At 38.7% G+C, this 288,358-nt stretch overlaps 4 protein-coding genes and 2 long non-coding RNA genes across 10 annotated transcripts; 4 read left to right on the top strand and 2 right to left on the bottom strand.

Annotated features, from left to right (window-relative positions):
* Positions 1 to 24,819: 24,819 nt before the first annotated feature.
* On the top strand, positions 24,820 to 48,071 carry SCRG1 (stimulator of chondrogenesis 1). Its single transcript, XM_025874050.2, has 3 exons — positions 24,820 to 24,977; positions 45,414 to 45,669; positions 47,838 to 48,071. Exons 2-3 carry the CDS (start codon positions 45,428 to 45,430, stop codon positions 47,890 to 47,892), a joined length of 297 nt encoding a protein of 98 aa, XP_025729835.1. The 5' UTR covers positions 24,820 to 24,977; positions 45,414 to 45,427; the 3' UTR covers positions 47,893 to 48,071.
* Positions 48,072 to 55,957: 7,886 nt separating this feature from the next.
* SAP30 (Sin3A associated protein 30) lies at positions 55,958 to 61,491 on the bottom strand. Its single transcript, XM_025874470.2, has 4 exons — positions 60,868 to 61,491; positions 59,134 to 59,259; positions 58,590 to 58,688; positions 55,958 to 56,294 (listed from the first exon to the last, which is right to left on the bottom strand). The coding sequence occupies exons 1-4, from the start codon at positions 61,183 to 61,185 to the stop codon at positions 56,172 to 56,174; spliced, it is 666 nt and encodes a 221-aa protein (XP_025730255.1). The 5' UTR covers positions 61,186 to 61,491; the 3' UTR covers positions 55,958 to 56,171.
* Positions 61,492 to 88,048: 26,557 nt separating this feature from the next.
* Positions 88,049 to 90,070, top strand: HMGB2 (high mobility group box 2). The gene is made up of 4 exons (XM_025874467.2): positions 88,049 to 88,256; positions 88,556 to 88,701; positions 88,773 to 88,947; positions 89,524 to 90,070. Exons 1-4 carry the CDS (start codon positions 88,107 to 88,109, stop codon positions 89,683 to 89,685), a joined length of 633 nt encoding a protein of 210 aa, XP_025730252.1. The 5' UTR covers positions 88,049 to 88,106; the 3' UTR covers positions 89,686 to 90,070.
* A 7,159-nt stretch (positions 90,071 to 97,229) lies between these two features.
* On the bottom strand, positions 97,230 to 245,813 carry GALNT7 (polypeptide N-acetylgalactosaminyltransferase 7). Of its 3 annotated transcripts, none has more exons than XM_025874466.2 (12): positions 245,031 to 245,813; positions 164,456 to 164,916; positions 126,866 to 127,032; positions 122,411 to 122,541; positions 122,089 to 122,168; positions 119,848 to 120,030; positions 116,608 to 116,725; positions 114,753 to 114,875; positions 108,460 to 108,678; positions 103,939 to 104,037; positions 103,098 to 103,226; positions 97,230 to 99,687 (listed from the first exon to the last, which is right to left on the bottom strand). In XM_025874466.2, the coding sequence occupies exons 1-12, from the start codon at positions 245,154 to 245,156 to the stop codon at positions 99,550 to 99,552; spliced, it is 1,974 nt and encodes a 657-aa protein (XP_025730251.1). In that variant the 5' UTR covers positions 245,157 to 245,813; the 3' UTR covers positions 97,230 to 99,549. The 3 variants fall into 3 exon arrangements, with proteins under 3 accessions (XP_025730251.1, XP_025730250.1, XP_073748600.1); XM_025874465.2 differs by lacking the exon at positions 119,848 to 120,030 and adding an exon at positions 119,523 to 119,705; XM_073892499.1 differs by lacking the exons at positions 103,939 to 104,037; positions 119,848 to 120,030 and adding an exon at positions 119,523 to 119,705.
* On the top strand, positions 186,624 to 232,370 carry LOC112826233 (uncharacterized). Of its 2 annotated transcripts, XR_012377807.1 has the most exons (5): positions 186,624 to 186,899; positions 202,232 to 202,369; positions 226,998 to 227,271; positions 230,969 to 231,085; positions 232,308 to 232,370. It is a non-coding gene; the product is annotated as an uncharacterized lncRNA (long non-coding RNA). The 2 variants fall into 2 exon arrangements; XR_003208873.2 differs by lacking the exons at positions 186,624 to 186,899; positions 202,232 to 202,369 and adding an exon at positions 213,250 to 213,328.
* Positions 245,043 to 266,782, top strand: LOC112826232 (uncharacterized). Of its 2 annotated transcripts, none has more exons than XR_012378080.1 (3): positions 245,043 to 245,128; positions 264,768 to 265,066; positions 265,840 to 266,782. It is a non-coding gene; the product is annotated as an uncharacterized lncRNA (long non-coding RNA). The 2 variants fall into 2 exon arrangements; XR_003208872.2 differs by having other exon boundaries at positions 264,768 to 265,255.
* The last annotated feature ends 21,576 nt before the right edge of the window (positions 266,783 to 288,358 follow it).

The raw sequence follows: 288,358 nt of genomic DNA, 5'->3' as shown, positions 1-288,358 counted from the left end.
TTCTTCTTCTAAATCCTGAATGAGTTATTACTAACCTATAAAATGAGCCAGCTGTCTAAATGATCTCTAAGTTTCCTTTCCAGTGCTAAAGATCTGCAATGTGAAATATGTACAGCAGGTGGTTTTTCTCTAGAGCCACTGTTTAGTTTTAACACAAGGTGGCGCTAGACAACAACTTAATGAAAGAAGACAAAGGCTCTGGTGAAGCCTGGAGATTTCTAGACTATTATTGTTTTCTTCTTATAGATTGTTATAAAACAGAACTCTTGTTATAAAACAGCCTCAGAAAGCATCATTTTAAGGAAATGGCATGCCAAAACAAAATAAACACTCTAGTCCTAGGACCTTGTAGTTTGAGAGAGGACCCCAGGAACCTAGCGACTGCCCCAGGTAATTTCTAGGGTTCGACTTGGGAATTTGGCAGCTTCTTTCTTTTTTTAGCAGAAGAATGGGATACTCTGCGCTGTGATTTAGGATGATACATCTAGTAGCCATGTTATGGGAGCAAGGAATGTCTGTCAAGGGGGAGAATTGTTTAGGAGACTCAGACCAGAATCCTTATACAAGGATCTGAAATAGAGGGGTAGGAATGAGCATAGACATGGTAAGATGTTGCAATGAAAGAATCTTTAGAACTTGGCAACTATTTAAATAAAGAAGCTTTGGGCCACTTGGGTGGCTCAGTCGGTTTAGCATCTGCCTTCGGTTCAGGTCATGATCCCGGGGTGCTGGGATCAAGCCCCACATCGCGTTGGGCTTCCTGCTCAGTGGGGAGCCTGCTTTTCCCTCTCCCTGGCTCCAACTCATGCTCTATCTCTCTCTTTCTCTCAAATAAATAAATAAAATCTTTTTAAAAAATAAAGAAAGAAGATTCAAGTGGGATAAGTCATTTTGAAACTGACCATTTAGAAAACTAGGTAAATGTTAGGGTCACCGACAGAAAGTGGCAGAATGACTTTGAGTTGTCAGTATTGCTGTTATTCCTTACTTCTCATAAACAGAGAAGAAACCATGACTGTTTCTGCCCCTTAGGTACTGAGGCCACCCCCTGATACACAAACCCTGGTCCTTAAAGGGACAGACATGCCTGCTGTGGAGAGCATTGAAATGCTCCAACATGACAATTGGCTTTTTCTTAAAAAATGTTTTTTTACACATTTTATTGGTGGTTATTTAAAACCTTGAGGCATTTCTTTATTGATAATGGGGAAAGCTATGCATGTAAGGCAGGGGGTATATGGAAAACTCTGCCTTTTGCTCAGTTTTGCTGTGAACTTAAAAATGCTCTAAAAAATGAGATCTATTTTTTAAAATCCTAGAGGATTCTGGAAAGATGATGGAGCAGGAAGCACTAAGCATCTGTCTCCTCTACTAGACAACAATGGCACTGGTGAAATTAGTCTTATGTAACTATTTTGGAACTCTGGACAGTTTACTGAAAGCTTTTACTGTCTGGGGGAAGACGTGGACAATTAATTTTGGTCTCAGTTGTGGGTCTTAGCACAGTAGCAGCTACTCATTCCCCACCCCCAGCCATGAGGCAGGCAGCTGTGCACATGCTCCTGAAGCAGCTTGCATACAGCTTGCAGGAGATAGGGTAAGGAAAAGGGGCCCTGTCCTCCAAATATCGGGGATCTGTGCTCTGATCCCTGATGGCTGCTTCTGATCACAGAGGTGCAGACAAAGAGGCAGGCAGGCATTGCTGTTGCACCTCCCCCCATTAAGCAAATCTCTCCCCATCTGGGTGAAATGACATCCAGGAGATTTAAAAGAATGGGCCTAATATAACACTGTATGTTAATTATACTTGAATTAAAAATTTAAAAATAAATAATAAAAATTTTTTAAAAAATAAAAGGTTAGCGCCCTTTCTATACCCTTTTCATTTTCCCTTTCCCCTTCTTAGTAGTCAGACATTAAAGACCAGAACATTAAAAAGCAACTGTATATATAGGGAAAATCAGAAAGTAACCAGGCAGCCGGGAAAAGCTTAGAAAAGATCTAAGAAGACCTTAAATGTATACCTTGACCTACAGACTGTCTACACAATCAAAAACAAAAACAATAAACAAATGCAATAAAAACAACAATAGCAACAACAAAAACAATAAACTCTGGGAAAGGTGGAGAATCTGATTTCCAGAGTTACCACATTATTAGAGTCAAATGTTCAATTTTCAGCAACAAAAAAAATCAGAAAGCATACAAAGAAACAGGCAAATATGGCCTATTCAAAAAAAAAAAAAGATCTTTAGAAACTGACCCTAAAAAAGAACTGATTGCAGAAATACTAGAAAAAACTTTAAAATAGCTATCTTAAAGATGCTCAAAAAATTAAAGGAAGATATGAGAAAGCTGAGAAAACAATGTATGAACAAATTGGAAATAGCAATAAAGAAATAGGAAATCTAAAAAGAAAAAGAGAAACAAAATAGAGCTGTAAAGTTCAACAAATGAAATTAAAAATTCACTAGAGGAATTCAAAGGCAGATTTGAACAGGAAGAAGAAAGAATCAGTGAATTGGAAGAAAGGACAATGGAAATTATTGAATCTGAGGAACAGAAAGAAAAAAGACCAAAGAAAAATGAACAGAACTTAAGGGGCCTGTGAGACACTATCAAGTAGACCAACATACACATTATGGGGGTCTAAGAAGGAGAAGAGAGAGAAAGGGGCAGAAAGAATATTTAAAGAAAATAATGGCTGAAAACCTCCCAAACTTGATTAAAGACATGAATATAAACATCAAAGTGTCTCAATGAAATCCAAGTAAGACGAACTCAAAGGGACTCACACCAAGACACATTATATTCAAACTTCCAAATGCCAAAACCAAAAAGATAATCTAGAAAACAGCAAGAGAGAAGCAAATAATCACATAAAAGTGATCTTCAATAAGATTATGAGCAGATTTCTTATCAGAAACTTTGGAGGCCGAAGGCAGTGGGCTGATATAGTGAAAGTACTAAAAGAAAAATAACCTGTCAACCAAGAATCCTATATCCAGAAAATTCTATATCCTTCAAAAGTAAGGGAGAAATTAAGACATTCTAAGATAAAAGCTGAAGGAATTTGTTACTACTGGACCTGCCCTGGAAGAAATGTTTAAGGCAGTTCTGCAAGGTAAAATGGAAAGACACTTGAAGCCATAACAATAACTCAAAGTTGTACAGAGAAATAAAGGTAATTGCATGAATAATTATAAAACCTAGTATTATTGTAACAATAGTTTGTAATTGTACTTTTTGTTTTCTACATGATTTAAGAAACTAATATAGTTAAAGAAGAAAAATTATAATTATAAAATTATAAGAAAAATTATAAAATTATAAAAATATAAAAATTATAAAGAAAAAAATTATAAGAAAAATTATATACCAAAAGCTGGTATTATTGTAACTTTGGTTTGTAACTCCAAATCTTGCTTTTTATATTTTTTAAGAGAGTAATGCATTTAAAAAATTATTAGTTTATGTTTTGGGACACACAATGTATAAAGATGTAATTTTTAAGATATCAATAGCTGAAAGAGGTGGGATGGAGCTATAGAGGAGCAGAGTTTTTGTATATTATTAAAGTTAGGTCGGTATAGGGATGCGTGGGTGGCTCAATCAGTTGAGTGTCTGACTCTTGGTTTCTGCTCAGGTCATGATCTCAGGGCTGTGGGATCGAGCCCCACAAAGCGCTCTATGCTGGGCATGGAGCCTGCTTAAGATTCTCTCTCTCCCTCTGCCCCTCCCCCCACTCAGGAGTACAAGCACACGCTTTCTCTGTCTCTCTAAAATAAATAAATAAATAAAATCTTTTAAAAATAAATTCAAATTATAGTGTTATAACTTTAGGACATTAACCACATTCTTTGTTACCACAAAGAAAATAGCTAAAGAATATTAAGAAAAGGAAATGAGAAAAGAATGTAAATATTTTACTACAAAAATTCAATTAAACACAAAAGAGGACAGTAATGTCAGAAATGAGGGTTAAAAAAAATCTATAAGGCATTTAGAAAACAAATAGCAAAATAACAGAAGTAAACCTCCTAATTAGTAATTCCTTTAAATGTAAAGGGGTAAAACTCTCCAATCAAAAGATAGAGATTGGCAGAATCCAATCCAACGATCCAACTATATGTTGTCTACAAAAGACTCACTTTAGATCTAAAGACACAAATAGATTAAAAGTGAAAAGATGGAAAAAGATATTCCATGCAATTAGAAGCTACAATTGAGCACAGGTGGATAAACTATTAGACAACATAGAATTTAAATGGTAAAAGTTTACAAGAAGTCAAAGAAGCACATTATATATTAATAAAAGTTCCAATATAGCAAGAAGACATAACAATTATAAACCTTCGTGTACCTAACGACAGATCAAAATATACAAGGTAAAAACTAACAGAACTGAAGGGAAAAATATGACAGTTCTACAATAATAGTTGGAGATTTTAATATCCATTATCAAAATAACAACAGAACTAGACAGAACATAAGTAAGGAAATAAACACTTAACATAATAGACCAACTCGATCTAACAGACATACAGAACATCTTTGCCCAACAACAGCATACCACATTCTTCTCAAGTGTGCATGGGATATTTCACAGGATTGATTACATGTTAGGCCAAAATTAAGTCTCAATAGATTTTTAAAGGTCGATTTCATACAAAGTATCCTCTCTAACCACAATGGGTAAAAGTTAGAGATCAGTAACAGAAGGAAAACTGGAAAATTCACAGAATTGTGAAAATTAAGCAATACACTTTTAAACAATCAATGAGTCAAAGAAGAAATTACAAGGAAAATTTGAAAATCCTTAGAGACTAATGAAAACAAAAACACAATATGCCAAAAGTTGTGGGATGCAGAGAAAGTGGTGCTAATGGGGAAAGTTGTAGCTAAAAGTACTTATATTATAAACAAAAAGACCTCAGATCAACAACCTAACTTTATAACTTAAGGAACTAGAAAAAGAAGAACAAACTAAATCAAAAGCTAGCAGAAGCAAGGAAATAATAAAGATTAGAGCAGGGATAAATGAAATAGATGATAGTAAAACAATAGAGAAAATCAATAAAACCAAAAGTTGTCTCTTCAGAAAGATCAACAAAATTGATGAACAAATAAAAGGGACTAAAAAAAGAAAGAGAAGAATCAAATTACTGACATCAGAAATGGAGACATTACTACTGATTCCACAGCAATAGAAAGGATATGAGAGAGTACTATGAACAATTGTATGCCAACATATTGCATAACCTAGATGAAATGGACAAATTCCTGGAAATGCAAAACCAACCAAGACTAAATCACAAAGAAATAGAAAATCTGAATAAACCTGTAACTAGTAAGGAGATTGAATTAACAATAAAAAAACCTCTTAACAAAGAGAAGCGCTGGACTCAATTGCCTTACTGGTGAATTCTACCAAACATTTAAAGAACTAATACCAAACTTTTTTCAAATTTTCCAAGAAATTGAAGAGAAGGAAACACTTTTTAATTCATTCTATGAAGCCAGAATTACCCACACACCAAAATCAGACAAAGACACTAAAAGAAAACTACAGACTAATATCTCTTGTGAACATTGATGCAAAAATCCTCAACAAAACACTAGCAAATCAAATTCAACAGTATATTAACAGGATTATGCACCATGACCAAAAGGGATTTATTCCTGGAATGTAAGGATGGTTCAACATACAAAAAACCAGTCAGTATAATACATCACATTAACAGAATAAAGCGTTTGGGGGGGAGGATATGATCATCTCAATTGATGCCAAAAAAAAGGTACCTAACAAAAATTTAACATTTCAGGGTAAAAAACACCAAAAACAAAACAAAACAAAACAAAAAACCCTAACCCCCTCCAAAGACCTAGAGATAGAAAGAAACTACCTCAACACAATAGAAACCATATATGAAAAACACACAGTAAACCTCATACTCAATGGGAACGATTAAAAGTTTTTCCTCTAAGATCAGGAAAAAGGCAAGAATACCTGCTTTCACCACCTCTGCCCTACATAGTACTGAAAGTCCTAGTCAGAGCAATTAGGCAAGAAAAATAAGTAAAAGGCATCTAAGTTGGAAAAGAAGAAGAAAAATGTCTCTGTAGATGACATGATCTGATATGTAGAAAACCTTAAAGATTACACACACATATAAGAAAAAAAAGCTATTAGAATGAATAAACTTAGCAAAATAGCAAGATACAAAGTCAACACACAAAAATTAGTTGCATTTCTATATACTAGCAATGAACAACCTGAACAGAATATTACAAAACAATTCCACTTATAATAGCAAGAAAAGGAATAAAATACTTTGGAATTAAGCTAACCAAGGAAGGAAAAGACTTGTACAATGAAAAATATAAAACACTGTTGAAAAAAATTAAAGAAGACAAATAAGTGGAAACACATCCCATGTTCATGGATTGGAAGACCTAATATTGTTAAAATGTCAATACCCAAAGCAATCTACAGATTAAATGTGATTCCTATCAAAATCCCAATGACATTTTTTTTTGCAGAAATAGAAAAGCCCATTCTAAAATTCATACAGAATCTCAGGAGACCCTGAGTAGCCAAAACACTCTTGAAAAAGAAGAACTGGAGGACTCACACTTCCTGATTTCAAAACTTACTACCAAGCTACAGTAATCAAAACAGTATGATACTATCAGAAAGACAGACATATATGCCAATGGAATAGAATAAACCCTTGTATATATAGTCAACTGATTTTTGATAAGGCTGCCAAGACCATTCAATGGAGAAAGGACAGACTTCAAATAGTGCTGGGAAAACTGAATATCCACATGTAAAAGAATGGAGTCGGATTCTTACCAATATTATATATAAAAAATTAACTCAAAATGGATTAAAGACCTAAATGTAAGACCTAAAACATAAAACTTTATGAAGAAAACAATCAAAAGCTTCACAACATTGGATTTGTCGATGATTTCTTAAATGTGATACCATATTGGACTTCATGAAAACTAAACAATTTTGTACATCAAAAGACACCATCAACAGAGTAAAAAGGCAACCCACAGAATGGAAGAAAATATTTGCAAATAATATATCTGATTAATAACTGGATTAATATCCAGAACTCAACTCCTAAAACTCAACAACACAAAAACAATCCAATCAAAAATTGGCAAAGGACTTAAATAGACATTTCTCCCAAAGATGTACAAATGGCCAGTAAGTACATGAAAAGATGTTCAACATCACTAATCATTAGGGAAATGCAAAGCAAAACTACAGTGAGATACCACCTCATACCCATTAAGGTGGCTACTATGAAAAAAAAAACCAACCAACTATTGACAAGGATGTAGAGAAATTGGAACGTTTGTGCTCTGTTGGTGGGAATATAAGATGGGACAGCCACTGTGGAAAACAGTATGGAGGTTCCTCAAAAATTAAAAATAGAATTATAATATGATCCAATGATTCTACTTCCAGGTATATACCTAAGAAAATTGAAAGCAGGGTCTCAAAGAAATATTTGTATACCCATGTTCCTCGCAGCATTATTCACAATAGATAAAATCCAAAAGTCCATCGACAAGTGAACAGATAAGCAAAATGTAGTGTATATATACACTGAATATTATTCAGATTTAAAAATGAAAGAAATTCTACAATATACTACAACGTGCATGAACTTTGAAGACTGCCAAAAGAAGGCAGTCACAAAAAGACAAATATGTATGATTGCACTTATATGAGGTTCTTAGATTAGTCAAATTCATAGAAACACAAAATACAATCATGGTTGCCAAGGAGTGTGGAGGGGGGCAGGAATGGGCTGTTACTGTTCAATGGAAATAAAATTTCAGTTTTATAAGATGAAAAAAGTTATGAAGATGGATGGTGGTGATGGTTTCACATGAATATATCTAATACCATTGAACTATACCCTTCAAATGGTTAAGGTGGTAAATTGTATGTTGTGTATTTTACCACAAAAAAAAAAATTGAAAAAAAAACAGCAGTAAAATGCAAGAAAGAAAGAACAAATGAACTCTGTGGCAATTTTCTAGCTTCTTGAATGTTAATGTGGCAACATGGTACAGTGAGAACAGCAATGGTTTGGGGGTGAGAGAGACTGGGTTTAAATCCTAAAGTCCAACTCTACAGGATTATTACTCCACTTCTGTATAAAATCGACCAGAAGAGAACATGTTCATTTAGGCTTCTAAGGTACTCTATTGTCTTCAATAAATTGCTTAATCTCTCTGAGTTTCAATCCCATTTGTAACATAAGAGAACTAGTATCAGTCTCAGAGATTTGTCAATAAAGGCAGTGTGGCTACAGGGTAAATAATCAGTAAATGTCAATTCTCTTTCCCTTTAAAGAAAAAAACTATTAGGATGTTCTTATGTGAACTCTGTCAGATAAATTCAATATCAGCACAGAGACATATAATGGCCTTGATTGTCTGTAGCCATTTTTTATAAGAAATGCTGAGTTCTCATGATACAAAATACTCAAAAGTTAAATCTATTAAGCTGGCCTATAGCTTGAGACTTAAGATATTCACTTTTCCACAGTAAAGAGGAAGACGGAGTTACACAATACCTCTGTGTTCTAATTGCTCAATCTCTACCCAACTGAAACTTTGCTTCATAAGAGATTAGCCATAGCCCCTGGGAGCAATAAATATCCTGAATTGCAAACCCCATTTTGTCACCTCACAAAACCCTTATAAATCTCAGTTGCAGTGAATATATCTCTTATATTATTTATGAGATGAATATTTTGAGAGAATTTTTACAATAGTTGTCATCATTAGTCCTTCAGCCAACTCTCCAATATGGGAGAAGAAGAAATTAATGTGCAACATTAGTATTTCTATTTTGCATTTAAAGGGAAGACGGTTTGCTTTTTTTCAAGGAACAAGGACAATTTCCGGGATGTAAGACGAATAGATAATTTCCAGATTTGGGTCATTGCTGTTTCCATCTCATTTTGGAGATGGGCAAAAATTATTTATCACCAAAAGACAATGGACAAATGCCCTACAGCAAACAAGTGTGCAGTATCCACCAAGGGGGTACACAGTGCTAACCATTTGCTCCCTAGGAGGGAGACAACTAAGCAAGAGTACTTGAAGTGATGGTGCTCCACCAGTATAAGAGTCAGGGATGAGAATGCCAGGGTAAGTCATAGAAATACACATTCTCTCTGATAGAGAGAAAGGGGCAAAGCTCCACATTCTCCTATAGTTACCTTGAACACCGCTGACAGAAAGAAGTACACTTCAAGTTTTGCTCTTTTGTATGAGAACACTCTACGTTTTCTTCATTTAACCCAATTACGTTCTCTTTCAAATTACTAGTCCCCTTTATTTGATCACATGAGGGGGTCTGGGTAGGAACTGTGTTTGGTAGTGTACTCCTTCCTTTCCCACCCCTTGTGGAAGGACCTTCGGAACATCATCTTGTGGCCTCACTATGGCCCATCCCCCCAAGAAGAAGAGAAAGCAAGGACCACAGGAGCTGTAAGTTTGCTATTTGGTAAAATTATGTGGTTACAGTGTACTTGGTGAAACTGCATGGTCATAGATAATATGACTTGTTTCCTAAGGTTCAGGGCTATGAGACACTAGAATGCATTACAGAGAACATAATTTAGAATTATCTTCTGCTGATTTTAAAGAAGCAAGTAAGAAGACGACTTTCGGGGATGATTTGTGTTGAATCTAAAGAGAGGCACCGATGTTACAGAAGAAGGCCCAGGGCTGCTTGGATGTAGCCTACAGGATGGCAATACGGGGGCAGTGGTCACAGTGTTGTGGGGTCTGATATTCAGCTGTGTAGGTCGAAAGAGTGGATTTTGTTTATATTGCTAGGAAATTAGGTTGCAGAACTAACTTATGCTAACCAAACCCTCAAAAGATTGACATATCAAATAAAACACAAACGTATTTATTTGTAACAGGTGTATAATAAATCTCTCCAGGGACCTCCAAACTTGTTCCCTCAATCCTGCCCATTACTAGGGTAACTGAGAAACGGAATTCATAATCAGAATGTTCCTTGTTGAATAAACATTTAGAACAAAAGAGTTGGATAAACTTAAGGAGTGTTTCATCCGGGTATTAGAAAAATCTTCTGAGGGGAATGTGCTTTCTAGGTGATCTGAACACTGGTAACCTCCAGGAAATGTGTCTCTCTCCTCTGGAAAATGTGAGATGATCAGCAACAAATTCTCACTGCCTAGTCTCCCCTATTCTAAACAAATGCAAATGACCTATCTACCACCCCTCTAGCCAAATTAATCCCAGTTTTCTTCAAAAGGAGCACAACCCAATTCTCACTGCTCTGTTTTATATCCAGTCATTTTCCTGAACCAGTATCTGGCTCATCTGGACCAGATGAGACCCCAGTCTTCTCAGTCAGTACCTCATTACCAGCTCTCAGAGAGGGTTACTGATGGGCTGTCTCTTCAATTACGTGTTGGTTCTTATTACTTCCTCTGACAGAATGATTTTCAAGTGCTGGAGGCACTTGAATATACATGTGACAAGCTCCTACAACCTGCCTGGGGGCAGGAAGATGCCTCCCATAGGCTTGTTCAGCGCCATTTATTCTGTTCATCTGTGGAATGCGTTTGTAATGAGTTTTGTTTATTTAGCCTCCACACATTCCTGCCTTCCTAGAGGAAGAGATGAATAAACCACCCTGCCTTTTCCCCCAAGAAAGTAATTTTTTCACCTTAGGTGGGCCATCTGTTTCTCCTAACACAGCTCTGCTTTGACTTGAATACATCTTGTCCCAGGCATTTTGCCAGCTGTAGGCTCCAGGAAATGGAGCAACTAAAAGTGGTTTCCTTGTGATGTCAAGGCTTTTTTTCTTTTCTTTCTTTCTTTCTTTTTTTTCTTGAAATGCAATTTATGGAATTAACCTAAAGGAAATTGTGCATCACTGTTCAGAGGAGGGGTTCACAGAATGGCAGGAATCTCGAAGTAACAACCAAACTATTTATGAATTTTCTAAGAATTAATCCTGTTGAGCCATGAGGGTACATCTGGCAGTGGGCCTAATAAATGAAGGGGAAAAGTGAGTACTTGCTTTGGAGCCAAAGCAGACCCCTTAAGCTAAGGGTTCCCAACCCTGGATGCAGATCCAACTGACCTATGGAGTTTTCAGTCTTCATGCCTTGGTCCCACACAACTAACTGACTGTTTCTGAGGCCCAGCTATGTTGAGAACAATTCTCCTGTACCACTGGGGATCAAAGATCTCTTCCTAAGCTCTCAAGCTATTGGGGGGAAAGTTATCTGGGACAAAAGAGTGTCAAAATCTATAGGCTGCACAACAAAAGAAATGATTAATAACCTATAGAATGGAAAAAACATTTGTAAATCATATATTTGATATCTAAAATATATAAAGAACTCATACAACTCAATAGCAAAAAAAACCCCAAAAACAAATAGTCCAATTTTAAAAATGGGCAAATTTCTACTTTTAGTTCCATAAAAATAAGAATACCATATGATCTAGCAATTCCACTTCTGGGAATATATGGAAGGGAAATGAAAACAGTATGGCAAATAGATATCTGCACCCCTATATTCATAGCAGCACTATTTACAATAGTCAAGACCCAGAAACAACACATCTATAGGCAGATGAAGGGATAAAGAAGCTGTAGATTGGATATTCATCCATAAATAAAAGGAAGGAAATCCTGCCATTTGTGACTATATAGATGGAACTTGAAGGCATTATGGTCAGTGAAATGAGTTGGACAGAAAAAGGCAAATACTGTATGATTTCACTTATATGTGGAATCTTAAAAAAGAAATAAAACACCAAACTCATAGAAAAAGAGATCAGACTTGTGGTTGCCAGAGGTGGGGGCTGTGGGGTGGAAGAACTGGATAAAGGTGGTCAAAAGGTACAAACCCTCAGTTACAAGAAAACTAAGTAGTGCAAATGTAAGGTACCTGATCACAATACACTGCTGCATGATATATTTGAAGGTTGTTAAGAGAGTAGACCCTAAGAGTTCTCATCACAATGAAAATGTTTTTTCTTTTTTTTATCTATATGAGACAATGCATGTTAACGAACCTTATTGTAGCAAACATTTTACAATAAATGTAAGTCATTATACTATACATCTTAAACTTATACAGTGATATATGTCAATTATATCTCAATAAAACAGAAAAGAAGACAGTGAGCTATGGGAGGCAACAGCAAACTGAGGATGGTATGATGCTCAGGTTGTTTTCTGCTATAGTTATCCAGAGACTCTGGGTTGTAATAGGAGTAAGTCACAAAGGGAGTAAGGCAGCCTTAGTTTGGTAACCTTGGGCAACTCAGGCCAATGAAGGGAATTTTCTCCAGCGTTGGCTCAGAGATAGAGCATTGGCAAGAGCAACACCACTTGAGTGACTTTAATAGATGAAGCAAAAATCAGTAGCTGCTTCCAGGAATCAATACATGAATATGGGAGTCATTTTATGGCAGTGAGAGACAGAATAAGAAATGGCAGCTATCTTGAGATAGAAACATTCGAGATTTTCTGAACTACTCGGAAGAAACTGGGCCATGGCTGATATTCAGCTAATACATACTGGCGTAGCATTCTTACAGGTTAAAATATCGAAATACTGCCCTAATGGTTGGTAAATAGCTTACATTAGACCTCACGTCACCGAATGACATGATCCGATGGCCACTAAGTAGGTGGTAATGGGATTAGTGCCTCTGGACATTGGGGCATGAGTTGAGCAGACCAAGGTGGTGTCTGGGGGGACTCTGGTCTCTGTCTGCTGCTCAGGAGGGGCCCAGCAGTGGCAGGAGTGTGGGACCGGCCTGCTGGGAGCAGTTTTGTAAGTGGGGGGCACAAGCAAAGGTCCCCCAGGTTTGGCTCTGTGAGAAGCACTAGCATCTAGAACATGAAGGACAGTCCACCCAGTCACCCTCACACTACAGCAAGTGCCTGGTACGAGATTGAACGACCATCAGTTTCATGAGGAATCAATGAAAGAGTCTGGTGCTGTTTCCTCCATAAAACTGTAGCTTAGAGACAGGCAACATTTAGTTTCGTGAGAGCTTATCAAACATAAGACCACAGAAGTAATTTCTAAAAAACAATAATGACTTAAGAAATCATTAGAAAGATTTGATAACCATTTTGCCTTATACCACATGGTAAGTAGTTTCACGATAATTTAGAGAATAGAAAGGAAACATTTTAAATTTTTTACCTATATGCTGATTTATTGAATTGACTTTATTTATAAAACTTACAGTTTTTAAATATGTTACAAATCGCCCTTAGATTGGGCACAGAGTGGAGCTGGAGAATAGTGATTCAGCTGGTGGGGTTTGAAATGGCTTCATTGTACCCCTGCCCCCAGTCCCAGGTTGGTTTGACTTGGGCAAATACGGGTTTCATTTGTTTTATAGATGAAATGTTATTTTCCATTTGTTTCAGAGAATTGGGCCTACCAAACCCTGTCAAGCTTTTCCAGTCATTACTCTTTTCAGACTTCCTGAATTTTCAGAAGGATCTGCTCTGCAGCTGCAAGGTATAAACTATGCAAAAGAAAAAAAGAAAAGAAAAGAAAAAAGAAAAGAAAAGAAAAAAGAAAAGAGAAGAAAAGAAAAAAGGCCATGTTAAGTTTGCTGGTTTTTTTTTTTTAATATTTATTTATTTGTCAGGGAGAGAGAGAGAGAGAGAGCACAAGCAGGGGGAGTGGGAGAGGGAGAAGCAGGCTTCCTGCCGAGCAGGGAGCCCCATGCGGGGCTTGATCCCAGGACCCTGGGATCCTGACCTAAGCCGAAGGCAGACACTTAATGACTGAGCTACGTAGGCATCCTGGCCATGTTAGGTTTTTAATAACTTTGCCAGGTCAGTGAAGGCCAGAAGTTCGTTCATTCAACAAATAGCTATTAAACACCTACATGGTACCAAGCGGAGCTCTAGGCACTGAGGATACTTAACACAATAAAACAAAAGTCCTTACTCATGGAGCCAAGAGATGGCAGTGGTGGCCATTATACAAAGGCAAAGGATAGATGGAGTCAAGGAGAAAGCTCTGTTTTCGTTTCAGCACCCCCGCTCTGTGCACTCTGCCCTCCTTGAGTCTGAGTTACTAGAAGATTGTCATTAGCATCACAGAACTGTGGAACTCGTCTGTCATAGTTAAGCAATCATTTGAGTGGGTGCCAGACAAAGGTCCTTGTCCCAGGTATGCTGCTCCTTTGTCACGATTTAGTATCTAAAATTCTACCATTTGAGAAGCATTGTCCAAGTGTTCCTTGGAATCTAGTCCCTCAAGATGCTCGGTTAAGGGGAAAAAATGTTTGGTGGTTAAATAAATTTGACAAACACTTCATCTCTTGGAAATTCATGATAAACTAATATTACATGTAATCTGCATGACCTCCATCAGTTTGGATTGCCAAATTGGGCCTCTTCTTTATTTTTCCAATTACTTGCTTAAGCCTCCCTTCCTCCATATTGTAGGTAATCTCCCTCTCTCAAGCACTCACCATTCCTCAAACTGTCCAGGAACCCTGCGAAGTTACTTAGTCCAAAGGGAGCAGTATTGTTTCAAAGTTCCACACAGGAAGAACTAATCAGTCCATTTCAAGTTCTGATTTTAATTACTGCTACACTGTGTCATTGTTGAAAACTCATTCCTGAGCCTCCAATGTGTCCTTGACTTGCTTAGAAGGATGTCCTGTCAGCTGTAGAACCCTGCATGGGCAGCAGAGTGCCACTGAGGACACGGACTCCCAAAGCTCACTGGTTTTACACTCACAGAATCAGCCACTGTTCCCCAGACGTTACAGCTTTGCCCAAGTGGCGAGGTATAATTGGGTTTCTAACCACAGCTACACTCTGTATCTAGAACACCCTGTCCCCACAAACCTCTGGGCCCTGGTGTTGAGCCTAAGTCACTATGCCAGACTCCCTCTTTCTTCTTGGGGGAACTTCAGTGGGTTTTGCTCCCAGGGGACCTCTGTCAGGGTTTTCTCAGCCCTTCAGAAAGCTCTAATGTCCAAAGGACAGGGGATAGGGTCGTAATCCCTTTCTTCCTGGGGGATCTTTGGCCTTAGGTGAGTTTAATTTGGCATATCAAGGGGATACTGGGAAGAACAATCTCTGTAAATTTCCTTTCCTCAGAGACGTGTGTACTGACTGACCTCATATTGGCATAATTAAGAGTATTCAGGGAACTATTAAAGAAGATCCAGGGAATAAATGTCTTATTCTGTCTTGCTGCTTCTCCACCTAAACAAACAAAGGAACAAACACAGTTTCAAATCACCATGAATGTTTCTGGGAAGTTGGAACACTTAAAAATTATTGGTTATAAATAGTTTGACCCTATTTGAGAGGTAGCTAAAATGTGGGAGTATCTGGAACCTATCATTTATAAATTTTAATGGGAACAAAGGGTAGAAAGAGATTCTAGGACTTTGGAGGTAACTAAGCATCTGAAGGCCCCCTGTTACACGGGGAAGAGAAAATGAAAGAAAGAGAAAGACTTTTCCCTGTTTTATTTTTTGTACATTAAAAGGGTCATGGTCTATCTACAGAAGCCCCCATGTAATACATCATAAGGTATGTTCTGCTTCAGAGAGAATCAGACTCCCAAGAATTCTCTCTTAAATTCCTTCCACTGAACTAAAGCCCTAAAATCCTCCAGGCTTCTTGGTAAACCAGTCCTCATCTCTCAGTGAGTCAAGCTCCTAAGAGAGAAATCCCAGAACCTTTTAGGTCAGGAAATGCCAGCATTTGACAACATGGCTTTAGAATCATTAATCTTCTGATACTAAAAAAGTCACGTATTGACCTAGTATATTCTTAAGCCCCTCATTCTCACTGGTACTTGGCCTTCTCCAGTTTTTCAAATATTTTATGTCAGGTAACTAAATACACAAAATAAAACATAACATTCAATGTTAAAGCTTTCTTGATGCCAGGATTTTTATACTCGAGCTTTGCTAGACCAATCAGCATAAGCCACTTGGACACTGTGGGAAAATACAGTGAAAATTCTGTAAGGTGGTAATAATATGGGGGCAATTTTTGTTAATTCATCTCCAAAGAAGGAACCATCTTTGAATACTAGTATTAAAGGCAAAGACTAACTTGCAATTTAACAGAAGACGGTGTTTTAGAAAGACTTTTTTCTTTTTCTTTGGTAGAATTTCTACCATGTTTTAGACTTCAAGTGAATATACGTATCTCCTGCTCTAATGTATACCCATATCCTATGGAATCACAAGTTGTGTTTTAATAGGATTGGCTGTATGTAAAATATGTCATGTGTTAAAAATGAAATGTCCAGGGAAAATATTCCCAGTGCTTGTTATTTCTTGGTACTTCATGTGTCCTATCTGACATGGATACATGTAAAGGAAGCTGGGTTTACTTAATCTAATACAGTGTTGTATTTGTTACTTCAAGTTGTAAAGCCTTGTATTTGGATTTCCAAACATGTAATTTTTAACATGTTTTGTTAGTGAGGGAGCAATAAAAGGAATATTTTGCAGTTAATTCAACACCTATAAATTCCCTGTTTGTGATATGAAAGAAATGGCCTTGGCAGACCACAGGTCTGCTCATATTTCAAAAAACATTAAATGTAAATAGTTCTAAATTGCCCTATATTTAAAGTTCTCTTATTCCATAAAATATTTTATGGGGTTATTATTTATACTTTTATAAAAGATGGTACCTGAGTCTGAACAGATTTTTTATGTGCAACTGTTCATTGCTTTTTAAATAACTATATTTGAGAGGTGCCTGGGTGGCTCAGTTGATTAAACGTCTGCCTTCTGCTCAGGTCATGATCCCAGGGTCCTGGGATCAAACCCCACATCAGGCTCCCTGCTCAGTGGGAAGCCTGCTTCTCCCTCTTCTGTTCCTCCTGCTTGTGCTCTCTCTCTGTCAAATAAATAAATAAAATTTTAACAAATAAATAAACAAATAACTATATTTGAGAAGCCATATAAAAGCTAGATGATTACAAACCAACAATTACACACTGAAAAATAAATATCGAAAAGATATTGATCAACTTATTTCAAAATTCATGTCCAAACAAAACCTGCACATAAATATATATAGCACTTCTATTCATAACTGCGAAAACTATAAGTAACTGAGATGTCCTTTAACAGGTAAAAGGATAAACAAACCCTGGCATATCTATATAATGGAATATGATTCAGTGATAAAAAGAAATAAACTATCAAACCATAAAAATATGAGGATGACTCTTCAATACATATTGTTAAGTGAAAGAAGCCAGTCTATACAGTCTACATACTATATGATTCCAATTATATAAGAGTCTGGAAAAGGTAAAACTAGAAATGGTAAAAAGATCAGTGATGCCAGGAGTTCCAGTCAGCGGTAAGGCTGAGTAGATGAGGAACAGGAGCTTTTTGGGGCAGTGAGACTATCTGTATCATAATGTGATAATCATGGCTATGCAATAATGCAATGTGTATAGTAGCATCATAGACCTTTATGGCACAAAGACTGAATCTTAATGCATGCAAATTAAAAAAAATTAAGAGGTTGGGGTATCCCTGGATAGAATGCAGAATGTGACAAAACAACCTAACTATATTTAAAATGTAAAAAACAACCTCACTGAAGGGTATGGTGAAGGGAAAGGTGCTGACCTAAGTAACTTTGGAAGTAGAGTCTATAAAACCGAAGGCAAAAAGACACTATACATAAGTATTGTACTCTAGTTGATAAAATTTTTTATCACAGGATGCAGGTTAACAATTCTGATACTGCTATACACGTATATTTGAATTTAACAACTGAATAAATGGCAGATGGTGTAGCCCATAATTTGAGTGTGAATGAACCACACATACTCTCTGTGACTCCTAAGAGCCATCATTCTCTTTTCGTGCCTCCTCAATCTATTTCCTGCTATTCTGATGGTTTCTTTAAATTTATTCTGACAAGCCCATTTAACCAATCTCTCATTCTACTCCTTTTACTGCTTATTGAGGCAATAAGTTAAGAGTATAGTTTTGTCTTGCTTTCCAGTTTCAGCTGTATGATCTTGGCCAAGTTACCTAATCTTTTTGAGGTTCAGTTCCCCCATCCGAAAAATTACCTCATAAAAGAATGTTGCTTAGACTCAATAAACCAACATTTCTAAAGTGTTTAGCACACTTGGCAATGACATTATTACTACTAGTATCATTATTGTAATAATAAACCAACCAGCCAGATGCTTGTACCTCTGAAATAACTTTGGGCAATAACTCAAGATCTACAAAAGAACACACGTTGGCACACTTAACCTTTTGAATTTTCTAGGTTTAATAAGAGGGGTTGTTTCCAACAAACCACAGAATTATTGTTGGGATCTGGACTATGACTCTATTTACTGTCAGTCCAGTGCCTTTTTTAGACTGCTAGGAAACTAAAGGGGTTATTTTCAAGTTCCTTTCCTTCTTGGCCTTTTTTCCTGCCCAAGTGTGTTTTCATGTTAATATTATCATTCATTCTAAATATTCCATGGGCTCCCTCAAAGTGGATAGTTGTCCTTGATACACTCTTCTCCTGATGTTCATCTTTTTGCTTTATTTCTATCATATTTAAAGATCACATTACTCAGGGTGCTCACAACCTCTACGTATAAATGCTGAGAAAAAGTCCAGCACTCCCAGAGGGTGCCTCCCTCTCTGTGCCCAGGTAAAAGAGATCTTGTGTTTGTTATTCTGACTAAAAGTGTCAGGGCACCTGGGTGGCTTAGTCTGCTAAGCGGTTAAGCGTCTGCCCTCGGCTCAGGTCATGATCCCAGGGTCCTGGGATCGAGCCCCGCATCGGGCTCCCCGCTCAGCGAGAAGCCTGCTTCTCCCTCTCCCACTCCCCCTGCTTGTGTTCCCTCTGTCAAATAAATAAATAAAATCTTTAAAAAATAAATAAAATAAAATAAAAGTGTGCGAGCAAGAATTCTCCTTCTGCAATCCGCACTAGCACCATGGCTGCCTGCCTGTGTGGGAATCCCAGTAGTTCCCCAGGACATCAGCCCTTTAGACTGCACGGGCATATGAATGCCTCTTGGAAGCAGTGCTCTCTGCCTGTCGTTGTGGTGGTACCAGCTCAACACCTTCACAACAGCTCCTTGGTACTTCAGCTGCCTCCTCCAGGGTCTCCCTTGAGACTCTCACTGGAGTCTGTTTTCATAAGTTCTACCTCAGTAGCAGAAAGCTAAGTTTGAGTAATAGAGCTTATCTTGTTCAACCCAGTTGCAAAAACCATTCTAAGAACAAATGTTCCAACTCCAGAGAAAATCTTAAGGGAAACAAATTAGGTTTAATCAAAAAAGATACTCTTTTACAGGGTTCAAAAATAATTAAGTTAATTGTTTCTTTTTAACTCATTTTAAAGGAATTTTAAACGATCATTTTATCTGTGGCTCATTATTATTGCAACAAACAGACTGAGGATTCGTTTTCAACTAGCATAATTATTTTGAAACTCCTTTTGTCAAGAATAGTCACGAAGAACAGGTCCTACTTCTCTCTTAGGAGGAACGTGTGAAGGTTGAAACGAGCTGCTGCTTCTCCCCACATGGCCAAACTTAGTGACTTCAGAAGGATTTAGGCCTGAGGGAGATGAGAGAAAGGGGTCAGTTATGGAACACAGATTCTAAATCGGGGCGTATGCATGAGCTCCCCGGTAGAAATCAGAGGAAGAGCTTAGGTGTGTTCCCATTTTCTTCATAAGCTTAAGCTGTCCAATACCTAAAAATTATTTGTATCTAAGATACCTCCTGAGACTTCAGCTGATTGGAAGGATTTTGTTGTTGTTATTGTTTGTTTGTTTATAAAATACTAACCAGCTTGTTTTTCAAATTTAATAACAATACTTTTAACATAATTGCTTAAGTTCTACATCAAATGTTTCTCTACTCATGAATTGACTCTGTCACTAATTTGTGGGGATTTTCTATTTGTAACAAACCTGATTGGACATAAGGGTGATAACATATATCTATATAAATCACACACATACATACAGTAAATACCACGTGAAAATCTAGCAGAACATATTTTCTAGAAATCTGGACAGTATATTTAAATGTCCTAACCTACCACACATAAGAGGTTTACTTTGGGAGGCCCCAGAGACTGTCTCAGATGGTCTCCAGAGCAATATAAACCAGGGTTTGATGAGGTCTGAGTAACTAGCCATCAGGAAAGAAAACAAAAACAAACAAGATGCCTTAAGTCTCCTTATATAAGAAGATAAAAAGTGGTCTCAGATTTGAACCCCAAATCAAAAGTCACAAGGGCACCCTCTCCAATTGCTGGCCTTGGTTTGCAATTCCATTGCTTTTCAAATGGGCAAATCTGTGTAAAGGACATCAGGATAAATAATGGCAGATGTTTTTAGATTTAAAAACATTCAATAATTCTCCCTAGAAATGGTGGGAAGTCTAGATAGTAATAAGTAAATGTTTGAGACACAACAAGGGACTAGGAAGCCAAGATCAAAAATGTGTTGTTTAGGGGAAATCTTTCCTAAGTGTCTAGGAACATGATCCAGAGGCATTAGATAGTTACTTCACTATCTAGGGCTGTTGGCACCACTTGAAGCAGGCATGCAAGAAATATGGTGGCAGGCATATTAGGATTTGAATATTGCTGAATATAAAAATGAATCAACAATTCTGACCAGCTATGGAATAAATGCAAGGAAACAAAATGAGCAGTGCACTAAGGTAAATAAAAAAGAATCAGACACACAGGGAAATAACAGTAAAACAGAGGAAAAGAGAGAACCTGTTTACCAGAGAATCAGTTTGGGTTGGCACCATACTTCTGGTCTAGATTGATTGACATGGGGTAAACAAGATGGATAGCTCTTAAGATGGAGTGAAGGCTGAATAGTTTCCATTTTCCTCTTCAAATTCACATATTTCTACACTTTTAAGTCATACACATAAATTAACCCTATCTGTGACATAGGCTTTTTTTTTTAGTATCATAGGAAACTTATTAATGAATATGCAAAGAAAATGTGCAGTCAATTGCACATATGCCTCTCATCTCTTTTCTTGAATTCCATGCCATTTGCTCCAGATTCAATAAAATTGAGACCAGAGATTTGATCTTTCCTAAGACTGATAACTGCTTCTGGTCTTACTGGTCTTCATTTTGCTCTACATACCTCCATATCAGGGTGTGCATGTATGGCTTCCCTAAAACACTGGTCACGAAGGGCCTTCCACTCACCTCCATTCTTGAAATACCCTTTCTTTGACTTCCACGATAATACACTTCTGATTTTTCCACTACCTCCTGTTCTCAAGTCATCCCTTAGATGCTGATGGTCCGTAAGATTCTGATTCTGATTAGTCCTATTCTCTTCTTACTCTATAATGCATTCTGAGAAGTACAATGGTAAAAAGCATGAACATTAGAACCATACAGCAAGGGTCTTGCCACTTTCTGGCTGTGTGTGAGATTTGGGGCAGGTTACCTAACTCTGATTCTCCTCACTTATAAAAAGGGACTAATAATAGTATCTACTTCATAGGCTCATAAGGAAGAGTAAATGAGTTCAGACAGGTGAAGTGCTTGGCACACAGCAAGTACTTGGTAACTTTTAAGGGGTAAAGTTATGGCTTCAATTACATTTAGTTGAATAACTTTTAGTTAATTAGTTAATATTTAGTTGATTAATTGATAAACCATAATTCTCTAGCCCATAGTTTTTTTCTGGACTCCAGGCCCATTTAACCGACTGCCTACTAACCATTTCCCCACTGCATCCAGGGCTCCTTAAATTCAACATTCATAAACTAACTCATTTCTTGAAGTAGCAGAAAGAGAAATTAAGAAAACAATACCACATATAACTACACCAAAAGTAATACATAAAACAAATTCATTCACAAAACCATTCACAAAATCCATACACAAAAACAAATTCAAAATAGATTAAAGACCTAAATGTAAGACTTGAAACCATAAAAACCATAGAACAGAACACAGACAGTAATTTCTCTGACATTGGCCATAGCAACATGTTTCTAGACATGTCTACTGAGGCAAGCGAAATAAAAGCAAAAATAAACTATTGAGACTACATAAAAATAAAAAGCCTCTGCACAGTGAAGGAAATAATCAACAAAACTAAATGGCAACCTACTAAGTGGGAGAAGATATTTGCAAATGACATATCCAATAAAGGGTTAGCATTCAAAAAATATAAAGAACTTACACAACTCAACACCCCAAACCTAAATAATCCAATTTAAAAATGGGCAGAAGACATGAAGAGACATTTCTCCAAGAAGACATCTAGCTGGCCAACAAACACATGAAAAGATGCTCAGTAGGGATGCCTGGGTAGCTCAGTTGGTTGGGCATCTGACTTTGGCTTAGGTCATGATCCCAGGGTACTGGGAACCTGCTTCTCCCTCTGCCTGCCGCTCCCCCTGCTTGTGCTCTCTCTCTCTCAAATCAGTAAATAAAATATTAAAAAAAAAGATACTCAACATCACTTATCATCAGGAAAATGCAAATCAAAACCACAGTGAGATATCTTCTTACACCTGTTAGAATGGCTAAAATCCCAAACAGAGGAAACAATGGGTGCTGGCGAGGATGTGGAGAAAAAGGAACCCTCTTGCACCATTGGTGGAAATGCAAACTGGGGCAGTCCCTGTGGAAAACAGTAAGGAGTTTCCTCCCAAAATTAAAAATAGGGGTGCCTGGGTGGCTCAGTTGGTTAAACGTCTGCCTTCAGCTCAGGTCATGATCTCCGGGTCCTGGGATAGAGTCCCGTATTGGGCTCCCTGCTTTGTGGGGAGCCTGTTTCTCCCTCTGCCTCCTTCTCTCTCTCTCTATGTCTCTCATGAATAAATAAATAAAATCTTTAAAAAAATAAAGTTAAAAATAGAACTACTCTATGATCCAGTAATTGCACTACTGGGTATTTACCCCCAAAATACAAAAATGTTAATTCAAAGAGATATATGCACCCCTATCTTTACAGCAGCATTATTTACAATAGCCAAGATATGGAAGCAGCCCAAATGTCCATCAATTGATGAATGGATAAAGAAGATGTGGCATAGATATATATGCAATGGAACATTATTCAGCCATAAAAAGAATGAAATCTTACAGTTTGCAACACCATGGATGGACGATGGGAGTATAATGCTAAGTGAAATAAGTTGGTCAGAGAAAAACAAATGCCATATGATTTTATTCATATGTGGAATTTAAGAAACAAAAAAAATAACCAAAGGAAAAAAAGGGAGAGAGAGACAAACCAAGAAACAAATTCTTAACTATAGAGAACAAAGTGATGGTTCCCAGAGGGGAGGTGGGTGGGTGGGTGGGAGGGTGGGGGAAATAGATGGGGATTAAGGAGTGCACTTGTCATGATGAGCACTGGGAGATGTATGGAATTGTTGAATCACTATACTGTACACCTGAAACAACTATAACATTTTATGCTAACTATACTGGAATTAAAATGAAAAAAAAAAACTTCAAACTCAATAAAAAAAATAAACTAACTCATTTCTATCTCCCTTTCCTGCTCCACCAAAACTGCTCTTCCTTTTGTATTCTTTTTCCTAGATGGATAATGCATTATCCATTCAAGGCTCCTGAAAGTTAATAAAGTCTCCTCGCCTTCTTTCAACGACCTCTACCCTAAACATAAAACCTAATTGGTCACCAAATCTTTTCCACTTTGCTTCCTATCTTCTCTTCTGGGTTACTGCAAGGGCCCCTCTTCTGTCCCTAGCTTCCTTCTTTCACACTGCAGTCAGGGTCATCATCCTTTTTAATACTTTTCACCATCTTTCCATTCACTTTTAGGGTAAAATCCAAAATTTTCAATGTAGCATATGAGGTACTTCATCAACTTGCTTCTTTCTAGTCCTCTAATTTTATGCCCTACCATCGCTAGATCCAGCTACATGAAACTACTTGTGATCCTCAGAGCCTTTACCCTCTCCTTCACCTTCCTGCCTTCCTTTCTACAACCTAGACTGCTCTTCCCTCCGTTCTCTGTCTTAGATCATCCGTGTTCTAATTTTTCCAACTCCTGCAACATTACTCCAAATTGAATTTTTAAAATTAGCCAACAATTAAAGGATAGTTAACAGATGCTACAATTCCAGTGCAGTTTGCTCAAAACAGAGTGAAATTCCTTTATTTGAGACGCAGATTTCTTTTTTAGTCATTTTATTTTTTACTTTCCACTGACTGGTAACGACTTGTTGGGTGAGGATTTGGAGACTTTGAACATATATTCAACCAAAATATTATAATAAGAGATCTAGATGGTGAGGAAAACTTAGTGAAAAAACACAAAGAAACCGTGAAAGAGGAAGAGGTGCTCAGCTATTTGCCTAAATCACATTAGCCATTTCTCCTCCTCTCCTTCTCCTCTTCTCTCTCTGCTCTCTCTGTTCCCATCTATCTCTCTGTCTCTCTCTATCTCTGTCTCTCTGTCTCTCTGTCTCTCTCTCTCTCTCACACACACACACACACACACACACACATACACACACACACTTCTCCTAAAGTTGAAATCACTCTGTGTTCCCTCAGGTTTTACATTTTATTGCTCCAAGAGTCTGCCTCCCTGAGGTTCTTGTATAGACTAGTTATTTCCCTCTGTAAAGAAGCTGTTCAGTTCTTCCTCGCCTGGTTTGGAAGAATCCAGGGGAGGCAGTTCTTTCAGCCCTGTCTCTCTTCCACTCCCCTCCTCCCCCAGTCCTGGCTGGAGCAGTGAATCTGTCAATCCCAGGCAAGAGACAAGGCAGACAAAGGTTTATTTGTAAAGAACTTCGTTCTAGCACCTCCTTTTTTCTCCTTTTGCCCAAACTTACCCAGTGAATTGGAGCATTTAAGAAGATTCCTTTGCCAAGAAGACCAAAAGGAACGGAGAAGAAAGGGTATGTATTTTTTATTAAATATCATTTTGTATCACTTATTCTACTACAAATTATTACTGTATTTATGTGTTGAATCAGAAGAGAAAGAGAGAAAGGGGTGGATATACTTTGAAAAAGATAATGCTTCCTAGGATAAAAGAAAATAATCAGATTAAAAGGGACTAGAAAATGTACATTCCTTAACTGGGAAAGTCACTTAATCATAGTTTTAAAAAGAGACAGCTCCCTCACTGTGATTCCTGATTAATGCCCACGTCCACTCTGAAGCTGATCCCATGTAACAGGACCTTATTATTCCACATCTCAGAATCATATGAGAATAATGAAGTATATAAGGTTAGTCTTTTAACGCAGTACCTATATTACCCACTCTATGTGAAGTTAACTGCAATGTCTAAGAAAGGAAACGTTTTTTGTTTGTTTGTTTGTTTGTTTGTTTGTTTGTTTGTTTTTGCTTTTAAAATCCTGATTCCTAAAAAGGAACTGTTATAAATGTGTGATACAAAGAGGGAATTCACTGAATTCATCCTTGGTGTCCCCACCATAGAACACACTACAGTGTCTGTACTGCTAAGATAAAGGGAACACTTTTTCCCTTTCAGGCTTATAAAAATTCCTCTTTAAAATTCCTTAACTTAGTTATGCAAGCTGTGAAAAGCTCCCCCAAATGCTGGTCCTTTTCCCCAGGGATGATGATTTATTATAGCCAGCAAAACAAGTAGAATGATGCAAGACTGTGAACATTAATATCATCTTACAGCATTCTCCGAATGCATTCTCTGAAGGAAGATTTCTTTCAGGAAGGATGTGAACTTCATGTTTCTACTGATGAAGGTCTCTTGGGTACTTGGGCTGATTGTGTCTGGTTTAATGATGTTTGAAAGGCTTATCCACTTTCTCATACCACCTCTTCTGTAACATACGCTTTCAGAAGTTCTACTTCAGGGCACATTCTATCACAAACCTCTTCTAACACAGTTAATAAGAGATTTTTTGAAATGACAGGGTTTTTTTTTCTTCCCATCATCCAAGAAAGATGAATGGGAAATATCACGGACTAGATGGCAATTTTAATCTTTTCCAGCTATAATTTTTGATATTTTAAATGTCAGGTTCTGGGCTGGAATTTTCATTTGTTTTTGCAGCCTTTGCTTCTCTCTTGCTGTGTTTTGAAAGAAATCTGAAAATGGACTGCCCTTTCTGTCGAATTCATCAACTCTCTTTCATTCCATTGCTCTTAATACCAGTTCCCAGAATTGACATCAGTTGCCTGTATGAGCACTGCACCATAAATCTCTGAACACTTAAACTGTATAGCCCTGTTAGTTTTGGCCATTAAGTGGGATAATTTTTCTTTTTAAGTCTTCATTTAACTCAACCATTCAAAAGCCTTCTGATGGCAAATACCCTCACATAATCAAAATTTGCAATTCCCTATTTTATGATGGTGGCCATGATTTGTTGCTTAATTGGAAATACCTTGCCCATGATTCTATATCCTCTGCATTGATCCTTTAAAAATTATGCCACTATTGGGATATGAATGGTATCATACAGTGTTAGGAACAATATTAATTACATAAATTTGAATCAAAAAAACCAGTAGATAACTATCTAAGGATCTCTTGCTTATTCCTTTAGGTATTCAGTTTTTAGCTTTGTTTTCTTTTGTAATTTGGATGTACTCCAGGAGGAATTTTAAGTGCGTGTACTTCAAACGAAATAGAAAAAAAAAATAGAGCAGTTTGCTTCAAATTTGCCAAAGTCATCTCACTCTTGTTGGCACTTGAAAATATATGGTCTTGATGGATTGCCAAGGATTAAGTTTGGTGTCTTCTAATGAAAAAAATAATCAAAGTATCACATTGGAACATACTGGTTGAGACATTTTCCCACTTGCTAAATCAAAGTTAAATCTACCTGCACTCAAGTAAAAGAAGCAGAGAAAACTTCAGTTCAAACATGTAATTTATTAAGTGTTAAAAAAAAAAACTACCAGTAAGTGCTTGCCAGGTGTGGAAATTTCCATCCTAGTATGTGACTGAGACTGACAGAAGCACTATTTTGTGCTCTGGCATGGACATATTCAGAAGAGGTGCATGGTATGGCAAGTTTTCCAGCAATTTATTTGTTCATTCCTTCAGTGAATGTTTTTGGAACATTTACTGTGAGCCCAGTATTGAAGCAGGCACTCTGAGAGGTGCAAAAGAAGTAGAAGTTATAGTCCTTGCCTTCATGATGCTGGCATCTCCTCTTGCAATCCTCTGAATATTGGCTTGCCCCAGGTCTCAGTCTTTTGTCTCTTCTCTTCTTCATCTATACTCACTACCTTGCCAGTCCCATAGCTATAAATATGATCAATAAATATCCTGATGACTCTAAAATTTTTATTTCTAGCCCTAACCTTCAGACACATACTGCCTACTCAACATCTTAACTTGGATGTCTAGTAGGCTTCTCAAACTTAACTTGTCTGAAAATTTACTCTTAAATTTTCCCCAAATTGACCCCATCTAATTCTTCCTCAGCTCAAAAAATGTTAATATCACTCATGTCAAAAACCTAAGAGTCATCTTTGATTCTCTGCCTCTTGCCTCTTCTCTTCCATCGACTGTCACCAATAGCCTTTTTCTTCTTCCAATTTTGTCCCACCACCACACATCTTTGTAAAGCAGTCAGGGATTATTTTTTAAGGCATAAATCAGATCACGTTACTATTCTATCAAAATCTTCTGATGGTTTCATAATATCTTAAATAAAATCCAACCTCTTAATCATGTTCTATAAGACCCTTTATGACGTTTCCATATCTTCCTTCCTGGTTCTAGGTAAATACACAGAATGACCAATTTACTCAATGGCCAAATGCCTTTCAGTGAGTTTCCCACTCCCAACGGTAGCCATATTCTCTATTGCTAACTGGCTTATGAAAAATATTGACAATGACAAGGCATTATTTATTCAAATTCACAGTTCTTAAAGAATGGATTACACACGAGTGCTATAGGCACATAGAATAAGGGAGCTATTAGAGTGGTATGGGCTAGATTTGGGAAGGCTTCTTAGAAGCGATGAGTTTGAAGTTCATCCTCAATAGACGGTTTGGTCAGAAATTATAAAGGGAAGAGGTGAGAGGGAACAGTAAGGCAGAGACGTATGTGTAGGATTGAAGAGATGACTGGTGTTTCTACTAGTTGAGCTATAGTGAATGGTAGATGTGGAGGGGAAGTGGAAGGAAGGCCTTAGGATTAGCCTTAGGAAGTTCACCATTTTTTAGATACCATGAAACCACTGCAGGCTCTTCCCCAGGATTAAAAAAAAAAAAAAGTGTTTTCAGAGAATCATTCATGTAATACTACACATAGGGGCCATGCATTGTATTAGCCACTGGGTATGTGGTGGTGAACAAAATAGACTGCCTTCATGGAGCTTTCTGTCTTAAGGTAATGATAAACATAAAATGAGTAAATTCATAAATATATAATTTAAAATGTGATAAATATCATTAGAAAAAAAGAAGGCACTATGAAAGAATCAAGTTGAAACTACTTTAGGTTGGATGGTCAGAGAAAGCTTTTGAAAAAAATGACATTTAAAATGAGAACTGAAAGCCAAGAATAAGCCAGGCAAGTAAAGAGCATTCTTTCTAGAGAGGCAGCATATATAAAAATCCTAATGGAGGAAGAAAGATTTCTATTTAATTATAAGGAAATACTCTATGTATCTTTACTGCAATATATTTTTAAATGGGTCAGATGAGCTATTTTGTGGCTTTTGGAAAGATATAAATTATATCAAAATATAAATTATGAAAATTAACTCAAGAGATAGAAACTATGTAATATTTAGGACATATTTATATTATAAATTATTTATTGTTTATCTGAAATTCAAATTTAACTGAGTATCCTGTATTTTATCTAACAATTATATTTTAACAATATTGAATATCATCTGAGTGTCAATATCATGTATATAATCAGAGACAAAGGACTGCAAAAGAGGTCAGGGAGTGGTGATATATGGGTTTTGAATTTATCTGCTTTAATGTAGAAAGGTGTAGTGGAGACACTCTGAGGAATATACGTCAGTTAATACCAATCTTTGTGATGAGTTTGTCCTCAGCTTTCCACCCATTTATACTTTTCCCCTTTTCTCATTATCTTATGACCCTGTACTTCCTTCTCAATACCTTTCACTGGTATAACATCTTTCTCTGACTTTTCTTCCACCCAGTCTACAAATGTTAGTTTCCCAATGTTCTGTCCCTGACCATCTCAATTTCTCCTTAATACCCTCACCTATGCATACCAAAAAGAGATATACCAAAATGCTAACAACCCTTATCTCTACATGGAAACTCTAGTTGTATTTTATTCTATCTATTCTTTTCTGTATTTTCCATGTTTTACACTGAGTATTATTACTTTTTTTAAAAGTATCTTTTCAAAAAAATCCAATCAGGTTTCTGGATATAATTAGACCCATCTAATGGAAAGAAAGCTTAAGCAGGTAACAATCATGAAATGAGCTCACAAACAAATTACATTTATATGCAGGAAAAATATAAAGGGTAGTAAGAGCCTAAGCTTAGTAAATGCACGACTTTCCAAAAGCCACAAGAATTAGACAAAATTAAGCTAATTACTAAAAATAAGAACAACATGATTGCATAGTAAAAAAAAAAAAAACCTATGGAGACACAAACTGTAAAATACATGAAAAATGCTAATGACTAATATGGTAGAAAAATTCTTCAAACACAATTGGTAAAAAGGTTACAAAGAATTTAAAACTCTCTCTCCACCCATCTCCTTACACCCAATTTTTTGATAAGAGAGTAATCTGGTAAGGGAGGTTAGAGAAAAGGGGAGGGATCTTTGTTATTGTTGAATCTTCTGATAAAAGCACACATACACATTTTAAGATTTATTTATTTTAGAGAGAGAGAGAGAGAGAGAGACAGATAATCTCAGGCAGACTCCCCAGTGAGCGCAGAGCCCAACCCAGGGCTCGATCTCATGACCCTGAGATCATAACCTGAGCTGAAATCAAATTAGGTGCTTAGCCGACTGAGCCACCCAGGTGCCCCTATAAATATATATTTTTAAGACAGGTATGAGCTGACTAGAATAAATGATAGTTTTTTTTTAAGATTTTATTAATTTATTTGACAGAGAAAGACACAGCGAAGAGAGGGAACACAAGCAGGGGGCATGGGAGAGGGAGAGGGAGAAGCAGGCTTCCCACAGAGCAGGGAGCCAGATGCAGGGCTCGATCCCAGGATCCTGGGATCATGACCTGAGCCGAAGGTAGATGCTTAACGACTGAGCCACCCAGGTGCCCCTAAATGATAGTTTTGATAAAAAAAGGAAAACAAAACAGAAATCGGGAAGTACATTTAAAGTCAGACTATTTAGAAAAAAATACAGTACAATTTAATCAAAACAATAGTACTTGATGATATCCAAATTTAAGAATTTGACAGCTCACTAACATCTTCCCATGATAATTGTTCCCTGCAACTCGATATTGAGTTTAGCAATCTGAGAAACTCCTCCTTCCCTGACTATATATAAGCATCTAGAGATTAGGGTATATTATTTATTCTTTCACTAACATGCCAGGCATTGTTTGAGGTGCTTGGGATACACATTTGAGATAAAACCCTGCCTTCCTGGAGCTTACATTCAAGTTCTGAGAGACATAATAAGAATATTTTTAACAATTTAGAGGTTCATAAATGCCATGGAAAAGTAGAGCAACTAAGGCAGATTGAGAATATGTGAGGGGAGATACAGTTTTAAGTAGAATAGATCTTAGGAGCAAAGTGAACAAAAACTTGAAGAGGGTGAGGGAGGTAGACATGCAGTTAATCTGTTGGAAGAGCTTTCCAAGCAAAGGAATTAACCAGTGCAAAGGCCCGAAGGCAAGAATGTGTCTAGTATTTTTGAAGATTAGCTAGAACAGAAAGAACAAGGGGAAGAGTAGATAATTTCAGAGAGAGATAACAGGAAGCCAGATTGCATATGGAGGCCACCACAATGACTTTAGCTTTAATTGAAGTAACTGGAGTGATTGGAAGAGGATAGGTTTCGTTATTAATATTTTTCTTAATTCCTTTGCACTGCTGGTACTTAGGACAGTGCCTGGCATAAAGGAAATAATAAATAATGTCTGTTACATTGAACCAAATTAAACCAGCTTGCTCCTGTTTTTCTCTCTCTCACATAGTTACTTAATCACTTTATCAGCGAGTCCTACATCAGTGCTATTCTTTGACTCCCTCACTTTCTCAATATTGGCTGCTCTCCTCCTGAATACTCTTGCCAGCTTGGTCTTGGTATGGGCAGAGAAGTTCTAAGTCACCTGAAGCAGTAAATGAAGATTTGGGCCTAAAGATAAAAGAATGATTTCAGTCTATTTTTCAGCAGCCTAAATCAATTAGAACAAAATATACAAGCATCATTCCAGAAATAGGAAGGGCAGACTGAATGGCTCCTTGTGCAAACCATAATGGGTCTTATTTGTTGTCCTTTGGGACCCAGTAGCTCTTACCCTATCCAAGAGATCAGAGTCAGAGCAACCATAATTCAATTTGAGAAAGGTTGTGGAAGAGAAAAACATAGTTCTGAGAATTTGGCTTAAGTATTAAAATTATCAGAGTACCACACAATTCATTTTTAGAATCTTTAAGATTTGGCTATCTGTCCTTCATATTCCTCCAAAAATAGCTGCAAATAGTAAGAGTAGTATAGAAGCTTTCCTTCTACCCAAGATGGAGTAAAAAGAACCAGATTTACTTACTCTTCTGAAACAACAACAACAACAAAAAACAGACAAAACATATGAAAGAACCTCTATCAAAACACTGGGTTTCAAGCAAGGAAGTACATCATCTTATGAGAGATGGGAAACAAATGAGGTAGATTTCCCCAAGTCTCTTGCTTTGAGGGAATTTCCAGGCTGGAAAAATAAAAGGAGAGGGAACACAGAGTCCTGAAGATTCCCTGAATTGAGAAAATGGAGCTGAGAGTCAGAGAGACTAAAACAGCCACAATTCACAGAACAGAGTACTGGAGAGGAGAAAGATACATAGAGAATGCTGGATGTCTGCAGAGGGACCCACTGAAGTATTCAGAAAACTGATTCGTACATGCAGATGAGGAAACTATCCATGGTCAGGGAGAAAAATCTGAAAGGATTAGAGAACAGAGTGTCTGGCACTCACAAACTGTCAGGCATACTCATAAAGACAAATTGAAAAAACTTGTAATTCATTGGCCATTGGGTAGAATACTCAGGAAGGAATGGCCTCAGTTGTGAGGAATAATTAGCCCTAGGCTGAGTTAGAACCATCTAACAAATCATAAAAGCAAGTCCTGAAGGAATCAAACTGTTTCCAAGTAACTTAGTTACATCCTAGAACAAAGCACAAGAATATTTATAAGAATACAAAAATATCCAGCACCCAACCATGCAAAATTTAAACTGTCTGAAATCTAATCAAAGATTACCAGGTAAACAAAAAAGTAGGAAAACACAACTTATAACTAGAATAATCAATTGAAACCAACCCAAAATTAATACATATGTTAGTATTAGCAACAAAGATATTAGAACAGATACATCTTTAAGGTGTTGAAAAAAATCCAAACTGTCAATCTACCATACTATAACCAGCAGAAATATCTTTCAAAAACAAATGTAAAATAAAGACAGTTTCAGACATACAAAAGTTTAAAGAATTCCTCACCAGAAAACCTAACACTATAAGAATATTAAAGGACATCATTCAGGCATAAGGAAAATGATATCAGATGGAAACATGGATCTACACAGAAAAATGAGCACTGGAAAAGGAAACTACATGAATAAACACATAAGATTTTTTCTTATTATTTAATGCCCTAAAATACAATTGTTTAAGCAACAATAATAATATATTTTGAGTTTTTAGCATATACATCAGTAAACTATGTAACAGTGATAGCATAAAGGATGGAATAAGAAAAATGGAAGTATACTATTGTAAAGTTTTTATACTATATGTAAAGTATAATATCATTTGAAGGAAATGATGTTAAAGTATATATACTATAAATCTTAACGTAACCACTAAAATAACAAAATGAAGAATTATAGCTATGAGCTAACCAAGGAAGTAAAATGAAATCACACACACACACAAACACACACACACACACACACACACAAATTCAATTAATCCAAAAGAACACGTACAAAGAGGAAAAAAGGAACAAAGAACAAACAGACCAAACAGAAAACAAAATGCAAGTTGATAATTTTAAACCTAATGATGTCGGGGCACCTGGGTGGCTCAGTCAGTTAAACACAATGATGTCAGTAATCACATTAAATGTAAATGATCTAAATGTTCCACTTAAAGGGCAGAGATTGGATAAATATATCCAGTGAGTTTGGATAAAAAAGCAAGACCAAATGATAGACTATCTATAAGAAACACATTGGAAATCTAAAACCACAAATGAGTAAAAATAAAAGTATGGAAAAATATATTCAGAGTCGGAAGATCCAATGCCATTAGAATGCCATTATTCTCCAAATTTATCTATAGGTCAATGCAATCTTAATCAAAATTTCAGAAGGCCTTTTCTGTAAAACTGAGAAGCTGATAATACAACTCATACAGAAATGCAAAAGACCTATAACTGCCAAAACAACTTTGTGAAAGAAGAAGGTTTCAGGGCTAATTCTACATGATTCTAAGAATTATTAAGAAGTGACAGTAATCAAAACTATAGTATTGGCATAAAGATAAATAAATAGATCAATGGAAAGAATAGAGTCCAGAAACAGGCTCACAGCTATGTTGGAAAACTGATATTTGACAAAGATGCAAAGGCAGTTTGGTGGAGAAACAACAATCTTTTCAAATATAGTACTGAAACTACTGGACAACTGTATGAAGAAATGCAGAAAGAATTTCAACCACACCACTCACTAAATAAAAAATTAACTAATATAGATCACAGAACTAAATGGGAAACCTAAAATTATAAAACCAGTAGAAAACATGAGAAAAATCTTTGTGATCTTGAGTAAGGCAATGATTTCTTAAATATGACAATGAAAACATTTTTTTTAAGAAAAAGAGAATATTGATAAATCAGACTTCATCAATTTTAAGAACTTTTTCTCTTTGAAACCCACTGGTAAGGGAGTGATAAGAAAAGCCATAGATAAAGAGTAAATATTTAAGAAGTATATATCTGATAAAGAACTTGTATCCAGAATATGTAAAGGACTCTCAAAACTCAGGAAAACCACCCCGATTTTTAAAAGAGAGCAAGAGATTTGAACATGTCATTCACCAAAGAAGACACACAGATGACAAATAAGTACATGAAAAGGGCCTCAACACCATTAATCATTAAAGAAATGCAATATAAGATCACAATGAGACACTTAATAGAATGGCCAAAAATTAAAAAGACTGACCATACCAAGTCTTGGAGGGAATGTGGAGAAACTGGAACTTTCATACCCTGATGGGGGGAATGTAAAAATGGTACAATCACTTTGGAAAAACAATTTGGCAATTTCTTATAAAGTAAAACATACTCCTATCATACAATCCAGCTATTCTACTTCTAGGTATTAGTTTAAGAGTAATGAAAGCTATGACCTTACAAAGACTCATACACAAGTGTTCAAAACAGCTTTATTTGCAATAGCCCAAAACATAAAACAACTCAAATGACCATCAACAGGTAAATAGATAAGCAATCTAAAGCATATATAATGTAATACTTCTCAGCAATAAAAAGAAATCAGCTATTGATACCTGCAATGACATATATAAATCTCAAAATAAGTATGCTGAGTGAAAGAAGCCAGAAAAAATGAGTACATATTTTATGATTCTATTTATGTGAAACTCTAGAAAATGCAAATTTATCTCTGGAGATGGCAGATAAGTTGTTATCTGTGTAAGAGTGGAGGGAAGGGAGGAGGTAAGAGTGATGAACTACAAAAGGGCATGAGGAAACTTAGGGATAAAAGATATGTTCATTATCTTGATTGTGGTAATGGTTTCATGGGAATATACATATGCCAAAGCTTATCAAAATGTATACTTTAAATATTTACAGTTTATTATATGTCAGTTTTACCTCAATAAAACTCCTTAAAAATGTTTTGCTTATACAGTAGAATTTTGTTTTATATCTCAATATGTTGTTGAAAGCTTAATGGTTGTGGTGATTCCTGCCACATAGTAAATGTTCAGTGAACAGAAGGTCTAGTTAACCTTCTTTGAAGATTAACCTGAAAAAAAATGTCAAGAAATGTGGCTCTTTTAAAAAATATTACCTATTTCATGGGTATAAAGAAGACCCTGATCTGAAGTAATTGAGAACTAGAGCACCTCAGAGAATTATACTTTTTAAAATATAAAATTTTAACTCTGATCTGTAATAAGTTTATTGTAAGGCATTATTATATGTCTATATATTAGATTGTGATGTAATACAACACGAATATCTTGCTCCATCAAATCTGAAAAAATATAAAGTGAAATAGATCTCATATTTGTCTTTTCTTTCACTAATGTTTGGAGTCGGGATAAAATTAAATATTTAAAATTCTAAGAAAACATAAAAGAAAAGCCCAAAATAACTAATTCAAATTAGATTATGAAACAAAGAAAATATTAAACTCCTTTGGAGTATGAAGGAATATTTTTAGTTTCTAAGTTTAGAAAAAAGCAGTGAATATGTTTATCAAATTTTTTTTTATCAGATTTCTGGTTTATCAGACTTCTTACAGTTCCACATGTAAGGAACTTGGAAATCATTACTCTGTCTTAACAATAAGTAAAAAGCTGAACAGATTGAAAAATCAACAACTCTTCTTGGATTCACAAGTGAGGGGAGGACACAAGGGAAACCATGCCCCTGAGATTGGGAAGACAGGCAGATGAATATAGGAATTAAAGTCTTCCCAGAGCCAAGACTCAGTAGTAGAAACTGTCATGGGAACCAGTGCCAGAGTAAAAAACAAAAAACAAAAAACCCACCACCAACAAAAAGCCTGAACCTAGTCAATGAATTGGTGGAGTCTCACTGTGGACAACTCTGAGAGTTAACAACTCCACAAGGACCCAGTCATGGGGGTCCCCACAATATTGTGAGATTCACGTCTAAGAGTGAACTAAGTACACACAGTGAATAACAGAAAAATCCCCTCAGGGTTTCATCAGGGGGAAAAAAAAGGAACCATTTTGAAATATGCCAGAGCGCTCTGTTCTTAAGTAGGGCCTGCCCTCAGGAGAAACTACTTAACCAGAACCTAACCTGCCAAGATATTATCAGAGCCTAACTGACATAGTGAAAGAGAAATATCCAACTACAGTTGGCTCTAGGCTTGCTGTCCAACCAAAGAGGGGAGGGAAAAAAACCTGAGAAACACTTGTGAAAATCACAGCTCAGAAGCATGGACTCACTAAAAGACTGAGACCTAGTTATAGGCCTATAAAATGCTTCCTCTCCCCTCACATCTCACCACATTACTAAAGGCCTATTTACAGCAGTTCCTTTTACTTGGTACATCATATGTGGCTGTCAAGAAAACATTATAAGGCATACTAAAAAACAGATGAAATGAGCATCAGAACGCCCCATGGCAGGGATGTTAGAATTATCAGACCAGGAATTTAAACAACTATGATTAATATACTAAAGACTCTAATGGATAAAGTACACAGAATGCAAGAACAGATGGGCAAAGTAAGCAGAGAGATGGAAATTCTAAGAAAGAACCAAAAAGAAATGCTAGAGATGAAAAACACTTTAACAGAAATAAAGCTTGCCTTTTAAGGGCTCATTACCAGACTGGACACAGCTGAGGAGAGAATCACTGAGCTAGAGGATATAATAAATGAAGCCTCCAAAAGCACAGAATAAAGACTGAAAAAAAAAAAAATGGAACAGAATATCCAGGGACTGTGGGACAACTACAAAAGGTATAACATACTCATAATGGGAATACTAGAAGGAAAAGAAAGAGAGAAAGGAACAGAAGAAATACTTGAAACAATAATGACTGAGTCTATCCAAATTAATGTCAGACACCAAACCACCAATTCAGGAAGCTCAGAGACCACCAAACAGGATATATATCCCAAACACTACACACAGACATATAATTTTCAAACTACAGAAAATCAAAGGTTAAAAAAAAAATCCTTAAAGAAACCAGAGGTAAAAAACATCTTACTTATAGAGAAAAAAGGTAAGTATTATACCCAACTTCTCTTCAGAAACCATTAAAGCAAGAAGAGAATGGAGTATATAAGAAATAGTGCAGAGGATCATAGGGGAAGAGAGGGAAAACTGAATGGGAAGAAATCAGAGAGGGAGACAAACCATGAGAGACTCTGGATTCCAGGATACAAACTGAGGGTTGTGGAAAGGGAGGTGGGTGGGGGGATGGGGTAATTGGGCATTAAGGAGGGCACGTGATGTGATGAACACTGGGTGTTATAAGCAACTGATGAATCATTGAACACTACATCAGAAACTAATGATGCACTATATGTTGGTTAATTGAATTTAAATTAAAAAAAAAGAAGAGAACGGAGTGAAATATTTAAACTGTTGAGAGAAAAAATCTCAACCTAGAATTCTGTACCCTGCAAACTTATCCTTCAAACATAAAAAAGAAAGATTTTCTCAGACAAATAAAAATTGAGAAAATTTGTTGCTAGTAAACCTGGCATGCACGAAATGTTAAAATAAGTTCTTTTGAGAGAAAGAAAATACTATAGGTCAGAAACTCAGATCTACATAAAGAAAGGAAGAGCATGAAAGGAGGAATAAGTAAAGGAAAAATTAATTTTTCTTATTCTTAACTGATCTAACAGATAACAGTTTGTTCAAAATAATAGCAATGATAAAAAAATAAATAATAGCATTGATGTATTCAATTGGGCATGTTTATGTATAGATCATATATATATGTATATGTATGTTTATATATAAAGGCACCTGGGTGGCTCAGTCAGTTGAGTGTCCGACTCTTGATTTGGGCTCAGGTCATGATCTTGGGGTTATGGGATCGAGCCCCAAGTTGGGTTCTGTGCTCAACAGGGAGTCTGCTTCTCTCCTCTCCCTCTTCCCCCTCCCCCCTCAAATAAAGATTTATTTATTTGAGAGAGAGAGTGGGGGGGAAGGGTAGAGAGAGGGAGAGAGAGAATCTCAGGCAGACTCCCCACTGAGCCGGGAGCCTGACATGGGGCTCAATCTTACAACCATAAAGTCATGACCTGAGCCCAAATCATGAGTCAGACACTCAAGTGACTGAGCCACCCAGGTGCCCCAAGGTATAGTATTTTTTGAAAGGGGATGTAGATTAGTTGCAAATGTATATTTCAAACTCTAGGGTAACCACTAAAAAAAAAAGGTATAACCAATATGCTAAGAAAGGAGACAAAATGGAATCATATAAAATGTTCAATTAAAACCACAAAAGAGGGCAGAAAAAAAGTCAAAGAGAAAAATAGGAACAAGGAACAGGGCAACAAGTAGAAAACAAAAACAGATATGGTAGATATTAGTCCAAATATATAAATAGTCACTTTGGATGTCAAGGGTCTAAATGTCCCAATTAAAAGATCATCAGAGTAGATCAAAAAGCATGACCCAGTGTTAAACTTTGTATATAATGCTTTATAATTTAAAAGCATTTCTTATTTTTTTTATCAGTATAAGTGTACTGTTTAATGCCTATTTCCTATTTCACTCATTCCCCCACCTACCTCCCCTCTTATAACCATCCTTTGTTCACTGTAGTTGGAAATCTGCTTCTTGGTTTCTAATTCTCCCTTTTTTTCCTTTGCTGATTTGTTTTGTTTCCTAAATTGCACATATGAGTGGGATCATGTGGTGTTTGTCTTTCTCTGACTGATTTATTTCACTTGGCATTATTTTCTCTAGCTCTAGTCATGTTGTTGCAGATGGCAAGATTTCATTCTTTTTTTATGATTGAATAATATTAAATTATGCCCCCCTCCAAATCCATATGTTGAAGTTCTAACCCCCAATGTGACTGTTTTTAGAGATAAGGCCTTTAAGGAGGTAATTAAAGTTAAATGAGTTCATAAGCATGGGGTTCTAATCCAATAGGACTAAAAAAGAGGAAGAAACACCAGACACCTCTCTCTCTCTTTCTCTCCACATGTGCACAAGAGAAAAGCAATAGGAGGGCACAGTGAGAAAGAGGCCATCTGGTAGCCAATGACAGAGGCCAAATCTGCTGTGATCTTGGACTTCTAGTGTCCAGAACTGTGACAAATAAATTTCTGTTGTGTAGGCCACCCAATCTGTGGTATCTTGTTATGGCAGTTATTATAGGTGTTAGTAAAGAATTGAGAATGGTACTATGAAGGAAAGAAAAAAAATGACCCAACTATATGTTGCCTAAAAGAAACCTACTTCAAGAATAAAGACACATATAGAGGCACCTGGCTGGCTCAGTGGGAGGAGAGTGTGACTCTTGATCTCGGGGTCGTGCATTCAAGCTCCACGTTGAGTGTAGGGATTACTTAAAAATAAAAACTTAAAAAAAAGACATATAGATAAAAAGTAAGTGTATGGAGGAAAATACACCGTACTAACACTAACCAGACAAAGCAGGAGTAGCTATATTAATTTGAGACAGAGCAGACATCAAAAGAAAGTTATCAAGAATAAAGTCGGATATTACATAATATAAACGGGTTAATTCTCCAATAAGACATAACAATTCTTAACAAGTATGTGCCTAACAAAAGAGCATCAAACTGCATTGAGTAAAAACTGATAGGATTGTGAGAAAAAACAGATGAATCCACTATCCATATATCATAGATTTCAACACTCCACAGAAATGGAATAAATCCAGCAGGCAGAAAATTAGTAAGGACATAGTAGAACTCAGCACCACCGCCAATGAACTGGATATAATTGACACCTACAGACTACTTCACCCAGTAATAGCACAATACACATTCTTCTCAAACTCACACGGAACATTCCTCAAGACAGATCACATTCTGGGCCATAAAACACAATTTAACAAAGTGAAAAGAATAGAAATCATACAATTTCTTCTCTCATACCATAATGGAATTAAACTAAAAGTCAATAACAGAAAGATAACTGGAAAATCCCCAAATAGGTGGAGATTAACACAATTCTAAATAACATGTTGGGGCTAAAAAGAAATCTCAAGAGAACTTTTAGAATATTTTGAACTAAATGAAAAGGAAAACAACTTACCAAAATGTGTGGGATGCAGCAAAAGCAGAGCTTAGAGGGAAATTTATGAATGCATTAAATGCAAATATTAGAAAAGAAGAAAGATCTAAAATCAATTATCTCAGTTTCCACCTTGGGAAACTAGAGCAAATTCAATTTGCTCCAAAGTAAGCAGGAAAAAAAGAAATAATAAGTAGAACAGGTAAGTGAAACAAGTCAGAGAAAGACAAATACCATATGATTTCATTTATATGTGGAATCTAAAAAACAAACAAAAATGAGAAACAATATTCATGAATATAGAGAACTAGTGGTTGCCAGAGGAAAGAGGGTTGGGGAATAGGCAAAACAGGTGGAAGGGATTAGGAGGTACACATTTCTGGTTATCAAATAAATACATTAGAAGGATGAAAAAGTACAGCATAGGGAATATAGTCAATAACATTGTAATAATTTTGTATAATGACAGATGGTAACTACATTTATCATGGTGAGCATTTCATTATGTACATAATTGCTGAACCACTATGTTGTGCACTTGAAACTAATATATGTCAACTACACTTCAATCAAAAAATAAAAGGAGAAAATTAGGAATTCAAGTGGAAAAACTTAAACAATGACTGGCTTTTTGATGACATGAAGAAATTATTAAATTTTTTTAGTTATGTTAAAGGATATTGTGTTATGAGTTTTAAAAGTCCTTACCTTTAGTGAAATATACTGAAATATTTGTGGATAAGATGAGATGACTAGAATTAGCTTCAAAGTAATCAAAATTGAGGGAGAAAAAAAGTGGAGGTATAAATGATATAAGGGAGGCTATGGAGTGATAAAAACTGAAGCTAACAGATGAGTATTTTTTGGTTCATTAAACCATTATATCTGTTTTGTATATATTTGAAGTTTTTCACAATAAAAATAAAAATAAATACCTTAATACAAAATGATTAGAGCAGAAATCAATGAAATTTAAAACAGGAAATCAATAGAGAAAATCAATGAAACCAAAAGCTGGTTCTTTAAAAAGATTTAAAAAAACCAATAAGCTTCTAGCCAAGTAAACTAAGAAAAAAAGAGGACACAAATTATTAATATCAGAAATGAAAGAAGGAACATCACTACAGATCCCATGGAAATTGAAAGGCTAATAAAGCAATACTATGAGCAACTCTATGCCCATAAATCTATGAAACAAAATGAGTGAATCAACTCCTTGCAAGACACAGTTTGCCAAAATTCACACAAACGTACAATCTGAATAGATCTATATCTATTAAAGAAATTGAGTTAATAATTAGTAACCTCCCCAAACAGAAAGCACCAGGCTCAAGTGGGTTCCCCGGTAAATTTTATGAAATATTTCAGGAAGAAATTATACCAATTCTCTACAATCTCTTTCAGAGGATAGAAGCAGAGGGAATATTTCCTAACTCACTCTATGAGGCCAGCATCACTGTAATACCAAAACCAGACAATGGCTTTACAGGAAAAGAAAGCTATAGACCAATATCTCTCATGAACATAGATACAAAAATCCTCAACAAAATATTAGCAAATTGAATCCAAACAAGTATAAAAAGAATGATATACCACAGTCAATGTGATTTAGGTATGCAAGGCTGGTTCAACATTTGAAAATTAATTAATGCAATCCATCACATCAATAGACTAAAAAAAAAATCACATGAGCATATCAATAGATGCAGAAAACTCATTTGAGAAAACCTAACATGCATGCATGATAAAAGTTCTCAGTAAACTAGAAATAGAGGGGAACTTTCTCAACTTGGTAAGGACTATCTACAAAGAAACCTATAGCTAACATCCTTAATGGTGACAAATTCAAATCTTTCCTATTAAGATCAGGAACGAGGCAAGAAAGTGCCCTCTCACCACTCTTTTTCAATATCATACTGAACATCCTTGCTAATATAATAAGGCAAGAAAAGGAAATAAAAGTAGGAAAGAAGACATAATACTGTCTTTGCAGATGACATGATTGTCTATGTAGAAAATCCAAAAGAATCAACAAAAAACCTTCTGGAACTAATAAGTGATTATAGCAAAGTTGCAGGATACAAGGTTAATATATAAGCATCAGTTGCTTTCCAATATACAAGCAATGAATAAGTGGAATTTGAAATTAAAAACAATACCATTTACATTAACACCCCCAAAATAAAATATTTAGGTATAAATCTGACAAAATATATACAAGATGTATATGAGAAAAACTATAAAACTCTGTTGAATAAAATCAACATTTGGATATGATGATGACTTTTAAGATATAACATCAAAAACATAATCCATGAAAGAAATAATTGGTAAGCTAAACTTTATTATAGTTAAAATTTCTCTGTGAAAGAATATGTCAAGAGAATTAGAAGATAAGCCATAGGCTGGGAAAAAATACTCGCAAAATACACATCTGATACAGGACTATGATCCAAAATATACAAAAAACTCTTTTAAACTCAACAATAAGAAAACAACCAACCCAATTAAAAAAATAGGCCAAAGACCTTAACAGATTCTTCACCAAAGAAGACATACAGATGACAAATATGTATATGAAAAGACACCCCACATCATATGTCATCAAGGAAATGCAAATTAAAAGAACAATGAGATATCACTACACACCTATTAGAATGGCCAATATCCAGAACACTGACAACACCAAATACTGGTGAGGATATGAAACAACAAGAACTCTCATACGTTGCTGGTGGATATGTGAAATGGTACAGTCACTTTGGAATACAGTTTAGCAGTTTCTTACAAAACTAAACAACTTTTACCATGTAATTCAGCAATTGTGCTCATTGGTATTTATCCACAGGAGTTGAAAACTTATGACCATACAAAAACTGGTCCATGGATATTTACAGAAACTTTATTCATAATTGCCAAAAATTGGAAGCAACCAAGATGTCCTTGAGTAGGTAAATGGATAAATAAATTGTGGTGCATTCAGACAATGGAATATCATTTAGTACTAAAAGAAATGAGCTGTCAAGACATGAAAAGACATGGAGGAAACTTAAATGCATTTTACTAAGTGAAAGAAGCCAATCTTAAATGGCTACATATTATGATTACAACTATATGACATTCTGAAAAAGTTAAAACTATAGAGACAATAAAAAACAACAGTAGTTGCCAGAAGTTAAGGAGAGAGAAATGTATAGGCAGATCACAGAGGATTTTTAGGGCAGTGAAAATATTCTGTATGATATTGTAATGATGGATAAATGTCATTATACATTTGTCCAACCCATAGAATGTACAGTACCATGCATGGAATTATGGCCTTTGAGAGATTATTATGTGCCATGTAGGTTCATCTTGGGAAAACACAAAGTACTGTTCTGGTGAGTGATGTTCATATTTAGGAGACTATGGATGTGTGAGGGCAGAGGGTATATGGGAAATCTGTACCTCCCTTTCCATTTTATTGTAAACCAATGACTACTCTAAAATAATTGTCCTTTTAAAAAATCCACAATCTTACCTAAATTAATTCACCTTTAAGATGTATCAAGTCACTGAAAACTTCATACAAAAATTTCCTTTGAACAACATTGTTTTCTTTCAAAGTACAATATACATATATGTCTTCTCCTCTTTTTAATATTCCATGGTAGGAAAGATCCTCTGGCATCTTTCAACAAGATGAAATCTGATTGGCTGTGGATTCTGATTCTGATTCCTCCACTATTTTGCTAGTTTTTCTTTGCTACAATAGCTTCCATTCTTTTCATGTCTAACCTGAAAGCCAGAGAAGCCTGATTAAATAGATGATAAAAAAAAGAAAAAAATAGATGATGAATATTCCACAGTTGTATGCAAATACTGTATTTAAAGAATTCTCTCCTGGAAGAGAAAAACACTTGTTTGGTATGACCCCAAGAGCTTAAACTGGGACTGGTTGGTAGAAGCTACAAAAAAAATTTTTACAGTAAGGAAAATGTTAGAACTGCATCAGTAGAATATGTTGACTTAGTCAATAATGAGCTCCCCAGCACGGTAGGTGTTCGAGAACAGGGCTAAATGTTTATTAGGGGAAATTCAAGTCTCTGTTTTCAATGAGGCTAAGATGAAGTAATCTACATGGGATAAAAATTCACAATATTCCTAAAAATTTGAAACAAAAATGAGCCCCCAAAGTATTTTTGGTAGGTTTTAAAAACTTAATTGAACTATAAGTATATGTATAGAATATTATTTCTCAGTGTCAGAATAGATAGGTTTTTTGTTCCTGTCAGAGTGGAACCCAAGTTATTTGACAATGTTGTTGGTAGGATATGCAAGTTAAGAACCACTGAACTTGGGATACCTGAGTGGCTCAGTTGGTGAAGCGTCTGCCTTCGGCTCAGGTCATGATCCCAGGGTCCTGGGATTGAGTCCTAAATCAGGCTTCTCCCTTTGCCTGCCGCTCCCCCTGCTTGCGCTCGCTCTTTCTGACAAATAAAGTCTTAAAAAAAAAAAAAGAACCACTGAACTTGATGATGGTATTCGTTCTAGAAATTCACTTGAGTTTTAACCACCATAAAAAGCAGTTCTAGAAATTCACTTGAGTTTTACCACCTTAAAAAACAATTCTTCTCTACTGAATATATCAAAAATAAAAAATTACTTTGAGTACTTAAAAATGCAGATTCTGACTCTTACTATCACCTCCCCCTGCTCCCCAGCATTTCTTATTTAATATTTTGTTGTGGAACCCAGGCATTTGATTTTTTTTTAAAGATTTTATTTATTTATTTGACAGACAGAGCAGGAGAGCACAAGCAGCGGGAGCGGCAGACAGAGAGGGAGAAGCAGTCTCCCTGTAGAGCAGGGAGCCCGACTTGGGGCTCCATCCCAGAACCCTGGGATCATGATCCGAGCTGAAGGCAGTCCCTTAACCAATGAGTCACACCCAGGTGCCCCCGGGCATTTGATTTTTAACAATTATTCTAAGGGATTTTTATTGTCAGTAGTCACAAAATTACACTTGAGAAACACAAAGAAGAGAGTAGAAAAGATGAACTTCCAATCTTTCTATCCAAATATTTATGAGAATGCTACAGAATTTTAAGTTCAGATGAATTTCATCTTTTAAAAAAACAAACACTGACACATTTTGCTTTTTCTTCTATCTCAGAGCAAAAAGCCAAGATGAAATTTATAGTACTTGCTGTCACTGTTGGTCTAACTTTGCTGCTAGGAGTCCAAGCCATGCCTGCCAATCGCCTCTCTTGCTACAGAAAGACACTAAAAGATCGCAACTGTCACAACCTTCCAGAGGGAGTAACTGACCTGACAAAGATGGATGTAAACGTCCAGGATCACTTCTGGGATGGGAAGGGATGTGAGATGATCTGTTACTGCAACTTCAGCGAATTGCTCTGCTGCCCAAAGTAAGGAAATGTAATTACAAAGTATATGGCTATGAAATGTATGCATAACAACTCTTTCTTAAGACAACTTTATAATGTGTTTGCTGAAATTAATCACCCTTTTTTAGTAAAATCCTACTTAAATCTCAGCTATTTTCTAGGATCATCACCATTGTGTATGAAACTGAATGTTTTCATTTAAGAAAGAGAATTTGGCAGATTTTAATAAAACTAAATATAAAAAAACCCCAAAAACAAACAAAAAACTAAATATAATCCAGAAAATTAATAACACTCCAATATATCAAATTCTAAATTCCCTGACTTTTACCACAAAAAAATCTACCAGTAGGAGAGGCCAACTTTAAGGTTGATATCTTAAATCAATTTGAAAACCAATAAAAGACTTTAGATAAAAGATCCTAGTGAACAGGGCCACATAATTAATTGGACAGAGAAGTGGTAATGGTCAAAGAAAAACTTTCTAGCTCTATGTATGAGTTAACCAGAAATGAACTAAATAAAAATTATCTACTGACTTGGAAAAGAGATGCATTTTTAATACAGTGGCAGATAAATCAATAATTTTTTTTTGGTTCGTTTTTGAAAATCATCTTCTTCTGATACTGAAGAGCCTCAAATACCATGATCTTGGCTATTTCATACTGAAATTAGCTCTTTCAAATTACTTTCAACATATGTGATCATATTTTCATTTTTCTAAGAAACCTGTGAGGTAGAAAGGACAGATACAATCATTTTACGAAGGAGAGGTGCAGAGAGGTAAAGTGACCAGCATCATCCTACGCAACTTGTTAATATCAGTACTGAAACTAAAATCCAGGTCTTCTGATTTGGACCAGATATTTTTTCTACCAAGGCAGTTGGGTTCTTAATATGTGGTTCCCAGATCAGCAGCTTCAATATCACCTAGTTCTTATTAAAGATGCATATCTGTTCTGGAGCCCTAGACCAGACCTACTGAATTAGGAAGACTGGAGGTGAGGCATAACAACTATGGCTTAACAAATCCTATAGGTGATTCTGATGCCTGATAAAGTTTGAGAATCACTTGTACTAAATGATATCAAGAATGTGAGTGAACTGATTCCATTAAAATGACTTAATTTTTCCCAGACTACATAAATGAAATGCTATTTAATATTAAAATACCATGTTTGCTCTTTTGTAATTGTAAGACCTGAAGGCAATTTATTGAGAAGTACTTGTATTTAATTTATGATATAATTTTGTGACCATCTGTGTTAATGGATGAGAATAGAAGTCTGGATACACAAAAGTAATTTTTATCTGATTTTGTTTACCATTTCCCCAGTACCAACAAATTTACATTGCTAAATATATTTCCTTTTCCCCCCTGTGAACACAAATTCTAATTTGCCATCCTATATTCCTCTCATTTGTATTGAGATATAATTGACATACAGCACTGTATATGTTTAAGGTATACAACATAATAACTTGACAGACATATAGCACAAAATGGTTACCATAATAAATTTAGTTAACATTCATCACTTCATATAGTTACCCAAAATTTTTTCTCCTTGTGATGAGAACTTTTAGAATTTACTCTCTTAGCAGCTTTCAAATACATGATACAGCAGTGTAAACTATACTTACATTATAGTTTACATATGAAGTATATTTCTAATGAGCCATAATCCTGATAAAATTTTATATTATTTTCATGCATTTTAATACTTTACCTAATGTGATCTTTTCAGTAACAGTAGAGTTGAATAGCTTAACATTTGTCCTTTCCCTATAAAACCTAGAAATTTATTTATTGACATTCTAAGAATTTTTTAACCTTCTATTTCTTATCTGTGGATTTAAACTTCATAGCCCATCTCCACTCATATCAGAGAAATAATACTTTTGGTATGATCATAAAGTTTTGAAATCATTTAATTTTCCCTTTTCCTTATAGATAAAGGATAGCATAATATCAATGGCAAAGGGGTGGAAAGTAGGAGACTTGATTACTTTCTTGGTCTTTGTTGCTCCTGTGGCAAGTCCTCCCACTCATTCTCTTGGTACTTTATTCCCTAAAAAGAATAGTTTTGTCTGAAATCCTGGAAATCGTTGTCCATTTTTAACCCAGTAAAGACTAATAGATATCTTAGTTTTCAGCTGAATTTAACTGATGTCCTACTTTCTTTCAGAGATATCTTCTTTGGACCAAAGATCTCTTTTGTGATTCCTTGCAACAATCATTGAGAATCTTCATGTATTCCAGAGAACATCATCTCTCATTTCCCACAAATTGCAGTATATCAACATAACTGCATTTCAGGTTTCTATCCAGTGCAATAAAGCACAGATTCTATAAATTCTTACTTGTCTAAGACAGTAAACTTGTGTTTAAATAAGTAGTAATAAAAATTAATTCAATTTAACTTTTCTGTGGACATTGTTGGCACTGGTTAAAAATTTTGGCCAGAAAATTTTCATCTATGAGGTGTTCAGTAGGCTCAGGATTTTTGAATAGTTCATTAGCCATACTCCTTGCTCAAAGGTTGAGAACTTCTAGCTCTTAGTTGACAGTTATTAACCATGTATACTTAATGGAAAGAATCAGATATAAATTGAGGTTCCTAGAAGGGAATCTAGAAGATTTCTAGTAAGAGGGTAAAAGGGCTGGGGCAATTGGCTGGCTCAGTTGGTAGGGCATGAAACTCAATCTCAGGTCCTGAGTTCCAGCCCCACGTTGGGAAGAGAGTTTACTTAAAAAAAAAAAAAAGATTATAAAGGGAGCCAATATTTAAGTACATATTATATATGCCAACTATTTTAAGTGCATTTTCACTTCGCTCTCTCAAAAAACAACAAAAACCTTCATGGTAAGTATTCTTAAACCCATTTTTTAGATATTAAATTAAGTTTAACATATTTGCTAAAATCAAATGTAGCCCATACACATTCACACACAGCTGTATCCTTAAAATTATGATGTTTATCCCTGATATATCAATTCTTCTTTAGAATAACATGTATTAAAAGAAACATGTAATGGATTAGAATTAAAGTCACATGAATGTTAAAAGTAAATAAAACAGATGCTTTGAAAGATATTTTCTGATAGAGGCAGCTTTGGACTATGCCCCATATCTTAGGAAGTATGCATTGACTAGTGGCCATCAGAGGTAATTTTAGAAAGTCCTTCATGCTATAAAAATTTATTAAATGCTTGCTAAGTGCCAGCTATGATTTAGATTTGGGGATGCAGTAATAAATAAGATGGACTTGTCCTCTTGGAACTTGTATTCTAACAAAAGTGTAATAATTACAAACAAATATTTATAACATGAACCCTGCTAAAAAGGGGAAGTGTAGAGGGCTATACAAAGTATTATTATGGGGAAAATTTTGAGAAGTACCATACCCTGTAGTAAACCTAAGAGATATCATTTTGTCAATAAAAGTGACATTATTTAGGGGTGTCTGGGTGGCTCAGTTGGTTAAGATTCTGACTCTTGATTTCAGCTCAGGTCATGATCTTAGGGTTGTGAGACTGAGCCCTGTGGTGGGCCTGTGCTAGGCATGGAGTCTGCTTGTGATTCTCAATCTCCCTCTGTCCCTCCCCAGTCACACACTCTCTCTTGAAAAAAAAAAAAGTGACATTATTCAACTGAAATACATACTTGGAGTTCCCTGTTACCTATTCAGTATCCAATAAGTGTTAATGGGCTGGACCAAAAAATTTTGAAGCAATCTGTATTCAGTCCCTCTTAAAATCTACACAAAAATAAGTTACAATATGTTTTTCAAATAGTATGACTTCCTACAAAAATGCATGAAGAAGAATTGTTTAAAAAAACTAATTCATGGGACGCCTGGGTGGCTCAGTCAGTTAAGCGGCTGCCTTCGGCCCGGGTCATGATCCCAGGGTCCTGGGATCGAGTCCCACATCGGGCTCCTTGCTCAGCAGGGAACCTGCTTCTCCCTCTCTCTCCTTGTGCTTGTGCTCTCTCTGTCAAATAAATAAAATCTTTAAAAAAAAACTAATTCATTATTTCATCAACATAATATGATCTGATAGGGCTTTTTTTCTTCACTGAATTAATTGGTATTAAAATCAGACTAAATAATATGTCTTATATCCTTTCTAGAATAGTGCATAGAACAAGCAAATAAAATAATCAGTAAAACTGCTTCATTTTCTACTTGGTATAGACTGTCTTTGAGGGAGGAAAAAAGTGTTAAGGATTCAGTATCTCTACTTGTAAATGACACATCAGCGTGAGAGCATCTGTGAGGCAACAGTGGCTTTTGAAGGAGCGTTCCCTTATTACTGCAAACAAAACCTGATAAGAAAAATAGCATTTGAAAAAAAGCTAAATATTTAATGGAATTTTATAGATTATTATGATTATTCTTCATTGTATACTCCCCTTTCCGGGAATAACATTTGTAATATGAAATTAAATTACATTCTTTTAGAAATGAATGCATAACAGAAGCACACATTCTTCTTTATATTACCAAATAAATATAAAAATGTGAATGTTCACATTACCTTATGTAACTTTTCCTGACTAGGTCAATATATTTTTAAAAGCAAACACTTCATTCAATCATATTAATAAATAAAAACAAAAACAAAAACAAAAAAAATAGATCCTTTATTTTTTCCATAGCTTTTAGCTAAAAGGAAAGACAATTAAGCTTTTACTAAAAATTTACTATTTTTCTTAACACTGTCTTACAACTGAGTACAGTAGGTACTGTCACGATACCTTTCTATTGCCAAAGAACCAAGGTTTAGAGGATTAAGGAGCTTAAGGTTACATTATCAGAGCAGTAGTGCCAGGTTTTGAATAGGGCTTACTTACTTACAGTCTTACTTTAGCATCTAGAATCTTTTTTTTATTATTATTATGTTATGTTAATCACCATACATTACATCATTAGTTTTTGATGTAGTGTTCCATGATTCATTATTTGCATATAACACCCAGTGCTCCATGCAGAACGTGCCCTCTTTAATACCCATCACCAGGCTAACCCATCCCCCCACCCCCTCCCCTCTAGAACCCTCAGTTTGTTTTTCAGAGTCCATCGTCTCTCATGGTTCGTCTCCCCCTCCGATTTCCCCCCCTTCATTCTTCCCCTCCTGCTATCTTCTTCTTTTTTTTTAACATATAATGTTAAAGGTACAGATCTGTGATTCAACAGTCTTACACAATTCACAGCACTCACCATAGCACATACCCTCCCCAATGTCTATCACCCAGCCACCCCCACCCCCCCCCCCCCCCACCACTCCAGCAACTCTGTTTGTTTCCTGAGATTGAGAATTCCTCATATCAGTGAGGTCATATGATACACGTCTTTCTCTGATTGACTTATTTCGCTCAGCATAACACCCTCCAGTTCCATCCACGTCGTTACAAATTGCAAGATTTCATTACTTTTGATAGCATCTATAATCTTAACCACTATGTTATTTAACAGCATCATCTAATTTACTTCCTTTTTAGGAAAACAAACCTTTACTGATGTGGGACATATGATTGTACACTTCAGCTAGCTCATATAAGCTAAATGCTTACTGAATTAACAATTTCTATATTTTTATCTTGGATGTTTTATATCCTTTTCCTTATTATGAATCTGAGCACAAAGTTGACAGTAATACTAATAGCTCATCTCTTCTTGATAAAATTTCTCTTTTCCTTATAATCCGAAGGGATGCCTTGAATATTTTTGTTTGCTGGGATTAAGTACTAATCATAAAAGATTATTAGAGAATTGGAAGCTATATAGAGAACCCAAACAATGAGCAATAACTACTGGAGGAACGGAAGGACAGACAGATAAGAACACTCACAGATCTTCAAACTTTAACTTCCTTATAGTTGCTAACATGTACACATGAGTTCTTTCCAAAAGAAATTATTTTTGCAAAATATTATGACAAGTGTTTTTAAAATGTAAATAATCACATCAGTAGAACATTACGGGCTTCAAAATAATTTTCCCAAAAAGAAAAAATAATCAAATTCATATATTTCTAAATCATTTTGCATTAACAGCCTCAGCCTAAACTTTTCTCTCAAAGACTTGAAGAGAAATTGATATTAAAAAATTATACTAAATTGGGGTGCTGGGTGGCTCAGTTAAGTGTCCCACTCCTGGTTTCAGCTCAGATCATGATCCCAGGGTCTTGAGATCAAGCCCGCATTGGACTCCACACTCAGTGTGGAGTCTGTTTGAGATTCTTTCCCCCTCCTTCTCTCCCCTCCCTGTTTTTCCCCTACTCCCACTCTCTCTCTCTCAAATAAAATCTTTAAAAAAAAAGAAAGAAAATTATGGTAAATTGAGACTGATTTAACTTCCCCAATTTACTTCTATAGAGTGCTTGAGCCCATCTTCCCCAATATACTTCTATAGAGTGCTATCACCATAATGGGCTCATCTTTGCAGAGTGGTGTATCTGGAGAGAAATATGTAGCATATATATAGCCCCTATATTCTAAGAATTTTACAAATAAAAACCTATATCAGCATTATCCTGATACAAAAGTCAGACATGGACAGTACAAGAAAACTCTAGACCAATATACCTTATGAATATAGATGCAAAAATCTTCAAAAAATATTAATATATCAAGCCAACAGCATATTAAAAATCTCATAGAATATACATAAATACCACTAAAGGTAATAAAAAATTCGGCACAGTTGTAGGGAATCAACGTACAAAAATCGGTTGTGTTTCTGTACACCAGTAATGAACAAAATGGGCCAATGACCTGAATTTAAATGCTAAAGTTATTATATATATATATATATACATATATATATATATAAAACCTAGAAAAAATAGGGGTTAATCTTCATAACCTCAGATTTGGCAAAGAATTCTTAGATCTGACACCAAAAATATGAGTAACAAAAGAAAAAATAAACTGGATTATATAAAAACTAAAAACTTTTGTGCATCAAAGAACATTATCAAGAATATGAAAAGGCAATTCACAGAATGGGAGAAAATATATTGAATATGGACTTAATATCCATATCCAGAATAAAAAACTCCTGCAACAAGAAGATAAGCAATCCAATTGAAAAATAAGCAAAGGATTTAAATAAATATTCTCTAAAGAAGACATACAAGTCAGCAAAAGCACGTGAAAAGATATACAATCATCGGTCAATAAGGAAATACAAATCAAAACTACAATGAGATACCACTTCACACCCAGTAGGAAAGCTTTAATTAAAAAAAAAAAAAGGAAATACGAGTATTGGCGATTTGGAGAAATAGAAACTCTTGTACACTGCTGGTGGGAATGGAAATGGTACAGCCGCTATGGAAATCTGGAGGTTCTTCAAAAAGTTAAATATAGAATACCATGTGATTCAACAATTCTACTCCTACATATATACCCAAAAGAAATGAAAACATGTCCACATAGGAACTTACACACAAATGTTCAAGTCAGCATTATTAATTGTCAAAGCTAGGAACCAAAATGTCCATCTATGGATGAATAAACAATTTGTGATATATATATATATATATCTCTCACATATATTAGCTATGATATATATATATATCATAATGGATTATTGTTCAGCCATTAAAAGGAACAAAGTACTGATAAATATGCAGCAACTTGGATAAACCTTGAACACATATGCTATGTGAAATGAAACCCAGACACAAAAGAACATATATGATTTCCTTTATAGGATATATCCAAAATAGGCAAATTCATAGAGACAGAAAGCAGATTAGAGGTATCAGGGGACGAAGAGGAGGAATTGGGAGTGAGTACTTATGGGTGTTTTTATGGGGTAATGAAAAATGTTGAAATTAGAGTTGGTGGTGGTACAACATTGTGAATACACTAAATACCAACAAATTATGCAGTTTAAAATGGTATTATAAATAATACCATGTATATGGTAGTATTAAAATAATACTACCATATACATTTTGGCTCAATTAAAAAAAAAAAAACTTTATGTAGGGGCTCCTGGGTGGCTCAGTTTGCTAAGTGTCTGCCTTTGGCTCAGGTCATGATCCTAGGGTCCTGGGATAGAGCCCATTATCGGGCTTCCTGCTTAAGGGGAGACTGCCCCTCCCCCCACTCATGCTCTCTCTCAAATAAAATCTTAAAAAAAAATCTTATGTAGAAATAATATAGAGCTTGTTTTTGTAAAGATCTATATTTCAGGTATTTCTAGCCTTTTCTTAAATGTTCAATAAAAGGTAGTTCTACCAAATAACTGACTTCTTTTTCTTTTTTTTAGTGAGCATATGGCAAAGATTTATTTAACTCATTGACAAGGAAACCATCAGGGCTTATTTCATTATGTTTTCTTCCTTCTACTTCACAGTCAATTTTGGATTCTTTTACATTGCAGCATCTTGAGTTTCTGAGCTTTGATGAAGTTCTCTCAGTTTTTCATGTTTTAAATTGCTCAACAAGGATTTAATTTCATTGGATAACTAACACCCAGAACTCTTATTTTCACTTTTATCCAACTACATTTTATGCAAATAATTAACTACGAAATTAAGTTAGTCAAAGGTTATATCCATAAACAGATAATTTAATGTAAGCAAATGGTTTCCAACTTCTTTCACAAGAACAGAGTGTTTTTATAGGGAAAAGTAAGCCTATAGTTAAGTTTTATTAAAAAATTAACTTTTTACATAGATTTAGATAAAAATATGTAGAGGTAATATTTTCTTCAAATAAACCACCGCCACATCTTGTAGTTATGTGGCTCACTTTCAGACGTTTAAGAAAAAATTTCTCACAGAGAGACTTCTGGAATGCCAAAAATGAGAGGATTTTATAATACCAATTATCAGAGTCTCTGCTCACCAAAAAGTACAGTTGACCTTTGAACAACATGGGTTTGAACTGTTCAAATCCATGTATATGTAGATTCTTTACAGTGTGCATTACTGCAAATGTACTTTCTCTTCCTTATGATTTCAAAAACATTTTTCTCTAGCTTACTTTAAGAATACAGTATGTAACGCATGTAACATGCAAAATGTATATTAATTGACTGTTATTGGAGAGGCTTCCGGCCAACAGTAGGCTATTAGTAGTTAAGTTTTGGGAGAGTCAAAAGTTGTATATGGATTTCCAACTGGTTGGAAATGGTTGGTTGCTCCAACCCCTGCATTGGTTAAGGGTCAACTATAAATCTTTAAATGGTATAGTAAGAACAAAGACCAGTGCTTTATTTTTCACTGTATTTTCTAGATGTCAATACACTCAGAATACTTAAAAATACACAGACTAACTTTCTAATGAACCATTACTTTACATGTAGCTAAATCAGTAGTTCTTCACCATGGCTGATTTTGCTTCCCAGGGCGTTTGGCAACATTTAGCGATAGTTTTGTCACACCTTCAGAGTGTCACTGGCACTAGTGTTGACTGCAGTGATGCTGCTAAAACTACAAACACACGCGATAGCCTCCCATGGTAAAGAATTATCAGGCCCAAATGTCAACCTTGGAGAGAAACCTTGAGCTACATTAATGTTCTGATCCATTTTCAGCCTAAAATCTGCACCCTAATCAAGGACATTAACTGAAGCTGTTGTTTTGTTTTGATGTCATAAGGTATAAATTTGATTGGCAACTATGAGACCTTTAATAGAAAACTGATAGAGAATGAAATGTAAAAGAAAGCAGAATATAAATCAAATCAGAGCTATGTATGGACCAAAATTTAAAGATCTTGCTGGATTTCTATATCTCTCCAACTTACTAGTTTTAATTTGCAGTGTAAACAGTACAGGACATGACTGAAAATTAAAGGGCACTGCAGAACTTCTTTCTATGTTCATGCCATATAAACACCTTTTCCCTACGAAAATTTAAAGAAACAAAACTAATTCTATGTTATTTCAACTTTCAGCACTGTGTTTACTTTTGCTGGCACATTAAGTCTTCTTTGGAAGGAGGTAGGCATATAAATTAAACTCTTTGTTCTTCCTAATACTTTTTCAAGTAATAATAATAATAAAAAGGAAATAAAAAAGAAGTTGCACCCCCAAAGGAAGTCTATTTTTCAAACCCATTAGCACCAAAAAGTACTTTATAGCATTAGGATATCTTTAATTCCAAATCAGATTGTCCCAGAGAAAGCAAATGTGCTCTTTGTTACTTCTTAATTTCTTGGAATTAAAAAAAAAAAAAAAAAAGGTGGTAACAAAATGATCTTTAAACTCTCAATTAAAACTAGTACCTTGTGAGTTTAACATAAAAATCAAATTTCACAAAATAAATACACTGAAGCAACTATAATAGTAATCACCTTTATTTAAAATATTTTTCAATCTAGGAAAGCTCATTTTACACGAGTTTCCAACTAATTTATTAAGAGTCAGAAACAAAGAAAATAAAACCAGAGAAAATCCTCTGTAAAAAAATACACAAGGAACATTTCTACATGTGAAAAAACAGTAAACAGTCTTAACATCAGAACATCCAAGTCTCAGTCTCAATTCCATCTCTTCTAGTGAACACTACTATCAACCTTGAGATCTGATTTGTTCTTGTCATTCTTCACTGAGTAGATGAAATATGTTAAGGTGTCCTTTTCATTCACTGGAATAGACCTAAAGTGGCAACCAACTATCTATTAAAAAAAAAAAATTGAAATTAAATTATAGATATTGACAGATGTCATACTAGGTAAAAAAACACATTCATCTAAAGAAAAAAGGCTATGTGATAAGAGCTATTTCCTTTTAAAAATAAACTATTTAACAAAATACCAACAAGATGAAAAGCATGTAAGAATAAAATGTTATGAAGAAGAGATAGTATGATTTCACCAATCCACTCAGTTAAACATACATTTTTAATTAGAATATTATTACCTTTTAAATTTTATAACTAGAATCTACATCAGGAGGTAAGTATTTTTAAACTTTAAGTACCAATGAAATAAAACAGAATGGAGACCCTACTCACACAGAAAAAGGATAAATATATAAGTTGAAAAAATTTTGGTTCTATACAAATGATAAACTATCTTACAAATATATTTGCTTTAACTTATTCATTCATTGGCAGTACTCTTTGTTAAAAGGTTCCTTGAAAGTTTTTCTGAATAAAGTTTATGGATGGAAAATGAGAAGGGAAAGAGAGATGTTCACTGAAGAATATCTGCTTTCTGGCCTTTCATTCTGCTAATCCAACATGTGCACTATAACAACCAAGAGGAATACAACAGACTAAACTGGGGTGTTCATATGCATATCTAGAATGTGGAAGATAAAACTTCCTAAAATGTCATTCAGACAATAATTAAGAGATTTAAAGAGGACAGTCACCTAAACTCTGGAATCACTCATGACTAAGTAAACTATAATTTTCATGGCCATTTGGATTTTTTCTCATTTCTAAAGAAGAAAGTAGCTTTAGAAATAATATAACTTTTTAAATATCAGATTATCAAATATTTCAGGTACACTTAAAAAGTACATACTTCTGACCCTTGTACAACACAGGTTTTAATTGTGAGGGTCCACTTACACACTTTTTTTTTTTCAGTAAATACAGTACAGTACTGTAAATGTATTTTCTCTTCCACATGATTTTGTTAACATTTTTTTCCTTTAGCTTACTTTATTGAGAATACAGTAAAAATATATAAAATACATATGACATAGAAAATATGTTGACTATATTATCAGGAAGGCTTCCAGTCCACAGTAGGCTATTAGTAAAGTTTTTGGGGAATCAAAAGTTATTTTTTACTATGCTCCTAACCCCTTGTCGTTCAAGGGACAACTGTACGTTATATGTAACATTTATAATAATCAGTTCTTTGGTTCTCATTTGTCCCAAAACAAAAGTACCTTCCACTTGATTAGTATCTGTATATATGGATACAGTTTCATCATGGTAGATAGTATCTATGTTTATGTTATATCAATATACTATACAACCTAAAAAGGACTGGATCTTTTAAATCAAATATAAAGAAAAACTTAATTTTTGTTGCTTAGGCAAGAAGGAAAGAAGAAATTCTGGCTAAAAAGTCAATATATTAGATCTTAACAACGTTAAAAAAGCATTCTGCCAAAGAATTGTACCTTCTGTATCTTTTACTATATTCAATATGCACGTTTTAGAAAACGTTGCATTATTAAACCCAAGCTGAAAAATATGGAGAAAACTGATTTATATATTTAATTTCTATTCTAATAGATTAAGTATTTTTACTTAAAATGATTAAAATATAAATATACAAGTCTATAAACACCTTAATAGGATTCACATATTTCTTGGTTCTATTAATTCCTGAGAACACACATATTCCAAAATTTATGAAAAGACTAGAAGTTCTATATCAAAGCAAACTAAGGAAAGCCTTGGATAAAAGTCTTTGCATCTTCCAGATGTGAAGAAAGCACAGATGCCTCAAAACAAACATCAACAAGGACAAATTCTGAAATAGTTAAATCAACAAGTTATAGGAATACTATTTACGGTCTAATCAGTAGACCTAATCCATCAAAAACTTAAAAAAAAATTCTAATAAAGACAACAAAGCTTATCAATTTCTTTTATTATGCCTCCATTAGGTGTTCAATAAATGTTTACTAAGTGGAATTTTAAAACCAACAGATTTCCAGAATGAGAATTTAAAAATTATCACCCAGTATTTCTGAAAGCCAGTATTAAAAAATGCTTAGAAAATTACATACAATCCACTGAGTGGTTGTATTATAAAGGAATTTAAGAGGCAGACAAACATTTCTAGGAAACTAGATTCTTCCGCAATAGATTTTTTATTAACTGATCTTTCTAACTAAAATGTATTGTTATATACACTACGTTAACAATTTCCTTAGCCTTTAATGACTCTTTTTTGTATAAACAGGCTCATTTAAAGTATAAATAGTTTAAAACTCATAAATACCTCAACAAGTTGTGCTTTATTAAGTCCTGGTCTGGTTGATAGTTTGAAGTGTCTTTTGTATCTCCGAAGTGTATTGACTTGTAATTGGTATAAATCAACCTAGAAAAAAATAAACATGTAAGGATTAGTTCATGCATTTTTTTAAAATAGTTATCTTTGATACGTACAATAAGATTTCAATTTTGGCACAATAAAAATGTAATTCTGTAATTCCATTATGAAATAACAAAAATTATATTATTTAATTCCATTCCATTATTTCTTTTATATAATCAAAACTATAAATATATTGTACACTTTAATCTTCTGAATATAAATATTGAAAATTGGGAGCAAAAAAGAAGTCAGAAGGCAATAGAGCTATAAGCATTGTCAACTGAAAACGTAAGTCAAACTACAACTGCTTGTTAACTGGCTATATTTAATTTTGCTTTCATTTTCAGATTTTTCGCTTTAAGCATTTTTAAAATTTGTTCTTTTTTTAATATAAGTTTCAGAATGAAATACTTAGGATTTACATTTAACATACAGAAACTTTATCTACCTCTGGAGTATCAATATCTTGAACAGGTGAATCTCCTCCATCATCATCACTCCCTTTTCTCTTTCTTCTGTTTCGAACACTCTGAATTAAGTTTTTATGATAATCACAAATGTAAAGATGCCTTGCCTGAAACAGAAAAGTTTCACAGACTACTTATGATTATGTAATGTGTCCATGTATTAGTAAAATACATAGAGCACAGTGAATTATTAAAAATAAAAACAACAGTCAAAACAGGCCATTGTTAAGACAACAGCATGCTTCTATGCTTAAATCCTGTATTGTTAGATTGGGGAGTGGGGTGGGGTGAACGGGAGGAAGGGAGGCAGAGAAACAGAATGCGAAATTCCAACTCTGGATTTTGTCATTAAATTGCAGTGAGGGTGAACTAGATTTGTTAGGTCATGCTGTTTTTTAACAAGGGGAAAGATATGTTGCCCACAACTTTGCTATTTGGTAATATTTTCTCTACTTAAAGAGCATATTTTAGGAGCATGATGTATTATGCTTCCTATTCTTTTTATAATCCAGATACAAAACTATTCCCTTTTACAAATGAGCTGATTTCATATGCTTATATTTAAATTTGAACTATAAACTTCCGAGTATTTAATGTATTTATTTGTACTGCGTTTTCCAACCAAAGCAATGTGAAATTATTCAAGTTTACTTGAAAAGTTTCTTATGAGCGTGCCTGCTCATAAGAGCACGAACTAGTTAACAGGCACAAAGTATGACAAGTATGCCCTTAACAGGCATAAAGTATCACAAACTCGGCAAAAGCTTCAATTAAATGTAGTCTTGAGAGCTGTACGGTAACATCTGAAATATTGGGCTGCATATATTAACAGTTAAACTCCTTTAAAAAAACCGAACGATTAAAGACTAAGGCTTTTAATTAACTTCTAAACTAAATCCAAGTTAAAATTATGCAGGACATGTGCTAGGTTCTGGCATCTTGTTACTCATTTACCGCCAGCCAGAGCTCCGAAAAGTGGCAATGGTTGTTTCTAAAAACCTCATAGATGGTCAAAAAAAGCGAGACGTGTAAAAGGACTGAAAAAGAAATCCCGATGGCTGCCAAAGGGATGGCAAAACCGCAGAGGCTACGTGCTCCCCACGTTGCGAGCAGCTGCGCTAGATGCTGACATCGTTCACAATCCCCGCTCCCAGCAAGGCGCGGGGTGAGCTCGCTTCCCCTCACTCCATACTCGGACAAACGAGGAAAGGGGTCTTTCTTTACTGCAGTATCAGGTCCTTGGTCTTTGCAAAGACTCCACTTTTGCCTACACGAGACGAGTTACTCCCTGGGGCCACACGCCAGCTAGGGCAGCAAAACAAAGAAGGCATCTCCATTCCAGAAGGAGCTGCCGGGCTACAAGAAAACTACTCCGGGCCCTCTGAGCGGCGGTCCCCTTTGTTTCGTTTCCCGATGTCGATGAAGGAGGAAGGGGTTAGACAGTGAGCAGAACGGACTCAGGGAGCGTGGGGGGGGGGGGGAGAGGAGGCGTGGGGGAGGAGCGGAACCGCGGCGTGCAAGTATGTGTCTGTAGGGGGTGGCAGTCGGAGTTGCAGCGACTTTGTTGTCTGTCTCCTACCAGAGACCACACAACGGGTTCGCACTGCAGCCAGGTCTAGGGGGACCCCTGAACCCTCCGCCCAACAATCCCTGTAGGCACCTCTCCAGGAGCCCCAAGGGGGTGGGCAAGGCAGGGCCATCCCGCCGTCACTTACGCTCTTATCCAGCTCGATTTTCACCTTCTTCTGGGAGATGCTCTTTTGGATCCTCTTGCTGAAGCTGGCGTTGCCAGCCGCCCGGCCACACCGCTCACCGTCCTCCCGCAGACAGCACAGCTGTCCGGGGCCGGGCCCGGCCGCTCCCGGGGGCCCGGCTGCAGAGACGGCCCCGGCCCCGGGCACCTCAGCCCCGGCGCCGGCCCCTGCCCCGTTCCCCGCCGAAGCGGCGGCAGCCGCGGCGGCAGCGACCACGGCGGCCACTGCGGCGGCCGCGTCCCCGCCGCGGCTCATCTCCTCAGGCGTGAAGCCGTTCATGTCTCCGCGCTCTGGGATGCCGGTGCTGACAGAAATCCCCGCTCCGCCTCTCTCGGGAGACTCCGGGGTCTCCGCAGGGTCCCTCAGGCACCTGACCCCGCCGAGGCAATCCCTCCGGCGGCACGGCCAGACACCAAACGTCCTAGCCTGTTGTTGCCTGCTGGCGCCGGGACAAGTGCTTTGGTTCAAGAACCAGAGTCGGGCGGCGCCAGGAGTTACGACCCCGCTCACTGTCACATGGAGACGCTTCAGCAGTCGGCCCCCGGCGCCTCCGCCTCCCTCCGGCCCCTCGACCTGCGCAAGCGCGACGCGCTCTCTCCTGTCCCGCCCCTTCCACTCTGTGGCGGGGCACCACGGGAATTGTAGTTCTCTGCGGGGGAAATCAACTTGAGTTCCTCCCTGACTCGGCGCCTTGGGGATTGGGGGAACTACTTATCCTAGCATGCATCGCGTGGCCACGGGCAGGGCTTTTTTTTTTTTTCTTTCTTTCTTCTTCTTTTTTTTTTTTTTAAGCACGGGGAAAACAGGGGCGTGTGTTTGGGGGTTGTGATGTTTTCTCGCTTCTTGTCTCTCCCGGGAAGTTGGTTTGTTTGGCTACCGGAATTTTGCAGAGTTAGCATTCCAGACGAAGAGGTCACTCAGCTCCTGAGGCGAAGCGCAAAATGCAGGGGGCGGGGGCTAGGAGGGGAAGGGAGTGAAGGTATGGAGTAAAAAAGTTTCAGGGCCGTTTTCCTATCTGTGGAAAAAGAATTTTTGGTGTGGCCATGCTTTTGTGGGAAACCCAAACCGAGAACTCAGTGAAGCTGGCGCTCTTCAGGCCCTGGAGGTCCTGCAGATCCTGCTGCTAACAAGGCGGCTGGAAAACCGTTCCATTCATTGACTTGTTTAGGGGCCCCTGCTTAGGCAAAAACACCCATCCCGACCTTGACCGTGACAGGGCCTCTTCCCAAGTGCCTCAGTTTAAGGCCGTTTTTAAATCCTTGCATGTTTCTGCAAGGATCAGGTTTCATTCCTGGGTGCACAAAGTTGGCCGCTTCCTGAGGTGGAGCTGCTGACTGGTTATAACAGGGCTTTGTTCCGCCTCCACCTCCAACCTTTACAATTTCTCCACTAATGGACCTGGAAAGGGGCGGAGTCCAGTATCCTATAAAAGGGGACGTGGAACCCCCACCAATACCAAGTTAGCGTGAGTGATCCTCAGAAACTTCCGGGCGTTCTCTCTACGGAATGAGAAGCGAGAAAGAACTGCATTTTCTTGGGTGCCTGCCAGCGCCTGTGTGCTTGTGCGTGTAGAGTGCGTGTGTGTTTGTACGAGTGTGTGCGTGCGTGCCTGTGGGCGCGTGCTTGTGGAGGGCGGGGTAGAAGAATGGGAGCGGCTAATACGAAAGCTGCACCTTTCCTAGTTGCAGCGTGTCACTGTTTTTATCAGATGTATCCTGTTTAGCAATCCCATTGTTTAAATAAAAATACGAAGCAGGTTCTTTTGAAAGTTCTTTTAGACTTGCTGAGTGAATTTAGTGATAGATGATTTAAAAAAAAAAAAGTAAATGTCATCTGCCCTGAAATTCAAAGCCCTCCATTCCATCTGTGCTTTTCCGTTCTAGGATAGGTCAAAGGAAAAAAAAAGAAACATTAAAATATTACCCAAATTGAATGGGCGAAAGAAAGATGCTGAATGGTAAGTATTTTGTGTTACTTTTTAAAGCTGCACTCTGCAGTGCAGCTGGTGTCTGATAGCCATATGTGCCTATTGAACACTTGAAATGGGGTTATTTCTACTGAAAAACCAAATTGTTCATTTAATTTTAACTAATTTAAATTTTAAAAACGGATTTCAGTTATTGGAAAACCTTTAAGTGTGTTTGGAACAACTTGGATATATGAATATATTTTTTCAATTTAAATTTTGTGAAATCTAAATTTAGAATCCAAGTTGAGATGTGCTGTAAGTATGAACTAGCAGGATTTCAAAGACTTAGTATCAGAAAACTTTTAAAAAGTATATTGAATGGCTCATTAATAATTTTTATATTGATTACAGGTTGAAATGATAATATTTTGAGCATACTGGCTTAAATGAAATATAACATTAAAATAATATTTACCTGTCTCTATTGTCTTAAATGTGGCTACGAGGACGTTTAAATGTTTAAACATGTGGCTCATGTATTTGTATTAGATAATGCTGGCTTAATCTATTAAACATAGACTACTAGTATCTATTGTTTGTATATATATTTTCTTAAGTGGTTAAAAATGAGAACATATGGACGGGATGGATACACTCCAACTTCAGGGTGGGGTTCATATCTCAGGAGAGAGGTGAAGGGATAGTATCAGGGAATGGTTTAAAGGTGGAGTCTGTTATGTTTGTAGGTTTTTATTAAAAAAATCTGAAACAAATGTAGTGTTAGGATGTTGGATTTTCACATTTTTTGTACTTTTATTTGTTTTTAAAATGATTCATAATATTGTTTGGTCCTTGGCCTTAAAAGTTTATAATCTATCTTATGCAAAATGTGACCAAATTACTTCATGTATATGTGTATAGTTTAGCAATGTATCCGTTTCATATGAATTTTAGGAAACTGATGACTTGTGGCTAGGCTTCCTTTACACACAATACGGTATTTTTAAAACATCATATTAAACGTTTATTGCGTACTAGGATCTTTCCTAGGCCCTGGGATATAAAAATAATTGAAACAGGGTCCTAGCCATTTTGTAGCTCACTTTATAGTAGAGCAGCTTAACAAGCACACTATACAGGCTGCCAAAGACTGAATGTTTGTGTCCTCCCAAATTCATATGTTGAAACCTAATCCCCAGTGTAATGGTATTCAGAGGTAGCATCTTTGGGAATTGATTAAATCATGAGGTGGAGCCCTCCTGAATGGGATTAGTGCCTTCCTAAAAGAGGCTCCTGAGAGCTCCCTCACTCCTTTTGCCATGTGAGCACACAAGTGAGAAGACAGCAGTTTATGAACGAGAAGGCCGACTCACCAGATACAAACCTGCCAGCGCCTTGGTCTTGAACTTCCCAGCGACTAGAACTGTAAGAAATAAATTTCTTTTGTTTATAAGCCACCCAGTCTATGGTGTTTGTTATAGCCGCCAAACAGACTAAAATACGTGCCTCAATAAAATTAGAGAAAAAGTACAGATTTAGTGCACAAGAGGCAATGATTCACCTCTGGCAAGTAGAAGGCATTCCTAGAGTAGGTGAACTGTAAATTCTCAATGCCTGATTTAAAGTGTATCTTCAGTGAATCTGTTGTTCAAAGAAATTTTCATAACCACCATAGTTCATTATTTCTACAAATCTTCATATTCAGGGCAGGTAAGAATTCCTTCCTTTAAGTATAATTCGCAAGCCTACATTGGAATCAGGCTTTGGGGAGCTTCAAACTTACATAATTTGAGGAGTCTTCTTTAAGAAAATGTATTTAAAATTGTAAATACAAAATTAGGCACAAGCGTTTAAAAGGGCCTGTCCAAGTGAGGGACTCTGAAGCTTAAATCCATTAGCTTCATGGTAATCCTACCTCAGAGTAGACAATATGGAAATGCAGATTTATGAAACCTAAGTTATAGGGAGGTTGTTGATATCATTAAAATATTTGCTTTCTGAAATGGTTATAATATGATTCTTTAAAGTATTTTTCCCTGACTTCCTTCCCTCTGGAGCTTTTAACAGGATTGAATCTTTCTGGTTTTACATTAAAATAAGTAATTAAATAATTTTATTTAATTTATAAAAATTTACAAATTGACCCATAATCCTAACATGAACATGATTAGGAAATTCAAATAATACAAAAGGTTCAGTATGAAAAAAGCCTGTTTCCTTTCATCTTCTCAAATCCCTGTCCCTAAAAGCAATGAATGTTAATAATTTCTTGGATTTCCTGTTAGAAAAAAATTGTATATGTCAGTATATACATCTCTATATGTGAATAATTCTATTTTATACACTGTTTTACACCATGCTTTCTTTTACCTAGTTTAAAATAAAGCAAGCATACAAAAACTGCATAAAACATAAATGTCCAGTTTCAGTAGTTATGGAAAAACAAACATGTATATAACTGCTACCCAAGTCCAGAAAAACAAAACAAAACAAACAATACAACCACAATAGAGCCTTTTGAGATTTTTGGTTGACATTGCATTGAATCCATACATTAACCTAGGAGAGAATAGACATCTTTACAATACTGAGCCTTCTAATCCGTGAACATGATATATTTTTAATTCATTCAGATCTTCTGTAATGTCTCTTAACAGAATTTTGTCATTTTGTAGAAGTTTTGCATATCTTTTATTAGACTTATTCATGTGTACTTGATATTTCTGATACTATTATAAATGGCATCTTTTTAATATTTCATTTTCTTTGTTGCCAATATATAGAAATTAAGCTGGTTTTTTTCCCCAAAATAATGTTTAAATTCAACAAACTTCCCTATTCGTAAAATTTTCTACTCACAGTAATTATTTCTATATTCATTTGGATTGTCAAGGCACCCAGTCACATCATTGGCAAATATTGAGTTTTGTTCCTTCATTCCTAATTTATTTACTTTTCTTTTTTTTTTTTAAAGATTTTTTATTTATTTATTTGACAGGAGGAGAGAGACAGCGAGAGAGGGAACAAAAGCACGGGGAGTGGGAGAGGGAGAAGCAGGCTCCACGCTGAGCAGGGAGCCCAATGCGGGGATCCATCCCAGGACTCTGGGATCATGACCTGAGCCAAAGGCAGCCACTTAACTGCCTGAGCCACCGAGGTGCCCTTTACTTTTCTTTCTTACTCTACTACATGGCTAGGACTCCAGACCAATATTGGAGAAGAAGTGGTGTTAGTAGGCTTACTGTCCTGTTCCCAGTCTCAAAAGAAAGACTATGTATGTTTCACCTCTATATATAGTGTTTATGACAGATATTTTTGTTTCTTATACTGTTTACTTGCTCATAATATCCTCTTATGTTTTTAATGTACGCAATATTTGTACTACTGTTTCTCCTTTCATTCTTAATTTCAGTTATTTGTACCTTCTCTCTTTTTTGGGTCAGACCTCAACAGTGTTTTATCAATTTCATTAGACCTTTTAAAGGACAAATTTTAGTTTTCATAGTTTCTATTATATTTTTTCTATTTTCTTTATTATTTCCTTCTTTTTTATTTTGCTGTTTTACTAAATTCTTTACAAATATGTGAATTAGAAGCTATATATGTCTCTATGAAAAGTGTTTTGCCTGCACTCCACGAGTCTTAATATGTGTTATTCTTATTATCATTGAGCTCAAAATATTATCTAAATTCCCTCAGGATTATTTTTGATGCATAATTATTTAGATGTACACGTCTTAATTTTCAAATATATGAAGGTGATCTGTTACCCTTTTTGATTTCTAACACATTTGCATTGTTGTTACAGAAATATATATGATTTAAATCCTTTAAAATTTATTGAGGTTTGCTTTTGAACCAAGAATAATTTTGTTTTTTTTTTAAGATTTATTATTTATTTTAGAGAGGGAGAACACACGTGAGAGCTGGGAAAGGGGCAGAGGGTAAGAGAATCTCAAGCGGACTCACTGCCGAGCATGGAGCCAGAGGTGGGGCTTGATCTCATGACCCTGAGACCATGACCTGAGTCGAGTGCTTAACCGACTGAGCTACCCAGGCACCCCTAACATGGTTGATTTTTTAATCAACATATTTTGTGTTTAAAAACAATTCGTATTCTCCTATTAGGTTAGTATTCTATTTATGTCTGTTGGGTCCTGTTAATTGTGCTATTCACTTTTATGTATTCTTAGACTTTTTGTCTGCTTGTTCTATAAATTAGTAAGTTAAAATATCCTACACAGCCTTATAAATTTGTTTATTTCTCCTTTTCATTCTGTCAATTTTTGCTTTACTTATGTTGAGACCATATTATTTAGTTGACACAAATTTAGAATTGTTATATGAACCTGGAACTGAAGTTTTCAGCATTCTGAAATGACCTTCTGTATGTCTGTAATGGTTTTAGCCTTAAATTCTATTTTGTCTGGCTGGTATTAATATAGTTACACCACCTGCCTTTTATTTAGTGTTTGCATGATACACAGCTGGCCCTTGAACAATGTGGGCTTTAGGGGTACCATACCCCCCATGCAGTGAAAAAGCCTGGTATAACTTTTGACTCCCCCAAAACTGTACCAATAGCCTGTTGACCAGAAGCCTTATCAATAACATAAACAGCCGATTAATGCATATTTTGTATGTTTTATCTGCTATATATGGTATTCTTACAATAGAGTAAGCTAAAGAAAAAATGTTATTAAGAAAATTATAAGGAAGAGAAAATACATTTAGAGCACTGTACTGTAAAAAAATCCCCATATAATTAGACCTGTAAGTTCAAACCTATGTTGTTCAAGGATCAACCAAATTTTTCCATCTTTTTATTTTCAGCCTTTCTGTATCCTGATAACTTAAAAGTATCTCTAGAGCACAGGCTTTTGCATTTCTAAAAAACCTAGTCTAATAATCTTTGTGTCTTAACTAGGGCATTTAGTCTATTTATAGTCATGAATTACTAATATACTTGGGTTTAAGTCTGCTATCCATCATCTTTTGTGCTTTCTATTTGTTGTGCCTACTCTCTGTTTGCTTTATTTTACTTTTTTGCTTTCTTTTGTAGTATTTTAAAATGGTTCAGTTTCCTTGAAATTAGTTTGGAAATTATAAACTCTTTTTCTGTTTTTCTGATCCTAAAATGTACAACATATATCCTTACTTTTTAAAGTCCAATATTATCTTTACTTCGCCTTCTTTCCAGAAAGTGTGAGGTTCTTTTGAGGGTCATGTCCTTCCCCCACACCGCCCCCCAGCTTCTTTTAAGTTTTTCTCTTTGATTTTCTATGGTTTTACTTCAATAATATGCCTTTTATTTTTACAAATCCTGTTGTACTTCATTGGGCTTCTCAAATTATAGATTAATATTTTTAATCAATTCTCAGAAATTCTCAGCCATTATCTCTTCACATATAATTTCTGCTGTCATTCGATTTCTGGAACTGCAATATGTATTAGGCCATCCCACTGTATCCTCTATGTCTCTTGCTCTATCTTCAATATTTTTAATTTTATTTTTCCTTCCCTCATTGGGAATTGTTTCTTTCAGCATACCTTCCAGTTACTCATTCTCTTTAGGTATGTCAAATCTGCTGTAAGAGTCATCCATCATTTTTATACTTTTAGTTATTCTCTTTATTTTATAATTTATCTTTGGTTAAGATGTGTCACTTTCTTTAGTTTCTAGTTCCTTGACAAAATTTATAAGCTTGACTTTTTCTTCCATGACCATAGCAAACAGAATGGTTTTTAGAGTATGTTTGTCTTTTGTCTGTTGTTTCTCTGGTGTGGCTCATACTCAATTCTTCTTGCATCCTATTATCTTTGATTGTTTGCTGTTGATGTTATTTAAAAAATTAATGATAGAAATAATTTGAAGCATTAGATACTGTTAGGTTCCTCCAGAGAAGAGTTTCATTTCCTTCTCTCAAGTCCATAATAAGGGTGCCAATAGTCCTGAATCAATGCTTGAGGATTTCTGAGCCAACCAAATGATTCTAGTCCATATCCCCACTTTTGGGCTGTGTTTCCTGGGGTCCTGTCACAGAGTGGGAGTGTTTCACTGAGGTTAATACATATTGGACTCCAGCCCTAGATCCAAGTGACTGCCAAATGCTCGGTTTTTCCTCTCACCTCCTTTGTTAAGTTGCCTTGTTATAACTAATACTGTTTATGTTAAAATAATATTCACATTCTGATATTGTCTAGAGTGTAACATTTTGGTCGGCATATCTCTGCTTCTTCCACTGTGATTTTCTTCTCATCAGAATGTGAAGCACACAAAAAGCAATGTAGTTTCCAGGTAATGCTGGAGCTTGCTCTGGGTAGAAAACTATTTGTGGCTGATTACCAAGATGGAATGGTATTAACCATCAAAAAGAAACTGAACATAGCTTTAAATCCCCAGGATCAAAAAAGCATTCTTGGGATATCCCCTCATCCATAATCCAATAAAATCCTCTCAAATGTTCCTATACGATATTTTAGTTGCATGGGTTCAGGAGGAATAGTTAACTAAAAATTTGCTTTTTAGCATATCGGAATAAAGTGCTGCTTCTCTCTGAGCTTCTTCCATTAAATTTTTTTTTCTACACTGTATGCCTCAAATGTTTTTTCATTAAAACTACTTTGTTGCCTTATTTCTGTACATAATCATAGCAGATACGAACATCTAAATAATTGGCTCTAATTTGACTACTGACAACTGTAACATTTTTGTTCATTATCTGAAGCCAATAATCATAGTACTTTCAGAAAATTTCTTCATACCTTTTGAAAACATGGGAGAAAATGAAGTATATTAGCATTCTGTAAGAACACAGGGTCTGCTTAGTCCTAAACTTTTTCATTCATTCTCCTTTGACAAATCCAGAGCAAAAAGGAGAGTGGAAATAAATTCAAAGAAACTCAATTTTCAGCAAACAGCTAACTAAAAAAACCCCTCAAACTCCAAAATCACATGTGAGTGCTACAATAGGCAACTGAGACCAGAAGCACTGGGCAGGAAGCCCATATAGGAAATCAAGAGAACATTTTGAGAAAGAACTGAGATTGAATAGAGTCCAAACACTGACGAGGGAGAGAGAGAAGGATAGAAAGTGACTAATCAGAGAGAGCAGATCTTAGAAAGCACCAGTAAAGTAACTTTCTAAAAGCAATAATATCTTTGAAGGCAAATTTTGGCTCCCTGTGGCCTGTGAATAAATTAGGAAGTCCAGCACTGTGTGTAGAATCTCTTTAGAACTAGGTTAGGTAATGAGAAGCAGAGTAAGTGTGGCTTCGTAGAGTTGCCATATTTTAAAGAAATAGTCTTTTGCTATAGCAACAGGAGAGAACCCATGAGAGATGAATTCTGTAAAGCTACCCTGGCCTTTCTTTCTACTCCTGGTTATAGTCCAGGAAAATTCAACTCATTCAAATATGAGGATTATGAAAGTCATATGTACGACATCACTCAAAAATACAGTGAGAAAGCTATGAAATAGAGTGGACAATTTTTCTACAGAAAATGAAAATTTATCAGAAAATTGTTATAAATGAAACTTATAACTCTACATCCCAACATGAATTTGAAAAACTTACTGAAGCAGTCATCCTGTGAAGTAAAAATCACCAAAAACCCAATAAATATGAGTCAGGTAGCAGGGAGCCAGAAAACAGGTTATTAATATCTACTTTTTATAAGAATGCAATCAGAGAATTGATTATTTTGATGTTTTAGGTATGCACAGTAAAGAATTAACCTTACCCGAAGAGAGGTCTGGTCTTTGCCCTCATGTTCTAGGAGGTGATCTCCAAAAAAAGTGGCCTTATTTACTTGGAGGCTTTGGGCCACACTGGACAGTCTAACAGTGTGATTTATGATGGGGGCTTTGGGCCACATGGAATCATCTCTACCGAGAGGGGCTGGATACTAAATCTGCTACAAGGGCAGTCAACCACATCTACATAGTTGAGCCCCAATAAAAACTCTGGAAACCAAGGCTCAGATAAGCTTCCCTGGTTGGCATTGTTTCCATTGTATTGTTGCACATAATTTCTGGGAAGGTAACACTGTCCACAACTCGACAAGAACAGGAGAACTGGAAGCTCCATGTATGGAACTTTCCTGGACTCTGCCCTGTGCACCAATTCCCTTGGCTGATTTTATCTGTATCCTTTTGCTGTAACCTTAACTGTGAGTATAACAGCTTTCAGTGAGTTCTCTAAGCCCTTTGAGTAAATTATCAAATCTAAGGGTGATCCTGGGAACCTTTAAACTATGAAGTTGGGGGGCGCCTGGGTGGCTCAGCCGTTAAACGTCTGCCTTCAGCTCAGGTCAAGATCCCAGGGTCCTGGGATCGAGCCCCGCATCAGGCTCCCTCAGAAGCCGGCTTCTTCCTCTCCCACTCCCCCTGCTTGTGTTCCCTCTTTCGCTGTGTCTCTCTCTGTCAAATAAACTATGAAGTTGGTGTCAGAGTGAGGATGATCTCATATGGACTGCTTCTGTAACTTTGCAGGAAATTTTTGAAGTTTGGCCACAAAGCATATAATGGGATTTTGTAAGTCATGCCTAGTGATGGGGTATGTTTTGTGTTTATACAGAAAATCCCGCTTGGGGTGCCTGGGTGGCTCAGTCCGAGAAGCATCTGCCTTTGGCTCAGGTCATGATTCCAGGGTCCTGGGATTGAACCTTGCATCGGGCTCCCTGCTCAGCGGGGAGTCTGCTTCTCTCTCTCCTGCTTCCCCTGCTTGTGCTCTTTCGCTCTAATAAATAAAATCTTTAAAAAAAAAGAGAGAAAAGCCCCTGATGGGTGTATGTGTGGACTATTTGTGTGTTTCTGTGAATTTCTGCTTGTAATACCAATAGTTCTTGCTACATTTATTTTAATCCTGTTATCCTTAATTTAGATAATATATTTGGTACATAAAAAGGCCTCTTTTCCTGTTTTAAAAAATGAGGGCAAACTGATACTGTTCTGATAAGGAAAAAAAATAATTGCGTCTGTTTTTGCCGTTAGTATGTAAAATATACAATTCAGAACAACTAGAGAAAGTGTTACTCCTATACCTAGCAACAGTGACTTCGGAATACAGACATAATGAGAAAGTAACATTCTTCAGGTCTTTTTTCCTATTCTTACCTCACGTTCTGTCACTTTAGCCATTTTCATTATCTTGAATTCCCTTGCAAACCTCCCTTCTCACCTGCTTGGCAAAAATCAACCCTATTTCCATCTAATCTTAGTTGACTGCTGAGTCCTTCCTCCTGAGTGCTTCACTGCAGGTCCTTCTTCTAACCACCCCTAGTTAATATGGAATTGCCAGTACTTTTTCTGACCTCCCATCCCGCCATCTGCCCTCTTGTTTTAACCCAAAGACCAACCTGCTATTTAACAAAGAAAATTGATGCCGTCAGAAATTCCCTAGTTGTCTTATGCCTACCAACAAAACAATCTGCATTCTCAACAAATCTCACAAAGTCTTCTTTGTTTTATTTTGTTTTATTTTATTACCTCTTGTCTCCCAAAGTTTTTTGTTCCATTAATTATCTTTCCCTCCCTCCTATATCTTCAGTCTCTTTCTACAAGCTGCAAGTTTCTCCCATGTTAAAACAAACACCTCATACAAGACAATACCCTCCCTTAACTCTAGGAGGCCCTCTAGATATTTATCTAAACTCTAATTTCCTTAATAGTCAAACTCCTTAAAAAGGTGGCATATGTACAATTAGTACATCCACTTCTTTGCCTTCCATTACTTCCCATGCATAAAACTCTTCCCTACTTTCCCCACCTCCATCATTTCCCATGACCTACAGGATAAAGTCTGAACCCTTTATAAATTGGCCCCTGCCTGTCTCTGAAGCCTCTTTGATACCACTTTTCACACTACACTACATTTCTATATTAGCCAGCCACCCAGAACAAACCATACTGTTTAAAGCATCTGTGATTTTTACCTCCTATATCCTTCTTTGGCAGTTGCCATCCCTTTCTCTTACACTATCCAGTCTATTCATCCTTTAAGCTCTACTCTGGGATCATCTTATCTCTGAAATCATCCTTTTAGAAATTTGAGGGAACCAAGTAAACAGTGCTAGGAATCCTCACCATGAAACCCTGCTGGGAATTATATTGCCATTGCTTTGAATCTAAAAATCAATTTGGCTTTTTAAACAATATTTAAAATTTTACTTTATACATTACATGTTAGATTTGTTTCTAATTCTTTTACTTTTTTTTTTCGATGTTAAACTAATCTTGCATTTGTAGAAGAATGCCAAATTGATCATGACGTTGTCCTTTTTCTGTGTTGCTGGATTTAATTTATCAACATTTTGTTTAGGATTGCTGCCTGTATATGCATGAGATACTGACCTGTAATTTACTTTTCTTGGAAAGCCCTTATTAGGTATTGTTACCAATACAGTTGCCAGATTTTGCAAATAAAATATGGGACATTCAGTTAAATTTTAATTTCAAATACTAATTTTTTAGTTTGTGTATATCCTGTGCAATAATTTACACTAAAACATCATTCATTGTTTATCTGAAATTCAGATCAACTGGGCAACCCTAGCTATCAAGGTTTTGTTTACTTCACAAGTTCAAAATTGTTTCCTCTTTTTGTATTCTTTGAAAGAATTTGTGAACTTCCTAAATGCTTGATAGATTTTACTGGTGAAGCAATATGTGCCTGGAGTTTTCTTCATGGGAAGGTTAAATACGGAGTAAGGTTATTTAATAGATAAACATTCGGATAGTCTATTCCTTCACCTGTCAGCTTTGTTAAGATGTGTTTTCAAAGAATTTGTCCATTTCATATAAATTTTCAAGTTGATCGGCCATGCTGTTTCTTTTTTTTTTTTTTTTTTAAGATTCTTTTTATTTTACAGAGAGAGAGAGAGCACGAGCGGGGGGAGCAAGGGGAGAGGGAGAAGCAGGCAACTCTGTTTACCTTTTTTTTTTTTTAATGCTCATTATACTTTCTTGTATTCATACTGTATCTTTGGGATTATTTTCCTTCTTATAGTACATACTTTAGAAGTCCCTTTAGAGCTAGGCTACTGATCTTACAATTTTCCTTAATCTTAAAATATTTTTATTTGCCCTATCTTGAAAAATAGTTTTGTTGGTTGCGCACAGTTCTAGGATGATGGTCATTCTCTCAGCACTTGACAGGTATTATTTCACTGTCTTCTGACTTCCACTGTTATTACTGAGAACTGCCATCAGTCTTTGTAGGTAAGCTGTCTTCTCTTGCTTCTTTCAGAATTATTTATCTTTGATATTATGCAGTATCTTTTTATTAAACTACTTGAGTTACCTTATACTTCCTAATTTTGAGTTCATGTCATTTAGTATTTAGAAATTCAGTCACTAAATTAAAATAATACCATTCCTTGCTTTTCTCTACTCTTTTTTTCCCTGGGACTAACCATATTGGAATATTGATGAACACCGTTCTATTTTCAAACTTTCTCAGTTTCATAATTTATATTTTTCATCTCATTCTTCTGTGCTTCATTGTAGGTAATTTCAGTAATATCTTCTAGTTTGTTAATTTTGTTTTCAGCTCTATCTAATCTGTTTAGCTCATTCATTAAGGTTTCAACAATTGTGTTATGTTTGGAAGATCCATTTGGTTATTTTTCAGATCTTTCTTATCATTCCATGATAGACACCTGTTGCTTCCTCATCTTTATAATTTTACCCTTTTTCTTACAAAGAGTTTTATATTCTTTAATCTAATGATTGTAATATCTGAATTCCTTGGGTGTTCAGTGGTGACTTTCTTCTTCATGTGCTTAAATCATCTTTGATTTTGCAGTTATATTTATTTGATCAATCTGTGATTTTTCTGTTAAGATTAATTTGGGGTATTTTCTGAAGTGAGGATTTTCATATGTTTCTGCCAAGGGACAAAGTGTGCTATTAACGTGCTACCATTATAGTTTCTTTAAAGGGCCCAACCTAATATTATCCCCATTTCACTTTCTTGTCTTGTAACTACTGCTTAGGGCTTGTTCTCGTGGCTAACCTGGTCCTCAGGTTTACTTACCACTTAAAGCCAGCAATTCTGAGTTTAGCTCATGGTTGGTGTCTCTCCCTGGCACTTATTTTGCTGGTGGGAGGGAATATCTTAGATATTTCCCTCATTTTTTGCCAACCTAATGCATTAAAAAGAATAATTTACTCAAGAACTAATTTACTCAAGATGTAAAAACACCTGATTATCTAGTTTATCATAATGCTGAAAGCTGCAATCACATGTCCCTCTTTTACATGGAAGATTATCAGTAATCCAGTTTGGAATCTGGGGATTGCTTTCAAGTAAAATTACTGCTAATAATTAATTGATTCATTGATTTAATTCAAGTTTACAAGCACTTATGTACCGAATGCTCTGTTAAAGGAGGAGAAAAGAACCATGTCTCTGCCCTCTTGGGATCTAGTTGACAGCATATATACTAAACTAATAAGAAAACAAATACATATTTTATTACAGGTAGTGATTAATGTCATAAGTGTTATGACAGAAAGTTGGGCAGTGACTTTATTTTTTTTAAGATTTTATTTATTTATTTTTTTTGCGAGAAAGAAAGAGAATGAGCACGGGAAGGGGCAGAGGGAGAGAGCAGACCCCTGCTCTGAGCAGGGAGCCCCATGCAGGACTCAGTTCTAGGGTCCGGGGATCCTGACACAAGCCAAAGGCAGATGCTTAACCAACTGAGTCACCCAGGCACCTGGGCAGTGACTTTATATTTAAACTTAAACCAGCCATGATGAGAAAGAAGGTCAGGACATTCTAGACAGAAGGAATGACTTGTGCAAGGGCCTTGAGTCAAAAAATATTTTGATGTGTTTGAAGAATGGAAAGATTGTCTATAGAGCTATAGCATGGTGAGTGAGAGGGAGAGTAGTAGTGGATGAAGTTAAAGAGATGGAAGGAGGGCCAATCATGCAGGACACTGTGTGTGATGATAAGGTGTTAGATTTTTTTTTATGTAAATGTGTAGGCAATTGAAAGGTTTTATGCTGGGAAGTGATTGATCTGATTTATGTTTTGAGAAGATCATTCTTACCATTCCGTGGAGGATGGATTTTTAAGGCCAAGAGTTCCTGGAACTGGGGAGAACAATTCAGAGTTTATTGCTGTATTCTAGGTAAGAAATTCCTGTACTTGAACTTGAACTTGTGAACTTGTGTAATGATAGTACAGATGGAAATAAGTAGAGAGACACAGAATGTATTCTGAAGGGAGAACAGAGAATGTGTTTTTTTAAATATAGCTGAGCAAGCAAAGTGGCTATGAAGGAGGAGATCATGCATAAATGGTTATGCTACATTAACTCATATATGAAAGGCCATCATTTCACTACAACTTTCTCGGTGATATAGCCCTCCTGAGCTTCTTTGGTGTAGGTTTTAAAATATCAAAGTGAATATTGAAGGATAGAGCACAAGTAGAGAGCTGTGAGGAATACTGTGATCTTTCCTTAGAGGGGAATCCAGAAGGATTAAAACTAGTGTGGTCAAATACTTACTGCTCTTCTGGGTTTTCTGATGAGTCACTATTTTAAATAATTTGCTCCAGAAATAAAATGACTTGTCTTGGGGTTGCTATGCAAAAGGAAAAAAATGCTATTTAAAAAGTTATGAATCACCAGCTATGTGTAACAGATTACCTGTTTAACGGTATTAACAGGAGTTTATTTTTCTGATGTAATAAGGCTAAAGGAAGATTGCTATTGCTATCACTTCAGTAGTTCAACAATGTCAGGGTTGGCATCTATGATTTTCTTGCCTTTTCCACGTCTAATCAGAGTAGCATTCTCATGATTGGTTTGAACCAGCATTATCAATACTCTATTTGTAATCAAGATATTTTTTAAAGGAAGAAGGAAGAAGAAAATGATTATTGGGTAGGCAAATAACAGGTTATCTACAATGGTCTAGATTTAAGAAGAATGATAGAAGAAGGAACAGAACAAGACCATGCTACTTCAAATTCTTGAAATGGATGAAAACTTGACTTATTGATCATGACACTTTAAAAATAATTCTACCTTTGTTAACCTACAAATAATATGTTCAGGTATTAATTAAATTGACAAATCCACTCAAATGTTTAAGCCTCTGACATATATATAGCCATATGCTAGGTCCTATGAGAGATATAAAACACGATACCAATTCCCTGTCTTCAAGAAACTTCTAGGCGTGCCTGGGTGGCTTAGTCGGTTAAGTGTCTGCCTTCGGCTGAGGTCATGATCCCAGGGTCCTGGGATTGAGCCCCACATCAGGGTCCCTGCTCTGCGGGGAGGCTGCTTCTCCCTCTCCTCCTTGCTTGTGCACTTTGTTGCTTTGTCTTAGTCTCAAATCTCTCAAATAAATAAACAAAAATCTTAAAAAAAAACTTCTAAACAATAATTTTTGATATTATACTTTCTACATTATAAAACTTTAACAGGCATTATTTCTTTCGAAGTCATAACAGCTATGTGCAAAGAAAATTTTTATCTGATGAGAAAAGAGTAGTAGGCCTTGTAGACTCCCACCTATACCTCTCTGGCTTTTACCACTTCAGTGTTTTCAGGCAGATTTCCAGCTGCCAGTGTCTGCATCTTTTCTCCCAAGCCTAGGAGGCAGCCCTGTCCCTATGTAGTCAGGGCAATTTACAAATGCTTGAGAATTATTAACTTCCCATCTCAGCAGCCCTCACCAAATGACTGATGGGATTTATTATATTGATACCCCAGCCCTCTTGCCCCTCAGGTGGATGACTTTGGGGTATGTGTTTCATACCATTTCCCACAGTTTTCCCATGGGATTATGCTTCAGGCAGTACCAGTGTGGTTGCTGGCTTGATAAGGTACCCTTTATTTATTGCCTTCCCTTCTTTGTCTCATACTTTCCCACCTCTCACCGGTGTTTCCTGAATCCTCCAGATAAACCACCTGCACTCAAATCCTTGTTCAGGATTATAGTGGGCATTTCCACCAGGTTATTTCCCCAGTACCCATGCCTCAGCTAAAATGCTTAGTTCAGTGTGTGGGCACACGATTCAAGCCAAGCCTGTTGGAATTTTGTTCAGTCTGAAACGGGGAAAAAGGAGCTCTCTTCCCTCTCCTTTTTTTTCTCCTCCCCATCATTTTATTTTCAGAATAGTGCCTGGCATAAAGTAGGATCTTGCTAAATATTTGTTGAATATTTAAGAAATATAATTCCTATAATTTCTTTGCTGCCAATTGTATTTATGAGCAGACATCAATTTTAAGACTTATGAAATAACTCATTATAGTAGATCCCGGTGTTACAGGATGGTATAGCAGTTGAGAGCATGGACTCAGGAGCCAGACTACCTGAGATTTGAACTCTGCCAATTGCCAGTTGTTCGACTACGCTAGTTATGTCCACTGTCTCCCAGCGCCTTCTACCCTCTCCTCTGTATCGTAAGGATACTGGAGTCCTAAACATCATTTCCCAGATTCACTTGCCAGGTGGTCTCCAGTTCATTCTGCTAATGGGAGATTAAAAGACAAGAAGAGGATGGAAGGCATTTTTCCTTTCTTTGGGCTCCATTGGCCTCAGGACACACTGTGCTCCTCCACTCTGGCTCCAGGAGTTGGGGGGTAGGGGGGACCCCGCTGAAGGCTGCGGGCTTCTTGCAGAGCAGGTAGCAGGAATAGTTCTAATAATGCAATAGTGAAGTTCCAAAAGCTTCTGAAGCACAGTAATTGTGGGTTTTGTATACTACTACTTTCTCTTTTGTTCCTCCAGTGCTAGGATGCTGGCTCTGCTTGCAGTTCCCTTTGGATTATACCTTCCCCCTTTTTGCTCCTCCAGCCTTTCTATAAGGATTCCCTCAACAATAGAGGTGATAACATTACCTCTGAAATACCCAAAGTGGTTTTCTTTTCCTGACTGGATACTGACTAATAATGTGACCTTGGCCAAGTAACTTTTTGCCTCAGTGACTTCCTCTATAAAATGTAGATAAGAATAGTAATCCATCTCAATGGCATTATTAGGATTAAATTAGTTAAGGTTTTTAGAGTACTTAGAACGGTGCCTGGCACAAAGCAGACACTATGTTTGCTAAATAAATGGTATCGTGTATTGTATTGTTGTTAAATACATATGGTGTTAGCCATTAAGTTTATAAAATCTAATGTCCCTCTCCATGCATCAATCACTTTGTGTCACCTGCCCCATGATCCTCCCTTGTCATTACTGCTTATTGCTATTACTTCCCTGCCTGTGACCTCTGTGCCCCATCTTCTTTGCCCATCTCTTCTGTCATTATATCAGCATGTATGTTTTTCAGTGTCTTTTTCTCTTATTTGCTTTAGACATAATACAGACATTTTGGAGGCCCATAGGTTTAAATGTTTTTATGAAGTTATTGTATTGTAGGATATGCCGTGGTGAGAGGGGTATGCAAGGTAGGAAGTAGCACTGGCAGTGGAAGACTGGCACGAGAACCTGAAGATAAATCCTGAATCTTCAGAGACCTCACGTACCAGAAATATTTGAGAAATACAGATTCTTTTGGTTAAATCTTGTCCACATTAAGACTATTTCACATTTGTATGGAGTTCTTTCATTGGCTACTATTTAGGGATTTGAGAATAGCCTTGTTTTTTATTTCATACTCAACAAGGAAAGCAGACTCAGATTTTAGGGTTACATTTACTCCATTCCCAAGATCCTTGAGACCAAAACCTCCCAGAAAACAAAACAAAACAAAAAACATGGAAATGAGATAGACCTAGAGGTTACTGAATAAACAGAATACGGCTGTGTCTATACAAACGTTGGATCATTGTCCCGAGAACTGGTTACAGAGATTCCTAGAATGATTGTTGAAGTTCTCCACAAAGTAAGATCACTTCAATTTTTACCATCCTATAAACTTTAGCTTATCCTACTAGGCACATAGTATATACAGGTATCCCTCACTTTCCAAAAGTTTGTTACACAACTTCGCTTTTAGGAAAGGCCTACGTCAGTACCTGTTTTCACTGACCAAAAAAAACCCAAAGAGGATTTTCGCTTTACAAAAAAAGCCATTATTGTACCATAGGCCTTCCATAAAAGTGAAATGGTGTAACTTGAATTTTCATAAAGTCAGGGATACTCTTTCCACTAGAAAAGCTGCCTTTTCAGCTTATGAAAGGTTTCATAGGAACATTTCACTTTTGGAAAATAGGGGAAACCTGTACTTCTTTTTCTTTATTAATTAGTCCAATCTTCAACTATGCATAAGTGCATTTTTTAGTCTAATTAGAATTCTAGGCTTTAAATTTAGATGGATATTTGTAAAAGTACATCTGAAAATCTCATATTGCTTTTGAATTTCTTTTCTTTCTTTTTCTTTCTTTCTTTCTCTGTTTTCTTTCTTTTTCTTTCTCTCTCTTTTTTCTTTCGTTCGTTCATTCTATCTATCTATCTATCATCTATCTATCTATCTATCATCTGTCTATCTATCTATCTATCTATCTATCTATCTATCTATCTATCTATCGTAGGCTTCATGCTGGGCATGGAGCCCAATGGGGGGCTTGAATTCACGACCCTGAGATCAAGACCTGAGCCAAAATCAAGAGGAGGACACTTAACTGACTGAGCTTCCCAGGTGTCTCTTGAATATATTTTTTAAATACAATCAAACTACTAAGCATATTAACAAAATTATTTAGAGGATAAAATTATGTCACTTTTATATTCATATTAATATTTACATCAGAATTTTTAGGCATTACCAAACACAAAACTATCATTGGCTATATATAAGATCAGTATAGTTTTAATATACCACAAATTTACTTTAACTGGAAATGCGTACAAAAAAGTAGATAATTTGAAAAGAATCTACAAAAGAATTATTTTCTTATTGCATGAAAGCAACAGATATTCAGCCAAATATGGGCCAAACTAACAATGCTATTACAATCCAAGAGCTTCTGATACTTAAATACCATTTCCTAAAATAGAAAAGTAGTATTCACTTCCTCTCAAGTGATCCCTATATTTTCATATTGTATTCTGCAGCTCTCATTGTTAAAGTCTAATTTGTTGACTATTTTGATACAGTGCTCTGCAAATGGAAAAAGAACTCACTGGCCTTTAAAAAAAAAAAACAGCCTTATTGAAGTAAAATGTACATACATTTCACCCATTATAAGTGTATAGTATAATGATTTTTTGGTTATATAGTTGTGCAACCATAAGCTATTTTCGAACATTTCCATTACCTGAAGAAGTTCCATCATGCTTCTATACAGTCAGTCCCTTCTCCCATATCTAGCCCTAGAGCAACACTTTTCTGCTTTGAGTCTATATAGTTGCCTTTTCTAGAAATGTCATGTAGATGGAATCATACAATATGTTGTCTTTTGTGTCTGGCTTCTTTCACTTAGCATGTTTTTAAGGTTCATCTATGTTATAGCTTGTATAAATGTTCATTTCTTTTTTCTTCCTCTACTCCTTTTTATTAATGGATAGTATTCTACTATATGGATATATCACATTTTTGTTTATGAGTCATCAACCAGTGAACATTTGGATTGTTTCTAGTTTTTGGCTATTACAAATAAAGCTGCAGTAAGCCCTCACATACAAGGTGTTTTTTTTTTTTTTTTTTTTTTTTTTTTTTTTGTGGACATAGGTATTCATCTCTCTTGAGTAGGTACCTAGGAGTGGAATTGCTGGGTAAATATAAGCTTAAATTTTTAGCAACTGACAAACTTATTTTACATAGTGACTATACTACTTTATATTCCCACCAGTAATGAATGAATGTTCCAATTTTTCCACATCTTCACCAACACTTGCTGTTTTCTTTTTAAATTATAGCCATCTTAGTGGGTGTGAAGTGGTAATCTTATTGTGGTTTTAATATGCATTTTCCTAATGATTAATGATGTTAAACATATTCCATATGCTCAGTAGCCATTCATCATTGACTTTTTTTAGCATAGACTAATTTAAGACCTGGTAGCCTATGTGTCTTTGTCTCCTTAGGCCAGAAAGACTATGGAAGATTCATTTCCACGTTTTGATAGTTTTGAGCTTGTCTCTACATTCCCACCTACACAGCTTCAAAAAATGGCAAATATCTTCAGGAAGAGACCAGTCTTGTGTTTGTGACAGATCCTTTCCCTCCACTAGACTTTTGTCCACTAAGCACCATGAAACCCTGGGAGATTTCACTTTGTTTTTAGAACCTTCTGGCACAATTTTCTATCCTTCTATACCACTTCAGAATTCAGGCCTTGTAGGTGGAAAATAGATCATTATGTATATTTAGGGGTCCTCTAGTTTCCAACTACTTGTATGAACTCCACACAATTGCCAAAAGCTTGCTGGATCCTCTTTTCCTTAGTGAAGGTCCTTCTACCTGGGACAAAGTCCGAATGATACTCAGTTCCTCACCTAAAATCTGGAAATTCTTCTCAGAAATCATCAGCACACTTAGGACACACAGCATACCTGTCCAGAATTTTAGTTTGAATTATTTTCTGATTGCTTCAATAGATCTACAATGTATTTAAGAACATGATTTTTGCGGTTTGTCCTTTTTTTTTTTTTCCTGATTGAGGCTTTTAGAAAGTAAATAACTAAGTAAATTTAGTTCAAATTGATTCACAAAAATAGTCAATAGTTTTTTTGAAGAAAAATAGACTAACTCTATTTTCTTCCCATTCTTCATTGAAATTGCTATCAGTAGAATTAAAGGTTTTTGTTTTTTCTTAACCTGCATTTTCATTTCTTCAGAAATATATTTTTGAGGGGTGCCTGGGTGGCTCAGTCAGTGAAGCATCTGCCTTCAGCTCAGGTCATGATTCCAGGATCCTGGGATTGAGCCCCGTATCGGGGGGCTTCCTGCTCAGTGGGGAGCCTGCTTTTCTCTCTCCCTCTGCCACTGCTCCCCCTGCTTGTGCTTTCTCTCTCTGTCAAAAGAATAAATAAAATCTTACAAAATATATATTATTGGGGCACCTGGGTGGCTCAGTCGTTGAGCGTCTACCTTCGGCTCGGGTCATGATCCCGGGGTCCTGGGATCGAGCCCTGCATCGGGGTTCCTGCTCGGCTGGAAGCCTGCTTCTCCCTCTCCCACTCCCCCTGCTTGTGTTCCCTCTCTTGCTGTGTCTCTCTCTGTCACATAAATAAATAAAATCTTAAAAAAATAATATATATATATATTATTGAACTACATCACTAATTACATCACTAACTACATCACTACTACACCACACTGAATGTCTGGAGTTGGTATACAGTTAGGCCTCAGAACCAGTGGTCTCCCCACAAGTGGATGTGCCTATTTGATAATACTCTAGTATGCTTATCCTTCCCCTCATGCCTTTAAAAACAACCTAAAAATATTAAATTTCAATATAAGACTAATCTTTGAGAAACTAATATGTGTGTAAGGTAGTGGTTTTCAGTTTTTTACATTAACTAGGCAACTTCAGAGAACAAGAATTATCTTATATGCAACTAACGTTGTGTAGAGAATCTTAATTTTGGCTGACTATATGAGTTAATCAAGAAATAATAAAAAATAATTATTGAGTTTATTATTTACTGCTTTGTGAGTGGGGGGGACAGAATTTACAAAAAAAGATATATAATATTCTCTTTTATCAGGATTTTCCAATCTAGTTTGATATTATGAAAAGTCCACATTTTTTGGATAAGTGAATGAAAAAAATGGTAGGAATTTCAATAGTTAGCACAACTCAGGTCATTTCTACACAGTCCTGTCAGACTGACATTGCAGATAAATTCTAGTTTATCTACAGAATAGCTATTTATAAATTTGGATAGGGGATCTACTTTGGAAACAACTTCAGTCCCAACTCACAATTAGCTTATTGCTAAATATTTACATTGCTACAATTTGTGAGAAGCTGAACTTAGGCAAAGTTTGGCAAATAAAGTTTTATATTGGTGTCATCTAGGGGGATCCTGTGGTTAAATCATTTTACTAGAAGACTAAGATGACTGAGTAATACTGTGTAATCTAAAGTTTGGTCTATATAATTAATTACATTTGAACAGCCATAAACTCTTACTTCAACAAATACTGTTTTGAAATAACTAGGCTCACAGGTAATTGGTATTCTTATAACCAAAGGATTTCCTAGATCTTGAATTATTTATCTTTTAAAATTTTAATTATAATCTCTTGACCACCTAACAATAGCAAAAGTTAAAATATTTATTTTCCCACACTATGAACACATATTCATAGAATTATAGAATGATACAATTTAAGAGCTGAATGGTACCTTAGAGATTATCCCCCAAATCTCATTTTACAGTTTGTCAATCAAAAGCCTAGAAATATTAAGTATACTGTTCAAAACCACAAGCCCTTGCTGGATTTTAATTTATATATTCTTTTCTTTTTTAAAGACTAATTTATTTATTTTAGAGAGAGAGAGCATGAGCGAGGAGGGGGAGGGACAGAGGGAGAGAATCCTCAAGTGGACTCCCCGGCGATTGCGGAGCCAAACACAGGGCTGGATCCCAGGACCCTGAGATCATGACCTGAGTGGAAACCAAGAGTCCAATGTTCAACAGACTGGGCCACCCAGGTGCCCATACATTCTTTATGAAGAACATAAACACTTTCTTTTTCATCATCTTTTAGGAAGACGCATCATACTAATGACAATCAATTTGGACAATTATTTTTAGAATATATGAAATTGATGTGTTTCTGAAAAGAACGTTGAACTTCATTTTTTTAAAAGATTTTTTTATTTATTCATTTGAGACACAGAGATAGCATGAGCAGGGGGAGAAGCAGAGGGAGAGGGAGAAGCAGGCTCCCTGAGCCCGATGGGGAGCCCGATGCAGGGCTCTATCCCAGGACCCTGGGATCATGGCCTGAGCTGAAGGCAGACCCTTAACAATCTGAGTCACCCAGGTGCCCCAAGAAGGTTGAATTTTAGAAAACAATCTTATTTTCCCATTTAGAACCATAACAGTAGTAGACACAAGAGAAAGACCTTTAGGGGCGCCTGGGTGGCTCAGTCAGTTGAGCATCCCACTCTTGAGCCTCTGACTCTTGATTTCAGCTCAAGTCTTGATCTCAGGGTCCTTGGGATCGGTGTCTAGGTTGGTACCGCGCTTAGCAGGGAATCTGCTTGAGGATTCCTCTCTTCCTTCCCCTCTACCCCTCCCCTGGTTCTCGCTCTCTCTCTCAAATGAATGAATCTTTTTTTTAAAAAAGAGAAAGACCTTTAGTATTATGTCTTTATAGGACATTTTAGTTTTCTGATAAAGTTATAACAGTATGCCAGGTAATTCATAATAGTGAACCAAACCTCTTACGTATTTAACCCATCTTTACAGAACCAAATTTGGTACTAGATTTTTTGTATGTGCTACCAGATTTTGCATATAGTTTTTATTCCAAAAAGAAAAAAGGGTTTTTCTATAACCAACGGTTGTCTAGATCTCACTTAAACTTTATCACTTCACTGTGCTTTTTGATGTTACTTCGAGGCCAGGAAGTACAGCCTAAGAGTGAAGTCTTAGCATCCAACGTAAAAGCAGGTTAAATACAGAAATGTTTTCCTTTTCTCCACTGTGATGGAGTAAAGAATGGAAATTGGTGTGGGAAGGGTTGTTTCCTTCTGAGGACTGTGACTGAAGATTCCAGGCCTCTCTCCTTACCTTGTAGATGGCCAACTTCTTCCTGTGTCTTTTCACATTATCTAACCTCTGTGCCTTTCTCTGTGTCCAAATTCTCCTATAAATTTGTAAGGACACCAATCATTGGATTATGGGCCTACCCAACTCCATATGACTTCCTCCTAACTGATTACATCTGCAGTGACCCTATTTTCAAATAAGATCACAGTTACAGCTGTGCTTAAAAAGCACATACAAATCCAAATTTGACAAATCATACTATATTATTTAATAGCAATAAACATTATACATTATACATTTGTTTTTAAATTCAGTGGCATTAGCACATGCACAACGTTGGGCACCCAATATCCATTTCCAAGGAAAAAATCATTTTTAAAAACCTTGTTTTCATTAGTAAATCTAGGTAAAGAGCTGCTGGTTTTTGAGTTATTGACCAGTTACTGAAGACAAACCAAACAGGCACACAGTCTAACTAACAAATGCCAGTGAATTTACTAAGAAAATAAGACAGAATATTAAAATCTGTTGAAACTGTCAGTGCAACACGGGAAAAAATAGACCTCAAAACTAAATACAACACAGAAATAGCATACTAAGGTGTTAGTGAAAGTCCTGCTGCTTTGGGAAAAGCAGCTTGTGATGCTAGTAAGCAGTTAAGGGTAGCTTTGGTGCGCTCTTTCTAGACACTGAAATGAAGGTTCTTAATCTGGGCCTGGAGGAGTGTGTAAAATGCTGCAATAGGCACTTGGCGTATATAAGCAGTGGGGAGTGGGGGGTGGGGAGCATTCATTGCTTTTATGGGGATCTCAAAAGGATCTTTGATTTAAAGACGTTTTTACATTCTCATATAAGAGGGACGAGACAGTGAATATCTAGGTGACAAATAAGATAGCCAAAGGTGGGCAGTGGCCGGGAATCGATTTCTCAGCTCAGCGCTGGTGCGAGGGTGAGCTAGGGCCCAGCCAGGCGGTCGGGGAATCCCGAAGCGGAGGCAGGGGGCGGAGCCAGGGGAAACAACACCCGCCCCTGCCCCTTCGGGACCCCAGGGCGCCCTTGTTTACCTCCGGGCATTGGACACCCGAGACAAAGGGGGAAGGGAGGGAGGGGCCTTCTGAGGGAAACTCCACCGGCGGGAAACGCCTTACTGAAAGATCTTTTGGTAACACCACACGAGAGGCGGGAACAGCTGCCCTCCCGCGCCCCCCGCGGCCCTTCCCAGGTTCCCCGCCACCTCCGGGCTTCCTGGGGTTCTATCGTAGCCTCAGCGGCAACGGGCGGAGCTGGGCAATCGGCCCGCAGGGCAAGCTCCTCAGCCTCTCTCCATTTGTTATTCTTTGGACGTGACAGAAGAGACACTGTAGGGTTACACGGCAGAGCGACTACAGCTCCCAGGAGGAGACAACGCTCTAGGGCCGAGTTGGGGCGGAAGAGAAACACGACCTGGACAGTGGTCAGAGAAGGGGTAGGGCGGTCGGCTTGTTACCTCAGGATCTGGAAACCCTGCCGACTCCGACCCCTTAACAACCCTGTTTCCCGACTTGGTATTTTTTTTAAATCTGGCGGGGCTTTCCCTTTCAGGCCAACCACTCCCCCCGTTTACCGCTCCAGCCAGTCAGCGTCAGGCCCGCCATTTTTCAAACCCTTTTCCCGCCGCCAATCAGGATCGAGCAGTACATTCCTCTCCTGACCGGTTCTAACGGGTCTGGGAGTTAACGACCTGGGCGACCCACCGAACCTGCTAGGCTGGAGCTGGAGGGACGGGCCTGCTGAGACACCGGCCAATCGGAGGCCTCCGTGGCGACAGGGCGGTGCCTACGGGAGTTTGAATAATCACCAGAGCCAATCAGAGAGGCGGGGGTGTGGCCTGCGTCCCGGCTCGTCAAGTTGCCGTGGCGCGGAGAACTCTGCAAAACAAGAGGCTGAGGATTGCGTTAGCGATAAACCAGTTCACGCCGGAGCCCCGGGAAGGAAGCGCCTCTGGTGGATCCGGCCTCTCCGCGGGACTCTGAGAAAAAGCTACCACCAGGCAAGAATCCCTTTCAGCCCCTTCGTGTTCGTGGGCCTGCCGTTTCCCCTTTCCTCATAGCCTCCTGGCCGGGCCGGGCACGGTGGCTCTCGGGGTTCGACCCGGCGAGCGGAATCTGGGGTGCGGGGCCGGCGAGGGCCAGGGACTGTGGAGGGCTGGCGGTCGGGGCCCCGCGGGAGGGCGGGAAGCTCGTCCGGGCCTGGTCTCAGTCATTTTTTGAATGTCGGTCGCGAGGCGACAACTCTTTGGGGCCGGCGACGTGGAAGCCGGGGAAACATTTCTGTCAGGAAAAGGGTTTCGACGGCGCCCCTGGCGTTCCCTTCCTCAGCCCGGGCCTGGGCGGAGAGCGGGCGGCGGGTGGTGGCGTTTCGGGCCTTCGGGAGCGACGCGGTGATCGCGCGTGAGGAGATCGGCCGCGGCTGTTGTGGTGGGTGCTGGGAGGAGGGTGTGTGCGCGGAGGCGGCCGCCCGGGGCGGGCTGGCGGGGGAGCCTGGCGCTGGCCGCCTTCCTCGCGAGAGGGGGCGGGCGCGTATTTGGGCGGGAAGCTGAGCCCCGCCAGCGTCCGCCCACCGCTCCTCTCCCCACTAGGTAGACCCCGTCTGTCACCATGGGTAAAGGAGACCCCAACAAGCCGCGGGGCAAGATGTCCTCGTACGCCTTCTTCGTGCAGACTTGCCGGGAAGAGCACAAGAAGAAGCACCCAGACTCCTCCGTCAATTTCGCCGAATTCTCCAAGAAATGTTCGGAGAGATGGAAGGTGAGACCGGAATTCGGACAGAGCTAAGGGTTTTTCAGGTGTGTTTTTTTTAGGCTATAGGACCTTAAAGGGGGTAGGTAACTTGTAACCTTCAACTTGGCGACGGTGGTGACTTCGTCCAGGTATTTTGTTTTGAGTTTGGGGCGGACAACCTTGGGTTTTCGTTTACTTCCAAGACTGCTGAAAGTGAAATGCTGCTAACCAAGGAAAATGTGGCCCTTAAGGATGATCTTGATCTTTTTTGGATGCATGTAGTTTGTAGTTTTGCTGTACTTTAATTCCTCCTTTCATGTCCATAGACCATGTCTGCAAAGGAAAAGTCAAAATTTGAAGATATGGCAAAAAGTGACAAAGCTCGCTATGACAGGGAGATGAAAAATTATGTTCCTCCCAAAGGTGACAAGAAAGGAAAGAAAAAAGATCCCAATGCTCCTAAAAGGCCTCCGTAAGTTCATTTTCAAATCAGTCAGACTGCCCCGTATTTTTCCAGTTTATTAACTCGTTGCTTTCTTTCAGGTCTGCTTTCTTCCTGTTTTGCTCTGAACATCGCCCAAAGATCAAAAGTGAACACCCTGGTTTATCCATTGGGGATACTGCAAAAAAATTGGGTGAAATGTGGTCTGAACAGTCAGCCAAAGATAAACAACCATATGAACAGAAAGCAGCTAAGCTAAAGGAGAAGTATGAAAAGGTACGTTGTCTCTTTTAAAGCCAAGATACTTTCTAAACAAGGATGTTAGAAATAGGTATGAACTATAGAGTTGGGAAGTTTAGTTCTTCTTGTATTTATGGTTGTCAGCTCTATTTGGAGAAGGTCTAGTGAAAATTGTACATTTAAGAATGTAAGCTAATTGAAACTTCCTTTCTTTTGACTGAAACCAGTGTTTGTAGCTTGGTAGATTCCTGCATATAGACTCATTTGTAGTTCTGGATCTCTCAGTTTTAAGAAATGGAGGGCCAAATACTTTGCTTTATGTAGATGTGCCTAAAATTTGAGGGGGTGGGCAATACGAGGTAAATGGACATTGATAGTGAAAATTCTGACATCTACTACAACGCCTCTATTTTACATCATTAGCTTTTTAAAGCTTAGAGAACAAATGCTCTCAGGGCTGAGTTAGGAGACTCATGAGTTATGAGACTGAAATACCTCTTTGGACAGTCATTGGGGTTATTGGTCAATAATCTTAGATTGTTTACAACCTAGTGGATTTTACAGTTGAGTAATGACACCGGATGCTGATTTTATTTTTTGACAATATTTCAGGATATTGCTGCATATCGCGCCAAGGGCAAAAGTGAAGCGGGAAAGAAGGGCCCTGGCAGGCCAACAGGTTCAAAGAAGAAGAATGAACCAGAGGATGAGGAGGAAGAGGAAGAGGAGGAAGAAGATGAAGATGATGAGGAAGAGGAGGAAGATGAAGAATAAATGGCTGTCCTGTAACGATATGTGTGGAGTGTGCGTGTGTGCTCAGGCAATTGTTTTGCTAAGAATGTGAATTCAAGTGCAGCTCAATATTAGCTTCAGTATAAAAACTGTACAGATTTTTGTATAGCTGATAAGATTCTTTGTAGAGAAAATACTTTTTTAAAAATGCAGGTTGTAGCTTTTTGAGGGGCTACTACATACAGTTAGATTTTAAAGCTTCTGATGTTGAATGTTTCTAAATATTTAATGGTTTTCTTAATTTCTTGACTTGTGTATTGTAGCACAGCAAACTTGTAGGAATTAGTATCAATAGTAAATTTTGGGTTTTTTAGAATGTTGCATTTTGTTTTTTAAAAAAATTTTTGTAATAAAATTATGTATATTATTTCTATTGTCTTTGTCTTAATGTGCTAGGTTACTTTTCACTTTAAAAATACTCAAGGTCTGAAACCACATCAAATTTTTCTTGTATTTCTGCCTAATAGTTCTCAGTCAGACACAGTTGATTTAGTAAAATGTTTGGTTAAAAGAAAGTTAAACATGCCCATATTCTAATTTACAAAGTATTCTTTAAGAAATAGATCTGGAATTTTTTGAACTTCTAAAGTTGGTGCAGTTTTACAAAATGAAGTTTTTTTTTTCTTGACATTGCTATTCATTTATTACTAACTTGTCCCTTGGGTTTGTTTTGTTTTTTTTTAACTGACTGTCTTTAGGGAAACTTTCTCTTTAATATTAATATGAGGCAAAGGAGCTAATACGGTGAGTATATACCTAAAAACATAAATTTTTAAAAAACATCTTTAGTAACAGGTTAAATTTTCTGTTGATTACGAACTAGTTCAAAATAGAATACCAGAATGAATTTTGGGTTATATCTTTAAAAATTATTTTGTGGTTTTAAGCTTTAGAATTTTGGGTAACCTTAAGAAAGCACTTGAAGTGGTTATTGTGATCTGCCATGACTAAATTTCACTAGGATTTACATTTATTGGGGAAAGCAGTTAATTTGAGAAATGCTCCTTTAAAGGAGCAGTTCCTTCTATTTGAATTAAGATTATTATTTTGAACAGTTATCAGAGGCTTCTAGTGAAAGTCAACCTCTTTTGGCCAAGTGGTGACAGAAGAAACCTATTTGTTGATTGTTTTATAGCTAAACCTGACAATCCTGTTTACCTATCAAGTTTTAAAATAGTCAAATTCTTATTACCCAACCATGGGAGTTTGGTTATCTGCCTTATGCCATACTTGAGTAAGTTTTTGGTAAGGATTATATCATTAAACAGGAAATACCAAAGTTGTGTTAAATGGAAGTGATGTATTACTGTAATTACCAGAGCAAATAGACTCAAAAATCTGTAGACTTCTGACTGCCTTCTTAATCTTATACCAGTAGCACATTTTGGAGCTTTTGATGCTCAAAATGCAAACAAATTTATATTTTAAAAAATAATTTCTGGTTTGTTAAGTGGCTTAATAGTGCCAGAAATTAGGGTAGTGTATTTTAGAGGCATAACCTAGGTCTGGATCCCAGTTCCCCTACTCTATAAATACTAGCTTAATGAACTTTATTTTTGACATTATATCTCCCCATTTGTCATATGAGGTCAGTACCCACTTCAGAGCGTTTTAATGTTAAAGGAGAGAGTTAAAACTATAAACACTACATGCATAAAGAGATTTTAAATAGTTGAAATAGGGTAAAAGTCTTGTTTCCTTCAGGATTTCTAAATCTATAAATTTTAAGACCCATGAGGCAGACCGATCAGATTTGTCAATTTTTTGGGAGTTTTTGTGACTGCTTTAACTCTGTTATTTTATATAAAATGCTTTTTGTGTCTAAGCTGAGAACGACTCATTCTTAAGAGTTGCTCTGGAATAAGTTCAGGATTTAGGATGAGTCATGTTTGATATTTTTAAGTGTAGATCAAGACTTCAAATCTCTGAAAGATTGTATCAGTAAATTTTCAAGACTAGGTTACTTTAAGGAGTGGTTCTGTTGGAAGCAAATAGGGTAAGAATTAGGTTCCATTCCAGACCAGCTGGTACATGGAAGTGTTTATGAAAACTCCCTTTTTTTTTCTTTTAAGACCTATGTCATATCTTAGTGATACAAAATGTAAAAGAGCTATGTGGTGGGTAGTCTGTCTTTTTTTGATTCCCAGCTACCTGGTTCTCCCAGGAGACAACCACCATAATATGATTTATCCTTCAAGAGAGACTTGAGCACAAAGCATCATATACACAAATGGAAGCTTTATGTAATGATCTGTCCCTTATTCTCATCATTTTAGAGAATGTTCTATCAGTACAGTACAACACAGCTGACGCTTTCAATAGCTGGCTGCATAGTATCCTATTGGATAGATCATAATTTAATCCATTCCCAAAAAGTAGTTGTATTTTTTTATGGACAATATTTCCATGAATATCCTTGTATGTGATTTCAAAAAATCATAACAAAAAGTTTATGCATTTTAAGATTTGATGATTATAACCATTAAGACCTGTACAGTTGACCCTTGGAACAACATGGGGGTTATGGGAGCTAAACCCTGCCCCTCACACTGTTGAAAATCTGCATATAACTTATGACCTCCCAAAAACTTTACTAATAGCCTGTTGATGAGAACCTAAACTGGTATTATTAATATGGTCAATCAACACATTGCATGTTATATGTATTTTATATTGTATTTTTAAAGTAAGCTAGAAAAAATGTGTTAGAAAATCCCAAGAGAAAATACATTTACAGTACTGTAAAAAATCCACGTGTAAATGGACAGTGCACAGTTCAAACCTACTTTGTTCAAGGGTCAACTGTACTTGGTATATGCTGGAAACCTCTTATGTTTTGTTAACTTATTAAACCCTGCCAAAATTGCTGTCAATAGAAGTTGTAGTAACACATAACGCACAGCAATGAATGTTATAGAGTGTCTTATTTCCTCATCTCAGCAACATAATAGTTATCAAACTTTTTAATCTTTGCTATTTTGATTTATAAAAAAATGGTTCCTCCTATTAAAAGTTGAGCATATTTTTATGTTTAAGAGCCATTTGTTTTCTGTGGTCTTCTGTGTCCTGGGTCTCTGTATTAGTAATTGTGGAGATTAAGGAAAGTGACCCTTTGTGACTTGCATTGTAAATATTTTTCTCCTTGTCAATTTCCTTTTGAGTTTATGATGTTTTCTTTATGCAAAGATTTATGTAGACAATTTTATTAAATCTTTAGTGGTTTTGAGAGGCCTTTTCCACTCAAAAGATTATAAAAATTATCTGCTTGCTTGCTTTTAAAAAATATCTAATTAAATCTTTGATCCTTCTGGAATTTATTTTGGTCAAGGACTCAGGTAGGGGCTCAAATTTATTTCTTTCCAGACGGCAGCTACTACTTTTGGTCTTTTTATTTGTAAAAGCTGAATTAGAAGATCCTAAGGTTTCTTACATATTGGAGCAGTCAATTGCAAACTTGCTCAATAGATGACAGTATGCCTTTTTGTAAGTATTTTGTTTTTAAACAGCTTTATTTACTGTAAGTAGTAAATCATAAACTTTTCTTAGACTAGTACAAATACAGCATTATCTTAAACCTGACTATTACTACATATGTCACTAAAAATGTTTTACAAAGCAGCAATGATTTTATTTCTTGGGGAATAGCAAGAAGAAAGATAAAGGAGCTGTTAGGTCACTGCATAAGATCCAATCCTTTTAAAAATATCTCTGGAAATAACCCATTTTTGGACTTGTTCTCATGAGGTTCCTATTGGAGACTATGGCATTTTCAGAGAAAGGTAAGATATTGGCAGAAAATGCAAAGATCTATAGAGTGTAGAGAGGGAAAAGGCTGGCTGTGGTAAAGTGATGAGCATACAAGAAAGTAAGCTCTATGAGGGCAATGAATTGTTTTAAATTTTGTATAATGTTCTATACCCTGTGCCAGAAATGTAGTAGGTACTCTACAGTTATATGCCCAAGATAAAGAGGGCAGCTACTATTTAGCTCAGTCCTGTTGTTGGATGGAAATGTGGGCCTAGGATTCCCAAATACCCCAAAATCTACATATTTTTTAGAAAGTGAAATCTGAATCATAAATGTTGGCAATGAATTCAAATGTCAGGTTCAAAGAAAATGTCTACAGGTAAGATTCTACCCAAGGGTTACGAGTTTGCCAATTCTGAAAATAGGTAAATGTAAGATAGTTAATAATATTTACTTGAGTTAGGACTGTTAGTAAGTTTATGTATGCCTTCCAGCTACGCATTGTTTTTATAGTTGTATAAGAAACTTCTCACCCTGGCTGGAAACTGACTTATCTTTTAGTAAATGTATATATAGACATTGTTTCTGAGGTCTTAATGGAATTTCATTGGGCTTCTGAGCTTCTCTTCAGGATTTATAGTGCAGGCTTTTCCCTTAGTGAGCCTCATCCTAGGAGTTACCACATTTATAGAATAGTGGACTCAGGAGCACAGTTAGAGTGTCACATTTAAAGAAAAGTAAAATAACTTCTAAGCAACATGGAGCATCAAACTTCAGAACTGTAAATGATCTTTGTATCAACCGATCCAGTCTCCTTCCTTCAGGAAGATAGGGCAGTCAACTAGGACAATCAGTATCCTAGGGCAGCAGGTAAGATAATAAAACACTAATTCATTTACATATGTTATTCTTTCATTTTTCATTCTTCACATTTTTCCAATAAAGATGAGATGGCTTATACAAGGGATAAAGTACAGACGGGGCACCTGGCTGGCTCAGTTGGTAGAGCATGAGACGCTTGATCCTGAGGTCATGAGTTTGAGCCCCACGTTGGGCATAGAGATTACTTAAGAAAAAATACAAAGGGAAAAACAAGGTTATGAAGGAGATTAAAAGCGAGGAGATGAGTTTACACTTGAAACTTGGATTAGAGTTTGAATAGGTCTCTGTTTCTTACTGGTTTGGTAGCATCAGACAAATCATATAACCTTTCAATTTCTTCATCTATAAAATTAGAAATTTTGAAGATTAAATGGAATATATTTAAGACACTTATCTGGGTGGCAAGTGATAGTAAATAATGTTAGCTAAAAGAATACATACCAATATGTATGAGTTAAGATAGTTGCTATGTAAGAGTATCAGATTCAGTTCTGAGATTTTTTTAATCTTTTTTTTCCATCATGGTAATTCTACTCCTTAATCATCTATATCACCCATCCCTCTACGCATCTCCCCTCTGGCAACCTTTAGTTAAGAGTCTGTTTCTTGGTTTGTCTCATTTTTTTTTTTTCCTTTGCTCATTTGTTTCTTAAATTCCACATACATGTGAGATCATATGGTATTTGTCTTTCTCTGACTTATTTTGCTTAGCATTATACTCTACCTCTGTCCATGTTGCAAATGGCAAGATTTCATTTTTTTTTTTATGGCTGTGTGCTCATTGCTGTGTAATATTAATGAGTATTTAGGTTGTTCTTGGGGGTTTTTGCTATTGTAAATGGCAGTGCTATAAAAATTCCTGTACCAATTTCCTAGTATTCAAGTGCACTCCCCTCCAGTAACCTTCCCTGTGAATTCCAGCTGTCTCAGCAGCACCAAACTCTATTCTGTCTCCTCAGCTCACCAATATCACCACTGTTTGAGCTCCATTTTCCTGTGCCATGAACATGAAAGTTCTCCCAGACAGCCAGACGGACATGGTAAACCTGGGGTTCACCTTGCATGCTTCCTTTCTCCCAAGTATCACAGTATGCTTTGCTCATTAGCCAATTCCTCAAAACAGCCCATATATTTTATCCAGTTTATAGTTTAGGACAGCAGGGTAAGTCCAATACCAATTACTATGTCATGGCCAGACATGGAAGTCTATTCAGTTCAATTTTCTACTGTTTTTGTTTTAGTTTTGCTTTGTACATGTAAGCATTAATACAGTTGGAGTTTATTTGCACATATCAAAAACCTGAGAAATTTCATTTAAAGATAATTTAAAGACATTATCTTAAACATTATTCAAGATGCACTTAGTTCTATCCAAGTGTTAGATCACTAAAAACTATATTTTGCACATGCTATATAAACGATGTGAGGTAGAGATTATTTATTCCCTATGGATAAACATTTTACCCCCAATTTAAGAAGAAGCATAACTTCTGAGCTTCGTTTCTTAATTTGTAAAGTGTGGGTAATGTTACCTCATAGATGAAACATAGGTACACACATGTAGCCTTTATATAGAGTTTGCAGTGTAGCTGTCTTCTGATCAAAAACAAATTTTAAGGGGTGCCTGGGTGGCTCAGTTGTTAAGCACCTGCCTTTGGCTCAGGTTATGGTCCCAGGGTCCTGGGATCGAGCCCCACATTGGGCTCCCTGCTCGGCGGGAAGCCTGCTTCTCCCTCTCCCACTCCCACTGCTTGTGTTCCCTCTCTCGCTGTGTCTCTCTGTTAAAAAAATAAAAACAAGTGTTAAGGCTTTGAAACCAGATAATAATAGCTAATATTTATAATACCCTGACTATATGCCAGGAACTATCCTAAGCACTTTATGTATATTCATACAATCCTAATAAACTCCCACAAAATAGGCACTATTATTTTCCCCAATTTGCAAATGGGAAAATTGAGGCACAGAGTTTAAGTGACTTTCTAAGGTTATATGAATAATTTGTAGTGGAACCTAGATTCACAACAGACTGGTCCACCATACTATATTCATTCAGATGAGTAGATTGTAACATCATTCTATTATGAAAATAAGGAGCCCTCCCCATCCCACCTCTCCTCAGATGTGGGCTCAATTATGGGCATTTCAGAATCTTAAAAATGAGAATTGCAAAAACAATTAGTGGATTTAGTTTAGAGTCCATCCTTCCTTTAATCTCAATTCCAGGGCATAGTAGTCCACAAAAACCATTCTCTGTCCATTTTCCTGCAACTGACTGATTCTAATGAATGATATGCATTTTCATAGTACTTGATACTTTTTAAATCTGCTTTCACATGGATTAATTTTCATGTACCCAAATGACTGGCCTACTAGGGATCTGGCTCAGACCAAGTATTTACCATGTTTTCCATTGAATTATAAGTGGATTTTTTTTTAAAAAAAAAAAAAGTTAGATTCTGTCCAGAAATGAAATATATTCCAAGATCCCTGTGAGACTGTATCTTAGGCTTCCTTTCTTTCTACTCACTTGATCTATCAGGCTGTAAAGAGTTTTGCTTTCAATAGGCAATTCTATAGTAGAATACACTGCCAAGAAAGATATATGTGCTGGGGTGGTTTTTTATAATTGGATAAGTGACTTCAAAAAAAAATTGCTATATATAGGCAACTAGAGACCAAAATAAACCTTTATGTTTCCTTCCTACAGATAAGTAAACTCCAAGTATTCCCAGCATAATTATAACCAATATTCAAGCACATACTCAACATATAACTATAGTATATGATATTTTAGCTATTATGTTATTATATCTTATAAACAATAAAATCAAGTAATTATTTCAAGCATGCAGTGTTTGGATTTAGAAACGATTACGAGTACTGAAAAAACCCAATGGATTAAAATACAGTATTTTATTTTTTTCTCACCTAAAAAACAAGCAACCCAGATTTAAGATATACATAAACTTCTCAAATTTATCCCTAATAAAATTTGAATATTTATACAATTTCTACAGAAACATACAGCGTATCAAAATCTGCATAAATCAAATTTATAAAATGTGTAGAAATGCATAGTGATATTATCAACTTACAAAGCAAGGATATGGGAATTATTTCCAAAGCAGCCTACAGTAGAAAATAGTCATATGGCAGCAGCTTCTGATGTTTTTCATGTTTGGTAAGGTTTCTGATTTCAATATATAGAATCATTTTCATAGAGTACCAACGAATTGCACAAAATACTCATTTAAAATTTACACGCACAGTTTATGTGCCACCTTTCTTAGGCCTATGCATAGTTAACAAGGTTATAATCTAGTTCAACAAGGAAAATGGAGCCTATTTGCAAAGACACAAGTAATTAAAGTACCAATTCTCTTAGTTTCCTTTTATAGTTGATTTATTTTGCAGTTGTATAAGCATATATAAATGTATTTCTTTTTAAACATCCCTAGAGATGCATGAAAGTTAAAATGGCTGATCACAGATCAGTAGCAAAATATAACTTGACAAGTCAAAATTACAAATAAAACTCTGTTCAGGATGTTTAACTCTGACTGTCCATATTTAAGAGCTAAGCTTGGAAGAAACAAATTTGTAGGCTTTTCTTCTAAACAAATGTAGATTTTTTTTCTTTCCTTTTTTAAGCTTTAATTAAAAATAGTTCCCTCTGGCAATAGTTTGTGAAATTCCTTTCTTGTAATGATACCATGATTACAGGATCAAAAATGCATAATTTCCTTGCCATTCCCCCTTCATCAGCTTTTTCCCTCTCTCTCTTTTTTTTTTTTTGTTGCACTTAGTGTAGCATTTTAATCTTTTGGGTAACAAAGGACTATGACTTAGAAATTAAAATTTAATTGACCACTTGCGCTATTTGGTTTTCCTATAGTAGGTACTATCTTAATAAATGTTGAAATCCAAACAAGCCTTCTTTTCACTGGAAAAATACTAATAGAAATATGCTTCCTAAAAAAAAAAAAGAAACACTAGGGAACTAACACCTAACCTAACAGAAGTTTATATCTGTTCATGAATTGTATTTTTAAATAGCCTTTTTTTTTTTTAATTTAAAAAAATGTGCAGGGGATTTCATTTGGATGAAGACATACATGAAACATCCATTCACTCTTGGCTTCAGAGGTTCCACAGCTTAGGTTGTAACGCACAGGAGTTCTGTAAGGATTAATCTAACAAGGGCTTGGAAATTCTTACCTTGGTCAGAATGAACCCTGGATGTGTTTACAGTGGTATTTTGTTGTTTGTGTTACCCCCACACTTCAAGGTTTCAAAACCAAGAATTAATTTTCTGTAGTGATAGGTATAAGGGAAAAGTAAATCCCAGATGTCAGTGGACAATTTTTCTCTAGTTGGTAGACCCCCTTTGCTATCTTAGGAGTCAGTATCAACAGAGAGCGTTGGGCATGCCAGCGAGTCAGGGAGTTAATGCCATACAATTTTCAATCCTATGAAATAGCCTTGGATGTTCTATACTGTCTTTTCTTTTTCAAGCCATACAACATTCAGTATCAGAACAAATGGTAGCACATAAAGTCATTTTTGAGTAGTGAAAGTGTTCCTCATACAGATGACAATTCCATCGTTACCATCCTATAAATTTCATCAAAAGCTCTTGAAATATATACTGAGAAATGAAAGAGGCACTAAATGTGTTGAAATTCACCTTTCAAAAAAGCAGCATGACTGTGAAGGAAGGCCACCTTGGCTAAGAACCTGTGGCAGTGCTTCATAAAGATGTAAAATTAAATAAAGACACAACAGGTTGATAATCACCAAGTTATATATGAAAGTCTGGATACTCCAACCTTGTTTTCAAGTGTGTTTAAAAAAAAATAAAATAAAATCAAACTGCCTTTCAGACCCCTGAGTGTAATCCCAAAGAAGACAAGGATGCTTTTAACTCTGTTCTAAATAAAACAGAGCTAAATGCACAAATTACCAACATCATCTTAAAACAAAAAAAGATGTAAACATCTACAAAGTTTAAGGTAAAAGCAGTTTTGTAAACAGTAACTGCAGATGATAATGTTATTGTAAAATCACAGTTTATCAACGTCCTTCAAACTGATCAGGAGGTTCTGGGTTTGGAGCTGTACAGAGTTAATAACAGTTGCAGCAGGTTTCAGGCGGTTTTCAGTCCTGTATAAATTTATATGTCAGTAGGTAGGTTATTGGTTTCTTTCATTCTTTCTAAACGCTATGGATGTTGTTCATTTCCCACTTTTGAGTCATTTTACTGGAGTCACAATCGGAGATGAACACTTGATGGAGGACGTCTGAACGATCTAAGCACTTTCCTGAAGGAATGTGAGTAAATCTGTGCAGGCTCTGGAAAACAAAGGACAAAGGAATTTTAAATTTGTACTTCTTTTGGTATCACTGATATTCGAAGTCATTACCTGGCTTTTGCAAGAAGAGAATTCCAGCAGATAGGATAGGCTTAAACCAACCATACCTCAGACTTTGGATTTTTCCTGATTTATCAGTCTTCTGAGTCCTTTTATTGTTAAGTCATAATGTACTGCCGGTACCTCAAATTCAATGGTATAGAAACTTCATTTCATTGTCTTCCCCTCCAAACCTACTTCTTTCTTCAGTTCCCACCCTGGCTAATGGCAGTACCATCCTTCCAGGCTCAGGACAGAGGCCTTTCATGCTACACCTTCCTTTATTCATTCAAATTGTAGCAGTCATTGAGGACTGATATTTGCAGTGTCTCTGATCTATAGCCTTTCCCAGACCCACCGCATATGCCTTAGTTTAGCCCTCATCCTCTGTTGTAGATGTCTTCAATATAGCTCAGGGCGTCTCATATGGTAGTCCTCAGACTATCTAAGATTGGGTCTGTAAGGCCAAAACTATCTTTATAATAATACGAAGACCCCATTTGCCTTTTTCATTGCACGGACATGTATACTGATGGTGCAAAAGCAATGGCAGGTAAAAATGCTGGGGCCTTAGCATAAGTCAAGCAGTGACATAAGTGTGCTAGTAGTCTCAGTATTCGTGGCCATACATCCATAGCTAAGAAAGAAAATGCTAGTTTTACTTAAAGGTGTTCTGTGATGAAACAGTAAAACATTAGTTTTATTAAATCCTGACCCTTGAGTATACTTTTTTTAAAAAGATTATTTATTTTAGAGAGAAAGAGAGTGAGAAACTGTACTGTGTGCAAGTGGGGGGAGGGGCAGAGGGAGTATATCTCAAGCCGACTCCTGGCTGAGCACGGAGCCCAGTATGGGGCTTGGTCCCATGACCCATGAGATCATGACTTGAGCCGAAACCAAGAGCCAGACGCTTAACCGACTGAGTCACCCAGGCGCCCCTACCCTTGAGTATACTTTTAAAAATATTCTGAGATGAAATATAAAGTGTGCGTAAAGCACTTCCACATAGTGAAGTACAGTGGTTATCTAGAAGGAAAGCACATGAACATTTGTTTGACCTGAGAGTCCAACTAGCTGCTTTTTTCATGTAATGTCATTTTTACTTGAAAGGACAACTCTAGACAAACTATGGTTATTCAAACTTGGTACTGGGCAGACTTTTTCTAGAAAATGAAGTAAGCCTGTCACTTAAAAAAAAAACAGCAACGCTAATCTGACACTATTTGTTGCCACTGATAGAATTTGACTTTTCAAGCAAAAATTAGAGTTGTGGAAAACTTGTACCCACCACCATGAACTTGACAGCTTTACCATGAAAATCAGTGGTTATATTTGTGAATTTTTGACACTGTTTAATGCAATGTGTCAACATTTGGATGATCTATAAAACTTAGTGAGCCAATATTTTCCAAATAAGCAATGCATGATGTTAGAAAAGCAGACATGAGTAAAAGATCCTTTCAGAGTTTAAGACAGATCAATGGATTTTAATGTAACAGAGGGCAAAATGTTCACTGATATGGTTTCAGATTCTACACTGCAAAAAACTTATAAGAAACGACCAGTTACTTAGCTGTGGTGTAGCATCAAAGAAGAATACAATTATCTGAAGAGGCTATTAAATTAATCCTCTCTTTTCTAACCACATGTTTGAGGCTAGATTTTCCTCATATACTTCAACCAAAACAACATATCACATCAAATTGAATGCAGAAGCAGTATGAGAATCCAGCTGTCTTCTATTAAACCAGACATTTAAAGGGATTTGCAAAATTATAAAACAATGATAATGTAGTAGGGTTATCATTAACTTTTACATGAATTAATACATAAGTGCAAATATAATACAATACAAATACATGCTTACAAAATTTCTCAGGTTTAATTTGCAATTCAGAAAATATTTTTAGCTATGACATAGATAAATTAAATCTGTTGTGGGGTTCTCAGTAATTTTCAAGAGTGTAGAGAGAACCTAGAGACCGGAAGTCTGAGAACTGCAGACTGAGCTGATCTGCTTATCAGTCCATACTTCACAATGTTCCTGGAGTTATTTTCCTAAAAGTATCCACTGTTTTCCTCTCACTGGAATAAAGTCATTCACTCTCCAAAACTTACAAAATGAAGTTCAATGTTCTTTCATGTGGACTACAATTTAGGGATACCAAACTAAACATGAGTCCTAGAGTTTTCTACACACTTTCATTCCCCGCCTTTGCTCACCCAGTTTTCTTGTTTATCCTCTACAAAAAACCTTTTTCTATCTCAAGATCTGGTACAATGATACTTCCTCAATGAAACTCATCCTATTAAATCTCTCCTCTGTTAACCTATGGCATTTTATTTACTTTCATTTCTGCAGTTTTTTCTTTTCTGCCATTAGAGTATGATGGGCTTTGGCTTCTTTTTGAAGTCACCACATCATCGGGCCCCAAGAAATATTTAGTAATGTCTGATGCACAAATGTGTACTCAATGCTGTGGCTTTTAAAATATCTAAAATATGTACATTCCATTTTTTTTATCCATTAAACTACTTCTGGATGGTAGTTTCTGGTCTGCCATACCCTTCTTTTACTATTTTATTAGTACTGTTCTCACTGACCCCCATAACACTTACTGCTATTATTCATCTTTCTTTGTGGAAATAAATGCTCTGTTCTTCAGAGTTTATGTTAACCTTCTCCTTTCTAACATGCTATAGGAAAAAAATCAGCACCTGACACATACTTACCACTTCATAGTAATTATCCATGAATGATGATAACCGGGAATATTAAGCGGGTCATAATAACATCACTATCTAGCAAGTCAGGGCTTGCATGACAGACACGTTATGATCACGACCACTAGATGAGTAAATAAAGTTGAGGGTTGCCAGGTTCTTTCAGTTTGGGGCAGCTTTCCCAGCTTTATGTTTCACAATAAATTGATTTAGTCAAGTCTAGACACTGAAAATTATACATAAATACATTAATATGTTGGAATCTTCAACTTGGCAAAGAACCTGGAATATTCACAGCTGAAAGAGAAAACCTGCTCCCGTGGTGTCAAGGGAATAACTAAACATGACCTTTAAAAAAGTATTTATCCAGTTATGATAAAGAAGTTGGGAAGGCCCAGACTTCTAAGTGTTATGTGTCTCTATCTCCACCTGCTGGACAACATGAAATATAAATGCAATATGAATGCAATTTTATATATATGTATGTATATAAACACACACACACATATATATACATATATCTATACATACATATATATTTTAAGATTTATCCATCTAAATTCCAGGTGGTAGGTATTATTAAAATGAAATAGCAAATAATATTTCAGGAGACGAAATGCACAATACCTTAAAGTACTGCCATTCCTTAAATTCATTTAGATTACAGTGTGTAATCATAACTTTGGATCCATCAGGCCCCTTTGTCAAACACTGGTCATACTGCATGAGTTGATTAGCTTCGTTGATTCGAAAAAGCTATTAAAAAAAAAAAGAAAATAACAAGGCACCTTCTCTGCTGATACACATTATTTAAAAAAAAAAGAAACTTAACTCATAATTAAACTCAATGACTATCTTATTTTTCTATAATTTTTCTGTATGTTCAGAATTCTATGTCCAAAGATAGAAACTATATTCATTTTCATATTAGCAAAGACTCCTGCTAACACTTAAAGGATTATGTTCTTTAGCCTCTTAGATATAGAATGGGTCATTAACACATATTTATTATGTACTGACAGTGTGAGCAGATGAAAACGTGGAAATAGAGCTGATGACATTTGACAATCTAAATTAGAGGCAAGAACAATACCCACATTAAGGAAGTAAGAAAATATGTTAGTGAAATATACTGTACTGGCAGTAACATCCTAGCTAATTTATTAGGGGGAAATGTGGAATACTGAACAAAATTTGCAAATAAAATTACTACAGAGCTAGGCTTACATGGTTATATACTCACATAGGAATATATTCTAATCTCTTATATCAGAAATAAATTCCAGATTTGGATTGCTTGTGTGAAAACCCAATACTGCTATTGTCCCCCTCATCTAAGTAAATGCTTTAGCACTTTCAGGTTTTTTACAGAATGCTTAACTTTACTCAAACAAAATCATCAAATTAAAAAGCAAATGAAACCCCCTGATCAGTAAGACTAGCTGCTCTAATAAGTATGGTTATTTACCTGATTCCCTCCCATCCTGTGGCAGGGTCCTAGCTCAACAAAGCCTCCGTTTGTCTTCCCCATGCTATCAATGCAGTAGACAGTCTCAAGCCCTCTGATCTACAAAAATGAATGAACCAAAAAGCAGGCAACAGTTTAGCTTTAGTGAGCTCTAGCAATAGGGGAAGAGAGTTTCATGCTAAATACTGCAGTTCACAGTGGAAGTCTGGGTACGTGTAATGCTAGGTTAAGACGATCTTGTCAGTCTTTGAGTAGCTCAGAGTATGCCAGTCGTCTCTGAAATCATTTATGGTCTTGAAGTCCACACTGCAATGGGCTTACTCCAACTGAGAGCGCTAGTCTATAGATTTTGATAAAATACTGCAGAAGAAAAAAAAAAGATATGAAATACAATTCCAGGTTCATGAGAATTCATGTGGATGAGAAGAAAACAGAGCACAGTTCCCTAACCCCAGTGGTAGCAGACACTGGCCCTAGATGTCTAGACCAGATTAAATACGTAAGAAATGGCTGTGCGACAATTTTGGCAGCTGTCTCCAAGAGGCCCAGGGGACAAAAGTTAGGGCAGATGGGCCAGGCAGTGAGACTTTCCTCTGATATGAATAATGTGGGTGAGAAGCAAACACAGGGGTTCATCTTTGGAATGCACATTTTCCTTTTTCTGGAAATACTACGCATTTGTTAACTAAATTATGAACTACTATAGTATTTGGAAAAAATGTTTATTCTTTCAGTCAGCAAATATTGACTGAGCAACCTATGATGATAAGTGCTTTAGAAGACACGAGGTGAGAATCAAGTCATGGGCCAGGGCCCTCACGTCTGTAGCGAGACTGAGAGCTAAGCGTCCAGCAGGATAGAGGGATGGGCATGCGGAGAAAGGAGCCTCTCGCCCTGCTTGGAGGAATGCTGAAGACTGTTCCCAGGGAGACATGAGGTTTATAAGGGTTTACCCTGCAATGTGCAGGGAATGCTGAGAAGTGAGGTGTAATGTACAGGGGCCAGAGTGGGGACAGAGGTTAAAGCGAAGATATATTTAGGGATGAGCTTATAAAGGGAGAACAGAAAATTCCACCTATTCATTCACTCGTGACTTTCTTTATTCATCAAATATTTGGTGAGTATTTGTCCAGCATGTTGTAAGGCTCTGTTACACCAGAGAACAAAATAGATAAAAGATCCTTGCCCCAGCAAGCTTACATTCTAGGGAGGGAAAGACAGAATATAAGCAAAAAACATACCATGTTTGGAAGTGGTAAGTGCCATGGAGAAAAGAAAAAGAAAAGCAAGTTCAAGGTGGGGACTAAGAGGGCTTTGGGGACAGCAGGCAGACCCTCCCTGAGAAGGTAACATCGGAGCAGTGTTGAGGTATACACAATTGACCCCTGAACAACGCAGGGGTTAGGGATGCCAACCTGCTACACAGTCAAAAACCTGTATGCAACTTTTGGTTTCCCCAAAACTTCACTACTGATAGCATACTATTGACCCGAAGCCTTACCAACAACAAACAGAGTCAATTAACACATACTTTGTATGTTATATGTATTATATACTATATTCTTACAATAAAGCAAGCGAGAGAAAAGAAAAATGTTAAGGAGATCATAAGGAAGAGGGTCGCCTGGGTGGCTCAGTCAGTCAAGTGTCTGCCTTGGGCTCAGGTCATGATCCCTGGGTCCTGGGATCAAGCCCTACGTCGGGCTCCCTGCTCAGCGGGGAGCCTGCTTCTCCCTCTGCCCCTCCCCCACCCCCACCCCGGCTCATGCGTGTGCTCTCTCAAATAAAATCTTAAAAAAAAAAAAAGAAAAGAAAATCATAAGGAAGAGAAAATACATTTCCTATACTGGAAGAAAATGCGTGTATAAGTAAACCTGTGCAGTTCGAACCCATGTTGTTCAAGGGCCGGCTGTATAAATGTCAGGCCCGGCGTAGAGGCTGACTTTGCTTTCGGGCAGAGGGAACAGCAGGAGCGTGCGGGTAAAGGGGGGAGCGGTGGGGCCGGCACGGAGTGGGGAGAGAAGCAGAAGGAGAGGTCGGAGAACAACGGGGCCAGATTGTACAGTGGCCTCAAGGCCACTAGGAAGGGCTCTGCCTTCACTCCACCGCCCGTTTCTAACAGAGGAGTTACATGACCTGATTCACAGTTTAAAGAGATCACTCTGCTGCTTGAGAACAGGCTGCAGGGAGGCAAAGTTAATCTCAGAGATGTAGTGGCTTAAAGCACAGTAAGAAGGGCTCAGATCTGGGAACTGGATGTGAAGTGCGAGAGAAGAGGAGACAAAGGAGTAGCCAAAGTTTTTGGTCTGAGCGATCCGCAAAGACTGGCTGGGAGGGGAGATAGGGAGCTCAGTTTTGGATATGCTGAGTTTGAAGTCTCTGTTAGACAATCCAGTGGAGATAACAAGTAGCATGTTGCAGGTACTTGTCTGGGCTCCAGGAGACAGATTTGGGCTAGAGATAGAAATGTGAGAGTCGTCGGCATGTAGATGGTTTCAAAGTCAGGAGACTGACCAAGAGGAGTCACCAGGAGGAGTCATTCCTTTTATGTAAAAGGCACTACATTAATCGGGTGTGCTTGGAGATTTAAGAGTACCAAAATCTGGTCTGGACTTCCAGGGACTCATGGTTTAGTTGGGAGTCACACACGGTTTGCTACACTAGAACACAGAGGTGAAATAAGAGTATGGGAGGGCGGGGCCGGGGGGGGGGATGGTATTAAACCAAGAGGTGAACAGCATAAGGGTCGGTTTCTTTTATTCCAACTCTAAATGTTGGAATCCCTCAAGGCTGGATTCCGTCTTTTATCTGTCTCTATTTTCTCCCTAGGTGAGTTCATTCGGTTTCATGAAACAATGAACCTGCCGATGGCTCCAAATGTACATTCCTCTTTTCTGGGCTTCAATTTCACAGCTGCACCTGGCCGTCTAGTGGGCACCTCACACGACCAGAAGGCCGAGAAAGAACTTGCCATTCCCAACCCTCCCCCCATCCCCTCCACCAGCACCCCCACCTCAGCGGCTACTCAAAGGAAAACCAAAACTAGTCATCTTGGCCCACATCCTTCACACCCCCATCCATCAGCGATCTGCCTCCAGAAGAATTATGTGTCTCACATCGGTGTGCTTCTCTGCATTCCATTTTTGACTTCCTGGTCTCAGCTCCCATCGCTTCTCACCAGAACTACCCTACTAGGTTTCCTAACTGGCATCCCTGTTTCTACTCTAAACCCTCACAACAGGGTAATTAAAAAGCAAAGCATAAATCAATTTATGTTACCTCCTTAAAACCCTCCCATGGCTTCCTACACCCACAGGATAAAGGCCTCCCTCCTCATTAATCTCCTCTTTTCTGATTATCACAAAGGCAAAGCATTTCCTGACTCAGAGCCTCCAACCTCACCATTTTCTCTGCTTGGAACACTCTCTCTTGGCTCTCTGGTATATCATTCAGATCTCAGATTAAATGCCACCTCTTCAAAGAAGGCTTCCGTAATCTGTCCCTACATCCTCCTGAACATCACCTGTTTATTTCCTTTGTAGGCCTCACCACCATCTGCCATTACCTGTCTTGTCTTCCCTGTTGTTGTCTCTTTCCCCCACTAGCCCAAGGGGAGAGAACTTTCCCCTGATGAAAAGGACATGCCTGTCTTGTTTCATGTCTAGAAAAGTGACTGGCACACAGCAGGCCCTTGACCAGTAGCTGTTGAATACGTAACTAAGCAACAGTACCTAGGTTTGAAAGTTCATGGCACGTTTAATACACGTGCATAAAATCAGAAATGAGGTTACAAAGGCAAGTCTGGAAAAACAAATGACAACACCAATCAATGCCTTGGCCTGATTTACTTATTTTCAGTTACCATTAATTCATTCATTCATTTGACAAGCATTGTTTGAGTGCCTATTGTATATGGGGCTCTCTGCATTAGTCCATTGGGACACAATGGTGAACCAGCTCCTGAGCATGGAGACTGGCTGCTATGAGAACCCATGGAAAGATCAAGAACTCAGTCTTTGTATTGTATATGGGGGTCTCTGCATTAGTCCAATGAGACACGATGGTGAACCAGGCCCCGAGCATGGAGACTGGCTGTTATGAGAACCCATGGAAAGATCAAGAACTCAGTCTTTCTGACTGGGTGGGGGATGAATAAGAAAGGATTTTTAGAATTGGTGCTTTCTAAATTGAGAGCAATAGGATAATTGGAATTAGCCAGGAATAGGACTTGGAGGGAGGGGCAGGAGGAGCTGCAGGGAGTGGATGTCATTCCAGGACGGAGAGCCGTAAGTCCAAAAGCTGAGAGCAGGGGACACAGTGGTTGGGTGGGGGTGGGGGGCATCAGGGGAGGTGTTAACGGTCTGGTGGAAAGGTGGGGGAGGTTACCATACAGTTTTTAGAGAAACTTTGCCCCAAGAATTCTTCTCTTTCACTCACATATTTCCATTATCTCTCTGCCTTCTCCCAAACTCCGTCCCCAAACACACACATTTTGAGACCTAAATACTGGCCAGTACTTACTTCTCCCCATTCGACATTTTTGGGTGGCAAAGGGTAGTGTGAAGTTATGTCATAAGCTATTTCTTCCATGAACCATTTGAAACTTTTGCAGTTGTGATCTTCTCGAAATTTTTTCAGCTCAGATATATCTCCATAGGGTAATGCCTTTGATTCAGGACGACTAGCATAGAAGTAGTCTTTGTATTCATCCCACCAAACCTCTACAACTCTAACATAATTCTGTGAAAAAGAAGATATTGTTAGAAAAAGAAAAATATCTGCAATGCCATAAATAGCCCATCTTAGACACATGAAATATGACCAACATATAACAAACTCATCTCAATAGGACCTGATATTTAATTAAACAAATGCAAGTGAGCTAATGACCCGAATATGTCAATTGCTAAGGATAAAATATCATGCATGTTCAACTAAGAAGTGACGGACGCAGAATCTGACATCACCGAGCTGTAAAGATCGTATATTCTAAGATCGTATGTTCTATCCACCGTCTACAGGAAGAAGGTGAAGTTCAGAAAGGGTTTAGGAGAGGCTGGCTGGACATGGATGCTCCTTTACCCAGAAGAATCTCTTTCTATTAGAACCACACTACGAGCATGTGTAGGGAAAAGACTCATTTCAGAAACCATCACAAAAAAACAATAGCTCTGTTTGCAAGTGGCTTTTTGGGTCATGCTATGACTATAATAGAAACATTTGCTATCACCCAGAATTAACCGGATATTTTCCCCAGTTGATGCATTTTAAGGAAAAGCAATTAAGGAACAATAAAATAAGCTGATACTGTGAAAACTGACAAAGACCTATATTCTAAGGTTTAATGGAATGAATGCATGCGGACACGAATATTATGACAGATTGAGTACATAATCTAGTCCTAGCAAATTTTCTCTACAAAAGGCCAGAGAGTAAGGATCTTTGGCAACAGTGGGCCACGCAGCCTCTGTAGCAACTACTCAACTCTGCTGTTGTCATGAGAAGGTAGCTTACATAGCACGCAGGCAGAGGGGTGTGCTGGTGCCCGCTATCACTTTATTTACTAAAATGGGCTGGATTTGGTCTAAAGGCCATCGTTGCTGAGCCCTGATTTACATCAGGAGTAGAAAACATCTTGTGCAGCAGAAACTAATGATGTACTCCATGTTGGCTAATTGAATTTAAATTAAAAAAAGAAAACACCTTGCGTTCAGGTTAAGATTCTCCCAGGCTACAGGGCGCCTGGGTGGCTCAGTTGGTTAAGCGACTGCCTTCAGCTCAGGTCATGGTCCTGGAGTCCCGGGATCGAGTCCCGCATCGGGCTCCCTGCTCGGCGAGGAGCCTGCTTCTCCCTCTAACCCTCCCCCCTCTCATGTACTCTCTCTCTCTCATTCTCGTTCTCTCAAATAAATAAATAAATCTTTGAAAAAAAAAAAAAAGATTCTCCCAGGCTATGACTACCAAAGGGTGAACACAGGCATGCTGTTGCAAAAGCCCCTGGGTTCCAAAAAAGTTGTATGTGGTAGTATCGCACAAGAACACATAATGTTATTGCTAAATATTTGTCTTAACTTTTGCAAAGTCATCCAAAATTAGACACAGCCCAAGTCTTCTAGATACTAATGAACGTGATGAATTCAGTGCAGACACATACGGTTACAGCAACACAAAGAGGGAGCATTTCATTGTTTGGGAAGGAAAAGGCCAGAGGGGCAGCATGGAGGGGCCCAGGACAGCTCAGTCTTGAAGGAGTGGTTCATTATGTGGGAATGGCATTCAGGGTAAAGAGAAACCCAAAAGAAGTGTGACATAGCATGGTGCATTTGGAGTCCTGCAAGTAGTTTTCCACAATATAGCTTGTGTTTTGTGAATATGAAAAAGCATTTAGTGTCTGGTATATACCAAGCACTCAAAAAGTGTTAGCTATTATTATTATTCTTTTTTAAGGACTTTGAATTTTATCCTTTAGCTGAGGGCCATCAAAAGGCTTTAAACAGGTACAGACATCAGATTTAATTTTCAGGGGAATAACACTGGTGGTGAATGGAAGATGGACTGAAGGGGGTTGTAGCTGATGAGAGACAGCCAAGTAGGAGGCTATTTAATATCCATGAGAGAGATTCGAGCACCTGCGCGAAGCACAGAAAGGAACGGATTTTAGAAATATGTATGAGGTAGAATCTTCAGGGCTCGGTAAGGTGGGAGGGAAGGGAGGAAGACTACCCTAACATCCCCCTCTAAGTTACATTCATGGGCAAACAGAGAATGCAGGAAAAGGAATTGCTTTTGAGAAAAAGTTAAAAGTTCAGCTTTGACTACATTGAGTTTGAAATGCCTGAGGGTCATCTAAGAAGAAAATTCTAGGGGACAACTGCCTATCAAAGTCGGAAGCTCCAAGAAGACAGACGAGCTGGATAAATAGATGTAAGCCATTGGAACGCTGTGGTTGCAGTGGATGATGGAGGGGGAAAAAAAGTGCCTGGCACACTCTAGGCACTCACGAATATTACATTTTTATGTCATTTTTATGATATGTACAGTTAATTTTTAGAGTGGATAAAGATTTCCCTCTCATCTCTTTTCCTTTCCCTTGTAGCACAGGCCTTCATGAATCAATGTGACTTTCCATTAATTCTTCATGTTTATGGGTCCAACTCCAAGGGCAGGTTCTTTTCCTGCAATGCCAGTCTGGCCTGGTATTAATTTGGTGCTCTGTTTTATCGCGGATATTTTAATCTCATCTCCTCTTGTAGCCGGGGCTCCATTTGGCCATTTCTATGATAATTTGGCTAGTTAGGAACCTGTGTTCATGCTAAGACCTTTCCATCTCTGCTTCTATTATCTATTTCCCGTTAAGGAACATTTCCAAGTTGCATCTGCAGCCAATAATAAACTTCCTTCTGCTTTTGACTTGGTTTAAGGGCTCCAGAAAATGAATGGAATCAGACTCCTATGCTCTCAGAATTTATGAAAGCAGCCCAACTAAAGAAACTTCAAAGTTGCTCAGTCAAGAATAGAGGACTTCATCTTCCTAGGAGTGGGACATCTGGCCTATATGTGAGGCTTTTTTGCTTTGTCCCTGGTTTGAGGGACAAAAGATACTAATCTTTTGCAAGCATTGTTCAAAAATTTGATTTTGTTTACTGCACAAGCTCCTAATGATTAATTTTTTTAGACCAAACAAAAATAATATTTTACTCATGTGAAAATAGTAGAAGCTGGTATTTTCCTTTCAACTACTTTCCTACGGAGTGGCAGTTTTTTTTTTTAGTTTGTCTGAGATGTCTTCTCACAGAGAACATTCAATATAGAAATCTTAAATCAGAATGGGATACAACGAATAATCTTAAAAAATAATAAGATCCCTGATAAACATAGATGCAAAAATCCTCAACAAAATGTCAGCAAGCTGAATTCAACAATACATTGAAAGGATTATACACCATGATCAAGTGGAATTTATTCCAGGGATGCAAGGATGGTTCAATGTCCACAAATCAGTCAACATGATACACCACATTAATAAAAAGAAAAATCATATAATTTTCTCAATGGGTGCAGAAAAAGGATTTGATAAAATTCAACATGCATTTATGATAAAAATTCTCAACAAGGTGAGTATAGAGGAAACATACTTCAACATAATGGAAGCCATATATGACACGCTCACAAGCTAACATCATACTCAATGATGAAAAGCCAAAAGATTTCCATCTAAGATCTGGGACAAGGATGCCCACTCTTGCCACTTTTATTCAACTTAGTGTTGGAAGTCCTAGCCATGGCAGTCGGATAAAAAAAGAAATAAAAAGCATCCAAACTGGGAAAGAAGAAGTTAAACTGTCACTATTTGCAGATGACATGACACTTTACATAGAAAACCCTAAAGACTCTACCAAAAAGCTATTAGAACTAATAAATGAATTCAGTTAAGTTGTAGGATATGAAATTAATATACATAAGCCAGTTGCATTTCTATACACTAATAATGAACTATTGGAAAAAGAAATTAAGAAAATAATCCATTTACAATTGCATCAAAAAAAAATCTAGAAATAAATTTAACTAAGGAGGTGAAAGACCCATACTCCAAAAACTGTAAGATGTTGATGAAAGAAATTAAAGATGACACACAAAAAAATGGAAAGATACACCACACCATGGATCGGAAGAATCAATATTATTAAAATGTCCATACAACCCAAAGCAATTTACAGATTCAGTGCAATCTCTATCAAAATACCAATAGTATTTTTCATAGAACGAGAACAAATAATCCTACAATTTGTGTGGAACCATAAAAGACCCTGAATAGCCAAAGCAATCTTGAGAAAGAAGAACAAACCTGGAGGTGTCATGCTCCCTGATTTCAAATTATACTACAAAGTTATAGCAATCAAAACAGTATGGTACTGGCACAAAAACAGATTCATACCTCAATGGAACAGAACAGAGTCCAGAAATAAACCCATACTTATATGGTCAATTAATCTTTGACAAATGAGGCAAAGGGGAAAAGACAGTTTCTTTAATAAATGTTAGGAAAACTGGACAGCTACTTGCAAAAGAATGAAACTGGATGGCTTTCTTTTACCATATACAAAATAAACTCAAAATGGACTAAAGACTTAAATATAAGACCTAAAACCATAAAACTCCTAAGAAAACATTGGAAGCAAGCTCTTGGACAACATTTTTTTGGATCTATCTCCTCAGGCAAGTGCAACAAAAGAAAATAAACAAATGGGACTACATCAAACTAAATAGCTTTTGTATGGTGAAGGAAATCATCAAAAAAATGAAAAGACATTCTACTGAATGGGAGGATATTTGCAAATGATCCAACCAAACAGGGGTTAATATCCAAAATATATAAAGAACTCACATGAGTCAATATCAAAAAGCAAACAACCCACTTAAAAAATGGGCAGATGACCTGAACAGACATTTCTCCAAAAAAGACAGACAGGTGTCCAACAGACACATGAAAAGTTACTTAACCTCACTCATCATCAGGGAAACACAAATCAAAACCACAATGAGATATCATCTCACACCTGTCAGAATGGCTACCATCAAAAAGACAAGAAATAACAAGTGTTGGTGAAGATATGAAGAAAAGGTAACACTTGTGTGCTGTTTTTGAAAATGCAAATTGGTGCAGCCACTATGGAAAACAGTATGGAGATGCCTCAAAAAATTGAAAACAGAACTACCATACAACCTAGCAATTCTACTTCTGAGTATTTATCCCTAGAGTACAAAAACACTAATTCAGGGCTCCTGGGTGGCTCAGTTGGTTAAGCGACTGCCTTTGGCTCAGGTCATGATCCTGGAGTCCCGGGATCGAGTCCCACATCAGGCTCCCTGCTCAGCGGGGGGGTCTGCTTCTCCCTCTGACCCTCTTTCCTCTCGTGCTCTCTGTCTCTCATTCTCTCTCTCAAATAAATAAATAAAATCTTTAAAAAAACAAAAACACGAATTCAAAAAGATATACATGCCCCTATGTTCATTGCAGCATTATTTATAATACAGTTTATAATTATAATACAGTTTATAATTACAATAGCCAAGATATGGAAGCAACCTAAGTGTCCATGGATAATACTGATAGATAAAGATGTGGGGTATACAGATATATACACACTCACATACACACACATACACACACACACACACACACACAAACACAATGGAATATTACTCAGCCATAAAAAAGAATGAAATCTTGCCATTTGTTAGAACACAGATGGACCCAAATGGACAACATGGCTGGTATTATAGTAAGTGAAATAAGTAAGGCAAAGAAAGACAAATACCATATGATTTCACTTCTATGTGGGATCTAAAAGACCAAACAAACAAACAAAGCAGAAACAGATTCATAGACGCAGAGGACAAACAGACGGTTGCTGGAGTTAGACGGGTGAGCAGATGGGTGACACAGGGGAAGGGGAGCAATGCACAGCATAGGGAACAGAGTTAATAATATTGTAACAACTTTTATGGTGACAGATGGTAGCCAGATTTATTGTGATCACTTCACAACGTATATACATGTTGAATACCTGTGTACACCTGTATTGTATGTCAACTCTACTTCAACAAGACAAAACAAAACAAAACAAAAACGATAAGGTGTTTCATGAATAAGTCCAGCTTAAGTTAAAAGGGAGAACCAGCGCTGACTGCTTAAAAGATTTATCGCATTCAGGGAGCAGCCACTAAAGTGACTACCACAGGGTGTGGTATATCAATGAGGCACGTGTGGTACAGAGCTCCCTAGGCTTCTCTCCTTGTATCCAAAGACTCACCTTTAGAGTTGGAGAAGACCCGACATAAATGGGCGGAGGATTCCCTTGCCAGCCCTCGAGACGGTAGATGTGTCCAACACGAGAGCAGGGGACAAACAGTAATTTACCACCACACTGCCATATCTGTCAAGGAAAAACACATGTGGAAGTTGTTTCAAACATCAAAATAAATTATACTTGAAAATTTCTCTCATAAATGTAAATATAAAACCTAAATTAGATAACAGTGCCCATGGGGAATTCATAAATGAAACAGATCCTAAAATAATGTGTTTTTCAAACTCATATAATAACAAACAAGGCCATAAGAATGCAGTAATATTCTGCGACTCAGGGCCCCTTGTGTACTTGTAGCTTTAAACACCCTTTGCCCAGTGTCACCTTGCAAAGTCACTCAGATTCCTCATTCCTGATATCATTCACCATTTCCACGGCTAATGGATTTCCCACCTGGCTGATTATTATAATAACCTCCAAATTGGCTTCTTCACCTCCAGCTTCTCTCAAATCAGTGCTATCCCTATGTATAGTAAGATTATTCTAGCTGAAGGGCAACTTTGGGTCATGTTATTCCCTTGCTTGGTATCTTCAATAAGTTACCCCTGCTTATTAAATTCAGTAGAAACCTCTTGGCTCAGCATTAGAGGCCCTCCTCCAAACAATCCTAACGTACCTGTCCACTTGCTCTTCTTGGGTGTATTTCTTACTCAGGCTGTCAGATTCTGCTACACTGGGCTCCTCACCGTTTCCTGAACGCATTCTTCATGTTCCCACCTTTGTACTTTTCCCCAGTCTATTTGCTCTGAGGTCTCCTTCCCCTTCCTTTATCTCTGCTTATCAATATCATGCCCACCTTTCTAGTTTGCCTCAAATTCTCCCTCCAGTATGACGCTGTTTCTTAATCACACCAATTGAATGCCATCTACCTTCTTATCATATTATGAATTTAATTCTAATCTCTTCTTATGAACTCTAAGTTCCTTGACAGCAGGGACTGAGTTATTCTTCTTCTGTCTTTGGACATTTAAGACAAGAAGCAATAAATATCTGTTTAACTCACATTGTGATATAGTTCTCTTTCTTTCTTGGGGGCAGTGGGAGGGAGGGGTTGGAGCATGGATGGTATTATTGTCCAAGGACTGCCTCAACAACAGGGGTTGCTAAAGGAAGGCAGCTCCAATGTCAGTCCGAGGATGCCCAGTCATGGCTGGGACCTGCTTCTGTCCTGAATCATCATGTCCTATAGTGATAAAGGGTAACTGTGTCAGTGGATGGTCAAATGTGGCCCCCATACAGGCAGATTCCCCAAAGGGCTTTTGTAACAAAAGGCTCCAATGTACAGAAAGTCTGGAGGGTAAGGCGGGGAGTGGGAAGAGGAGGTATTTTCATTTTTTAAAAAGATTTATTTACTTATTTTAGAGAAAGAGAGAGAGAGAATGTGTATGTGTGCGAGCAGGGATGGGGCAGACGGAGTGGGGGAGAGAGAAAATCCTCAAGCAGACTCCCCACTGAGCGCAGATCCTGATGCGGGGCTCGATCCCAGGACTCCGAGATCATGACCTGAGCCGAAACCAAGGGTTGGACACGTGACTGACCGAGCCACCCAGGCGCCCTAGTATTTTCATTTTTGAAGTTTGCAGGCTTCACTGTTGAGATGAACCATGTAAATATGTAAGAAGTCTGGAGTTTGCATTTTGCCCTATTTTTCCCCAAAGGTATGCATTTTTGTTAGCCATTCTTTATAATTTAGAGAAATGCATTAAACAGTTTTTCCCCCAAAGAAACCAGCCTTATCTGAAAGTCACAAAAGTTGGTAACTACTTAGAGAATTGCATTTGTTTAAATGAAATGTTACCTTGTATGAGATCTCAAAGTTTTCACCACCCCAAATCTGGAGACCTGGATCATACAGACCCAGTTCAAAGAAGAAGTCTCGTTCAATGGCAAATAACCCACCAGCCATGGCAGGGGACCTAAGTGAAGAAACACTGCAATAACTATTAAAGATAAACCCCCAGTACCCCTTCACCAACAGACAACAGCCCTTTTGGAACACAGTTTAAATAATTCACAGAAGAGACAAAACCGATGGCCAAACATTAAGAAATTACAAAGCCTCCACAAAACAATCTGTTTATAATTTAATGAATTTACTGATTTCTATCTGAAATCCAATTTGCAGTTCATTACAAATTAGAGCATTGAATCATTTTGCCATTAGAGGGCGCCTTAGTTCCTCTGTTGGTTTGAAAATTAAGCCCTGAGAGTGAGTTAAGATAGAATTTTCTCTTTCACTCCTAAAAATACTGAGCCATACAGCCATGGTCTGCTAACTGCTCCTACAATGATTTATGAGTCATTCTAGGATGAGTGTAACCATAGACCATGGAAGTAGTCTGTCATTTTTTAATTTTATAGCTCAGGGGCATGCCAAATAAAGGTGTAAATCATGGCAGAACAGTCACAGTTCATTCAGAGTTTGCAAATGTAGCACAGGAACGACACAGGAGAATTAGACATTAGCTATTTACTGTGTCAGGAGGTAGGAATGCAAGGGGCTTCTTGAATGGAATCTTGAACTGGGTCCTCTTTGGGGACAGACCACTCACCCCTCTAGAGGAAATGCTAGGGGGAATCATTTTCATCCTGTTTCCCACTCCTCCCCACAATTAATGATTAATGTGTCATGATACCTAAGTAGCCTCCTCCACCTGAGTACCTTCTTCATCATCACACCTAATATTCAATCTGTCACTAATTCCTACTGATTCCACCTTGAAAACTTATCCAGAACCTGTCACTGCTGCTTAGACCAAGCTCCCAGACCAAGCTCCCGTCACTCGCACTGCTATGGCAACACCCTGACCTTGTCTCTTCCTCCATTCTGCCCCCATCCATCTAATGCCACGGCAGGCAGAGCAGGCTCCACGTGGGCCCCGGGGGTGCGCGCCTCTCCCGGCTCCCGACGCTCAGCGGGCTTCCGCCAGCCCCAGGTCTTCGCGGCTCGCTCACGCCTCCAACACAACAAACGCCCTTCTCTCTCAGGCTGTTTGCTCTCCTGAAATGTTCTTCCTCCCTGTCCGCAGGGCTGACTCCTGGCCTTTCAGGCCTCAGCCTGAAGGACACTTGAAAGGTCAAGGAGGCCGTTCGGGCTCCTCGCGGCTGGATTAGGTTCTCCCTCCCCTAAACTCCACGTACCCTGTGGTTTGTCTTCGTACCACTTTTGGCAGTTGCTATTCCAGGGTTATTTGTGTAGCGATCTGTTTAATTTCTGTCTCACCCATTATATTCTAAGTGCCAGGAGAGAAAACATCTTTGGAAAAATTTGTCCCCAGAAAACAATGCCTGGCACATTGTAAGCACTCATTAAATATTTGTTGAGTGGATAAATAATAAATCAAGTAATACTTTCAATATTAAAGGAAATCACACCAAGTGGAAGTCATTCTCTTTATGCCTCTTCTTCTTAAGGTACGCTGCCTGACTTGGTAAGCAGAACTATTGCATTCTTGGTTATTTTCATGGCACATTTATTTAACTGTCATTTACAGTTACTCTGTTGTAACCATGCCTTTTTGATCTTTAAATGTCTTCACACTTAGCTCAGTATATATTTTAAAATGCATCTTACATGAAAACTGTGAGTTATTTAAAGGGAAACCCCCATGAATTTTTCTAGCCCACTTAAAAAAACTTCCTTTACTAGCCAAGCCCATGGAATTGGCAGAAATATAAATATAATCATTACTCTTTATTTTGTACATCCAGGAGTACTCATTAAATCAAGTAGGTAAGCAGTAAATTCCTGGACTGTTTCAAGAAAGAACTTCAAAGGGAAATTTGGAAAGTGTCAAAGCTTAAAATTCTATAATTTCCTTATGTTTGCCATCTCAGTATTTTGATATCATGACCCACCCAGATCCCACCAGCATTTGCGTGACATTGGAAACATCTTCCCAAAACAGAGTTCTAGCATTATCAGTGGTATAACAAGGAGAGAGAGACCAAAAGCAGAACCATAAGATCAGAAAAAATTAGACACATTTAGAAGCTATACTAACATAAGACAAAAAAGTTTCATTTGGAGTCACTCTTGAAAGGCAGTAAATGCTTCCATTACATGACTGATAGAGTAGCATAAACTGTTCTATTTGTCCCGTAAGAAGGGACAAAAGCTGATTTTGGAATAAAGTTTCCTTTTAATCAAATGTTCTTCTGAGAAGGAAGTAGTAAAGGATTCTATGTCGTATTTTCCAAAGTCATGTATTTTTATGTACCAGACTTAACCGGTACAAAATTAGTTATTATGAGTTAGCATACAAAACAAAAAGAAGAAAAAGACAAGAAATCTCTTGCTATTTGCCTTTCATTGTTAACACTACAGCCAAGGGATCAAAGTGGACATAAAACTTGGACTGGAAATAATTTATGCATTTTAAATTTACAGAATGAAATTATGGTCAAAAGAATAAAATTTGACGTCTAGTCTACTAGGACAGGAAGGCAAAGATTTTTTTCACTTGTATTTGAAAGCAATGACATATAACCTCCCCCCAACACCCCCAAAATGGAGTTTGCATTTAGGGAAAAAACAATTACAAAGAAGCAATGTGCATTCAAACCTCGGAAATAATGCAAGGGAAAAAAATCTCTTACAGACTCTGCGACAACATCTATAGTTTTAATATCAAATATTTTTAGCTTGGCAAGAGGTTAATCTGTTAGCAGCAACTGGAGAAAAGAAAAACATGTAAGTGATTTAGTGATTACCGATATGGTTCAGTTTTTGTCTTTCTCATTCTCTTCTCTCGAGGGGTCAGAGGCACCCGTTTCCAGAGCATACTCCAATCCCATGCTCCTCGGGCATACCCATCTTCGTCACCACCCCCTTGGGGTACAATTTCATATGTGTTGCCATTTATGACATCTATAATCGGCACAGTGCAAATGGTTCTGTATTGTGTTGATGATGACAGCAAAGATGAAATGGAAGGGTATGTATGGACCCACATATTTATACAAGTACATGGGGAAGGGAAAAAAAAAAGTACTTAGATAGACATTCCACGTAAGAAAATAAAGTAGTAATCTTTACCGATAAGGTTCAGTTTTATGTTTTCTTTTGGCCTTTTCCTTGTGGCTTAGAGGAATACGTTTCCATAGTAAACTCCAGTCCCAGGCCCCTCTGGCAAAACCATCTTCATCCCCACCTTGCTGCGGTTCAATGGAATAATCATTCCCATCTATGTAATCTATTAGAGGTACAGTACATGTAGTTCTGAAACATTTACAGAAAATGAAAAAGCATTTAAGAACCCAAAACTGACTAGTTTAGCATGCCTAACTATATTATCTCTTTTTATTACTGATTTTTTTCTTTTTTTTTTTTTGTATTACGGGACTTTAATACCTAATGGGAAACTGAAGTAAATGAATGTCTTTAAAAGTCAAGGAGCCCTTTTTTTGTAAGGGAAAAACATAGGAGAGCATTCCCTTGGCTTACAGACAAATGTCAGGGACAAAGAGCCATGTCCTTGAACTTAACAATGCTTTCTCATTTTTACTTTGGTCCTATAGGCAACTTTCTCTTGGTAATTTTGTGTTACCTACAAGACTTTCCTGCCTGTTATTTTCCCTCCTCATTCCTCCATTAAATAAAAATGAGTATGAATGTGAGTGTGAATGTGTGTATCTGAGTGTGAACGTGAGTGTGACCGTGTGTGAGCGAGTGCGTGTGTGTGTGTATGGAAATAATACCCACTATATTTTTAGCAGTTCTCCCAACTCTTTGTTGCTTTCTATTCCTTTGGAAAAAGTTATTATGAAAATCTGTTTCTATTCCTTTACTTGATCTTCTTTTCCTGCTCCTTTTATTGCAATAAACAGCTTTCATTGCAAAAAAAAAAAAAAAAAGTATTGTATTGTATTCCTGCTTTTTTTTTAAAAAGAGAAAAAAAAATCCCTCAAAACCTGCTGAAGAATTTTAGTGGTCTGAGAACTCAAAGCAAAAAAATACCTTGTATTTGGGCTTCATAAAATGCTAGTCCTATATGACCAATTAGGTGTAGGAGCAACTCTGCAAAGATAATTTGGCACCCAGCTTGTTTTAATGCTCATCTTATCAGACAGGATTTTAAGATGCATTTCCTGAAATAGAGACTGCAGCTTTTCATAACCATGTTAAGGTGCTTTTTAGATGTTTTAGAAGCCAAGGAGAAGAGAAAAACCTACAGGGCATAGAATTCTGATGTGGCGGATGTGGATTTGAGACAGGTACTTTATTCTCCGCAGACTGTGGATTCCCAGGGGACAGTGAGGGTGGGAGGTGTCACTGTGGGGTATATGTGGGAGTGCCACAGGACCCTGCAGGAAACCACTTCCTCGCTGCGCCTGAAGACTACTAGTTTTCACCTGGAGAGCGGATGGTGTGTTATCTTTCTTCACTTCTCATGATTCTCAGATTTCTAAACAAATAGTGTAAAGTGTCCCAGAGAGATCTCGGTTTGATAGTTTATTAGCTGTTTGAATCAGGGCAAATCAATTAATTTCTCTAGGCTTCAATATCCTCTTTAGTACAATGGAGCTAATATCTATTTTGCAGGGCTGCTGTGAGGACTAAATCAGCATGTGAGAAATGTTTATGATAGGCTGTCATACTAAATCCTCTGATGATTAAATCCCCCAAAGTTCGCCCTTTGATGCATATTATTCACCACAGGGACAGGTTTTTTTTCCCCTTGATTCCAAAATAGTCAGAATTCTGCACTAAAAGCAGGGAAGGCTTCTGGAACTACGAGACGGATGCTGCCTTCTAGTGTTCAGACACTTCTGTAAAACGTAATGGCGACTGACACATTTCCATGGAATAGTTGTCTATTTCTAAACTTTAAAGTTTCTATAGGAACCCAAAGTCTTGACATGCGTCATAGCTGGTCTGAAGTAATAATTCCAAAGGGCATGAAAAACCAAAACCAATAGGTATAATTTCAGAGTGTGCGCCTTCAAGTCTTTGGAACCATTACCACAGTGTAGATGGCGCAATTAATGTTACTCTTCGAGAAAGCTTCTGGAGCTAGAGGATGTCTGTTCAACAGCCCGACCACAAGACCATTCTTGGGTGAGACCCCCTCAGCTTATCCCAAATGCCTGACTGCCTGCGTCTGAATCAGCCCCAAGGATCAGCCTGCCCCCGACCCCCGGAAACAACAAGTTGAAGGCTCACACTTAAAACACAATGCTTGAAGCGCTGAGTGGAACTGGAATCAGGAGAATGAGATATTATTTGTCCTTCTAGGACTTTTCACCCAGGAAAGAAAAGAAAGCAAGGTAATGTTACCTGTCCTTGGAAATGGGGGCTACAAGTGGTGCATACCAGTTAACGGCCACCTCACAGTGGGCATCAAGGTATATCAAAACCTTCAAGAAAAGAGGCAGGGTGAAAGAACACTCCTCATATATGGCACATCATATAGCACACACAATTTAAAATTAGACACTAATATAAATCAGCATGAGAGTCCATTCTGATATACGAGTTATCTGTTTAATCAGCCAGCATTTTCAATTAAAAAAAAATCTGAAGGGTACTTAAAAACCGCTATGATCGTTTAGTTACCAAATCCAAGCTGCTGACATGGTAAATATCCAATGTTTCCTACCTGTCCAAGTTTGGCCTTCTGGGCACCAATACTTCGTGCTTGAATCAAACCTTCTCTTCTCTCATTTCGAAATACCTTCACTAAGCCATTCCACAGCTTAATATAGTCATCTAGTTTTCCTTTTAAGTGTTCTATGAATAAAAAAATTCAGTCAACATTATAAATTATATTTATGTCTATGAACCAGTTAGACTATTATTTTTCTCAAGAAACAGGAATGGGCAACAGGTCCTTTGGGCAGTCAACTTGAAACAAACAGACTGAATGTTTGCAGGGAAGTCAGGTAGTATAAATTATTTCAGTTGATTTTTGAGCTTAATATGCCTACAGAGAACTAGTTAGCCTAAGAGTTATCAAAGATCTCTCCAAACATTAAATATATGATGACTAGGCCAGCTGACATGAAAACTTTTTTAAAAAAAATCCACATTTTAAATGTCATATCTAAAAGCTTTAAGGCAAACATTTTGTTTGCTTTGGCAGAAGTAATGGCTCCAGATTTCTGAAGATACACTCACTATAAATAACATTGTGTGACTTTATTAGAGTCTACATAAGGTATAGGTTAACATTTGTTTCTGGGCCATCTTCCTCCAGCTATCATCAGTGCTGAAGGTTGCAGTCTTGGTGTTATAAATATAGTTCCCATCAAGTTGGCAAATAATAATCAAAGGATCCAATTTTCTCCAATTTTGGGTATTAACAAGTATGTGTGTGTGTGTGTGTGATATGCATATGTAAATATTTAAATGTAATATTTAGATATAATGAATAAATATACATGTATATATTTGAGATCTGGTGAGGGAAACTGTTATAAAAACAAGACACATTTGCCAAAGTTTCCACCTTGGTTTTCCAGTTGCTAGAGTATAGTTTTTATTTGTGTCACTATGAGCCCTTGAAATGGGCCCATCATAGCCACAACTAGCTCTTGGATCTCTAAAGATGTTTCTTGGAGACACAATTATTTTTAAGTTGTTTAAAATTTTGGACCATGAATACATACAACAACAACAAAGAAGCTATATTTATTTATTTTTGAAGATTTATTTATTTATTTGAGAGCGACTGAGTGAGAGAGAGCACATACGAGGCGGGAGGGAGGGGAGTGGTAGGGGGGAGAGAAGCAGACTCCACCCTGAGCACAGAGCCCAATGTGGGGCTTGATCCCAGGGCCCCAAGATCGTGACCTGAGCCGAAACCAAGAGTCGGAAGCTTAACCGACTGCGCCACCCAGGTGCCCCAGAAGCTATATTTCGTGATGTGCTGGTGGTTAAATGGTCAAATCAGGCTGTACACTTAATACTTGACTCATTTTTAGGGAGCTTATAATTAGAAATATACCTACACATAGGTATTCAGAATTGAGAAGAAAAAAAATTTACCTTTCTCTATTTTGGCATCCAGTTTTAATGAGTATTATAAATAAAATTCTCCTGCTGAATTATATTTTTTCCCAGAGAAATCTAGGTACTTTTCCCTTCAATTTAAGTAATTTTTTTTAAATCTCACCTTATTTTTTTCAGCTTAGTAACGATCCTAAATTACTTTAAGATTTTATTTATTTATTTGAGAGAGAGAGAGAGAGAGAGTCGGGGGAGAGGCAGAGGGAGAGAAGAGAGAGAATCTCCAGCTGACTCCCTGCTGACAGGGAGCCTGACACAGAGCTTGATCTCACGACTCTGAGATCACCACCCCAGCCAAAATCATGAGTCAGACGCTCAATCGACTGAGCCACCCAGGTGCCCCAATCCTAAATTACTTTTAAAAAGCCTTTCCGAATTCCATTCTGGGGCTCTTCTGGCTATGCAATCTATATAAATCTAAAATAAATTACTATGGCCAGAAATGAGTTCTTCAAATTTAGATTCCTAGTTCAGGTGGCCCAAAAGATCAGTTGGTCAATCAAATGACTTCTGGCTTCTTTGGGATCCTGCACTGTGGTAGACTTTAAGAATGTTCAAAAGATTCACCTCTCCTTGGGGAATAATTATTCTCTCCAACCCACTGAGGGCAGGCCAGACCATGTACCTCACCACAGTCAGTGAGATGGCGACAAAATGATGTAAGGCACTTGTGAGCAGAAGTGTTAAAATCCCACTAGTGCTTCACCATTAGTTCTTCCTCTGCATGAGGCAGGCAATGTCTGAGATCAGGCTGCCCTGCCGTGGAGAAGTGGGGCAGAGCCAGGGCTGACCCACAGAAAACACGATATAACCCTTTGTGGTTATAAGCCACTGAGAGTATGGAGTCCCATTTTACCTTGGCCCCACTTAGCCTCAAGCTGGCTGATGTATGCGCATGGAGGAGTGTGCTCTATTTAAAGGCCACACACCTTGTGTAGAGAAGACACTGCATTTTCCAGAAACCCAAGTGTTAAGCGCAGCCAGCTTCCTTTGCAAGGTATAATATTAGTAAAGTATTTTGTCATTAAAAGAAAAATTATAACTCACACTTTTACTTTCTGTATACATTGGGGAAAGAATGAACCAAGTTTTCACTCACGGGACAGGACCGACAAATTTTAAGTTTGTTTTAAAATTTAAAGCTAAAGACCTTCTGTACTTCCGTTCAAGAGTAACCCCAACAAATGCTTCTCTGTACTCTCAAAGCTAAGCAGGCCCTGTACTTGATTGCTATTAAAATGTGTTATAAGAGGCTGAATATTAGAGGTTTGTAACAACAGAAACACTGATCACAAAAAAATTAAGGTAAAATGGATAGAAAACCAAAGTCTAAAATTTTGTGCTCCTTTTCTGAAGCCAAGCAGTTATTTTAGGGTGGGAAACACATTTTAGTGTATTTTCACTTATTTTTTAAGGATATGCTAAGCTTCTCCTTGTATTAATAACATAGGGCTTCTTAAAAGCAGCATAATCACATACGTGAGATTTCTTATTTTTGTAGATGTAGGTTTTCCTAAATCTAAAATATTGTCGGTACCAACGGTAGCACTTTAAAACTTATTTTCAAATATTTATCTTGAGATAGGAACAGAATTCTTAATGAAAACACTCCTGTCATAGGAAATTGCAACCAAGATGAGATGTATACGTGAAAGGGCATTTGATAGGACTAAAAAGTTTAAAGTTTACATTCTTTAGTGTAGTTAAAAGTGATTAGTTGAAAAAAGTGATTAGTTGTACAAAGATGAGGGGGAAAGGAAATCGGCCATATTTCTATTTCTTCTCTGTGTGAACATATGTATACAAGAGCAAGATTCTGGTCATGTCCTTGCCAAAGCAGCAGAGGTTTATCTAGACTGCAAGAGTTACAAATTAAGTTTTGGAGAAAGCTTCTGTAAAGCTCTTCTGAATGGTATTTTCATGCTACCCACGTTCTGTATGCACCTCTAACATATTCAGTGGCATCACTACTTGTACACAAAAATTCTCTGCAAAACTTACTTGCCAAAAAGCAAATATCCTGCTGTTAGTGAGTAGCCTGAGCTCTTCAGTCAATTTTCAAAGAATTCAACTCAGTTTTATGACAAGTAAAGAAGAGTAAGTAAATATCCAGTCTGGGTTTCGGCAGCACAATTACATTTTTTTTTTTTAGGACAATTACATTTTTTACTTAGCGTGCTGACCTGGGGTCCGAACTATAGCACTGTCTACCTTCTAATACCTGTGCTGTTAAGAAGATAATGGCCAGCTACAATAATGGATCTACTTAAAGGGAAAAAATGTTAATCTAAAAAACCCACTTATCTGGAAAACCACTGCTCAATCTCTCTCTTGCCAAATTGAACCAAGGCTAACCAATACCTCCCTAAATGCTATAATAGCTGGCTCCTTAAAAAGAATAAAAAATAACACACAATTTCCTTTTATTCAACATACTAAATCAAATATAGAACAAAATAAGCTTCAGTAAATACTTTCTATTATAAATAACAACGGTCATGGTTTCTGGTGAAATTCAATATTTGCATCATTGTTCAAGTGCAAAATACAGGCTATTAAACAGGTATTATGGAACTCACTTTGACAATCATGGATGGAGCATCAGGTGGCATTATAATATACACACAATTGCACCTTTTCAGTCTTTCAATAAATTATCTCCATGACCAAATTTTTATAAAATCCAAGACCCAGAGAATTGGTATAGTGTAAGATGGTAGGTAGTTAAATATACAGATTTATGAGCCTGGAGATTTGGATCCATCTGTTAACTACTATCTCTGTGGCGTTTGGCAAATTACTTAACATGTCTGAGCCTCATGTGTAAAATAAAGATAATAACAACATCCATCTCAAGGATTATTGTCAGGATTAAACAAAATAATTCATATACAATGCTTGGCACAGTGCCAACTTGCTAATAATAGATGCTATCAATAGATGCTAATTATTAATTTTTAAAGCTAATTATTTTAAAATTACATTCTGTAATTGTTCATAATTAACTTATTTCATAGACAAAATGTCAATTTTCCATAGTCATTACCTTTATTACTGAAATCATCAATTAACACAATTTCTGCTAAATATTTCCTTGGAGTCCTTTTAATTACACTGTGGACTGTTCTCATGAGGGTTGACCATCCTTCGTTATGGAAGACAATGACAACACTGGAAGTGAGCAGGTTTTCATCATAATGCCAATACTTGCATCTGCAAAAGGAAAATTTCACCGTATTTATTTAGAGGTAATCTGTAATGCGGGGTTTCAAACTTACTATGATTATGTTTTCTGACTGGATTAAATATTATTGACTTAACCAACGTAGGTGAATGAAACACAACCTTTTATGTCTTAACAGAAACACAAAACAGAAGAGAGAAGCTGCTATGAGATGCAGTGACTCGACAGAACTCCTTTCTAACCAACTGGCACTTGCTGTGTGGATAAAGAGAATTAATTTATAAATATATGCTTCCCAGCTGGGGATGCTTAAGATATTATTTACAGCTATCAGGGCTGGGTTATTTTTTTCCATGACTTAGATCTCGGTTTATTTTCCTTTTTAAAACTTGAGTTTCTAGTGCAAAGGATTTATTTCACTTGCTGTGTATAAACCACTATGTAGCTGTGTTTGAAAGCTGTATTGTTCTAATACGGTTAAAACATTAAGAAAAAAAAAAAACTAAATAGGCTGACCTGTGGCATATAGCAGACATTAAAAAATTAACTGTTGAATGAATCTTAAAGGTTCTAGTAATGTTTAGTTATTAGATTAGCCAAAGGACATTTAGCTATTTTATTTTATTGTTTTGTTTTTATTTTTTCTAATTTAAATTCAATTAGCTAACATATAGTACATCATTAGTTTCTGATGTAGTGTTCAATGATTCATTAGTTGCATGTAACACCCAGTGTTCATCTCATCACGTGCCCTCCTTAAGGCCCATCACCCAGTTACCCCATCCCTCTACCCACCTCCCCTCCACAACCCTCAGTTTGTTTCCCTGGGGTCAAGAGTCTCTCATGGTTTGTCTCCCTCTCTGATTTTTTCCCATTCAGTTTTTCCTCCCTTCCCCTATGATCCTCTTTGCTATTTCATATATTCCACATAAGAGTGAAACCATATGTAATTGTCTTTCTCTGCTTGACCTATTTTACTTAGCATAATACCCTCCAGTTCCATCCATGTTGATGTAAATGGTGGGTATTCATCCTTTCTGATGTCTAAGTGATATTCCATTGTTTATATGAACCACATCTTCTTTATCCATTCATTTGTTGAAGGGCATCTTGGCTCCTCCCACTGTTTGGCTATTGTGGACATTGCTGCTATGAACATTGGGGTGCATGTTCCCCTTCTTTTCATTACATCTGTATCTTTGGGGTAAATGCCTAGAAGTGCAATTGCTGGGTCGTGGGGTAGCTGTATTTTTAATTCCATACTGTTTTCCAGAGTGGCTGGACCAGCCTGCATTCCCACCAACAGTGTCAGAGGGTTCCCCTTTCTCCACATCTTTGCCAACATCTGTCGTTTCCTGCCTTGTTAATTTTAGCCATTCTAACTGGTGTAAGGTGGTATCTCACTGTGGTATTGATTTGTATTTCCCTGATGACAAGTGATGTGTAGCATTTTTTCATGTGTCTATACAAATTATTTGAAACAACTGTAGTAGGAATAAAGTTTTCTAATTGAAAGAAAACTCCAAACAGGGCCTGATAAATACTCAAGGAGCCAGGGAAGAGTCAATGAGTTTCACAAAATAGCTCTATATTATATATATATATATATGTGTGTGTATATATTCATGCACATTTATATTTGTTTGTTTGTTTAACCCCAAAGTTTTTCTTGAAGTAAATAAACTTCTTTCCAAGATTAAATTTCAAGCCATAAGAGCAGTAATTAACACTATCAACTTGATAACCTATCCCAGCATTTAGAATAGTAATCGTTAGTTAAACTGGGGCCTGACCCAATATAGATGGAAACAGCTTTTCCTTCAGGTGTTTATCTTCCTCTCAAAATTGTTCTAAATTGTCTATGTTCTTAGAGGTTTCTGTAGAAATGCGGACTGAATCTGGTAATCCATTTAAGTCTTATTTCCTATATCTGCATTTTCTCATTAAACAAGTATTAATTACCTATTATGCCCATGCTCTAAGCTAGGCCCTACAGCTATAGCATCGAGGGGTCAGCATGGTCTCTGCCCTTATGAAGCCATGGTCCTACTGGGGAATCAAGACACAAAGCTAATATCTGTATTTTCCCTGAATGTGTCGGTGCAAAAACCAGGGTACATATGACGGGTGGACCTCACCTAGCCTCAGGACATATGGTCAGGGAGGCCTCCTGGAGCAAGTGATTTGAGGGTGAGACCAGAAAGGTGACAAAAAAAACAAAGTACTGAGCCTCGAGAAGTGGGAAGAGAGTGCGGAGGAAAAGAAAAGCGCAAGAATGAATCATGTGCATATGATGCATATATTATGAGAACTTGGAAGATCTATATCTTTAATTAATTAAAATATGAAAAATAAATATAAGTTAAAGAGGAAAAGTTACAAAGAAGGGCATTTGCAGTATAACAAGTATCATCTACTTATTATGTGCCAGGCACTAGACTACATGCTTTACTTTTATTAACTTATTTAATCTCCCAATACCACTATGAGGTTAGTACTATAAATGTCCCCATTTTACAGACGAGGGGACTAAGACTCAGAGAGAAATGATTTGCCTAGGATTATACAGCTAGGAAGTAACGAAGGCAGGAAATAAACCTAGGCTATCTTGAATTTATAAGAAATCTTGTTACACATAAAACAAATGAAAAAGAAAAAATACTAGCTATACCTGTGTATGAATGGCTAAGAACTGACCTAAGATCTAAGAATTGAGGATGAAACTGAATATCATTTCCATACAAGCACCCATGGAGCATACTGTTATGTGATGGGAGCCCTCTTCCTTCCCCTTTGCAGCCAGGAGACGGCCCCAGGAATGGGGAAGGAGTGGTGAGGTGTGGCACCCTCTAGCAACAAATTAAACCAAAAGGGTTTTCTAGTGTAATCCAAAGTTGAGATGGGCCAATGCTCTTTCAGAACAACAAGGTAAAAAATACAGCAATGAAAGAATGCATATCTTGAAAGATGTGGTGAATGTTTCTGGAGAAAAACCAACCTGGGCACATAGGTTTAATTTAATTTAATTTTTAAAAAAGATTTTATTTATTTATTTGAGAGAGAGAGAGAGCACAAGCAGTGGGGAGGCGCAGAGGGAGAGGGAGAAGCAGACTCCCTGCTGAGCGGGGAACCTGCTGCCAGGCTCGATCCTAGGAACCCGGGATCGTGACTTGAGCCAAAGGCAGACGCTTAGCTGACTGAGCCACCCAGGCACCCCACAGGTTTAATTTTAGATGGGTAGGGATAACAGTCCCCTAAAACAAACTCTAACCCTGATGGAGACTCAGGCAACCTTTTTTTTCCTCTGGGTACAACCACCAGGCTTAAAGCAGCAGAACCGGATAGCACAGAGAGCAATTTTGATTTATAACAGACACCAGAATTGGTGAAAATATTTAAGACATGGTAGGACATTTGGGACTTGCTGATTTCTAAGGCAAAAGATGACAACTTGGGGGATGCCAGGGTGTCTCAGTTAGATGTCCAACTCTTGATTTCAGCTCAGGTGGGGATCTCAGGGTCATGGGACGGAGCCCCATGTCAGGCTCCGTGATCAACGTGGAGTCAGCTTCAGATTCTCTCTCTCTCTCTCTCTCTCTCTCTCTCTCTCTCTCTCTCTCCCCCCCTGCCCCTCCCCCTGCTTGTGCTTGCTCTCTCTCTAAAATAAACAAACAAACAAACAAATAAATAAAATCTTTTAAAAAAAGATGACAACTTGGGGAAACAAGCAGACAGTGGCTTTGAATGGGAGAGAAAGGAGCTGAAAACACAGAGGGACTGAAGGGGAGTGGGGAGAGGTAGAGTGGAGACTGTTGAAAGGTCTGGGCATGCTACCTTGCCTTCTTCCAGAGGACAAGAGAGTTGGAATAGAGTGTGTTGTCTCCTCTTTTCATCCCCTCTTGCCTACGTACAGTTTGGAAATAACTCCAAAGATGTAAATTAGATTGTGTGCCAGTTAACAACTCTTGGTGTATATTTTTCCTGTTTGTCTCAAAAATGACAAAAGCAATATACAACTTGTATGATAAAGCAGTTTATTAAGGCGAAAGTTCCCTCCTTTACCTCTCCCCATCTACGTCAAATCTCACCTCTTAGGGGAAATTATTGTTAAGAGTTGGATGTTTATTTATTTTTTAAATTTTCTTATACTCATGCAGACATATAAATGTATGTGTGTGTATACACACACACACACACACACACAAGATATATTCAGATGAGTATGTATAAATTCTTCTTCCATATGAGTATGTACAGATTTATCTTATTATCTAACTCTTTTTAACTATTGCATCATATGCCACAGTATGGCTGGTCCATAACTTACTTAACCATTTCCTTATTGATGGACATTTTAGTTGACTCTAAAAATAATGTTATAATGATCATCCTTATGCATACATCTCTATGCTTTTGTGTAGGCATCTTTCCTATAAAATGCTCAAGGCTGTATGCTCATTAAGGATGCGAGTCTCATCTATTTTGCTCACCACAATCTAGCACGTAATAGCTGCTCCATAAATATTTATTGAATTGCTCTGGGGATATTTTTGGAAGACCTCTTGATGCATTCTCTTTTCTCAGTAATGTCCACCCTCCAAACTACAACCCTTCTATCTTGAGGTACCCTCAAGAACAAGCCTATATGGCAGGTGGAGGAGGGGACATTCCTCTTCCACAGAAAGATGAAGGAAAAACATCTCTAATGGGGAGGGGTAGAAAATCTGGAGGGAACAAGATGGGAATGAAAGCAGATAGAGAGAGGGACGTGTGCCTGGCCTCCAGTTCTGAACTTGAACAGGAGAACACCCAGCAGGGTGTGGCTGGAGCACAGAACAGAAATAATGTTGAGGTGTACTCAGGCAGAGAGGGTTAAAGACGATTTCCTTTCCCACCTCTTCTTTGCAGTCTCCTTTGGCTCTAGGATGGAACCAGAGAGCTTAGTATTTCCACATGCTTTCAGGGGAACATAGAAGGCAGCTGAGCGTTAAGATCTAGGGGCCTGCCAGGAGTCACCAGGGGAAGGGGTAAGATGGTATGCAGCAAAGCTACAGGGTAGAAGCCTTAAGCCAGGGACTGGCCCTCAGGGTTCAGGGGATCCACAGTACCAGTGAAAGACAAAGCGGAGAGGAGTCCCCGGAGGGGGCAGGTGTGAAGAGGGACCATCTGTCCCAAGGGCAGCCAGAGAAATGACAAGAAGTTCCTGCAGCAGGGTTCCTTCAGCAGCAAATGAAAAGAGGTCAATACACCCGAGAAGACAGGAGGAGGCAGCAGAGACGGAGGGTAAGCAGTCCAGAACTGCCCACAACACCTCAAGAATGCAAGACCCTACTATCACCTGGATGCTGACAGAAGAAAGGAAGGGAAGGGACGAGACACTGTGGAGAAGAGCGAGCCCAGAGAGGGAGTCTGAACCTCAGGCTGATTGGACCCTAGCCCAAAGGAAACCTTTATGCCAATGCAGACTGAGTTCCCTTTCATTACTAGCTTTCATTTGCCACCATCAGCCTGAATGCAGGTTCACGAGAAAGTTTAGCTCTTTGGCAGCTTCTCTGATTTTCCATTGTGAGATGAGTCCATTGGGTGGAGCATACAGAAATAGAGCTCATAATATACGTAAGCCTTAGTATTGAAAGAAGCACCCAAGATACTGAGGTAAAACCCCCTCTTTTGCATCATTTCTCTCACTTTACTGGTGTAGAATTTATAATAAGTTCGAATGAGAAGGAAGGCCAGCTGAACCAAGAATGCCACATTTAAATGGATGGGTTTTGTTACAGACTTTTGACCAATTTCTGCTCTCTGGAGCTTCATTTTCAAAATGAGCTTATAAATCCTCTAAAGTCAAGGATAAATCAAGGTTGTAAATATTCACATTCAGATTATAGGTTTGCAATGATTAAAGCTATAGTTATTCTTAAAGTCCTTTAACAGAGTATTCTCACAGTGGCCATGTGGGCAGGTGCTGGAGATCAGAAGAAAGGATGGGAATAAAAATTCTCATGGTGACTTTTCTATGACTTAAAAAAGTAGATTTCAAAACCAAAAATGAAATGCTCTGTATTATTTATTTGTATTCTCTCTGTACCAGCTATGTTTTTTTTTTTAAGATTTTATTTATTTATTTGACAGAGAGAGACACAGTGAGAGAGGGAACACAAGCAGGGGGAGTGGGAGAGGGAGAATCAGGCTTCCTGCAGAGCACAGGGAGACTGATGCGGGGCTCGATCCCAGGACTCTGGGATCATGACCTAAGCCGAAGGCAGACGCTTAATGACTGAGCCACCCAGGCGCCCCATGTACCAGCTATGTTTTTAAGATCTGTAGCTCGATATATTGACTTGTTGTATTTAAACTTTATCAATAAATAATATCTAATTCAACAGACTATGGAAAACATAACATTTTTACGCTGCCAACCCCTGCAATCCATATATACTATCATTAATCTATGGTAGTGTGTGTGTGTGTGTGTGTGTGTGTGTGTCCACACACACATGCACATGCTTTTTTAGGCATGGGAAACAAATCCTCAATTTGGGGAACACTTTTTTTTAACTATCTACTTTTATTTTTAAATAAATTAGGAATCTTTCCTGTCCCCATCTAAAACCTTTTTTGCTCATTCCCATGATAAAAGTAGAAAACTGTTTATGATTTACATGAAACAGCGCTGAAACCCAATGGCTAAATAAATTAGTAATGTAGAATATAAAATTTAACTTAGCATTCAGAAACCAATATACATTTTCAATGAAAGGAGAATTATCACCGTTAAACCAAATCGCTCAAGCTCAACAGACTGGGCGGTGGGGGGGGGGGGGGAGTTGATTTTACCCAAGTATTTAGGTTCTACGAACTTTGATTGGAATGACACAAAGTAGGCTCCTTGAGAACATGCTATGGTAGATTGGATTCCTTACAGTTCATTACACATACTGAAAGAACCTAAGCGTCAAAGAAATTTATAAATTAAGTTTCCTGATCACCATTCTCTGGATATGCTCCTTTTCATCAGTGTCTTCCCAGAAAAGCTTTCTATAATCCAGATGTGGACTTGCTAACATAAACGTGCAATATTACAGCCCTTACTCTGGATACAATTCCTTTACAAATACAATTTAAAATTACATTGGCACTGGATATATTTTCTGCAACCATTTCTTACTGCTAGCTCACAAACCCCTACAACTTTTATCCCCTAATTAGCATTAAGCCTTAGTGTTTTTCATTCTGTGTTTTTGCAGTTGAACTCCACATAAAATACTGTGTTTACACCTACTGCATTTTACATTTTTGGCTTGGGTGCATGCTCCAGCAGGTCCTGCTCTTTTTGATGATTTTGTCAGTTGGTGTTATAACCATCCCTCCTTCTATGCTGAAGATTGGATTAGTAGGATTTCTATCTCTGTATCCACTGTTCATATGGACGAACATGAGAAGGTCAAATATAGTGCTTGAAAGCTTGTAATCCTTGAGAGGCTGCTATCACTCCACTCATCAATTTCATCTAACTGCACCATCTTTCATACTACATTTCTTTACCTAGTCCACAGGGATCTGAAAACTTTACTCAGATATCCAGTTAAATCAAGATGAATTAGGTATCACACAGTCTCCTGGTCCACTAGTGTAAACTCTTTTTTTTTTTTTTAAGATACAGTTACTAGTTAGACTCCTCTTCATAGACCCAAGCTGGTACCTAGTGAAGGTGACTTTTTAAGTATGCATAAGTGATCTTTCCAAGGATCTTGTTTTTTTTTAAAGATTTTATTTATTTACTTGACAGAGAGAGACACAGCGAGAGAGGGAACACAAGCAGGGGGGAGTGGGAGAGGGAGAAGCAGGCTTCCTGCGGAGCAGGGAGCCCGATGCGGGGCTCAATCCCAGGACTCTGGGACCATGACCTGAGCCAAAGGCAGGCGCTTAACGACTGAGCCACCCAAGCGCCCCTCTTTCCTAGGATCTTAACAGTAGCACATCAGTGTCAAGTTTCCAGAACCAAACTTTCTCTCTCCTCTTTGGAAAATGTAAGGCACTGTTTTCCCACCGACGGCTTCCTGCAATCTCTCTTCTTCTTCACAATACCTCTGGATTATTGACAACACTTCCTCTCAAACTCATCAGCTAAGTTCCTCAGTATCTGGTGCTGTAATAGATGTTATTTATGTAATAATTTATTAAAGATTTATTTATTTTAGAGAGCGAGAGAGTGCACTCGAGCGAGCAGGGGGAGGGGCAGAGGGAGAGAGAATATTAAGCAGACTCCCCGCTGAACACAGAGTCCAACACGGGCTCAAATCCCACAACCCTGAGATCATGACCTGAGCCAAAATCAAGAGTCGGACACTTAACTGACTGGGCCACACAGGCGTCCCTATAAGAGGCTATAAAAGCCTCAACAAATTAATGTATTTAGGTGCTTCCTTATTCCATGCTCATTATATTGGAATTTAATTCCCTCTTTAACATGTTATAAAACTTTCAGTATGGAGGTCACTCCTGCATCTAAGAAAGAAACAAAAGAGTACGCACGTGTCTGTTTTGTCTCATATGCAAAACCATATAATATGCCCTAATAATCTGCCTACTCTTGTTTTTTCTTTATTTTACTCCAAACAGATTTTTAAAATGATTTTTCTTTGGTTATCTTTGGCAGACACCACTGGGGATGCATGTCTGGAATGTGTCCTGCTTCTGTGAAAGCTGCCCATCACTCACAGTCCTGCCCAAGGTCCACTTCTCTAAGAGTCTCCCTAAATACCAGTTACTGAGTAGAAGTCATCCTGGCCCAGGAGTGAACACTCGCCCAAGTTGGGCCAAAGGCCCCTTCCCTGAACTTCGAGCTTCTGAGATTCTAGTTGGTTTCCACTAAGCTCTTGAATGATCTTGCAAGGCATGGGCTAAGGAGCTATTTTCATGGAGAAGCAGAGAAAGAGAGAAGTAGAGATGAGAGTCTATGAACCACAGAAAGAAAGAGCATATGACTTTAGTTCTCAACTTTTCATTTCCTGGTTCAGTCAAGTATATTTCCCGACCTTAGGTTTCATGAGATATTCCTACATCCTTTCAGTTAATTGCTTGCCACCCCCCACTTCCACCTTTTTTTTTTGTTTTTAAGCTTAAGTTGTTGAGTAGAATCGTTCCTGGCAAATAATCCAAGTTTAACATGCAACTCTTGGTATTTTGGTAAACTTTAGTTCATTATGTATATGTCTTCACAGAATTAAATTTAGAGATTTTCACTATCATTTAACCAATCAATCTATCTCTTAAAATTTGAGATTACCAGAGATGTTCCTCAATGATCACTGTTGAAGTTATAAAAAGATGAGCTAGAGGTGGCCTTACCAGAGGCCAGTAGTATTTGGTAGGCCCTAAAAATATTTTTTATGAATGTACAAAATTGAGCTTAAGAGAATTATATAAGCTGACCAAATAGGTGGCTGATACATTCAATTGATGTGAAAAAAAAAAAAACAACACAATTTTTCATGTAGCTTAGTCATCACTAGAAAATCTGCCTACAAATTCTGATTACAATAGGAATGTTGCTTGGCAAGCGTGGAATCTTGACAGTCTTACTGGTTTTGAAAGCTCCGTGCATCTCTGTCCACAATAGGGTTTGTTGAACAGAGTAAATTCAAATTGACAGACTCAGGTCCCCTCTCTCATGGATAGCTGGGGGTACAATGATCACAGAGTTTCTTTGGCTCCTCTGTTCTCAACCTGATGATATATTCTTTCTTTTACTAGGCACAATAAAATTGAAGCTTTTTAAAACATTTAATGATTTTGTTAAAATTCTACCTTGATATCGTCAAGAGTTTACGCTCCTTTCCATGATTATTAGAAGCTCTAAGATGATCTAGTTCTTTTTCCTCCAATGTTCTTATCAATTCTTATTAGCCAGTCTTCCCTTGAAGGTCAAAATTAAGTCTATAACAGAAGTCATTCTTTCTTAACCATCCACAAGATGAAAATGTCAGCATAGCTAATTGTCAGAAGTCCTGCTCTTAGCCAGAACAGAATTTTCCTGTATTATGTGAATACCCAATACATAGTGGTTGATTTGATCTCAAAAACTTTTCTAGGAATACTCCTCTTCTCAGTGTTGTATTATATCAAAGAATACCACCCATTCTCTTCATTAATGAATTAACTATCAATGAAAAAGAGAATAAAAAACCTTTAGCTTCTGCTCTATGGAGGTTAAGAGTCAAAATCAATGAACACAGAATTAATGGTTGGGTCTACAAGTTTTTCAAGCATACCACGTTTTGGGATTAAACTAGATAAATGAAAACATATAGCTTTGCCATACTTGTTTTGGAGTGGAGTGTATGGTGCTATAGTTGGAATTTGGGATACCAGGATGGGTATGAAGGAAAGGAAAATGGGTTGCTTTAGCTCATCATGCCCATACTCTCCATCAGGTCCAGCCCCCCAATCAGCTCTATCTAAATAAAAAACACATGCTTGCTATGTGTGCCAGGTTTTAGGACAAGTGCCCCCCGTTCTATCCAAGTAGGTGCACTTAAACTTTTCCTGGGACGGATTTCGGTTTCTGGGGCGGAGCTAGGTGCACGGGTTTATTTCATGTCCAAACGATTAATGTCTTAGAGGGAAGGGGGGAAATTCTTGGCAGAGCAGAATAACGAGGACCAGAAACTCTTTAGCTCACCACAGCTGATTCCTAAGGCAAGAAGCCACAAAAAGAGCTAGCAAATACCACTGCTTTATGTCGTTTATGTAACAAAGAACAGGACTCATTATCTATCTGCCCAGGCCACTTGTGGCCTCCTGTCACCCAGGGCTCTCCGAAAAGCATGTATCTGTATTTATTTCCATTGTCTCCAAACTTCTCTGAGGTAGCCAGTTTCCTGGCACCCCCACAGTTAGTGGGAGACAGCTGTCTAGTCCTTTGCCATGACAGCTCATTTGCCAATGATCTTCAAAACACAGCCACAGTATGGTTGTAATTCATAGCTCCAAAGCAGCCGGAGGCTTCCCAAAGCTTACGGCATCTTTGGGCCCCTTGGCCTGCGGTCTCTGTGGCAACCTTAGATAATTCGTACAGAGTCTGGGACAGAAACCTTCCGAGTTTGGCTTTAGAGAACACCTCCCTCTCAGCCACGCCGCTGATGCTCCTCCTCATTCAGTGTCCTGACAAAGCCACCAGGTGTGAAGGGCATTTTCTCCATTTTGGAGAGAACTTCACAGTTGACAGGCATCAAGAGTGGTGACACAGGGATGACTTACATCCCTTTGGTGAAGACACTAGTGGCCTCAAGGGCCTCAGGCCAAGGATTTAGTGAGCACTACCTGTGTGAGCAGCAATGGAAAGGCCCTCACCTCAATAAGCCACAGAGAAGGAACTCGAATGGCCCTGAGGAACCCAAGCATGTGTTCAACAATCCCAGCTGACTCCCAGAACCAGGTGGGAAGAATCTGAGGAGGTAAAATTCTAGCCGAACGGACAACATCTGAGCCAAATAAATAATGTTTTTGCTATTAGTTATTGTGATCTCTTTTTATCCCAGACTGGGGAAATGGAGTTCTAACAGCTCTTACAGTTTCCAGAGCACTTCCATGTGCATTATCTCCTCGGAGTTGCACAAGAGTCCTCTGGGGTAGGTGGGTCAGGCATTAGTATTACTCATTTTCTACATCAGGGGACTGAGGCTCTATTAGGTTATATGATTTGCTCAAAATCACCGTTAGTAATGGAGGCAAGATTTAAAAATGAATCCTTTGACTCTAACTTCAAGGTCCCTTCCCTTAAACCAAAGATTTACTAAGAACTGTGCAATATATGCCTTAAAAAAAAAAAAAAAAGGAAAATGAATTCCTTACTTTCACTCAATACCCAGGGTCTACATGGCCACTAACAGAATGACTGCACACAGTTCTGTCGATTTCTGCCTGATTTTAAGGGTTGAGAATACTAAGTAATACATCAGGACAAACTAAAAATGCTAAGCTATGTCACTGAATAAATGTCTTCAATTTTTTTTCTTTTTTTTTTTGGAAAAAGAAAACATATGCAGACAGATGTGTGCACTTAATGATCTGAAATGTCAAACCATAATTTAAGAAAAAACCTGGCAGGGAATCCTATGACTGGACATATGCTCGTGTGCATTTCTTCAAAACTCCCTGGGAAAGGAAAATGAACATTTTACGGTGTGAGCCATATGTTTATAGCTATATTGGACTCGCATTTCAAATATGAGCTTACATGCCATATTCTGAGTTTACAGAGGCACCAGCTTTCAAAAACCAATATATTTGAACCAAAACAACCACGGCTGACAGGAATAAGGATCAAGCAAGATGCCATGGCATGGATAATGACACCAACAGCATGAATGCAGGTTTGCACCTAGTAATTTCTGCTGCACCTCTTTCCACAAAGGACTCTGGGCAGCTCACACACACCCAGAGAATGCGACAATGTTATGAAAATTAAAAATAGGAGGGGGAGAAGATGGATAAAGAGAGACTAAGGAAATAAAGGAGGCATCAAGAATGAGGTGTTAAAAGGACATACCAGCAGGCTCTGGCGGGCACAATTCTGGAGGAACCGGTCACAAAGAATACACTATGAATGAATAGCACTGCCCTGAATGGCAGCCTTGGGTGCCCTGCAGCCCCTACTTATTAATGGGGAGGCCACAGTTTGGCTTGAATTGCCTAGGAGGGAAACCTAGTCTGCTCTGTGTTTAACAAACCAGTTGCTCCGAAGAAGTACAATAATCTTGGTGTGAGGACCAGATGGGATTTTTTTTTTTTTCCCTAGAGGTCCTCCTTATGGCAAATGCAGCAGTGAGTTTCACTGGGCTGTTATTCATGAAGGCTGTCAATGGAGACCAATGGCATCCTCCCAAAACACAAGTTAGTAAAAACAGTTGTGCAGAGACCAAGTTGGGAATTTCAGTTCAACACAGATTTGAAAATCACACTTTGCAAACATTCTTTAAAATGTTTATTGAGTCATCTCCTATCCCATGTTTCATCACTCAGTAAGTGAGTGTGTGCCTTCTCTACTCTCATTACAAGAAGGAAATCACATCGACCATATGGAGGGCTCGTATTTCTAAGAGCAAATTTCAACGCTGCTAATGGCGAAAGAGGTGTAAGCTTACAGAGGTGGCATGGTAACTTTAGGCTGGAGTTAGTAAATAATTTCCCAACAGAGAAGCGTGGGATATCGAGGGAGTTATCAATATAGGCTGTATAATATTCACTTCATGGAAGTCTTAAATACTGACTGATACTAATGTTCCTACAGCACAATGAGGAGATGCACTAGATCATTTTTTAAAGACTCCCAGCTATAAAACTACGATTACAGAGGTAGAAAAGAGTGCATAATGTACAACAGTTAATATTTATTAATTCACAGAGCAGGCAATTTCTGGGGCTAATAAGAATATATTAACTGTTTAGTAATTTATCTTGTTTAAGGTATCAGGAAGCCAGGTTGTTCCTTTAGCATGTAATATAATTGACACATATGAGATGTTTAATAAATACTGTGGTGAAGAAATCTGGTAATACTATTTCAAGAAATCATTAAAGCAGTCTACCTCTTTTCCTGCATTAACTGAATTACCTTTACCTCTCTCTTACATCTTTGCTTCATTGTAATTTTCCAGGAAATCAAATCCTCTACTGGGAGGCTAATGAGTCCCCAAAAGTGAGCTGAAGTTCGTTATCAAAAGGTTTACGGCTCAAAAAAGAGATGGAATTTATAAGGTTAGAACTGAAAGGATATGCTAACTCCCCCTCTGAAGAAGGCAGAGGACAGGAAACCTCAACCCACAATTTTGGATAACATTCTAGTTCATTAAAATCTGGCAGGAAACTCAAGAACTGAACACATGTGAGCACTAGAAGTCAGTTGTCATCTGGAGACAGTATACAATCAATGCGTTACCTTCTCTCCTCCCTGTGTTTCTCGTAGGTCTATAGATACGCCATGTACAAGGGAAGCCAATTGTCAAAACAAAACAAAACAGAGCAAAACAAATCTGTTGTGTGTGGGGTGGAGGCTGACAGAGCAGTGGAGACCAGGGATACAGTAGACAGTGGAGGGGAGACGAGTGTCGAAAAAACACTACCAAGTGAAAGGAAACAGCTATTGATCCTTTGATCTAGTGATTCCACTAAGAAATCTGTCCTACTGAAGTCATCAACAGTGAACACGATGATGGGGCCACAAGCTTGTTCATCACAGCATCACTGACAATAGTGAGAAACTGGAAACAACCCAAATGTCCCCAAATGAAGGACTGGGGAAATAAATTCGGGTCATCCATGCAGTGGAATATCTTTGTTTAAAAAAAATAAAAAATTCCAACCTGGTGGTAGGTGATTCTTATTTTCTTCTTTTATATTTTCTTTTAAGTATATGCTTTCCTCTTTTGAAAGCTTTAAAATTGCTACTTCAGACAACTCCAAGTGAAAAGAACATTGCTGGGCAGCTCTGTAATCAGCAACCCCTGGGGAAGAGGTCTATCCTAACTCTTTTCTTACTAAAACTATCACATTAAGCCTTTCCCTGGAGGTAGAGCTTTACCTTAGCAATGGAATTAGACCAAACTTGGGCATTCGTTTCATAGATGGCTGGGCTGGAATGCATCTCTTCTAAGAAGTGAGGGCACATTTTTAAAAAACATTACGATTTAGATCCATTCGCATTTTGATGCAATAAGAGGATATTTGAGGGATTCGCAAATCATACTTAAGGTGCCTCTGCATTTCACTTCTGCCAGTCTTTTCCTTCCGGATACTAGCTGGTTACTCCACTTAATTCCATCTGATTATAAAGCCATCCTGTCAGGATGGAAAAAAAACCCCTCAGAACAGAATTGCTAAGAAGACTACTGTTGCGGGCGCCTGGGTGGCTCAGATGGTTAAGCGTCTGCCTTCGGCTCAGGTCATGATCCCAGGGTCCTGGGATCGAGTCCCACATCGGGCTCCCTGCTCCTTGGGGAGCCTGCTTCTCCCTCTGCCTCTGTCTCTCTCTCTCTCTCTGTCTCTCATAAATAAATAAATAAAATCTTTAAAAAAAAAGACGACTACTGTTGCTCAGAGTGCTAGAGCAGCTAGAAGAAAAGACAAATGTGCTGAAGTGAGAAAGGAAAACACAAACAAAGATATAAGATCTCTGTTGGAAGAAATCTTTTATGGGGACCAGCTGCCAACTTTTGGAAGTTTATAAATCCAAACGGGAAAACCAGCTCTTCTGAGTTCCAATATAATGTTTCAAGTATCACTGAGTATGTTTAATTATCACCATTTCAGAAATAAAGTATTTCATGTGGCGGAAAAAGGAAAAATTATACCTCTTTAAAATCTACCAAAAGCCTTAGAAATCCTCAATGTTCTGAAGCAATTCAGGAATGTCCAATTATGTTTCTCAAGAGGAAAAAAGTCTAACTTAGAAATTCCTTGACGGAGAGCTATGAGGGGACATCACCTCGGAGTAATCTAAAGAACTGTACTGATTTAGTACATGAACTGACTTTTTAGTCCCTCCACTCTGTGAGGGTCCTTCTGACCCACTGTGCCATTTGCTGCCAGCTCACTTGTGTCTAAGGGCCCCAGTTTAGTGTCGGAGTGCCGGCCACCATGGCCATCTTTTATACTGAAGCCTTCATGAAAGAAAGGAAGTTTCTTCTGCAGCTTCCTCATTACCTGAGATACCAGAACGCAGAACACCATTTCTCCCCTAAAATATTTTATTCACAAAACACTTGTCACCAAAATACAAAGCATTTTTTTGTCAAGTTGATAAACTCAAGACCTCACAGGAGCAATTTAATTGAATCTCTTCATACCTAAAGTCTTATTTTTTGAGGCTGATACCAATCTATTACAGCTTTATCCTGGGGAGAACAGGCAACTAACTGTAAGGGTCACTGTCACAATTTAAAGGGAAAAAAAAGTATGCTTCTATTAACCTCTAAATTATTCCCACTTTAATTTTTAAAAATTTCTCTAGGAAATTATCCATATCCTTACCTATAAATAGGCAATAACAGTAGTTCTGTACCTCTGCACAATTGTTAAAACTAGTGGCTATACTTCAAAGCACATTTTATTAGCATTTTATATGTTCAGGTTCTAGAGGTATGCACACATTTGTATTGTCTTGCTCTTTTATTCACAGGACTTTTGTAAATAACTTCCCCACAACCAGCTGTGGGATGAAGTCTCTTGTTTTTATTGGACCCCAGGAGTATGTGAACTCTCCCAGCATCATGCCCGCAACTTCTGATCCTCAAAAGCCACATTTCTTCTCCTGCCATTATTATAATTGGACTTTGTGGCTATGGTCTAGTAGACTCTGTTGTTTCTCTGAGACTAAGACTGAAGTAACAGGTGTGATGTTCTTTTATTTATGTGCTACCTGGAAAGAACTTAAATCACTTCTCTTGAGGAGGGGAGATAAAATCTAAAATTAATAAGTATTCCTGATAAAAGTCTAGGCTAGTAATAGGAAACGAAACAGGTTCACTAGAGCATCTAATCACCTAGGTAGTAAGGTGATGGACTTGGGGCTTAGGAGCAAGATACTATAAGATTAAACGGTCATCAGTACCTCTGAAATTCAGATTAGGTGTGCTAATCAACAGAGATGATGTCATCACTGAATCTAATAAATATTCCAAACAGGGCAGAAAACCTCCTGTGTTTCATTGCCGCCCCACCCCCCACCCCCAAGAGCAGCCTCTTGTTGAGCACATCCTGGCAGGATTCCAAACTCCCTCCCAAGACCATTTTAATAGTAAGATGTAGTAAAGGAGGCGGGAGTGAGGTGGGGAAGGAGGGGTGGGAAGGAGAAAAGAAAGATTACTTAGTGAGGTATATTTATAATAACTAGGCCAGTTTATTTCCATTCTTTGAATAGAAAAACTGAATATTCTACACTTTTTGGCCTTGACATTTCTAAAAGCCATTACCGTGTTTTCTTTTTGGCATAAATTAACAGGTAAAAAATACTTGGTTTATCAGAATTACCATTTGCAGTGTTGCTGAAATTTGCATTTACCATAATGGGGTATTGGGCATTATCTCCATTAACTCTACACCAAATATTTCTGTGATTAACCTGAGCTCCATATTCAAATACTCAAAAATGCAATGGAGCCTTATTCATCCAGGAGTCTGTATGTGTTAAATTAAAATTATTTGTAACCTCCAAATCGATACTGGGGACACTGTACTCCTTAAAATTTATTTGTAACCTCCAAATCGATACTGGGGACACTGTTACAGTCATTTGAGAACATGTGCAAAGCAGCAAAAAAAAAAAAAAAAAAAATGCGAAATGCAATTTGAGTTGCCTACACGCAGACACAAGAGGATACTCTGTCTTCCCGTTTCTACTCTGACAACCATAAACGGTGTCCTTTTCATAGTCTTTTTAGGGCCATCTTCTCCTCAGTTTTGTGCTTTTTGTTGGTGATTTCACTGTTTGAATTGGCTCCCAAGCCTGCTGCTGAAGTGCTGTCTAGTGTTCCTAAGTGTGAGAAGGCAGTGCTGTGCCTTCTGGGGAAAATAATACATGTGTTCGATTTCTTCCTTCAGGCATGGGTCCTGGTGCCGCCGGCCATGAGTTCAATGTTACGATTCAACAATACACGTTAAACAGGGTGTTCTTAGACAGAAACACACATATATCCAGGCTATGTATTCATCTGCTGAGGCTCACAAGAACCTCACCCTGTTTCACCCTAGGAGCAATGTTTCTGTATTCCTAACCCCGTGTTCACAGTGACTTGATAGAACACAACCACCTTGATAACAAGGATCGACTGCATAGCAAAATACACACGGACAGAAATTCAATTTCACCAATAAGGACAGCTACAAAAAGTCAGCTATAAAGTTTGTCACTCCTTTGCACTGCCCACTCTACAGGGGAAGCAAGATGGGTGGATAAATTTCTGTTTTATGGGCAAATGCTGCTGGCTGCATTGTGACTCAAAGTAACTTGCAAAGATTTAAGAGACAGAGACCATCACATTCTCTCAGTTAACATTAAATTTACGCTTTGAAAACAATTATTATGCTAGAGAATAGGACTTTAACCGGTAGGGTTATTAAAAAGTCAGAGTAAATCAGGAACATTCTGTAAACTATTCAGGGATGCCTTATATAAAAAATGTGCCCTGAAAATTACAGGAAGCTGCCAAAAGAAGAGAGAGAAACAGAAGAGAGAGTGAGAGATAGAGAGGTCTTCACCACCGAGCAGTGGTAGTAACCAAGAGCCAGCCACTCGGAAACGAGTCTGTTGCTCAAACCTACCCTTGAAAGGACAGCGTCGCCTCCTGCTTAAATGACAGTCTACACTATAAAGAGATGTTTAGAGGTAAAAAAAAAAAAAAATAGGGCTAAATTAGAAAACATATTTTTAGAAACGATGGTGTTTATTATTATGAAATATTTACATACTAAACCCTACAGCCCTGATGCATCTTCATATTTTCTTCACTTCTCTTAATGATGCCAATTATAGATTCAATCACCCAGTACTTTTGAGCAAGTGGTTCTTTATTGTGTGCGGACATTAAGGACCCCTTTTATGTTTTCTCACTGTCTTTGGGATTATTCCTCCTCTTAAGTAGTAGAATGTGGGGAATGAAAGACCAAGATGAGGCTGAACACCATACACCTGGTACGAGGAGAGACCTATATAGAAGAAAAGAGCTTCTGTAGGTTTGTCTATGCCACACCAGGGACAAGGGTGGCTTCCAACCACTGGGACCTCCAACCCGAAGGGCTCACGTTACCTACTGTGTTATATGCCTTTATGTTCTTTATCACGTTTCATCCTCACAATACCTTTATGGGCCAAGCATTTTATCCACATTTGTTAGAAGAGGCAAGCAAGGCTCTCTAAATGTTAGTTATCATTCTTTTCAACTCCGTGTGGAATCCCCAAGAGGTCCCTTGGGTGCACTCAGGAACTCGGTACTCTCGGGTACCACGTAGTGCCTCTTTTCTCCTCTAGCTCAGGATCACTGCGGGTGGGGGGTGCCCTGCTGCGAAGAGGCCTCGGCTTTTGTGAAGTTAGTCCCACTGCTGCACCTGCTATAAGGCAGGGCCATGTTGAAGACACTTGCCGATCCGTGCCAAGGCCATAGTTTTTTGTCACTGCAGAACCCACTGGGCGGTGATCTGCTACCAGCTTTGACATACCCTCAAGTATGGGAATCTGTTATCCCAGAGTTCTACAGACATTCTAGAGAAAGGTTCTTTCATAGTCTCTCCCTGGTATTTGGGGATGAATGAGCTCAGGGGCCAGGCAGGGCGCATGATCTATAAGTGACAGGCACTATACAAACGTTAACACGAAGCCTCTGCTCTGGGACCACTCAGGGGCCTTTCTGCTCTCTCCTCATGAGGCTTCTTCCAACTTAGATTTAAGCAGAGACCCTTGCTGCAAACAGTTGGGATTTTATTTTTTTTTTAAGATTTTATTTATTTATTTGACAGAGAGAGACACAGGGAGAGAGGGAACACAAGCAGGGGGAGTGGGAGAGGGAGTGGGGATTTTAAATGCCTACATTTAAAGAGAGAGTCACTTTGAAATTGATAACATACTCTCCCCTTTTGTTTCTGAGTAAAAAATGTTACTACTATAAGAATGTCTCAATCTTCAAATGACTACTCTGATATACAGACATTCCTGCTCATTCCCCTGCTGCGGCGAAATATCCCAGAGACTTGGAGGCACCTCTGGGAGCCACATAATTCTGGGTAGTTGCTTACTTTTTGGACTTCTGGTTCCTTGGTCACAAAATGAGAAAACAGTATCAGTGAGCTCTCTGGCTCTATTCTGCTCTAAAATTTTGAGTCTATGAAATAATGTATTATGAGCAAGGCTCTGGGAGTGTCCAAGCCATGCCCTTTAAAAGTTGCCATGTGGTTCCGAAAGTGCAATCTCGTGCCCTTGGCTCCCATCCGTTGTGATCAGCAGTTCATCTGGACCATCTGAGGTGTGAGAGGGAAGCAGAGATTTGACCGCAGGATGGCAACGGACGAGGCAAAACCATGGATGGGAGTGTGCGGGGCCTGCAGGTAACCCCCATTCGCTTGAGAGGAGTAGGAGAAATAAGGGTCCACCCCACCATCACTCCTGCCAGAAACAGCACATCCTTGCTGCCTCGCTGGTGTCAGCAGGGTGCTAACCATGCCGTGAGCCTTAGATCACACAGAAAAGGCTACTGAGGCCCAAGTATAAATCACAGAAGGAGGTTTAGGGAGCGATGAGCTTACAGAACAAGTTTTTTTTTTTAATATTTTATTTATTTATTTGAGAGAGACAGAGACAGTGAGAGAGAGCTCGAGCAGGAAGGAGGGGGAGAAGCAGACACCCGCGGAGCAGGGAGCCCGATGCGGGGGTCGATCCTGGGATCAGGACCTGAGCCGAAGGCAGACGCCCAACCATCTGAGCCACCCAGGTGCCCCCAGAACAAGTTTATGTTCTCAAAAGTGTGGCTATAGGTACATAAATGGATGGGAAAAGAACTTGACAAATATTCAGCTGCCTCTGCAATGTTAGAACGGGAAGTTTTGCTTCTTGGTCAGTGTGCCAAAACGGGTTTCCTCTCCTCCCTGGAGCTGACACATACAATGGTTAACAGGGGGAGTCATTGTCACAGCAGGACTCTATCCGAGGGACACCAGCAGGGCTGAACTTGGCAATATAAAATGACTGATTGTCTTCTAGCTAATCCATTCTGCTCTCCTTCCTGCTCCTGGGGAAACCAAAGAAGGGGGAGCCTGGTATCCTGGCAGCCAGTCTGATGCTCTCTCTGCCAGGTCGGGCACAGCGTCGAGGGGCTGGACATCAAGGGCAAGTTTTGCCAAACGTGCAAACTGCTGACGTGCTGGAATCAAAGCAGTGCTTGCCCCTGCTAAGTTAATAGATACCGCATCTATTGTTACTTTCCAAGAAGAGTTGTCATGCCTGGCACCAGCCCAGAGCTGCCGGGCTCCTCGGCTCTTCCAGGAAGAAGAGGCAGGGCCAGAACAGAAAGCTCTCTGCTAAGCCGAAGTGTGAACAACTGCGCACCAGCTGCTTGCTGGCTGCTTCTTCTATGCAGCTCTTGCATCTAGAGAGACGTTGCCGAAGACCCAGGGGAGACTGGAGAAACATAGAAAAAAGTAATTTTCAGATGGAAGAGACCCTGGAAGATGTCTAGGGGTTTCCAAACTGCATTAAGGAGCCCGGGGTTTCAAGGAGGAGCACAGATCCAAAGCACAGAGTCACGAAGGAAGTCATTTGAAGAAAGGATTCTGGGGACGGCGTGGCTACACGAGTTAAACACACTGAAAACTCCTTTTTACAGATGTGGAAACTGAGACTCAGAGAGGACTATGGGGAGGGTTTCCTCAAAGAACTCATACTATATACGAAGATAGAGACATGCGAATCAACAACCTAGGTGTGTACACACACAAGGCATGTTATAATAGACACTGACTTAATTCGACTGTCTTGTAGAGTTGGCTTTTTCTGATTTTATTGTGTATCTGCTTAGTTTCACAATCATTAGAATGGAAATAATAAATGCCTTCTGACCACTCACATATTCTATGAATCTTTTTCTTCTGAAAATGGAAGGGTGGGGTAGAGTGAAAAATAATCAAAGCACCCCCCCAAGTTGCTATATTTTCCTTATTAAAAATTTGGTCCTGGGGCACCTGGGTGGCTCAGTCGGTTAAGCGTCTGCCTTCGGCTCAGGTCATGATCCCGGGGTCCTGGGATTGAGCCCCGCATCGGGCTCCCTGCTCAGCACGGAGTCTGCTTCTCCCTCTCCCTCCGCCTGCAGCAACCCCTGCTTGTGCGCTCTCTCTCTCTCTCTCTCTCTAGGTCAAATAAATAAAATCTAAAAAAAAAAAATTGGGTCCTAAGACTAATTTTAACTTTATAACAATTATTTTGTCTATATAAACAATACATATGATAAAAAACAAATAAAATACCATTTGGGGGGGGGGTCTAGGAATTTGCTACAGAGGAAGGTCTTGAAAGAAACAGCTTTGCAGATATCCCAAATGAGCCAGCAGTTTGGAAGCTAACTTTGGTTATCTGTACAATGATCAAAAATTGTCATGTTAATACTACTGGTCTCATTTTATGACGCACCTGCATGATGTATTGATATTCTAGTACTAGCTCCAGACTTCAGTAAATCTAAGTAACTTTTGGGCACTCTGCTGTGAATTCCTGAAATATCAAAAATGAGCAATACAAAAATATTATTATAATAAAGTACCTGGCCAATAAATTATTGAACTTCGAATCCTTAGGTTTGAATGTCTTTTTACTCCCACAAGATCCTTTCTGAATCATTTAAATTATTATAAGAATAAACTACTCCAAATTTGGAGGCTGGTTGCATCACACCATTTAAAAACATTTCTGTCTCAGGAATATTAAGGCTGGCCATTTTTTTTTTTGTATTGCTTTATCCATCAGTCCCGTTAATTAGTCTAGTGATAGGATCTCATACTATCAGGTCATCTACCCTTCTGCAGATGATCTAGCACTTTTTGTAATATAAAGTTCTTCTTTATCAGTTAATTAAAATAGGATCCAATTAAATTTTGGATCAGGTAAGCATCTTAATTATCTAAATCATCACTAACCATGGTATCTGGTGTAATTACCAATGAATCAGGTATAAGAATTCTAACTTAACTTTGTAACATTATAATTTGTCAGTGATCAAACTGGAAGACTGAAGACAATTTTTTTCTTAAGCCTCATTTTTATTATTTATCTAATTTATTCTAAAATCTGTAACAGTGGTGCTCAAAGTATGACCCACAGATCCCTGGGATTCCCAAGACCCTTTCAGGAGCTTGATTAAGTCAAAATTATTTTCATGATATTAAGAGCTTAATACCTTTTTCACTGTGTTGATATTTACTCTGATGGGGCAAAAGCAGTGGTGGGTAAAACTACTGGTGCCCTTGGACAAATCAAGGTAATAGCACCAAAAGGTACTTGTGTTGATGGTATCCCTTATCGTCACACACTCAAAGCAAAAACAATGCCATCTACACTGAATGTCCTTAATGAATCAGTAAATCTTTCTTGATGAAGATTTATTAATTTTAGGGGCACCTGGGTGTCTCAGTCAGTTAAGCGTCTGCTTTCGGCTTGGGTCGTGATCCCAGGGTCCTGGGATCGAGCCCCGCACTGGGTTCCCTGCTCGGCGGGAAGCCTGCTTCTCCCTCTTCCCCTACTCGTGCTCTCTCTTTCAAATAAATAAATCTTTAACAAAAATTTATTATTTTTATTAAATCCTGCCTTTGAGTACACGCCTTTTTAATATTCTGTGAGATGAAATGGGAAGTATGCAAAGAGGATTGCTGCTCCATCATGATGGTTGTCTCAAGGAAAAGCGCCTGTATAGTTGAGTTCTGAGTTGAATGAGCCAATTTTTTCATAGAATGAAATTTTTGGTTGTTTGGCATTTTCTCAAATGTGGACAAAGGGAGCCTGTCACTTTAAGGAAAACAGCTGACATCACTTGTTTCTGATGATAAAACTTGAGGTTTCAGGCAAAACTTAGAATTTTGGAATTATGACAGCTTCCCAGGAGTTAAAACCCTTTCTGATAAGAACTGATGATGATATATGTAATGAAATTGTCAATACTTGGAAAATCTGCATTACTCGGGATATGAACAGGTGATGTTACATCATTCACAGGGAAAAGACTAAAGTGCAAGATGGACTAACAACAGAGTACTAAAGGTATAGCTACAGATTCTACATCGCAACTATTTTTCAAAAACTTCTTTGGGTTACGTTTGGGCACAGTATCAAGGAAGAATATCCACAATTATCTGAAAAGGCTATTAAAAATACTCCTCCTTTTCAATTACATATCTGTGAGAGGACAGATTTTCTTTATTTCAACCAAAACAACATATGGGCATAGACTGAATGCACAAGTAGATATTGGAATCTAGACACCTTTTAGAAGCCAGACATTAAAGAAATCGGTAAAAATGCAAAATAATTCTACTCTTAACATACATTTTTTTTTCATTTTGGAAAATTTATCTTTCATAAAATGTGTTAACATGTAATGAATGGGTTTATCACTACTAACTGAATAATTTAAAACTTCTGCTTTAATTTCAATATGGTAAATTTTGATAGATACGTCCCACATAAAAGTCTAATAATTTGGGACTCTTAATAATTTTTAAGCATTTAAAGGGGACCTGAGACCAAAAGGTGAAGAACTGCTGGTCCATAGATTCTGAACAGGCCAAGTCACTAAACAGATATTTTGTTATAGGTTTTACCTTTTCATAATTCGTCCTGATAATTGCTAATACATAACTAAAAGATCACTGCCTTACAATGGTCCTAATAAGTATAAAATTATCTTCGTAGGTTAATAACACAGGTATTGTCAGTATTTATTACTTAGAATGATTTCCCTCCCCAACAAGTATTAGTAATTGTCCAGATTTAAAAAGTGGGGGGTGGAATAGAAATAGGAGATAATTCAAGAGAAGAATGGGTTGAATAACTTCGGATAAAGTTTAGACAAAATGCACTCAATTTTGAAAACGTCATCAGTGGCCACCACTGACTGAAAGGTGGGTTTAAATAAAAGGCAGGGGTGGATCTTTTTTTTTTTTTTTAACAGTGGAATAAAGGGTGGCTCCATGCATTGCACCCCCAGTATTTGTTACACGGAAAAAAAACTGAAAGAGATATCCACGTATCTATGAATGATTACTGTAATGCACTGATATTCTGCCCCAAAGTGGCCTGAGACCCATGACAAAATCTTCCACTTCTCCTAACTTCATTTTACCAAGGATCAGGTCTTCCTATTTCTTTGGCTCATGCAATCAATCTGTGCTTATTCTTTTCCATGATGCTACAAATCCCATCTTTGTTCTTTCCATCGTATTACCAGCACCCTCACCCTGCCTATTGAAACATTACCTTGACTGACTTCTTAGGGCAGTGATTCCTAATCAGGGGAGGTTTTGCCCTACCTGGCAAACTCTGGAGATATTTGTTGTTGCTATCACAGCAACCAGGGCCAGGGGTGTGTGTGCTCCTGGTATCTAGTGGGTAGACTGCAGAGATGCTGATAAACATCCTACCATGCACAGGACAGCCCCCACGACATAGAAGGTGATGGCGCTGAGACTGAGAAACACTCTCTTAAGGGCAGAAAAACATTCTGCAATAATGAGATAAAAAGTCTTTGCCTGGGGCACCTGGGGGGCTCAGTCGGGTAAGCGTCTGCCTTCTGCTTGGGTCATGATCCCGGGGTCCCAGGATTAAGTCCCACATCGGACTCCCTGCTCAGCGGGGAGCCTGCTTCTCCCTCTGCCCCTCCCCCTGCTCCTGCTCTCTCTTGCTATCTCTGTCACACTCTCTCAAATAAATAAAATCTTTAAAAAAAAAGTCTTTGCCTTTTACCTTTTCCTAACTTTCTCCGTTTTTCTTTTTCAGAAAGTTAACACACTGTAGTGTCCTCTAACATACCCCCTTTGGCCATTAGTTTAGCATCACTAACAAGGCAACATGCTCTAGAAGCCCTATTTTGAATCTCAGTGCCACCATCTTATAGTTATGTGACCTTCAAATTACCTACTTCTCTGAGCCTCAGGTACATCACCTAAAAACACAGTGGGAAAAATATGCACTGTTTCAATATGGTTGTAAAGATTGGAGATAGTGTATTAAAGCCCCTGGCACACTGCCAGACATATAGTAGGTGCTCAATAAAGTGGGAAATGATGCTATTGATCCTGTCATTTACTGAGGCCCCTCTGTCTTCATTACCTGCTGTATCAGAGAAATAAGGGAGCAAAGCACCATCACAGTGACAGAGTTAATTCCGTGGAAGTGGTAAACATAGCTTATACTGCATTTAAAGTGACTGAGAAGGGGCACCTGGGTGGCTCAGTCATTAAGCGTCTGCCTTCGGCTCAGGTCACGATCCCGGGGTCCTGGATTAAAGCCCCGCATTGGGCTCCCTGCTCTGCAGGAAGCCTGCTTCTCCCTGCCACTCTGCCTGCTTGCTGGTTTTCTCTCTCTGTTAAATAAATAAATAAAATCTTTAAAAAAAAAAATAAAGTGACTGAGAAATATTTCCCAAAAAGCCATATAAAAAAAGTAGAAATAAATGCCCTAGGGCTGGAACCTGCCCTTCTGTGTCTTTCCAGGTCTATGGCATATGTCCCCAGGCACAGCCTTAATTCCAACCCATCCTGCCCCTAGCCCTAACGTCCGGCATCTGACGGCTGTTGAGGCAGAGGCTAGCATATACGACAGAAGCTAGAGAAGGTTATAAAGCAGTCAAACCCAATCTAGGCTGTTTCACTGTCTGCCTGGCAGACTCTTCTTTGCTTGATTTTATTTTTTTAAAAGGTTATTTATTTGAGAAAGAGAGAGAGAGAGCGTGCACAAGCTGGGGGGAGGGGAAGGGGCAGAGAGAGAAGCAGATTTGGAGCCTGACGTGGGACTTGATCCCAGGACCCTGGGATCATGACCTGAGCCGAGGGCAGACACTTCACCGACTGAGCCACCCAGGCGCCCCTCTTTGCTTGGTTTTAAGTAAGACTGACTACCTGATGCTACTTTCCCAGTAAGCTGTGCTTTACACACGCCTCACAACAAAAACTTTCAGGAAAGAGTTTGTCTTCCTTCATTGCTCCTTTCCCATTCTCTCCTCTCTTCCTAGGGAGGGACCCCGCCAGCAGGCCTGCAGCTGAGCCTGTTGTGGCTCTGGAGGGAGCTCCTGCCTCACAAAAGATGAAACACAGCAGTCTGCTGTTCACATTCGCTTCTGCTGAAGACTTTACAACTCCTTTCTTTAAAAGTGACAGCAGTGCATCTCCAGGGTCGTAAGAACATGCAGTTTAGATTCTCAAATCGTTCTCTGGAGGCTTTTATCCTGTTTTTTGATTTGCTCACTGGGACCTGCTATTTTGGAGAATGAGCGGATATTTTCCTTTGGATTAAAATGGCATGGCTCATTCTAAAGTAAGTTACTAGGTTATTAAAAATGAGATTTTCCTCCTACACACTGACTACATTTTGGAGAGTGGACTCCTGCTGCAGGGATGCCATGAAGAGGAGAGCAAAACTACAGGCCATTTCCTAGATATTACCAAACCTAAACTGTATTTTAACATAATTTTAACTCACGCAATTTGTTTGAACTTTCTACTTTTTAGCATGTTCACCTTACAATTTGCAAGAATGATAAGAGTAATTCTATTTGCAACGTATCAAGTGCATTGTTTTTAAATATTCAGCTTAAAGTGAGCAAAGGTAAGTAACTTACAAGTGCACTCAAGAAGTTGTACAACAAATTATTCATCTTACTACTTTTACAATCCTTGCTTATGAAAAGAATTGGTACTGATGATCCCACTTTACAGCTCTCCCCCAAGGACTTGTCTCTACCATGGGAGAGCTGTCAAAAATTGCCCCACAGATTGAGGAGTGGATGTCAGCCTGAAACTCAATCAAGAGGAAGGAAGGCTTTGACCTGGTGCAACCACTTTTGAAGACTGCCATCTCTCCCAGATCCTCCTTTTTGCTTTTCTCCAAAACGAGTCCTTTCTACTGGATATCCCAGAGGTACCTGCATGTGTCCATGTGGAAGGGTGAGGCTGTCACCTCAGGTTTTTACAGCCAATCACGACAGTAATAAGACCTGGCTCTAAACTGGCCAAAGTCTCCCCCAAGTGTGTGGCCCAACATGAGCACTATCTTCCAGAATGGTTGCAGGGCTTCCGGAATAAATAGGGGGTAGGGTTCTTCCTTTCCTTAAATGTTTGTTCATGCTTGGTTTAACAGTTAACCAGATTCATGTACATCATTCATCTTAAATGTGGAAAACATTATATTATGACTTTGCAGTCACACTATGCTCCTATGTCCACAAGTTTGGCTCTGACTACCACTCAGGTACAATACAGACACTTCTGCTACAATGCCATATAGAGACAGACAGACAGACGGACAGGTAACCTCCTGGCAAGCCTCTGTTTTGCGAAATTATGTATTTAAAAAAAGAAAACAGGACTTAAAGGAAAAATAGGGATAGGACCAGACCACTCCAAACTTAGGGAACATCGAGACCAGAACCCTGAGGAGAACAAAATCAATCAGTACAGCTAAAATCACCACTGACATTCACAGGCCATTCTGTGCAGCCCTTAAACCCGGAGGCTTATGTTTTCCCTCCTGTAGGTCCTGGGGGACATTTGCTTCTAATACAGAGCAGCTTCGCCAAAATGAAAAGTCTGATCCAGAGGTACCCTTCTTCACCAATCCATTTCCTCTCAGCTTCTCTGGATGCCCTGGGCAGCTTCCCCAGAGTGCTTAATATAGTCTAGTTAGTGCATCTTGAAGCCACTACAAACGCCCCCCCCCTCACTTTCTTGAACTAAAGAAAAGTACTCCTGCAGCACTGTCAGCTTTTTTCTTAAGGCCTTCATAAATACATTGTCAGGGTCACTCTGTAAGAAACCTTGCCCTTGATCACTTCCAAACACTCACACTCAGGAGGAGATGTAGGAACCTTCAGCATGTCTGCACGGAATTGATACCATTCCACAAACACACAAGAGCTGATATGCATTAAGGGAACACACAGAGGAACAAACAGGCTGTCTAATGGTCCTGGCTGCCTCTGCTTGTCTGAGCTGCTAACTTACCAGAGCAGGTCGTGCCAACCCCTGGGGGACGGGACGTGTGTTCAGGCACCCACATTGCACTGTGGCATGCCTGGGTCTATGTCTGCAGCTCTCCTCGGGAAGGGATTCATAACCTTGTAGCAGAAGACAAGGACTAAACACTTTGAAATGATTGTGAGCTCCAAAACTGAGATGCTCTAGAAGAGGGTACAAAAAACATCCCTTAACTTCCATGGCAGTGCTCCTCATGGGTGGGAAACCTATCCTAAGGAGGGGGAAAAAAAAAAAAAGAGTCAAGATTTTCCTTTCCCTGAAATTGCCTGTCTTTGGGGTGGGATGTTATGGGATAGCTAATGGTGCCTCTCTATTTTTCTAACTAGCCTGCGGGGAACTTACTCTAAATTCCTGGTGGGGGGCGGAGCACTTGAAAAAAAACAAAAATGAGCCACCTGAGTTTATAATTTTTCATCAGGCATACCTTATACTTTTATAATGCTGGTGGTGGGGATGGAGGGGCAGATAAAGGCAGGGGAAATGAAGCTAAGTCCCTTTTCAATAGAGCAACTTGGAGAATGACTAGAGAATGGGAAGGACTTTATCAACCAAATGAGGTCTTGGGCAGGAGAAGAATGTTTCCGCCAAGGGAAATGAGCCATCCCAGAATACTATTAAGGAGAGCGCGGCACGCCAGATTTACTGCTACTCTGCTCATGGTGGCTTAGAGCGAATTCCCTCTATTTCCAGTGTTTGTAGGCTCACTTTATGAACGTGGTACCCTTCTCAACTGCTGTGGAAATTGGGATGACCTATGTTACCCCCGATCTCTGTAATAATTCCACTTTGGAGTTTTCTCAGTTATGGGGGCAGAGCTGATTTTTGTTTAAGGTCCTGACTGACAACAGGAAACGTATTTAGCCAAAGTGCAAAGTGTGTGTGCGTGTGTGTGGGAGTTCATTATGTGTGTGTTTAGAAGAAAAGGAAAAAGAGAATCTGGGCATTAGAACACAATTTATTTTTAAAGTTAATCTGGAAAACCCTTGAACTCACAAAAAGTGGCTTCTAAGAGCAAAAATTTTCAAGCCAGTGGGACAAAAAAGAAGCAATATGTCCATCATGGGTCATCTGAAACCAATTTCAAATGTGCTTCCTACAGATTAGATCTACGGTTGCCAAACTGTAGTTTGAAAAAATGAGACGTATCTTGGGCCAGCTGTGAGAGAAAAGGACCACGGATTAGTAACTGTGATCGGTGCAGTCTGGATGGGGGCCACCATATATTCTGATGATAGAAATTAGGATAAAGTGCTGAAATCCACTTGCATGTACATGATTCACATATATATGTGTATATCGGGTTTATTCCTTATTCTAATAATTTGTTTTAACCTCTGATGACCAGCTCAGAGTTTTAGTTAGCTCTAACTGAAACCTATGGGTCATTGTAGAAACTGAAATTTATAAGGAACCCTATACCATTTCAACTAAATAAATGTTTTGAAAATAGCATCTGTTTTATAAATTATAGCACTATATATAAACAAAGGTATCGAAGAAAGCCTTTGACACGAATAGAGAAAAAAAAAAAAGCTCATGATCACAATTCACCTTAAATAAGAGTGTAAACATGATTATTTTGGTATCAGGTAAGAAGAGAATTGTCTGATATATAAGGCATGAGTGTAAATGTAAAATTTCTTTTAAAAAAACCTTCAATTTCCCACAGACAAGCTTAAGAAAGTTATTAACAATTAATCATATTAACATTTGCATAGCTCTTAAATTTTTGGAGCACTTTAACATCTGTTATTTCACTTTATAAATGCAACGAAGATAACTTCCAACAAAATAAAAATGCAATCAGTGTGTAGGTAGGAGGAAAGGTTAAATATTCAAAGTGGATGAATTTGCTCAACAAGTCAAAATATTTAATTCATTTGTTTGAAACAAAATAGCTTGGATTATATACCTCTGATTGTCTGTCTTCTTGGGCAGAAAAAGGGCAAGAATAATTTCTATGTACTTGCATCAGTTAGTTCACGGCAGGGGAAATAAAATCTGGAGCTTTATTTGAAGAAAATCTACCATATTCACAAACAGATCATTCCACCCTTCCCCACACGCAGGCTCCCCATCCTGCTGGGTTCTGCATAAATTCATCTAAAGCTGGGGAGAGAAGTGGTTTAGGTCACTGAGCTTCGTCGAGCAGAGCGGCTTGCTCCATCCCAACAGGCCTTTCCTGTTAATAGGGCCATTCTTTGTGTTACTGGCCTTCCAAGCACTGGATTTATCTTTGATTCCTCCTTCCACTCTACCAAGCTGCCAAGGCCTACTGATTCTCTTACTTCTCTTCTGTTCTCTTACACCGAGTCTCCCTTTTTCTGGTCCCGGAGCCTTCGCTGAAGCTCCTGCTCTAAAGCTACTCACCCTCCAACAGCTCTCCACCACCTAATCCATTCTCGACACCGTTACCAGTCTGATATTCCTAAGGTTCTCTGTGGAACCTTCGGTGGTCCTTTCCTGACCACCAATCAGTAGACTTTGTGCGTGGCCCTGTGGTCTTCCAAACATGACCCGACTTATCCTACCAATATCTCTACACATACTGATCCAAGTATATACTACACCACTTGCTTTTTTCCTAGTAAACTGCCTGTCTTTATATCTTCTAAACCTGGAAATCTTCTGGGAAGATCCTACTTACCCTCCAGGCTTCAGCCCTGATGTCCCCTCCCTCAATCTTGTTCCAACTCCTTTAACTTCATGTGTCCCTCCCCGCTCTGAACCACATCATTTTGCTCACCCCTTTCCTATGACTCTTATGTTATGGATTTCTTTCCCTTCTCCCCAGGGGCAGGTGGGGAGCCCCCTGAAGGCAGGGACTGTATTTTGTCAACCGATAGGTTAGCACAATGTATTGCTTATTGGAGACACTCGATATCTGTTGAACTGTGAAAAAAAACTGTATGTGTTTTTTTATAGGAAATTGTGTGTGAAGGCAGGTGAAGTCATTCTTGGATCAAGTTTCTAAAAAAGAAGTAGGCCTCCAGTTCACTCAAAATACAGTTACTCACTCTTTTAACAAGCAATCAACAGCCAGTAAATTACTCAGCCAGTGCATGCAATTCAAAGCTGTAACATACATAAGTGTGAGTCATGTTGGCAGCTGGGCAGCTCCATCTTGCTTCTAAGGTAGAGAACATTCATCTGGGAAGACTATGGCACAGCCACAAGAACAAAGAAGTTAACCACAGTGTCAGACGTCACATCTGCACCAATAGCCCCAAAGACTGGTTTCCAAGCTTGGCAGATGGCTCATTTAAATGTCTGATGGAGGGGTGCCTGGGTGGCTCAGTTGGTCAAGTGTCTGCCTTGGGCTCAGGTCATGATCCTGGGGTCCTGGGATCAAGCCCTACATCAGGCTCCCTCCTCAGTGGGGAGCCTACTTCTCCCTCTGCCCCTCCCCCACCCCCACCCCCCGCTCATGCGTGTGCTCTCTCTCTCAAATAAAATATTAAAAGAAAGAAAATCATAAGGAAGAGAAAATACATTTCCTATACTGGAAGAAAATGTGTGTATAAGTGAACCTGTGCAGTTCGAACCCATGTTGTTCAAGGGCCGGCTGTATAAATGTCAGGCCCGGCGAAGAGGCTGACTTTGCTTTCGGGCAGAGGGAACAGCAGGAGCGTGCGGGTAAAGGGGGGAGCGGTGGGGCAGGCACGGAGTGGGGAGAGAAGCAGAAGGAGAGGTCGGAGAACAACGGGGCCAGATTGTATAGTGGCCTCCCTCTCCCTCTGCCTGCTCCCCCTGCTTGTGCTCTCTCTCAAATAAATAAAATCTTTAAAAAAATAAATGAATAAATGTCTGATGGATGCAAGAGAACAGGGCTGATAAGACCTAAATTCCAAAGCTGCCTAAAGTCAGCAACACCAAGCCGGTCTCTGGTGGGCTCTGTGTAGCATATTCTCCATGTGGGATGAGCGTGAGGGGGGCTGTATATGTGTGATATGGATGCATGCTATGTTTTCAATATGTTTCCAGTAAAAGGAGAGAAGTGCTAATAAGCATATTGGATAATATATAAAATTTAGGGATGTTTTATTTGTTGCTGGCCTTTTTATTTTAGATTAAATTCTTAAGACTATCCACCTCCTAATTTATGAATAACTCTACTTAGAAATTATTTATTCTACATTAAATTTTCAGTGTTCAAAGAGGAATTAAGCCTATCTCTCTCTCTCTTTCTTTTTAAGTATGAGAAAGAATCAAGTTTTAAAAATAATCTGGATCTGGGGCACCTGGGTGGCTCAGTTAAGTGACTGACTCTTGGTTCCAGCTCAGGTCATGATCTCAGGGTTGTGGGATTGAGCCCCATGATAAGTTCGGTGCTCAGCATGGAGTCTGCTGGAGATTCTGCCTGTCTCCCTCCCCCTCTGCTCGAGCACTCTCTCTCTCTAATAAATCAAATCTTGGGGGGAAAAATCTGGATTCAGTTTAAAAAAAAGTTTCGGGGGGCATCTGGGTGGTGCAGTCAGTTAAGCATCCAACTCTCGATTTTGGCTCAGGCCATGGTCTCGGGGTCATGAGATCAAGCCTTGCCTAGGCTCCGCACTGGGTGTGCAGCCTGATTAAGATTCTCTCTCTCCCTCTCCCTCTGCTCCTCCTCCCGAACGCTCTCGCACTCGCTCTCTCTCTCTTTCGAAAACAAAGTTTCTGGGGGTTATAATGTTTGAGTATTTTGAAGCATAAAAGAAAGAGTTTTCTCACTAGCATAAAAGTTTAAAGAGGGGCTTAAGGAGCATTTGCTAAGATAGTCTCGGGTCCTTTCGTCTGACTGGGGACATGTGCTTAAAGGAATGATACACAGAAACATGCAATATCCTACTTCTAAGTACTTATACAAGAGAAAAGAACATGGGACTTGATCAGCCTATGTGCAGCATGGAAGAAGGAAGGAAGGGAGGGGAAAGAGAAGGGGAAAGAGGGATGCAGTGAGGAAGGCAAGAAGAAAGGACGGGGAGAGAGAAAGGAAGGAAGTTATATGAGAGCAAGGAGGACTCAGAGAGACTGGGGGTTTGGGCGGCAATTGGTGTGTCTAAAAACCTTACCACAGGAGAGATAAGGTGAGATGATGAAGATAAGGCAGTGTGTGACATTTACATTTTCCAAAAAGCAACAGAGGACCTCAAAGTTAAACAGTAACTGAAAACATCAAAATTTTGACAAGAAAAGCTTTAAAAAATAAAAATAAATAAAATTTTGACAAGAAGGTATGTGACCTGAAGAAAGTACCACAGCAATAATAATAATAATAATAATAATAATAATAATAATAATAATTCAAGAACACTTAAGTTTCTAACCACCAGGCCTGTGACAAAAGACCTTTAGCCTATTACATCATTTAATTCCAATGCCAATCTGGGGAGACAGGTATTGTTAGACCCATTTTAAGGATTAGGTAACTGAGGGCTACAGAGGGTAAGTAACTGGTCTAAGATCTCACATCCGGTAATGGAGTCAAGGTTTGAACCCTAGCAGATTCCACTCATTCATTCACTCATTCTCTCAACAGATATTTACCAACTGGGTGTCAGCTACTGGAAGTAGCTGGTGAAGAAAACAGGCATATTCCTTGCTCCCAGGACCCTATCACTAAGTAAGAAAGACAGTCAATAAACAACTAAATAAGCCAATACCTATATAAATTGGATAAATTATAAAATTAGATATATACTATGAATGAAATGGCCAGAGAGCAGTATTAAAAAATAAAGCAGGGCATTACCAAATCAGACAGCATGGTTAGAGAGGTTCTACTAAGACCTAAAGAACGGGAAGGAGCCAGCCACAGGAAGGGAGAACGTCTCCAGAGAGGAGTGAAGAGCACACGCAAGGAGACCGGGAAAGGCCAGCCCAGCTAGAGCACTCTGAGTGAGGAGGCACAGTAACAAGAGGAGGTTGTCAAGGCAGGGAAGGGTCACGGCTGCTGCTTAGGAGTTTGGGTTTCATTTTAAGTGCCCTGGGAAAGCAAAGAATCGTTGTACATAAGCCAGAGTTGTGTGGTTCAGATAACCACATCGGCTTCTGTGGGAATACGGAGGAGGCGGAAGTCAAAATGGAGAAACCATGAAGGAGATCCTTGAGGGATTCCAAGAGAGATGATGGTGGCCTGGACTTGGGTGGTGGCAGTGGGGATGAAAGATCATGTCTCAGAAGTAATCTGAGACGTATTTTGGTGGCAGAAGCTAGAGGTCTTGCAGACAGAAAGGATGTGTGGGGTGAAGGAGAGAGAGACACAGAGGTGTGTACTTCTCTGTCTTGTAGGTCATTTGATTTTCTTAGCCTATTTCTTATATTGAAAAGTGAGCTAGATTTATATTGGTGTTTTTAATGATCTGTCTTTTATAAATAGCTCGTGTGCTAACAATCTCCATTTCTTCACTAAGCTCACCCACTGACTATAACATGGCACGGAGGCATATCACCCGGGGAAAGACCTATCTTGAGGTGACATGTGGTGGAAAGATAGGGCTTTCACACCAAACCACCCTGTGTTGAACCACAACTTTGCCATTTTGCTGAGCAAATACACAGACGTCAGAGCTCCATGCTTCAGACTACCTACACAGGTAAAAACTCCTCACAGTTTGGTTGTAAGAATTAAGTAAGAGAACCTATAGTAAGTCCTGGCACGTAGTAGAAAGGCAATACATGTTACTCTCTTCTTCTCTTCCCTTCTCAGTGATGAGAATGCCATCGACAGGTTCTCAGAGAACCTTCTGTCACAGAGTTAAACAGTATGTTTAAGTGCTGTATTTTAGATAACCAGGACACACTCCGGATAAGGGACTGCAGAGCCTCACATGGGTCCTAAAGGGTATTCGCGTGGCAGTTCTATCTCTGTAACAACCACCCTTCACTCCTGACTGGAAGGGCACAGGACACCCAGTTAAATGCAGGTTTCAGATAAAACAATTTTCTAAAGTATAAGTATGTCCCATACACTGTTTGGTATATATCTATACTAAATGTTTTTCATTATTCATCTGAAATTCAAATTTAACCAAGTATCCTCTATTTTTATTTGCTAAATTTGGCAACCTTATGACCAGGCAAGACTCTACTTTGAATTGGAATCAATTGCTCCCGGATTCCTCCTTCACAGTCCCTTGAGATGCTCTAACTCCCCTCATCATTGTGGTTCTGTACTTTTATTCCTTCTACTTTCTTGGCATATTTTATTCACCCCTCTCACTCTTGCCAATTGATATATGAATGACCAAAGTCTTAGAATTTAAGAAACAAAACAGATGAACATATGGGATGGGGAAAAGAAAGAGAACGAGCAAGAGAGAGAGAGAAGCAAACCATAAGAGACTCTTAACTATGGAGAACAAACTAAGGGGTGATAGAGGGAGGTGGGTGAGGGATGGGCTAGATGGGTGATGGGCATTAAGGAGGGCACTTGTTGTGATAATCACTGGATGTTGAATGTAAGTGATGAATCCCTGAATTCTACTCCTGAAACCAATATTGCAGTGTATGTTAATGAACTAGAATTTAAACAAAAATTTGAAAAGAAAAAAAGTCTATTGAGTAGCACTATGTTAGGTATAGAATCTTTCTTAGTGGTCATAAGGAATGCTCCTGTGGGGTCTCTATGCATGTGCGTAAAGGTGTTAACCTTTTAGGACAAAGATAATACTAACAATCCATCATCAGAATCCATTTTGAGAGTTTTCTAGTAGCACAGAATTAAATTTGCACCCATGTTAATGGAGGCTATTTAGATCCTATAGGAGTAGAATAGGTTATTAAATAAAATGAAAGAGAAAAGCTTTGAGTTCATTCAATAACCACTGTCTATCAAAAGTTAAGAGTTGGCAATCCTTTACTTTAAATCAAACTACATGAGGGGCTCCTGGGTGGCTCAGTCGTTAAGCGCCTGCCTTTGGCTCAGGTCATGGTCCCAGGGTCCTGGGATTGAGCCCCACATCGGGCTCCCTGCTCTGTGGGAAGCCTGCTTCTTCCTCTCCTACTCCCCCTGCTTGTGTTCCCTCTCTCACTGTGTCTCTCTGTCAAATAAATAAATAAAATCTTTAAAAAAAATTAAATTAAAAAATAAATCAAACTACATGAAAATAATTTGAAAGTTTAGGCCAGAGTTTTATCTGTTTGGGGATTCCTTTTGCATAGACCCAGCGAGTGCCGATTTCCAGGTGCAGTACTAAGAAAAAAAAAGTAAGGAAAACATCAAAATCTAGGTAACTATAGGAGCCATCTAAAGCAGCATTACTATTTGTTATTATTCCAATAAGACAGGGGCTTGATCCAGAATGAAAATCAGCACATCGAGAAAGTTTTGTTATTAAAAAATCGTCACTTGTACCAAACAAAGTATTTACTGGTTGGTTTACACTGTGGTACAAGTTCACATTCTCACTGTGGACTGGTAACAAAAGATTCACAGACCGGTGCCAGTCCAGGGACCACATCTGAGTAGCACTGATGTAAAAACCCCAGAATCTGGTATGTTATACCTTCAATCTAATGGCATAAATGAAGTGATCTCCTCCTTCTGGCCATTTTGCAGACCAAAGACCCTTTTTTTTTTTTTAATTTCCTTGAAATAAAGGCAAAAACATTTTCTCCATTCTAACAATCTAACCAAATACCTATCAAAACAAGAGTTGCCCCAATTTTAGAAAGAAGAGGATGTGTGCTTACTCTTCTTGTCGCAAGTCATTGACGCTGCGGTCCAGTGAGATCATGTCACTTGCCACCATGTTAAATCCAAACTCTTTAATGCTGGCTTGAATTGCATGTTTGAATTCTGGTCCCAAAACCAATGGCTTGGCATTCTCTCCAGGGCCACCAACCACTCCATGAGGCTCAGGTTCTTTGGGTTCAAAGTTACCGAGGATCCCTGGACGAAGCACAGGATCTCGGTAGGTGAATGTCTGAGGCTTAAATGTAAGAAACTGCCTCCGCATTATGTCCTTCTGGTTATCTCCTCCAGCATGGCGCTCTTGTTCATTTTTCGCCTTGTTTTTTCTTCTAATAGACTCTAAGTCCACTTCTACTCCTTCAACATGAGGCCATGGTACCACAGGTTTGAATCTGTCATCCCCAGGAGCTAATCCATTGCCTCCTCGGTTAGGCATGGGGTTACTGACATCTCTGTCTTCCTATACAAAAGGGAGGGGGATATACAATGAGTACATGAAGGCAAACCACAGCAGAGTTTATGATATGAATTTTCATGTTTAATAAAAAGCTGAGGCAACAATAAATGATTTAAAATGTTAAACAGAAGCAGGCTATTAATCAGGGCTTCCCATTAAAAGATATCTTTTGGGCAGGGGGAGGACATCCTAAGAAATAGATTATTTCCCTTCCAAAATAAATGAATGGATACATTTTTTTTTTTACCTCTCCCCTTCTAAAACTCTCTATCAAAGACCTCTTAATAAAGCACATTGTTATGGGTTAAAGCAATGGGGTTCTAGAAGCTTTGACAAAAACAGACATTTAATAGGTCATGTACAGTATGTGGTTTTCCCAGATGTCCAGTGTACGATAAATATAACTATTTGTCAGTAATACAGCCATATGGTGGCAATGGTATTAGATGCCACCCATCACGAGGCTGGCTTTGTGCCTCTAATGGCAGAGGAAAAGGCGGGGATATGCACTCAACAGTCGGTATTTTCTACTCAGTGAGAGTTTAGCTGAATTCAAACTAATTTTTTTTTTTTTTTAAAGCAAACAAAACCAAAATGCTGAAGACTAACCAATTCAGTTTAGGCTTTTGAACCACACCGAATGCCTAGCTTGCCCCATTCCGGAGGTAGCCCAAGTAACAACAGACTTGGTGCATAGGGGTATTCTGTAAGTCCGCCTCCCGTGTCTGTGTGGACCCTCCCCATCACCTGTGCAGATCTTTCGGTCAGAAATCCTGAGGGCTTTTGCTGCTGAGATATCCTATGTGAAGTTTTTGCTAAATCAGTACCATTCTTTGCACAGGGCAGTGTTTTTCAATATTAGCATCACCTCAGTGGCTTTTAAAAATACTGATGTCTGTGTCCCACCCCCGGACTTTGTGATTTAATTGGTCTGGGCATTCCCATTTTTGAAAGCTCCCCAAGTGATTTTAATATGCAGCCAAGCTTGAGAACCTCTAACTCAGAGGAAGAGCTGCTAGCTATAATTAGACAAGAGGATTATTGAGTATGCACAGCTGGGGAAGAGGCAAGGTCAACTTCAAACTGCAAAACAGGCGAATGGGTCTGCCACTTCACTCCACATTGAGATTATTGGAGTCCTTCATAGATTCCTAACAGAATTAGTACCATATTACCAAGATGTGTCTACAGTGTTAGAGCTATCTTGAAAAGTAAAGTTAAAAACTTGATTTTAGGGGTGCCTGGGTGGCTCAGATCATTAAACGTCTGCCTTCGGCTCAGGTCATGATCCCAGGGTCCTGGGATCGAGCCCCGCATCGGGTTCCTGGCTCAGCAGGGAGCCTGCTTCTGCCTCTCCCCCTGCTCATGCTCGCTCTCTATCTCTCTGTCTCAAATGAATAAATAAAATCTTTAAAACAAAACAAAAAAACCCTTGATTTTAAAGAGTGCAGAAGTAAAGTGCTAGGTATGACGTTGAGATGTACATTGCTATCTGCTGGGAGTTTATGGAGAAACAAAGATCTCTTTAGAAAGCCAGTTAATTAATTAATTAATTTTTGTTTAATATTTATCTTTTTTATTATTATTAATATATAATGTATTATTGTTTCAGGGGTACAGGTCTGTGATTCATCAGTCCTACGTAACACACAGTGCTCACCACAACACATACCCTCCCCAATGTCCATCACCCAGCCAGTTAATTTAAATGTGAATTTAGTTCAAGTTTTGGTAAGGGCTAGCTAAGGATTGATTTGGGGGAGCTCAAAAAGGAATTTTAAAAATTTATTTGTTTAGGTAATATAAGCATATGATAGAAAATTCCAAGGACCCAAAAGAGCATCTAATGAAAAACAGGTTTTCCGGCCTCCTCTCCTATAAAGGCAATCACAGCCAGCACTTTGGGAATCTTTCTAGAGATGTTACAGGCACGTATAAACACACATGTGTGTAGGTAACAAAACAATTGTTTTTAACATGGGACAAAGATTTTAACTGACTCTTATTTAAAAAGGAAACCTGTACAATGTTACAAGTGGTTCAAAGGTGAATCCAAAGAACAAACATCTAAACATCAAGGATACTGCAAAGGATTTATAAATAGATGCAAAACTGGTAACCTTGGTCAATATCCACAAGGCAATAACCAACTGCACTCACAGTACACAATTTCCATTTCAATGGCCGAGAATCTTTTGCATTACCATCAGTATTCTGTCGTTTCTAGCACTGTAAAATAGCTCAAAGATGAGGAAAGGGCAAGATAACCCAGAAGCCAAGTCAGAGAGTATATCTAATCATCTTTTTGGTCCATTTCAAAGTTTTTCCATAAATTTCCTCCTATAACACAAAACTAAATATAAAATGCAACACTCAGCCTGATTACGTAAATGTGATATCTTTCTTCAGGCATGTGTTATAAGGTAGATAAGGCTTCTATCATCACACATCTCAGTAGCAAGGACTTAGCTGGAGCCTAACCTGTGAGCCCTACTGGCTCTGAGGATGGAAAAAGTGGACATCTCTCCAATTTATCGCCCAGCTCTTTCTAAAAGAGAAGTGTTGTGGCAGTGTTGTAGGCAAATTAAAATAGAAAAATCGTTATAAAACTCTAAGATACTGGATCCAAGATACTGTTGTTGAACCAAGTGTAACACATAAAGAAGAGTCTCCCCCACTTTAATTTTTCACATCAAAGCTCCAGTGAATCTTTAACTGGGGAGGTAAAAAAAATGAGGGGAAGGAAATGTCAAATACAGAAAAGCAAACTGAACAGGTCTTCAGATGTCAACATCTGTAACCACAGCAACCACTCTACTTTGCCTAAAATTCCAGAAAGGGCACAGTGTATGCTGGAAGAGTATGGAATATGGCAGTATGTGAAATTGTAGTGCATGAAAGACCCACATTGTGAAGTACCCGCTATGGTTTACGCTGGCCTATACTAAAGCAAAATTTGAGAATTTAAATATTTCTCAAATTTACCCGCCTCAACAAGAGACTATTTAATGGATTTGAACTTCATGCTTATCTTCCTCCAAATTAGATCTTCTCTTTGACTTAGGGGTTCTTTGTCTGATCTTCCACTGTTGGTGTTCTTCATAGTTCTCTTAGACGTCCACCTATCAGTCCAGCTTCATTCTGGATTATGTCCTTCTTTTCCAAGAGTAATGACCAGATTTACATCAACCATTCCTACATCCCTCTCCTCAGCCCACATCCCACTTCTCATCTCCAATACTCACAGTTCGCTGCCTCCCAAATTTCTACTTATATCAATCTCATTATATCTACTTGTATCAATTGACCTTATATCTACTTATATATCAATCTAGTCCCATGTTAGATACCTACTTATATCACTCTAATACCTAAACTTAAGATACCCCAAACTAGCTGAACTTCTTTTTACCTCACATCACAAACCTGTTTGGATTACAGTCTTTCCCTGCTTAGGGGACAGGAACCACCATCCGCTCAACTGATCAAATCCAACACCTGCATTTCATCCTCAGCTACTCGTTCTCTTTGATCTACCCAACTGATGTCCAATCAATCCCTGATACCTGTCAATTCTATTGTCTTTGTAGCTCCTGAATTTGGCCGCTTCCATCATTGCCCCTGCCTTAGTTCATACCACCCTCACTCCTTAACAGGATTACTACAGTAGTGATAATAATGATGACTGAAAATACTATCTTCTAAGTGCTTTGTATATATCGATTTATTTATTTATTTTGCCAAGAGTTGGGTTCTGTGATTACCATCCCCATTTTACTGATAGAAAATCTGACAGAGAAGTAACTCAACAACAGAATCAGTACATAGTACGGCCAAAGTTTGCATCTCAGCAGTCTGGCTCAAGAGCCCATGCTCTTACTGGGTGTTATACACAACTAATGAATCGTTGAACACTACATCAAAAACTAATGATGTACTCTATGTTGGCTAATTGAACATTAAAAAAAAAAAAAAAGAGTCCATGCTCTTAACCACTACACTTGAGTGCTTCTCATTCTAATGCACGCACGTTCTCTTGTTCTTCATTGTTTTTTCTACATAGCAACCATAGTGACTTTTCTAAAATTCAAATATGAACATGTTACTTTCCCTGCTTACAACACTCCACCGCTGGTCCACTTCCCTCAGGAGCGTTTATACTCTTTAACAAGGAGAGTTTATACTCTTTTTCTTCACCATACCCATAGAAGAGGGGCTGGTTAGCTTTTTCTGCAAAGGGTCAAGAGTAGATAGATACTTTAGGCCTTGCAGACCACAGGTCTCCGTTGCAATCATTCAAGTCTGCCATTATAGTGCAAAAGCAGCCACCAATGATATGTAAATGAGTGGGTATGGTTGTGTTCCAATAAAACTCTTTACAAAGACAGGCAACAGGATGTATCTGTAACCACCACCCCTCCCAACCCCTGCACTAGACTAAGTTCTGTGAAAAAGTAGGCGCCATGTCTACCGTATGCACCAATGCATTCCCCATATTTATCCTGGCACTAATTCCTCAACAAATATTTACTGAATAAATGAATGAGTCCTAAAATTTCTGCTTTGGTTATGAGAGGAGAAAAGGAAAATAGAGAATGGAGACTATGGAATGGGGAAGAGGGGCTTGGATCAGATAGTATATCTGGCCAATACTTTACAAAATCAGCAAGAGAACAGGATATAACTTCATATTCTCTGCATAGCACTTTTTTTTTAAGATTTTATTTATTTATTTGATAGAGAGAGACACAGCGAGAGAGGGAACACAAGCAGCAGGAGTGCGAGAGGGAGAAGCAGGCTCTCCGCTGAGCAGGGAGCCCGATGCGGGGCTCGATCCCAGGACCCTGGGACCATGACCTGAGCCAAAGGCAGACGCTTAACAACTGAGCTACCCAGGTGTCCCTGCATGGTAGTGTACTCTTAATAATGCTGTAATAGTCACCAGAAAAACTGAATTTTCTCACTTGTCAAAGCCTGTATGTCATTAAATCTGAAAGCAAACCAAATATGAGAATTGTCTAACCCCAAGTCAATTAAAAATCATGTCCAATCTTAATGTTATATGATTCAAAGAATGGCTACAAAGCTGTGTAACGCTCAATTCCCCTGAGTAGGAAAACTACATACTCCTCCTTCCTGAGAGTCAGTGAGAATCAGTAGATGCCTTTGTGACTCACTGGTACTATAATATCTTCCTAAGCACCAGCTGATTTACTCTACAGTCAAAAATCAATGAATCACTGTTGACTAGAAATGGAAAAGACAATCGGTAGATAATTGCTTAAAATCACTATGTTCATAAAGGTGTAAATATACTGAAAAGTATAATCACTTATCATCAGATGGAAATATGGGATTATCAGAAATCAGGTCAGACTATTCACTTTCCATCTTACAAAGCTCCCCCTTCACCCCCAGATTCTACTTATGTGTGATATTTTCCCAAGATGGTCATGATCTTGATAGGAACACAAATGATAGAAATGATAGGAATGCAAAGGGATTTAGAAAAATAGTCTTTAGATATAGGCTTGTCTGGATTTGAAATTATAGGTGAACCTAGAAAATTTAAGCTCTTAATGCTGAGCTCCTGAAGTCACATGATTTCTGCAGAAATTACAATTTAGTTTCAGAAAGTGGCCACTGCTAACAATATTCACACTATTTGGTTATCGTGCTACGTGAGCCACAGAACTTAAAAACATAAGTCAAATTTAAATCTATGATTTAAAAACCCTCTCGATAAGAAACACCTTTAAAAAAAATATTTATTTATTTTGGGGGAGGGAGAGAGAGAGAGAGTGGAGGGGGCAGGGGAAGAGGGAGAGAGAGAATCCCAAGCAGACTCTCTGCTGAGCACGGAGCCCTATGGGGGCTTAATCCCATGACCCCAAGATCATGACCTGAGTCAAAATCAAGAGTCCAAGGCTTAACCAACTGAGCCACCCAGGCACCCCAAGAAACACCTTTAATTAGAAGAATGACACCAGCATCTTTTCTCTAGCTCCACTTTCTTCTGCTCCTAGGTGAGAGAGCAACAGGAACAAAGAAATCAGGGAGGGAGATAGTTAAGGAGGCACTGGGAGAAACTGGGTGTGCTTGTAAGCTGGGCCTCCCCAGACTCTTATCCACGTCAGAAGGTGGGTGGGAAAGCAGGTGCTCCACCCTCAGTACCCTTGTTTCTCTCTGATTAGTTAGAGCTGGATTCTTAGCTAACCCATCCCTGTGGGCATTTTGTGCTGACTGAAGACCATTCACTCCTGCTCCTTTCAGCAGACTGAAGGGGACTGCATGGGGGGGGGGTCAGTGGCCCCCGCTGGTCGTGAGAGGAGGGGCAGGGGTCAAGTGGTTTGACTGTGTTTAACTAGAGCAGAAAATGGAAAAACCCAAGATTAAATAGATTATAAATAGAGACCATATCAGTACTTGAATATCTAAGGTTGTCTCCCTTATGGAAAGAGACCTATCCCAAGCCTGTGTAAAGACTCACGAACTAGGAAGAGACTGAAGACCCATGGCAAGGCCTCTGTTAGCAACTAGGGCAGAACTGAAAATGAAGAAAGGTGTGGCTTATCAGTATTACACTTTTTTTTTTTTTTTGAGAGAGAGAGGGAGAGCACAGAGGGAGAGTGAGAAGCAGACTCCCCTCCCAGCAGAGAGCCAGACATGGGACTTGATCCTAGAACCCTGAGATCATGACCTGAGTCGAAGGCAGATGCCCAACCGACTGAGCCACCCAGGAGCCCCTCCGTATTACATTCTGATCAAAGAATTATCTGCTGAAAGAAATATACTCCCAAAGCAGGGATTTCTATTCTTCTTTCTCCCCCTTCCCCCCCCAGGCCAGGTTATAAACCAAAAGGTAACAGAATGGAGAAAACAGCATGGTTGACATCACAATAACTGCCCCACCAAAGGAAATCCAGGTCAGCACTTCTAGTACTAGAAATTAGACTTTGGCAGGGTAGCTACTAGTCACAGTAAGCTAGACTGACCCAGACTTTCTCTAGGGACTGCAACATTGAGACTGGACTGTGGAGAGCTATATTACATAATAGCTAATGATTAGTCCTCTTATTTTCTCTCAAAACTTATGATACACTCTGGAAACCATAGTTACAAATGGGTTAAGTTAGTGCTGTAGTATTAACCACCCACTGGAAAGATTTTATCAGGTTCATATGGGGGCATTTTGAGTCAATTAAATGCCACCTCTCCTTAACCAAATAAGCAAACTACAGTATATAATACAGATCCAACCTGTACTATTGCAGATACTACTGAAATTAATAGGTGTCTTCCTAAAAAGTTAGCTATATCACATTTTGAATGTTTAATCATCTTAATAAAAGAGATTTCCATAATAAGAGTCTCCCAATAAATCCCATAGTTGTGCAACTAGTCGGTTTTTGCAGATTTGGATCTTCATGCATATCATATGGTATTCTTAAGAGAAGTATCCATCTGCACTGACACAATTTTCTGAATATCTCTGCACATCTTGAATAATCATGGTCAACTATAGAATATCTCGATATGGCAAATTTTAAGTCTTGGGCTCTTTTCAAAATTCAAAACAAAATTTAGTTCAACCAAAGTAAATGACTGAAGTGTTTAAAATTATAAAATTTATTTTTTTTAAAGATTTTATTATTTGAGAGAGAGCATGAGTGGGGCGGGGCAGAGGGGAAGGGGAGGGGAAGGGGCAGAGGGAGAGGGAGAGGGAGAAGCAGTATCCCCGCTGACCAGGGAGCCCAACATGAGGCTCAGTCCTGGGACCCCAAGATCGTGACCTGGGCCAAAGGCAGATACTTAACTGACTGAGCCACCCAGGCACCCCATAATATTTACTTTTTAAAAACCATGGCAATGCATTGCATTTTTAAAGGTATCATTCTAAACTACAAATTCCTCAGTAATAAACATTTTCAATTTTCAACATCTAAGTTAAAACTATAATTGAAAATGGGAGATTTCATGCAAAATCCTTCTCTGTATTAATACCATTATCTCTAATGTTCTATTTTGTAAATGTGAAATTACCATTAAGCACCGGTAGGTCAAGCCAGCAGTTATAAACTCAGCAATTGGCTCTGGGTATATTCCCCTGCAGTCCCATGAATATTTCTAACACTGCTCTTCCTGAATTGCCTTAGTATCTGTGTACATGCTTCTCCCCAGTCAGACTAAGGGCTCTTTGAAGACAGCAAGTGTGTGTCTGTGTGTACCCCGACACGGGGGTGGGGGTAGCCGGCAGATACTCAGTGCATGTTTCCTCACAGACTAAGTGGAGAACAAACACCTAGCTGCGGGTCATCTTTTATTATGTTGCTAGAATATAAACTGACTTTGGAGCCACTGTCTTACGCCACTGCTTGGCTTGATTTAAGCTAGCATTTTGAGAATCCAAATGAAATAACTAAAAACATTATTTTCTCTACTAACAACATTGCTTTCCCTACCAATCTAAAATTCGAATAATCCTTTTTTTAGTTTCTTCTCTTCTTCAGATTTGGATAAATCATGTCTGCAAGTGAAATTTGTTACTTCATGGAAAATGAGTACTTTATTTAAACATGAGAAAGTAAATCTGCTGGTGTTCATCTCAGTCCTCTAAGCCAATTTATCTTGCAAATGGTTTCCTGCTAAATGGTTTCCTGCTAAATTTGGGGCTTGTTTTAAAACAGTAATAAGATAGAGATTCTAAATCAGGTCAGAAAAGTATCAGATAATACTCAAGGGGGAATAAATTAAAAGATGAAATAAGCAACTAAAGGACCAAAATGTAGGTTAATGTCTGCAATAGGAAAATAACAAGTTGGTTATCCTTTCACAAAAAAACTTTTATTTGTTAAGACTGCTTAACGGCCCAGATCAAAGTTAATATCACAGACAACTAACCAAGTCTATGAAACATGAAATTTAAACATATTTATGCAATCCAAATAATTTTTATTTTCCAGAGACCTTATGAAAAATGCATGCCTTAGCTCAAAAACTGAGTCATAGATATATTTCACAGGCTTATTTATTTCTTATTATGAATATTTAATATTAAATCTTTAACTGATTTGAACTGAATTTTAAGAATCAAACATGAATATCAAGCAATGGCCAGTAAATCATTTTGTAGTATGTTTCAAAAGGTGATGAAGCCATAGTTGTCAAAGTTTATGCCATCATTTCAGTTGTAAGAGCCCTGACGTCAAGACAAGGCTATAAATACAAGGTGCACCAATGCCATTTAAAAGCTCCAACTCCCACGAATACTAAAAGGCGGATTACAATACCTCTTAGAAATCATAAAAGGATATAGTGGGTAGATTTTTAACTCTCTCTGTTTGGAAGCTAAGTAATTACTGAGTTTTAAAAAGAAAGCTCCTAAGAGGCATTTTCATTCTAAAAATAGCACACAAGTTATGCAAAATATTTTAATAAAATTGTCAGTATTTTACAATAAATATTCTACCACATTATTCCTACAAAATGACCTGTCTAAAAATAAGAAGGTATTAAGGAGAGAAAAATGAAAGCAAAGCAAGGAGAGAAAGATTATAAAATAAAATCTGTGAAGACTTTTTTAACACATGAATAATTTATGATGCATACATATGATCTATGCACATGGAGAGAGGAAATACACATTCAAAAACCAAATAGCTTCGTAGGATAAGAAATAAGAAATTAACCCAGCTGAATGGACCCTTCAAAAGAACAATTATGGCATTTCATCAGGTGGAGAAATGAGGAACTACCTAAAAGCTGAATTGATTGAAAATGAGGTCCCATCTGCTCCTCTTTTGCCCCCTCACATGATGTTCTGGAACCTTCTTTTGGTTTATGCCAATCAATTCTACTTTTTTACCTAGGAGAGCTGAGAATCTCTTCACTCTCTTTCCTAGATCATCTTGAAAATATTTCAAAAGAGCAATACCGACACCAGTCCTTGGGGAATCACACCGTTAACGCTTTTTCTTAAACCCAGGACAAGTGTTTATTCAGTCCTACCCTTTGATTCTCATTTCCAGTACAACAATGCACTTCATAATCTAATACCTGCCAAAGCCAGACAGTTTAATTCCTAATTCTCCTTCACATCTGGCAATCCCAGTGAAAACATGAAATGATTTCCAAATCTTCCTGAAAACTTCATTGGAAATTATGTCACCAACACAACCATTAATAATTCTTATGACACTATAGGAAACTTTTACCGAGTGAGAGAAGAATGAGGTCTAATGTGGTATTTGTGTTGGGAGAGAATGTTTGTAATATCCTTTTGAAAGGTGAAAAAGCAATGTCCTATTATCCCTCTAGGGGAGAAATTCTAGAATGAATACAGCACTCCCACATGAAGTGTTACTACTTTCTGCAGCTGGAAATGAAATGCATAAGCCTTTCCTCTAGTGCTTCCTTGCTTTGCCCTGAAGCTTGGCTTTCATAACAGCTCATGAGAAAGTACTGTAATGTGCGGCTTCAGAACACATACATTTTGACTGGTGTAAGAATCTCCTCTTGTAAATCTTAAGAAAAAAAAAATCACCTCAAGAAAGTATCTCAAAGTTTTCAGGGCAGAGCTATCATCTTACAGTGTGGGACAACATTTTACTACCACGTTGGGACTAGAAGTCCAATGCGGGAGGGTGTGTCAAGGAAACATAACTGTGTGAGACAGAAAAAATACACTTAGGGCAGATCGAGGTTATCTATGTAAATAAACGTTTGGACATTTACTGTTCGACTATCAACAGGTTTGATTTCAAGAGGGAATGCTTATCCAGGGATACTCTAGTTTATCATAATTGTTCTTTGGCATTCCGATTAGTATTTATATGGATCATTAAAGGTAAAAGAGCTGTCCTTTCAGTTTTCCAAATACTACGGGTCTACTACCCGCCAGGCACTGTGCACCCGACCACGAAAGGACACGCAGATGGGGGGAAGGGATGTCTGAACGGGCTGGAAGCGACTGAATCCTTGCTTGGAAGCAGAGGACACTCCCCAGCACGTAGATGGTGAATGGTTGGTAAGTAAAGGAGGAGGGGGTAGAGAGTGGGGTTTGGCAGCTGAGGCAAAGGCACAGAAGCATAAAAGAACAAATGGTTTGGTGTAACAAGTGCAGGGGACATATGGGGAGGTGGCAGGAGATGAGACTTGAGATGCTGGCAGTGCCTCAGAGTGCCTCTTAGGAAATGCCAAGAAGTTCAGACTTTATGGGAGCCATGAGAGAGGAGCATGCCAGATCAGAGCTGAATTTTGGAATGAGTACGCTGATGGAGCAAATGAATGGGAAGCGGTGCCAAGATGTTTGTAGTGGGATAAGAAAAATATGTGAAAAAGCAATACGGGAGAGAATTTCAAGGAGTGGACAACAGGGCTAGAAACTGCAGGCAAGTTGTTAAAATTAGTGAGAATTCCAAGGTCTGAAGGTACAGACAAGGGAGGTATTTTAGTCCTGGTTCCACAACATGACTCACTCACCAGCTCTGTGCTCTACAACACTGGCAGAGGCCCCAGGAGGGTGGATCTAGAGGGGCCTCAGGACTCCTCACCATTATCTCCTACCCAGCTGCAGATGGAAGTATCCTATTTCCTATCATCTAGAAGGCTAGAGGCATTTCTGTGATCCTCTTCTTCGGCCTTAGGGACATTCCTTTGAAATAGTCTAATTGATGGATGACAAATATGTGTTGAGCACCTACGCTGCGCCAGGCTACCAGGACACAATGATAAGCAAACGCATCCCTGCTCTTGTGGAGCTCTCTGTCCAGTGAGGGAGACATATAATCAAACAGCCATACAAACATGGTGCTCTCAGAAACTTTTGGGGAGAGTCGATCTACTCTAAGATGCTAAGAAAGGCTCCCTTGAGAATGAAGGACTGCTGAGTAGAGGTTTGAAGGACGAGGAGAAGCTACGTCGGTAAAAAGAGGAAAGAGGGGCGACTGGGTGGCTCAGTCGGTTAAGAGTCCAACTCTTGGTTTTGGCTCAGGTCATGATCTCATGGGTCATGGGACTGAGCCCTGCGTCAGGCTCTGTGGTCAGCGGGAAGTCTACTTGAAGATTAGTCCCCTCCACCCCTTCCCCCACTCGCTCTAAAATAAATCTTTTTTGTTTGTTTGTTTTTAAAGATTTTATTTACCTGAGAGCAAGTGAGAGTGCACACAAGAAAAGAGCATGTGCTCGTGTACGAGCGTGGGGGAGGGTTAGAGGGAGAGGGAGAGGGAGAAGCAGACTCCCCGCTGAGCAGGGAGCCCGATGCAGGACTCCATCCCAGGACCCTGATATCATGACCTGAGCCGAAGGCAGACACTTAACTGACCAAGCCACTCAGGCGCCCCTAAAATAAATAAATCTTAAAAAGAGGAAAGAGTATTCAGAGAGAACATGCTCAGAGTCTCTACAGCAAGAAGTTCTATGGTAAGTAGGAAGAACTAAATGTGGTTGGGGTGCAAAGAGCTGGGGAAGCCTGGTGCCAGATGAGGCAGAAGGGAAGTAGTGGCCAGACCAAGTGGGGCTCTGGTGTGATGGTAATGACTTTGGTTGTAATATGGGAGCCTGAGCAGCCAGTTCATAGTTTTAATGCTCCTACCAGAGACAGGAGCATTCTGCAAAGAGCCCACTGGCTGAGCAGTAAGAGGCTGGAAAGAGGCCAGAGTGGATGAGGGTTAATTAGGAAATAGAGACATTTAATGATGGACTGGATATGGGAGTGGCAGGGATGGCCCTAAGGTGCGACTGGATGCTATTTACTGGGAGGGGAAGCACAGAAAAAGACTGAAGTTAAAGATGACGAGGATATGTGGACTTCTTGGATATGTGGACTTTGAAGTGCTTCTGAAACAGTCAAGAGAAGATGGAAACGTAGGATTTGTATCTCAGCGACTGGACTAGAGAAGATAAAATTGGCAGACATCTTTATATAGATCGTAAGTGACATAAGGACCCGGACGCTATTTATGAGTTGACCATAAAGTGCGAAGAGGAGAGGACCCACTGACCCCATCTTGAGGAATCCAACCCCTAAAAGACTGGTGGAGGAGGGTGGGACTACCAAGGAGACAGAGAACTGGCCCAGTATGTAGGAAGAAAACCAAAACCAAGACAGTACGTGTGGGACAGCAGGAACGGTCAACAGTGTTAAATGCTGGTTAAAGGCCATGTGAGAGGAGCACTGGATTTAGCAGGAGCCATTCCAGTGGTATGATGGGGTCAAGAGCCCAGGGCCAGTGGTGTTGAGGGGTGGAGTTGGAAGGTAGGGAAATGGTGCAAGCAAAAGTAGGCTACATTTGTGAAAACTCTGCCCGGACAGAGAACAGAAACGGAGAGGTAGCTGGAGGAAATGAGGTGGGGCGAGGGGTTTTGGTTTATTTTGTTTTTAATGGGAAAAGTCCTGAGCAGCTTTAAAAGAAAGGCAAGGGTAAAATATTCAAATACATGCGAGAGGAGGAATAATCAAAAGTGAAGAGTTCCTGAGAATGGGAGCCAAAGCAGAGGTGGGATTAGCCAGGTCAGGAGGAGGGCAGCCCCTCAGACACAGGTACTTTGCTCTTCCCTGGGACCCAAACCCTCACTGCTGCTGTCTGAATTACTCCAACAGTAATTTAACCTATTCTGATTTAACCTCTTCTACTGCCTGCAAGAAATTCTACTTCCTGCATCGTTTAACAGGTTAAACACAGGGCATGTCAGAGATCTCTTTAAAAAAAAAAAAAAAAAAAAAAAAAAGGAAAGTCCTCCCATCTTTTTCTACCATATCAGGTTCAAAATCCTTTGCCTGGCCTTCTGCCATCACTGGTTCCGCACTCAAGCTGTCCCCATACTCTAGTCAGCTGGACCCCATCAGGAGATCATAAAAACACATGGTCAGCCCCGGCCTCTAGTCTGGCTCCTGCTATCAAGCCTTAGCCTATAGCACTGCCCTGTGGCCCGCCTCTTTCCTTCTAGGTTCAGTTCCAATTCCTTCAATAAGATTCAGCCCCGCCATCTGTTCTAATTCCAGTGATATTTTCCCTCGCATGAATTTCTACTCAATACTTTTATAATTCTCTATCTCTCCATGTGCTCGTTTTTTCCCCCCAGACTAAAGCTCTAGCTGAGGAGAGTCTTAGTCTTTTACTTCTTTTGTGCAGTCGGGACTTTGTATTGTGTATCTTCCTTTCTCCGCAATTCTCTGACATTTCTATTTTCCTTATTCTTATCCCCATATGTAAAATAACACCTATTCAATAGGAAATGTGATGTCCCCTGAGCTCCATGTTTCTGGGGGGGGGGGTGTGCCTTATGTTGTTTAGATGGATCTTGGGGGAACAGCAGTGAAAAGTCTGATTTAAAAAGTAAAATAATCGGACACTGCTAAGTATGTTACATTCTCCAGTGCTCACAACAATCCTATGATAGGTCCTGTAATTTTATTTTCACATTTTATAGTTGAGGAGGTCAAAGATTAGAGAGACTAACTAACAGGTCCAATGTCACGTAATTCATAAGGGACTGGCCTAGTGCTTGAACCCTGGTCTGCATAACTATGACTCCTGAGCATTTAGGCACAATGCTGAGCCACTTGACTTACAACTGCTTGATGATGACTTCTACTTTCTAGAAATTTACAAAAAATTTGAGAGGCTTTTAAAAATGTTCAACTAATAAACACTTTCATGTCTCTTTATTCTGCTTTTTTATCACATTTTAGAAGTCTGTCTTTGGCAACTACTTACACCAAAGAAATGGCCCATTCTGACACTCTAAACAATGAGATGTGCCTTGTCAACAGTTTTTCCACTCCTTTGATGTGTTAGATGATGATTCCCCTGACAGCATGTGAAATAAGGGGAAGACATTTTGAACTAATTTTACACAAAGAATTAAATCAGTCTCTCTCATAAGTAAGGACTAAAGTATTTTTTGGTCCTGTTAAGCTGAGTCTTTTGACTGATGTACTGCTGTGAATTCTGAGCTGTTCAGACTCCTGCTAAAAAATACTTTTGCCTTTTTGTGACTAAAAGCATGCTGAAGCCATGGAATAAAACCAAATTATTAACAAGCCCATGACTTTGGCTTCACTAATATTCTACTCTAACCAAAAACTTATCAAAAAATGGCTCCATAATAGAAGAGAATTATACCATCTCAGGGAGCTTACTACATTTTTCAGGACGTGCTGCCCAAATATAAGACCAGAGCTCCATTTTTCCCCCCTTTCCTGGTGTAAGAGATATCACTTAGGGAAAGGAGAAGCCTCACAGAATAGGTATCCACAAATTGGTACCATAGTCTGTTTTCTAGGATACACAAGGATGCTCCCTATGAAATCCAAAGGAAGGTTAGGAGTAGCATATCAAGACACTGCTTTCGTAGAGAATAAAACAGGGTCTTTTCCTAATCTATTCTGATATATCGTGGAGTAAGTAGCTTATACTTACATTACAATGTTAACAACATGACACCTTTCACTTTAACTTTCCAGTTCTTTCCAGTTCCATTTCTTAGCCATGCTAACCACCACCTAGAAATTAAAAGTAGTATTCTAACTTTTTCACAACTATGTTTATAATACTTACACCTCTTTCTAGAACACCTTAAAATGATAAGCTCAAGAAACTTTTTGGCGCTTGGGGAGGACGCACAGCAGCTGTTGAGCAATAGAAAGCAATTCTATCAGTTAGCTGAGAGAAGCCAGTCAGTCAGATATACGCTAAGTTTAGCTGCTCTAACACATTCCAACCAACTTCACTGGGTCTCACATAAGCTACCAAAGTAGTACAACTGAAATCTGAGATCCCTTTGCAACTAAAGGTGAAATTCCAGCAAAAAACATGCACAGTGCTTGGAATGGTCGAGTCTCACCAAACACCTCAATTTTATTTTGACATAATTTTCTGATGACCCTAAGTCATTTCGGTATTTTTGTTTTTCTGTGAAAAAGATTTCCTTTTTTACCTGGCACAATTTTAGTAAGCAAGACATTTATCTTTGTATCTGTGAATGAATGGAAAAAGAAGGCTCACCGTTACTATAGTATACTATAGTACATGCCAAAGACAGCCTGCCAAGATGTCAGTCAAAGCTTTGTCCACGTTAGCAAAATTAGCAAAGAATCTCCAAAGGCTTAACTAGAAAAATGGAACAGATTTTTAAAACCGGTAAATCAGTTTATCACCGGAAGTATTTTATTGAGTGCTGATTCATTTCACAGGGATGATGACGATAATGGCAGGGTGAGGAAGAAGTAGAAGAGCCCTTACAATGTTACCAGCACTATTCCAAGTGCATTCCACCTAGCTCTTTTCATCCTTGAAATAACCCTTTGAGCTGGGTACCATCATTATCCCATCCTGCAGATGAGGAAAATTGAGGCACGGAGTTTAAGTAACTTGCCGAAAGCCGTACCCTCAGGAGGAGGTGGTAGGGGCAGGGTCTCTGGCTCCAGAGCCCACCGGGGAAGGCATCCACAAGGTTTTCATAACTTTTAGCTATGTAAATTGACAGCTTTCTTTCAAAGCTATTTGGTATTTTTTTAAATACCAAAACCTAAATATATTCCTTAGAATCGGTTAATTGCAGAAGTTCATTTTAATAAAAATCCCTTTATTTTAAAACCAGCATAATGCTATTAATAAGAATTAGTAATGATAGTTCAGAAACGGCTATTTTCAAAGAAGTCAATTTCTGGAAATCTAATTCGTACCTCAAAAAGTAGTAGTAACTTACTATGAGGCCCACTAGCCTAGGAGAATATCAGAATATTAGAATGATACACTCATATGATTTTATTTCGACCGAGAGAAAAACAGAAAGAAATTATTTTCAGTTAGTCACTTTGGCACATAAGACCATTAAGCTGAGCTGCTATGCTTGCTCTTCTGATTTCACAGAAACATGGAATGGTTTTCAAATATCTTCTATTTGTCTGCCACTGGCAAATATGAAGTAAATAAAAAAGGGCTTTTCAAATTGACACTAAGGAAGAGTTAGCACCACTTCTATTCCCTGAGGTACATGAGTATTTCTGAAAAGCATCCTCAGTTGGATCACCTGCAGGTCTCACTAAGATCATATTTTCAACAAATTTCTTGCGCAGCTTCTTCAGGCTATGCTTTTGCTAGCCTTCCAGAAAGCTAAAAGTCAGTGATGACCTCAAGAATCATAAAATCTCTTCTTATAAATGTATCAGTGGTTCTCAACCTTTTTAGGGCCATGAGGATCTTGGACCCTCCCCACCCCCCAAAAAAAAAAATATATATATATATGAATAATACAATGTTGGGAGAGTTCTTTGTAGAGCCATCTGGCTGTATGTATCAAAATCCTTAAAAACATTCATTTTTTCTAACTACACAATTTCAGAGCTGGGAATATATTCTAGAGAGATAATTCTAATTGCAGAAAAAGGCATTATGCATAAATGTTCACTGCAGCATATAGTAGCAAACAGACTAGAAACAAATAGAATGTTTTTAACAAGAGAACAGCCAAGAAAATGATGTTACGCTTATACAACTGGACAGCCCATAACTATAAAAATGTTTAAGAAAAATAATTCTTGGGGAAAATCCTTATGTTATAATGTTTTTAAAAAAGTAGAATACATGCACTCAGTATACATACCGCTTATACCATATAATCTCAAATATGGAAAAAAATCAGAAACGACTAGCAAGAAAGAAAGTTAAAAGTAGTAATTGTCTCTGATGGGGAGATTTTAGATGATATTTTCTCATCCCTTGGTTCCTATATTGGGCATATGTTTATATAAAGTTTTTAAAAATTATTACCTTTCTCTCAAACTTGTTTTAAAATTTATTGGAAAAAATCCATTAGAAAACAGTTTACAATAGTAACTTGAGATTTTGTTTTCCATTAGGAGGTTCTTCTACATCAATAAATTGTAAAGTTCGTTGATTGCCAAAGAGGTCACCGTACATAAATTTAGTGATAAAGAGAATACACACCAAGCACAGTTGATAGAAGGCACAGAGAAACAACAGTTATGACCACAAAAAGACTAAGCTGAAAGTTCACACACAGGGCATAGGTAGGAATATTTTTCATTTGAGTATACTACCAAAAATTTCAGGTAACATTAAAAAACAAAACAAAACAAAAAGACACCTTTAGTAGTTTTTAAAAAGTATAAACAACAGAGTACAGTGAATTCAATGACTCATCACTTGGTCATCAATTATCAATTACTTAAAAGCAAAGAGGAGAGAATTATGTTGTAGGACATCCTCTAAAATGAGACATTCATGAGGCAGAAGCCCAAGTGCTTTACGCAAAGATACATACACTTTTTTCAAAAATACTTTATCACACTCTGTTCTCCACTGATCTCTCCTTCTCTCACTTGCTCCCAGTTCATCCTCAAGACACTTCTTTAAAGGGAGGTAAATCTTAAAAATTTTTATTTAAGTCAAAAAATTAAAGAGGTTAAAATTAAAGGCATTTCGTGTGTGTGTGTGTGTGTTTTGTTTGATAGGCAGCAAAGCAAGGTTTGACTGATAGCAAAGTGACACTACAAAGCTCCTGAGAAGAGAGGAAACCCAAGAGGGCTGCCCAATTAAAAGCATTTCATTTGTAGGTTAGAGACCATTGTAAAGCAAAGAAATTATGTTGTTGGGTGCCAAAATTCAGTACAATGAGAAGTGACTAAGTTTTAAAAATTACAGATCATACTGGAAGTATTTTGAGATCCTCCAATAAAAAATGAAGACTAGATATACTCCTAAAGTAAGAAGATAACAAGTAGTACATTTACAATATGCAGCCTAACCTAATTCAAATATTCAAAATTAAGCATTTCTTTTGCTGAGAACACTTACTCCCCCCCGCCCCGCCAACAAGGGACAAGGTACACCAGGTAGGAGGTATGTAGCAGTCAGTTCTCAGTCACACCATATTCCAGCCCTTGCCATCCACAGATCTAAACTGGATCTTTATGAACCAGGCTGCTTTTCTGCCTCCAACTTCACAGGGAGGGCAGACTGCTGGGACAGATGGGGAGCAGGCTAAGAGAGCAAGTAACTTTCTTCATGAGAAAATCATGGGATGAAGGATGCACTGAGTGTCGAAGAGAGTGCTTTAACAAAGAAGGGTTTGAAATTCGGGAGATCCCAAGCCTGAGTTAATGTAAAGACTAACTTTTGCATGGACTTTTTTGAGAACCTTCTCAAGCATGGTTACAAAGTGAAGTAGAGTAAAATTTTGGTGACTGGATTAGAGATGATAAACATGTGATGTCTAAAAACAGTGTAAAAGTTATCTGCATGTAAAAATTTTGGCCCAGCCAACATCACACAAGGCAAGGAGCTAAAAGCTGATTACACTGGGTTAAAAGGAAGACTTTAGGTGTATGATGAATGGCATGAGAACAAACTTCCTTGAACATGGAATCTTCAACACGAAAAATAAGAAGATAACCAATCGGAAAAAAAATGGTCTTTGTCAAGAACAATTTGTTTTGGAGAAACTATAGCAAATCCATAGAAGAGGTTGTGGGCACCATGATAACCACGCATAACCCCTCCAGGACTAAAGGACTTACTCCCCGAGCTGCTGGTGGAGATTGCTGTCAGCCCTTGTTGGTATCACCTCTGCTAAGGAAACGGCCTTGCCCAAAGTCAAGCCTCCTGCAGGGACAGTGTGCACACGATCACTGGTCACTGCAGAGGTAAACAGGCCCAGCCTCTCCACTCCAAACTGGAACAACTCTGAAGGCCCATCCTAGCTTCAGGGCCCCCCATGGGGCGGGTTAAGGACTTCGCAGAGATGGTTCACATCTCAACTTTTTTATTTTTTAACAGTGTATATAGCTTTATTGAGGGTGGGGGTGGTCGGGAGGCTCAGCTTCTCTGTGCATTTGTGCTTCCAACCTCTCCCCTTCAGAGGTGTTGAATCCCCAGACCCCCTTTCTAATAGAACCTGCATCCTCACCTCCAACTCAGAGTCAGCTTCCTAGATAACCCAGCCTGTGGCAGAAGGTAAGACTTGTATTTTCCTTGGAAAGTCATTCTATAAGCAGACACTACATATATTGAAATCAATGTCCTCACTTATAAAATTGGAATAATATGTGAGTGCAAGGATTAAATGAGGTCTGTATAAAACACTGAGTGCCTAGCAACACCAAATATGCAATATAATGTTATGTCATTATTAAATAAATATCAAAATGTTTTTCAAATCAGGACTACTGTTTAAAACATTCTAAAGAAATGTAGGGAAGATATTGTAGAGAATGAGACTCTGAAAATACAAAAAGTTATTGTTCACTTTTTGCTTCCCAGTCAACCCTTTCCCCATTTGTTTACATTTTTCTCTCTGTGCCAATTATTCAATATTATATTATAATCAAATTATGAAAATGTCTTAGGAGGAGAAAAAGGAGGTGGGGATATTACCCAAAGCAAAACAGATTTTACACATTCCAGCAATCCTGAGACTGACTAGGGCAGTAGGTCATGGATTTGTTATTTGAAAATAGAAACCTACGACCTGACACCAGTTTCTCCTCCAAGATTCTCACGCAAAAGGTCTGGGGGTAAAGGAATTTGTGTTTTAAAACTCTCCTGGTATAAGAAAAACTGCCAAGAAATCTTAAACTTCAGAGTTTTATTTTTAGTAGCAATAAAACTGATACCATAACTTTAAACATATGTATATATGAAGGAAATAAGCAAATATATGAAAAAAACCAAGATTTTCAGAATAAGAGACACAAATGTAGTCAAAAAAAGCTGCAGTTAATTTAATTAGAAATCTCAATATGAGATGATTTAAAAAGTAAACATATTTCCTTGCCCCACCCGCTGAAAGGGCCTAAAAGCAGTGATATAAAAAAATGAACATGCCCAATCCTTAGATCTTGATTTCTAAATACCATGCCTCACTAAAAGGAACTCAGCTCCTTGGAGAAGTGGCTGATCTAGATCTGAAGCAGGAAATCACAAAGGTGAGCCAATTTGGTTGCATCACAAAGAAAAGTAGCACTGAAAAAAAAAATGGGGAAATTTGATTTAGTGAGACCTATTCCAAACAGGGTAATTATAACAGAAGAATTAAGCATTTACCCTGACTTTTTAGAATGAGCTATAGATCAGCCACCGTGGATGAGGGAATTCTCACCTTTACAGAGGAATGCAGATGAAATAATCAATTCTGATTGAACAATAGTCTCTGGCAGGGGCCAAACGATGATGAAACCTTTGGGTGAAAGGTTGTTGGGGAAAAGGATATTCACATGGTACCAAAGTAGTACTCACACACATTTGCTATTTACAAAAAAAAAATCTGGCAATTACCACTACACACACGTGATTAAATAGCATCATTAAGAACGGAATAATCTGACATCATTTGCTTCCTGACGTGATGCAATGTGAAGTCCACACATCAAAGAGGTATTTTTTAAAAATTTTTTATTGTTATGTTAATCACCATACATTATATCATTAGTTTTTGATGTAGTGTTCCATGACTCATTGTTTGTGCATAACACCCAGTGTTCCATGCAGAGCGTGCCCTCTTTAATACCCATCACTAGGCTAACACATCCTCCCACCCCCTCCCCTCTAGAACCCTCAGTTTGTTTTTCAGAGTCCATTGTCTTTCCTGGTTCGTCTCCCCATCCAATTTCCCCTCCTTCATTCTTCCCCTCCTGCTATCTTCTTCTTTTTTTTCTATATCTTTTTTTCTATATCTTTTTTTAACATATAATGTGTTATTTGTTTCAGAGGTACAGATCTGGATGTGAGGGCGATCTGGCTGCGACATCTGTCACCCCATTGATCGCCAGGGTTGATTCGGCTGATCTGGCTGGCTAGGCGGGTGTCCCCTTCCTCCCTCACCGCTCCATGTGCGTCCCTCCCGAAGCTGCGCGCTCGGTCGAAGAGGATGACCTTCCCCGATAGAGGAGAGGACCGTTCTTCGGTCAAGGGTATATGAGTAGTTGCGCTCCCCTGCTAGAACCTCCAAACAAGCTCTCAGAGGTACAGATCTGTGATTCAACAGTCTTGCACAATTCACAGCGCCCACCATAGCACATACCCTCCCCAATGTCTATCACCCAGCCACCCCATCCCTCCCACCCCCCACCACTTCAGCAACCCTCAGTTTGTTTCCTGAGATTAAGAATTCCTCATATCAGTGAGGTCATATGATACATGTCTTTCTCTGATTGACTTATTTCGCTCAGCATAACACCCACCAGTTCCATCCATATCATTGCAAATGGCAAGATCTCATTCCTATCAAAGAGGTATTTTTAACAATCATGTTTTACCTAAATCAAGTCAAGACCTATACAGGAGGAGAGGGAGGAAGAGAAGGAAAGCAAACTTGCCAAAATATTAACTGTTGAATCCAAGAGGTGTTCACATGGATGTTCATTGTATTGTTCTCTCAACTTTTGTGTCTGTGTGTATATATTTTATTGGAGATGACAATGTTACATAAGTTTCATGTGTGCAACATAGTGATAAGACAAGTCTACACACTATGTTATGCTCACCACAAGTGTAGCTGCCATCAGTCACCATACAAAGCTGTTATAACACCACTGAGCATATTTCCAATGCTGTACCTTTCATCCCTGTGACTTATTCTTTCCCTGATGGGAAGCCTGTACCTCCCACACCCCTTCACCCATTCTGCCCATTCCCCACTCCCTTTTTGGAAATTTGAAGAAAATTTCCATTATAAAATGCTTAGGAGTAAAAACTTTTTTTAAGTTCTTTGAAAGGTCTGACACATTTTGGACTAGTGAAGTAAAGGAATTCCTAATGAAAGCAAATACAATGCCATGTAGCTCTTTTTAATTCAATAATAATTTTTTTTGTTATTGAACAGACATATTCAAGAATTTCAGAATTGTTTTATATGAGAACTAGTATGATCTGCTTTTCTTGGGTCAAAATTAAACTAATATAATGCTAGCTTAGAAATCTTGCTGTACTAATTTTTTATGCACTGAATTTACTGACACTTACCATGGGTTAGAAAAAGGCAGGATATAGTATAAAAAGGGATGGGAGGAACTACTGCATTTAAAATGCAATGAGAGGAATCCTATGCACAATACAGAGACTGTCTGGCTTGACTTTTATTTTTTTTTATTTTTTAAATGATGAACTGATTTTACTTTTTATTAAACTCTACCCCCAGTGTGGGACCAAACTCAGAACCCCAAGATCAAGAGTCTCATGCTCTATTGACTGAGCCAGCCAGTTACCCCTGTCTGACTTTATTTTTAAATGAACAGAGCAAGTATCGGTGGTCAAAATTCTCAAAATCACTTGTTAGACACCTCTGAAGGGCTCCTTCTTTTGTTACAAATGAAAGGCTGCTTATCTTTAGGATGCTCCATCTAAGTACAAGGGGCTCCCAGAACTGATTTAGAGAGGTGCCGACCGAATTTTTTTTTTCCTAAAGGATGATTCTCTCTATGAAGAAAATTATACTACTATTGCCAAAAGGATCCAGGCCCAGAAACTAACAGTCTGATGCTCTGACCTTAGTAGCAATTTTATTTCAAACACTGATGTAGGTCAATGATAAAGGAGTTCAATCTCAGTTCTAAAACAGGAGTCAGGAATTCTAGTTTTCAGCCCACGTCTTCCACTAATTAGCTATATAATCTCAGAGAGGTCGCAGTTAAGTTACTGGTAAAATGGGGAAAATAGGAAGTGTCCAACCTCACAGAGCTGTCACGAGGATCACATGAGCTCAAGTGTGGGAGAGCACTTTACATAAAGTCCTATTTAAAATTTCTAAAGAGTGTTCAGAATGTAAAAATCTTGGTTTCATACCCACAACTTTTAAAAAGAGCCAATTTAAAGGCAAAGCAACAAATGTACAGATTATTAAAATAATATTGAGATCTTCTCTGTGCAACAGACCCTCCATTCATGCAAATGTTTCTTGAGGGGCAACTAAGGATGCATTGATACCATAGAAAAGCAATCCGTGGGGACTGTGTCAGCCCTCCTGAGGACGTAGGTACAAAGGTAAAAGGCAGCATTTACAATCTTTAAGGCAATCGGGTGGCTTAATTTTATATCTTCTCAATCTAATTCAGGCTCATATTTTGCATTTTCCTTTTAAAATTGTCATTTTTCTATCAATTCACTTTTACTGATCCAGAGTATCGGTTTGTGACTGGATAGAAATAAAAAACAAACCAAAAACCCAAACATGATCCTTCAACACAGACTGTTATGGGGGCAGTGCCTTGCCCCTTCGGACTCATGCTAAAATTTAAGTTATCTCTCACTAGATCAATCTCCCTGAACAGCGGTAAAGAGTGGGCGGAGTCAAATAAATCTGATTGACACATCAGTGAGGTAACTGCAATGAATATCCTTGCATATTTAATAAAGTCTGATGTGACAGCAAAACTTGCCAACATTTGAGTCAGAGCTGGATTTTAAAACTGGTACCTGCCTTTCACCTTTTTCAAATAAAATTAAAATAATTAATAACTAATAGTTAATACTGTTGAAATATTACTGAAATATTAACGTTCTCAATAAATCAAATGCTAAGTAAAGAATCTCCCAAGTCAGCGTTTAGAGAATGCTATTTTAGATTTGTGACTTTGTTCTATTGGTGGGGTCATAACTTCAATTAGTCACTTAAAAAAAGCCCCAATTTCAAAAAATGGGGTAACGACCTTAACAGGCACCTCACCAAAGAAGATGTACCGATGGCAAATAAGCGTATGAAAAGATGCTCCGCAATATACATCATCAAGGAAATGCAAATTTTAAAAATGAGATACCATTACACACCTATGAGAATGATCAAATACAGGACACTGACAACACCAAAGGCTGATTGACAATGACGTGGAAAAACAGGAACTCTCCTTCACTGCTGGTGGGAATGCAAAATGGTACAGCTATTTTGGAAGACAGTTTGGCAGTTTCTTACAAAATGAAAAATACTCTTACCATGCAGTCCAACAATCATGCCCCTTGGTATTTACCCAAAGGAGTTGAAAACTTATGTCCCCACAAAGCTGCACACAGAAATTTACAGCAGCTTTATTCATAACTGCCAAAACTTGGAAAAAACCAAGATATCCTTCAGTAGATGAGTGGATAAACAAACTCTAGTACATCCAGACAATGGAATACTATTCAACACCATAAGAGAAATAAGCTATCAAGCCACGAAGAGACATGAAAGGATTTTGAATATATATTACTTAGCAAAAGAAACCAGTATGAAAAGGCTACATGCTATATGATTGCAATTATAGGACATTTTGGAAAAGGCAAAAACACAGACAGGAAAAAGATCAGTGGCGAGGAATGTTGATGGTAGAGGCTGTGCATGAGTGGGGGTAGGGAGTATATGAGAAATCTCTGTCCCTTCCTCTTAATTTTGCTGTGAATTTTGTTGTAAACCTGAAATTTTCTAAAAAATAAAGTCTATTTTAAAAAAACCTCTAGGGGCACCTGGGTGGCTCAGTTGGTTAAGCATCCGCCTTCGGCTCAGGTCATGATCCCAGCGAGCCACATTGGGCTCCCTGCTCGGCGGGGAGTCTGCTTCTCCCTCTCCCTCTGCTGCTCCCCCTGCTTGTGCTCTCCCTTTCTCTCTGTCAAATAAATAAAATCTTTAAAAAATAAAAAACATTTAAAAACCCTCTAATATTTCATTTATTAATTAGCCTCTCATCAAAGGATTGTCCCTAGATTTAGTATGATTGATAGCTCAATCTATATGAAAAGTTCAGCTCAGTACCGGTTGCTCAGTACTGGTTGCTTTGTTATTTCATTCATGTTGACTTATGACTGGGCTGGAGAATCACCCCTAAATCACCATAAAGGAAGAGACTGTTCCTGTCTTTTTTCTGCTATATCGCCAGTACTAAGCAGATCTCTAGGAAGACAGATATTGATGGAAAGAAATAAAAATAAAACAACCAAAATGACCAAGCATTTGGAAGCTGGTGGCTCCTTGTGATGAGGGATCACAACTCATTCATCCTTGCATATCGAGGAACTAGCTAGTGCTAGAAAACAACAGGGGTCGATAAATGCTTATTGAATAAAACGAATGAATGAATGAATGGGAGCATGGGGCAACTGCCAACATTTAAAAAAATATGCTTTTCACTCTCTACTTCAGATATTTAATATTTACTCTCTAACTCTGAGCAGAAATTTTATTTTTCTATTATTTATACTGGGTACTATCAATCCTTCTACAATCAACACAATGTGAATAGTAATGCCCAAACTAAAAAGAAACGCAAAATCTTAGTGGCTGAGAAACTTGCCAAAATTGCTCTTTTTAGAGTACATATGTAAAAATTCCCTTCAAACAGCAATTAAAACCTACTAATATACACACACCCTTCTCAATGGCCACTGCTGGATGTTGTTTCTATAATAAAGGACACAAAATATTCAGGGAGAATTTTAGGTACGTGTGATACTATCTTGATCTCTACAATTAAAAACAAAATAAAAAAAGTCCTCTCAAATTTAAAATAAAGCTTTTTAGCTTCCAGAAAACATCTCACATTTGTTCAATTAGAAAAGAGTTAAAATAAAACTCCACACTCAACCTCTGAATTCCAACAATTGCTTCTAAGCCTGGATTTGCCTAAGATTCATTTTTTTATATATAGAAGAAGCCATATTTCATTCACAAATGAGATGATTTCCAATCTACATAAAATGTCTATGCTAAGATTTGAGGATAAACCAGTCTGTTAATCTCTATTATCATTTAAACTTTTAAAGAAACCCTGCCAGGCCCAACAAATAGCTTAAGGTATTGGAATTTAATCTGCTTGCTTCCTACCCTGTCTCCAGAAGCCAGGAGAAAAATGTACTGAGGTGATTCAGTCAGAGAAATTAAGGTTATTATGAAATGTAATCAGAACTCTCTGGAGCCTGATGGCTTTATAATGGTATTTTAGAAACAATTATCAGCCTCCTTAGCATTTTTTCGAATTAAGACTGAGTATCTAATAGGAGGGACTACCTTCAATACGCAAGGTTGCATGGTTTATCAGCCCCACCCTCAATAACCGTCAGAGGGAAGTCAGGCTGCAAAATGCACGTGCCTCACCAAATCTGCACATTGGTTCGATGTGTATTAAACTTCATCCTCACTGTGCGTCCTAAAGCGCATTTGGATAAACATGAGTAGAAAGGTTGAAGAAAAAATACCAATGGCAAAACCACCATCTCCTGTCATTTAGGTAAAGAAATGGAGAAGACTAACACCTGAATCTCTGGGAGATACAGATGTTAAACCCAATTTACATAAGAAGGCTATGCACTGAGATTTGGGCTGTTTCCTTTGTGCATTTTAAAACAATCTTCTGTAAAACTAAAACATGAATTCACTTCAACCTTCTGTTCTTGTAGATGTCAGATACACGGATACCTTGTTTTACTGCACTTCACAGATACCGCGTTTTTTAAAAAACACAAATTGACGGTTTATGGCAACCCAGTGATGAACAAGTCTCTCAGTGTCCTTTTTCTACAGCATCTGCTCACTTTGCGTCCCCTGTAATATTTTGGTAATTCCTAACACTATTTCAGACTTTTTCATTATACCTGTTATGGCGATCTGTGATCAGTCCTCTTTGATGTTATTATTGTAATTGTTTGGGGGCACCATGAACCGCACCCACCTAAGGGCAAACTTAATAAATGTGTGTGTTCTGGCAGCTCCACTGACCAGCCATTCCTCTGTCTCTCTCCCTCTCCTCCAGTCTCCCTATTCCCTTAGACACTACAATATTGACATTAGGTCAATTAATTACCCTAATCCTAAAAGGCCTCTAAGCGTTCAGCTGAAAGGCAGGCACACATTTCTCTCTTTAAATCAAAAACTAGAAATGACTAAGCTTAGTGAGGAAGGCATGTCAAAAGGCAGGATAGGCTGAAAGCTGAGTCTCTTGTGCCAAGCAGACTTTTGAATGCAAAGGAAAAGTTCTTGAAGGAAATTAAAAGTGCTACTCTGGTGAACACATGAATAAGAAAGTCAAACAGTCTTATTGCTGATGTGGAGACAATTTCAGTGGTCTGGACAGAAGATCAAACCAGCCACCACATTCCCTTCAGCCAAAGCCTGATCCAGAGCAAGGCCCTCACTCTTTTCAATTCCATGAAGGCTGAGAGGTGAGGAAGCCGCAGAAGAAAAGCTGGAAACTAGCAGAGGTTGGTTTGTGAGTTTTAAGGAAAGAAGCCGTCTCCACGGTGCAAGGTGAAGCAGCAAGTGCTGATGGGGGAAGCTGCAGCAAGTTCTCCAGAAGATCTAGCTGAGAGAATTAATGAAGATTTTCAATGTAGATAAAGTGGCCTTCTATAGGAAGAAGAGGCCATCTGGGACTTTCATAGCCAGAGAGAAGTCAATGCCTGGCTTCAGAGCTTCAAAGCACAGGCAGACTCTCTTGTGAGGGGCGACTCCAAAAACCCTAAGACCCTTAAGACTTATACTGAGTCTACTCTGTCTGTGCTCCATAAATGGAACAACAAAGGCTGGATGACAATACATCTGTTTACAACATGGTTTACTATTTTAAGCCCACTGTTGAGAACGGCTCAGAAAAAAAAGATTCCTTTCAAAATATGACTGCTCGTTAACAACACGCCTGGTTACCCAAGAACTCTGATGGAGATGGACAATGAGATTAATGTTTTCATGCCCGCTAATGCAACATCCATTCTGCAGCCCACAGATCAAGAAGTCAGTCTTACTACTTAAGAAATGCATTTCGTACGGCTCTAGCTGCCATAGTGATTCCTCTGATGGATCTGGGCAAAGTAAACTGAAAACCTTCTGGAAAAGATTCACCATTCTATGTACCATTACGAACATCTGTGATTCATGCGAAGAGGTCAAAATATCAACATTTATAGGAGTTTGTAAGAATTTGATTCTAACTCTCATGAATGACTTTGAGGGGTTCAAGGCTTCAATGGAGGAAGTAACTTCAGATATGGTGGAAAAAGCAAGAGAACTAGAACTAGAAATGGAGCCTGAAGATGGGACTGAATGGCTGCAAGCTCATAAAACTTAAATGGATGAGGAGTTGCTTCTTATGGATGAGCAAAGAAAGTGGTTTGAGATGGAAATCTACTCCTGGTGAAGATGCTGTGAAGACTGTTGAAATGACAACAAAAGGACTTAGGATATTACATAAACTTAGTTGATAAAGCAGCACCAGGGTCAGAGTGGATAGAAAGCAGTTCTTGTAGGTAAAATGCTATCAAATGGCATGATACGCTACAGAGAAATCAGTCATGAATGGGTGTGTCAATTGGTGTGGCAAACTTCACTGCTGTTTTAAGAAATTACCACAGCCACCCCAGCCATCAACATTGAGGCAAGACCCTCCACCAGCAAAAAGATTACAGCTTGTTGAAAGCTCAGAATAGGTTAGCATTTTTTAGCAATAAAGTACTTTTAAATTAAGGTATGCACATTTTTTAGACATAATGCTACTGAACACTCAATAGACCACAGTATAGTGTAAATACATATCTTTTATATGTACTGGGAAATCAAGAAATTCTTGTGACTCCATCTATTGTGATGATTTGCTTTATTGTGGTGGTCTGGAGCCACAATATCTCTGGGGTCCACCTATATTTACTAGTTATTAGTAACAAACTAATGGACTATTGTCACATGATATAAAAATGATATTTCTGAATAAAGTAGGATGGATAAAACACTTCATTCATTAGATTCTACTGTTTGGAATTGTTGAGTAGTTCTAAGTTCTACCTTTGAATTTTTTACAAAGAAGTGTTTGCTAAAGTAAATCAGTGGTTGAAAAAAATATTAAAGGAGGAAAGGGTTCACACTGAACCATCTTAGAAACAGCATATGAACATCATTCTTCGTAATCATTAAAGCCAGTTTCAAATATCAGAATGTCTGTAAAAATGTAGTCGATATTGTCTATCTAAAACTTAAGTACTATAACAGCTTCAAAATAACTGACAAGAAAAACTAGTTTTTAGATGGTTCTGTAATTCTAACATTTCATTAAGTAGAAATGAGCTTCTTAGTTAATTTTAAAAGGTAAAGGTTTATTCCGTCACATAGTTGAAGAATTCTTAAGACTGACACCCTGTCAAGATAATTAAACCTTGGGGTGCCTGGGTGGCTCAGTCGTTAAGCGTCTGCCTTCAGCTCAGGTCATGATCCCAGGGTCCTGGGATCGAGCCCCACATCGGGCTCCCTGCTCCGTGGGAAGCTTGCTTCTCCCTCTCCCACTCCCCCTGCTTGTTTCCCCTCTCTCGCTGTGTCTCTCTCTGTCAAATAAATAAACAGAATCTTTAAAAAAAAGGTAGTTAAACCTTGGGGGGCCTGGGTGGCTCAGTCAGTTAAGCGCCAGCCTTCGGCTCAGTCATGAACATGGGATCCTGGGATGGAGCCCCACATCAGGCTCCCTGCTCAGTGGGGAGTCTACTTGTTCCTTGACCTCTGTCCCTCCCCCACCCCACTGGGGTGCTCTCTCTCTTCTCTCAAGTAAATATTTTTTTTAAAAAAAGGGATAGTTGAACCTAAAGCAGTATTGAATTTTCTGTAAGTGACCTTACTTCCTGAATTTCCTCATATCAATTTCAGCTGCATGTAATTTTACCCTTCTCATAAATGAAAACATAGCATGTTTTAATTTCATGCCTCTGTAAGACTGTCCAGAGAAACAGATTCACACAGAGGCTTTTTCTGTCTTGCTTGTTTTTTTAAATATAAAATTACTGTACTCTCAGCTAGAGAAAGATACTGATATCACTGCCGCTGGAATTGTGATCCCAGAATGCTCCTTAAAAGGATTCCTTGAGCCCAACAGTCTCCAAATCCTAGACTTCGCAGGTACTTGGGTCAGCAACGGGCCCTTCCCTGGCTAGCAGCTCTGATCCTTACTTAATTCAGTTCCCCTAGTACGTGAGTGTATTACAAAGAGAAAAACAGATTTGAGGGGGTTAATTCAGAACCTCTTGGAGAGCGGGATTTGCTCCTTAGACTAACCTCCTTTGTACACCCACCATGTTCCTGGTGGACTCCCCTCTGGAGGTAACAGAAAAGTCATAGCATCTGCCTTCTAGGAGCTTAGATTCTGATGGGGAAGAAAGAAAGTGGGCGATTCTGGTAGGGTTACAGAAAGGAATGGGTCCAGGCGTCCAAACCACAACTTGGCTACATGAACTGGCATTTGGCCATCACCAAGGCAGCTGGGTATTCCCGAAGTACGAGCATGGGCTAGATGCCAGGATGTGTTGGTACTGCCTCTGGTATTAGAGAAGTGTTGAATAACATTTTGGAAAATGCTGTCCAACTCCTGGGGCTGGAGGGAATACAATGGAAAAGAATCCATAAAACTGCAGATTTGGGAGCAAGTAAAAGGCCAGGGTGACAGGTTACTACTTACTGCTGGATTCCACCAAGGAATTCTATAAACTCTCTGCTGCCAAGGGCTGGTAATCTGACTCTCTACCGGGCTTGAAAACCTAGATTTGGATTCTTGGTTGGAACAGCCCCACTGAGTGTATACATAAGGTGTACCTGGACCAAATACTTCACTTTTCCTCAGGGCTCATCGGGCTTGTGTCTCTTTTCTGTATGAAGACTTCTTAAACTCTGGTGTTTTCTTGGGTGCCTTCAGTCCCCTACAGACTCAATTTAATCACACAGAGATCTTGCTCTTTCTCTTGGAACACACTTTGTGTCCCAGCAGAACAGGCTATTTAGAGATAGGAAGCCTCAAGCCATCATGACCTTACAGAGTGATCTGGGTCAAATCACAAGTTAATGACTTCTCTAAAGAAAGCTTCTTAGGTTATCAAAATCCAACGGCTGAAATACTTGTCACAAATGTGGACTCGTAAGAGTTTTTAAAGAGCTTTCTACTTGGTCTTTCAAACTCAACTTTGTTGTTTAAAGGAAACACTTGATTTTCTATTAAAACACCAAAATTAAAGGATATAATCTAATGATCACATCTTAGCTATGTCTTCCAAAAAATAAAAAACATTGGGTTGTATATTATTTTCAGAGGCATCCTGATCTTTTTTGCAAATCAGAGACTGAGGTTTACCAAATTTGCCCAGAGCAATATAAGTAAATATACATTAGTGAAGTGCAGTAGTCAACATTTCTGAAAATGCACAGAAGAATCTATTTAAACTTATCTAAAAGCTGAGTCCAAAATCAAAGTTACTATGAAAAATTACGAAGAATCCTTCGTAGTAATAATAGGAAAGGATGTTCATATAATTTGCTTAAGGAAAAAAGACTTTTAAAACCAAAGCTGGTAAAAACGACACTGGATGTGCTATATGCATAGCACTGCTTTTTTATTGAAACAGCTGCATTTTTGTCATTTAATCTTTAATTTCATAAGACTGAATTGTATTACAAATTTTTTGGTTGGCAGACCTTCAAAAATTACTAAGAAGTAATCACCATATAGTTATCAAATTATAGTTTTCAGGATATGTGCAAACAGGCTCCTTTATTTGATAGTGAAGTACAGTGCATAATAAAATCATCAATCCGGGACTCTTCTAAGACAATGTATGATTATTCATATTTGTTCATCACAGTTCAATTGTGTTAGAGACTACTGCTCATTGCCTGATCAGTTTTTATAAACACTGCTGGAAAAATAACAATTCCTTTTTTCTTACTGGCTTTCAGTCTAGTTCTCCGTAACGTGCTCAAATGGCAAATGTTTAGCTTCTAACAAATTTTGGGGTTTATGGGGAACAGTTCCTCACTGAAGCAGCCTGAATAGCACACAGAGTTGAGGATCAGGTTTATCAGCTTTAATTCTGCAGTAAAAACACCATCCAACCTTAAAAAGAAAAATACCACTGGATAAGTAGAGAATGCAAAAAGAGGAATCATATTTTTTCTTATTTAGCTTAAGGATCTTAACACTAAGAATACATCAGAGCACTCAAATAAGAGTCTTCCATTTTTATCATTTGATCAACTGAAAATTATTAATATGTACATTTTCTCAGACACTTCATATATTAAAAGTCAATTAGGCAACCCGTATGTCCCAGTACATTATATATACAATTATACGCACTTGCCGAATGTAAAATTTTTTCCTGATGCGATCAAGAATGTTGAAAAAGCATTTTAAAACTTTGGTTACTATACTCAGTCTTAAGAAACCTATATTTGAAGAAACAATCATTCTCTACTTAATGCCCAATGATAAACAGAAGAAACTACAGATGGAATTTTCAAACACTGAAGTCACACTATTATCTTCATTGTATTGTGTTTATAAGTCCCATAGATAGATCTCAAAATAGTTTTAATCATTTTGTTATAGCAAATCACATCTTAATAAGCTATTACATTCCAACAAAAGAGGTCATCATAGCCAATAAAAAAGAGTCAGTGAAGTAAATCAGAAGGTAGTGGCAGACCAGAGGACTCTGTGTGACCTGGAGTTAATCCCTTGATCTCTTTGGATCTTAGTCTGAACTTTTCATTTGTAAAGAGAGGCAAAACTAGATGGTTAAAAAAAAAAAAGTCTGGTTGCTAGGGGTTGCATGGGGATGAATAGGTAGAGTACAGAGAATTTTTGGGCAGTAAAATACTCTATATGATACTATAATGATGGATGCGTGTCATTACACAGTTAACCCTTGACTAACAAAGGGTTTAAACTGCATGGGTCCACTAATAGGTGGACTGTTGTTTTTTTTTAATACAGTACAGTGCTGCAACTGTTTTCTCTTCCTTAGGATTTTCTTAACATTTTCTTTTCCCCAGCTTATTTTTATTATAATAGAGTATATAATACACATAACATATAAAATGTGTAATCGAGTGTTTATTATCAGTAAGGCTTCCAGTCAACAGGAGGCTATTAGTAGTTAAGTATTTGGAGAGTCAAAAGTTATACATAGATTTTTGACTGCACAGGGATTGGGACCCCTTAACCCCGTGTTATTCAAGAATCAACCATACACTGTACATTGTCCAAATCCAAAGAATATATAACACCAAGAGTGAATTCTAATGCAGACTATGTACTTTGGGTGATTATGATGTGTCAGTGTGGGTTCATCAATTTTAACAATGTACCACTCTGGTGGGGGATATTGGTAATAGGGGAGGCTGTGTAAGTGTCGGGGCAGGGGGTATAAGAGAAATCTCTGTACCTTCTCAATTTGTCTGTGAACCTAAAACTGCTCTAAATAAAGTCTTTAAAAAGAAATTAAAAGAACATATATATTATCTAGACTATATAAATTATCTAGACTATATGTATAGTTTAGATAATCTAAACTCAAGACTCTCAACTGGGAGCCATATAACCATCCTGATCACTGTTAAAAAAAATCTGTTTAAACAGACTTTAAATGATCTGGACCTTTAAGATGCTTTTTCAAAATCTAGTAGTTATTTGGAGGGCACTGTGGATACCATTCCTTTATTTAATAGGCCTTGTTAATTGCTTGTAATTTCTGTAGACTTAAGATGATTTTTAAGAACAAAGAATTATTAAATAACTTGAAAATATTTGTTAAATTCACTTGCCTAAATCTATCTAATTAGTCACTTCATATAAAATCAGTGTTAGAAAGCAAACATTTTTCTCCATATCTTCAACTAATCTAAAATAATCCTGGCATTCCCTTTGGATGACCTCTTGGATATTTTTCAGTGTAGTACTTGTGCTGCCCTTGTCAGCTCTATGTAAAAGAAAGAAGAAAGCCACTGTGACTCACCCTATAAAGAATTCCCATAAAATTACAGAGCAGTCAACCATACTGCCTGCTGATATGTGGCAGTCTTGTCATTAAAGATATGAAATTTTAACCTGAAAGCTCAAGAGTTGAATGTGTTTTTCACACTTTGAAAATTGAGAGGCTGAAGAACTTATATATTAGATAATGATGTTCAGAGATACATTAAAATAATCACAATAAACCCAACTGTTATTTCGATACAGATTTTTAAAAGGCGTTTTAAAATGGTAGCCCATGATACTCTACTGACTAAAGCTAATATCTAAAAGACATGGAGAATGGAAGTATACATAAAATCTGATCATGCCCATCACAATGAAATTTCAATCACCAAGAGTATTTAGGCAATGTGTGTGCACACCTGCATGTTACCACTGTGGTATTCTATACTTACTTTCCTCAAAAACTGAAGATTAATCTGAAAATCCATTTTGTTGCCAGTCCCTTTTGTTATTGAAAATCCACACAGGGACACCTGGGTGGCTCAGTCACTTAAGCATCCGGCTCTTGGGCTCTTGATTTCAGCTCAGGTCATGATCTCAGGGTTGTGAGATGGAGCCCCTCCATGGGCTCTGGGCTGGGCGTGGAGTCTGCTTGAGATTCTCTCTGCCCCTCCCCCACCTCTTAAAAAAAGCCCACATAGATTATTAGTCTACATTCTTATCCAGTATGGTAGAAAGGATGAGCAGTGTAGTGTAACAGAAAGGATGTCAGATTTGTCATTGAAAGACTCAGGTCTGTATCATTACTCTGTGGGAAAACTCATCACACTGGATATGTTTAGTCATAGGTAAAATGAATAAATGGGACTAGCTTGGTGGTTTTTAAAGGTACTTGTTATAGTCACCTATGTATCATTTTCATGCCAGACTCACACACAGATTTTTAGCTCAGGAGATCTAGTGGGGGTACAGACAGGAATGCATAATTTGAAGAAGTTTTGAGGTGGTTCTAGACAAGCATCCTTAAGTTAAAAACCCCTTAGAAATGGTTAGTTTCAATACAAGGACAAAGTAAGACAATCCAAAATTCAGAAAATGATCTCACATGTGGCTATGGAACACTTAAAATATGGGCTAGTCCAACTGGAGATGAGCTGTAAGTGTAAAATACACACATTTCAAAGGAAAAAAAAGAATTTAAAGGATCTCAATTTTTTTATATTGACTACATGCTGATATGACATTACTTTGGATATGTTAAGCTAAAGTAAGTATGTTAAAATTAATTTCACCTGGGTTTTCAAAACTTTTCAATGTGGCTACTAGAAATTTTGAATTATATACACGACTTGCATTTATTTTTCTGTTGGACAGCACCAGAATAGAGTTTCAGTACAGTATCTCCTACAGAAAATATTTAAATGTTTTTCTAGATTTTATTTATTTATTTGACAGAGAGAGGGAGAGCACAAGCAGGGGGAGTGGCAGGAAGAGGGAGAGGAAGAAGCAGGCTCCCCGCAGCACAGGGCGAGCCCAATGCAGGACTCGATCCCAGAACCCCGGGATCATGACCTGAGCCGAAGGTAGTGGCTCAACCAACTGAGCCATCCAAGCGCCCCGAAAATATTTAATTTTTAATATTTCAATTTTTGTTGAAGAATCAGAAAGAAGAGTGAGACTAATAAAGCAAATATAAAATGAAAAAGAATAAAGGTGATTTTCTGCTCTCTTGGCTCCTGATAAAGATCTGGGCACAGGTTACCATTTTTCATTTTGCTCTAGGTAGGTTTATGAAAGAGTCCGTGTATGTGCGTTTCCAACCGTTGAAATTCTATCTACCTCAAACACATGCTCCATGCCCACAGGGACTCCAAAGCATAGGTTTCCTGGCATCCTTCCTTCCAGGAAACAAGCGCTCATTCTTCTGGCTGGAATGAGTCATGTTTATGCTGCCATGTTTCTGGGTAAGGATAATTAAATATTTCTTGAATTGTTAGGTGCCAAGCTCTGCCTGAGCACAGAGGTATGCAAGGTCAGGAACTTTCTGTGCTGGTATCCTGTAGGGGAAGGCTAAGGATGGGTTGGCAGATGGGGTGAGAAAGGAACCTGACGAAATGGCCTTAAGGCATCTACACGTTCCTGAGGAAGGCAGGGATGGAGGCTGGGTGAGACTGCCAAAGGCAAGGAGAGCAGATGAGGTGCTGGGGGTGGGGGGGACCTGGGGTGGGGGGCGGGGGCACGGCCACTGGCAGGTACCAGAGAAGGGAAGCACTCCTGTAGTGTTGATAGTGAAATTGGCTACGTGTTTATTTTCCTTTTGGCTCCAAGTAACTACACAAAAATGTCAGTGAGACATTATATATTTTCACAGAATCAAGAGAGGAGTTAGGGTTATTGGCAATGTACTGCATTTTCCAATTCTAGTCTTAGGAGCAAGTGAGAATAGTTCTGGACAAGGAACTAGTGTAACATAGAAGTTCTACTTCTCCAGCCCAGTTGGGAAAAAAAAAAAAAAAAAAACACACAACTTAAGAGCTGCGAAGAGCTAAGAAATGGGTTAACCAAGGCAACTTCATTTGAAATGTATAATACTACAGCAAACTTTTCTTCTTGCAGAAGGGAAGACAGAACACCTCAGCTAAGGATATTTTTAAAAAGAAGAACAATGATGCCGGGATACGTGGGGAGAGACTTGCCCTCCAGATATTGAAATGAATTTTGAAATCACAACAATTAAGTTTGGCACCAGTGTAGGTAAGAGACAGATCAATGAATCAAAGTTCACAAACAGATACAAATGTATATAAGAAACTAAGTATTTAGGGGTGACTGGGTGGCTCAGCCAGTTAAGCGCCTGATTCTTGATTTTGGCTCAGGTCACGATCACAGTATTAATGAGATAGAGCGCTGCATTGGGCTCTGTGTTGGGCGTGGAGCCTGCCTGGGATTTTCTCTCTCCCTCCCCACCCCTTCCCCCCCAGCACACACTCTCTCACTCTCTAAAAAACAACAAATACAAAAAAATAAACCAAAGAATATTTAATAAAAGGTGGTACTTCAAAGCTTTATTATTTAATCAATGATACTAGAGCAAGTGGCTAACCATTTGGACAAAAGATAGATCTCAAACCATTCTACCACCAAAATATATTCTGGGAATTTATAAAGATTTAAATGTAAGAAAGAATTCATAGAAATACTGAAAGAAAAGAATCTTAAATTGAAAAAGACTTTCTATACATGGCACCAAAGGTAGAAATCAAAAGAAATCATTTGTAGGTTTGATTATAGAAAAAATGTTTAAGTCTCTATGTCCAAAGACACTGTAAAATTTATGTGAAGATGGCAGGCTAGGCACATTTTCATCTTTCTGAGAACTCACTTAATTTAAAACAAAGATACAAGGAAGGAAGCTTGAAACAGACAAGAGAAGGGCATAAGCAGAAACGGAGTCTTTCTGGAAGATAGGAAGCAAATGAGAGAGGGCTGGGAGATGAACCAGCCTGAGAGAGGGGTAGCAGAGATGGATGCCAGCCCTGTCAGGACTACAGGGGAGGGAAACTTCTGGAAAAGCTCTTGTCTCAGAATTCCCACGTGTAGATGGGGAGAGAAGGTGGACCCAAAGAGTAGAGATGCTAATATTCTCATTTTATAAAGTGGGGGTCAAGAGAGGCTGATAATGGAATACAAAAATAGAAGATGAGGTGTGTTATTTTGAGTCAAAAAGGTAAAGAGAAGAACATCTAAAAATCTCAACTTTTTGATAGAATGAGCGGTAAACAGAAAAAGATAGGCTAGGGGACGGAGCAAGATGGTGGAGGAGTAGGAGACCTGGATTTCGTCTGGTCTCAGGAATTCAGCTGAATAGGGATCAAACCATTCTGAACACAACTACGAACTCAACAGGAGATCAAAGAAAAGAATAGCAACAACTCTGAACACAAAGGTGACCACTTTCTGGCAGGTAGGACATGTGGAGAAGTGAATCCGAGGCGATATTCGGGAAGATAGACGGCGGGGGAGGGGGCCTCCGTCAGCCGCTTCTGGCAAGTGATAGGGCCGCGGAGCACAAAATCGGCTTTTAGAAGTCGGCTCCACTGAGGGACATCGCTCCAGTGGCTAAGCGGGGGGTGGAACCCTCACGGGACAGTGTGGTCTCAGGACCCTCAGGGTCACAGAAAGACCGGGGGTGCCTGAGTGCGGCAGAGCTCCTGGGTATCAGACCGGGGAAGCCAGCGGCAGAGACGGAGCCGAGGAGCGGGCTTCTCAGCTCAGGGTTGCCATAAACTGTGATCCGTGGTACAGTTGGGCCACTGCTCCTCCAGCAGGGACGCAACAGGCGGCAGATCCGGGGAGACTCCCCTTCCTCCTCTGGGAGGAGCGGCGCGGGAGCGTGCCGCAGGGATCTGCTGGGTTTGGAGACTCCACACAGGGTCGGGTGCCAGAGACAGAAATGTTCGGTCACAGGCTGGGTGAGCACGGAGTGCGGCCGGAGACCGGGGAGACAGGAGTGACTGCTTTTCTCTGGGGGCGCACGACGAGCGGGGTCCCGAGGTCTCGGCTCCTCTGGGCGGAGATTGGGAGGCCACCATTTTCACTCTTGTCCTCCAAAGCTGTACCGAAAGCTTGCAGGGAACAAAAGCTCCCGGGAGCAAACCCGAGCAGAATGCTTAGCCTGGACCGGCAAGGGCAGGGCAATTCCACCTCCAGAAAAGACATTTGGGAACCATGGCAACAGGCCCCTCCCCCAGAAGATCAGCAAGAACAGCCAGTCAAGACCAAGTTTACTGATCAATGAGAACAAGAGAACTCCAGTGCTAGGGGAATACTGCACATAGAATTCATGGCTTTTTTACAATGATTGATTAGTCTTTCAAAGTTAAATTTTTTAACTTTTTTTAATTTTTCTTTTTCACTTTTTCAACCAACATCTTATCAATCCCTTTTTTAAAAAAAATTATTTTTCATTTTTAGAGTTATACTCTATCCCTTCATAGTAGTTACCGTTATTTTTGGCATATAAATATGTAAGTTCCCTCTTTAAAATTTTGAGATAGTTTGTTCTAACATATCAAAATATACCCTAAATCTCTAGTATATGGCTTTGTTCTAGTCTCCTGCCTGATCACATTCTCTCCTCTTTTTTTTTTCTTTCTTTCTTCCTTTTTTTAATCATCTTCTTTTTTTTCAAGCACCTTATCAATTCCTTTCTTAAAATTTTTGTAATTTTCATCTTTACAATCATATTCCATCCCTTCCTTGCATCAACCCTTATTTTGTACATATATAAGTCTTTCTTTCTTTAAAATTTTAGGAGGCACTTTCTTCTAACAGACCAAAATACACCCAAAATCTAGTGTGTGGCACTGGTCTGTGCACTAACCTGACCATATTTGATCATATTCTGTTTTTTTTGTTTTGTTCTGTTTTTGTTTTTATCTTTTTCTTTTCCTTCTTTTTTTGTATTTTTTTGTATTTTTTTCTTTCTTTTTTCTTTCTTTCCCTTTCTTTTCCCCTGGTTTCAGGTCTTTTGATTTCTTTAGAGTATATTTTCTGGGGACGTGGTTAACCTCTTAGCATTTTGTTCTCTCATTCATCTATTCTCCTCTGGACAAAATGACAAGACAAAAAAAATCACCTCAGCAAAAAGAACAAGAGGTAGTACCGTCTGCCAGGGACCTACTCAATACGGACATTAGTGCGATGTCAGACTTAGAGTTCAGAATCATGATTTTAAAGATACTAGCTGGGCTTGAAAAAAGCATGAACGTTATCAGGGAAACCCTTCCTGGAATAATAAAAGAACTAAAATCTAACCAAGTCGAAATCAAAAAGGCTATTAATGAAGTGCAATCAAAAATGGGGGCACTAACTGCTAGGATAAATGAGGCAGAAGAGAGAATTAGCGATATAGAAGACCAAATGATGGACAATAAAGAAGCTGAGAAAAAGAGAAACAACTACTGGATCACGAGGGCAGAATTCGAAAGATAAGCGATACAGTAAGACAAAACAACATTAGAATAATTGGGATCCCAGAAGAAGAAGAAAGAGAGAGAGGGGCAGAAGTATATTGGAGCAAATTATAGAAGAGAACTTCCCTGATGTGGGGAAGGAAATAGGCATCAAAATCCAGGAGGCATAGAGAACCCCTCTCAAAATCAGTAAAAAAGGTCAACACCCCGACATCTAATAGGAAAACTTATGAGTCTCAGAGACAAAGAGAAAATCTTGAAAGCAGCTCGGGAGAAGAGATATGTAACCTACAATGGTAGAAACATTAGATTGGCAACAGACCTATCCACAGAGACCTGGCAGGCCAGAAAGGACTGGTATGATATCTTCAGAGCACTAAACGAGACAAATATGCAGCCAAGAATATTATATCCAGCTAGGCTGTCATTGAAAATAGAAGGAGAGACAAAAAGCTTCCAGGACAAACAAAAACTAAAGGAATTTACAAACACGAAACCAGCCCTACAAGAAATATTGAAAGGGGTCCTCTAAGCAAAGACAGAGCCTAAAAGCAGCATAGACCAGAAAGGAACACAGACAATACACAGTAACAGTCACCTTACAGGCAATACAATGGCACTAAAGTCATATCTTTCAATAGTTACCCTGAATTTAAATGGGCTAAATGCCCCAATCAAAAGACACAGGCTATCAGATTGGATTAAAAAACAAGACCCATCAATATGCTGTCTGCAAGAGACTCATTTTACATCCAAAGACACCCCCAGATTGAAAGTGAGGGGGTGGAAAACCATATACCATGCTAATGGACACCAAAAGAAAGCTGGGGTGGCAATCCTTATATCAGATAAATTAGATTTTAAACCAAAGGCTATAATAAAAGATGGGGACAGACACTATATCCTACTTAAAGGGTCTATCCAACAAGATCTAACAATTGTAAATATCTATGCCCCTAACATGGGAGCAGCCAATTAGATAAGGCAATTAATAACAAAAGCAAAGAAACACATTGACAACAACACAATAATAGTGGGGGACTTTAACACCCCCCTGACTGAAATGGACAGATCATCTAAGCAAAAGATCAACAAGGAAATAAGACTTTAAATGACACACTGGACCAAATGGACTTCACAGACATATTCAGAACATTCCATCCCAAAGCAACGGAATACACATTCTTCTCTAGTGCCCATGGAACATTCTCCAGAATTGATCACAACCTAGGTCACAAATCAGGTCTCAACTGGTACCAAAAGACTGGGATTATTCCCTGCATATTTTCAGACCACAATGCTTTGAAACTGGAAGTCAATCACAAGAGGAAAGTCGGAAAGAACTCAAATACATGGAGGCTAAAGAGCATCCTACTAAAGAATGAATGGATCAACATGGAAATTAAAGAATAATTTAAAAAATTCATGGAAACCAATGAAAATGAAAACACAACTGTTCAAAATCTTTGGGATGCAGCAAAGGCAGTCGTAAGAGGAAAGTATATAGCAATACAAGCCTTTCTCAAGAAACAAGAAAGGTCTCAAATACACAACCTAACCCTACACCTAAAGGAGCTAGAGAAAAAACAGCAAATAAAGCCCAAACCCAGCAGGAGAAATAATAAAGATCAGAGCAGAAATCAATGAAATAGAAACCAAAAGAACAGTAGAACAGATCAACAACACTAGGAGCTGTTCTTTGAAAGAATTAACAAGATTGATAAACCCCTGGCCAGACTTATCAAAAAGAAAAGAGAAATGACCCAAATCAACAAAATCATGAATGAAAGAGGAGAGATCACAACCAACACCAAAAAAATACTATAAGAACGTATTATGAGCAACTCTATGCCAGCAAATTAGATAACCTGGAAGAAACGGATGCATTCCTAGAAATGTATCAACTACCAAAACTGAACCAGGAAGAAATAGAAAACCTGAACAGACCTCTTACCACTAAGGAAATTGAAGCAGTCATCAAAAATCTCCCAACAAACAAAAGCCCAGGGCCAGATGGCTTCCCAGGGGAGTTCTACCAAACATTTAAAGAAGAATTAATACCTATTCTCCTGAAACTGTTCCAAAAAATAGAAATGGAAGGAAAACTTCCAAACTCATTTTATGAGGCCACCATTACCTTGATCCCAAAACCAGACAAAGACCCCATCAAAAAGGAGAATTACACACGAATATCCTTGATGAACATGGATGAAAAATTCTCACCAAAATATGAGCCAATAGGATCCAACAGTCCATTAAAAGGATTATTCACCATGACCAAGTGGGATTTATCCCTGGGCTGCAAGGTTGGTTCAACATCCGCAAATCAATCAACGTGATACAATATATTAACAAAAGAAAGAACAAGAATCATATGATCCTCTCAATGGATGCAGAAAAAGCATTTGACAAAGTACAGCATCCTTTCTTGATCAAAACTCTTCAGAGTATAGGGATAGAGGGTACATACCTCAATTTCATAAAAGCCATCTATGAAAAACCTACAGCGAATATCATTCTCAATGGGGAAAAGCTGAGAGCTTTCCCCCTAAGGTCAGGAACGCCGCAGGGATGTCCACTATCACCACTGCTATTCAACATAGTATTAGAAGTCCTAGCCACAGCAATCAGACAACAAAAAGAAATCAAAGGCATCCAAATCGGCAAGGAGGAAGTCAAACTCTCACTCTCTGCAGATGATATGATACTTTATGTGGAAAACCGAAAAGACTCCACCCCAAAACTGCTAGAACTCATACAGGAATTCAGTAAAGTAGCAGGATATAAAATCAATGCACAGAAATCAGTGGCATTTCTATACACCAACAACAAGACAGAAGAGAGAGAAATGAAGGAGTCGATCCCATTTACAATTGCACCCAAAACCATAAGATACCTTGGAATAAATCTAACCAAAGAAGCAAAGGATCTGTACTCAGAAAACTATAAAATACTCATGAAAGAAATTGAGGAAGACACAAAGAAATGGAAAAACGTTCCATGCTCATGGATTGGAAGAACAAACATTGTGAAGATGTCAATGCTACCTAGAACAATCTACACATTCAATGCAATCCCCATCAAAATACCATCCACTTTTTTCAAAGAATTGGAACTAATAATCCTAAAATTTGTATGGAACCAGAAGAGACCCCGAATAGCCAGAGGAATGTTGAAAAAGAAGAGCAAAGCTGGCGGCATCACAATTCCGGACTTCCAGCTCTATTACAAAGCTGTCATCATCAAGACAGTATGGTACTGGCACAAAAACAGACACATAGATCAATGGAACAGAATAGAGAGCCCAGAAATGGACCCTCAACTCTATGGTCAAGTAATCTTCGACAAAGCAGGAAAGAATGTCCAATGGAAAAAGACATTCTCTTCAACAAATGGTGTTGGGAAAATTGGACAGCCACATGCAGAAGAATGAAACTGGACCATTTCCTTACACGACACACAAAAATAGACTCCAAATGGTTGAAAGACCTAAGTGTGAGACAGGAGTCCATCAACATCCTAAAGGAGAAGAGAGACAGCAACCTCTCCGACCTCAGCCGCAGCAACTTCTTCCTAGAAACATCGCCAAAGGCAAGGGAAGCAAGGGCAAAAATGAACTATTGGGATTTCATCAAGATAAAAAGCTTTTGCACAGCAAAAGTAACAGTCCACAAAACCAAAAGACAACCGACAGAATGGGAGAAAATATTTGCAAATGACGTATCAGATAAAGGGCTAGTATCCAAAATCTATAAAGAACTCATCAAACTCAACACCCAAAGAACAAATATTCCAATCAAGAAATAGGCAGAAGACATGAACAGACATTTTTCCAAAGAAGACATCCAAATGGCCAACAGACACATGAAAAAGTGCTCAACATCGCTTGACATCAGGGAAATCCAAATCAAAACCTCAATGAGATACCACCTCACACCAGTCAGAATGGCTAAAATTAACAAGTCAGGAAACGACAGATGTTGGTGGGGATGCGGAGAAAGGGGAACCTTCCTACACTGTTGGTGGGAATGCAAGCTGGAGCAACCACTCTGGAGAACAGTATGGAGGTTCCTCATAAAGTTGAAAACAGAGCTACCCTACGATCCAGCAATTGCACTACTGGGTATTTACCACAAAGATACAAATGTAGGGATCCGAAGGGATACGTGAACCCCAATGTTTATAATAGCAATGTCCACAATAGCCAAACTGTGGAAAGAGCGAAGATGTCCATCGACAGATGAATGGATAAAGAAGATGTGGTATATATACACAATGGAATATTATGCAGCCATCAAAAGGAATGAGATCTTGCCATTTGCAACGACGTGGATGGAACTGGAGGGTATTATGCTGAGTGAAATAAGTCAATCAGAGAAAGACATGTATCATATGACCTCACTGATATGAGGAATTCTTAATCTCAGGAAACAAAACTGAGGGTTGCTGGAGTGGTGGGGGGGGAGGGATAGGGTGGCTGGGTGATAGACATTGGGGAGGGTATGTGCTATGGTGAGCGCTGTGAATTGTGCAAGACTGTTGAATCACAGATCTGTACTTCTGAAACAAATAATGCAATATATGTTAAGAAAATAAAAGATAGCAGGAGGGGAAGAATGAAGGGGAGTAAATCGGAGGGGGAGATGAACCATGAGAGACGATGGACTCTGAAAAACAAACTGAGGGTTCTAGAGGGGAGGGGGGTGGGGGGATGGGTTAGCCTGGTGATGGGTATTAAAGAGGGCACGTTCTGTGTGGAGCACTGGGTGTTATGCACAAACAATGAATCATGGAACACTACATCAAAAACTAATGATGTAATGTATGGTGATTAACATAACAATAAAAAATTTAAAGAAAAAAAGAAAAAGATAGGCTAAATTTGCATCCTTTATATCAAGGAACAAATAGAAATTTTCCATTGTTAAATCAAAAATAGGAAGAATTGCCTATTTTCTAGGGCTGTTACAGCAACAGTAAAGACTGTAGTTTTTCACTTTTACCTATTAAATCGTTAACCATGAATAATGTTTTAAATTTAAAATACCAAAAAAAATGAAAGAGAAAAATCTGGGGAAATATTTATAATATAGAGCAACCAGAGTGTTAATATTTTTAAATCCCAGACACCCCATTCTACCCAAAAATATTTCTTGCACATTTTTAGGAAAAAATAAACATCTATGGAAAGGAATGCAGAAGAACATAAGGAGGCAATTTACAAAAGATGACATCCAAATGGTTAATAAAAATGATTAATTTTATTAGTATTTTTAAAATACTAATAAAAATAAGATTTCTTTACCTATAAAATTGACAAAATATGAAATAATACGCAGTTTCAATGAGGTTTTTATTTATTAGTAAGAGAGTAAACTTATACAGTATAACCTTTGTAAAAGGCATACCCTTTGACCCAATAATTAAAATTCTAGAAATCTGGAGTGCCTGACTGGCTCAGTCGGTAGAGTGTGTGACTCTTGATCCCAGGGTTGTGAGTTTGAGCCCCATGCTGGGTGTGGAGACTACTTTTTTTTTTTTTTAAGATTTTCTTTATTTTAGAGATAGCAAGCACGGGGCGGGGGGGTTGCTGGGAGGGCAGTGGAGGAGGAGCAGAGGGAGAGGGACAGACTCCACACTGAGCCAGCATAGAGCCACACACAGGGCTCAATCCCACAACCCTGCGACCACAACCTGAGCTGAAATCAAGAGCTGGATGGAGGCTCAACCAACTGAGCCACCCTGAGCCGACTTTAAAAAAAATAAAAAGAGGGATGCCTGGGTGGCTCAGTCAGTTGAGCGTCTGCCTTTGGCTCAGGTCATGGTCCCAGGACCCTGGGATCGAGCCCCACATAGGGCTCCTTGCTCAGCGGGGAGTCTGCTTCTCCCTCCGCTTTCCGTTCCCCCGTTTATGCTCTCTCTCTCTCTGACAAATAAATAAATAAACAAAATCTTGAAAAGAAAGAAGAAGAAAATTCTAAAAATCTATCCTGAGAAAATCATAAGGCTATGGATGACTGGCAATCTAAGTTACTCCTCTCATGTACATTACTTTAAAGATAAAGAAACCAGGAAGAAAAGGTGAAAACACAGTATTTAAGAATGTGTGGACAAAATTAACTACATCTCTTACCACAGAACTATTTACAATAGCAGAGAGGTGGGAAACAACCAAAGAGAGGTTTGAGTTAATAACTTTACTTCTAAATAATTTAGAAAGTATAATGATATAGAAGATAGTTTTTTTTAAAGATTTTATTTATTTATTTGAGAGAGAGAATGAGAGAGAGAGAGCATGAGAGGGGGGAGGGTCAGAGGGAGAAGCAGACTCCCCGCTGAGCAGGGAGCCTGACGTGGGACTCGATCCCGGGACTCCAGGATCATGATCTGAGCTGAAAGACAGTCGCTTAACCACCTGAGCCACCCAGGCGCCCTAGAAGACAGTTTTAAGAGAAAAAGTCAGACTGCTGAACTACAGATGTAAAATGAGCCACACACCCGTTTCTATATTCTATGTGAAAAAATATATACACCGTTGTGGGAAAATGTTAGAGTAATATATACCAAAATTTAGCAAGTTATCCTTGGGTGGTAGGTCACTCTTATTTTATTTTTCTTTGTATTTTCTACAAAAATTTATTCTTTTTGAACTGAGAAAAGACCCTTTATTGATGGGCCAACGCTCCTCGCAGGATCACTTTCATATTGGGGTAGGAGGCCCATGAATAGCCCTAGTGACAAGAAACAGTATAGACCTTAGTTTTTCACTTTTACCTATTTAAATCTTTAACCATGAATAATATCTATCATGGTTAATTCATATTTAACCTTTTTATGAATATGAATAAATATTATTCATATTTAACCATGAATAATATCTAAATTTGGTATTTAAATTTAAAATACCAAAAAATATGAAAGACAAAAATCTGGGGAAATATTTATAACATATATAGCAACCAAAGTGTTGGAGAAACTCAAGAGCCCACTACAGTCCCCGGTACTGAAAACAGTTATAATTGACCCAGCTGTAAGAAAGATGGTAGCCTTCCCCCTCCACCCTCCCTGCCAGGTAGCCACAACAGCAGTTTCCAAAGACAGCAGCAGCAGAGGCTGGGTCACATCTTGGCTGCAAACAGAGTTTTCTGGATCTGGAACTACTTAGTGGGAGGAAGACCTTGGACTGGACACTGGGGACAATCTATCCTCCACCCCCCGCCCCCCAGCAACAGGCCTCCTGGGGCCAGTGCACACTGGCCAGATGGAAGAAGGGAAACTCCCCCTCATTCTTCCATACCCCCTTCTAGAATTTCCCATTTCTTAGAACATCAGAGGGGCAGAAAACTCTTGAAGAACCTAAAGATGAGTGTGAGAGCCTTCGGTCCACACATGGAAACAAGCAGGCTCTGAACCAGAAAGATGAGGTCTCAAACTTGGCTCTACTGCTTCCGGGTTCTGTGACTGCCAAGAGAGGTCATCTTTCTTCATCTGTCAATTTGGGATCATGATAGTACCTATCGCAGGGGGATGCAGGGAACTAAAAACAAGCTCCTACCTAAGTCCCTATCCAACACAAGGACAGCCTTTATGAGGAAATACCAGGCCGTGGCCAATCGAGGGCCAGATCAGACAGTTCAACAAATGCTGTAACTAGCCAGGAGAAGTCATCAATGTGAGCTGGAGGGAGCAGGCCAGGCTTCCTGAAAGAAGAGGATTTGAACTAGACTTTGACAGCGAGGTAAGGATTGAAGAGGCAGGAAACAAAGTAAAGAAGGGGTAGTCCAGGAAAAGGCAACCATGTGATCAAAGGCAGGAAGACTGACCCCAACCCCTTCTTAAGTGATTTTTCGGGCTCTAACCGCTGTAGATCTGCACTAGACTTAGGAACTCACGGGCTCAGGAAGAAGTAGGTTGCAGTGATTTCTGCCTTCCATGATGTCTGTTGCAGGGCCAGACCCACAATGATCTGTGCTTCTCTTTCAGAGATGCTCATCCACCCTAGCTGTCTGGGTAGCCTGGCAGGGGGGATGAATCAGGAAAAGCCCTTTTTAACGAAGGTTTGCTTCTCAAGTTTTTGGAAATATAGGAGTGCTTCCCTTTGGCAAAATGAAAACAGTTGACCTCATACAATATCAAGGTTGCTATGAAAAAGCAAATATCACCATCCAAAAGAAGAAAAAAAAATCAATACATATTATGAACTTGAAAATCAGACTTCCTAATAAACAATTCATAAAGACAGGATCTGCTGTTTTCTTTCAGAAAGATTTTCCTCTCTTCCTCACTTTAGAAGTGTAAGATCAGACATCCACTTTCAACAGGACTGTCACTTTTCTCCAAACTTCAAAACCCACTAAGAGACATAGAAGTCTGAAAGCTCTCTGCCTTCCTATTAAGGAAAGGCCGCAAAATGGCATCCTAATGAGAGCTGATAAAAAGATGTTTTTAGGGTTCTGGACAACCTGGCTAAAGTAATGCTAGACACTCCAAGCCAATTAACATGGAAGGTTGTAGGACACAATCAGCAATTACTAGAAAAAGGTGGTCTTTCTAAGATGTCCTATTTGATATCACTTGTTGGTCATATGCCCTGAATGGGAGTTGGCATTTTCATTAAGTTAATACAATGTTGAATTGAATCCTATAGACTGAAAATGACTTACTAGTTTGGCTCAATATAGAAATAGAATATAACCCAGTTCTCTTTGCTCAAAATAGATTGTATTCTAGTCATTCAAATAGCTGTAAATTCGTTCAAAGCACTTAAGTTTTCTTCTTTATTTTTATCTGGATTCCATAAGGCAGCAATTCGGAACAGTGCATTTGGAACAGTATGTATTTTGCAATTAATCATAGGTGGGTTTGTATTAATATTTGGCTCTTCCATTTCCTATGTGGGTAAATTTGGCCAAGTTTGTAATTATTTAATAATTTTACCACATACTGAAAAGAATATGAGGTAGTCTATCTAAAAACATATCCTAAAAATACAATTTTAAAAATATTAGGTAAAGAGGGGAAATGAAGGCAAGAAAATGAGGGGAAAAAAGATAAATACAAAATTCATTCTAGGGGCACCTGGCTGGTGGAGCATGCAAATCTTGATCTTGGGGTTATGAGCTTGAGCCCCATGCTGGGTGTAGAGATTACTTAAAAATAAAACCTTAATTTTTTTTCATTCTAAAAGGCATTACACCGTTGCTAAAAGTAAAAAACTTTGGCTCTGAACTTTAAAAACATTAACACAAAGTCAAAATAATAATTTACAAAGCCATTAGGCAACTACTTAATCTGAGCAAATTTGGGATGGATCACAGATCTTGAAGTTTTATTGTAAGAATCATATCCTCTATGAAAACACCTAACATACAGTATCTGTCTCATAAATGTTATTTCTTTGCTTTCACTTAAGATTTTCTGTGATACATCTATTTTAAGCTGAGGTTCAAAAATGGTATTTGAGAAATGCTCCTCTAATCTTTCTCTCATTCTGAACATTACTTCTGTTTCACTGAAATAAAAAGCAGCACTCAACACTCTACCATACAGAATTTTGGAATTATAGAATCTTGTACTAAAAAAAATGGAAATAACTGTATCCTACAAGATATATTTCGTGCGACATCTTTATGAGTACACATTTACCTCCCACTCCTTAGCATACTCTAAAGACCAGATAGGCATAAATTTCAAAAGAATACATAAAACTGCTATTAGCAAGCTATGGAGAATATATGCTATTCAAGTAACTAGAATAACAAGGTCTTGCACATGGAATTGTAAAATATGTAGGAGGTTGTCAGCTCTTTGATATTAGTGTGTTAATTAGGATTCCCCAGAATAAAATGGTATGTCAAGTGAGATATTCATTTTTCTCTTTTATTTTTTAAAGAAAAGAAACCTACAGATTTTAGAAAGCAGTATCCAAGAACAAAGTGGTCTTAGAACATGGCAGCATGTTTTAAAAATAGTTTTAAAACAGATTAATCTCATTGGCTTTCTTTCTGCCTTAAATAATCAAGGGAAAAATCTGGCTCTATGTAATGGAAAGACCTGACATTTTTGTTCTCTTGGCATAAAATTGTCATGTTGCAAAAGGTGAGTGACTTTCAATAGAATGCAATTAGATTAATTCCAAAGGGCTGCTACAGAATTTCGATATATAATTGGTTAGCCAAATGGCTTCTTCCATGTACAAAATAGAAGCTTAATAATTTCTTTAGCTTTATTAAAATCTCTCATTTTATCTAAATGGTTAGGGAATGAATTCTTCAGGTTATGAATGTTTGCACCACTGGGACTTTCTTATTCTATACATGGATTGCCATTTTTTTAAGAATTAGAAATCTATAAAATGCTGGGATGCCTGGGTGGCTCCGTCGGTTAAGCATTTGCCTTCGGCTCAGGTCATGATCCCAGGGTCCTGGGATCAAGTCCCACATCGGGCTCCCTGCTTAGCAGGGAGCCTGCTTCTCCCTCTGCCTGCCGCTCCCCCTGCTTGTGTTCTCTCTCTCTCTGACAAATGAATAAATAAAATCTTTTTTTAAAAAAAGAAATTAATAAAATGCTAAATTATTCCCAATAAATTTTAACTTTTGTTGATTTAGAAGGAACTCAGTGAATCTTGTAGTGCCTTAAGGTCACTTGTGATGATCATTATTACAGAACCATGATTCTCATCTAACCTAATCCTTCCAACAGGATTCTGATTTGTTCCTTCCTACCCTCAATCCTATTACCAACTCTGCCCTTGACCAAAATGAAAGACAATCAGACTTAAACCTTATAAACCTTTAAAAACTTTTTGATGTTAAAAAAGTTAACTTGGGTAGAAAGTAGATTAGGGGCTCAGTCGGTTAAGCGACTGACTCTTGGTTTCCGCTCAGGTCATGGTCTCATGGATGGGGAGATCCAGCCCTGCATCTGGGAGCCACAGTCAGCAGGGACTCTGCATGAAGATTCTCTCCCTCTGCCCCTTCCTCCACTTACGCGTGCTTGCTCGCACTCTCTCTCTCTCTCAAATAAATAAATCTTAAAAAAGAAAGAAAGTAGATGAGGCAAGTTTTAATCTCCTTTGCTGTGTAAGGATAGTTCATACACGGTGGGTGATCACATATAGGACTCTCACGGGCAAGCCTGAGCCCTATTAGGAGGGGATGAAAGCTATCCAGGCATCTGGACTGTGCCACGTGGGGCACTAGGTAGTCTTCTATGATGATATCATCATTACCTTCTGATGATGGTGACAAAAAAACGACAATGACTGTGCCAGGAATATCACACCATCATCATCTATTTTAGCAAGTGGGCCTACATTACAGGCACTATTCTAAGAACTCTGCATATACCAATAGTCTGCTGAAAGAGACACCATAGGGTCCCTAATATTCAGTCACAGAGGCTCAATAACTTGCCTGAGGTTTTAAAGCTAGTGTGAGGCAGAGCTGGGATTTGAACTTAGGCAGTCAGGCTCCCTCTGGCCTCAGCCACCATGACATGCTGCCTCCATTGTACCACTTAGTACTTGTCCCCTAAGTGTTGAGTCTTTCTCCTTTGAAGTACTCTATTCTTTAAAACAGAACTGTGCTCTGTCTGTAGCACAGAGTACCTAGCACACAATGCTCAACAGAGATAAATATATATCATGCATGCAAAATCGGGATTACAAAATCCTTCTCACATGTATTTCTTTGCCTTTATTCTCCTCAAAGTGTGCTCCAGAAAACACGAATTCCTTTTTTGATTCTCTCTCTGCCTAGAGGGTTCTACCCTCCAAGATTTTTTGCAAGTCTAGTTCGGTTGCATCATGCCATTCACCATTCAGACTCTGGCTCAAAGAGGGCCTTTCAAGAGGACTTTTATGACCATCGATCAAAAACAGTTCTCACCTCTCACCCACAGCACTCACACGGCTTTAAGATGTCCAAAGTATTCATCAGTACCTGCAATCATCATTTCAATCTCTTCACCTGTCTCTCCCCTAGCCCTCCCCGAGGCAGCCTATGACAATGTCTGAACGCAACAAGTTCTCAAACACTATTTACTGAAATAACAGGGTTAAAGTTAAATAAATTTCTTCAAGACTTTTCAGACTTGTGACTCTTTAAAGGGGTGGGGGTATAGCATAACAGTTTTTGTTAAACTTAGCTGGCCATGGGAATTTTTTATTTTTAATGGAGCCCTTCACGGGGGACACTCTGGGAAGTGCCACAGAGATAGATCTACTCTATGAGAGATTCTGGACACTGCTTTAAGAAGTGGCCTTCTGGGCGCCTGGGTGGCTCAGTTGGTTAAGCGACTGCCTTCGGCTCAGATCATGATCCTGGAGTCCCTGGATCGAGTCCCGCATCAGGCTCCCTGCTCGGCAGGGAGTCTGCTTCTCCCTCTGACCCTCCCCCCCCATGTGCTATCTCTCTCTCTCAAATAAATTCTTTAAAAAAAAAAAAAAAGGAAGAAGAAGTGGCCTTCTCCCCAAGCCTTTTTTCACTCAAGGAACAGGTTCAGTAAAATCACTGAAGCAAGTCAGTAGCAATGTAAGGAAGAGAATTCGCGGTCACAAAGCTGAATACTCAGTTAACTTATTTATATATCTCCCACTTGATAAACCTCCACTTTCTCACATTTTTATTAGTCTGAAAACTCAAAACCAACCAAAGAAAGGAGGGCTTTTCCTTTAGATAATTTTTCTCCAGGGGGATAACAAATAATAGTAACTAAATGCAGGAAAGAATATTTTACTCTCAACTGAAAGTATTGGCTCGTACATGCCACTTCTTTGTATTATTTTCCACAGTTGTGAAGCTATGAAAACTAGGGTTAAGTTAGGGTTTGTATTCCTGGAGACCACTTCTCACTTTCCTCCTTTAATTCCTCACATGCACAGAGCCCTGAGTTTCTGCTACACCCAACTATATCCGCTTCCTCCTTCCCCTAACCACTCCCCGGAATGAAAGGGAGGCCAGGAACCATAACATGTACATGCATTAAGCTACGTTTAATCCTCTTGGCAGCTCTGTGAGGTGGGACAATCTCCATTTTACAGATCATGAGGGTAAGGCTCTGAAAGATTCAGTAATATACTCCATTACACCTAGGAACTAAGAAGATAGACCAGGGCTCAAATTAGAACTTTCTGGCTCCAAAGCCCATCCATTGCCCACTCACTATTGCACACACCACCTCTTCATCTCCCAGCTTCTCTCCAACCAGAGCCTGGACATGCTGGGGTCTGGGCTTTGGAATGACCCCGAGTGAGATGTGGCTAGCCAAGACCGCGCAGAAGTGGAGGATCACGTATCTCCCCCTTGTGCTTATACTGCAGGGTGTACAAGTCCCAGACAAGAATAAACTGTGTTCACAGTTTAATATTTGACAACATTAGGTACTATGGAATCAAAGCAAAAAAAAAGAAGAACATCTCTGACAACAAGTAATACAACCATTTTTCATCCCTTTAGGAGATAAGACTTGAGAAAGAAGAGAAAGGTCTTCTCCACATTTCTGAATAAAGTTGATTAGGAAATGATTTACTTTTATCATAAAAGCTTGGTCCAGGGTTTATCAAAGTCATCCCTATGCTTTCCTTTCCCCCATATACATGAAATTTCTTTACTGTTCTAACAGAACATGTTATAATAGGCTCCAGATGCAACAAATTTATAAAAGCTTAGATTACAGAAATCCTGCATAGCAATACTATTTGGTTTAAGATAGGAATACAATTTCAGTGATAAGAGTCTGAAACTCTGGGGTTACTTTCCAGAGTTTGTAAAAAGAAGGCATTCATAGAATTAGATCCCTACTATCCATATCCTGACAATACTAAATGATATAGTTCCTTCTGCTTCCCTTCCCCCAAAAAAAGGATCTAAAATTTCACCTTCTTTGAAACACATATACTTCTCAAATGTACCTCTGACTGTCCAGGCAAAGAACCCAACTTTGATATGCCTCAATCTGATATTTAAACAACAAGAATAAAGGATGATAATGTTCAGGAAGCAAAGCAAAGTACAAACATGGAAAGGGCTCAGAGGTTAGGCCATTACTCAATGGCACTATAATCACCAAATTATTTTGTTTTCATGACAACCAAACAACAATCTTCATTTTACCAACTAGTAGTGCCTATCCCTGCTCCAAAATCCAAGTTCTTTTTAGAAGGTCCTGTAGAACACATAAAATGTTTCCATTTTAAGCAACTTGAATACATTCCAACTTTAGATTCTCTCCATCATTAAAATATGAACTAGAAAACTGTAATGCAGCTTTATGTAATTTGATGTAATGCACTGTCCACGAGTTAATTTTTTCCTATTAATTGGGGAATTATCAAATGAGTAAGTTTCTCATTCACACTTGAAAGCAAAGAGTAAGAAGTTTGCAGTTATTCGTAATTTCCATTATCAATTTGAAGGCAGTTACAGTTACTCTTTGACTGTATAACATCAGTAAGAGGCACATTTTAGTTTTAGGGTTTAAATTGTCAATTGAAGCCATATGGTAATGTGTATTCTTTTCCCTCATTATTAAGTCCCATTTTTGAAAGCTTCTTTGGATTCCATGCCAGATCTAGTGTGTCTACTATCTAAGAGACTACACATCTGAGTAAACCAAACATAAGTTCCTTTACCTATCTCATCCCAGTCATCAATTTAATCTAAATAGCTGTTTAAGAGAAACAACTTTTATAGTAAGCATGGAACAGAAATTCTTAACGGTCATTACAGATTGTCCAAAGAGATTCGTCATGATAAGGACAGCCCTGCTCCTACACTGAGAAACTGTCTTCAGGATCCAATGTTCCTAGAGAAGAAAATATGTTTCGGGACTACACTCCAGATATTGAAGGCACAGGGAAGGGGGTGTTTTTATGCCACTTTAGTTCCTTTGCAGAATGATCCTAGGATCCTGGAAGAGTTATCAAGTTTACTCCAGAGAAGGTAGAGAACCAAATCAAGCATTTAAAGGTCTTCTGGAATGGAAAGGTATTAAGTTCAGAGTACAGTTCCAAATATGAAACTCACTTCAAAGTTAGCCAAGAACTACACCCAGTCACAGATCACCTTCCATTTTTAGAAGATTGTTCTGCCTATCCATGCTATAGATCATTTTAGTATGCTTTAAGAAAAAACTAAACTTAGTTACAAATACTCAGAGATGAGACTGAACAAGTAAAAATAAAGGATAAGAGGTATGACAAACTTGTTGAATGATCCTTCATTAAGCCCATACTCAATTCCAAATCCCAAAGGCAGTCTTTGTATTTTGGTCTTGAAATTAAAGGAAATAAATAGCTTTATAAATACTTCATGTGTGTTATGAAACCAAATCTTATGAACAGGTTGAGTTTTCATTACTAAACCAGCCCTGAAAATCAGTATCTGCTACTTAGCCACTGATTCTAGGTTTAAATTTAGCTAAGGAGATCTGAGCTAGAAGTTCTCCGGTTTACAAAACCTTTTGTTGACCTCTTCAATAGCAACAAAAGATGGAGAGGAAGTTTTCAGGATTCAGATTGGATGCTCCTATGGCTAAAAGCCAGATTATATTTATCTCCTATAAGATAAAATCTTAATCAAAGACTCACATGAAACCACCTCCCAAAAAGTAATTAGATTCCAAACCTGGTATTAGTTTCATTTTATTATCAGCAAACATCATCTCTTCCTTGTTTCTGAAGATAATGAATTCTTAAATTTACACTCAAAGCTATGGAATATTACTGGGATTATGAAAGTGTTGGCAAGCAAAATTCCCAAAAGCTTTCCAGTTTTTAAGAGTTACAATGTGCTGTATACTAACCCTCGGGCAATAAGACAGGCTTTCCACGTTGATAAGTAAATTGCCTACTTTAAATTTAAATGCCCCTTAAAACCCAAGGCACGTACAAAATAGGCCTCTATAAATACTGTATATTAACATATTATATTAAATCTGACAATAAGAACTCCAATTAGTTTACATCATAAGTCTCCTTAACATTCTATTATCTCTTAATGCTTTTAACACTCTGTAAAGTGAACACAGTAAAATAAATAATGAAGTCATGAAGCAATTAGTTGAACCATTAAAGAAATATTTAATTGGTTTCTAGACTATCAAAAAGAACTTAAATCCATTTACAAATAGGAAAGTTGTAAACTAAGTCTAATTGCTTTCACAGTAAAATTCTGCAACTACATAGCATATGAACAAAATTTATATGAACCCAAAACTCAGAGTAAATACAGCAATAAATTGTTAGTATTGTTAACAACTGAATATGTTTAGTCTTTTTTTTTTTTTTTAAACTTAGTAGTCCACAGTTTTTGGTCCAATCATCTATTTTTTTAAGGCACTCGATACCTCCCTAGTAAATGACAGATTTCTTTCAAAAGAACCAAGTTAAAATGATACTTTTCCTTAGCCAGGAAAAAAAAAAATATATATATATATATATACACATGCACACACACATTATATATATGTGCATATGTATAAACTTTTATATATATAAAGTTTTGGGATTTTGATTAAAGAAAATGTAGTTCTCATCAGCAATAAACTAAATGCTAACAAATATGAATTCCTTGTTTCTATTTTTTGGTCTCCTAGGCTATCATTAATTTATACAGAAATTTCTCCAAATTTCATATTATATATACTATATACAGTCATACTACATGTCATAGTTAATGATTCTTTTCTGTCGAAAAAGATTGATAAAAAGGCAGACATCTTAAATTCTAGAAAAACAAGTTTTACTCTTATACAAGCCTTAACTCTTATATATGCTCCATCTTCCTCAATCACCATACCTCAAAAACAAATTTGAGGTGGGGAAAAGACAAGACAGAGGTAGCAAAGACGAAAGGCGCTGGGCAAAACAACTTCCGGTATGTGTCTTGAGGGCCCTACTCAAAATCTTCCTCTCTGGCTTATATATGAAATTTCTACGATGGTAATTACTTTAGGTTAAAGTAGGAGATTATCTCTGTATGTTACTCTAATAATTTGTTATGCAAAATGCAGAAACCTATTTAAGTAAAAGGGCACTTATTATAAGGATTCAGGCAAATGTCACAGAAGAACTTAGTCTGCAGTTAGAACAGGCAGGTCTCATGGAGATTAGGAGGTTGTGAGGCAGAAGAGTCTTTTTGTCTGTCCCTCTCCACAACATCTTTCTTCTCTGCTTCTAGAAACAAAAGTCTACTTCATTCCTTTGTCTGATGACTGGTTTCCTCAGCAAGACTTTTAAGTTTTCCTCCCCTTAATTTTACTTTGTATGTGACTTTGATGCTTAAGGAGTTGACCATGGTGCCATGTCTACCAACCAACTCTGCATCATCTCTAGTAGACAACACCACAACTCAAAAATCCCAGGACCAAAAATATAGTTGATCTAGCTTAGATCCCCCTTTTCCAATTACCTGTATCTATGGGATAGACCTCTCCCTTCCATGCCACAGATAGAGACAGAGAACTTAATATGTTAAAAGATGTCTTGAATCATGTTATACAGAGGATATAATATTAACCACTGGCACAAACAGGAACATTGAAGGAGACATGCTCAGGCACGTGAATTTTTATTCTTTCCCTACAATTTTAATTCTCTTCCCTATTTTTTTTTTTTTTTTTAGATTTATTTTAGAGAGAGAGTGCAAGCAGGGGGGTGGTGGGGGCAGAGGGAAAGGGAGAAAGAGAATCTCAAGCGGACTTCCCACCGAGTGTGGAGTCCAATGTGGACCTCGATCCCATGACCCTCAGATCATGACCTGAGTGGAAACCAAGAGTCCGATGCTTAACTGACCGAGCCACCCAGGTGCTCCAATTCTGCTCCCTTTCAAGAGAATGATGACAATTCCAGAACTCAATTGTGCATATAAAAGTGACCTGCCTCTTCTAGTGATATGGTAGCCAGGGCCAATGTTTCATTGGTTAGCTATTCCAATACTCAAGACAGCCTTTTATAAGTAGGGAAGCTCCATATATAGAAACCTGAAACTATTTTGTGAGGCACAACTAATATAAAAACAGAGATGAGCCAGCTTCGATTTGAAAGCAAAGTAAAACAGGAATTTTTAGTTTATGAAGGTGACTATCTCAACAAGAATATGGCTGAAGTACAGAAAGTCACAATAGATAGGGGCAGGAGGGAGGATGCCTATCAAATTCAAAATTCTGAAATAAGGAGAATCCCTCAAAGCCAAAACAAGGACCTCTTTAGGGCTAACCGAATAATGTTACTTCACACAGAAACTGGTAAACATGTGCCAAATGCCATTATAATAATTATTTCCTTCTTTCCCCTCAAATGTATAGTTTCTACTTCCTGCCCTCCCCCAGAACACACACCTACACACACTCCTCCCTCAGCCCACCAAAGCCCTACTTTTGAAGATGAGCCCAAAAGTTAATTCTCCTCCACGGGCCTGCTCTTTTCCACTTTCCAGGTACAATTCATTCTATCTTACTATTTAACATATAATACTTCCCATTCACCTTGTACCACAAACAAGGTTGTCACATCCCCGAGGACACAGAGTGTATCTTAGTCATCTTTGTATCCTCAAGGCTCGACACAATGCAAGACACCTAAAAAGTCTACGTAGTTTTTTAATGAGTCACAGATACTAGAAATAAACTCAAGAAAGCCTCAAGGAAATGTGTAACAGTTTCATAACGGGTTTCAAAAGGAAAGAAAGGAAAATCTAAGCTGCATCCTTAACCCATACAGATAAAAGGATGAAAGTCATGATCTCTTGCATAAAAATAGCTCTGGTATGGGTAGAAGACAGTATCAGACTGGGCAGACCACTGTTCTACTTAGTATGCAAGTAAGTGGCACTTGGCAAAGAAAGTCTATTCTTGTCTATATTAAGAAATCAGATCCGAATCGCATCCAGTCCAGATCTGATTTTTCTCATGATAACTATTTGGCCCCAAACCTTCCCACATGAACTTTCTAAAGGAAGACTCTATATCCAGTACTGTGTTGACTATTAAACTATTGTGTCTCAGCTCTAAACCCACTATATATACACATATATATATATCATTTGTTATATTTTGTTTTCCTCCTTCTATTCTATATTCTGCTTTGTGGTCTGGAACTCGGCAAACATCTCTCCTTTGCCAACTGCCTCTGTTAGGCTTCACCAACAGGGGTCGCAAGAGAGACAGAAAGGCAAGCGGATGGATTCGTTCTTCGTTTGCTGTCAAAGTTAAGGCATTTTGCCAAGGCAGCTGGAGTGGTTCTAGTCTCTAGCATTTATCCAACCCAGCTCCATTACAGATTCCCCCCAAAACAGCCTCATTATATTCTCCAGATACAATAGGCAGCTGGCCAGGGTCCCACCATGCTACCCCCAGAGATCTGAACCCCAACTTGCTGGGCCTTCCTGTGAGCTTCTAAATCCTGACAATCCCAACCTCAATCCTAACCTCTTCCTTTTCACCATGCCCTTACCCCTTGCCGTGCCCTAGGGATGGCAGCTCTTTTGGTCACTATCCCTGTTTCACTCTATACCCCAATTTTGCTTTTTCAATTCTCTAATACATCTTGCCTACTGTAAGACCTACCTCTTTATGCTACTACGCAAAACCACAGACTTTTGCTAATTCCTACAATGACCTAAATACCCCTTCCGCAGTCCCCTGACTGCCAACAGCAAAAGGTTCCGAGAGTGACTTTTTGGTAACACTTAAAAAAACCTTAAAAACCTGGTCCTGTTGATGTGAGTTTAGCAGACAAGTCTGAAAAGAGTCTTGGATCAACAAGTAATGCAAAAATAAATTTTGTGCTTGAGTGAGAAGACCAAACTTATACCAGATACCAAGACCATGCTGATTTTTCTAGGGAAGGAGCTGGGTACAACTAAAAATTGAGCTACAAGGGACTTTTCACCCTTGCTTTTACAACTTTTTTTTTTTTTTTTTTTGAGAGAGAGACTTTTACAAACCTTATTTAAACACTTACATGCTATTATGTTGTGGCAAAAACTTCCATACCTCTCTTCTCTCATTCTCTTATTCCTCTCTTCTCTTATTAACCACCTCCCCTAACCTCTGACTTTTAGCTATGCAGATGGCCACCCAGAATAAGGACACATTTCCAACTTGCCTCAGAGTGACTATCTTTTGGCCAATGGAATGTGGCTGAACAGAGTATGTACAGATTGAGGAAACAAACTCCCATTTTAGTTTCTTTCCTTCCTACTGCTAGAATGTGGACAAGGTGGTGTAATCTCAGGCCATGTAGAGGAGAGCAACTCTCTAGGAATAACAGAACAAGAGAGAAGGGGCATGGATCCCTGATGAGGTCACACAGGTCTATGAAGAGTTGCTGATCAGTTTGGCTACGTACAAAGAGGAAAAAAAAATCTAACTTTCTGGATTTCTGTGATAGTCAAATCTATATTCTAATGGATATAAACCCCAAATATCTAGTTATCACCCCTTAAAATTCAGAGAGCCCACAAAACAAACTGATAACTGGACCTTTGGTTTGACCTTTCATATTTCCCCCAAAGAAGTTTGGGGTGGTGGTAGAAATCACCTGTTTCCCAGTAGGTAACATTCAAAGACTCCCAGAGGCATTTGGGCACACTAAATACAGAGAGAAAACAGTCAAGACAGATGATGTTAATTTTGTACACAGAAGTGCCTGGGAGCGAAGAATGAATATCCATAATTACTATAGGGAGTTTCTAAAAGAAAAGGTGGTGCTTTCAGTGCAAACTTTATTACTCATATTTTAGAAGCATCACTCAATCTTGCCTATGCAGAAAAATTTATCCACATAACATACATGATATGGCTTTGGTTTATGTGCCTGCAAAATATTTATAAAAGCAATTATTTGGTTTGGGGGACCTGTTTTGATAATTTAATGACGTGAAAGGAGTTTTCAGTAACTGAAACACAATTTATGCACTGGACACCTATTTCCATACCAACAGCAACCTGATACAGGTTATACTTAAAACCATTTGTCTCAAAACCTAAATTAAGGAACCACTTATGTTGGGATTCCCTGTATAAGAGAAATTCCTCAGTATAAATACTTGTCAGATTCAGTGGGCTGCTAAGGCAATGAAGAAAGATGTAGGTGACTGCAAAGCAGGAGCTAAGAAACCTATTTTAAATCTTCAGTAGGATTTTTCTGCAATTGTAAGCTCTCAGACATAGTATTTTACAACAGAACTAAAGTCATTTTTGATAGAGCAAGATTAGTGAGCTGTGTCCTGTTGGAAAGTAACACAGGGAGTAGGGCTGCCAATGTCAGTATGAGATGATTACATGAGTTCAAGTTTGAGGATTAAGAATGAATGCAGGTCTCAGGAGGGGTCATAACCAGGAGACAATGAGTATTTGTCAACTGAACAAAAGCCACTAGAACAACTTGGATCTCTCTTCTCTAGGACAATTGAACCAGAGGCTAATCACCAGAGAACAAAGAGAGCACTACAAAACAGGGTCTACCTTCAAGGAGCTTAAGACCAACTGGGAAAACAGCTATGTACTAAAGAGTATTACATTCATTTATGGTCATGTCCCATAACGAGGAACTTTTCTGCGATTAGAGATATCCAAGTGGACTAAAGTACTTAAAGCTTCAAAGAGGCAAAACCTGGATCGATCTTGAAGAATGGTAAGATTTACACAGTTGGATGAGGACATGCCAACCATGAACATGTAAGTAACAGTCTAGTGGCAGAATTCAGCAAATCCAGGCAGTTAGAATCTTCCTCTGGAGATAGCCGCATCTATCGTCAGAGCATGAAGCAGTAACATCACCCAAATAACTCCCTTACTTTGATTGGGCTATTAGCCAACCATTCTCTCAGGATGCTTGAGTTCTTTACAGACCGAATCAATGACCAGGTCAATTTGTGAAAGATGAGCTAAAAAAAAAAATCTTAAAATTTTATTTCCTGTAGGACTTTTCAGGGCTTTTAACATACTAATGTGCCCTGCAAATCTCTGAGGGGGTGATATAACATGCAACATTTCTCAACCCTATTGGCTCAAAAACCCTTTTTAAAGTCACTGCTTTGGTTCACAGAGCATGGTTCAGGAGTGCGACTTGTGCTCCTGAATCCAGCCCGAGAGGGTGGGCTTAGCTGTCAGCTTGGGTTCGAACTCCGGTTCCATCACCTACAAGGCCAGGTGACAGGCAAGGCATTTAACTTCCCTAAGCCACAAATTTCCTCATCTGTAAAGTGTCAGAAGGCTAAATTGAGAATTTAAACACACCTAGCAGAGGGCATAGTAAGAATTCAATAAAAGTTCCTTATTAGTATTTGATGTTCAATCAATTTTCACACCAGAATTCTGCTCCCACAGCACTGACCTGTTATGTTACTATATACAAGTATAAACAAACAGAGGGTGTGTGCTTAAAAGAAAATTCAAGGAAAACAAAGAGCCTTATCACTGTACAGTGACATAGGTGTAGTCCAACTACACAACAAAAGAAAGGGCATAATTTTCATCTTTAAATGCGAATATGGAACACAATATTTAAGAAAATCCAGGAGTGGCTAAGTCGAATCTGCAGAAAGAAAACTTGGTCTTCACAACAGAGACAAAAGGAACAAAGTTAATAAAATTAAGAAAACAATGTATTTACCACACCTCATAATTAACCTGAGGGCAGTGACTTGGATTTAATACTTACTAAGCAGAAGTTTAAAAGCTTTGGAATGTTCCGCAACCACAACTCAACATTAAGTTGGAGACTAGGCTTCTGGGAAGAATAAGGAAGAGATAGGGAAAATAAGTAGCTTCAATAGTTGCTCTTCCAGTTTTGTTCTCCCTCAGATCACTTGTTTTGCTCCATTTAATTGGTGGGTTAGCCAGAGGCACCCAAAATTAAACAGCAAAACTTGGAATCAAACTCCTGCCTTTTTTTTTTTTTTTAAGGGGCAGGTGGGAAAACAATTTTGCACATACGCTGTCCACCACAATTTAGGATCTGTAACTCCCAGTGCACTGGTATTTTTTTTTTCTTCCTAATGCCCTCTTCCCTTAAACCATCTCCATGCTAAAATGACCAGATGTTAACAGGTGAGTTTACAAGACAATGTAGTTCTTAAAAACAATATATAAATTAAAATATTTCTACAGTAAAATAAAAAAGGCAATCTACAAAGTAGCATATATGTAGTCTGGGTGTACCCTTAAATTTGGACAAGAAATACACCAAACAAGGATGCTTAGGTGGCTCAGTCATTAAGCGTCTGCCTTCACCTCTGGTCATGATCCCAGCGTCCTGGGATCAAGTCCTGCATCAGGCTCCTTGCTCAGTGAGGAGCCTGCTTCTCCCTCTCCCTCTCCTGCTCCCCTTGCTTGTGCTCTCTCTAACAAATAAATAAAAATCTTTAAAAAAAAAAAAAAGAAATACACCAAACAGATCATAATTAGCTTTGAGTAAAATGGATTATAGGGGATTTTTCGTTTGCTTTTACTTTTTTAATATTTTCTACAATGAATATATATTTATATTCAGAAAAAAAGTATATTTTAAAATATTTATTTTGGGAGGGGCGCACATGAGGGGGGGGCAGGGTAGGGGCAAAGGGAGAGGGAGAGAATCCTTGAGCAGGACCCTGAGATCATGACCTGAGCCAAAACCAACAGTCGGCCACTTAACGGACTGAGCCACCCAGGCACCCCCCAAAAGAGTATATTTTAAAAGTAAATAAACAATAACATTTTCCTCTTTCCCTGTTTTAGAACACTGGTTCCTTGAAGGATATTACTTTTAAGGCAAAAGTCACAGTCTAGGAAAAATACTCAGCCCCTTTTCACCAATTCATAACAAATTCATATAAGTAATTTCATTCATTTAAGCACTCTTGAAACTATGTACAAAAGGTTATAGTCATCCAAGAAGGAAGGGAAAGAAAGGGAGACAAGTGTAAAACTGCAAGTCAAATGCTTTCCTAGAAGCTCTGGTAACCTCACCCTAAGGCAAACACAGAAACAGTGCCCTGTTTCCTTTACAGAGGAATAAGAGGAGGCTCAGGGAAGTCAAGTCACTAGGCCGAGCCGACTGAAGCTATTCACAATATTTATAACAGGATTTCAACTCCTGTTCAGAGTCCATGTGGACTTTTACTATACAATGACGTCAGCTTTTATTTTTAATCCGCCTTGTTCTTGAGGAGCTACATTTTAAACATCAATAAAATTTCCCCAGGATATTTAGTTATTTATGGGGATTACTGTTCACAGTTATCAACCCGATTTTTTTTTAAAAGAAAAAACACGTACGTGGTTTAAATCCCTGTCTTTCCTACTCCCCACTCCCAACACAAATGACTCGTCCAAACCATGACCTTGTACTACGTACAGTACAAGGTTCCTCCCCCTTTTAGATGGCACACCTTCCCTTCCTCCTACACCTTAAAGCTCAAACTCCCTGCCCCTTCCTAGTAAGGAATATGGTCATCAACTGGAATGTGCCTTCCTTACGAATCCTTTTTTTATTAATTAGGGACTTCCGTAGGTTTTTCAAAATCTCAATGAGATAGTGACAAGAAAACAACACTGAAGTATCAGATTATTCCAAAACCATGAGGTTGCTGAATCTCTCAAACCTAAACAAGAGTTTCCATCTCTTCCTTGACTAGCAGGCCATTTACATAACAAAAACAGTTACAGTTCACAAATCAGCAAGAAATCCAAGATGGGCAGGCTCTAAGGCTTACAGAAGGAAATAAAACACTTTCCCAGGCAGCACAGATTTGACCCACTACTTCCTGATAACTGGCCTACAGGACGAAATTCTACATTGAGTATTCCTGAGTTGTAGCTTGTGCTAAACATCCAATGCATTTTAATTCATTATACTGCCTGAGACAAGAAGCACTGAAGTGGTATTATAAAATCATACAAATGTAGTACCTTTATTCTTAGAAGATCAAGGAATTCTCTCAGTGAAGAAATTGTAGTAATCCAAATCCTAGAGGATATTAGCTTCCCCTCCCCAAAAGGAATTCTTCCATTTTTCCTTTTGAGACTTACTCATCTTCACTCTTACCAATAAATTAAACATATAAGAGACATTGTCGTTTCAAGATTCCAGGTGCCACTAAGTACCTGTACTTCCAGGTACACTAAGTGTACCATTCACTCTTTAAATGTATTTAATGAAGACACACACACTGCTACATGCTTTCACAGAACAGTGAAGAGAATTCAGCCAATCTAAGTCTTCTCTGGGTGATTTCCAAGTGATGATGAGCAGAGTGAAACACAGCAAATTTCTCATGCTTTCTGCTTCACCACAAACCAGCTAAAGCATGACAGTTTGGGTTATGGTTATTGTTTTACTTTTTTGAGTGTCAGTCATCTATTACAAATGTCTTTAAATGTTTTTATTTAGGATATCCCGAGTGTACAACGATGAGTATCAGGACTGGCCCATGAATTTAGGAAAGAAGTAAATCAAATCTATATCTAAATGGAAGGCATTAGAAATAAATCAGGAACCTGACTTAAGGTATTGTATATTTTCTGATCTTTTTTTTTTTTACCACTTAAACTCTGACAAATGGACCAGTGTCTATAGTCACCTGATGAGAAACGGAAGGAATGGAAAAGAGATGGAAACTTCAACTTTCAGAACAGTAGCATCTCAAAAATCGCAACACCACTGTTCTAAATCTTTTTTTCCAAAAACATTCAGGAAAATGTTCCACATAGTATTTTAAGTTTGATTTGATTTTCATCACTGCATATAGGAGGCAATTTTAAATTAAGCCCATGCCGACCAAGGAAAATCTGCAGTCTCTGACAGAAAGCAATCTCCTACAAGAAAACCAAAACTCTAATTTTTCTTCCATTCCTAGTCAGTATTCACAGGATGTGACAGCTTCTTAGAGCATTTTGTTAAAGTGAGACGCATAAGAGGAGTTGTGGGTAGGGGTGTATAGAGATTACAGAAAGAGCACAAAGTTCTTTTAAAAAGTTCGTTTTAACTCTATTTTAGAAATGAAATTTTTTTTTCATTAGTGCTGACTCACCACAAGAGTTACAGGTATGATAAAGGACTGTGAAGGTTTAGTTGTCTTTAATGAAAAAGAATGAGGTATATTCAAAAAATGCAACATCTGTCTGTGTTAGAAATTAGGAGTAAGCTACTGGCTTCATCATTCGGAGGCAAGGCACTGTGTCCCCAAAGAGCGGCTAGGTTTTTCCAGCTACCTTGAGGTCAATAAAATACATGGCTGACCTTTTTAACCTTGAAAGAATCATTCTCACATTTTAGCACCCACTGGGACCCAAAGAAACTGACCAACTGCTCAACAAATGCCTCACAATCAACCAAAGGAATCCTACGTTCCAAGGGAGAAGAAAATAGATTTCAGTTACTTTCATGAAGAATTGAAAAAAATAGTAGGAAAGTTATCACATTTCATTAGAAAACAATACTGAATATACATATATTGTCTTTACTGTTACCTTAAGTTTCTGGTATTTTATACTAAAAATCTATACCTTAATTTCTACTTAGGATTTCCTTTTACTCTTTCTTCATTTCATCAGCTCTTCTGAGTCATAACTCATTGCACAAAACATACTTGCTTTTAAACACAAGCACCTGTTATTTAGGCTAAAGAAGTAGATGCAAATGCATACATGTTTCAAGCCGTTCACTTTATCTTCAGGTAGCGATTTTTGCCAACGTATAATAATGATTTTAACATTTGCTTTTCTCTTAGTGTTACCAGTTAACTGAGCAGAAGTCAAGGATGATATCCGCCTCTTATAAAACATGATTGTACCACGGTGAAATGATTGATTAGCCTCTCTGGCTGAGATTTTCTTCAGGTTAGTCATAGGTGTGGGCTGCTCGAGCAGAACTGGCTGGCACTCTTCCTGCCCTAGTAATTCATGGAAAGTGAAATGAAGCCCTGGTTCATTAAAACTTTCCTCAGACTTCAAAGAGGATGCTGAAAAAATAATCTGAGAATACCCATGTAGTATAGACGTATTCTGACCCATACTGCAGATGCCAGTTCTTGAGCTCAGAAAAGAGCAGGACCTGGGAAGAGGTGTGGTATTTGGGGCTCTATTACCTTTGCAGGTTTGACAGCACTCTTCAAAATTTTCAATTAACAACTGTGATCACATGTCCACTACATTTATTTTAAAATAGAAGTTATATGTGCCATGGTTTGCAGCCTAAATGTTAACTACGAAAAAAAGAGTAAGAGTTATCCTAATTTCATACAGAAAATGTATTTCTTTAAAATACCAAGGCATTTGGAAATCACGTATTTAGCACATTTTTAGAAGAGAGAATTTCAGAAAACTATTTGCTAGAAGTATTTTTCTCTTTGCCACCCACAAGGATCTCCCTGAACTGTAAGCAAATTTATTTTAATTGACTGCCACAATGCAACACTCTCCCCCAACCTTCTTTTACAAACAGTGGACTTCAAATTTCCTGAGACCATCACACAGAGCAGTAGTAAATGAAACTGCATGCCTATATTTCTGCATTCCTCTAATCCTTTGCTTAAATGTTAAAATGTAATTACACATTTTAAATGATCAAAATTTCCAATTTTGACAGTGATCCTTTTAGCTTAAACTAAACACTCAACAATAGTAGAAAAATCTACACGTACAAAGTAGTAAGATTTCAGTCATTTCCATTCCATTACTCTAAAAAGCACTTTGTAGTCACTTATTCCGTACCATAATTGAGAGCTTATTTGCCAAAAGCCTAATGGACTTTTTATTCATTTTAAATCACCCTGGCAAGAGTTAGCAGACTTTTGAACAGGAGGTTTTAAATGCTTTCTTTCAAAAGAAAAGATGTAAAACCCTGCAAACAGATTGTAAAGGTAACAAATACTGACTTATACGAAGACACCTTACTGTGTTAGAGATTAAAAAACTAATCCTGTCGTATTAAATTTTAAGAAGCATAATGATTAAATTGTCTAATAAGAATTGCGTAGCAAAACATTCAATTGCCAGAGGAAATATTGGGGGAAAAGGTTTGGATTTAAGTCCTCCCAAGTGAGCATAATTGGAACCTATACCTAATAAGCCAACTATTTCAGAAAATGTCTTAAGACAAGTTTTGAAATGGCTATATAAAGTCAATCTTTGATTTCATAGGTACATGGGCTGTTATTGACAAAAAACTCCAGTTGGTATGATATACTGTATGGCACATTTTTCTAGGTATTTGTCATAGCTGCATTTAACAATCAAGCAAATAAAAACTTAATTGATTTAAACCTATTAGATTTTTCCTGAGTCATTTTTGAAATGTTTATACAATTGACTAATAAACTATATATCGCAATAGAAATGGAATCTACATCTCCTGCTTCTTCCCAGTTTTCTGTATCTGAACATCTTCATCCTTCCCTTATCTATTGTTATCTGTCTTTGATCTAGTCCGGCAAAACCAAACTTACATGACTCAAGTATACTGATCATTTTTGTTTTGTTTCAAGGGTTTTAAGGGAACTATTTTTCCAATAACACGTTAATAAAATGCATATGAAATATTTACTTTAAATTCCACAGAATAAAATTATTTAAAATGCAGAAGTGCTGACAAATAAAGAACCTCTAGAGCACTTCAAGTATCACGACTTAAGGACTATTTTTTATAACATAAATTGTACTTTATTGTTCTATTTTTTTTCTATTTAGCTTTTCTAGAGAATTTATTAAAAAAAGAAATCCTCAGGAGCATAAAGATATTATATTGATACGATATTACTTCAACAAGTGTTAATTCTTAAAATTCTATAAAGCTGTTCAAAAGTGTCTCTTAAACTATACTGAGAACCTGAGACTACTGTTTCACTTCAATAGCTAGCCTCAGTGTCTTAGTTTGAAATCAAGGGTTCCAGGTAGGTGGAGGAGTCAGGCATTCACACAGTTGTAAAAGCTATTTGCAAACCTCGCTCACATCAAAGAGTATGTTATCACAGTGTGTGTGTATCTGCGTGTATGTGGTTTCTATTAAAAGGAAAATCAAAAGTCAAAGGATAATTACAGAGAGTCTAAAAAAATAGAAATGCTGGCAATTTCTCAGTTAATGTCTACTTAAGACTCGCTTTTTAAAATTTTTATTTTAGGGGCGCCTGGGTGGCTCAGTCGTTAAGCGTCCACCTTTGGCTCAGGTCATGGTCCCAGGGTCCTGGGATCGAGCCCCACATTGGGCTCCCTGCTCAGCGGGAAGCCTGCTTCTCCCTCTCCCACTCCCCCTGCTTGTGTTCCCTCTCTCGCTATCTCTCTCTCTGTCAAATAAATAAATAAAATCTTTAAAAAAATAAAATAAATAAAATTTTTATTTTATTTAAATTCAATTAATTAACATAGTGTATTCTTAGTTTCAGAGGTAGAGTTCAGTGATTCGTCAGTTGTACAGAACACCCAGTGCTCTTTACTCTTTAACACCAATTCTTCTTACAAGGTGTACACATTACCAGTGAATATGTGGTAGTTTTCAAAGTACTTCAATACTGAAGTGCTAACACAATTGCAAGATATTTTATAAAGAAATACAAATGCTAAAATCATGTTTAAGCCAGATAATCATTAAGCACGTAAGTTTACTATTAAAGAAAAGTAGCATACCTCTTGAGGCCCGAATGTATTCTTAAACGTAGGGACTCAATAAGAGATTAAAGATTAAAAAATGATTAGGTCATTTATTTTATTCTCATACAGAACTGCTCCCAAAAGTATGTGATTTAATTTTAATTCATCCAGTTTAAAATATCCTTGGTAATAACAAATTCCAATTGCTTTGCTTGGAAGCCTATTAGCAGACTAGTTGGTATTGATATAATACTGCAGTTAATTGTACCTTCTAGATTTGGGAAACCAGGCTGCTCTGCAGCAATTCTATAAACCTAATTAGATAATGCAAAGTTTATTTTTTTCCTCAAGTTTCAGAGTACCAGTTCTTATATTCAGTGAACTGAATCAGGTCTCCCAGTTGGCATGTTTAAATGTTTCTCAGGAGTAATGCTTTAACATGCTACCAAGCCCAGAAGGGAATTTATAATGGAGCAGAAATGAGAACATTTCTCATTTTGAAATATTCAGGATTCTTAGCAAAAGGAAGCAGCCAGAAGGTAGCCCTTCCCTCTCCACAACAGACTTAAGCCCTGGATAACTGCAGTTCACATAGCCTTAGCATTGCTTTCAGGATCCCAGGACGGAGTTAGAATGAAACGGTGGAGCCCACCTTAAAAAAACAACATTACCTGAAATGCCGAGCAGACAATTTTCCTATTCTGTTTCCTCCTGTAATTACATGTCAGGCAAATTAATGTGTAAAAAACTAAAAACTGCCTAATATTCTGCAGATAAAGTTTCTTTTCCAACTTCAAATATTAAAATGTTGTTCTGGTCACAGCTCCTTGTAAGTTACTGGATTTCAGACCAAAAGAGAGCAAAAAAAAAAAAAAAAAGCCTGCTATGCATTATAATCATTTTAATATAATGTGTACAGCATATAAAGTTTATATTACCACAACCACATGATTATGGTTTAGCTTAAAATATATATGTACAGATGTATCTATATATACACATGGGGGGGGTGGGGAAGGGTATAGAGAGGCACCTAATTAAGGCAGAACAGATAGAATCCAAAGTGTGTTAGTTCCCCTTTGACAGTTAAGTTCTCTAAAACCCTTCCTCTTCTTGTATTTTTAGTCTAGTGAAGGTGATTATTTACTACTTGAACTTCTTTTTCTTCCAAGCTGGTTCCCCTGGGTCATCCCATTTACCGAGACGCCAGTGAAGATGTCACGGTGTCCCTCCCTGGAGCCAGTTCTATGGGTTTGTTGAGCGGGCAGGTAAGCATGTTTCCACAACAACTTTCTACATCCCTAATGGTGATCAATTCTTGCTCAAATGCCGCGATATTCGACATTGTTGATGGTCCTGCCCTTAAATTATCTTTGCCCATGCTACAGGGCAATATTCTCTAAATCTTCTACTTCTGCCTATGCCTCCTTTCATCTCTCCCCCTCCTGGCACCTGAAAGAAGGCATTTTCCAGGTTTCTCTTTTCCTACCCACATTTTTCTCCTCTATCTACACATAGTCCTTTGTTTACCAATCCGGTCCTCAAGCTTCAGACATATTCCTGCCTATGATTTGCACACTTTGCATCCAGTACTGACCCAGTTCTGAGCTCCATCTACCCAGTAGACACTGTCTATAAAATATGACATGCCTCTCCTCCCCCCCAAAATACTACATGCCCAAACCAAACCAATGTTTTGTTTTACAGCCCCCAAATCTACCCATCCTCCAGATGAGCACTTCTCAAAGTATGATCCCTGGACCAGCACCTCCGGAACTAGTTACAAATGCAAATTCTCTGCCCCACCTCAGACCTACTGAATCAGAGGTTCTAGGCATGAGGCTGGAGTACTTTGTTTTAACAACCCTCTAGGTGATTGTGAGGCCTACTGAAGTTTGAGAACCATGCTTTAGACAGTTCTGTTCCTTCTAAGGCATCAGCATCCTCCCCCTTCCAGTTCCATCCAGAGGGTTCCTCTGCCTACCAGCTAATTCTACTTTCATAATCTCTCTCTCCTCATATTCATGGTCTTGGTCACTCTCCTAGCTTTTAGGCCTTACCATGTCCTATGACAGAGACATCTCTCTCCTCCCTGAAATCCAGCTGGCACTGTTTCCAGATTATTCCTGACAGCCCAGCTCTGGCCATTCACAGTATTCAATCTTTCAGGGTTCAGACTGTTTTTCCAGGGTTCTCTCTCCCCTACTTCCACTCCCCAATCCCATCTTCCAGCCACGCAGTCCCCGGGATTTGCTGTAATCTCTCATGCCTTTGCACATACCATTCCTCTGTCCTCACACACTTGTCCCTCCAATATGCCCTTTCTAAAAAGCTCTCTGACAGCACCCAGGCCTTACAAACCAGACTCGGCCTTCTCTAAGATCCCACAGGACCCAGTGGACTTAGCTAATACAGTTCTTGCCTCACCACTACAACAGGTCGCAAAAAAAAAAAAAAAAAAAAGTCATTACTTATTTTGTTTATCTTGGACCATATGTAGAGGACCATGCAATTTATCAACCAACCCAGGGCCTCATTTACATCTGCAAGCTTATCAAGTACTGTACTCCCTCCAAACTCACCATGCTCTAGTCATACTGGCCTTCTATTTCTCAAACACTATAGCCTCGTTCCAATCTCAGGGGCTTTTCACTTTCTGTTCCCTCTGCCTGGAACGTTCTTCCATCAGAACTGCATTATAGGCTTATACTCATTCTTTAGGCCTCAGCTCAGCCACTGCTCCCTGAACTTCCCTACATGGTCCCCACTGCCCCTTTCTCCTTCATGTTATCCTTTATTGTCTTCAGTGTTTCTATTTGAAATTACCTCTCTACTGTATCTATGTCCCCCTTTCAATGTAGTCCACTTGAGCACGTATATCTTGTTAAAATCTATAGTGTTTGGTCAGAGCATAGCTCCAAGTCCAAATACATGAGATTGAATCTGGCTCTACCACTTACTAAGTAAATGACCTTCGGCAAAGAGTTCACCTGACTCCATGGTCTCATCTATAATGTGACAATTACATCAGACTTGCATTTGAGGGTTGTTACAATTAAACAACATAATACACATAGAATGCTTACCTGGCATAAAGGAGTCAAGCAAGGTATGTTATCTATTGTATGTTATCTGTTATCACTGCTATTATTATTTACTGCTCTATAATATCTCCAATGCCTAGAGCAATGAATGGTACTTATTAGATACTCAATAAATATTTGAAATACTTGAGTGAATTAGTGAATCAAGAGCTGATGATTAATGGATATCACCACTCCCTCAACTCTACTTCAGAAGCTTCCAAAAAGCTTCTCTAAGTGCTGACTTAATAAAACCCCAACCCAGTTCCCTGGCCTACCATTTAATTTCCTTCAAAATGTGGCCCAAACTTACTTCCCCAATCTTAGCTTTCATCACTTTGCTCTAGTAAAAAAATATCTCACCATATTCTTTTAGTGTAGAATGTTCTTCCCTGCATCCCTCCGATTCCATGGGACACTCCAGGTCTAGCCAAATGCCATGGTCTTGCCTCTTGCCTCTGAACGTCCACCTCCTATAGCCTCATACAGCTGTGCAAGAACTTCCTTTTTAGGGGCGCCTGGGTGGCTCAGTCGGTTAAGCACCTGCCTTTGGCTCAAGTCATGATCCCAGCGTCCTGGAATGGAGCCCCAAATCGGGCTCCCTGTTCAACGGGGAGCCTGCTTCTCCCTCTGCCCCTGCTCATGTGCGCGCGCTCTCTCTCTCTCTCTCTCTCACATACGGTCTCTCAAATAAAATCTAAAAACTAAGAATAAAAAGAGAATGTCCTTTTTACAGCCATTCCATATTCACACAGATCATCTCACTTATGAGAGGAGATCTGAGTCTGTGTCCTTGCCATCTCTGCATCTCCAGTGCCCAGCCCAGGGTCTTAGGGAAAGCAAGTCCTCGATACATTATTTTGAGCAAATAGAAGGTTGGAGTTAAGAAGGTATTATGAAAAGGCCCAACTTTATATATCAAAAGAAAACTGCATTATGGATGCAACACCTACTGCGCAGTTATTAGGTCGAGACCTGAGTAACATCTTCATTATGTCAACACTTTTTCTCTCTTCCACTGTCCAGTACAGCATCTCCAATGCCTAGAGCCACGGATGGCACTTAGTAGACACTCAAATATTTGACACTTGTTGAGTAAATGACTCATGCTTTTAATAAAAATATATCACCCAATTCTTACAAAGAATTCTGTCCACATTGTGAAGGCATATTTGACCCTCTCATCCTTTCCCCTCTTCCACCGTACAAAACCCAACCATAAAAGCATTCCTTTCCTAAACTCAAGCTATGTCCATTTTATTCTAGAGATTGTAAATTCTTAATTTAACCACTTCTCTCCTTCTGTCACATTGCACATTCATTCTTCAGGGATGAAAATTAGAATTCAAAACATGAACAGAGACAATGATCTAGGTTGAAGTCAGATAATCCCAATCATTTTCCTACATTCAAGAGCCACTCAAATCTTGCTGACCCACTCTTTCATAACTCTGGAGTTAGAATTTACAAATACTCTGTTTACAAATGGTCGAGAATTCTGGAAAATCAAAATTCTGATTTTCATTCATGTTGCATTATTTTCTCTCTCCTTCTGTTTCCAATTTAGGACTAATCTAACGCCGCTTATACTAAAACCAAATTGTTGCAGCCCACACCTTATCTCCCATTCCATGTAGCCAGCCTGAATCACAAAATAGTTATCCAAATTCAACCCGCTCTTTACCAGTTCTCATTCCTTCCTTATGAATAATTGTGCACTCCCTGAATGGCTATTCTCCACCTTCTCCACCTATTGATTTGGCTCTTGACAAAACATTCTGTGACAGCTCTCAGTGTTTCCTTATATTGCTACTGGATTAAGGAAGAAAGGAAGGAACCCAGGCCATGCAAGTATTGCATCTCTTCAACTAGGATGAGATCCCTTTATAACAGGGACTTTTACTTGAGGTATTCTTGGTATTCTCCAATGGGGTCTTCCTGGGAGGGAGGTGAAGAGATGTGGTCGTTAACAGGATTGATGCCTGACCTTGACCACTGGATGGGCAACACTTCCACAAAATCCACAGATTTAGAATTCTTGGTAATGTTTGCATTTCTGGGGTGTCCGGACCTAAAGGGGAGACGTGAATGAATGCTTCAGCATCCTGGTAAATGGGGGAGATACTCCATGAGCTACTCCAAGAAACATAAATCCTGCCTTCAAAGGACTCAGTCAGCGGTTTACAGTGAAATGAGAAAGCTTCTGATTCTCACCCCCCCCAAAAAAGCACATGTACATAGAAGTCTGCGTTAATTTCAGGACGTCTATAACGCCCAGAGTTCACAGACTTGGGAATTTTTCATTACAGCTGTGAGGGAGGACAGCAAAATAGAACAAAAACAAATCCCGAGGCATTTCAACTGGGGAAGTAAGACAACAGTGACCACTTAAGACACTACACTCTTGCTAAGTGATAGCTCTATTCCTAATGATTATCAATGGAGCTTCCATTTGAAATAAAGTCTTAAGGTCAAGGGCAGAATCTTTCAGGTTGCAATCAATCGTCACAGAGATAAAAGGGTTTGGTAAGGTGGAACTTGACTGTGACAGGGTAATCAATTCAGTCACTCAGCTTCATCTAAGCAATATTCCTTTCAACGGGTCTTAGCTTATCCCTTGAAATCTCTCTGCCTAGAAAGGATTCCTGAATCAGCCCTGCTACGTATGCTCTAAACCTACGTGGCATTAATGGTTTGACTAAGGTAGCATTTACACATACAAAGAATCATCCATTTACCAGCAGCTTCTCAACAGTACACTGGATTAGCTATAATAAAACCACTGAAGATCTCAACACTTCCATTACAAACCTTTATTGTCAGGAGCTTATGGTTCAATTTTAAACTCCAGACTAAAACTTGGGATGTATGGTCTAGGAGATACCATAATTTATTTAATTAAAGGAACTTTCTGCACTTCGCAAGTACTAAACAGATGATCTTAATAAATGCTGACCTGAAAATATCCAGAGGACAAAGCCTAAAAAAGGAAGCCTTCCCATAACCATAAAACATAAAAAATGTATGAATGTTTGTCTTCAGGACTTTCAATGTGACAATCTATCATCCCAAACCTCCTGACACCTTCTCCACTCCCACATCCAATTAACTAGTCCTGATACCTTTGCATCTTTAATAGCTCTTGAATCAGTTCTTCACTTCCATTGTCACCCTACCCATCCAAGCAATGCCATGTCCCACCTGAACTATTATAACCTCCAACAGGACTCCTACTCTTTGTTCTTGCTCTAAATCAATTCATACTTCCTGTAGGCAATCAGAATGATCCTTCCAAAACACAAATCTAATCAAGTCTCCCTACTTAAAAAATCCTTCAATGGTTTCCTACTGCTCTAAAGACCTCATCTTTAGCATGGTCTGCAAGACCCATACTATGTTTACATCCTCACTCCACCTCTCCTCTCATCCTCCATGTTCTAATTATATTGGTCTTCTTCCAGTTCCTCAGTTCACTATACTGCCTCCTACCTCAGGACCTTTGTACATACTTCTCCCTCTCAGGAGTGCCTTTCTCCCACATCCAGATCAACAACTATCTGTATTCAAATCTTCAGATTTCAACTAAGTCATTTCTTCAAGTAAGACTTTTATGACCAGGGGCACCTGGGTGGCTCAGTCATTAAGCGGCTCAGGTCATGATCCCAGGGTCCTGGGACCGAACCCCGCATCGGGCTCCCTGCTCTGCGGGAAGCCTGCTTCTCCCTCTCCCACTCGCCCTGCTTGTGTTCCCTCTCTCGCTGTGTCTCTCCCTGCCAAATAAATAAATAAAATCTTAAAAAAAAGACATTTATGACCAAATTCCTGTTCTCTTATCCCCTAAGGCTTTTCTACACAGCATGTAGCATAGTTTCTATTTGCAGATTTGTGGAGTTTTGATTAAAGTGGGGTGCTTTTTTCCCCACAAAGCTGTAAGATCCAGGGTTAGTGGTAAGGAGCATTTCCTCAATAACTAGCTTAGTACATAGTAGGCACTCAAAAATGTTTGTTGAATAAATCACATCATCTACAACAGAGTACAATTTGAACGGTAAGATCATCTTTCACATCATTTACCTCAGAAAAAACAGCAAAAGGCCCTGAATGAGGAAGGAGATAAGAAACGTGTTTCTCACCTTGACCATGGGTAAGTGTTTTGTAATAGTGACCTCCACAGCTGGGCAGATAAAAAGTAGTCCCGGTTTAAAAAAAAAAAAAAAAAAGAAAAAGAAAAAAAAGACCAGGTTGCTACAGACTTTACTGCCTGGAACATTGAAAGTACAAGACAAACAGTGGCACAGGGTGGGGCCGCAAGTACAAGCTTGCCAGAGCTGAGGCCGAACCTTTATTTGGTTGATTGTTCTAGCCTATTTCAAGCCACTTACAGGGATTTATAGGGATCCAAAAAAAAAAGCCCACAGGTGGATCAGCATTAAAGAGGCAGGTGTCTCACGGTGGGGAGAAGTGTCTGCAATCATAAATCAAAGGAAAAGAACTAGAAGGCAGAAGGGAAACTCGGGAGTCAGAATCTGCGGGCTGGTCAGAACCTTCTCTAAAGGAAATGTTCTTCTAGTGCCAGATCTCAGAAGTTCTTAGGATAGTTTTTAATAAAAGGAGGCAAAAGTCCCTTGTTTATGCTTGTAATGATTCACAAGTTACGCCTTAAATTGCTTAGGTAACATTTATGTAAAGTTAATAAAAGGTTTTGGTTTTCCTGATCCATAAGCATTCTTTTCAGTGTTAATTACATTTAAAAGTCTTAAAAAGCTAGCTTCTGTCTTTGGCAAATGATAGAAATTACAGCGGACCCAGTGACAAACTATCAAATTAAGTTGGACCAAAAAAAATCAAGATATCACCACCTGCCACTGAATGACTAGCCTTGTGGCTGGGGACTTATTATATATCCACTCTAATAAAGTATTTCAAGAGATGAGTATCGGTGTGGATGTTCTACCACCTCTTTAAAACACCTGTCATGGGAACTACAGGACATTCTGGTTAGTTTTGTCAGATTTCCTCAGTTTCTCTCCCAGAAAGTGGGGTTCTAACATTTCTACCTCTCTGTGAAAGGCCATTTAATGACTTAAAACACTCTCGATTGCAATATTCAGTTATCCCTTGTCAATCATTTTTAAGCAAAAAACCATAAAGAGGTCACCAACAGCCCAAGAGTTCTGAGAGGCTTAAAACCACAAACACACTTGAAGGAAAACTTGGTACTTTTTATTATCAGTAACTTAGATGACTTAGATGGGAGCCCACCCCAGATATTACAAAGAGATTCCACTTCGGTCACGACTTCAAACACTAAAACTTAAGAGTAAATCTAACTTCACCATATAGACAGAAACGGATAAGGAAAGCTCTTCCTAGGATTCTTCTTAAAAGGAAGCCTTCTCATTCAACTTTCCGATGCTAAGTTAATGCTAAGGAAAGTTAACAAAGGAGATCACACAAACGCAATGTAGATAGTATTTGCCAAAGGCACTTTACTGCAGAGCCTAACTCCTCCCAAGGCCCCCGGGCCGCTCAGCGGCCCTCAACTCCTCGCGCCCTCCCTCACCCCCAAGGGCAGCGGGCCCGGCGGGCTTTCCCGGGCTCCGGGATGAGGAAGGAGGGGGCTCATTTTTGGGGAGCGGATCAGGCTGGGGGTGGGGGGGGAAGAAGCCGGTATGCAGCCAACCAACTGGGTCAGCGAAGCCGCAGTCGCCGCGGCCCCTTTCCCGGCGCGGCTCACAGTAACTAACGTTCCGAGGCGCCTGACTAAACCCTCAAAAGCAACGGAGTGTCAAAGCTAACACTCGCGCCTAGGGCGGCAGACAAACGCGTCCCAGCGGAGCGGCCGGGCTGGGCGAGCACGCAGCCAAAGCCAAGCGGCGGGGCGCCGGCACAAGTTAGTTTTCCGGCCCGAGCAGCCCTGCCACAGCCCGGGAAGAGGAACCGACCCCACATCCCCCGGACAGAGCCGCCCGGAGCGACGGGCGGGCGGGCGACGCGGCTCTGGAAGTAAGGGACTTCCCCGGCGCGGTGTGGACTGCGGTGGAGGGGCCAGCGAGCCGGGCGGGGTCGCCCCTCAGCCACCTCGGGCCAACCGCCCCTCCCCTCTCCGGGGAAGCGAGAGGAAGGGCCGGTCCGGGTCGAGGCCTCGGCCTCGCATCGCACCCCGTCTCGCGGCCACCGGAGTTGGGGGGGGGGGAAGGCGGCGCTCTCCGTACTAGCCGGAGGCGGGGCGCCATCTCCCTCCTACTCCCCGCACGCAGGCGGGCCGGGGGAGCCCGGGGCTGCGAGCATCCCCGGACGGGCGGTGGCGGGAGGGAAGGCTGCACCGAGGGGCCTGGTCCCGAACGGCGGTGATGGCAACGGCAGCATCTCGCCTCCTGCAGGCCTGCACGCGCCACAGGCCGCAGCCTGGACCAACCCCGCGTCCCCCAGCCGCGACCGCGGCGGTCCCCGCACAGAGGAGTCGGGGGGCTGGGCGGCCGCGGCCCCCGCTCTCCTCCCGCTCCGCCCCGCAGTCCCGGCGTGGAGCGCCGCCGCCGCCCGCGGAGCCCGGGGCGGGGGAGCGCGGGAGGAAGGGGCGGCGAGGGGGCGGGCCGGTGGCTGGTAGCGGCGACCGGGTACTCTGGGCTCGGCGCCCCCGATCGGCCCGCGCTGCGCCAGCACCACCTGCGGAGCTGCGGCGCAACGCCGCGCCCCGACCCCGCCGCCCCTGCTCCCGCCACGCGCGCGCGCAAACAAAACAAGTTGCAGGTCGCCGCCGCCGGAGGGGGCGGGCGGGTCACTCACCCTCATCCTGCTCAGCGGGCTTGGGTCGTCCGGCCGCGGGGACAGGGAAGACCAGAGGACTACCAGCCCCAGGAAGCTTCCCACCACCAGTAAACTGCGTAAGATGAACCCAATCTTCAGCCTCATCTTCCTCCGGCGGCGAGAGACACAGAGCCCGGCGCAGCCGCCGCCACAGCTCTCCCCTCCCTCCTTCCCCCTCCTCCGGCTCTCCACCTCCTCCCTCCCCCACCCCTACCGCTTCGGCTGCCGCCCTCTCCGCAGCCTGCCCTTTCCAGCTCCAGATCCGGAACTCCCCTTGGCTCTACCTTCCCCCGGGCTCTTCCCTCCGCCCCCTCCCCGCGGCTAGCCGGCTCGGACTGCGCTCCGCCGCCGAGCCCCCCCCTCCCCGCCGGCCTCCGCCGAGCTCCAACCGACCCGTGTGCCTCGCTCTTCTAAGCTTCCTTTCTGTGTACCTACCCCCTTCCCGGCACGCAGTCCCCTTCTTCTCTCACCGCTGTGCCCAAGAACCCTCTTCGCAAATTCCCTGTTACCTTGTAACTAACTTACACTTGCCCCAGCTCTGGTCCTTAGCCTTTGCCCCACTGTTCAGCTCTGAAAGCTTCCAGATTCCCAAACTTTTGTTTTAATTATGGGCCATAACTCTGTCCTTAACGCCCGTGCCCTCCAGGATTCCCCACGGCCCTCCTCCCCCGTCCCCGCGGACCTGGAGCGGCTCCTGGCTGCCCTTCCCTTTCTTACACCCACTACCCGGAGCCCCCAGCGGCAAGGCTTGCAGGAAGCAAACCAGGAAGTCAGGGCTACCGCTGCCGCTGCAGCAGCTCCACGTGGCTGATTTATAGCTGGGAGGATTTTTTCTTGTTGATTGCTCTTGCTTTTTCACACGGCTCCTTAAGGAGGTGGATTTGTAACTGAAAGGCCCAGGTGTGATGTGCACATATCCCTGGACTGGAGGGGTTCACTTGGAAAGCCAATATTCACTTTCTCTTGAGCTAATTAGAAGAACGCCAGTCTCGTGCTAATAATACCCACCTTGTTCACGGGCTGTTTCTATTTGGAGGACCGAGGATTTGGGGTTTTTTTAAACAATGCTCTACCTTCATTGCCTCCCTCAGACCTGATTTTTTACCCACTTGATGGAGATTCCTTGATTTCTGTTTTTCAACCCTTTTCTGCCTGTGAGACCTAAATTATACAGGAAAGGATGTCGACAAATGTGTAGCCAAATGCCTCACCCTGAGGGAATAATTTTACGTCCATACCTCCCAATAAAGATGCCAATCACTTTATTGCCAAGTGTATGTGATTACGTTATCAATGTAGCATATCTTAAACTGCCTAATTTAAGTTAAACAGACTGTTTAATATCTTATGCTAATATTTAGGATGGTGAAGGTTGATCCTTTTTCCTAATGTTGTCTCATGTCTAAAAGGACTTTAAGAAAAGTAAAACCTGGTTATTTAAATTTTTAAAATGAAATAGAGAATTTGAGTCATCCAGATAAAGAATTGTACCAAACTGACTTCATGTACTTTATAATTTGGGTTACATTACCTGGTATTTTGGGGAATTCTGTAGATGCCATAATTTCAGAATTTCCACAAAATATTCAGAGTGATATCCTTGTGAACAACATAGGGAAATGTAAAGTGGATGACAACATAGTTAGGTATATTCTTGTTTGGCTGAATAATGGTACACAGTTGCAATATAAGCCTAATATATAGAGCAACTGGAGGAGAGGTATCAGGTGTTGAACACAGATCACTGTCTGACTCAGCATTTTTATCAGCCAGTTAAGAACCAGTTGTTTTTAGTACAAGATAAGGGAAATTTTGCTGAAGACTTTTTTGGTGAAAAAGACCTGAATATTTAATTGATTAAGAGTGAACCTACTGGGTACTGTAGAAAGTTAGTGCCTCACTGCTGGGCCAATTCAGGTCAATGTTGGGACCCAGAAATTGCCTGTTAATAAGTACCCAGGTGATTCTGATCCAGATAAGCTGTACACCACCTTTGGAGAAACAGTAGAAGGGAAGGGGTGCTTGGGGAAAGATTTATTTAGATATTCTTGGGAGGCAGGAATAGGATCATTTGTGGACCCAACTTGAGCTGCTCGGAAGGGAGGAGGACACCTTTGCAAAGTAGACAGTTCCCTAGACGAAGACTAGATTTAGAACAGGTGACCTTCAAGAGATCTTACTTTGATCATATGAGGGAATAATTCCATTTGAAATCAGCAGCTGAAGTTAAACCTCTCATTTGTGCTCTCACTTTCACAGAGGAGACAGTTTTTTATTATTAAGAAAATAGGAAGCTTCATTTTTACTATTAGGAGTATAGGTGCGCAGGTATGCAAATTTTAAGTGCTGCTTATTACTAAAGTAATGGGAACGATTCTTGGGCAGAAATAGGATTCAGAGATCCGAGCATCCCCCTTTAGTTTTGCATATAGAGAACTTAAAATGTGTGTGAAAGGATACAAAGTTAGAAATTGACAAAAGGGTATATAGTTGTAAAAGCCCATGTTTCTCTGAGTCCTCACAATGTTAAAAAAAAAAAAAACTAAAAATATACCTTAAAATATATGCCCTTTGCAATATTTGCTGGGAGGCAGCCTTTGTAGAGTTGACATAACTCTGTGTAGAAAATGAGCTACATGCAAAGCTTACATCAAGGTTAGTCACTTAACCGCTCTGAACTCTTATCTGCCAAATAGCGAAAAAGATGCAAAATGTAAAGAAAGGGTGGTAGAACAAATCTCAGTTGTGTATGGACATATATATATATTTTTAATGGATGCTACAATTATTGTACGACAGGGATTTTTATGCTGGAATACTTCTAGTTTTTCTAATCCTGGGTTCACCGAGGAAGAGGGTAGAGACTAGAACTGCATTGGATGGCCAAGGGAGCACTGCCCTCTGTCACATATGGGGTCAATGTGGTGGACCAAGACGTGCTGCCTTTGGCTAGGAGGCCAGCAGAGGGCTCAGAAGCAAGGCAATGGGATGGAAGAGAATTTTTGTGAATGCCCAGTGTGTAAAAGATGCTTTACATTTGTTACTTCATTTAATCTTGACACAACCTGAGTGAAGTTGGTATTACTATTGTTCTCAAGCTGGGATTCAAAGCAGATCTTTCTAACCTCGAGTTCTTGCCACTACGTGCATACTCCTCACCAAGCTGTGCTAGGTTTCTGGGCCTAGAATATAAATAAGTGTTCTCAGACAGGATGCAAAAGGTCAGGGCCTAAAGATTTGCTAGGTTTTTAATTCTTCCTGGTGCCTGCTCTTTTAAAGGAGAACCCACCAAAAGGAACTGTGTCCATGCTTGGGTTGCAGTTTAAAGGTGTAGTGCACTCCCTGGGGCTCTCACCACTCCTTTCTGTTTTATGCTGCAATCAAACTGAACCCAAGTCTCTAAGTGTATCTTGAACTCCCTTGCCTTCAGGCCTTTGTAAGGAGAGTTCTTTTTCTCCTGAAATGACGCCTTAACAAAAAGCTTTTCCACACTCCCACCCACATCCTTCCCCACCCTCCATGTCCCTCCCTAACCAATATCCTGGGATAGGTACCCTCCTAGGTGCTGCCACTGCACCCCACACTTTTCCTTCTATTAGTTAGAAGATAGAAGATATTAATTACCTCTATTAATTACCACTACATTGTAATTGCTTAATTTCTTTTTTCCACTCCCAGATAAAGAGGTAGAGGAGGGTGGAGTTTGGTCTATCTAGTTCATCATTATATTCCTGTGTCTAGTGTGTAGCAAAGGTTCAGTAACCTTTTTTTTTTTTCGATGAAATGCCGAATGAATAATTGGATGGAGACTGTAAAGTGAAGATGAAAGGTAGACTAGACAAGGGGTCAGAGCTCTGTCAACTGCTCTTCTTCCTTACCTGGAGGCTCTCCTTCCAGGATAAAACTTTAGAGGTTTTATCTAATTAGAGAGTGATTATTTTGCATGTTGTCATCAACAGCAGCAGCTGGTAGACTATTGTTTCCCCTTTACTCAGCATCCTACTAGGGCAACTCAGGACAAAAGGAAAGTGATAGTTTAATTTAAATTGAGATTTTTGTATCTACTGAGAATCCACTCCCCTCCCCCCAAAGAAGAAAGAAACTAAGTTGTCTTGAAATGGGAACGTGTAGCCATGCGCAATTACTATCTGCAACCAGATTTCAATTTTAACTATGTCTGGCTGCCAAGAACTCAGGTGAAATTAGAATCAGTGACCTATAAATTACCGGGTAAATCTCCTATTACCTATTCTGTAAACATCTAATCACCTCTTTTCAAAGAACACCAACGATAGTACTTTTAAGTCAAAAATGTATTTTATCTTTTAGAAAAGAATTACTACTTAGATATTTTTATAGTTTAATTTTGTTAAGAATATATTAATTTGTGCGGTGTTTATTAGTTATCTCTTACTGCATGACAAACTACCCCAAAATTTAGCACTTTATTTTTTTTAAGATTTTATTTATTTGTTAGAGAGAGAGAGCGTGGGCGAGAGAGAGTGAGCAAGAGAGAGTGAGCAAGGGTACAAGCAGGGGGAGCTGCAGGCAGAGGGAGAAGCAGGCTCCCTGCTGAGCAAGGAGCCCGTGGGACTCGATCCCAGGGCACTGGGATCATGACCTGAGCCGAAGGCAGACGCTTAACCAACTGAGCCACCCAGGCGTCCCAAAATTTAGCACTTTAGAACAACAAACTTCTTTCACACAGTTTCTGAGGGTCAGTAATCAGGAGTGGTTTAGTTGGGTGGTTCTGGCTCAAGGTCTCTCATGAGGTTGTTGCCAGGCCATGAACTGGGGCCACAATCATCTCATGCTTCAACTGGACTTAGAGAATCTGCTTCCAAGTTCACTCACAGAGCCAACAGGCAGGCCTCACTTCATCATGGGCTATTGGTGGGAAACTTCAGTTCCTCATCACAAGGGCCTCTCCACAGGGCTACTTATGACATGGCAGCTGGCGTCTTCCTCCCGAGTAAAAGATCTGAGGGCAAGAGAAAGAGAGCTCGAAACAGAAGCCATAGTTTGGTACAGTGTGGGAGCAGACTAGACAAGGGTGTAGGTACTAGGAGGTGGGGGACTTTGGAGGCTTAAAATCAACACTGAGAATCAAGTATCTGGGTCAGAACACAAGTTTTTTCATTTATTGTTTGTGTTAACTCAGTTATGTAGTATTCATTATCATATGCTGAAATCTTTCGGAAAGAATCCAGATCTTAGATAATTACTTATTTCCGATTATCTTGCAAAGAAATACTCTATGTACTGTCTTCAACTATAAAATAAAGGAGTTAGACCAACTGATCTCAATTCCTTTCAATACTGAAATTCTAAGACTATCCTGTGATGTTGATGATTTTAAATTTATACTCTCGCATTGAATACAGCAAAGTAAAATTCTGCCTTTATACTTTTTTTCCTGACATGGATGACTGTTTCTATCTTAACCTTAAGAGATGGATAATTCCTAAGTTGTGCTCATCTGGAATAAAAGACTGTTGTCACCAGGGCTTCCATTTGATGAGGTTAATGGTCTCCTACAGTGTTTTGAAGGCAAAAATGCTTATTTAAAATCCCTCTTAGATTTAACACTGTAGAGCACTACCTCCTCATAATTCAGCACTGTTTTTGGACTCCCATAATTCAGAAGTAGTCTTCTGGTTTTAACCGTTTATTTGAGAGGTGATCGAAGCAAATTTTATCTCTCACAACTCTTGCATGGAACCTGTTTGACAGCATCCCACTGCTTTTGGTATTAAACCCAAATTTCTCAATTTATTACAAAGACCTTTGTGAGCTTGCCTCTGCTTACCTCCACAGCCTCACAACTGGTCAGTAACCTCTTTTCCAACTCAAACTACAGCTACATTGATCTCTCCATTTCTGGAACAGGCCAAGATCTGTCACTTCTAGGCCTTCATGCACGTTATTCCCTTACCTGGGACACTGTTTCAGCACCAACTCCCTTCTACCAAACTCCTGATCATCCTTCAATTCAATTTATACATCAGTTCTTTCAGAGACTCTTGAATGTTCTCTTCAGACCCTACCCTTGACGTGGGTAGGAGCCTCTGCTTCATGCTCTCAGAGCACCCCGTGCACTCTCCATCGTAGAACATAGAGCTCTGCCTTGTAATTGCTTCTTCAATGGTCCGTCACCCCCATTAGGCTGAATTTCTTAAGGGTAAGGGCCATGTTCTTGTCATTTGTGATTGTATTCCTACTTGTCCATCATGGCTGGCACGCAGGAGATGGTCAGTATTTGAGAGCAAATGAGTGAAGGAGATCTCACATACTCACTGCATCCTATGTTCACTCTGTGTTTTAAGCATAGGGAAGTTTGGAAGCATGGTATACTAAAAGATATATTGCATGCATGTATACAAAGAGAAAATATACTTGTTCATTGTTCAGTTGTTAGAAAAGGACGGAAGAAAAGATGAAATTTCCAGGCCTCAGCAAGATGCAGGGAGGCACAGTGGGGAAATGTAAGGTCTGGAATTAATTACTGGATATGGAGTCTTGTCCAACCTCTCATTCCTGGATCATTTATGGTGATGTCTCTGCATAATCTTTCTGTAGGCTGTACCTCAGTTTTTTTTTGTGTGTGTACAACTCTGCTTATCTCCTCCAGGATGTCTGATGTAGTCCATCACTAAAAATAACTTAATCTTACTTATAACTAATTTAGAAATATGTCAGGTGGTTCTGTCACTAAAAAAAAAAAAATCTTAAGAACCGAAACTCCCTTCTTGCTATACACTGGCCCCACTCCACCTCAGCAATGAAATTCTTTACCTCAGTTTTCCCTCATCTTTATGAGCTTCAGTATCTTTCTACAGCTTAATAATGTGTATAGAAATTTCCATTTTCTTCCCCCATGCTTTAATAAGTTCTAATTAACAGATCTTAAGAGGGGATAATAGCTAAATGTTTTGCATAAGTATTTTAGAGTTGAGTGGCTTTGCCCTTTTTTAGGAGCTGGGATAGGAGGGTACACTGTTCTACATTTTTATCTGACCAAAATGAGTACTTTAATTCCTGGATAATAAACTGATAGCTGTTTGAAACTACCTATCTGCTCGCTGATGCAGAGGTTTATATGCACAAACTGTAATAGGACTTATTGTAATACCTTGACAAATTTCAGTTTTAAAGACCTTTCATGTCATTTAACCACACTCTGCTGGGAACTTGAGTCTTTCTTCTTTCTTCTTCTATTAAAATAGAAATATTTTAATTTCATGAAATTTTAGCACTTGAAGGGAAATTAGACTAGCCCAATCTCTCATTTTACATATGACAGGTGGGGTTCTCTGTTCCTCTTCTGACATGGTTTCTTTTCATTCCACCCCTGTTGCCATCAAAGTGATGTTCTGAGAGATTATCAGTGTGACAAAAACAGAGGCTAGTTTGTCTTGAAGATGTCAGATTCCCACATTAAAGAAGGTGAGATTCTGGGCGATGTATTTTGCTGAGTCTCTCTGGCCTTAAGGTGATAGGTGTAGCTAGATAAACAGGATCTCAAGGAGGATGTGAAGATGTGTAGAATAGGAGGAAGGGACATTTTGGTGCTTGTCCAAGGCAAACTACAGCCTAAAAGGCACATGACAGGAACCACAAAGAAGTTCTTTGCACCATTTTCTGAATGTTTTTTGGATTAATTATAAGTGGGTTATTTTTAGTAATGGACTATGCCTCGAAGCTGTTTCAGACATTTCAAAGGAGATAAACCAAGTTGCATGCAAATAAAGAAACTGAAGTATAGATTCCTGAGACACATGCAGGAAGATTATCCTAAATGATCCAGGAATTAGGGGCTGGGCAAGGAGTAATTCCAAACCTTCTATGTCCCCACTGGGCTGTACTGCATCTTGCTGAGACCTGGAAACTTTCTTTCAGTTATTTTCTAACAACAGCAATGAACAGGTACATTTTCTCTTTATTTGAACGTGTGGTCCTACATTGACTATTTAGAGAACCACACCAGGGAGATGTGAGCTAAGAGTGCTGATCTTCAGAAAAGCTCAAAATACTGTCATTTAGATAAATGTACCTTTTGGCATATTGCAAGGAGTTTTGAAATTTGAATTTTAATAAATTTCTTTTTGGAGAATGGTCTTTGAGGACTTAGTCTCATAGGATGTCATCTATTTCTCAAACTGTGTAAAATGATTTTTAACAGATTGAATCACTTTCTGTGATCTTTTATTGTATATAGCTATTTCTACTCAACTTTTTTTGAGCATGTATCATGCGAGGCATTGTTCTAGATGATGGGATATAGCAGTAAACTAAAAGAATGGAGATCTCTGTTCTCGTGGAATCAGACAATAAACAAGATATGTAAATTATCTATTATTACCAAATAAACTGGTATATCACTTATGGGCCAAGCATTGGTCTAAGAGTTTACAAGCTTAACTCATTTATTTAGATAGCATAGCAGAAGATAAATGCTAGGGAGAAAAATAAAGCAGGGAAGTGGGATTTGGAATGCTGGATGGGAGTGAGGGAAGGTTTCAGTTTTCAGTAGTCTGAGAAGGTCTCATTGAGAAGACAATACTGGAACAAGACCTAAACAGATGAAGGAACAAGCCAAATGGATATCTGAGGGAGATGGTTCCAGGCCTAAAGAGCATCAAGTACAAAGGCCCCTAGGCAAGAACATTCCTGGTTGGTTTAGGAAAAGCAAGTACAAAAGGAGAGTTCTAGCTGAGAAAGTAAGAGGAGAATATTAGGGCACAGTAGTGACTATGGCTTCAATTTAGAGTGAGATGGGAAGCCATTGACTTGCAGAGGGGTGGCAAGATCGAAATTATATCTAAATAGGATCACAGCCTCTGGCTTCTGGATTTAATATGGAAAGGAACAAAGATAAAAGCAAGGACCAGCGAGGAGGCTATTTTTTAATAATCCAGATGGGAGATCATGGTAGCATGGACTAGGATTAGGACAGTGGAAGTGGTTAAAATAGGTCAGAATATTGATATATTTTGAATATTCTTCAACTCTCATGGTTCTAAATTATCGAACTTGTTTTGCTTCCAGACTCTCCGCAAGTAGTTAAATTAATAGTCTGTAAAACAAACTCTTTAAATGCTCTGGCAGCACACATTATTTTAAGAAGCTGTGTAAGCAATTACTCGTCAATTTATTCTAGATTTTCATATATACAATATATTTTCAAATGGAACAACTTCTATTTGGAAATAAAATCTCCCATGCAACAATGGCAGTTTAGATGCCAGGATCAACTGATCTGATGAAAACAACTGAAAAAATGCCGGGTAAAATATTTTTTAAATCTTTCTAAATGCATCCATGGGTAACAAGAAAATGAAGAACACTAAGATCAAAGATGGAGTAGAGAGGGTCAGTTAAACACCAACGCTGGCTTTTTGCCTTTAAGGACTTTGTCCAAACCCCAGGTACCTGAGTATCACTTATATTCTGAGTTCAAGGATTTAGGAACAGAAAACAAATTCAGGATCCGCCGGAAATGGAAAGTCTAATAGTACCTCAAAAACTAGGGTCCCCAGGGGCACCGGGGTGGCTCAGTCGGTTAAGCATCAGGCTTCGGCTAGGGTCATGATCTCAGGGTCCTGGGATTGAGAGCCGTATCAGGCTCTCCACTTAGCGGTGAGTCTGCTTCTCCCTCTCCCTCTGTGATCTCTCTCGCTTTCACTTTCTCTCTCAAATAAATCTTAAAAAAAACTAGGATCCCCAAAGGGTTTCACCCCCAAGGTGAGAGAGAACTAAAATTAACCCATTCCCCTCACCGCCTGAAAAGAAACCTTCCTCTGCACATACCCCACACCATCTATCTAAGGAATTAGTCATTATAAATTGTCCATCATGCTGGCTTGCAGCCAGAATCCACACCACCCGGATGGCTAGAAAACCCTCAAACCAAGAACTTAGTTTAAAGTGGTCCCAGACCAATCATGTCACAAGGCATCTGAAAAGCAAATACACTCCTTTTTGGTTTGGGTTTTTGTTTTTTTTTTAAGATTTATTTATTTGAGAGAGAGAGCATGAGCAGGGGGAGGGGCAGAGGGAGAGGAAGAAGCAGACTCCCTGCTGAGCAGGGAGCCCAATATGGGGCTCAATCCCTGGACCCTGAGATCATGACCTGAGCCAAAGGCAGATGCTTAACTGAGCCACCCAGGTGCCCTATTTTTTTTTTTTTTTTAACAACTCCTTTTTGAAAGAACCCTCTTTACCTCATGCTTTGAAAAACGCTCTGTTCCTGTGGCCCCTAAGAAAATGAGTTGCTCACAGTTGAAAATCACTGAACACCCAAGGCCCTGTGAGGGCCATTTAGCAGAAACAATATACTGCAAAATACACTGTTAAAAGGGTTAGCAGTTGGAATTATTGGACACTATAAAAATAATCATATTCAATATATTTCAGAAATGAAAAGAGCTCCAAAAATATGAGTAAAATTGAGAAGAGATCTAATTTCCAGAAACAAAAAATATAAATAAAAAATTTTAAGTTAATGGATGAATTAACAGCACATTAGAATTGTTATTGACATTTTCTCATCCTTTGGTTTCTGGGCTCTTGGTTCTTTTTCCATCTTTCAGCCACTCATTCTCAGTCTTGGTCACTAATTCTATAATCTAAATTAAAGGTAGCATCATTTATCTTTTTTTAAAATTTTTTTTAAAGATTTTTTTATCTATTTGTTAGAGAGCATGAGCAGGGGGGAGGGGCAAAGGGAGAGGGAAAAGCAGACTCCCCACTGTGCAGGGAGCCTGATGCGGGAGCTCGATCACATCATGACCTGAGCTGAAGACAGATACTTAACTGACTGAACCACCCAGGTACCCCGGCAGCATTATTTAGAACACAGTTCTAGTTCGTTTTCTTTTCCTCAGTTTCTAATATTTGCCTAGATTGACCCATTCACAAGGTTTCACCTATGTTAATAATTGTCACTCCTAAACTTTTAGAACAGACTTGTTTTCTGAGCATTAGACCACAGGACACTTCCTACTTGGAACTTCCAAGTCAGCATTTCCAGAGTGTAATTCATGTCTTATGGGCAAAATCATTCACAGCAATCTACTCTTCCTGCTTTGGATTTGAGAAGTGGCGGTAAGTGAAATCAAATACATTCACAACCAGTTGACCACTAGACAAATGACTTCACCTGGGATTAAATAACTGAGAAAATCAAGGTAAGGCCCATAGAAAAAGTGTCACAAAATGAGGACACACAAGTTTGGAAGTTTTTAAGAAAAAATAATTTTTTTTTTTTTTTTTAAGATTTTATTTATTTGACAGAGACACAGCAAGAGAGGGAACACAGGCAGGGATATTGGGAGAGAGAGAAGCAGGCTTCCCGCGGAGCAGGGAGCCCGATGCGGGGCTCAATCCCAGGACCCTGGGATCATGACCTGAGCTGAAGGCAGACGCTTAAAGACTGAGCCACCCAGGCACCCCTAAATAATTTTTTTTTAAAAAGGAAGTTTTCAAGAGTTAGAGGAAGAACATAAATGAATTAGGGTAGGCTAATCACTAGGACAAACAATTCCAAAATTTCAGGGGCTTCATGCAATAAAAAATGTACCTTCCTTTCTGTGGGTTGGTTGAGGGGCAGGGAAGGGACTCTGCCCCCAAGCAGGTCTCCCTTCAAGACCAATGCTCTTCCCATTCAGTAGCTCTACCATCCCCTGAGCAATCCAAGTTCTCTACTCTATTCTTTGCATCGAACTGGCAACTTAGGGAAAAAAGAGCACATACAGATGCCCACGAGGTGTTTTAAGAGTCAGGTTTGGGGTGGTGAACATCCATTCTGCCCGATTTTATTGGCTAGAACTCAGCCACATGTCTATTGATAGAGGAATAGTTAAATGGTGTATTTGGTCCTTGAAACCATGTTTTAGAAAATATTTGGTAACATGGAAAAAGGGAAAAAATAGAAGGTTAAGTGGGAAAAAAATATGATATAAAAGTAAGTGTAACTCTTGTTCCAACTCTGTTAATAAGAGAAATAATATATTTTCACTTTTAAAAGACTATAAGGAGGGCTCCTGGGTGGCTCAGTTGTTTAAGCATCTGCCTTTGGTTCAGGTCATGATCTTAGGGTCCTGGGATCCAGCCCCGCATCGAGCTCCCTGCTCAGTGGGGAGTCTGCTTCTCCCTCTCCCTCTGCCTGCCACATCCCCTGCTTATGCTTGTTCACTCTTGATTTCTCTCTCTCTCTCTCTCTTTCAAATAAATAAAATCTTTTGAAAAATGACTATAAGGAAATAAGTCATTCGCATTTTGATCTCTATCTGAATAGTGGGATTGTTGGGAATTTTCTCAACATTTTTCTATCTTATCTAAATTATTAATAATGAAAGTGTTACTTTTAAAAGAAACATTATCAAAAATATTTAAAGAAAGAAAATGGTGGTATGTCTTTAACGATTTCTATATTCCTGGAAATTACCTATCAGAGACCTTGTATGTAGTAGATACTTAATGCATATTCATTGATTGAACCAATACAACTGAATAGAATAATTAAATGGAAAAGCCTAGGAACAAAATGTTAAGAGCAATTATTTAAATGTGGCAACTGATGAGCCAAATTACCACACTTTCTTTCTAGGATAACTTGATTTTAGTTTTGTGACTTAAATCATATACTAGATGTGATACCAATACCAAGGTGATAGCAATAACCTGTGTTAGTGTTTCCTGAACCTTATTAAATCTTGGTACTATTTACACCATTTTTAGTCACACCTGGAGTAATGCATATATTATTGCTTTAATTTTTTTCATTAAAATTATATACTCTTATAAAACTAAATTTAGCTTCGTACTAAGCAATACTAGTAAAATCACAGGATTGTGGTATTAATTTTTCTATGCATATTAAAATAAATACATAATTATCAAAATCAAAAATATATGGGACACTTGGCTAGCTCAGTCAGTAGAGCATGTGACTCTTGACCTCAGGGTTGTGAGTTCAAGCCCCATGTTGGGTACAGAGATTACTTAAAAATAAAATCTTTAAAAAAAAAAATTTGTGTTCTACTTAATCATCTGTCCTACCCCCAAACCTTCTACCCTTTAGAAATAACTGACCTATCATATGTTATATTTATCGATTGCATGTTTTAGTTTTAAGTTTCTGTGTGTTTGGGGACCATGACTAACACAGGTTTTTCCTACCTAATAGAATATCTAGTTTTATGATTTATGATCTAGTTTTGTGACTCTGTTTATATATAGGTACCAAAAAGTGAATGTTTAATAAGTAGTATATACAACTTTTCTTTGAACAATTTTTTTTAAACAGTGAATACTCTATCTCCCCAAACCCACCCCATTTTCAATGGAAGCCCATTGATATGACGTAGAATATTTCTTTTTTCTTTTTTTTTTAAGAGTTTATTTATCTGTCAGAGAGAGAGAGAGAGAACACAACCAGGGAGAGGAGGGCCAGAGGCAGAGGGAGAAGCAGGCTTCCCATGGAGCAGGGAGCCCGATGCGGGACTCCATCCCAGGACCCTGGGATCATGACCTGAGCCGAAGGCAGATGCCTAACCAACTGAGCTACCCAGGCGCCCCAACGTAGAATATTTCTGTGACAAAACAGAATAAGTTAGTTAATATATGGAATATTTTTAAGAACTATTTATTTATTTAAATAATCTCTACACTCAACCTGGGGCTCACACTCATGACCCCAAGATCAATAGTTACTCGCTTTACCAACTGAGCCAGCCAGGCACCCCCTCTATGGAACATTTTTTAAAGACCAGAATTCCTTGGTTTGCACCTAGCCGAAATGAGTAAAATAAAGATCTATCTACTGTTTCTTATCATAATCCTATTCCCAGGGATGACAAGTAACAACAACAAGAGACACAAAAGCTGTTCATTAATTTTTCCACTTTATATGAGGTTTCCAATGACAAAGAAAAGACAAACTGGGAGTTTTGACACTTAAATAAAAACAGAGGGAATTGTAGAATCTATGTCTGGGGGAAATCATGAGGATAGAGACCTGTTTGGGATGATTTATGTGTTGTCCAAAAGTAAGGGTGTGGTCTCTGTTATTTCTGGCTTTGTGGTCATTATTAAGTCTCGGTTTGGGGTTTTTTTGCTTTTGTTTTTGATTCTGAAGCCAAGTGCCAAGAAAGGCGTGGGAACAAGTCGAGAGAGGGCAAAGTCAGCAAGATAATAGTTGAGATGCATAGCCAAGCAGAGTGACTTTATAGGCTACGTTAGGTAGGTTAAAGTGAAAAACCTACAATTATTTTCTTTTCCTGTGTTTTGAAAAGAAAATGAGAATCTTCAGGAAAAACCCCATCTACAAAGACTTTGGAGGATTTTGTAGAACAACAGCTGATTGATGAACATTAACATTCAATGTGAGGCACAGACTTCAGGAATAAGCGCTTTCCTGAATGCTGATGGCCATAAACGCACTTGCTGGGCTTATTATTACGAATTAGACATGACGGAGTTTCTGTTATATATAACTCATTCCATTGTGTGATTTGACCATTGGGTGTATTTTAACTATTGAACCAAGAAATGATAATTGGAAAGGAGGACACCTAAGAAGAAATGCCAGTTCTTCTGGATTGTCCTACCAGTGAGGAATTATAAATTGTTTCTCCCCACTTTTGTTATCTAAAAAAAAAAAAAAAAAAAAAAAATTCATCTATAAGACAAAGGTAAAGAGCAAGAACATAGAGAGATGAAACACTCTGGACTGAGGGTCCACAGTAAATGTCCCATGTACCCCGTGTGTTACATGCTTGGACCCTAACTCCTATTCTGTACAGATAGCTGCAGCGATCACATGTCCTGGTGCACCGTCCTCTCTCTCCCCTAACAGTATCTGATCTTTTCTGTTCTTACGGTATGATTTAAACAAGCTGTTTCATGTGTTACTCTGAATTGCCTCATCTTTTATTGAAGTTGGATGTAAATTATAAATAATAAATGATGAATTTGGCCTCCATTTTGACTGACCTCATTAGACTTTAGATGGGAGTCATAGAGACCCACAAAAGTACATTTCAGTTGTTTTGGTGCCGAGAAGTAAGGGCCAGAGTTCATAAATAAAATAACAGGAATGGTTCTATCTTACACGTACTGGTCAGGAAACTGGAGGAATCCCTGGGCTGTGCAACCCCAAGAGACGGAGCTGCAGACCCGCTGTTAACACAGAGCAGTTTCAACTGCATAACTGAGGGCAGTCCTCACACTGCTCTGTGGGAAAGACTATTGTTTGATTGTTGGTCTTTGTAGCTGCATTGCACCAAAGTACCTCTCCTCAATTTATCATGGTGCAAGAAACTCTTAGCTTCATAAACTGTGATGTGAGCCAACTGAATTAATCTCTTTCACTTGCTTTGTTGGAAGAAGGGCTCCAGGGTCACAGTAGCCCTGAGAGCACATTGGGCTGGTAACAAAGATTTGATCCCATTTCTACAAACTTCCAGTTCAGGCTTCCCTCTACTTTTATCTTAAGTTGGAGACATGATTCATTTGTTCAATTTCGTTAAGTAGTTGTAAACTGAACATGGGTGCTGGAGATATAACGGTGGAGAAGATAGAAAAAAAATCCCCTGCTTTCCCAAAGCTTATGTGCCCACAGGGAAGGTACACGTTATATTGTATAATGTGCATTATGATAAGGAATACTGCAGATCCAGTACCTGATTCCATGGAGGCACCTAATGCCCCCTGATCTAGTGTATCCAAAAAGGCCTCCTGAAAGATGGGGTGTTTAAGAGAAGGCTGATGGACGAACGGGTGTTACCCAATCACGGAGGTGGTGTGGGACGGAGCGTGGATGGAATGCCTGAGATAAGGTAAAGAAAAATAAATCTTCACGTCTGGTATGAATGTTCCAGGATGGGCAATAGCTAAACCAAACCAAGGATTCTAGAAGTAATCCTGAAGGCAGTGGGAAAGGGAGGGAAACAGATTGCCTGTGAGTATGGATCGAGAGTCACAGAGAGCCTTAGCATCATTAGCTAAATACCCCAGAATATACTTCAGCCTAGAGTCCCTGCCTCATCTTATGATAATGTGAAGAATGCACAGATGTTTATTTTCCTAGGGGTAGGTGGGAGGAAAGAGAAGCCAGTGTTCTCCTACTGGGTGCTATCCTTCAGTTTATTCAATACATGTCCATGAATAGCTGCTGTATTCAAAGGCACACACACAGGTTGTACCAGGCACTCCTGAAGAGTCAGCGGGCAAGGGAATATGTGTTGAGTGTCTGCTCACACGTGACACTCTCAGAGTTATGGTTGGGGGAGGCTTGTTTACAGTAATCTGATGGGAAAAGCAGAGAAACAAAATGAGATGGCCTATCTGCAAACAGACATTATATAGATGACTTAATGTTTTAATAAACAACCAAGTTGATCTCAGGATTATATCTAAGGATAAGAGAATTTTTGGGTTTCGGGTTTTAAGAAAAGATTAGCCACAAATTTCAGTTTTATGATCCCAAATTACTTTTTGTTGCAAGATCTGAGTGCGAACCATATGCCAGGCATCATACCAGGGATACAAATGGAGGTCGTTGTCCTGGCCGGTGAAGAGGTTACAGAGTAGTGGAAGCTATAGACAGATGAGCAAATACATTATAGTTAGATAATAACTCTTACTAAAAAGGAGTTAAAGTAACATGGGCAACTTTGTACCTATTTAATTGGTTCTTTCACACTGCAAAAATGAGAGGAATGCCTTTCCTGAATTTTTTCTATTGACACTATCTTGAATAAAATGGTTGAAATTGAACACATTCCTGCGTTCTTATAAAATTTTCTAAATAGAATAAGATGTCTAATAAAATTATAAAAGTGATGAGCCATTTCCTGTTTGGGGAATTAATCTTTTGTTAATCAGAGAAGGAACAGGTAGCAAATTGCACTCTACAAATGAAATTGTTTTAATCACAAGGAGACATTTTCAGTGTGATGAGACAGTTTTCTATCAGTAGACTAAAGAAAATCAACCAATGGATAAAGCCCCAGAAAACTTTATAAGAATGCCCACGTTGCTTTCTTTTTTAAAAAGACTGAAATAACTTATTCATAGTATTAAGTGATTTTGTAGAGCTTTCTTCTTACATGCTATACACCAATTTTCATATCTCAACATGAACAGGTTTCTGGTTATATTTGAAACATGCAAAGGTATCATGTCCTACCATTCATATATGATTTCACTGATATATTCATTCAACAAATATTGAGTGCCTAACTGTACCAGACTGAGATACAAAGACCTGCTCTTTTTTTTTCTTTTTTTATCTATAAAATTTTTTTTAGATTTTTTTATTGTTATGTTAATCACCATATATTACATAATTTGTTTTGGTGTACTGTTCCATGATTCATTGTTTGTTCATAACACCCAGTGCTCCATGCAGAATGTGCCCTCCTCAATACCCATCGCCAGGCTAACCCATCCCCCCACCCTCCTCCCCTCCAGAAACCTCAGTTTGTTTTTCAGAGTCCATCATCTCTCCTGGTTCGTCTCCCCCTCTGACTTACTCCCCTTCATTCTTCCTCTCCTGCTATCTTCTTCTTTTTCTTTTTTCTTAAAATATGTTGTGTTATTTGTTTCAGAAGTACAGATCTGTGATTCAACAGTCTTACACAATTCACAGCGCTCACCGTAGCACATACCCTCCCCAATGTCTATCACCCAGCCACCCCATCCCTCCCACCCCCGACCACTCCAGCAACCCTCAGTTTGTTCCTGAGATTAAGAATTCCTCATATCAGTGAGGTCATATGATACATGTCTTTCTCTGATTGACTTATTTCACTCAGCATAACACCCTCCAGTTCCATCCACGTCGTTGCAAATGGCAAGATCTCATTCCTTTTGATGGCTGCATAATATTCCATTGTGTATATATACCACATCTTCTTTATCCATTCATCTGTCGATGGACATCTTGGCTCTTTCCACAGTTTGGCTATTGTGGACATTGCTGCTATAAACATTGGGGTGCACGTACCCCTTCGGGTCCCTACATTTGTATCTTTGGGGTAAATACCCAGAAGTGCAATTGCTGGATCGAATGGTAGCTCTAATTTCAACTGTTTGAGGAACCTCCATACTGTTTTCCAGAGGGGTTGCACCAAAGACCTGCTCTTAAGGAGTTTACAGCCTGGAAAAACTGAATGAAATGATTAATGGTTATAAAAAGCATTTTTAGCCATTCTTCTCACTACTACCTCTAATAAAAAATTTAAGTTTACATTTTATATATATTTTTTCAAACCTCTTTTTTTTCTATTAGAACTGTGTGAAAACGCTCTTTTTCTGGGCATTGTTTATTTAGTGTTATGCCATAAAGGCTCACATCATGAATTAATCAAAGAGATTGACTCACTGCCATGATTCACCTTTGTTAATACCTTATATTTAAAAAGGAAGGAAGGGAGAGAGGGAGGGAAGAAGGAAAGGTGCAAAAGAGAGAAAGAAACTACAGAAGAGAGAAAGGGAAAGAGAAAGAAAGAGAAAGAGAAAGAAAGAAAGAAAGAAAGAAAGAAAGAAAGAAAGAAAGAAAGAAAGAAAGAAAGAGAAAGAAAGAAAGAGAAAGAAAGAAAGAAAGAAAGAAAGAAAGAAAGAAAGAAAGAAAAAGGAAGAAAGAAAGAAAGAAAGAAAAAGAAAGAAAGAAAGAGAGAAAGAAAAAGAAAAAACAAATGCTAATGAGCAAAACTATCCATGACGCTCTTTATGGATAATGTATAACAAGAAAAGGAAAAAAAATAAGCAAATTTTGGGGGGAACAGCAATTTGGGAGCATAGAAAGGAGGAAAAGTGAAATATAATAAATAGAATTGTACAACAAATCAGGGTTATTGTTAACCAAAGTTGGGAAAACAGGTGGTTAATAATCTGTCAATACAATCTAAAGAAAATCCTCAATTACATAAGCTATAGATTGAGAAGATCTTAAATCAGATGTTATCAAGAGGAAACAACTTATTGCAATTCCTTAATTCACATTAAATAATATCTCAGCCACCAATTGCCTTTGTGAAATCTACCATGTGACTAGAACTATGTCTCTTGCCTAGAAATAGGACAATTAAATAACTCATTGCAAACGAATACGTGATGTCTGATTTCATGAGTCATTTAATGCTTAATAACAGAAGCAAATCAATCAAGGGGAAAAATAGTTCAAATCCGTTGAAGCTTTAGATTTTTTTTTTTACTGCTTTATTTTTGAAATCTCAGCATTACAAATCGGAATTTTTCATTACTTCTGTTTCTCTTTTCTTCAGTCTCAAGTGCCAGTTTATTGAATTCATTGTATTGCATATGTAAATTTTAAAGTGCAAATTGTTTTACTTCATAGGCTTTTAAAAATGTTGATTGCACTGATAGAAGGTGCCATGAATAAGAATTCATACCTGTGTACAAGTAGGCATTTTTAAAAACTGTACGTCATTTTAAATATGCATTCTCATACTTTAGGATTAGTGAGTGAAAAGAGGAACTTTACCATGTAGAGTTTCCATAAACTTGCATTTACCGATCACCCAGAGTTTAAGCACAAGTGATTTTAATAATACCACAAACCCACTCAGTAACACAGCGGCTCCAAACTAGTCCTTTGCCTTCATTTGGAACCTATCGTCCACCACCCAGTTCAGAGCTTATTGTAGTTTTAACTAAGATTCAGTGGAATCCTTTTTATTTCTACAGATTTGAAGAATAATTGCTTCAAAGCATAAAATACAAGACAAGTATAAATCGAAGGACTGAATACTAGAGTTTCGTGGGGAGTTTCCTCAAAGCACACATCCGCTTCCTGCAGGGAGACTAATGGCGGCGCTACACAGAGACCACTGCATGGCCATCAGACTCCACCCCCTTTCCTTCCTGGACGCACAGTTTTAGCACATTTCCCAGATGCTCTTATCGGGGTCATGTGACTGAGGTCTGGCCAATGAAAACTGTGTACACCACTTGCAAGTTTGGCCCCTAAAAATCATCTTGCACAGGTCTCCAAGTTCTGTCTTGTGTTTTGAGCATCAGATGCACAGAATTCAAAGACTGAGTTTTGGGGGGGGGGATGGAAGAGGCGCCCCGAGAGAGTATGTGGAATAGATTTTCCCCTCTTCCTCCCACTGTACTTGCACTGGATTGTGACTGGAGCAAGAAGTGAACCTACGTTGCAATAGGTCCCTGAGGTATGGGGTTGTTTATGATAGCAGTTAATACACGATATATGATGCAGTTGGTAAAAGGGAGGTAGTGGGTAGGAGAATGAGAAAGCAAATATCCACACTTTACAGTTTGCCACTATATGCTTTATTGCTGTGTGGAAATGAATAAAACAATAGCAGAGCCATATGATGTGAGTGCCAGACACAAACAAAAAGTTACCAAACCAATATATTAAGGTTCAAATATATTTGAGGATCTTGCTATCATCTGTTTTTTTTTTTCCTTCATCCAAGTTTTTCATATCTGTGTCACATTTCCCCAAACATATACAGCTGCTGACTTGCCCTTAGGAACCCGTTGTTCATTTCTTCCATTCTGGACATTTCCCCCTTGATTATGTAACTTCTTCATCCTGAATTCCTTTTCCAAGTTGCTCAAATTATTTCGTTTTTCATAAATTGTTGATAACCGCTTTTTTGAAATTCAATTTGCAAGGGGCGGGGGAGATAAAATTGATTATTTCAGGATAGAAATAAAAGCCAGTTTTTAAAAATCATAATTTTTATTGTTAAAAACTAACATTTCCTTCTGTGTTTTTTTCTACCAGATATTGCAGTACGTTATAATGCTATGGTATTCAAAACCGGAACGGTGATGATGCTGTGACAGATCAGTGGATTGAAGTCAAAGACCCAGAGGCATATTCAAGTACATATAAATGTCACTGTTCTGTATACTCTATGTATACAAAAACATATATACGTATGTATAGGTTTCTGAGCCTTCTGAGTGAACATCTCTTGTTCCTTATATTCCCTTTTTATTCCCTTTTCTACATATATATATATTTTAAAATCATAGTGCTATAGCAAAGCCTTCAAAAAAGCTCCCAATGTTCCCCACCTCCCAGTTCACACCCTGGGCTCTTGGATCACTTGCTCTGGGGAAGGGGGCTGTAGCAGGAGAAGATGCTGCGAGCAGCCTCTGGAGAAGCCCATGTGACTAGGAACCGAGAACCCCAGCTGACAGCCAGCAAGTCAGTGAGGGCTGCCAAGGAACATGTGAGTGAGCAAAGAAGTGGATCTTCCCGCAGCTGAGCCTTCAGAGGACCGCAGTTCAAGCGACAGCTGACCCAGAACCGCTCAACTCTGCCACTCCCAGAGTCCTAATTCTCAGAAACCCTGTGAGATAATAAGTGTTTGTTGGTTTAAGCTGCTCTGCTAAGTGTTGGGGTAAGTCGTTTCACAATAGATAATTAAAACACATGGCATATAAATAAAATCAATCAGACCAATGCGGGTCAATGATTAGTGAGTTAAGATGCTTTGACAGATTTGGACACTTCTGTTTCATCTTAATTGTTTGCCTCAAAAGTAATCCCTAAGGGCAAAACATGTTAAAAGCTGTTCCCAACAGGATGTTAGAAAAATTAACAATTAGCTTTGGGAACTAAAGTGTAACCACAGCATTATTTTCCGTTTTATTAAACTCATTAAATGGTATTGCCATATATTTGTTTCTATTAAAAAACACGATATTAGACTCTGGGAGAAAACCTCTTACAAATTAGTCTGAAACTGTCATTTCTTCCTAGCGATATATAATGTAATTGCTTAGCGGAAGTTCCTAAGAGATGGACTGACTTTAACATATATTTAAGCATAATATTTTGACAAACAAGTTCCTTTGCAGTATTTGAAGATGGTTTTTTTCCTGTGCACCTCCTCCTTTATATTACTAAGACGGTTTGCAATCTCTGTCATTATTCTTGGTAGAAGATCAAACTTCAGTAGAATACCTAGGTGAATTCTAACAATTTCTGAACTACTGAAGCCCCACATAATGAAGATTTATCATGTGTGAGGAAACCAGAAAGGGTAAAATCCCAAGATGAGTCAAGGCAATAGTTCCAGGCAGCTTGTGTCCCTGCCAGGATCCCGCCACAAGCTTTCTCCATGCTCCACTAAGGTTGGAATTCAGCTTTTGGTACTAACTTGTCTCAATCTTGGCCACAGTGGTAATTTCATTTTCCTACTTGTTTTCCCTCAACTAGAATGACCAGGGGCAATTGATTTTTCCATGTAGAAAAAGGGGCAAATTGGATCCCTACTTCACAATTAAAAAAAAAAAATCTTCGCATGAATCAAGGGCTTACATACGAAAGGCAGAACTTTAAGAATTTTAAAAGCAAATGTAAAAATTATCTTTATGACCTTGGAAGAATTTCTTCATCAAAACAAAAAAATTCCGAATCACAAAAGAAAAGATTAGAATATTTACATCATTAACTATTCTCTTCTCTCTCTTATTTACTTTTAAATATTATATTACTCACAAGAATTTTTAGGGGGAGTGATGTGATTTAATACCTTTCATTATTTTTGCAATTTGGGTACAAAACTTAGTAATACAGAGTCAGATCCAAGATCAATTTGCTCCAAGATCAATTTGCATGTGTGTGTGTGTGTGTGTGTGTGTGTGAGAGAGAGAGAGAGAGAGAGAGAGAGAGAGTCTTAGTTGTTATGACCGTCTTAGCCTTATTTTCCTCATTCATATTTTTCTCAATTATTTTCTGAATTTTCTTAATTATTGTTTTCTTTTTGTACTGAGATATCTTTGTAAGTTACATCAAAACTAATAAAGTAGGGAATAAACAAATAAGTTGAACAAACCATCAGATTCAATTTATGCTCCCAACAAATAAGCATTTATAACTCAAGCCTTCAAAAAATTATAACAATTTCATAATGAACAATGGATAATTTATGGAGACTTTATGGCAGCAGTGAACACAATTATAGGTAAATTGTCTGCAACAAACTAAATTCTGGAATATCTGAATTCCCTATAATCTCAGAACCGGAATACAGAAACTATCAGTAAGAGATAATATTTTCTAGTCATCTAAAGATTATTTGTCAGGTTATCTCACTAATTTTTATCAGGTTGTGTCTTATATTGCATTTGCTAAATGGAAGAGTAACTACTCAGACTTTACCTGAGGTTCCCGTAAACCTTCTCAGAATACAAAGAAGGATGAGGGACCAGCTTTTGTTCTTCACAATTCAATTTTGTTCTATGATGCAGAAGTTGCAAAGCTTTCATCAACAATTACTGAATACTTTCATTGTCATCCCCACGTGGGAGTTCTGAAAGACTGTTTGAAATTCGTTCAAGTAACAGAGGAGAGTGCACAGGGCAGCCTTCTGTATTAAACAAAGAATAAGAGAAAAATATTCACTTCCATCAAAGGTGCAAGCAATAGAGCATCAACACAAACAAAGCAGACATAAGCCAGAAAGCCTACAGGAAACCATGGAAGGAAGATCAAAATCAGATTCTTTAGAAGGTGAGTGGTATAAAGAAAATGCAGTGTTATTTGCAAAAGAATTTTTCTAAAAGAAAAACAAGTCTGAATAGACTATTATTAGTGAGACACTTCTTCACAAACTGAGTTTCAGACAGTGGTTCGAGTTGTAAGGACTCCAACGGTACCCCACATAACGCTGAGCAGAAGAGTTCACAAAAATATTCTGCCACCGGCACATTCAGACCAATGCAAATCATCCTCGATCAGTAAATTCCTAATGTATTGAAAACTCATGAGTACCTCATACTTTCTTCTAAAGAAATTATGGTTCAGATGGATTATGGGTGAAGGTATATTAGAAAAATAATCCACAGATTGCTTAAAAATCATTTGTTGTAGTTAATTAATGTCATTATAGCAGTTGAGCAAAACCTAACCCCAGGGTGAAAAGCTCACATCATTCTAGACTTATTCATACCTCTCAGAGGCCTAAGTATTTTATATCCATATCACTCTATTTTAAATGTATAAAATAATTTACTTCTTTGACACTAAAAAAGTGAAATGTCTAATTAGAGAATATATTCAAGATTTATCATGACACCTGACAGATAATACAAGCACTTCCTAAACATAATGCACTATTATAAATTGTACCAATTGATCATATTAGCATAAATGTCAAAGTAAGATTCTGAGTACCTGAAAGTAATATTACTTTGGGAGGGAAGAAAATAGTCGGTAAATAGTACTCCTGTGATCATCATGGTGGTGGTTTGCATATTCCAGGCTCCGTGCTCAGCATGGAGTCTGATTCTCCCTCTGCCCCTCCCCTCCCCCCTCATGCTCTCTCTCTCTCTCTAAAAAAATATAAATAAAGTCTTAAAAAAAAAGAAGAGAGAGAGATCCTGAGGGCTGCCCAGTGTGTGGGCTGCGACGTTGATGGGCGCCACCCTCACTGACATCATAGATGAGACATCAACAGTAGTGCAGTGGAATGCCCAGCTAGTTAAGAACTACAAAGGAAAATATTTCAATAAAGGATCACTTGACAACCATAAATAAATAAATAGACTCCGAAATTGCTACCCTGGCTCATTTCTAGTCAGATGGATAAATATCAGAGCCCAAAAGGAATGCGAATCAATTCCTTTAAAAAATAAACTGTTAATATTTTTTTCCTATTCATTTAGTATAAATAAATGCAAAAGAACATGCAATAGCCTGCCTGACATGGCTAATTCTTTTCCTTCTATTGTGTCTCATAACATGCACCATCTGGCCCCCTACTCCAGCGACCACCTCTTCGTTATCTTCCAACAAACTGGCACAATTTGGAATATCTTTCTCCTAACCACTACTAGTGGTTCTTCAAACAGAATAAAGGCCAAAACTGTCTTTATTTCACTCTTGATAATGATGTTCTTGTATACTTTTGTATATGGTATTGTATCAAGATTGGTTAGGTTGTGACACAGTGACAGACTCCAAAATCTTTGTGGCTTAAAGCATAAAGTTTACTTATTTCTTGCTTCTGCTCTATATCTATTGCAGGTTGGAAGTAGGACTCTGTCTTTGATAATCTCTCAGGGCCCCCGGCTGGCTGAGCACCTGCCATCTTAAATATTGTCAGTCACAGACCAGAGGGAAAAACTGATGTGGTGAAGGAGACACTGCCTCTTTCACTTTCTCTAGCCAGAGAAATTACTTGCCACACCTAATTCCGAGCACACAGGGAAATACAACCCTACCATGTGTTGTGAAAGAGGGACAGCCTGGAATCTGCAAACCACCATCATGACGATCACAAGAGTACTATTTACTGATTATTTTCTTCCCTCCCAAAGTAATATTATTTTCAGGTACTCAGAATCTTACTTTGACATTTATGCTAATATGATCAATTGGTACAATTTATAATAGTGCATTATGTTTAGGAAGTGCTTGTATTATCTGTCAGGTGTCATGATAAATCTTGAATACATTCTCTAATTAGACATTTCACTTTTTTTACTGTACCACTGTTGATTTCTCATCTATGTTGTCAGTGAGGGTGGTGGCCATCAACGTCGCAGCCCACACACTGGGCAGCCCCCAGGATCTCTCTTCTTTTTTTTTTTTTAAGACTGTATTTATTTATTTGAGAGAGAGACAGAGCATGAGCAGGGAGGGGAGGGGCAGAGGGAGAAACAGGCTCTGTGCTCTGCAGAGCTAAACTCAGCAGGAGCTGACTCAGGGCTCAAACCCAGGACCTGGAAATCATGACTTGAGCTGAAAGCAGATACTTAACCAGCTAAGCCACCCAGGTGCCCCCCTTTTTAAAAAAAGATTTTATTTATTTATTTGAGAGAGTGAGGGAGCATGAGTGGGGGGAGGAAGGGCAGAGGGAGAGGGAGAAGCCGACTCTCCACTGAGCAGGGAGCCCGACTTGGAGCTTGATCCCAGGACCCTGAGATCATGATCCAAGCCAAAGGCAGATGCTTAACCAACTGAGCCACCCAGGCACCCCACAGGATCTCTTTTATGATTCCAGAGGGTTCTCTGGATAAAGATCAGTGCCTCCTCTGTCGGGCAATGTTGACAATCTCATCAAAAGTGATATTTCCACTGTGCTAAATGTTTTTCTCCTTCTTTCTATCTCTTGGTGATTCCTTGACGTCTTTGATAATCAGGGCAGAGGTAGAAGGTACCACTTCAGTCTGGGCCTCTCTGTTCCGAATGGTCAGTTTCACTGTCATCCTCAGACCCTTCCCATCACTGGTTACCTTGGCAATGTCATCATCAAACTTTTTTGGGGACAGACCCAGCCTGCCCATCTTTGGGGCCAAGGCAGACATGGCACCAACTTCCCCACCGGTGCACCTCTGGTATACGACTTTGATCTTGTTGGGATCGAACTCAGGCAGCATGGCAGAGGTGGAGGGTGTCGGATAAACCCGGATTCGATGAACCCAGATGACTGAAGACAGTTGCACCTTCGCTTCCTCCGAGCCGAAAGCCAAAAGCACTTATTTATTTTTAAAACTCAATTCATATTGTAGATACCATTGACTTTAAAGTTTTTTATTATGTTAATTTCATGAGGGAAGGAACCTTGTTATCTTGTTCAAAGCTCTGTCCCCAGTATCTAGAATAGTGCACATAATAGACTTAAGATAAGTATTTTTTGAATGAATGAATGAATCTATATTTTTGCAAGCAGTTTTCATGACCTGCAAGGTCAATGTTAGGTAACAGTCGGAAGTGGCTCTCCCAAAACGCAAATGTCATTTTAAAGTTCAAGCAAAGAAGTACAGGTATCCTCTGCTTTTTAAAAGTTTATGAAATACCTACATTTTTTTTAAATGAGATACCTACATTATGAAATACCTACATTAATAGTACTGGACCTGTTTTCACTAACTGAACAAAATCTGAAGAGGACTTGGCTTTTACAAAAAAGGCGGGAAGCGAAAATAGTGTTGGGCATTTGCTTTGCTGCGAGCTGTTATAGAGGCAGCAAGCACCCGGAGCAGGAAGAGTGGCCCCTGGCCCCGCCAAGCTCCTTCCCTGGGATCAGCACCGTGGCATCGATCCACAATAGCTTTGAACTGTGTCTGTGAGCATCTGGGTTTTATCTTGATTTATTTTGGGCATCCATTAGCAACGTGTGTCCTAAGGAATCAGAAAACCTTGAGAAAGATTATCGTTTGGATCTGGGAACTCAAAAAAAGTTCCATATACATTAACGGTAATTGCTTCTCCACTTTGCATCATTTCAGAAAGGTTTCAGGGGTATAGTCTACTTTCGGATAGCAGAGGAAACTATATCATGTCTAGGACAAATGAAGAATATAATTCATCCTACTCTTTATAACCTTCTGAAATATAACATTGAGTTAAATTCAGACACCACACACCAAGGCAGCATTAATAAACTCAGCTGCAGTGTTGCCCTAACTTTTTTACAGCACTCTTGAGGCCAGAAAATGATAACATTTGTAGGATACATGTGTGGGGGGGGAGCCTTGCTGGGCACACTTGAGGCTGAGGGACTAATACACTGTCAAGAACTAACCTATTTTTGGGGCGCCTGGGTGGCTCAGTCGTTAAGCGTCTGCCTTCAGCTCAGGTCATGATCCCGGAGTCCTGGGATCGAGCCCCACATCGGGCTCCCTCTCCCACTCCCCCTGCTTGTGTTCCCTCTTTGGCTGTGTCTCTCTCTGTCAAATAAATAAATAAATCTTTAAAAAGAAGAACTAACCTATTTTCTTAGAGAATCTTTTATTTCTAGCAAAAGTTGCTGTTCAAATTGATAATGAAAGAATATTTACATGACAAGGGAGAGAGACTTTTTTTTAATGTTGAAGATCGCTCTGGTACCCAGGAGAGACTATAAAAATGAATAGGGTGCTTCTACACCCCAAGGCCATGGCACCCACAAAAAATGATAATATTTTGGTACACTTGTGATACACTGTGAAGCTCTGCTCTATTGTGTCAGGAGAAAAACTGGGATGAAAGAGAGGACTTGAGGCCACAATATTAATAATTATACTAGCCACAATTAATTAAGTACCTCCAATAAAGGGCACTCAGCACAAATTAGTTTATTTAACCCACTTAACCACAAATGGGATGGGGGTTCTTTCTTCTCCTTTCCGTTAAGGAAGTTGAGGCTTAGAGACATTTAATGTCATATCTAGGTCCTTGTAAGTGGTAAATGTCAGAGCCAGGTTTTGAATCCAGGACCCCAAATCCCATGTTCTTTTCTCTGCAAACAGCAAGACATAAGGAGCTTATGTGTACATAACTGTCTTCAAATGTCAATGGACTCTTACATGGCAGAGAGAATAGAAATTTCTAATACTCTAAGAGGTTAAGCTGGAACCTATGAGTAGAATCATGAAGGCAGGCTTTACTTCAGAATAAGGAAGAAATTTCATGAAGGTAGAACTTCTCACCTCAGATGGTATTTAGCAAGTGATTTACTTCTTAGGGAATTTTAGAGGGGACTCCTGTGTGGATGACCTCTACTTTCTTCCAACTTCAAGAGTATGCTATTATAGTAAGTAAAAAGCATGAGAAGATTCTGTTACAAATATTGTTCTTCTTACGTGAATTTTCTAAGGAGGGATTTGTGTTTTAGACTAACTACATACGGATCAAGAGCTCAAATGAGCTGGGCCATTGATCAAAGGATCAATAATTCTCCAAAGAGCTTACAAGTACCTTTCTTAGAAGACTGCCCTGTTATTCTGGAGTTTCCAGGCCTGCTCAGAAATACAGTCATTCTGAAAAATCAAAATACAGTCTGAAACCTCCACCACTGGCAGGATGGAATAGAGCAAAGAGGATCTATTACTTTCTACAAGACTTCCCAAAGAAGTGAATGGACATCAATTAACAAGAAATCTTTAAATCCATTGATTGTCCTACATTGAGTAATGGTTTAAGTAATTTTTCAACAAGTGATCTTGTTGATATGCGTAAGAAAAAGCACTGTATTTATTTTCAGATTTTCTCCTATTTTTAAAAAGGTTTTATTTATTTTTACATATATATTTATTTATTTACTTGAGAGAGAGAGAGAGAGAGAGGGAGAGGGAGAGAGAGAGCACGAGCAGGGAGCAGGAAGCAGGGGGCAGGGGAAGAGCCAGAGGGAGAGGGAGAAGCAGACTGTCCACTGAGCAGGGAGCCCAACGCAGGGCTCACTCCCAGGATCTTAAGATCATAACCTGAGCCAAAGGCAGATGCTTAACCCACTAAGCCACCCAGGTGCCCCTCTCCTATTTTTTTTTTTTACCACTTTTTTAGAGGGCATAATATCTTTGTCATTTCCCCACCATCTCTTTTAATAAACACACTTCCAGTTTTTGCTTTAGAATAGCAACTACTCTAATAAATCAAGGGTTTTCTAAGAAGAATATTTCCATCCTTGAGAGAGCACATGAGGATTGAAATAAAGTATTTGCCACTGATCGGCATAGAGAACATTGAGGGCCAGGCAGCATCCCTTCCCTGTGCCTTTGTCCCATCTCTCCCTCCTCTTGACTTTCTTTAGGCAAGGATGCTCGGTGCCCCATTGAACCTCCATTCCCACGAAGAGTCTGAAATGATTTGGGAACCGCAGATGTTATCCCCTTGATTCTTCATCGTCCCAAACCGCAGGTGATTAAGAGATAAATCTAAACCACCCCTGGGAAGGAAATTCTAAACAGGGATGTGACTGTTCAACGACTTGCAAATGATCTCCCTTTTCCTTGGCTAAATAATTATTCCTCCTTGGAAGGAAGGAAGAATGATCAAAAGCAGAGTGAATGTCTAGTGGATCTGGATTCTAGACAATTTTGTCATTAGTAGCATTTGTTAATCCTTTGTTAAGTGAAGGTGAGCACAAAAGTATCAATAAAATTTGCTGAATGATGTCTACCTAGAGAAAATATCTGACAGCTTATTTCCTGTCCCATTCTTCCTACTATTTTTAAAAAGCCAGGCACATGGTAGGATATCAAAAAAATGATTGTTGAATAAAAAATGATACAGTGTGATTGGGAGATAATAGTAGAGATAATTGTAATTATACAGGTAATTATGATTTCATAATCCTTGATATCCATATTTATGGTAATTTCCTGGTTAAAACTGAAAGTCCTTTCAGTTCAGCAGATCCATTAGTAAGGATCCAAGACAAACTCAGAATACCTAATTTTCCTTCAAAACAATAGGGCCAGTGATCATTTCTACTTCTTTTTTTAAAGATTTATTTATTTATTTGAGAGAGAGAGAGGGCAGGGGGAGGGGCAGAGGGAGAGAGAGAGAGAGAGAGAGAGAGAGAGAATCTTAAGCAGACTCCCGGGTAAGCACAGAGCCCAAGACGGGGCTTGATCTCACGATCCTGAGAGCATGACCTATGTCAAAATCAAGAGTCCAGTGCTTAACCAAATGAGTCACCCAGGCGCCCTGACCATTTCTTCTTTGATGAACCCAGAAAATAACACAGTGTTTAAGAGTATGCATATTCAGGATTGAGACTGCTGGAATCCAGCTCCATCACTTACTAGCTTTATCACAAGGGGCACCTGTCTGTCTTTGGCTCAGGTCATGGTCCTAGGGTCCTGGGATCGAGCCCCACATCGGGCTCCCTGCTCAGCGGGAAGCCTGCTTCTCCCTCTCCCACTCCCCCTGCTTGTGTTCCTTCTCTTGCTATGTTTCTCTCTGTCAAATAAATAAATAAAATCTTAAAAAAAACCTTTATCACACTGTGCAAGTTTCTTATCTAGGTTCCCTCATCTATAAACTGGGGATAACTCAGAGGGCTATTAGGAGGACTGAATGGGATAAATCTTGTAAAGTACTTAGCATATTACTGTATGTCAGACAACATACAGTAAATATTAAATGAATGTTAACCATTATTATTATCAATAATCTATCAGTACAAAGGATAAAAGGAAACATAGGGAAGTATAACACTAATAAATAAAAAGGTAATCTGGCTCCCTCTCATATCTGGCAATTAAATTTTAGGGGATTTTAGATTACTGTATATAATTATTCTATATTTGTACATGCTTCATTACTTATGGGAAAATAAACTATTAAACCCTGCCACTCTACAGAAATATATACAAAATGGTTGAATGCTTTGTAAAGTATTATCAAATCTAAGGCTATTGAATTTTTTTCTCCCTCAAAGAAACTTTTATGTTTTAAACACATGTACTATCTCTAGAAAGTGTAGTCAGAGGTGCCTGGCTGGCTCAGTCAGTAGAGCATGTGACTCTTGATCTCCGGGTTGTGAGTTCGAACCCCACGTTGAGTGTGAGTTCGAGCCCCATGTTGAGATGACTTTAAAAAAAAGAAAGAAAGAAAGTGCAGTAACTATCTTCTATTCGGCACCAGAACCTTTGTTATTCTGAAGTTTGGGGACAGAAGGCCATTGAAGTTTATAAATGGATTGACAAGTGCTTCTAAGAAAGCCTGGGCAGAGTTCAGAATATTATCCTAGAAGGTAAAGAAGAACACTATGTAAATAGAGTTGCAGATCTCTTTGTATTGAGCTGACAGTTCAGTATCTTAATAATCTTACAGACACTAAAGTTCCTCAAGTTTAAGACAATCCCTGATGAATTCGTTCAATTACCATGATGTGGGCCAAAGAGCAAGGTTACATATATCCTCATTGAGAGAGAGATATCATTTTATATTAGTTTTTAGATGCCTTTAGCTAGATTTCCACTGGGTTTTTTGGGGTTTTATTTTTTTAACAACATTTAAATTTAACTTCTTGTTCACCTTCCTTACTACTTGTTTTTGTCTAACATGATTTTTATGCCTTCAGGTGCCTATGAATTATTTATGCACCCATATGGTTTTCTTTCTACATCTCCTTGCTATGTTTTAAGTGAAAAGTTATGAAGGAATATTAACTAAGATGAGAGCAAAGCCAAGGGAAATGCAATATAGTTATGCGTGTGTACTGATAATGCCAGTCATCAGGTATTACTGGACTCAGCTGAAAAAAAACAAAAAACAAATATAAAATTGCCTTTACCAGTTGCTCATTTTATGTCACCCTAAGGCAAGATTATTTCCTAGAAGACATCATTCTGTAATATAACCCTTTCTCACCTCTAAATCTCCCTAGCCCCCACTCCAGGTACCAGGTAATTTTACTAAATCATAATACATTTTGTTAGCAGTATGGGGAAACGGACTAAATGAACATTGGATCATCTATTATGCCAGCAGGCAAATTACAAAGTTCCATTTCTCTGGATCAAATGCATTTGCAAATCAAACCCTGCAGTACCTTCAAAAAAAGCAGACATTGCTAGACGCATATTTTACATTCATTTTAAGTCATAAATCTTTAGACTGTCGTTTAAGTCCCCAGGTACAATTATATATCTTTTCATGCTGTTCACAGAGAGTAGAAGAATTCGCCAAACTTGCACTGTCCTATCCTAACAATGCATATCCTTAACAGGTCTTTCGCGGAGAACCTCTTCTCCCTTAATCTTCTCCCAAAGCCATAACACTCATGCATTTGTCTATGATGGAAAGACAGTTTTAGCCTGAAATCCCCAACTTTGCATTTTCATCTTCAAAATTTCCTCTCTGTAGGGAGTTAGCCCCTTCCTTGGCTTTCAAGTTAAAAAAAAAAACAAAAAACGGAAACGGTGCTTCAAGTCGAACTTGATCTTATGTGTCTATCACCAGACACCTGTTCTTTCTTCTATCCTCACAGTTGGCCATATGATTTCTGTGTTAAAAATTATACCTCCTCCATCATGGAGTTAGAGATCAGAAAAAGTGCCTATCAAAACTGTTGTGAAAGAAACCATCTGCTGACTTTCAACCAGCTTTCCAAGAAGGTGCTAAGTAAAATATTTTAGTGGCTTGCGACATTCGGAAAGCAAGATCATAGATCCTTAAGTCAACTACAACACACAATAAATGTTTTTTTTTTCCCCTCTAACCCTGCTCCGATACATCTAGTGGAATCTTTTACTTCCTTTTCTTTGGCGATGAAAGAAAACATGCTGTCACGTAAAAATCACCTCTAAAACAACCGTGCAGTAATGGGGTTCGAGTCCTGTGTTTGGAGTGTAAAAAGCAAGCATGGCCTTGCTGCGTGACTGTAAACAATTCTTTTATTCTCTTGTGAGTTGATTTCTCTTTCTGTAAGATATACACAGCCTTTAATCTACTGTAGTATGAATAGAAAAAAAATCTTGGGGAACTCTCAGCCTAGTGTTTTCTTTTATGAGAATTTTAAGTTTTGTTTTTTTGGACTTTTTTTTTTTTTTTTAAGGATCACAAGTTCATTTTCTTCCAGATATCAGCTGTGTTGTAACTTCATGTGTGCATCCACTATTTTAGCTACTGACATCATTCCATATTATTTTTTGTGGCCCAAATAAAAAAAAATTAGATCCTGAATGGCCACTGAAGGTCTTTATGTTTCTCTTTCATGTAATACCGCTATTAAATAGTTTATTTTAACTTCCTTCTTTTCCAGATTGTTCATGTTGGAAGGTATATTTCTAAACTCCCCTCTAGTAATGATAACATGGACTAGACTTGATAAAGCTTTTGGGTATAGCTTTTCAAAACTCCTATTGATCCACTGTGCTTTCATTTTAAATAAAGAACTGAAACATCAGCTCTAAAACAAAATAACTTCAGCTCCAGCGCAGAGGAGGCCAGCCAGCCACTGGGTGGTTTTAATACCAGAAGGATTTCTTTCTTTTTTTTTTTTTTTTAAAGATTTTATTTATTTATTTATTTATTTATTTATTTATTTATTTGAGAGAGAGAGGGAGAAGGAGAGACAGTGAAAGAGTACAAGCAGCGAGGAGAGGGAGAAGCAGGCTTCCTGCAGAGCAAGGAGCCTGATGTGGGGCTCTGTCCCAGGACCCTGGGATCATGATCTGAGCTGAAGGCAGACGCTTAACCAACTGAGCCACCCAGGCGCCCTGATACCAGAAGGATTTCAAAACCTTCCCTCTGTAGATGATCAGTTATGCACCCACACTGGGGCATCAACATGAAGGTGGTGACCAGTGTGGGGTTGATGGAACTCTGCAGGGCCTGCAGGTCGGTCTGCCTAAAGTATAACTTAGCTATTCTCATGGATGTGCTGTCCCCAGCCCCATGGGTCTGTGGTTCTACAGTGCCCAGTGGTCAGAGAGAAGGCATTTTTTTGTCCCTCTAGAGATGGACAGGGGAAGAGAACTGAAAGTCGATCATGTGTTGATCTTACAGCTATATCCTGATACATATCTTTTTAATACTATGATGCGAATGACCTCCTCTGTGTTACCGAAAAAGAGTATTTCGCCTTTGACAACTGAGGCTCTATGGTTAGATCCCATAAACCTCCACTTCTATCAGTAGGGATCAAAATATGTATGTAAATTTTCTGCATAAGTTCAGTTTAAACACATTCAGATAAGGATCAGTGTTTTTAGAGAAAGCTCAAGAATATGAAAAGGCGATTATCCAGGGCTTTCTTTTTCTAAGCTGCCTGCCAGGTACTTAGGGGTGGGATGAGATGAGCAGACATGGGTAAGAAAGTGGCTCCCTTCTGCTTCCAGTGGCCCCATTTTTCATGACTTCTCAGCTGCCCTGTTCCAGTCATTTCATGGGCCATGAGGTTGAGCTGGACGCAGGTTTGGCCACATAAGTAGTGTTGGGGGGTAGGCTTTTGAGGAGGTGTGGAGGGTGTGTAGTGGCTATGAGGCAAATCCTCTTCCCCGACAAAAAAATCGTCCATGGTGCTTTCTTCTCTTTTCAAGATTTTTATGTAATTGCTCATGGATTGACTGCGTGCTTTTCTTTGTTGTTGTTTTTGTTTTCTTTTGTTTTGCACAATTTTTGACCTTCAGAGCTCAAACAGCTGGTCTCATCTGTACAACATTAAGAAGTTATTCCCATGGTATTGTGTGTGTGTTCAAAAGTGTTTTACAACAAGTGTGTATGTGCACTTGACAGAAGTAATAGTCTCATTTTACATTTGTGTTAAGTTTCAGGATACAACAGTAAATGCAAAACAGGTGCTGGAAAGAGCCTATGGCAATTATAGCAGGGATGACACATCAGTAGTTGTCATAATGACTTAACAATTAAGGGTTAGCTGAAAATCTTGTTAGCTCAGGAGACTGCTCAGTATCATCATCCTCTAGAAGCTCAGCAATTAAGATGACTTGCCCTGCCGTGTTGTTATTCAGAACTGAAAACGCCCTTTGGATTCATGTTTCCTCATTTCCCGGCCTGCTCATTTCACCGAATGACATGATTATGTGACTCTGGTGAGTTTTGACTTGCCTTCTGTGAAGAGGTTTCTTTCTATGTGTTTTCTGTTAAATGCCCTTTGCCCCCAGCTTAACCCGTGAACGAAATTATACATTTTGGTAAACTATGCTCCAGTCACAGATGTCTTTATTTCCTAAAGTTAAATTGACTTTATCTCGTGTAATCCTTTTTCTTATCAGCATTGAAAAACTGGGGTGAAGTCAACAAAACGTACTCAAGATCAGTTGAAAATCCTTTCACAGACTCCCAATGCTAACCGAATTTTTACTGATATCAATTTATAGAAAGTAGACCCTAAGTCTGATTTCTTCTTCCAAAAGCATTAAAATTACAGTTCATCTTTATTTTCTCTGAAAAATTTGTCTTGGATAAGATTTCAGTTGCATGCGTACTATTCCCGCTTTCATTTAAAGGCTATAATTAAGTCTTTTGTTTGTTCCAATTGCGATTCATTCCTGGCACTGGATAAGAGCTAAGATGTTGCTTCTGCCCATTCTTCCCACATTAAAGTGGAGTTAACAGCAGAATGATTACTAGCTTTTCTAATGAGAATTATAATACACATGACAAAACAAATTCGCCTTAATATAAAATGGAATGTAGAATTTTATTTCATCAGCCACCTGTCAAGGAAACCCACTTATAAATTCTAAAATAATATTAATCTTTGCAATAATGTTTCTTTCTATTTTCATTCTCAAAAAACACATCAAATTTCAAATGACATGCCCATTCTTGGGTTTATGTATACTTTTACTTGTTAAAAGCAATTAACAGGGGCGCCTGGGTGGCTCAGTGGTTAAATGTCCAACTTTTGATTTCAGCTCAGGTCATGATCTCAGGGTCGTGAGATCGAGCCCAGCGTCCAGCTCCCCACTGGCCTTCTCCCTCTGCCTCTCTCCACCCCACCGCCTGCACGCAAGCTCTCTCGCTCTAAAAAATAAAAATAAAAGAAATAGAAGCAATTAATAGACTATGTTCAAGTGTTGCTTCATTTCTTCCAGTTTCACTTTTTAAGGTCAGAGTTAAATTCAGCATGTTTTAGAACTAGGTGCTGGAAGAAACACCCTTCTTTCTGGTTCCTCTTATGCAATGTCAAGTCATTTTCTTTATTATGAAGGAGTCAAGTGGGCACTGGGGAAAAATAAAACTGATCTCATAATCTTAGGTTTAGCAGAAGATTAGGTCTAGGATAAATATCTAAAAAATACTTAGCTACTGGAAAAACAACAAAAGTCTTAACAATTTTTGGATGGCTCTTACATATTATTAACTCCTTTGCAAGTAGGCAACTGAGACCTAAAATCTAAGAAAAATTTTAAGATTATAAAATGGGTCAGGAAATGGGAATGAAAGCCAGCCTTCAGACTCTTTGTTCTGTGTTTCATTGACCAGATTAAAAAAAAGGGGGGGGGGCTATAACCTTAATCTTCTAAAAGATGCGGTCTCACCATTGAGTTTTTCTGGGATTGATCCCACAGACTTCACAGTTCTCTGCCTACTAAAGGCGCTTTGCAATGTGACCTTTTCTTACTTATTTGAACCAATTTGCCCATAAATGCCTCTACTTCAGTCAGACCTTCCATGAACACACTGTGTTTATTCCTGCTTCTTTGCTAATGCTTCACCCGTTTGCCCACATGATGCTGTCTGTAATTCTGCTCTCCACTGTTTGGCTTTCTGTCCCTTAGAGTTCAGCTCTGGTCTTATTTCCTTCATTAAGTCTTTTTTTTTGTTTTTTGTTTTTTTAAAGATTTTATTTATTTATTTGACAGAGAGAGACACAGTAAGAAAGGGAACACAAGCAGGGGGAGTGGGGGAGGGAGAAGCAGACTTCCCACTGAGCAGGGAGCCCAATGTGGGGCTCGATCCCTGGACCCCAGGGTTATGACCTGAGCTGAAGGCAGACGCTTAATGACTGAACCACCCAGGTGCCCCTTAAGTCTTCTTTTGATGCCTGCAATTAATATAATCTCTCTCTCCTCTGAACTCTGAAACTTATACCTGCATTATTTCATATCTTTATTTTATTTATATATGGCTTTATATCACATGCTCCTTACGAACTGTATTTTATACTTTTATATCCACCAGCAACATAATAGTTTTATACATCTTATTTAATTGGATCTAAGGGTTAAAAATGGTCAGTGAGCTCCTTTTTTGCTCTGTCCATCACCCAGTTCTGGTGATTTGAGTTGGAGACTAGGTGCTATAAGCTGAATGTTTGTATAACACCCGCCACCCCCAAATTCATATGTTGAAGCCCTAATTCCCAGTGTGATGGTATTTGATGGTGGGGCATTTGGGAAGTAAATAGGTCATGTGGGTAGAGCCCTCATGAATGGAATTAGTGCTCTAAGAGAAGAGACACAGGAGAGAGGGTGTTTCCACCATGTGGAGACACAGCAAGAAGGTGGCCATCTATAAACCAGGAAGAGAGCTCTCACCAGGAACCTGACCATGCTAGCACCTTGACCTTAGACATCTATCCTCCAGAACCTCAAGAAAGGAATGTTTAAGTCACTCAGTCTATGGTATTTTTGCTATAGCATTCCAAACGGACTAAAATTCTTAGCAAATGAATCAGCAAACGGAGAATCCAAACCGGGTGGTTTAATAGAAAGGATTTAACATGGGGAACTGCTTACAAAGGTGTTGGAAGAGCTAAAAAGGCAAAGAGCAAATGATGAAGCCAGAGGTTAGGAATAGCAAGAAGCTGCAGGCACTGCCAGGCCGGAGGGACAGAAAGAGGAGAAGCTTTCACCAGACTTTAGGAGCTGGGGCTGCTTCGCGGGAGCTGGGGCCACCAAGAATAGGGCTCCTTGCGGGAAGCTGGGACCATGGAGGAGACACAACCACTGTCAGAAATATTGGCCGAAGCAAGAAAAGAAGGAGAGGCATACTCTGGCTTCTCCCCACCTTCCATACTCCAAACTCCTGCTAGTGACTTTTATTGGTCAAACTAACAAGAAGCCAATTGGCAAAGAAGCCTGGGCAATGTGTTTGGCAGAAATCAAACCTCTGCGGTACAGAACAGAGGAGGAGAAGCTGAGAAAAGAAATCTAAGAGCAAATAGGCAAATGATTAACAATTGCTAGTCCAGAACTGAACAAATCCGAAGCTATTCTACATGTGATGAAACTATACAAATAGTTCAGAATAACTCCCAAGTAACCCGTTTCTAATATCTTTATTAGAATTGCTATTTCTGAATGATCACAATTTATTAACTTAGACTTCTTAATCATTTATGATTCCTTTTCTTTTTTTAAGATTTTATTTATTTATTTGAGAGAGAGAAAGCGAGAGCTTGGGAGGGAGGGGCAGAGGGAGAGGGAGAAGCAGGCTCCCCACTGAGCAGGGAGCCTGATGAAGGGCTCTATCCCAGGACTCTGGGATCATGACCTGAGCCAAAGGCAGACCTTAAAGTACTGAGCCACCCAGGTGCCCCGATTCCTTTTATTTTCTTATAAATTGGAAAAGAAATACCAAGTCGTTCTATCTTTGACTTGTTTCAAAAGGGTCACGACCATTCTGGTATCTGTCACCTCTAAAGAAATAATTTCCAAAATACACCACCTATTTTAACTTAGTTCTCTAAATTCTAGCTGCTCCCTCACTGATAAATTTTCCATCTGTTAATACATTGAAAACTGATCTCATTCTTTCATTATTAGCCAAAACGTTTTCATTTGCAAGAAATAGAAATCCAACTCTAACTAGCTCAAGCAAAGGGGAATGTATTGGCTTGATCTAACTGGGAAATCTGAATCTTGTATTTCAGGCATAGCTAGATCCAGGAACCTAAATGATATCAATTAAAATTTGTTTTTCTCTCACTCTCTGTCTCTGGTTTTCTATCTCTTCTTACTCTGCTCTGCTTGCCTTTAATTTTTTTTAAGTTGTATTTAAATTCCAGTTAGTTAACATACAGTGTATTATTAGTTTCAGGGGTACAGTATAGTGATTCAACACTTAACAACACCTAGTGCTCATCACAAGTGCCCTCCTCAATCCCCATCACCTATTTCGCCCATCCTTCCACCCCCGCCCCCGCCTCGAGTGAGCATCAGTTTGTTCTCCATAGTTAAGAGTCTGTTTCTTGGTTCGCCTCTCTCTTTAATTCTCAGTCAGGCTGGCGTCATGTGTGACAGATGCAGAGTCCAGAAATGACTCTCATTGGTCTGCTTGGATCACATGCTCACCTAGAGAACCATTCAGTAGGGCCAAGTCTATGGTGGATTCTGATTGCTAGACCTATTTCAGAAAAGTACCACTTGTAGATGGGTTGGGGGTGTGATCTTTCCCACCCAAATGCCATTACAGTTTGAGGAGTAGGTTGTTTCCAAAGAAAAGGATACAGAGAAGATAAAAACATACACTCAGGGACGCCTGGGTGGCTCAGTCAGTTACGAGGCTGCCTTCAGCTTGGGTCCTGATCGAGTCCCACGTTGGGCTCCTAGCTCAGGGGGAAGCCTGCTTCTCCCTCTGCCTCTGGCCTCCCTGCTTGGACTCTCTCTCTCTGACAAATAAATAAATAAAATCTTAAAAAAAAAACTCATATACTCATACTCTTCCTTCCTCCTCTACTAATGTCTTAAAAATTTTTTGTTTTTGTTATTAGAATTTTGCCAAGCATGTTTTAAACCACCTAGTCCCCATCTCTTGCCTCCAGACCCAGCCAATCATCAAACCCTATCACTTCTTCCTTGAAAATATTTCTATTGTCTGTCATTTGCTTTTATTTTCACTGTTACTACCTTAATTTAGACCAGGTTTTCTCATCCTTGGCGCTATTGACATTATGGACCAGATACTCTTGGTTGTCGAGTGTCCTCCTGTGCATTGTAGGATGTTTAGCTGCATCCCTGGTCTCTACTCAATGGATGCCAGAATGACTCTGCACTGTGTGACAACCAAAAATGTCCCCAGACATCGCAAGTGTCTCCTGGGGAGTAACATATGCCATAGTTAAAAACCCCTATTTAGGGTGCCTGGGTAACTTAGTTAGTTAAGCATCTGCTTTTGGCTCAGGTCATGATCCCAGGGTCCTGGAATCAAGTCCCGATGCATCAGGCTCCTCGCTCAGTGGGGAGTCTGCTTCTCCCTCTACCCCTACCACTCCTCCTGCTTGTGTGTGCATGCTTTCTCTCTCAAATAAATAAAATCTTAAAAAAAAAGAACCTCTGATATAGATATTTGTTATCTTACACTTGGGTTATAATGATAGTCTTTTAACCAGTGTTTCTTTTCCTATTATGTATCCTTTTACCTTGTTTCCATAGAGTACTGCCACAATAGTATCCTTAAAGCACCACACTGACCATGAAAATCCTTTAATAAAATTGTCAATTTTTCTCTATTGCCCACTAAATAAAGAGCAGATTATTTAATCTGATATCTATATTTGAACCCTTAACCTATTACTACTTAGCTCAACATAAAGGAGTATTTTGCACTCCAACTGGACTACCCATTACTCCCTGGCTCTGCTTGTGTTTTCCAAGTTGTTAGTCTTGCTGCTTTTCAGGCCAGCAACTTAACCTGTCAAAACCTCAAACTTCTACACATTCCCCAAGGCCAAGCTCCAGTGCCACCTTCCCTTTTCCTCTAGGAAGTCTCGCTTGTGTCTTCCTCCTTTGTCCCCAGTATACCTTTATCGTCATCTGCTCTCACCTTTTACAACACTCTTATTACATTTTGGTTCTTGTCACCCAATTGACTCATAACACATACATCTTCCGTTGTTATTTCTTATGTTAATATCTTATCATTCCAACTGAAGGAAAAAGATTGAAGTATGTGATACCCTGGCATCAGCACTTAGATATGTCCTAGGGCAAGTTATAAATTTTCTTGTGTTTCTGTTTCCTGATTAGCTTAATGGAAATAGCCATGCCCTTCCTGCTATTTCACTTGTGTTTTTTTGTTTGTTTGTTTGTTTTGAGAATAAAATAAATAAAATGAATTCATATCATAGGGATACTACAGAAGACAACACAGTTTTTATTAGAATCCTTGGAAGATTTACTGTGACTTGCTATTGATGGTCAGCATACATTTGGGAATAGATGGGGAAGTGAGAACAGAATCTTTATTCTGAAGAAGAATTATTCGTGGATGTGACTGGATTAGGTATCAACCCAGTATTTTGTACTTTCACTTAGATATTAAGTTGGTTACCACTCTAATAGTTATAAGGGTGGTAGAAAGGATGAAGGAGTCATGGGAATGTAAACTGGTGCAGCCATCTTGGAAAATAGTCTGGTAGTTTCTGAAATAGTTAAGCATTGGGTTACCATAGAACCCAGCAATTCCAGTCCTAGGTATCTATCTACCCAGGAGAAATGAAAGCATATGTCCATACAAAAACTCATACATGAATATTCATAGCATTATTCATCTTAGCCAAAATGTGGAAACAACCCAAATGTCCATCAACTGATGAATGGATAAGCAAAATATGGTATATCTTTTCAATGGATTATTATTCTGCTATAGAAAAGAATGAAGTACTGATATATGCTACAATGCAGATAAAACTTGAAAACCTTATGTTGAGTGAAAGAAGACAGTCAACAGCAGATCTCCTATTATATCATTTCATTTATATGAAATGGCCTGAATAGGTAAATCCATATGGACAGAAAATAGATCAGTGGTTGTTTAGGGCTGGGGAAAGGAGAAGACAGGAAGAAAGGAGTGATATCTAAAGGGTGTGCAGTTTCTTTCTGAGATGATAATAATGTTCTAAAATTGTGCTGATGGTTGCATGTAAGTGTGAATATACTTAAAAAAAAACCCCACAGGATTATACACTTGAAATTGTACACTTGAAATGTATGGTATATGAATTGTATTTCAGTAAAGCTGTTATTTAAAAAAAAAAACTTGAAAACCACCAACTATCCAAAAAAAAAAAAAAGAAAGAAAAAGTCCATAACCTACCAATGTCTTAGCAAGTTTCTTGAATCAAAACAGGTAAGATAGTGAGAGACTAAAATGCTAAGTCCAGGGATTGTACCATGCATATTTTTGGCGTTAGTCCTTTGTTTGCTCCCAATTCATTCTTATCCCCCTGGCGGAAACTTGTGTGTTCTGCTTTCTCTGCATCTGCATTCTTTTTTTAAAATTTTTTTTAAAGATTTTATTTATTTATTTGACAGAGAGAGACACAGCTAGAGAGGGAACACAAGCAGGGGGAGCAGCAGAGGGAGAGGGAGAAGTAGGCTCCCCACTGAACAGGGAGCCCAATGTGGGGCCCGATCCCAGGACCCTGGGACCATGACCTGAGCCGAAGGCAGTTGCTTAATGACTGAGCCACCCAGGCGCCCTCTGCATCTGCATTCTTACCTGACACTGAACTTAGTGACTCATGGAGCCATAGAATGCTATTAACTTGCCAATGCTAATTCTCTGTTTCTAACTTAGCTGTGTCAGGTTGTCAAACAGAAAGCTTTACTATAAAGGATTATACTTGTGGTGGGATATAGAGAGGAAACCCTGTACTTCCAAACCATTGAGAACACTTGAATGGCATCAGTTTCTCCTAATGAGCTTAAGTTGTGGCCAGTTATAGAAAAGATAGTGTATGCAGACCATGACTTTTATTGTTGTCAGAGGTAGCCTACATTCTTCATTCTCTCAGACACATGCTAAGATCACCACTGAATTGCTGAAGAGTTTTCATTTCTCCATGTAACTCATTGATTGTTCTACATAAGCTCAATTTCATTTTTCTCGTCTATTTCCTCTTTTAAGTATAACAGGAATGCATGAGGCTCCCAACCCTTTCCCGGGAGTGGATGTTTTAATCTACACAGGCCAACTGGGAAGTTTGGTTTTACCATCTCTCTTGCAGACATTGTCTCTAGTATCTCTGACATTCTGGGTTTCTTGGCTGACACAACGGCCTCTGTGTCTTAGCACATCTGGAGATCAGGTGACTCCTCCTTCTCTTGGTGCCCTAGAGAATGGGATGGAGAAGACTTTTTTATTCTTCCTCTTGTTC

This window comes from Callorhinus ursinus, unplaced genomic scaffold (genome assembly GCF_003265705.2).
Source record: "Callorhinus ursinus isolate GAN/ISIS: 27379988/994484 unplaced genomic scaffold, GSC_fseal_2.0 scaffold4, whole genome shotgun sequence".
Lineage (NCBI taxonomy): Eukaryota > Metazoa > Chordata > Mammalia > Carnivora > Otariidae > Callorhinus > Callorhinus ursinus.
Note: the sequence above shows the minus strand (reverse complement) of the source record. Positions and strands in the feature narration are given on the sequence as shown.

Coding starts and splice junctions, on each gene's coding strand:
- SAP30 (XM_025874470.2), bottom strand. CDS start 61,185: ATGAACGGCTTCACGCCTGAGGAGATGAGCCGCGGCGGGGACGCGGCC. Junction 59,260..60,867: donor AAATCGAGCTGGATAAGAGC/GTAAGTGACGGC, acceptor TTTCTGTTTCAG/GCAAGGCATCTTTACATTTG. Junction 56,295..58,589: donor ATAAAGCACAACTTGTTGAG/GTATTTATGAGT, acceptor TTTTTTTAATAG/ATAGTTGGTTGCCACTTTAG.
- HMGB2 (XM_025874467.2), top strand. CDS start 88,107: ATGGGTAAAGGAGACCCCAACAAGCCGCGGGGCAAGATGTCCTCGTAC. Junction 88,702..88,772: donor AATGCTCCTAAAAGGCCTCC/GTAAGTTCATTT, acceptor GCTTTCTTTCAG/GTCTGCTTTCTTCCTGTTTT. Junction 88,948..89,523: donor TAAAGGAGAAGTATGAAAAG/GTACGTTGTCTC, acceptor ACAATATTTCAG/GATATTGCTGCATATCGCGC.
- SCRG1 (XM_025874050.2), top strand. CDS start 45,428: ATGAAATTTATAGTACTTGCTGTCACTGTTGGTCTAACTTTGCTGCTA. Junction 45,670..47,837: donor GAATTGCTCTGCTGCCCAAA/GTAAGGAAATGT, acceptor ACTTTCTTTCAG/AGATATCTTCTTTGGACCAA.
- GALNT7 (XM_025874466.2), bottom strand. CDS start 245,156: ATGAGGCTGAAGATTGGGTTCATCTTACGCAGTTTACTGGTGGTGGGA. Junction 127,033..164,455: donor AATGACTTGCGACAAGAAGA/GTAAGCACACAT, acceptor TTCCTTTTGCAG/ATGCAAGTATTGGCATTATG. Junction 108,679..114,752: donor GGTCTTCTCCAACTCTAAAG/GTGAGTCTTTGG, acceptor TCTTTTTCACAG/AATTATGTTAGAGTTGTAGA.